Source organism: Coregonus clupeaformis, chromosome 14 (assembly GCF_020615455.1).
Source record: "Coregonus clupeaformis isolate EN_2021a chromosome 14, ASM2061545v1, whole genome shotgun sequence".
Taxonomy (NCBI): domain Eukaryota; kingdom Metazoa; phylum Chordata; class Actinopteri; order Salmoniformes; family Salmonidae; genus Coregonus; species Coregonus clupeaformis.
In genome coordinates, this window is record NC_059205.1 from 36,902,963 (window position 1) to 37,191,320 (window position 288,358).

Here is a 288,358-nt window from a genome sequence, read left to right on the forward strand (position 1 = left end):
GAAAAATTCATGGTCTCTTTGGACAAAATCCAAACAGTTGATGTGCGTTTAGATGACAGGAGAGATTGGAGGTGTTAGAAAATGCCATGACAGAAAACAGTAACAACTAAAATATAGGTGGATACAAATAAATATAATATATTACAATTATAGAAACAGGGTAAATAAAAAAGCTGGCTATGGATCAAATAAAACACCTTACTGTGGCATAGCATGCACATGTCAAAATCCATCTGAATAACATGACATGAACGCTTCTATAAAGAGTTACACCCAGTAGAACAAACTCACCCAGATTAATCTGAAACGTGCCAGACACTGAAACGTGCCAGACACTTACAAAACACAACGGGGCAAGGGACATAATGTTGATGTACTGCCATGCAAGCCAGTCCACTGTCCTGATTCAGAGGGGTTGGGTTAAATGCGGAAGACACATTTCAGTTGAATGCATTCAGTTGTACAACTGACCTGGTATCACCCTTTCCCTCTCCTTTCCCTTCCCTCGTTTTGAAGGGTCGGGAGAATTCAGGAAGTATAACTGACCCAGTGATGCTCCCAGTCTGCGACGCTCCCAGCCTCCATAGCCTAAAGAGGATTAGGATGTGTGTCAGTCGGATGAACAGAGCCAGGAAATTACAAATGAAAGCCATCATGTCAACTAAACACACTCTCCCTTTCTTTGTGGGCACATTTAGAAACTTACGTACTGTATGTAACAACTTATCCTAAAAGGCTGGTTGGGGTTGGTTTTTTACATATTAATAGATTATGTTTGTATATAATCCCTTCTATTAAAAGAGTACACATAGGGTATTGTGGTGAAATTCATCTGTCTGTGTTTCTGGTTGGAACTAACCTCATTCTTATAGCCATAGAAACCCACAGTACAGGATCTCCAACAGTTAAATGTAGGGTAATGGAATGGGGTTCAGCTTCTCACTAAACCACTGATCTCAACTCTCCCTATCCTACTGGACCTCCAGGAGTTAAACTAAATGATCTGTATTACAATCCTCTATAAAGTCCTGGCCGCCTCACAGTTAAATGACCTAGTTCAATCATATAGTATAAGGGACCGATTCTCTCTGTAGTGATGGAGGAGGAAGACTCTTCCATTGGACTGTTCCCTCACCATGATACTGACACAGGATGGTAAAACTTTATCACCATGGGAACAGCGCTGAGGGGTTCCATGGTATTTGTTAATGAGGAGGCTCTGCATTGGTCACAGAAGCCCTGAATATTGGGGACTTAACATTTCTATGGCACTGCAACATTGAGGACAATTCCTGCCATAATCATTTCTGTAGGGTGAAACTTCGGGTTGCTGAAATTCTTACCTTGAATTTGTAGGCTAAACATGGCTTGGACACTATTCTTGTCTTCAATAGAGTAGACTCCCAGACTATCTAAAACACAGTCAAAAAAATAAATATAAAAGTATTCACAAAAGGACATTCACAACCTAATAAGACATCGAAGGATATTATTTACTTACAGAACATTTCAAATAATAAAAGCGTCTGCTAAAAAGTGTCGGCATACATTACGTTACATTATAGGCTGCTATGTGCTAAAACACTATGTTCTAAACTGTACAGACAGTATATGCATACAGAGGCATAGGAGCGTGTAGATTAGATGCATCATTAATTGTCATCATCATCAGGGCCGGACTACTGCAATCATTTTGGGGGATTTCTTTTTATTTTGTGGGAAATCAGCTAACTTACTGCATTTCAACACATTTTGCCATGAGGCTAAGATACAGTTTTTGCAGTTTTAAGGCTAATTTCCTGAAATTAAACACTTTTTGCCATGAGACAGAGCTTTTTTTAATTATGTTTTATAGCTCATCTCATGTTTTTGTTCACATTATACACATTGTGCTATCATATGCTATCTGGGGGCCCCAACCCTCCCAAATTATACAGCCCCGGGGGCCCCGGGCACGTGCCCTGCGTGCCCGTTTGGTAATCCGGCCCTGATCATCATAATGATTAAGATCACTGTCCTGGCTCTCTGTATCATGTATGGGTTTGTGGTCTATTTACAGGCTAATGTCCAAAAATATCTCCCCACCACATGTTCCAGGGGGAGACAGTTTCTGCTGTCATGATTCTCTGAAGCACAATAATAAAATGGCTTTAATAGGGGTTTATTTTAAGAAGCTCTGCTCTGCTCTCTCCCTTCATGTCCTGATAAAGGGCCTGGCCAAGGGGGTTTCCCTAGCCCTGAGAAATAGCACACAGACACAGGCAAGGAAGCACACAGAGGTCCCTAGCTATGCTATCAGGGTTATGGGAATATGACCTGGCACAAGCAGTATGACCAGTATTTTGTGGGCACATGAGTGGGCACTGTACAATAGGGCAATTTCAACAATTCAATATTTAAGCCTTGCATAGAACACCAGTAACTTAGAGGAAATGCTTAAAGATATATACCACTGATTAACGGGGGCTGAGCTAGAGCGGTGTTTGTGAGACAAGGGCGGATCCCGAAGCGGCCGGGGGCCGGGTCTTTTATACAAAAACGTCTGTAGAATCCGAATGGTTTGAGCTACAAACTTGTTTTCCTCTATGACTCTCACAAGCTACAAAGAGTAGTTAGAAGGTAAGGGGTTCTTCTACATAGAAGATCACTGGAAATCCCAGGACATACAGTAGTGTCTATAATACTGTAATAAGCTCACATTGTTGTTGTCACAAACTCCAAACTCCAGTTGGATATTAATTTCCCAGTGAGCAAACAATTTATGTACTTACAGCATTCATGTAAATTCATTTTTATCAGGTTTTTCTTTGGCAGACCTTATTTTTCTATTGACATTTGTCAATAAAACTCATGAATGCAACTGTTTATGTCAAATTGTTTTGTTTTCTACTTGTAGCTCTGGTATTCTTTTTAAAATACTTCAAGCTCTGTCAAGTTGGTTGTTGATTATTGCTAGACAGCCATTTTCAAGTCTTGCCATAGATTTTCAAGCCGATTTAAGTCAAAACTGTAACTAGACCACTCAGGAATATTCAATGTCTTCTTGGTAAGAAACTCCAGTGTATATTTGGCCTTGTGTTTTAGGTTATTGTCCTGCTGAAAGGTGAATTTGTCTCCCAGTGTCTGTTGGAAAGCAGACTGAACCAGGTTTTCCTCTAGGATTTTGCCTGTGCTTAGCTATATTTCATTTATTTTTACCCTAAACAACTCCCTAGTCCTTGCCAATGACAAGCATACCCATAACATGATACAGCCACCACCATGCTTGAAAATATGAAGGGTGGTACTTAGTGATGTGTTGTGTTGGATTTACGCCAAACATAACGATGTGTATTCAAGATATAAAGTACATTTCTTAGCCAGTTTTTTTTGCAGGTTTACTTTAGTGCCTTATTGCAAACAGGATGCATGTTTTGGAATATTTGTATTCTGTACAGGCGTCCTTCTTTTCACTCTGTCATTTAGGTTAGTATTGTGGAGAAACACAATGCTGTTGAGCCATGCTCAGTTTTCTCCTATCACAGCCATTATTAAACTCTGCAACTGTTTTAAAGTCACCATTGGCCTCATGGTGAAATCCCTGAGCGGTTTCCTGTATCTTTGTAGTGACTGGATGTATTGATACGCCATCTAAAGTGTAATTAATAACTTCACCATGCTCAAAGGGGATATTCAATGTCAGCTTTTTTAAATGTTTACCCATCTACCAATAGGTGCCATTTGCGAGGCATTGGAATACCTCCCTGGTCTTTGTTTTTTAATCTGTGTTTGAAATGTACTGCTTGACTGAGGAACCTTACAGATAATTGTATGTGTGGGGTACAGAGATGAGGTAGACATAACTGATAGGGTTAAACATCACCTTTATGTAGCTAATAGCCAATGGCAGGTGCTTTTCTGTGCTTTTCACAGCACAGGCTATAGGGTGAATTTTTCAATGTATTGAATGTCAATACTGTATTTTTCTTTAATATCCAAATCTATTGTATATAACCAGATAATTGTAGTTGTACTTTGGTGTTGTTATTGATATTGAATGAATAATTAGTTTAATGTTTGTAAGAAGGTGAAGTCCTGGAACCAGCATTTTTTAAAGTAACATGTGTCTTCTCAGAGCTCTCTCTGACTCCCTCGTGTGGCCATATATGTGTATCATATTTGGGAAATGTTTCAGACCCTTTCTAAAATTAATCTCTGTTTGGAAAGTAGCCTCACCTCTGATTAGTTAAACAACATTTTTTACTGTAGAGTAAGTCATATACTATGCTTCATCAGTCAATGTAACATAACATTTTAAGTACCAAAACATCACATTACATTCAACATAAAAAACACAAACAATGTTTGTTTCATGTTTCTGAATGAAACCAACAAATGTTTCAGCTTTTTTCAGCAGGGCTCAGAGAAACAGAGGGCCCTTTATTCCTGCTTCTCTGAGTGAGTTATCAGGAAATTAGATTTTGTCTTGTTCATTTAGTTTTGCTTCCCTGAAAGCAGCAGAAGAGGCGAATGAAAGGCTGATCTTGTGTACTTTGGCAGTGTGACTGAACTGATACAGAACATCCAATGAGAGGTGAATACGAGAGGTTTGCCAAGTGACTTATGTTTTATTGATTTTATTCGCAGTCTTGGCCACAGAAACTGATGGATGCGTCCAGGAGCGTTTACTATCACAGAGAAATGACAGAGGACATGGAGGAAAAGTATACAAATATCCTTGTAGGCCTTCAAGTGTTTCCGCTCCATTAGGCCCTGATATAAAAGTGTCGCCAATTCACACACAGGTAGGCATGAAATATGACAGTCATTATCTCCACAGACTGGGCATAAAGTGGTCGTGTGTCATAATCATAAAGGAGCCATTCTAATTTGGACTGTTATTGAAGCACATTGTAATGGTCTCGACTAGGAGGGGATATAATATGGCTGAGATTCTATTTCTATGTCTGTGATGTCATCACATAAGAGATCAGAGATTATGTTGGAGGGAACAGATGATCATATTATGGAAGTAAAATATTAGTAATCTGAATAATATACAATTAGTGTTCTGCCCCCTAAAATCCATTTTAAACCTTTTGTATTACAACACGTCTCTGCTCCCACAAACAAACCATATGTCTGATTAAACCTCAAAGTGTCAGATGCTCCTAAACCTCTGACTAATTAATTACTTTATTTATTTGCATATGGAGGCTTCGCAGTTTGGATTATTTCAGTATGGGACGCCATTTGTTCCAAATATTCAAGTTTCCTTTGCGTGATGTTATTGTCGATGGCTGTCCTGGGTGGGTTGGCTTATAAGAGCTTTGTTTAGATTTTTTTTCCTGTCCAATCTGGCTCTCTCTGTGTGTGGACCATGTTGTGATCCCATGGGGTTAATTTGCTGACTCTGTCTGTCCCCTTAACAAGTCACCTGCTGTGGGCTCTGGCTGCCTCTGAATGACTTGGTCATGTGCTGCTAGGCTTAATCTATTTTGTGGCCAGGGTATTTAGTGATTTCATCAGGCCTTAGCTTTCCTCACTTGAACTATGATGTCAACTTTTACTCTCTAGTCTATTTTAGAGGCTACAGCAATGTGAGGTGATATTTTGGATGTTCCAGATTTTGTGGGCTGAAAGCAAGATGAAACTTGATTCTGATTAAATCCCATAGCAATAAATGACAATTCTTATAATATAACTTTACATTTCTAAGAATGTTGTCTTTTTTTGTGAATCAAAATTGCAAACACATGCTATGTGTATGCTGCTTGGAGATTATATGGAGTCTACGTTATGGCAACAGCGCTGTTGAGTAATTGGCTGAGTGCCCAACTCTGCCTTGTTTGGTTGATTAAAAAACAACAGCTTTGTTGACCTGATTACCACAGAGTACCAATAATATTAACTAAATACTGGGGTACTGCATTACAAATGCCATTCGAACTACTGTGGTTATTACCAATTCAAATGTGTTATTTAGACCTACAGCCCATGGTTGTAAAATTAAATAAAACATTTAACTTTACCGCAATTAGCCTGATAGTGCATCAACAGATTGACTCATGCAGCCTTTGCCTAAACTATGGATGTGATAGATGTGCAGTTTATCACTGCATGATCTAATTCCACAATGAGGTTCTATATTATTACCACCAGAGGGTAACGTGTATCCTACAACTCTGTATCATCACATCACTGTGGGAAATTGTCCTATATTCCTTGCGTCCTCACCTCTGTCCTCTCCTCGCCTCATTTTGAAAAAGGTCTAAGGTAATCGGAGGCGAGGAGAGGAAACTAATGTGCTTGTATGAAATGAAACTCTCCTTTGGAATCCCAAACAAAATATGCAAAGTGGTAAAAATGAATGCTAGTTGTGTTATACATTTTATAGGTAAAAGGATAAGTAGCATATATTTTTTAAATGCGTGCTTGCTTTTCTCATCCAAGAAAACAACAGCTGTTTCAAAGGGCGTGTCGGATTTTAAAACTCTTCTGCAGCAGGATATACCGCCGGAGGAGGCAATCGAGGAGAGGAGCTAACTCCTCCGTTCAAATTGACACTCTCCTACATATGGCGACCACTAATCTCGGTTACCAAGAAGTAAAAGTGAATATGTCCACGAGTGATTAGGTGACCACTTATCTGCTTTTTACGGGTCCTGGAGAGGAGGATGTAGGAGTCAAGGAGAGGACAGACATCCAATTGAGAATCTCCCAAAATTTCCGTCATTCGTGACATAGGCCTGCCCGAGTAAATAACAACACAATGGAAAGGTAAATAACAACACAATGGAAAGACCACAGTACAATCTTTCTCCTATACATAATCAACCAATACAACTGAAATGTAAGCCTACCGACAATGTTGTTTAATTTGTGTATAATGTGTTATGTTGCTGACACATCTAGCCTATGATAAAACTTGACTATAACACATAGTCTATTAATAGCATTGCAACAGTAAGGGCCTATGCAAAGGGCCAAACACAATATTTATGTCTTGCAACTTTCAATTGCAATTAAGGCATTTAAACTGCAGTGAACATGCTTTTATTACATGCCTCTGAATGACATCAGAAACAATAATATCAATCAATGTCAAAGGGTTCACAATGTCTTGTGTTTTCTCTATTGATGAAACACACTTCCAAAATACTCCACAAGGGTCCTTCAGCTCCAGCCCTGTTCCACTGGTGCACTAAACCGTGACAATCAACAAATCAATTTACTGGTATAGCTCTCTCCACTAAATGCACTATGGGTAACCTATGTGGTTCATCAATAGAGATCGGCAGCATTACTGAAGGAGCTGATTGGATGAAGGCTGTTCAATATGTATTTGATTGTGCATGCATCATATTTAGAATTGCTCTATCTAACCTGTGAGGTTTAGATAAAAAAATGTACATCCATTATTTTCAAACATTGGCAAATGTGTTCCAAAATTCATAATTTGGTCAAAACAAATGTCAAAAACAAATTTTTTTTTATCACAAAGTATTGGTTGAATTTTTTTTACCTCCAATGCATGGTGACAAATGTTAGAATAAGACACTCATATTTCCTGTAGTAGTCGTTAACCAGTATTATTGAATGGAGACCCCTGTGTCTCTCTTCCTTAAAAATTTGACATTGTTCTTGGCTGCAGATGGCCTATTGTTCTCACCCAGTATGGTCAGGACAAATGGACTCTGACAAGTTGCCCCTCAAAACCAACAGTCTGAAAAAACAATAGATTTAAATTCTGTTTAAGTTAGTAAAACGTACAAATACGCAAACAACCATGAATGAATAAGATAATTTCTGTGTATATTGTGAGGTGGGTGTTGCTAAACACACACACCACTCCCCTGAGTCTCCACGGCAGTTAGGATAGATCCCTATTGATGTGTGTGGTATTGATCTTCAGTGTGTCTCCATTCCAAAACCACACAGCTGTGAGTGAGGCACTGCATACAGAATATCTCACACAAATATAATTATATTCACTAGTGAAAACAGAAAAAATTATAATAATAACATCACCTTCCATTCATTGGACTAAACTGTTTTTGATTAATTAATGTGACATATTGCCTGGCCCTCAGGGCAGACTCAGACATACAGAAAGCAACGCTGTGCGAAAGGGGGAGGGGAGGGGACATACCTAGAGTTTGCTGCCTCTGTGACTGGCTATGGATGGGGCTTTACCAGGGGAATACATTTCAGATTTAGGGATTATGTTGCTCATTCAGACTCTAAGAGATTATGCTATTTAGACAGACTCCTTGAGATTAAAACTATTTTAATGGTTTTTACATTGCGGGAAAACAATCATTGCGGGAAAACAATCAGCTTTGTGATTAGAGGCATCAAAGAGCACCACAGATGTAAAGCGATCCGTTTTGAGATAAACCTTTTTCACTAATCTATTTAAATTTAAAATATGTACAATGTAATTGGCCCTATTTGGCCCGATTTCAATAATCCAAATACAATATGACAAGCTCAAATCCCTAACAGTGAAGCCTGTCTGGATACAAATTTATATTTTCACAGGAGAAGGATGTCACACATATCGAAAGGAGTAAATTATAGATCAAAGAGTAATCTGAATCAATGCAGTCATCATACATTTGCAAAAAAACAAGTGTCATCATTTGAAAGTTTCAAATATTACTATTTTGATAATGCCACGCTGTTAAGAGCAGTTGGTTGATGTGAAAGAAAAAATACATATTTCAAAGGGGCCCCCCTGGCCCCCAATACCTCTTCATGAGGGTCAACCAGGTAGCCTTTCGGTTAGAGCGTTGGATCAGTAACCGAAAGTTCACTGGTTTGAATACCCGAGCCGACAAGGTGAAAAATCTGTTGAAGTGCCCTTGAGCAAGGCACTTAACCCTAATTTGCCCAGGGGTGCCATGCTTCTATGGCTGACCCTGTAAAAAAAACATATTTTACTGCACCTATCCAGTGTACGTGACATTATAAATCGGGTGGTTCGAGCCCTGAATGCTGATAGGCAGATATCAGACCATATACCACGGGTATGACAAAACATGTATTTTTACTGTTACAATTACGTTGGTAACCAGTTTATAATAACAATAAGGCACCTCGGGGGTTTGTGGTAAATTGCCAATATACCACGGCTAATGGCTGTATCCAGGCACTACCCATTGCGTCTTGCGTAAGAACAGCCCTTAGCCGTGGTATATTGACCATAAACCACACCCCCTCGGGCCTTATTGCTTAAATCAGTGTCTAGTACCCCTGGTTGGGAACAACTGGCTTAAATAAAAATTGAAAACATCTTTAGATGGTATGGGGCCAACCTGCGCGCTACAGACTGAACAAGCATAATGCGTGGCATTGCGTGCCAGTGTGTTGCGTGTGAGCGGGCAGATGGAACTCTGGTTGCAATCCAGTTAGCTACAATGTATCTGCATTTGTTCGATAATCGTGGCTAGAAAGATTTGACACATCTACCATTCAAATAACTAGCTAGCTATGGTAGAGAAGATAGAAAAAAGTAGAAAATCATAGCTACCTGTACTTCCTCCTGATGAGAGACAGTTTCCCAGTTGTGTCCAAGTTTCAATAGCAACTCCATAATCTGGTGTAGCACAGGCTAGCTAGCTAGCTAGCAAGTGATTTTGAAACAGTCTGTCTGAGATGCAAAGAGTATTTATGGATAAGGATGAATAGGAGCTATTTTCTAAAGAAACATATACCATTTGCAAGTGAGTAGCTAGCTAATTAGCCAAAAAAGCTAGCTAGCTAGGTAGCGAACGCAATGTTTTTCTGTCACACTTGCACATGCTATCTAGCTACCCAGCTACAGAATCTCTCAATTGGCAATGTTAAAGCTAGCTTAACTATCATATTGGACAAGCACCTCTTCTATTTCCTAAATATTTTATCAGATGATGAATGATATTGTTTTCTCCATTACCTGTTATTTATTTATGTTTTTGTCTAACTTTAGTTACCTGTCTGTCTGCGGTTGCGCACAGTGTGCAGGTTTTCACTGGGGAATCAGGGTGGGATTCTTTGGTCGAGGTGCTTGTGTCAAACCGATGTCTCAGAATTACCCACTGTCAAGTTACTATCTGAACACACTGCTGAACTCATAAAGGTAGGTAACTTTCTACATTGCTTGCATAATAACATAACTTTTTGTTTCTCCATACAATAGCTACATTCACATGTTATATTACAAAATAGATTTATACAATTGAAAAGTTTATATTTTCAAACAACTCCAATTATTAGTCTTGTGCTTTTTGTTTTAGATACAAAACACTGCAATCAGACCAGCAACAAATAATGTGAAATGACTGAGTGACAGTGCATTCCTCTACATTTGCTCAGTGATTCAATTCACTCAGTATCCCCTTTCATCTCATTAGTTATAAACTCCTATAACTTTAGACCTAAATGCATGGCTCTTATATCTGCCCCAGTCCCCACTGAGAGGGCATATGGAGGCTTTGTTGTTTGGAAGAGAGTGTTAGCAAGGGAGCAGCAATGACTGCCCTTGCCTGCAGAGTTCAACAAATTGATTGGCACGCTGGGAGCTTTGTGGAGTATTCATCCTCCAAAGTTTGAAAGTGATACCAATTCAACAAAGAAGGAACCAAAACTGAGTAGCTACTTCAGTAGCCAGCCTGGTCTCATAGACTAGACGTAACATAGTAAATGTAAATCCTGGACACTCAAATTAGTTGATGTTACGTTTGGTATGGTTACATAAGACAGAACGTTATTTAAAGCAAAACAAAAAGAGGGTGGTTGGTCGTGGTGGGTGGGCGTATAACGCGGAATCTAGCAACCCAAAGGTTGCGTTTTCGAATCTCATTACATTTACATTTACATTTACATTTACATTTTTTACATTTACATTTACATTTTAGTCATTTAGCAGACGCTCTTATCCAGAGCGACTTACAGGAGCAATTAGGGTTAAGTGCCTTGCTCAAGGGCACATTTACGTCATTTAGCAGACGCTCTAATCCAGAGCGACTCACAAATTGGTGCATTCACCCTATAGCCAGTGGGATAACCACTTTACCATTTTTTTTTTGGGGGTAGAAGCATTACTTTATCTATCACGGACAACTTTAGCTAATTAGCAACTTTGTACCTACTTACTACATTTTAGTACCTTGCAACTACTAGTTTTGTCACAAAAACTGTTGGGTTAAATAACAAATGTGCCTACCCTGGTCTTGGCATGTGCGCTCTAGCCTACAGCTTGCAGATACAGTGTGGGTAGGCTAGTATACAGTACATTATGAGATTATTATGGATAATATTTTTATTTGTTTAAACAGCAGTCAAGCATCGATCATCATGTCACTAGAATCAGACCCTCAATATTTATTGGAAAGGAGCATCAAGATCACCGTGCACTTTCATCACCCTGTGAAGTTCATAATTTATTTCATCAAACTGCATGGTTTCCCAAGTCGTAGGCCTAGTGGGAGGACCACACAGCATGTCATCGCGTGACTCCAAGTTGAATTTGAAATGTTTATTATATCAATATTTCCACATTAAAGCGTCTCCACCGACATTTTACGCATAATTATTTTTACTGACACAAATTGATCCCACCTGGTGCTTGTCTAGTGTATTTATTTTTGTCAACATTTGGAAAGTTTACTGACAAATGTTCTGTTTCCATCAGGCCTGTCGTGACATGTTTTAGCCGACATGTACTTTACTTGCATAAAAAGGTTGGATGGAAACCTGGCTATAAATGCAATCCATGTAGTCAGAGACATCTACAAGGTGGACAGTCTGTGAGTCCCTAGTCTGTGTGTTACAACACGATCACGTTTCACTGTGCATTCATTCCCAGCCATCACCATGTCTTGAGACATCTTGAGACGTCTTAAGACATATAAATGAAGACGTCTTGTCCTAAGACATGTCTTAGAAAATGGAGATGTCTTTAAGACAGTCTATATACACGTCTCGAAAATACCAATGAAAATACATCCGTCTTGAGGCATTTTATAATTTATGGTTGATATAATTTTTTATTAGTTATTAATATACTAATCATTCACTCTAGAATCATCACTCTTGGAAGAAATGAATGTCAATGTCAGTTGACTGAAGAATGTGCCATGAATTTGAAATGTTCAACATTTCGAAATTCCAAACATAAAATATCATAGCACAATTTTACATTAGTCTCTTGAGACATGTCTTGAAGACACACATAAAAGTGTCTCATCTCAATACATGTCTTCAAAATGTGTCTTAAGACGTCTTGAGAACAAAAGTATCTCAAGACGTCTTGAGACGTCTCAATTGTATGCCTCAAGACATTACAAGATGTCTTAAGACAAAGGTGATGGCTGGGTATGTTGGCATCCCTCTTATTTTATACCAAATATGAAATAGCACTTGCTCCGCACTGTGTGTGCATGTCGCTATAGTGCTTTTGAAATATATTGACTGTGAATCATTTTATTTCAGAATTACTACCTTAAAAAAAGAGAACATGTTGTAGCTCTTGCCAGTGACACAGGGAGACTGAAAGATCTGATGAATGAGATCCAAGAGAAGAACTTCAAGATCGAGTGTATGAGTGAACAGCTGAGGGAATATGAGGAGAGAATCTTCACAAAGGTAGGCTAGGATCAGTGTGTTCTTCACTTTGCCGACTTACTGTAGTGATGCAAATCACATATTGTATTTTACCTTATAATATAACCTAATAATATTTTAAATGATGAACATTCAAAGCTGAAGAATATTCAAGAATTGTTAAAGTTTCCCCTAGAGCTGCCAGTGGTGAACAATACGATTGTAGTTACACATGGTTAGATTAAAATGCCTTCCAGAGAGGTGCGGTGATATGGACACCTCTTGTTTTACCAAAAGCTATTAATTTCTTATCACTATTTCATCACTCATACCTTTTATGTGGTGAGTGACACCCCCAAGAAATCAACGTTAATGAGATATTTAGTGTTAAAAGGTGAGGTGCAGTCCCATAATTGCCTTGTTTTAATGATCCCAGGCAGCCCCTCATTCTATCTCGCTAAATCCTCTCTCGTCCCTCAGTGTTTGAGTTTTGTCCAACCTAAGTGGGGCTCTACTGTAGGCAGATGGCGGGGAGAGCAGTCACACAAAACCATCCTCTCAAAGTGAAACGGATGACTGCAGCTCTGGAGAATCGCTCCTTTGTTCTTTGTGCTAATGAGAGTGGTCACGGCCATGGGAGAACCGCATGGCTAATCATCCGTAGTTACCACTCTACGGCAGATGGTGGAGCCAGAGGTAAAGGAAGTAGCATTTCTTCTTCAATCCCAGTGGAAACAGTCCCAGTCAGACAGGCAGTGTTTTGGGTTTTAGATACAGTTGTTTAGAGAGAAACAGAGACAGAGAAAGCCTCCATAAAACAGGAAAAACGTGTGTCTATGGCTGTCACTCATAGTTAGTAGACGTGGTCTTGGATGGGGGAGGGAGAAGAAGGGATGGATGGTGTTCGGTGGTGCATGGAGAGGTGATCATCTGTTGATGCCGGTCGGGTCGGGGCTGTGCCAGGGTAGATGGAACAGTGCCCACAGTGATTACAGAGAGGACCAACTGGGTAATCCTCTGTGGCATGACATGTAGCCTAGCCTAACGCGGCATCAAAACTGCTGTATCACACGCAACGCAAGCATTCCTAACCTTATAATCCCTCTAAATTGTTTATTCATTATTTGAACTCTGATACAGCAGAATTGGCTAGTCCGTCGAATGCATGCAGTTATGAAGCATGACTTTAACTATCTGTGTTCCGTTTTGCATTCTAATGTGTCTTTTGGGTGGCTCTCTGTTACAAAAATCTATTGAGTTCGCACAGTTTTGGACTCATTCCAAATGAAACAAAAAGGCATTCATATTATTTTAAAAAGTGAGATTTCTTTACTCAAATATGACCGGTCTTCACAAAAGTACTGTCTTCTTTCATTCTAAAAGAAGAGGAGGAAACAAAACAAGGGAAAAGGAGGGGGGACCTTGAAGCTTTGAAAGCCTTTGAACGCCTGCACACTGCACAGTCCTAAGTGTGACAGGCATGCAAAAGCCCTGTTAATGTCCAGGGCATGAATGGTGACTCCAGCACAAAGTGGAGGGCCAACTGCGTTGATATCACAGGAACCTGATGGGCTCCATGCGGCTCCCAGTCTGAAAACTTCACTGCTCTGACATGTGATGTGATCCTGGTGACACTGGCAGCGCTGCCACTGAGGGAAGGCACAAAGGCAACAAGCCCCCCCCCTGGAAGCTGTGCACTCTGCAAACCCCCTGGTGTTGCCCAGGCATACTACCCCCAGTCTCCCCCCTTCAGCCCTGCCTAGTTACAGGCAGCGGTTGTTAGAGACCAGGGCAAAGACCGTGGGTGGAAAGGCCCAGCTGCCTCTTTGGACTTCCAGAATAAATTGACCTGAATGACAGGGGCACACAAACAGTATGATATGTATTATCCCTGTCAATAAAAATGTCCCCATTAATTATGGTCTTTGTATATAATGTACTGCCTTCTTTCTTCCGGGCAAAGAGGAGAGAGAAAAAACCTAATGGCAAGAGTTTTTTTAGTGTGTGTGTCTCAGCTTTTTATTATTCAGGGGGAAATCGTAGGAGGCAGAAAGTTGTACAATTGCTTTGTCTCTGAATAGGACTCATATTTGCCACGCAGCTTGAGCTGTGTGCCTTTTGTTTTGCGGATTAAAGAAAAAAAGTAAAAAAAGAGTTGTCATTTTTTTCTTCAGATCAGCTCTGAGGGTGTGGAGGACCTAGAGAAAGAATGGCTGAAACAAGTGTGTGAAAATCTAAAAGATTACATTGACTCCATGCAAATTGTCATGGAACAGGTCTGCAATTCTTTGGAGGCTAAAGAGCAGCGGTTGGAAGATCAAGGTATTGTGTGGATGTGTTTCTTTTTGGCAACAAATCCTATTCCCTGCAGTTTTTTAAGCACTGCTTATTACAATTTTATAGGATTTAGGATGTTAAGTCATACACTATGGACCATAAAATCCATATTGATGTAATTCTGTGACTTTAGATCTTTGTTGAACTGTCTAGTGTAATTGATAAATCTTTACTTTTAAACCCCATGTGCAATACTTCATACATCAATTTGCCATTTCAACTAGGTTAATCATGTGCCCCCTGGAGAAGATATTGTCTGGAAACATGAGCTAATGACTCACGGTTAGGCAGCCATTGGTCAGATTGTAATGTTTGACAACACTTGTCAGAATGGCCATCCAGTCCACAGTGTGGGAGTCCTTCAAGAGAAAGTAAACAGTGCACAGGTGTATTTTCAAGGATCAGGGCTTTATCTATCTAAATGTTTGATGTTCATTCATTGCTTATGTAACTTAGGTAACCATCTGAATATGTCCCCCTGGTTGTATAGACACAATTGGAGCACAAACATATCTCACCTGATAAATTGTGATAGCGCCAATGCCTCAGTTGACTCTTACATGTTATAATTCATATCGGATGGGGTTTTGAAGAGAGGGCATACCTCATTAATATGACCTTAACCATATTCTTTAAATGTGGTGTGTGGTGTTTGCCCAAAGAGCATCTCCTCTTTTATATGTCCTTCATTCAAATACAATAAAGAACCACCTGCTAAAGGGTTTTTGTATTGGCCCTTGAACTTAGTGGTTTTAGGTCAGACCAGAGGAACAGTGGGTGGCAGGCCAAGCTCATCAAGGGCGGAATTCCAGGTCAGAACCCTGTCAGGAACCAGGCCACACTGGGTTCAAGTGGACTTTCTCAGGCCACCACCATAACACAATGGGACGTGGATGGTCATGTTCAGGGGCGCAATTTTCACTGGGGACGGGGGAGACATGTCCCCCCCACATTCTGAAATTTCATTTTTGTCCCCCCCCAGTTTTATCATTGGAATGTGATACAAAACAAGGCAATGGTGTGCTTTAGGACCATGGGGACGCCTCCGAGCAGTCGGATAGGCTGTTTGGAGTGTTTATCCGTCTGGATAAAAAAATATATATAATAATAATAATATGATGTTTCCCCCCACTTCTAAAACCAAAGTTGTGCCCTTGGTCATGTTATACTACCGTCTCAAATTCCAACAACCGCGTCTCTTAGGCCTACTTTCCCCCTCCACCCTATTCCTCTGATAGCCCAAAACCAGATGAAAGTGGAAGTGTTTCCTGTCTCTTGCTATCTATCTAAACTAACCAAAGTGCTCTTTCTACTTGTTTCAGCCCATAATCTAACTGATGTGAAAGCAAAGTTAGAAGATGAGAAAAAAGCCCTGTAAAAGGTAAATGCAACAATAGTTGTTTTGCAAATAAAGCAAATGTAAATGTAAGGCAAAACAAGTAAACTGATCACCATACACTGTTTTGTATAGAGGAGTGATTTTGGATAAATACTTATGGTGTAGTACTCAACATTGAGAAGGACACCACAAGAAAGAAGGTAAGCATCCTTTCTTTTGTCACCAGTCTTTACAACCTCCAAGTGCATCCATGTTGAATTCGGCAGGTGAGAAAACTATCTTTACAAAACATGTCACAAAGCTCTCCACCCTCCACCCAACCCATGCTGAACTGCTGTTCTTTCCACATTACACAGCCTTTGAGGCAGGTCTTCCTGGTAGTGTTTGCAGTCCACTAATATAGAGTGGGGGGAAAGTTCTGTTAGCATATGCCAGGTCAATATAAGACAAGAGCCTTGTTTTCTGATAGATTTCAGTGCAGGTGACTGTTCTGTTAGTTTTGTCATCAAAATGAAGGATGCCAACAGATTGCTGCATCTCTCTTACTGTAAAGCAACTGGTAAGTGGAGGCAGACGATCTAAATGATTTTATGACGTACTATTAAGCTTTCACTGAGAAAACGAAGGTTAATAATTGACACGGTAGCGGGGTTCCATTGGCAAAACATTTGGCAAATGGGCCTTGAGGGCCGTGCTTTAATGTGTTGGGTTAGGATTATTTATCATGCTTTATTGATACTTTAAAGATAGATTATCTCTTTAATAGCCGTATGTGATTGGAAGAATGGAATTCTGTCAGATCATTTTACTGAATTGTGCTAGAAATTCTACAAATTGTGCCTATCAACTATTTTGGAAAGCTAATCCCTACAGTATATATTTATTGGTTATTGATGGGGCCTACCAGGTGTCCTATTGATTTAACCAATGTTAAAAACATTTTTTTTTTTACAAAACAACTACCCCCTTGTATTTTTCATTTACGAAAGGTAGCAATCATCGCCCAAAGAAATGTGTGACATGGATTGTTGGTAAAGCAAATATACCAGTCATAATTGTTTTGACAGCCCCCCTTCTCTTTTCACACTAAATACTAACCGGCAGCGGTAAAATCAGAAAGGTGACACTTCCTGTGTTACTCAAGCACTCACTCTGGCCACTTCTAACACACTAGCTTGAATGTCCTGCCCTGACCCTGTATGGTTGCTAGGATACATAATGCTGACATCATTTTAATCTAATTAAACTTTTGGAGTAAGTTTCACCTCATTGCATTCCACATTTTGATCAATTGATCAATACATACATTAAATTGTATTAGGCATACATTGTTAGTTTATTTGTCACAGAATACTTAGAATTTACTGCAGGCCTACTCCTCCCTCCAATCATAGTTTTCTTTGGAAATGCAAAACAATTGTCTACCTGAAGGATGCGTTCATTATTAGTATCCAACAATAGCTTAGGTCATTTTGGGCGATTTAGGTGCAACGGTCAAAATAAGAGTGAACATCATAGAAAGCACTCAACACATCAGTTAAAAGGAATCTGAACATGATACTGAGCATCATCATAATCAAAACAACACTAATTGGCAATCTTGGTGAGAGAATGATCACCAATAGAAATACAACAACAAAAACATATTGGTTAGAGATCAAAAGTGTGGCTCGTTGATAGACCCCACTCTCGTCACTTCAATAAACACAAAACAGCCAGGGATGAGTAGAGGTTAATGGTGTGTGGAGCAGATGGTGTGACAGAATCATCCCCAGAATTACCCCCACCTTAGAAGGTGTCTAAACAGCTTCTAAAGAGCAGCTTTAGTTAAAGACTACTAATAAACACGTCCTTAATGTCATTTCAATCATCAGTCAAAAGGATTATCCATATTTAGTGTATCAATTCAGATCTCTCTATTTTCAAATGTCTTTGTTGCCTGGCCTTTAGTACCCATCCTGTGGCTGACAAACTCAATATTAAGGTCAACTATAATATTTATGCATAAAACGTTTTTCATGTTATTTTGGTGACTTTAATCAATGAAGCAGAAAATGTGCTTCCATAGCTGTAGGGCCCCGAGGGAGAGACTTCCAATGGGAGGCCAAAGCCTAGCCACTGAAAGCCCAGCTGGGTGTAAGCTTAGCTACCCATCTCAAATGATTCACTCCCTCATCCCTGAATGTCACAATCACATAGAACACCAACAGTATGTTGGCTTGCATCAAGGATGAATTATGCATCTGTACTTGTAAGAACAGAAATGTATATGGAGCTGTAGGGTGAAAACTGTATAGCCTCAAAACATGGTTAAAACTAGGGTTGGGCAGTATCCAGATTTTCATACCTTCCTATCCTTCTTATACCTTACTGGGGTATACGGTATTACCGGCAGTGCACACAAGGGGCGCTATTTCTTTCCAAATGTAATATCACCCCTTGTGTGCAATGCCGGTAGTATAGGAACAGTATGAAGGTATGAAAATCTGGATACCGCCCAACCCTAGTTTTAACAATGTTTTGAGGCTATACAGTTTTTGGTTACAATTACATCGTTTACAAATGAGTAAAATATGCTTATATTTTGGGTTCTGATGAGGTAGGATAGTTGAACTAAGCTCATGTGGCATTTCTAAGTTATATTCTTTAAGAATCAATGGGCATATATAATACATTTAAAATGTCAAAAAATGGATGTAGCAATCACAGATTGAGAAGTGAGTTATAGACGGGTTGGTTGTTTAGCAACAAAAGCGACGCGTGCACAACTATGGGGCAAGACAGATGGGGTTGGCTTAGATTGTTGGCAACATGTAAACTATATTTATTCTCCAAATGTTTCTTTAAAAAATTTATAAATTTGCACAATGAGCACTTGTTGTCTCACAAAGACATTGTTACAGTTACAGTGAATTTGAGCCATATTAGCATAGACATTAGTCAAAACAAGACATGGTATCAAGAACAAGATAAAACTAGTTGAAACAAGCCACCTACGATTCCCCACATGGCAGCTTCTTGTCATTGTTGCTAGCTGTCTGAATGTTCAGAATCATAACAAAGCACGGCTTCCGGCCACATCGATGCGCTCGCATCAGTTTCGTGACGTTGTCAGCCTATAAGGAGGGGATTATCAAATCAAATCAAACCTGAGTTTAGTTTAACTCTGTGATTCATGGGATGCAAGTGAAGCAGTCAAGAGCTACATTCTTTGGAACTCGCATTGAATAATATGCCTTCCCGACCAGTCTATTGCTCACGCAAAAATTATGCCCACAGTATATGTAAGGGCAAAGAACATGGGAATTTAGATATTAGCTATCACACATAAACTTTTACTCCCATGGGAGGAAGTCTTGTCCATGTCCCATAACTTTTTCACTGTGAGATACTGTGGGACGCTGCACCAATTCTAGGCCGGGTGAGGTCAGTCATGAAAGCAGGGTGAAGTTAGGTCCATCATACAGGCAGGTGCAGTCTGGAATCTAGCTAACCCTGTGGGTCTTGTCTTCCTCTACCCAAATTATTATTGTGGTGGATCTTTGCGTCCACCCACAGTGTCTTTAGAGGGCTCTTCCGTCAATGCAACTGAAGAAACATATATCCTGGGTGTTGATTTTACACAATAGCATTTAGCAAACACCTCTCAAGGAATCAAGGCCTTCAGTGTCCTTTTGAACTAAATTGAATCCTTTTCTTTCAGTTGCATTTTAAAAAGCACTTTCGTAAAATGCTTTATCGCTTAAATCATTATCCACAAAGGTACTTCATGAACAAGCCTCAGTGACATCATTATACTCTCGTATTCTCTTTAGATGATAATAATGTGTTCCTAATGGATGTTATTCAATTAACTTCTCAATTAGACTAGATCTATAAACCATTTGCTACTGTTTTGTCATTCAGAAAAGGAAAGCCTCGTTTTTATTCCTTTCACAGATTAAGTCGCAGAAACAAGAGCTGGAAAAAGAAATACAAAGCATTGAAGACTTCTGCAAGAGTGAGGTAACTGATATGACGTGGTAGCATTTCGCTACACCCGCAATAACATCTGCTAAACATGTGTATGCGACCAATCAAATTTGATTTGATTTGAATTTGATTTGCACACGTTTTGCGTGTCGTGGAGGCCACCATTATATTTCCAATACTCTACAGATAAATACGTGCCACGGTCAAGTGCTGCTGTCTGTGTCAGGATTTTTAAAAGTCTGGGTCTCTCCAGTGAAGGACAGTTATTGCAGACATTAGGATCTTAAAGCAAACAGAGGGGATAATGTGTTGGGATAGTGCGTTGTCTATGTCCTATTGATATTAGCCAAGTTGGGTTAAAATACAACCTGTTCTACATAAGTCAACAGTGAAGTGCTGAATATTGCAACTTTAAAGTCCTGCCGCCTCATTATAGCATAACACCATATTGCTTCTACCCTCACATTACCCAGCTGGATTTATTGAAGCACAAAATATATACTTTGTTATAATTACCCCAGCATCTTTTTTATTATACACATTTTATGATTGTTTTAACACCTAGCCTTGATAACCCCCCACATATCACCTCACCACCACCACTATATTGACTCTATACAGTTTACTCTATCAACAATAAAGCTGCAGCACTTCAGCTACATATCGCTCTCACTCTTGCTTATTCATCCCTTGGTCCGGGGGGAGGATGGGGGGTTGGGGGTGATACTGTCAACACACTGACCACATAGAGACTGACAGCTCCTGTGCTGAGAGAGAGAGACAGACGGGGGTAGAAAGAGGGGAGAGACAGACAGAGACAGAGAGAGAGCGGAATGCAGTGTGCAGCTGACACAACACGCTGATGGCTGGAGTGGATGGGCTAGCCTGATTAATGGGCCTCCACAATGAGGGGAGTTGAAAGTCCACTTCATAAAGAATGACTTAACAATACAGGGAGCATAGTGCCTGACCATTATGGATCTGTGGAGTTTTTGAATGGACAATGTGTACTGTCTCATCCTACTCAGGGTCATGGTCTTATTTAGCACGTGCCCCTTGTACAGCAAGTCTCTAACCCAACCAGTTGACACGTTTGCTTTGGTTCCTGTTATTTGTCAGTGCAATGGGCTGAGTTGTCTATTGTTTCGGTATCTATGTGAGGCAACAAAAGTCTTCCTACATACAAGATGATTTTGCTGGGAGTTTTTCTTAGTACCTAAATTGTTATGAAAGAGAAAAAAAACAATGACGATCAAACTGGAAAATTGTATGGATTTATAGGGTAACATATGCTTGTTTTACGGCCTGCTGCTTTATCCAAGCTGATGAGGCTGGCTGTAGGCCACATCCTATTGTTGCGGATTAACACATTTTCTCCCTTTCTAAAGACAATGAGCCTTCCTTTCTTTTTCTCTCAAACTGAGAAGAAACAAAACCCCATCCTGACATCCTTGTCTTAACTAGACTAACAACACAGGTACTGTATAATATACCCACCACTCACCATGGCAAGTCTGTCCCTATTCATTCATTTCCACATAGGAACCAACTGGCTCTCCGTCTCAAGCCTTTACATTGAGACCTGAGTTACTCCCTCAGATTATGGGAACATACAATATGTAACATTTCCTGCTGTTTAATGGGCATTTCAATTAATGATAGGGTATCCATTGATTATTGACGAATATAACTAAGAATAAATCAAGGATTTTATGAGCATACATTTTCCCAGCCCCACCTCTCAGCTTACCAAACAAACAAAGTGGGAGGGTTAGGCTATTGATATTACAGATGCCTTTAAGCAATTTTCATACAACAGACAGACAGATCTGTCTTGAGAGTCATAATTCATAATTTGAGGTCTCTCACTTTATGGAGGTCCTCTTAAGAAAAGCGGATGTCCAGCGGTGACCTGAGTTGACCTGACCTTCACACGCCCCGGACCATATGCACTAAATCAGCTAACATGGCCATTCACAATGATGGCTTAGGTTCTGATTATAATGGCCACTAGTTTGTTTAAAAGCAACCATTGTTAGACCTGAGTTAGTGGGATGGCACAAAACACAAGACCCCCTATTTAAATTGAGTTTGAAAATTGATAAAACACCACTGATGTTCACTTGCTAACAATGCGAGTTCTCAGAACTTTTTCTATAACCATGTTTTTATTTCAGAAATTGAGTGCAGAGAAGGAGAAACAAAAAGGATAAGTTATGCTTCCTCAGGAGGTCATTTTAAAAGGTAAAGCAGCAGCAAAACAGCCTGTAGTAAGATTTGTTCTCCTCAATATCCATGGACATGCATGACATGATTTAAACTAGCAAAACAGTCAATGGAAACCACTCAATACATTCATCACTGGTTTATTTCTATACTTTCAGGTTGTTGAAGGGGGGAAGGAGAGGATCCAACAACTCGATGAGCTGAAAAAGATGACCGTACAGAAAAAATAAATAGGGAAGTTTGTCTCTACTGCATATCATCTCATTCATGTTGGGTTGGAAAGAAGAGAGACATGAATAGGTTAGACAACAACATGGTATAATGCATTATCTGGTACTAGTATTTCAGTGGTGGTGAGTAGGCCTATATGCCTCTATCAGTCTTCATTGCAGCGTTAACGATCAAACTTGTTATAGCAAAATCATCTATAATAACACGCATCATTCTAATCTCAGTGCGTCAGACTCGTAGGGTGCATTGCAACCAACTGGCAGAATGTAGCGCTGTGCTATGCATTACCGCTGGATTTCTTAAAAATGCTACTAACAGGAGATTACATGCACCTGCGTGTTAAAGCAAACTTGCTTGCAACCAAAAACCCACAAGAATAAATCACCAGATCAGTTGATCTCTCGTTGTTACTGTGTGAAGTGATAATGATACTAGACAGCTGCTTCTAGGTTCTCTACTCCCGCCCCTAATGAAATATGGACCTATCAGGAGCATCGGAAACCGTAAGGCTGATGAATGTAAAAATAGGCTACTTATTAGAGAATAAGTAGTAGGCCTATATTTCATTCAAATGTTTCACCTTAAATGGCAAAATAATATAACATATGCCATTTGAAATAACTTTATTAGCCTACATTTTTCATTTGAGAAAAAAATATAGATGATATAACAATCACGATTGATTTAGTTGCACATCTCAAATATGGACAGTCCAGGTGTCACGACTTCCTCCGAAGCTGCCACCTCTCCTTGTTTGGGCAGGCTTCGGCGTTCTAGCCACTGCCGCTCCTCATCTCATCATTCCATTTGTTTTGTCTTGTTTATTACACACACCTGGTTCATATCCCCTCATCAGTCCCTGTATAAGTGTTCACTCTGCCCCCTTGTCTTTGTGTGTGATTGTTTATTGTGGAGGATAGCTAAGCTCGGTGGAGCTCCGTGTATTTTGTATCGCTGGGATATTTCCCGGTGTGCCTTGTATTTTCCAGTGCGCCTGTTTTGCGCACTAGAGTGTTTGACGCATTTCTGCGTAACTCTGTATTTGCGGAATAAAGCCTGTTATTCTGTGATTTACCCTCCTGCGCCTTACTCCTTCGACATCACCTCACCACACCAGGGATATTTTACCCCCAGTCTTGATAAACCTAAACAGCGCCGGAGAAGATGGCTGCCGTTTTACAGCCCTCTAACCAATTGTACTATTATGTGTGTTTTTCCGCGTTATTTGTAATTTATTTTGTACATAATGTTTCTGCCATCGTCTCTTATAACCAAAAAGAGCTTCTGGATATCAGGACAGCGATTACTCACCTCGTATTGGACGAAGATTTTTTCTTCAACGAGGCGGCGCGAAGGATATCATACAGACACCCGACAAGGCCCAAATCCCCGTCATTCGCGTGAAGAAGAGACGGAGATATCGTGGATGCAGATCGGGGTGCCTTGTAAGGATCCGACGGCGAGCGAGTAAACTGCCTCTTCCATCAATCCTATTAGCCAACGTTCAATCTTTTGAAAATAAAGTGGACGACTTAAGATTACGGTTATCCTACCAACGGGACATTAAAAACTGTAATATATTATGTTTCACCGAGTCGTGGCTGAACGACGACAATGATAACATTCAGCTAGCAGGCTATACGCTACATCGGCAGGACAGAACGGCTGACTCCGGTAAGACAAGGGGTGGCGGTCTGTGTATATTTGTAAACAACAGCTGGTGCACAAAACCAAATACTAAGGAAGTCTCGAGGTTTTGCTCGCCTGAGGTAGAGTATCTTATGATAAGCTGTAGACCACACTATTTACCAAGAGAGTTTTCATCTATATTTTTCATAGCTGTCTATTTACCACCACAAACCAATGCTGGCATTAAGATTGCACTGAATGAGTTGTACAAGGCCATTAATCAACAGGAAAACGCTCATCCAGATGCAGCGCTCCTAGTGGCCGGAGACTTTAATGCAGGGAAACTTAAATCCGTTCTACCTAATTTCTACCAGCATGTTAAATGTGCAACCAGAGGGAAAAAAACTCTAGACCACCTTTACTCCACACACAGAGACGCACACAAAGCTCTCCCTCGCCCTCCATTTGGCAAATCTGACCATAACTCTATCCTCCTGATTCCTGCTTATAAGCAAAAACTAAAGCAGGAAGCACCAGTGACTCGGTTAATAAAAAAGTGGTCAGATGACGCAGATGCTAAGCTACAGGACTGTTTTGCTAGCACAGACTGGAACATGTTCTGGGATTCTTCAGACAGCATTGAGGAGTACACCACATCAGTCACTGGCTTCATCAATAAGTGCATCGATGATGTCGTCCCCACAGTGACCGTACGTACATACCCCAACCAGAAGCCATGGATTACAGGAAACATCCGCACTGAGCTAAAGGGTAGAGCTGCCGCTTTCAAGGAACGGGACTCTAACCCGGACGCTTATAAGAAATCCCGCTATGACCTCCGACGAACCATCAAACAGGCAAAGAGTCAATACAGGTCTAAGATTGAATCGTACTACACTGGCTCTGACGCTCGTCGGATGTGGCAGGGCTTGAAAACTATTACAGACTACAAAGGGAAGCACAGCCGCGAGCTGCCCAGTGACACAAGCCTACCAGACGAGCTAAACCACTTCTATGCTCGCCCGAGGCAAGCAACACTGAAGCATGCATGAGAGCACCAGCTGTTCCGGATGACTATGTGATCACGCTCTCCGTAGCCGATGTGAGTAAGACTTTTAAGCAGGTCAACATTCACAAGGCCGCAGGGCCAGACGGATTACCAGGACGTGTACTCCGAGCATGTGCTGACCAACTGGCAAGTGTCTTCACTGACATTTTCAACATGTCCCTGACTGAGTCTGTAATACCAACATGTTTCAAGCAGACCACCATAGTCCCCGTGCCCAAGGACTCTAAGATAACCTGCCTAAATGACTACCGACCCGTAGCACTGACGTCTGTAGCCATGAAGTGCTTTGAAAGGCTGGTCATGGCTCACATCAACAGCATTATCCCAGAAACCCTAGACCCACTCCAATTTGCATACCGCCCCAACAGATCCACAGATGATGCAATCTCTATTGCACTCCACACTGCCCTTTCCCACCTGGACAAGAGGAACACCTACGTGAGAATGCTATTCATTGACTACAGCTCAGCATTCAACACCATAGTGCCCTCTAAGCTCATCACTAAGTTAAGGATCCTGGGACTAAACACCTCCCTCTGCAACTGGATCCTGGACTTCCTGACGGGCCGCCCCCAGGTGGTAAGGGTAGGTAACAACACATCTGCCACACTGATCCTCAACACGGGGGCCCCTCAGGGGTGCGTGCTCAGTCCCCTCCTGTACTCTCTGTTCACCCATGACTGCATGGCCAGGCACGACTCCAACACCATCATTAAGTTTGCAGACGACACAACAGTGGTAGGCCTGATCACCGACAACGATGAGACAGCCTATAGGGAGGAGGTCAGAGATCTGGCCGTGTGGTGCCAGGACAACAACCTCTCCCTCAACGTGACTAAGACAAAGGAGATGATTGTGGACTACAGGAAAAAAAAGAGGACTGAGCACGCCCCCATTCTCATCGACAGGGCTGTAGTGGAACAGGTTGAGAGCTTCAAGTTCCTTGGTGTCCACATCACCAACGACCTATCATGGTCCAAACACACCAAGACAGTCGTGAAGAGGGCACGACAAAGCCTATTCCCCCTCAGGAGACTAAAAAGATTTGGCATGGGTCCTCAGATCCTCAAAAAATTCTACAGCTGCACCATCGAGACCATCCTGACTGGTTGCATCACCGCCTGGTATGGCAACTGCTTGCCCTCCGACCGCAAGGCACTACAGAGGGTAGTGCGTACGGCCCAGTACATCACTGGGGCAAAGCTTCCTGCCATCCAGGACCTCTATACCAGGCGGTGTCAGAGGAAGGCCCTCAAAATTGTCAAAGACTCCAGCCACCCTAGTCATAGACTGTTCTCTCTGCTACCGCACGGCAAGCGGTACCGGAGTGCCAAGTCTAGGTCCAAAAGACTTCTCAACAGCTTATACCCCCAAGCCATGAGACTCCTGAACAGCTAATCATGGCTACCCAGACTATTTGCACTGCCCCCCCACCCCATCCTTTTTATGCTGCTGCTACTCTGTTAAGTATTTATGCATAGTCACTTTAACTCTACCCACATGTACATATTACCTCAACTACCTCAACTAGCCGGTGCCCCCGCACATTGACTCTGCAACGGTACCCCCCTGTATATATAGCCTCCCTACTGTCACTTTATTTTTCTTCTGCTCTTTTTTTTCTCAACACTTTTGTTTATTTGTACTTTTTTTGTTTAAAATAAATGAACTGTTGGTTAAGGGCTGTAAGTAAGCATTTCACTGTAATGTCTGCACCTGTTGTATTCGGCGCATGTGACCAATAAAATTTGATTTGATTTGATTTGATTTGATTTGATAAGAAATGACCATACCAGACATTTTTTAAAAAAAAGACTGTTATATTTAATGGATTACATAAATTGGAAACAAATAAAATAATAAGAGTAGGCTACACCAACATTAGTTTTCCATTCATACAACGTCTCGGGTAAATTGCCACAATAGATTTTCCGTGGTAAACGAGGAAATACTTTATTTCAGTTGTATGGAAGGATTGCCAAATAAGGGGGAATCCGCTAATTTACTGCATTTCAACAAATTTTTCCATGGAGCAGAGAGAAAAATGTGCAGTTTTATAATGCTATTCTACACATTTTGTCATGAGGCTAAGAGAAAATGTTGCAGTTGTACAGCTAATTTCCTGCAATTCTACACATTTTGCTATCATATGCTATCTGAGTTGGGGCCCCCCTGGAGGTTGGGGGCCCCGGGGCATGTGCCCTGCGTGCGTGTTCCGTAATCTGGCCCTGGCAAGCAGAACTAAGGTAACACCAACGTCAGCTTTTAGAGAGTGGTAATGAGGTGACCAATAATGGTTGCAATTTAGATCAGCTGTGCGGGTGAATTTAGTGCATATTGATGGTTTAACGAAACATCAGCTGGCGATAATCTGGTGGTCATCGATGGTTGCAATATGCCCGCAGCATCTGGCTCAACATGGGATTTAGTTCACTCACAATGTATTTTACTTTGTTGTTTTCCAACGACGCCAAAAGCAGTTGTTTCGCGCCAACGGAATATGGGAGAAAACATTTGAGATTATGAAGGCGAGGTATGTATGGATGTTGTTTTGACTTTGACTCACAGCATAGCAAATTGATCATAGAATGTCAGCTGTAAGGTCTTTTAATTCAATAAAATATATATATTGAGCAAGTTTACATTTTGTTTAATTATATTGAAATGTTATTTTTGACCACATTTTTCTCTCAAACATCCATTGAAAGTTTCCATGCCATCAGAGATTATATGTTTTTATGACAGATGTTGCAGCGGCAGGCAGCTTCACTGCAACATGCCTCAGTCAGCTACACAGTGAGAAACAAAGCATTTATCATGAGATTTGGGGATATTGTTTGCATGTAAAAATATTAATACATTTGTATAAAGGTAAGGACTATACGGTGATCTGAAAAGAGCATGTAGTAGGGATACATTTTACCAGGGGCGCAACTTTCACTGGGGACAGGGGGGACATGTCCCCCCCACATTCTGAAATTCATTTTTGTCCCCCCCCCAGTTTTATAATTGAAATGTGATACAAAATGAGGCAACGGCATGCTTTAGGACAATGCGGACACCTCCGAGCGGTCGGGTAGGTTGTTTGGAGTGTTTATCCCAACAACAACAAAAATATATATATATAACATGCCCCCCCACTTCTAAAACCAAAGTTGCACCCCTGCATTTCACTGAGTATAACATTCAAACCATTACACAGGCTTTAGTATGATTTAGTAACAATTCCTTGGCTCAGTCACATGAGGATACCAACACCTGTAGAACACACACACACACACACACACACACACACACACACACACACACACACACACACACACACACACACACACACACACACACACACACACACACACTCCCCCATTCCTCATTACATGAGCCTTTTCCTTGTTTTTCACATGGATACATCAGAGCACACAGATCAGTTTAACAGGTGCAGCCCCATTTAGCCACTCATATAGTCCTCAATTGGATGCTGTTTATAAATATTCATAGGTTTTTTGTTTGTTTCTCCTTTTTTCCACATATGGCTGGATCTGCCACAAGTCAATCATTAGGAAGAACATTAAGATGAAAGCGGTCTGGTGTCAAGATCCTAATGCTATGCATGAGGAGATGCACAGTGCTATACACTGACCAAGCATCAATGCAACCAATTGCAAACAGTTGGCTGCTCCAATTATAAAGACAGAGAGAGCTTGTCTTATAAATGTATATTTTCTTTCCTGTAGATGTACAGTCCCGGTTCTTACCAAAGTCCTGTGTACAATGGATTCAAAATGCCAAGCAGCTATGCCTTAGGGACACCTCTGGTTTGTACCAAAAGAAAAATACATACCGGTACATTGAAACTAAATTCTTCTATGTTGGATTCTTCAGCTAAAGTGTTCTCTGTGTTAGCCCAACATAGGTGGTTGTTTTCAGATGATAGACAGGATTAGACTATGGACATCAGTGTGTTGAGTGGCAGAAGAACAGATTGTTCAGGTAAACAATTTAACCGACCACTAGGACCAAATACCTGTATCTACTGTCCCAAAATTTTTCCATATAGTTCATATACTGTACATGCATGTCCATTTGCTTTTGAAATTGGATTACAGATGTCTAGGATGAGGATCCCCTTGTTAACATGTGGTATCAGGAGTGAAGGAAACAGGAATCAACCTGGCTAAGCTCTCTCTAATCTCTCTATTTGTGCGCTATTGACTTTCTGATAATTGGGATCCCCGCTAATGAGCTTAGCAGACATGACTGGGCCAGATAAGTAGGAGGCTTAATTCCTTCTGTCAATATGAAAGCTCTCTCTCAGACAGAACTATCTGATGCACAGAAGCCAAATAATGTATCTACTAGATTACTCGGTCATCCTGCTGAAATATGTAAACAATCCAATAATCTAAGACAATAATATAACAGCGTCATTAGGAATGGCTACTTCCTTTTTTTCCTTAAATTTTTTTTGATGTCACAGATATGATATTATTCAAATTTTTACAACAGCCCACTGTGTGGAACTTTTGGTTAAAGGTATCAATTCAAATTTGATGGCAAATATGGATATACATTTTATAATTAATATATGATTATATGTTGTAGTAGAGTTAATTAATGATTTTGTGATTTTTATATAAAGTAATTTATTTGTATGTTCTATTTGTATGCTCTGTGAGGTTTTATAACTTGCTCTAGCCCTGTCCAAGTGTCCATTGATACAGACCTAGCTTTGTGTGAGAGATCCAAAGGGCCCTTGATGCAATAGCATAGAATCAACATGGCTGACAAGAAGCGTGGTGAAGGGTGACAAAGTTGAAAAGCCACTGGTCTTCAGGCCGAGTGGTCCGTGGGCAGTGACCTCTACCTTATGCAGCCAGCCCCTGACTAAACCATGGGAATTCAGCCCATAGATCACCATTGACACTCTATAATTGAAACATTTGAGATAAGGCACCAGCCAGAATACAAGTCTTGACAAACACTGTTGTCACACAGCAGATTATGTTTATTTTGTGGGTCAGTAATCCAAGATGTTCTGAATGATTTTGGCCCTGTGTTGCACACTCGTGCTCTGTTGTGCTCTTTGATTGCTGACCATTTGGATGGAAAGGATTCAGATACTGAGTGAGTGGTGTGCCTCCACTGAGCAAGGGGCACATATTACATTGCTAACAGGCTAAGCTATAGGCAGTGATTTGAGAATGTATAAACACATTTTGTATAAGGGTCTTTCTATAAACTAGGGTACCAGTGAGGATTTCCTAAACTGGACAACGTATTACAGCTGTTGATAAGTCATTGATAATAATCTGCCCATTTTATTCATGTCATTACATTAAGATATAATGGGGGATCATAGCTATATTCAATATAATTCACGAGTTGACTAAAAACCTATGTTTAACCCTTTATCATGGTTGATGTCTGATGGATTTGTCCAAAATCGTGTGACATAAAACATTACTTTTCTGTCCTTGCATTTATGACGGTGTAAGTTGTCATTATATCATACATTAATCATTATTCAGTTAAATTAGACATTGAACTTGAACCCTGTAAGAATCCTGGATCTAGCTGTCTCACTGTTTTTTTGTATAGAGAGCTCAGAAATGCAGTGTAACTTCCTAACATTTCTGTCTGCTTATGTTACCTGGTGAAAACAGTTTTCATGGGCACACAAATCCAAAATAATAAATGCGATTGCAAAATCGAATGCTGCTATCCGAAAGAGTCAATTTACCTTGATACTTAAAACCTAAATCTATACTGTCATCAATGTGGTTTTAATAATTATTCATAATGCTTGTTGGATGCACATTTGGTGTCCAGCTGATTAGTTGGGCTGTGATATTTTCACACATCTGATCCAGGGAGGAATTTCCTGAATGACAGTTACAGTGGGGAAAAAAAGTATTTAGTCATCCACCAATTGTGCAAGTTCTCCCACTTAAAAAGATGAGAGAGGCCTGTAATTTTCATCATAGGTACACGTCAACTATGACAGACAAATTTAGAAGAAAAAAATCCAGAAAATCACATTGTAGGATTTTTAATGAATTTATTTGCAAATTATGGTGGAAAATAAGTATTTGGTCACCTACAAACAAGCATGATTTCTGGCTCTCACAGACCTGTAACTTCTTCTTCAAGAGGCTCCTCTGTCCTCCACTCGTTACCTGTATTAATGGCACCTGTTTGAACTTGTTATCAGTATAAAAGACACCTGTCCACAACCTCAAACAGTCACACTCCAAACTCCACTATGGCCAAGACCAAAGAGCTGTCAAAGGACACCAGAAACACAATTGTAGACCTGCACTAGGCTGGGAAGACTGAATCTGCAATAGGTAAGCAGCTTGGTTTGAAGAAATCAACTGTGGGAGCAATTATTAGGAAATGGAAGACATACAAAACCACTGATAATCTCCCTCGATCTGGGGCTCCACGCAAGATCTCACCCCGTGGGGTCAAAATGATCACAAGAACGATGAGCAAAAATCCCAGAACCACACGGGGGGACCTAGTGAATGACCTGCAGAGAGCTGGGACCAAAGTAACAAAGCCAACCATCAGTAACACACTACGCCGCCAGGGACTCAAATCCTGCAGTGCCAGATGTGTCCCCCTGCTTAAGCCAGTACATGTCCAGGCCCGTCTGATGTTTGCTAGAGTGCATTTGGATGATCCAGAAGAGGATTGGGAGAATGTCATATGGTCAGATGAAACCAAAATATAACTTTTTGGTAAAAACTCAACTCGTCGTGTTTGGAGGACAAAGAATGCTGAGTTGCATCCACAGAACACCATACCTACTGTGAAGCATGGGGGTGGAAACATCATGCTTTGGGGCTGTTTTTCTGCAAAGGGACCAGGACGACTGATCTGTGTAAAGGAAAGAATGAATGGGGCCATGTATCGTGAGATTTTGAGTGAAAACCTCCTTCCATCAGCAAGGGCATTGAAGATGAAACGTGGCTGGGTCTTTCAGCATGACAATGATCCCAAACACACCGCCCGGGCAACGAAGGAGTGGCTTCGTAAGAAGCATTTCAAGGTCCTGGAGTGGCCTAGCCAGTCTCCAGATCTCAACCCCATAGAAAATCTTTGGAGGGAGTTGAAAGCCCCAAAACATCACTGCTCTAGAGGAGATCTGCATGGAGGAATGGGCCAAAATACCAGCAACAGTGTGTGAAAACCTTGTGAAGACTTACAGAAAACGTTTGACCTGTGTCATTGCCAACAAAGGGTATATAACAAAGTATTGAGAAACTTTTGTTATTGACCAAATACTTATTTTCCACCATAATTTGCAAATAAATTCATTAAAAATCATACAATGTGATTTTCAGGATTTTTTTTCTCAATTTGTCTGTCATAGTTGACGTGTACCTATGATGACAATTACAGGCCTCTCTCATCTTTTTAAGTGGGAGAACTTGCGCAATTGGTGGCTGACTAAATACTTCTTTCCCCCACTGTAAGTGAAGAACAGCAGTTGTGATAGTGCATGCTATGCAACAACAGCCCAAGTGCTGGAAAAAAGGTGTTAGCAAGGAATGTCCAGAATATTTTGGTGTCTCATTCGTTACCCTGGTGAAGACAGTTGTACCTGGATCCATGTTGGACCTAATATCCCTAGCGACGTGATGTTGATCATCTGTCTGCTTCATTTACAGTAGGGTCTCCTTAGATTTAACAGAGAAAGCATCAAGGTAATGGGTTCATGTTTTTGTGCCTCGGATTGGACACTCAGTCTACTGTGTGCAATTGTGTACAGGATAGACTATTGCTCAACACCCAATGCAAGGGGCTTGAAATAGCCTACCTACTTGAACTTGAATTTTGAGCTCAGAAATTAAAGTACTGGAATAGGTCTACCTTGAAAATCAGACTCAATTTGGTGCTTGAAAAGTCCTTGTAATTATTGTAGCCAATTTCTAAGTTCTCCTACTCCCATATAATGATCTGTGATTACATTTTTGATCCGTTTTTGTGAGAGATGTGGCCACTTTCATTTGTTTCGCATCGCTTCAATTGAAGGGTGTTGCACTACCCTGTTGCGGTTAAAACCACGTGAGGGTATTATGAGGACCACAACATCTAATGTTGTCTTCAACTTGGTTTTCTATACAATTCCTTCCTATGAAAAAAGAACCCCCATGGTTTTTGGTCACTTTCTCATTATAAAAACAGCGATGGTGAAATTCAAATGGTCAAATTAATGCTACCGCTATTCATGGCTTTATTACGTGTCCCTATGTCGGCCACATAGGCTACAGAAAAATCGGCATGCATCCAATCAATTTAGTCAGGCAATGTCCACATTATTCTCCCATGTTTTAGAATGTAATAATAATTTGAATATCAATGCATTGGCAAGGCCTAAAAAATGCATTATTCTTAAAGTGGTATTGGCCTACTTTGACACTTTTTGCATGCATTTTTTGGGGGGGTTCTATATTAGGCCCTATATGTACAATTATATAAATTATACAATTGTATATTACATTTAAGTCCTTGAAATTACAATTAATTGCTTGAAAAAGTCCCAGAAAGTCCTTGAATTTGACTTGCCAATGTCTGTATAAACCCTGCTGAAAGGATGTATAGTCTTAGGCCTATGTTGTTGTATAGGTGGAGTTATGGGTCAATTCACTTATATTCCTCTAAGTACACATGTGAAACTGCATGAAAATCCTTCTTATTTTTGTTTCAAACCTTTTTGGAAATCTTGATCCCAATGTCACACATTGGCCCCACTATTTATAGAAAGACCCATAATTATTTATCATTTTTGTTACTTATACATTTTAGATAACTGTCATTTTTCTTAATATATGCACATAATATTTAGCATATTGCTTTAAACCTGCTTTTCTCATCATAAGCAATAAGACTCATTGTTTGCATTTAGTTTGTATAACATTCCAAGAAAAGTTGACTCTTAACATATACAAGTTAATGCTATCTAAAACAACACATTTCAAAGAGTATAAATGTTATATTTTTATGGCAAGCTGTTTAAAATGCAGAGTGATTTTATCCCAAAAGATATCCTCAAAATAGGGCTGTTAGAAGAATATACAAGGTAATACATTTTGTCCATGTTTGTCAGTGAATACGTCTGGCCCCCATATGCTTCAGTACAAAGCTATGTGAATAAGGCATTTACAAACCCAGGCCTACCCCATTAAACTCTATAACAATCTTTGTTCATGGTAAGTTATCAGTCTCAATTAATCAACTTCAACAATGGGAATTCTGATGTGTTCAAGCACCCTGAAAGCTCTAGGTCAGTAGAAGGGCACATCAGAGCCCCATTCTCAATTCAGCATCCTTTTCATTGTATTGCCCTTTTCAAGTCTTAAAACATTGTTTAACTATATAAATGTTTAATATTTGAATAACTACTAGAAAAAGAAGGAATCAAATAAACAAAAAACAGAAAAAGATCAGAGAGAGCCTAAAATGTTATTTATTCATGGATTTCTAATTGATAAAAAGCCACCTAGTCACTCACAAAGAACCATGTCCTCTGTGCTGCAATGTGAATGGTATTGTTATGGCCATTCCTCTGCTGTTGAAAGGGGGTAACCACTGGTTTGATTCAGTTACACGGTTTAGTAAAGTTCCCCTCCCACTGCCTTGGGGTCTATGGAGCGTCCGTGACCTGTTTAGAATTGGCCAGGGAGATGTCGTGTCATCCCTCCAATGGGCATTACCCACATACATTTTTATTGGTATAGTGAAGCCACTGCTTTCGAATCACAACTTATTGGACCGGACAAGAAAAATACACAAATTAAAGGTGGGAATCAATCCACAAGGATGGAGCAATAGTCCAGACTGCAGTGTATTATTAAAAGTGGCAATGATCTTTGAAATAAGAAACTATACCAAACAAATGTATGTATAAGTTTGTAAAATGCATTACTGCACACATTGAGTTTTGTTGCAAAATTATACATGCTCCTCATGTCATCATGTAGGTTTATAACAACTATATCATAATTACAGTTTTAAAGGCCCAGTGTAGTCAAAAACGTGATTTTCCTGTGTTTTATATATTCACACTATAAGGTTGGAATAATACTGTGAAATTGTGAAAATGATGATAATGCCATTTTAATGTAAGAGCTGTTTGAAAGGGCCGCCTGAAATTACAGCCTATTTTGGTGGGATGGAGTTTTGACATGCCTGGCGACATCATCAGGTGGTGTACGTTCATAGACCAATGACAAAGACTTTCAAATCTCTCTGCCAATAACAGCTTATTTTCAGACTACATATCCCTCCCATTAGACTCGTCCAAGTAGGCCTCTCACTAAGACCACTCCCAGACAATCCTAGCAAAATTCTTGCTTGAGAAATTGCTCTTTGCTAAGAAGGTATTTGTTTCTTTTTGACAATTTTAATTGAAAAAAATAACAGTAGGGTATTTCATTGTTACCCAGAAATGATTTGATATTGAGATAAAAACAGTTGCAATGGGCCTTTAACTGTTTAACTTACTGCCCATGATGTCAATATATTAATGACACATTGATTTAATTCCATAATCCCAGATGGAATCAGCTTCCTCTTCCTCACCCTCCGTCCCCTATCAGGCAGACATCATCCCTCACATCTGCAATCTGCCCTCCCTCAAAATGAGATACCTATAACAACATTCATGCTTTTCAGACAATTAAACAAATTAGAAAGTTTCACACCTGATGCATGTCAGTAGCCAACTTTACCTTATTATTGAAATACACATGCAATTGAGTTGCTATACATGGTGTAGTTTCAGTTCCTCATCTTTCCTGCATGTTTTTCACTTTAGAAAAACTAAAAATTAATAGACAATCATATTTGTTCCCACAACAAATGACAAAAACAACAACAGCATTGGCATTTGTTCTTAGGAAGTGAGAAGAAAGCACTGCCATTCATTAACTCTCATGAATATATTCACTGAGTGCTTCTGTATTGGTGGAATAATGCCGGAATGAATAGTGAAAACCTTCCTAACTGTATGCAGACGTTCGCCACAGAGTCGAGTGTGCCTTGTGGATATTCTTTAGCTTTCCGCATGCCTCGTACAGCACAAACCCTGTGGAATGCAAGGCTTTGGAGATGCTCTCAATAGCTCTGAGGCCATACTCACAATGAGTGTTTTGGGGCTCTGATTCACATAAGCCTTTACATACTCCCTCAGTGAAATAGAAGGGTAAAAAAACATGCCTCAGAACAGGGCCATCTACTCTCCAATTCTCTACATAGTCTGTTATACTTTGTATAATATATTGAGGATACCAAGTAAATTATGTTTATGCTTTCCCTCTTGTGTAGATGTATATTTTCAGTGGGAAATTTCCTTGCATACTTCAGCTGTTTGTCTTCCCTGATGTTTGGGTATGTATGGGTGGATGGGATCTTAGCTGTATGCTGCAACATTCATAGCTATAAGAATATCCAGCCAGCCACATCTCAATTTCCTCTCACTTTTCCATGGCTGCATGCAGAAAAGCCCCCACAGTCCTTTCATGTCCAACCTCATGACGTTGAACGACAAGCTTATAATCAATTAGCAATTTCTCCTTTAATTAAATGTAATTTATTACTGATGATGTTTGGAATATGATGGTCTCTTTCACTGTGCCACAGTCCTCTTTATAGAGATTATGTGATTATACATTAACTCTTTGTTATTTTCAACAGTAGGTCATTTGGTGACTTTAATAAGACACTTTTACATTCTCCTCAGGCATTCAGTAAAACACTATGGGCTGTAGGCTAACCATGTTGTCATAGAAACTGCTGGCATATATATTATGTCTCTTAACAGTCTCAGGAGGGTTTCTTACTCGGGATGCTGCTTCCTCTTTCAGAGTTTCTGCATTGGTTGTAAAACAACAAAGTGGGGAATTTTTTGTTGGACTCAAAGTAATTGCATTCATTAAATGCTGGATAAATAGCAATTGCTGGTATGGTGGAGTCCAGCAGAGTTTCAGCACACAGGGTTAATCAGAGTCAGTGCTGGCTGGAAACCTTCCCAGTACCATGGCTCTCAGCCAGTCCGCCAAGCTTATAGTCACTTAGTACAGAACTTCTCAGTTCAAGCTTTACCATTTGATTCAGCCCTCAGGAATGGAATTAGCCAGTTTAGAAAAAACTCAGATTGTTCATCCCACAAGATGAATAGACCCACTGTCTGCAAGATACACAATCCCTACAAATTAGAATAATATATGCATTTGTCATTATTTATTTATTTGGATGTTCTTCTGCTGCACCAATCTATTAGCCTAATTTCCTGAATATCTTTAGAAAGTAACTTTTTGTAGATATATACAGATCTTCCATAAAACATTGTCTGAATGTAAACCCCAAAATCTTGTCTTTTTAATTTAACAATTTTGTTTTCACATAAATCTTAATGTATCCTTCTAAACTGAAACGTTTTGTGCCACTTGACTCTCAGCTGCATTTGTCTTGCAAAATACACCCCTGCTGCGCAATGCTTAGAATAGGAAAAGAGATCAGTTGGACAGCAGTGAAGTTCAAGCTAGCGATTTACATCGATTTACTTTTGTGAATATTAAAACGGGACCTGGTGAAAAATGATGCATGCTTTTACACTTCTGAAACCTGGCAACTGAGGGGAGAAAAAAACTTTGTAGAACTCCATCTTGGAGAACAAAAGAGCTGGACACATTTAGCTGGATTGCAACGAGTTTTGTGTCCAAGGCACATGACGTCTATTACGGAAACATATTGTATCGAAATAGTTTTGAGGAGAATACTGGGGATGAAAGAGAAAGGGTCTCTTTGATCATAGCCCTGGGGTCCCCGGCTCCCCGAGTGCAGTCAGACTGGCTGCAAGGCGTTATTCACTTTCAGCTAGACACACTTACATCGCCTATGAATGAAATTAGCATATTTGTAATTTATCACATTTTTGTTTAACTTTTTTGTTTCGTTATGCAAGGTAAAAAGTTGACTAAATGAAAGTAGATCAATCATCAGCGGAGAGAGCCATGCAATTAACAGTTTTCCAAAAGGCAGAGAACGCGTTTATCAAAATCGATGTGTTTGATGAGATGTGGAACAAATTTGTTCCTAGCATAACTTTTAAAACAAACTTTCAAACTGTTTGTTGTGGAAATGTCATAATAGGCCTTTTATTTTATTTTTGAATGAGAAGCCTTAAGTTTGTAGACTAATCAGTAACTGTCATGAATAAATCAGGTCTTCCAAAAACGTTTAATCTCTTATAATTACGTTTAAGTTAATGTAATGACATGACAACTATTATAATGAATCTTCATTCTTTATAGGACGTATGGCTATAGTAAGATATATACACGTTTAAATTAAAATCAAACGCGTTGTCTTATGATTTTATGAACTCAGAACTTCCAACCCAAATGTACGGTTACTGCATCCTTGATGTGAATTAGCGTCAATGAAAGGACAGTAATATTTCATATGCGGCACGCAAAAGCTGTGTGCAATGCCTCTCATATTAAGCACGATATCCACTCCTCTTTCAGTCGAACAAAGGTCATAGCAAGACGTCTTTATGGCTAATTCAGTCAAAAGCCCATCTCCCATTCCCCCGTGGAAAGGTCAGTGTTGTTGTGTTTGGTCCACCAAGGGGGATTTTTAAAGCCAGCTGTCTGTCATTGCCCAGCTATTGGGGGAGCGCACACTCTCATGCTTGTTATATTGCTATATAGTCTTACTGATTAAAACATTCTGCAATATATAAATTAGTTATTTACAATACTTTTGTAGTATATACAACAAAATCACCAACATAATTAAAATGGAGGTACAGTTTGTCGAGTTCTTATTTCTACTAAATAAAACAATTCAAACAATATTATTGGCCTGTAATAGAGGATAACACTCAGATATTCTCTACTATTATCAAAAACATTTAAATGTATACTATATATACAAAGGTCTGTGGACACCCCTTAGTGGATTTGGCTATTTCAGCCACACCTGTGCTGACAGGTGTATAAAATCGAACACACAGCCATGCAATCTCCATAGACAAACAGTGACAGTAGAATGGCCTTACTGAAAAGCTCAGTGACTTTCAACGTGGCACTGTCATAGGATGCCACTTTTCCAACAAGTCATTTCGTCAAATGACTGCCATACTAGAGCTGCCCCGGTCAACTCTAAGTGCTGTTATTGTGAAGTGAAACATCTAGGAGCAACAATGGCTCAATGGTAGGCCACACAAACACACAGAACGGGACCGCAGAGTGCTGAAGCGCGTAAAAATCGTCTGTCCTCGGTTGCAACACTCACTACCGAGTTCCTAACTGCCTCTGGAAGCAACGTCAGCACAATAACTGTTCGTCGAGAGCTTCATGGGTTTCCATGGCCGAGCAGCCACACACAAGCCTAAGACCACCATGCGCAATGCCAAGCATCGGCTGGAGTTGTGTAAAGCTCGCCACCATTGGACTCTGGAGGAGTAGAAACGCGTTCTCTGGAGTGATTAATCACGCTTCACCATATGGCAGTTTGACGGATGAATCTGGGTTTGGCAGATGCCAAGAGAATGCTACCTGCCCGAATGCATAGTGCCAACTGTAAAGTTTGGTAGAGGAGGAATAATGGTCTGGGGCTGTTTTTCATGGTTTGGGCTATGCCCTTTAGTTCCAGTGAAGGGAAATCTTAACGCTACAGCATGTAATGACATTCTAGACGATTCTGTGCTTCCAGATGTGGCAACAGTTTGGGGAAGGCCCTTTCCTGTTTCAGCATGACAATGCCCCATGCACAAAGTGAGGTCCATACAGAAATGGTTTGTCGAGATCAGTGTGGGAGAACTTGACTGACCTGCACAGAGCCCTGACCTCAACCCCATTGAACACCTTTGGGATGAATTGGAACGCTGACTGTGAGCCAGGCCTAATCGCCCAAAATCAGTGCCCGACCTCACTAATGCTCTTGTGGCTTAATGGAAGCAAGTCCCCGCAGCAATGTTCCAACATCTAGTGGAAAGCCTTCCCAGAAGAGTGGAGGCAGTTATAGCAGCAAAGGGGGGACCAACTCCATACTAATGCCCATGATTTTGGAATGAGATGTTCGACGAGCAGGTGTCCGCATACTTTGGGTCATGTAGTGTATCTCAAGAAGGTCTAAGGGTTATGCTTCCCAATTTATGAAATCCTTTAAATGTTATGCTATATATTTTTCATGCATGAAAACATGGTTAACATCAACATACCAACAAACAGAAGAAAGGCCTATAGAAATAAGTGGAAAGAATTATTGATACAGAAATAGTGCTCATCTTTGTGCTGTCCGTGTCTCTAGCTGATGTAGCCTACAGTGCCTTCAGAAAGTATTCACACCCATTTACTTTTTTCCACATTTTGTTGTTACAGCCTGTATTTAAAATGGATTACATTTAGATTTTTTGGTCACTGGCCTACACACCCCGTAATGTAAAAGTGGAATTATGTTTTTTGAACTTCTTACAAATTAATACAAAATTAAAAGCTGAAATGTCTTGAGTCACTAAGTATTCAACCCCTTTGTTATGGCAAGGCCAAATAAGTTCAGGAGTATAATTTTGCTTAACAAGTCACATAATACGTTTGCATGGACTCACTCTGTGTGCAATAAGTGTTTAACATGATTTTTGTTATGACTACCTGATCTCTGTACCCCACACATACAATTATCTGTAAGGTCCCTCAGTCGAGCAGTGAATTTCAAACACAGATTCAACCAACCAAACAAAGACCAGGGGAAAAAAGCAGACATTGATTATCCCTTTGAGCATGGTGAAGTTATTAATTACACTTTGGATGGTGTATCAATGCCCCCAGTCACTACAAAGATACAGGCGTCCTTCCTAACTCAGTTGCCGGAGAGGAAGGAAACCGCTCAGGGATTTCACCATGAGGCCAATGGTGACTTTAAAACAGTTACACAGTTTAATGGCTGTGATAGGAGAAAACTGAGGATGTTGGTTACTAACTGAATTGACAGAGTGAAAAGAAGGAAGCCTGTTTGCAACAAGGCACTTAAGTAATACAAAAAATGTGGCAAAGCAATTAACTTTTTGTCCTGAATACAAATTGTTAATTTTGGGGCAAATCCAATGCAACACATTACTGAGTACCACTCTCCATATTCTCAAGCATAGTGGTTGCCGCATCATGTTGTGGATATGTTTGTAATCGTTAATTAAGGACTGGGGAGTTTTTCAGGATAGAATATAAATGGAATGGAGCTAAGCACTGGAAAAATCCTAGAGGAAAACCTGGTTCAGTCTTCTTTCCACCAGACAGTGTGTCACGCCCTGACATAGAGATCTTTAGTTGGTTTGGTCTGGGTGTGAATTTCTATTTGTAAGATCTAGATTTAGTATTTCTATGTTGGCCGGGTGTGGTTCCCAATCAGAGGCAGCTGTCGATCGTTGTCTCTGATTGGGGATCATACTTAGGCAGCCATGTTGCCTTCCTATGTTGTGGGATCTTGTTTCTGTTTGTTTGGCTTGTTTTGATGTATAGCCTTTAGAACTTCACGTTCAGTTGCTTTGTTGTTTTGTCGAGTGTTTATTATTAACATTAAACATGTACGCATACCACGCTGCACCTTGGTCCAATCCTTTACACGACGAACATGACACAGTGAGAGATGAATTCACCTTTCATCAGCACAATTACCTAAAACACAAGGCCAAATCTACACTGGACTTGCTTACCAAGAAGTAAGTGAATGTTAGAGTTTTGACTTAAATCTGCTTGACAATCTATGACAAGACCTGAAAATGGTTGTCTAGCAATGATCAACAACCAATTTGACAGAGCTTGAAGAATATTTTAAAGAAATACGGGCAAATATTTCACAATCCATGTGTGGAAAGCTCTTAGAGACTTAACCAAAAAGACTCACAGCTGTATACCTGTCAAATGTGATTCTAACATGTATTGACTCAGGGGGTTGAATACTTATCTAATCAAGATATATTAGTGTATTTTTTTATTTGTTTTATTTTATTTTACAAATGTTTGAATTTTTCTTACACTTTGACATTAGAGTATTTTGTGTAAATCGATGACAAAAAAATGACATACAGTGCAATCAGATAGTATTCAGACCCCTTGACTTTTTCCACATTTTGTTACATTACAGCCTTATTCTAAAATTGATTAAATTGTTTTTTTTCCCTCATCAATCTACACACAGTACCCCATAATGACAAAGCAAAAACTGGTTTTTATAAATGTTAGCAAAAAAACAAAAAAAACATTCAATAAATATCACATTTACATAAGTATTCAGACCCTTTGCTCTGTACTTTGTTGAAGCACCTTTGGCAGCGATTACAGCCTCAAGTCTTCTTGGGTACAAGCTTGGCACACCTGTATTTGGGGAGTTTCTCCCATTCTTTTCTGCAGATCCTCTCAAGCAATGTCAGGTTGGATGGGGAGTGTCGCTCTACAGCTATTTTCAGGTCTCTCCAGAGATGTTCGATCGGGTTCTCGCCTCCACTTTGAGCCAGGAGAGATTGACATGCATACTATTAATGTTAGCTCTCTGTGTACATCCAAGGGCTAGCCATGCTGCCCTGTTCTGAGCCAATTGCAATTTTCCTATGTCCCTCTTTGTGGCACCTGACCACACGACTGAACAGTAGTCCAGGTGCGACAAAACTAGGGCCTGTAGGACCTGCCTTGTTGACAGTGCTGTTAAGAATGCAGAGCAGAGCTTTATTATAGTCAGACTTCTCCCCATCCTAGCTACTGTTGTATCAATATGTTTTGACCATGACAGTTTACAATCCAGGGTTACTCCAAGCAATTTAGTCTCCTCAACTTGATTTGTCCCAAACACAATAATTTTAGTTTTTGAAATATTTAGGACTAACGTATTCCTTGCCACCCATTCTAACTGCAGCTCTTTGTTAAGTGTTGCTGTCATTTCAGTCATTGTGGTAGCTGAAGTGTATAGAGTTGAGTTATCCACATACATAGACACACTGGCTTTACTCAAAGCCAGTGGCATGTCGTTAGTAAAGATTGAAAAAAGTAAGGGGCCTTGACAGCTGCCCTGGGGAATTCCTGATTCTAGCTGGATTTTGTTGGAGAGGCTTCCATTAAAGAACACCCTCTGTGTTCTGTTAGACAGGTAACTCTTTATCCACAATATAGCAGGGGGTGTAAAGCCATAACACTGTTATGTTTTTCCAGCAACAGACTATGATCGATAATGTCAAAAGCCACTCTGAAGACTAACAAAACAGCCCCCACAATATTTTTATCATCAGTTTCTCTCAGCCAATCATCAGTCATTTGTGTAAGTGCTGTGCTTGTTGAATGTCCTTCTATATAAGCGTGCTGAAAGTCTGTTGTCAATTTGTTTACTGTAAAATAGCATTTTATCTGGTCAAACACGGTTTTGTCCCAAAAGTTTACTAAGGGTTGGTAACAGGGTGATTGGTCGGCTATTGGAGCCACTCAAGGGGGCTTTACTATTCTTAGGTAAGGGAATAACTTTTTCTTCCTTCCAGGCCTGAGGGCACACACTTTCTAGTAGGCTTAGATTGAAGATATGGCAAATAGGAGTGGCAATATCGTCTGCTATTATCCTCAATAATTTTACATTAAAGTTGTTAGACCCCGGTGGCTTGTCATTGTTGATCGACCATGAGAAACACTTGTTCCTCATGGTCTGATAGTCACTTAGGTGACTTTTGGCAAACTCCAAGTGGGCTGTCATGTGCCATTTACTGAGGAGTGACTTCCGTCTGGCCACTCTACCATAAAGCCCTGATTGGTGGAGTGCTGCAGAGATGGTTGTCCTTCTGGAAGGTTCTCCCATCTCCACAGAGGAACTCTGGAGCTCTGTCAGAGTGACCATCAGGTTCTTTGTCACCTCCCTGACCAAGCCCTTCTCCCCCAGTTTGGCCATGCAGCCAGCTCTAGAAAGAGTATTGGTGGTTCCAAACTTCTTCCATTTAACAATGATGGAGGCCACTGTGTTCTTGGTGACCTTCAACGCTGCAGAAATGTTTTGGTACCCTTCCCCAGATCTGTGCCTCAACACAATCCTGTCTCGGGGCTCTTTGGACATTTCCTTCGACCTCATGGCTTGGGTTATGCTCTGACATGCACTGTCAACTGTGGGACCTTATATAGACAGGTGTGTGCCTTTCCAAATCATGGCAGGATGCACCTGAGCACAATTTCGAGTCTCATAGCAAAGGGTCTGAATACTTATGTAAAGAAGGTATTTCTGTTTTAGAAAATGTACAAATGTGTGAAAATGTCTAAAAACCTGTTTCGCTTTGTCATTATCGGGTGTTGTGTGTAGATTGATGAGATAAATAATAATTTAATCCATTTTAGAATAAGGCTGTAACCTAACAAAATGTGTGAAAAGTCGAGGGGTGTGAATATTTTCCGAATGCACTTTGTATAGGCTTCACCGCACTTGCTTGCTTATCCATTAAATTCAAGACGTCCTCTCACTTTCACTCTGATCTCAAGCTCCATCAAACATCAATCTCACTAATTTCACCCACCCAATGAGTCACTCACGCTTACAAAAGTCAGCGTCTTTTGTCAGTACAATCTCACATCCAATGTTTATTTCTTGACCGTGTCTTGGTTTAAATTTGATATAAATTGGTTAAAACAATGCTAAAATATAGTTGGCCTATAGGCTGAGTGGTGGTTTTAGATTGCTCTGATTGGTGCGCTCATCTGAACGTGTCAGAATATCTAACCTAAATATCTGCATATGATCATCATAATTTAAGATATGTGCGTGTAAACTTCAGTGCATTTTAAGATTCGGCTATGGAACTATCCGTTACGCGTAAACGTATTGGATTTATAGTTTTATTTAACCATCATAAACCCATAATGGCATGAACTAAATGACCAACCCTCCATAATTAAAGGCCTTATTTGGTTATAGACAGGGATAATGTGGTAACGTTGACACTACTACTGCTGCACAGGAAATTAATGTTAGAAAACCAAAGCCTGTATAACTGAAAAATTTAGCAACTAAAGAAAATTAGGCGAACATGGACCAAGTACACGACCTGTGATGTGGGTACTTTAGACTAGATTCAGAATTGGCATAAAATAATAGAGAAGCTCTCCATGCGCACCCAAACCTATCCATACATAGCCGAGGATATAGCTCAATGCGCAAAATGGACACAGATTTTGGAGTATTTATGTCCCTCTCCTTGGGTCCACAATTAAGATATTTTTCATCAATAACTGGTGTTCATTTTTCAATGAGGGTTACACATGTGTTGAAATTGCGAAATTACTATTGTTTTAAGCTCCAATTAAGAATATTTTCCTTTTAAAAACACCTTGCACCATCTTGTACGCGCGCGCCTTGGGAGCACTTGTTGCCATGATCAGTTCGGCTATTGAGAAGTTAAATATCCCCTAAAACACAAGTTACCATGTCGAGGGCTTCCCCAGTTCAAAAGACTGGTGCCTTAGCACCATATGCTTAATGAATTCAGCCGTGGAGGCTTTAATACATTAAAATGCGGTCTTTTAAAAGTTGGAAAGGGTCTTTTATTTAATTTAGATGGAGTACTTGCGCACAAACCAAAGCGCGCCTGGGCATTGACTCGCCCTTTCTTTCAGGAAGCAAAGCGACCACCATGTAGCGTGTTTCATTACAGCATAAGCTTTTCATCACCCTGCTTTGTCCTGAATGAAAGTAATGCTGTGAATTAAAGAAATGCCAATATTTTCTATCAGCTTGAACATCCAAGAGAAGGGCCCTCGAGCTTGGCAAAAATCAGGCACATCATTCATCATGTCACCCCGCACCTGTGGCCTTGCATTGAAAGTACACAAACCTATTCCTATTAACCTTAATTATTCAAAAATGACACAATGGTTGAAATAGAGCAGGATGAAGTCTGTTTATTGGTCGGAAATGTTTTTCTGAAGATCTCCCCAACCTCTTTGTTAGTTCGGCGCGGAGTCCGCCTCTTTCTTTCAGACAGAATAGCCCTGGAGTTTTCAATTTTCAATCATAACATCTGCTTAATCTTACGGATCAAAATATGGAGACAAAACATATGTAATGGAGGATTTGTGAAATCCTTGTAATGAGTTATTAACAGGAGAAAACAATGGGGCAGGATGGAAAGAGGCTTATGGTAACAAGAGTCGCCAAATGAAACGCCTGACATTTTCCTTGTTGGTAAATGGAACCCGTTTGAACGCCAGGTGATGGTAAGAAAATCAATGTCCTTAGGAGCCAGCCCAGCTCTAAGTCCTTTTTTCTAATTGGAAAATTAGCAGACATAAATTTAATTGGCTTATCAAGGCCCAGCAAAAGGCCGCAGTAATTGCCTGCAGATAGACGGGGGACACAACGAGATTGAATGTTTGCTGGCTCGTATTAAAGCTTTCAATCCAAGTGTATCATTGAACATGTTTTATTATAACAAAACGTCATGCTTTACAGTTCCCATATTGTATAGACAATGGTTAATGGAACATTAAAGACGAGAAAACCATGCCAACACGTCTTGGAGACATTGTAAGGGCCTCTCTCTTTGCTTGTTTTAAGCAGCTGCTGTCCAGCACCCAGAAGCACAAAAAGAACAAGTTTGAAATACCAGGTGCATCCTAAAGAACCTCGACGGGGATGGATATGTTACAGCCTAGGACATGTGAGTAGCAATAAAGATAGGCCTATCATTTGGATTGTAAGGCGCCTCCACGCCATGTAAAAGGAGAGGCTCCTGGTCAGAGCGTTCTCTGGCAACCTCGCCCTCCCCTCCATGGGTCTCTCTGTACCCGTATCCCCGGGCCAAGTCCTAACACCTGTTGGTTAGCCAAGTGCTAACATCCATACTACCGCAATAATCTATTTTGAATTATCACATATAATTATTGAATTATATGTGCATATGTTTTTCAATCATAATTTTGAGCCATTTGACCGTTTTGGTGCATGGTGCGATGGGATTTAAAAGGCTACCCATGAGGTTCACACTACCCATGGGCAGACTCAACTGGTGTTTGTTCAACCTCGCAGCTGGTACCCCGATGCCACCGTGGAGATACGTTAATGAAATCGCGGGAGTTCGGGGGATTTACAGACTCTGAGCCCATATTTTTATGCGCGATAATCCAAAGTATCAGCAGAGTTACTTACAGCTTAAGAGAATCTTGTTAGGCGTCCTTCCCAGTGCTTACCATACGCTTATCTACGGATTATTATAGAATTATAGACGATGGATGATGCATTTAACCATTTTACTTTCATCTGATTAATAGAGATATGACTGAAATGTGTTGGATATCATAAAGTAGCACTAGCATACCTTCATGAAATGGCCTAATGTTCTTAGAAGTTGGTTTTCCAATATAGCCTAATTATTTGTTACAATCACTGTTGTCATTGTTAGCCTATCACAGCTTTTTTGTTGTACATTTCTGCATATCTTTGATCTGTCTTCTACAATTTATGCGCAACAGTTATTCATTCGTTGGCTCTGAGTTGCATGCAAACTGATGCGCAGAGGGCTGCGCTTGTCATGAACACCCTGGTGCGTAATTTCTTATTTGCAACAACTTTCAAATGGTAACAATAGGCTTGATATGTTAAAAACCACAAACACGTTAGGAAGAGTGTCACTTTAAATGACAGTGGACAATGACATAACACATCCATAAACCTCGTGTTTTTGTTTTTGCCAAGTTGGCACAGGCATACCTTGGAGCCACATGGTTCTATATACGACTGCCGTACATACGGCTGTTTTCTATGCCTTGTGACACATTTACTGACTATAAACTTGCTTTGCATGCCAAAGCACCTCCGTCAGTCAGCAACATATAGTCAAAGGCTACCCGAATGCTTTAGAGAATTGCACTTCATTTCAGTATCACTAACTTATTCTTAACATAATTGGAGCTTGGCATGGTTTTCGAATGTTTAGCCGGGTAAGAAAAGGAATAAAACCTGTCAGCCCGTAAATGGTGCTCTTTTAAGCCTTGCCAAGACCAAGCACAAGATTGACAAGATAGAGACCCAAGTGTTTTACGGTTTAAACCTTTCCCTTCCGTTTGATTGGTATTGTACTAAAGGATGTTTTGAGGGGTTTTCTACTGTGCTTGCACACAAAAACACAATATCTCAATAGAATTAGGGGTGACCAAACAATGACGCTATACTGTTGTTTTGTTGTTCTCTGCAACTTCACCAAATTAAATATAAATGTTGCCCACGACAAAATGGATGAAGCCCAGCTACTTCCTGGGTCTTTTATTTCGTTTAAGGCTGACTTGCTAACGTTTGACTTTCTAATTAATGTAATTAGATTACGTGGTCTCTTGTGTTGTGTCTAGGACAGGGATAACTGCGCTGTTAATGAGGCGGTAATGCAACAAGAGATTGGATTATAGGTCCACTGTCATTCCCAAAAAGCACATGCACTGAAAACTTGTAAAAAGATTAAACTCCAGTTTCAAGTTAGAAAAACAACACAATAATCTCCTTAATATTTAGCAACAATTTCGAGTAGAGTAATAATAATAACAATAATAACCATAATAATAATATAATAATAATAATAATAATAATACGTATTATTATTATTATTATAATAATATAGCAAGAAGAAAATAATCGAATTGCAAAGACTAATACAGAAAATGAATATACCTTTCTTTTTTCCCCATCCGAAATGCATGTGTTATCCGAAATGCCCTTAGCCAGTTGGTTGTATGAATGTGTGTTTGCAAGTTTGGGCACAGGCATATATCTGCGCTACCACTACATAAATGGGAGAGAGCTGACGTAAAAATGGCAATGGAACACGTTGAAGGGAAGCCGCTACCATGGGAAGAGTTTTGCCTTGAAGAACCTGCAGAACATTGAAGCTAACAGCTTTTACTGCAAGCCATCGGTTTAGTCATGCCCCTTTAAACAATATAATAGATCAACATGATAACAGCTATGGTTTGTAGCTGCAGGCCCTGCATTTTAAGCCATTGGATTGTATCTGCATGTTAGTTTAATTTACATCTGATTTGCATACCTAATGTAGTTTTTATATGAAGTTTGTGGGTGTATAACCTACAGTTCTAAGATCGTAGGCCTATGAAGGAGTTATCAGTCTCCATCAGATACCCAGTAGAATGAACATGTTTGCTCATGGAGTATATGCACATGCATGGCTTGAGACTGAGGCCCAATGTGCAATGCATTTCAACGTATAATGCTCGATATCACTGACTTTCAGGTGCACAACCACGTTCTAAAATATAACTTTTGTTACAGTTTTTTTGGATTGCTTACACACTAAAATTAAAAGTAGTACACTATTAGCAAAACCTTACACTCAAGAAGCAAAACATCAGCCCATATTTGCACAACTATAAGCACATTGTCAACCTTACACTTGTTGCAAAACTCTACACACAGTGATTTGCAAAACACTAAACACACTTAACATACATTACACACAAAAATCTATCATGAAGTCACGTCCTTGCAATACCAAAGCACTGACTGTCAAATTACCACACCGTCCAACCAATTGGTTCAACACAGTCATCAGGTGTGCAAACACTCGTTTGCTTAATTGTAGACACACCAATCAGGTGTATAAGCACTATAAAAAGCAGCAGGTGAGTTCATCGGTCTTCAAGCACAATGGAAAGAGTCAGAGAAAGAGTAAGACGAGGAGGAGGAGGAGGACGACGACGAGGAGAACGAGGAGGAGGACGAGGAGAACGAGGAGAACGAGGAGGACGAGGAGGACGAGGAGAACGAGGAGGAGGACGAGGAGAATGAGGAGAACGAGGAGGACGAGGAGGACGAGGAGAACGAGGAGGACGAGGAGGACGAGGAGGAGAACGAGGAGGAGGAGGAAGAGGAGGGGGGAGGAAGAGGAAGAGGAAGAGGAAGACAAGAAGGTGCTCAAAGAGGACCGAATCTGACAAATGAGATCCGCGCAACACTGGTTGACCACATTGTCAACCACGGCCTGACGCTGAGGGAGGCTGGACTGCGAGTACAGCCAAATCTAAGCCGATATACAGTGGCAAGTGTGATGAGAACATTTCGACTGGAAAATAGGTATTGTAAAAATATCATCATATCAAAAACATCTGCACGGTTTCAGTAACTGCTTACAGTACTATATTCTATGCACTATCAGCACTTCTGTTACCTTTTCCTGTGAAATTACTGTACTATTGTATACTGTTTTTTTTCTACATAGGATTGAGGGTCAGGGACGACAAGGGGGAAGGCCTCCTATGTTCACAGAACAGCAAGAGAGGGAGATAGTAAACATGGTTTTGGCCAACAATGCTATAACACTCAAGCAGCTCCAAGCTAACATTGTCAATAACCACGCCATTTTCAACGATATCCATCAGGTCTCAACATCAACACTGGCACGCATCCTAAAAAAAAACCATATTCAAATGAAGCAAATTTATCGAGTGCCTTTCGAGCGCAATTCCGAAAGGGTGAAACGACTGCGGCATGATTATGCAGAGGTATGTATTCACTTTAGCAGTGTGATCTTGCATACTGTCTCATAATCTTTTACTGTACTGTAATATGTATACTAGATCTACACTGAACTACACAATTTTGCCTGACACTGTTTTTCAGAGAGTTTTACGAATGGATGGAGAGGAGATCCAGCATGAGTTCATTTACGTAGATGAGGCTGGGTTCAACCTGACGAGAACACGAAGGAGGGGAAGAAACATCATTGGCCACAGGGCTATAGTCAATGTCCCAGGGCAACGTGGGGGTAATATAACACTCTGTGCAGCCATTACACAGAATGGGGTCCTCCACCGCCATGCCCATATGGGCCCTTACAACACAGCACTCATACTTACATTCTTGGACCAATTGCACAACATAACAGCAGCAAATCAAATCGATCATATGCAATACATTGTTGTCTGGGACAATGTGTCTTTCCACCGCTCTGCTCTGGTTCAGAACTGGTTTCAGCAACATCCACATTTCACCGTCCTATATCTTCCACCATACTCTCCATTCCTCAACCCTATAGAAGAGTTTTTCTCGGCATGGCAGTGGAAGGTATATGATCTCCGTCTCCAGGCTGAGGTACCCCTCATCCAAGCCATGGAGGAGGCCTGTGACCAGATGGAGGTAGCAGCAATGCAAGGATGGATTCGTCATTCAAGACGTTTCTTTCCAAGGTGTCTTGCTAATGACAACATTGCCTGTGATGTTGATGAAATTCTCTGGCCAGATCCAGCTAGGCGAAGAGACAATGTCTAGTTATTTATTTTTATTTTTTTGAACTTACAATACGTAAAGTGACGTTTGGTTACAGTATTATGAATCTCCATGTCAACATTTTGGGCGTGTTGAGAAATAAATGAGTTTCTTCAGTCTGCAACATTGGTCTTGTGTAGTGTTTGGTGAATTTACATTATATTTGTACTTTGTTGAGAGTAGCCTACTCTAATCATAGGGAAGTAGAAGTGCTAAAAGTGTTTTAGGTTTATCACAGCAGAGTGTAACTCGTGCAAACAGAGTATAGTAATGTGAAACGTGTGTGTTTCATATGGTAACAAAGTGTGGTTTTTAAAAAGAAGTGTATAGTTTTTACAAGAGTGTTTAATTTTGCAAAGGATCTGTAGTGTTTTGCTAATTGGGTGTGTGGTTGTGCTAATTGTGTGTAGTGTTTTGAAAACACGGGCCCTGTTTTGAAAATCGTGCTTAAGCAATAAAAAAAAACTGTAATTGATTCATGCATGTTGATTTATTTATTTATGCATGTTGATTGATTGCTTTATGCACTGTTATGCATGCGTATAACTTTCCTTTTATGGCTATTTATCTTCACAACTTGGATTTCAAATCATATGTATTAAATGTAAGCATATCAGCCTATGAAGAAAAGTGGTACAGACCAGACAACACAATGTATTCATAATTTAAGAGCATTTATTATCAGATTGAATATAAATATACATATTTTTACAATTCAGTAGGCCTATAAAAATATTTTGGTTTTCGTATATTCATAAAAATTATATTAAAACATATTATCATGGAAACAATTAAATACATGTTGCTATACATGATGATTGCCATGCTGCCTGAATTGTGAATAGAGAACATTGACATATAAATATAATATTTACACGTAAATAATCAACGTTACATAAGAATAAACGTTAAGAGAACGTTATATATTAACATGGATTTACAATGTGTGTATAACAATACATACTTTTAGACATAAACATAACATAATATTTATTGGGCTGAGATTAAGCTGAAAGGAGGCTCGTTTTCAATATTGGACAGGGAGGATTTCATGTGCAGTTTCCGTGGGTCCTCAGGTGTCCAGACTTTAGCGGTTCTGATTACGTTCTGGTCTTTCAGCTCTTTCTCGTCTTTCCAGGACAGAGAGTGTCCCGCGAGGGGAGGCAGCCCGTAGTCAGGGTCACTTGGAGATGGAGATCCTGATAAGGGGACAAATTATTAGTCTTTAACAAATGAGTAACAAAAACAATACAGTTCAAAGTTAAGTCATTATCATAGTCATTATCTAACCATATGAAATGTAGGCTTCTTACTTGTTCCTCTGTGGCAAATTATAACTTTTTTGGGTTGAGTCAGTGCGTCGCTGTTGGAGTTTCGGATGGACATGTCCGACTGCACGAGCTCAGCGAGGAAGTTGATGTAGCCAATGGCCAGGCGCAGAGTATCTACTTTGGATAGCCTCTTCTCGTACGGTAGAGTGGGGATGTGAGACCGGAGTCCCTCGAAAGCAACGTTAATGGACTGCATCCTCCGCCGCTCGCGGATGTTGGCAACCTGCCGCAATTGTTGCATCTCCTTATCGGATCTCATCCGCCTCCGCCTTTTTAGCATCGGGCCATCTCCTCCCATCTGAGGCGACAGTTCTGAGGTGCTGTCAGTGCACTCATACGAGAAGGTAGATGAGGAGGAAGAGAAGGACAAGTTACCAATATCACAATAGTCCCCATCATGCGCTATCCTGCTATCCTTGTAGTAATCTTGGAAATGGCTGGTGAGAAAGTCGACATCATCATCCAGAAACTCGTCGGTGTCCAAGTGGTCCCTGGAGGACTGGTCAGTAAAGAAATCATCGTCATCAAAATAAGGGGAGGAGAAGGAGTCCAGTGCAGTAAATGGATCCAAGACAGTGTCCATTTTTAGCTGTTGTGTTCGTGTTGCCCAGTAACAGCAAGTTTGCTCTTTGCTGAAGGCTGGCACGCGAGGACTCTTATAACTACATCCATAGTCGTGTGCCATTAACCAAAAACGCCAGCCAATCAGCGTTGAGTATACACTACGCTCCGCAGCGGAGGGTGCACCTAGATAAAATAATCTCTTACCACTCCACCCCCGCCCCACTCTATGGCGCAGCGCTTACCCCCTTTTTGCACTACATGGAAAACTGAACATAGGGGCAACAAAGCATTACAGGACCAATGACCAACTAAGTCCAAAACCTGCAGCCACCCTAACATTGTACCTTTTATTCAATACAGTTATTTTTAAGAGAAACTCGTACACTGCTCTTGCACGGATCACTTTTTAATATTTTATTTACTTATTAAAGCTTAATTAACCTGTCGGCCTCTTTCTTGGCCTTCCTCAGAACTTTTGTGAACATTTGTATTTTAGCAAGAGTAGTGTGCAGGTTTCTCTTTTCTTTGAAGTAATCGCATTATTCCCATTGCTTTATTGATTTTTGATTCAATAAAATTATTACATTATTTGCTTGCAGCATAAGTGTCCACATCTGGTTGCACGTTTCCACAATAATATATTATTATTAGGCTATTATATTGTAATAAACATCAGAGTCCTTTCCGAGGCTCCAGGTCTTAATTCTCGTATTGATCTTTTGTCAATGCAATCTAAATTGCATTCAATTTCGAGCTTTATAGGCCTACAAGAACATAAATAGTCTGCATTGAATAGGCTTATCTTGCATCTACTGCACCCTTGCATCCATTGGGACTAAACAATGTGTAAAGTGAACAAAAAATATGTAGTAATTAAAGGGTCGGGCATATAACAATGATAACATCGCTGACACCTCATGAAGGCAGGCATCTTAAAGCAGGTACCTGCCCCATTCAATAGCCGACCACTCGTGCCCACAGCAAGCAGTTAGAGCCCATTGGTCTGAGCACTTAATTATTGGAGGAGTCCAATTTCTATTAGAACCCATAGAACGCAGAGTAAACATTTGTATGAGAATAATGTCATTGAAATGAGACGTAATTTCAGTGATAGACAGGCGGACATAATGATGTGTTCATCAGTCATAGGTTTTAGGATGCTGCTCTGCCTACACATTGGCTCTGCACAGTGGACACTCGCCTGTTCACGCCGCAACAATCAACAGAGAATAAGAGAGCACTTTACCGACAAAGCAGGGGCGTTTCTTGCCTCTCAATAGCGACATACCCTCTGTCACCGTAAACGAGTAATTTATGACAAGAAGTGCTCTTATCTTAAATAATTGTGAAAAGGGCACAATACAAAACAGCCACAAAACATCGAGAGCCCCTTGCAAGTGTGATTACGAAATGTACAGCTCAAAAATAATATTAGGCTACAGCAAAAATATATATTGAATTCCTCTTCGATAAACATAGAATAGTTGGAAATAGGCCTAATTTTCCCATTGCCAACAGGGATGTTTTATTACGTGTCATACATATGAACCCTTATGAAGTCCTATTATTATGTTATGATGTCCTAGAATATAGGGGCAAGGTTTCAGACTGAGAATAGCTGTAGTTATAGTCATCATTATGAGATTATATTACGATATAAAATGGGTTATACATGCTTATGATATGATAAAGAAAGCTTGTATAACTGCATCATACCTGTTGACTTTAATTAAGCCTAGTGGTGATAATCTCAATGAGGGATGATCTGTGGGATGATGATGATCTGTCCAGTGCAGAGTTGAAATGTATCACATATTGCAGGCAATACTTCAGATAAGTTATTAATTTTGTTTGATCTCACTCAAAGATAAGGATGCAATCACATTCAATACTTATAGTGCAACAGGTAGCCTACCTAACCGCCTAGTGAAATATTGGCGGGGTTAGCCAATTAATATCAAAAGCAGCCACACAATATCAGGCTAGCAAAATGTTCAAAACTAAACTTGCATCGTTTAAATAATCTCTTGACATTTTTGTTTGTTTTCACATTAAAGGTTGAATTCACCTGCCTTTATCTAAAAGTTGTCTTTCTGGTTGTCTTGAAACCATGTGTGCTGGAGTGTAGGGTAAATTCGGAATAAGTTGGACACTTTTTGCATTTCCGTAATCTGTAACCTCTTTCAAAATCTATCCAACATATTAGCCCAACACATGATACGTTTCTGAAATCCTCAAGATGTTTCCTAATCACACAAAAATACATTTTGATATCATATTCACAGGAGGCATGACACACCCATTTGTGTACACTGAGGGAACCATATTTTCAGTTCGCATTTGATAGACTGGGACAGCAGGTTAGATAAACTGGGACACCATTATTATAGTCCTAATTGTACCCAAATGACAATTCTATAAAATTGTGTGATTAGGAAATATCTGACGATGTGTATCATATGTTGGGCTAATATGTTGGATAGATGTCTGAAGAGTTTACAGGAGACCTAAATGTAAAAAGTGTCCCACTTTTTCTGAATTCACTCCAATAACAGTACTAATAACAGTACTACAAGAAAACATGTACAGGATATAATATTACAAGAACCAGAGCGGGACAACAAAAATGGTTGGTAAAGCGGGACTACATAAAAAAATGACTGAATTACAAAATGTAAGCATAATATTGGCAACTTTTTAATGTATTTTGAATCACCAGTACATAGTATGCATATTTACATCACAACTTGGCACAGTGCATTATTTATTACAGTTTCATAACCTTAACATCAAAACAGAAAAAAAGCTATCACTGATCTTCCCATGTTCTTCACGGGGTGAGCTTCCTGTTTGAAGCTTGCTCTGCCCCCATCTATAATGTCACACCAATGAAGTGTGATTTTGATCAGGTAGTTTCTCTGCAAGGACTTAGTAACAATAGTTTAGATTTTCTCTTGTCAGACCAAGCTATAAATGCCTCGGGATTAAGCTGTCCCAGTTTATATGATGTCCCACTCTATCCTTATTCACCCTAGTTTTCATTTTTAAGGGAGGTTTATTTGTGTGCCAAAATTATGTTTTTGATGTTTGCCTTTTATTAAGCTATTGTTTGTTTTTTCTAGACTGCAGAATTGTGTAAAATAAAGATGAAGCTAGAAGTTAAGACAACATTGCTGAGTTACATTGGTTTATATCAATTAACACTTCATATAGTCGTAGTCAAAAAGAGTTCTGAATGTGCGTAAAAATGTGCCCAACATTCTATGAATGCGATACCAAATAGGCTATAATATTTTAAGACAAACTCGACTTAAATCCTTCAGGTGTTCAGCACCATAATGCAAGTCCTTTAGCCTAAGTGCTTTCACGAACAGAAATAAATTCACCAATAAAGAGATCGACCCACTTACGACAGCTAGTATGGCTTTATTATGGGGAAACAGAGTAAAGGCAGTGTGCCCTCACAGTGCGCGTCAGAGGGCGTTTGTCAGACACCTCACAACAAATTATGCCGGTACCTGAAATGTTGACTGGTCGGAGTCTGGGAAACCCCCATTCACTCCCATTCAGATTGAGATGGAGGGGGTCATTTTGCTAGTTGAAGGAGAAAACAAGTCTTTAACTGTAGGTTGTGTATTGCGCCTCGCCGCAAGCTGCAACATGAAGCAGTGGAGGCACAGGCCGTGGGAATAACGCCACTTGTGCGGTGAGCCAGTCAATGCAACACGTCCCATTATAATGGGTGCTGCTGCTGCTTTGCACCTTGCATGCGCGTTTTGGTTTTCTTATAATAGGCCTAGGTTTATGTTTGAAGAGCTAATATAACATAATATAATATATATCCACCTATCCTATAACTTTTAAATATATTTTGAAATAGGAAAGTATGCTGTCGATCTGATAATAAACACATGTGCTTGATTCATACCGGCTTAAATCATATTTTCGATTCGATGTATTAGTTTACATTCAATAGAGCCACAGGTCTGCAATATTGTTTGTTGCACCAGACTGGTACCTGAGCGATGACTGGTCGTTAAGCAGGGGGATTCTTTTACAAATTGCTCGTAGACAGGACCGTGACCGTCAACGTCACACGATCAATTCACCAGTGTGACATACTGTATCTCAGTGCCAGCGGACGCTGCAAAGCGAGCACTGGCATGGGAACAGCAACACTTGGGTCTCTTCAACAGACCGTATAATGGTGAACATTATAAATGAGATGTATTACGAAGGTCATGGTGTATTACAATTCATGGTGAGGGAGGGCCAGTGATGCATGATTCCAAGACTCAATAGCCTACACCTATAGTTTAATTGTAGATTTTTCAAAGTAGCTTTACGCTCACTAAATCAAGTGAACATTAACATATAGCCTACTTGGTGTCTGCTGTGCATAAAACGCATGGATATGGAAAAACTCTTACTTAGAAAGTGAAAAGCCCAGTGCAAAAGCTGGACATAATCATCACATAAATCCATCTTGAGTGTCCAAAAGATTAGAGAGATTCAAGACAAAAATGCAAACTAAATGGATTAAACATATAACAAAAACTTGGAACGTCTTAATAAATGTTACACCTTGCTATGCAAGTTTACAAGTGCTTTGAAGCACACATGTAAACAGATGATCAAGTGACAAGGTATTATTTTGTTTAAGAAAATGTGCTATAAACATTTATGCTGAATATGAACGTCCTCAGGTGAACATTAGCCTAATCACTAATAATAGCACCTGTAACTAATGCATTCATACATAATGCATTTTACCATACCGCGTCCACAAAGAACGAATGGTGACAGAAATCAACATTTCAACAATACATAGTTGATAATTGTCCTTTTCACATTTCAATTTTTAGACTCACAGGTTACCCAATGTAACCAGCATATCCTGTGGTGCTGTAGTCAGCCCCCGCACCATAGTCGCACGTCCAGCCTTGTGCCATGACGTTGCTTTTATTCTGCTCACACGCTTTTCTTTTCATCTCACATTTTTTAGTGACCTGGTACCTGAAAAGCTTGCTGGTAAAGTGCCATTGACTACCACAACCATGCGTTTTCATGGCCTGATTGAGGAGGTCAGAGTGTCAGCGCGAGGTGGACGCGCAAGCTGCCGAAACACTGGTGATTCCCTGGGAATCCCACCACATGCGCCGTGGCAACTGAAATAGCGCGCGGGGCGCTCGCTCTCCAGATTGCAAGACAAATTAGAACCGTGCTCATGGGGTCTGGAGAGACTTGAGTCATTGATAGCAATGAATGCACAAGAAGTTCTAAAACTAATGTCTTGTTTGAGATATTGTCTTCTAATTTTCCACCGACACACTATTTAGGCGTTCTCTGCTCACCAAGTGCAGCATCCATAACTTGTTAACTAAATGTTTGAACGCTTATAGGCACACAACTCAGTTTATGATGTAATGTAGATTATAATTATTTTGATCATTTCCAACAAGTCTGATGATTAGCCTATGATTCAATCAATTAATTAAACATTTAATCCGGGCACTTCAACAGGTAGCAAAATGAATGACCCCACTAATCAAAACCACCAATGTCTCCCTCCCCTCCCCTCCCCTCCACCCACACACCCCTCTTCAGTCGACAACATATTAACATTACACTTGCTTAAGTAAATCATAAATATACCCTCAAAGAGATTAAGGAAGATCATTGATTCACTATTCCTTGGCCTAATTGATTTTTAGCACTAATCTGAAAGTCTCTGACTGGAGCCCTGGGCGGTTATGTCTGTTTCACGCAGAGAGATTAGGGTAGGGATATATTCTAGTGTCATACAAATCTTAATACAACACGGGAAACCTGGTGCTTCCTGTCTGGGTTGGTTTCGTTTACAACATCTAATCTGTCGGTCTGTTTTCTAAGTAGCCAAAATAGCAATTTAGTCAATTGGCATTAAACGAAAAGTGAATAACTACCCCGACATATGGGTAACCATTCTGTACATGATACATCCATATTGGGTTTTAGGGCGGCAATCTGGTGACCCGTGTTAACCTGTAGGTGGCCATTTACCATCTCTCTCCCAAAGCGTCAGAGCTCACAGCGTCAGACAGACAGACAGACGTCCAGGCAAAATAAACACATAGGCCTACATTTTAGGTTGATTAGTTGAATCAGGTGTGACATGGAAGGAAATATGAGCTGCTGCATGGGACAAAAAAACCTGCAGTTCTGTGGCTCATGTTTTGTTTCACCTGCACATGTCAAAGAGACAGCCTCAATTGCATTCTTTCTAATTTAAGACCTTCCATTTCAAACTGACTTTTGATTTTGAATAGATTATGTTTTGCAATAGATATGAAGTATATTATGCACATTTTGTGTGGGAAATGCACTCTACAAATAAATACATTCTGCATTGGCTATATTATTTGATAGAATCTAGCGCAAATTGTTTTAACAGTATTATCAACCTATCATTTTTACTTACCTGCAGGTAAATTGACACAATCTAGGCTAAAACAATAACCTGAAGAAACTTTTAAAGTAAAGTAAAGAGTTTGAAATAGCCAGTTAGCCTAATAACTGGGAATTAGAGCACAATATGAGCAGCCAGGTTGAGAATCTAGCCGGGACACTGGGGTCAACTCGCTAACTATTGGGATTAGTGTCAGATTTGAGTTTTTAGCAGAGGATCTGTACAGAGTTTTCAACACTGACTAGGGCGTTTGGGTATAGAGCGATTAATGCCCCCTACTGGCCATCCAATACCATGCACTTCCAGCTGCATCTGGTCTCCCATCTAGCATGGACCAGACCCAACACTTTTGAGTTTCAAATTACCCTGGGGCAGGTTTAAATCCAGAACAAAATAATCCTGTGTTGTGTTAGATTCCTCCTCCTTGTTCAAATGGAAACGGAAAAGTTAATTAATATTTCAATCAAATGTCATGGGAGTATTAGCATGATCTTGACTGTAGCTTATAATGTGGTATCATCGGATGTAATCAAAAATCAAGGAGGGACCAACATTATTTAAAATGGCACAGGGTTATTTTAACCAAAAAAAAAAAAAAGTGAAAAGTTGATCCCTGATGTGAAATTTCACCCATCTGCTCTACCCTATCTTGGCAGGTAAAATACATGTGCATATGAATATCTGAATATGAATTATTGACAAACAATGCAATTTAACTTTTACACAAACATAGTTTTGATGCATAGTTCCTTTAAATTAAGTAATTTAAATCAAAATGTAATATGCCATCAATGGGATGCTCCTACTAAAGTTGCAGATAGAAATCTAATGTATAGAGCTGACTATTTTTACCCTACACTCTGCGAAAAGTAAGTCCTACCTAGAACCATCAATTGTCCCCATAGGAGAACCTTCTGCAAATATCAATTTTTGGTTCCAGCTGAAACCCTTTCACTAATAAAACGTTCTATGTGGAACCCTTTCACCACTGAAAGGTTGTATAACCTTTTTCACCACCAAAGGGTTCTACCTGGAAACAAAAAGGGTTCTCCTATGGGGAAAAACAAAGAACTCTTTACTTCTAAGAGTGTATATAACAGAAAAGTAGGTATGTATCTGTTCTATGGAATATAGTTTTATCTGAACATTCTGTAATGTTTTCTAGGAACAAGCCCCAGTTGTTTCTGGCCATTGAGGACTCCTGGTGGTCAACAAGGATATTATCATACTGTGCAGGTATTAAACAGAGGTAAACCATGTCAAGAGCATGCATACCTACTCCTCCTTTTACATCTACATTTTGGGCATCTTTTATTTATAAAAGATTTTTCATTTTTTATGTCCCAATATTGCAGATAGATTGCTGTTTCTTTGGTCCAGGAGTGGATCATAAATGCTGAGGCATCACATTGAAGAAAAAAAGCTCAAAACACATCAGAATAAAACTTTGGAGTAGGCCTACTTTAAATGAAATTATGGGCACAAAGACAAATTCAACTCCATCTTTCATCGAATCAGATGGCTTATTCATCACAAAACCATTTGACGTTGCCAATTATTTTAATGATTACTTCACTGGCAAAATTTAGGCAGGAAATGCCAACAACGAACAGTGAGCCATCGTACTCATGCATAAAACAACTAATAATGAAAGAAAAGCATTGTAAGTTAGAATTTTGTAAAGTTAGTGTGGAAGAGTTGGAAAAATTATTATCGCTCAATAATGACAAACCTTCTGGCATTGACAACTTAAGTGGAAAGCTACTGAGGATAGTAGATGACTCTATAGTCACTCCTATCTGTCATATCTGTAATCTGAGCCTAGAGGAAAGTCTTTGTCCTCAGACCTGGAGGGAAGCCAAAGTCATTCCGCTACCCAAGAGTGTTAAAGCGGCCTTTACTGGTTCTAACAGCAGACCTATCAGCTCTTAGCTAACTGTTGGAAAAAATGTTTGACCAAATACAATGCTATTTCTCTGTAAAAAAAAAAAACCAACAACAACATACTTTCAGCATGCTGATAGATAAGGGAGCTAGGAGTTCTTTTTGGACTAGTAAACAATTTCACCAATCTCTCTCAAATCACTGATGATTGGTTGAAATAAATTCATAAGAAGATTGTGGGAGCTGTACTGTTAGATTTCAGTACAGTCTTTGATATTATTGACCATAACCTGTTGTTGAAAAACCTTGTGTTATGGCTTTTCAAACTCTGCCATATCATGGATTCAGAACTATCTATTTGAACTCAGAGGGTTTTCTTTAATGGAAGCTTCTCTAATGTCAGACATGTAAAGTGTGGTGTACCGCAGGGCAGCTCTCTAGGCCCTCTACTCTTTTATATTTTTACCAATGACCTGCCACTGGCATTAAACAAAGCATGTGTGTCCATGTATGCTGAAGATTCAACCATATATGCATCAGCAACCACAGCTAATGAAGTAACTGAAACCCTTAACAAAGAGTTGCAGTCTGCTTTGGAATGGGTGGCCAGTAATAAACCAGTCCTGAACATCTCTAAAACTAAGAGCATTGTATTTGGTACAAATCATTTCCTAAATTCTAGACCTCAGCTGAATCTGGTAATGTCAGGCGTCAGTGTGTAGCGGTAGGACGGAGTCAGGCGCAGGACACAGAGCTAGTAGACAACGTATTTTACTCGTAAATAACAAATGAACATAAACTCCACACAGGGAGGACAATCCTGCTCACCAGTCAATAACACCAAACATAGAACAAACGCGCACACAACACAGTGGGAGCCAGAGGGTTAAATAGGGAACAAATCATAGACATAATGGGAACCAGGTGTGTACAATGAAGACAAAACAAGTAGAACAAAGAAACATAGATCAGTAGCAGCTAGTACTCCGGTGACGACGAACGCCGAAGCCTGCCCGAGCAAGGAGGAGGAGCAGCCTTGGCTGAATCCGTGACAGTAACCACCCCCCCCTTGACCCGCGGCTCCAGCCGTGCGCCGACACCGGCCTCGGGGACGGCAAGGAGGACGCGGCGCAGGGCGAGTCGGATGACGACGGTGGAAATCCCTCAACATAGAGGGATCGAGGATGTCCTTCCTAGGGACCCAGCACCGCTCCTCCGGACCGTACCCCTCCCACTCCACGAGATACTGCAGGCCCCCCACCCGACGCCTCAAATCCAGGATGGAACGGACCGAGTACGCCGGTGCACCCTCGATGTCCAGTGGGGGCGGAGGAACCTCCCGTACCTCAGACTCCTGGAGTGGACCAGCTACCACCGGCCTGAGGAGAGACACATGGAATGAGGGGTTAATATGATACTCAGGAGGAATCTGTAACCTATAAAAAACCTCGTTCATTCTCCTCAGGACTTTAAATGGCCCCACAAACCGCCGACCCAGCTTCCGGCAGGGCAGGCGAAGGTGCAGGTTTCGGGTCGAGAGCCAGACCCGGTCCCCCGGTGCATACACCGGGGCCTCACTGCGGTGGCGGTCGGCGCTCGTCTTTTGTCGCCTGATGGCCCGTTGCAGGCGTACATGGGCAGCGTTCCAGGTCTCCTCCGAGCGCCAAAACCATTCATCCACCGCAGGTGCCTCATTCTGGCTCTGATGCCATGGTGCCAGGACCGGCTGATAACCTAATACACACTGAAATGGAGAAAGGTTAGTGGAGGAGTGGCGGAGGGAGTTTTGGGCCATCTCTGCCCAGGGGATGAAAACCGACCACTCCCCCGACCGGTCCTGGCAATAGGACCGCAGAAACCTACCCACATCCTGGTTTACTCGTTCCACCTGCCCATTACTCTCGGGGTGAAACCCTGAGGTCAGGCTGACCGAGACCCCCAGACGTTCCATGAACGCCCTCTTGACCCTTGAGGTAAACTGGGAACCCCGATCAGACACTATATCCTCAGGTACCCCATAGTGCCGGAAGACGTGTGGAAATAGGGCCTCCGCAGTCTGTAGGGCCGTAGGGAGACCGGGCAGAGGAATGAGACGGCAGGACTTAGAAAACCGATCCACAACGACCAGGATCGTGGTGTTCCCTTGTGACGGGGGAAGGTCCGTAACAAAATCCACCGATAGGTGGGACCACGGCTGTTGTGGAACGGGTAGGGGTTGTAATTTTCCTCTGGGCAGGTGTCTAGCTGCCTTACACTGGGCACACACCGAGCAGGAGGAAACATAAACCCTCACGTCCTTAGCTAAAGTGGGCCACCAGTACTTTCCACTAAGACAGTGCACTGTCTGACCGATGCCAGGATGACCAGAGGAGGGTAACGTGTGAGCCCAATAGATCAATTGATCGCGGACATCTAACGGCACGTACATACGACCCTCTGGACACTGGAGGGGGAGTGGGCTCTGTACGTAACGCCCGCTCGATGTCCGCGTCAACCTCCCACACCACAGGTGCCACCAGACATGAAGCCGGAAGTATGGGAGTGGGCTCCATGGACCTCTCCTCTGTGTCATACAGCCGGGACAGAGTGTCTGCCTTAACGTTCTGGGAACCTGGTCTGTAAGAAAGGGTGAACACAAAACAGGTGAAAAACATGGCCCACCTTGCCTGGCGAGGGTTCAGTCTCCTCGCCTCCCAGATGTACTCCAGATTGCAGTGGTCAGTCAAAATGAGGAAAGGGTGTTTAGCCCCCTCAAGCCAATGCCTCCACACTTTCAGAGTCTTAACCACAGCTAACAGCTCCCGGTCCCCCACATCATAGTTGCGCTCCGCCGGGCTGAGCTTCTTCGAAAAGAAAGCACAGGTGGCGTACCCGAGCGCTGAGACAGTACAGCTCCTATCCCAGCCTCGGACGCGTCCACCTCTACTGTGAATGCCAAGGAGGGATCCGGATGAGCCAGAAATGGAGCCGAGGTAAACAGGTCCTTCAGGTGACCAAAAGCCCTGTCCACCTCAGCTGACCACTGCAGTCGCACGGCAGTGGCGGCTCCTGAAAAAATTCTCAGGAGGGGCAATTTTTCTGATGATTTAGGTGACCTACACACATTTTAAAAAAGATATGTCCAGCAACAACATGAAGACAGGGGCAGCATATAAGTCAATACCAGAAGCATTTATTGACTGATCTGGGGAGATGGATTCCAGTTTCTGTGACAGATTATAAATAATCTCTGATGCCTTTGTTATATTAGCTTTTGGTTGAATGTACTGTCGTAGTAAATATATAATGTTATAGCTTGGTCTGACTAAAATCTTGTGCATGACCCATTTTGTGTTGGGCGTTTGTTTTCAATCAATGCTGTTCCTATCCTATAACAATGGACAAAAGAGTCCTATCTTGTCAGCCTTGTCAGCAGGTGGCCAAGGACAACACCCACGCCATAGGTCTCTCAGTTCTTCCAACTCACGAGTTCTTGCTCTGAGGACACACACACACACACACACACATCATCACTGATAACACACACACACACACACACATCATCACTGTTAAACACACACACACACACACACAAAAATCCCCTCTCTTTAGGCTGAACATTTGAAGACAGAGAACCCGACTCAGAGCCAATGCAACAGTGGAGGGGACCTCGCCCAACTCATCAGGACCAATCAGAAGATCAGAACTACTAGATTCAACCTACATCATTTATTGTATAAAATGTCTGCACACAATGTTTTCGGGGCTCTCTTCAGATAGCTCCCTAAGAGTTTGACGAACGGGTCCGTGCACGCGATTCCAGATATCTTTACCTCTGAATAAACTGCCTTTATTATACCATATCCACCCTGTCCAAAGTCTCTACTTGGTCTCAGTTCTCCAGTAAACTTGTGATTATCAACAGTACACAACGGTAACAAACAATTGGGGGAACTCACGGGGCAGATAGTAAGGTCGCAGTGACACAGAAAGCAGTTCAATGTCGGGGGGTACAGAGTCGCTCTCTTACCAGGATCGCGGTCCGCTCTGACCAGGGTGAAGCCGGCCGGCTCCACTTCTCTGTCCGGGACTCTGTCATCCAGCCAAGTCTCCCAGCTGTATTGGATTCCGCTGCCAGCAGCGTTTTCATTATTTAGTCCGTTCGTAGCGGGTATGTACACGATCAACAAGATCAGTCCAAAACCCACCACTGTAAAAATCCATGGTTGGCAGAATGTTTGTAAACTAAGTCTACAAATTAAAAACATAAAATAACGCCACACTGCAGGTCGCAACAGAGACGCTGCTAGCTGCTATTTTCTTAGTTACGTTCATGGTTACGTCACGTATGACGAAAGCGCGTAAGTGCAAGCCCACAGACACCCATAGAGAATGTATTGAAAGCTTTGAAATTTGAAAAAAATAGATTTTACATGACAGGCTATGAGAGACTTCTGGGCGATTTTCAACCTGACTGAAATCGCCCCAAAAACGGGCGGGGCCATTTGAAGCACGACTTTAGCCTGATTTGACATTTAGTGGCAGTCAGATCAGATTAGAACACTGATAACTAGTACTGTTGCCGTGATATAATTGATTAGAAAAAAATCCCTTCCTTTTCCCGTTTGGCAGTGCGTCGCCCATATCGCCCTATTGAACAGGCCGTCCCTGTCGCACGGTCCCCCCTTCAGCAATGAGGTAATGGGAGCCGTTACCTGACCAAAGCCCCGGATAAACCTCCGGTAGTAGTTTGCAAACCCTAAGAATCGCTGCACCTCCTTAACCGTGGTTGGAGTCGGCCAATTACGCATGGCCGAAATGCGGTCAATCGCCATCTCCAGCCCTGACGCGGACAGGTGGTGCCCTAGGAAGGAGATGGACTTTTGAAAGAACAGACATTTCTCCGCCTTGACGTACAGGTCATGTTCCAACAGTCGACCAAGCACCTTGCTTACCAGGGACACATGCTCGGCTCGTGTAGCGGAGTATATGAGAATGTCATCTATATACACCACTACACCCTGTCCGTGCAGGTCCCTGAAAATCTCATCAACAAAGGATTGGAAGACTGATGGAGCATTCATTAACCCGTACGGCATGACGAGGTACTCATAGTGCCCAGATGTGGTACTAAATGCCGTCTTCCACTCATCCCCCTCCCGGATACGCACCAGTTGTACGCGCTCCAGAGATCCAATTTGGTGAAGAAGCGCGCCCCGTGCAATGACTCCGTCATGAGAGGTAATGGATAACTGTACTTAACAGTGATCTGATTGAGACCACGGTAGTCAATGCACGGGCGTAAACCTCCATCATTCTTCTTCACAAAAAAGAAACTTGAGGAAACAGGTGAAGTGGAAGGCCGAATGTATCCCTGTCCCAGAGATTCGGAAACATATGTTTCCATAGCAGCCGTCTCTTCCTGTGACAGAGGATACACGTGACTCCAGGGAAGTGCAGCGCCTACCTGGAGATTTATTGCACAATCCCCCTGTCGATGGGGTGGTAATTGAGTTGCCTTCTTTTTACAGATGGCGAGAGCCAAATCGGCATATTCAGGGGGAATGTGCATAGTGGAGACCTGGTTTGGACTTTCCACCGTAGTTGCACCTATGGAAACACCTACACACCTCCCCGAGCACTGACTTGACCATCCCTTGAGAGCCCTCTGTTGCCATGAAATCGTGGGGTCATGAGAGGTTAACCAGGGAAGCCACAACACCACTGGAAACCCAGGAGAATCAATCAGAAAGAGACTAATTCTCTCCTCATGACCCGCCTGCGTTTTCATCCAGAGTGGAGCTGTGACCTCCCTAATCAGGCCTGACCCTAAAGGGCGACTATCTAAGGCATGTACAGGGAAGGGCACATCAACAGGAACAATAGGAATCCCTAATCTACGGAAAAACTTACGATCAATAAAGTTCCCAGCTGCGCCTGAATCTACGAGCGAATGCGGGGAAAACTCTGGAAATTCGATGTCAATACACATGTGCGCAACAGGGAGCTCTGGGTGAGTCGGGTGCCTACTCACCTGGGACGATCCACCAGTGCTCTGCCTGCTGCCTTGACTCCCTGAGGACCCTCCCCAGCACCGACCAGCAGTGTGTCCTCTGCAGCCACAGTTGGTGCAGGAGACGGCCCTCCCTCCGCTCTCCCTGAGAGCAGCACCTCCGAGCTCCATCGGAGTAGGGTCGGAGGTGCTGGGATATGGAATGGACGGACCCTGATCCGGACGTCCGCGGGTTGACAACAGGTTATCCAGCCTTATCAACATATCCATCCAGGTCCAGGTTAAGGGTGGTGTCCCTGCAGGCCAGCTCCCAACGAACGTCCTCACGTAGGCTGCATCGGTAGTGGTCAATCAGGGCCCTCTCATTCCATCCCGCGCTGGCAGCCAGGGTCCTGAAGTCCAGTGCGAAGTCCTGTGCGCTCCTCTTCCCCTGTCTGAGGTGGAACAGACGTTCCCCCGCCGCTCTCCCCTCCAGTGGATGATCGAATACCACCCGAAAGCGGCGGGTGAAATCTTCATAGCGCACCGACGCCGCGTCTATTCCTCCCCACTCGGCGTTGGCCCACTCGAGCGCTCTCCCCGACAGACAGGAGATGAGGGCGGACACACTCTCGTATCCCGAGGGAGCCGGGTGGATGGTAGCCAGGTAGAGCTCTACCTGGAGCAGAAAACCCTGGCACCCGGCAGCTGTACCATCATATGTCCTCGGGAGCGAGAGCCGAATCCCACTGGACCCAGGTGACGAAGGGGTGGACAGCGGTGTGGGTTGCTGTGTAGTTGGAGGAGGTGTAGGAAAACCCCCTCTCTCCCATCGCTCCATGGTGTTCAACACGCGCTCCATTGCTGTGCCGAGAGTCTGTATCATGGTCGCCTGCTGTTGGACGCGTTCCTCCACTGATCCGGAAGGAATGAATGTACCTGCTGATTCCATTTGAGGTGCGTGTTTCTGTCAGGCGTCAGTGTGTAGAAATAGGACGGAGTCAGGCGCAGGACACAGCTAGTAGACAACGTACTTTACTCGTAAATAACAAATGAACATAAACTCCACGCAGGGAGGACAATCCCGCTCACCAGTCGATAACACCAAACATAGAACAAACACGCACACAACACAGTGGGAGCCAGAGGGTTAAATAGGGAACAAATCATAGACATAATGGGAACCAGGTGTGTACAATGAAGACAAAACAAGTAGAACACAGAAACATAGATCGGTAGCAGCTAGTACTCCGGTGACGACGAATGCCAAAGCCTGCCCGAGCAAGGAGGATCAGCAGCCTCGGCTGAATCCGTGACAGAAAATGAATGGTGTGGCTGTTGAACAAGTTGAGGAGACTAAATTACTTGGTGTTACCTTAGATTGTAAACTGTCATGGTCAAACATATAGATTCAATGGTTGTAAAGATGGGGAGGGGTCTGTCTGTAATAAAGAGATGCTCTGCTTTTTGGTACTACACTCCACAAAGCAAGTCCTGCAGGCTCTAATTTTATCTTATCTTTATTATTGTCCAGTCATAAGGTCAAGTGCTGCAAATAAAAACCTAGTTAAGCTGCAGCTGGCCCAGAACTGAGCCGCACATCTTGCTCTTCATTGTAATCAGAGGGCTAATATTAAAACTATGCATGCCAGTCTCTTGGCTAAGAGTTGAGGAAAGACTGACTGCGTCACTTCTTGTTTTTATGAGAAACATTAATGTGTTGGAAATTCCAAATTGTTTACATAGTCAACTTACACACAGCACTGACAAACACACATACCCCACCAGACATGCCACCCGGGGTCTTTTCACAGTTCCCAGGTCCAGAACAAATTCAATGAAACGTATTATACAGAGCCATGAGTGCATGGCTCTCTTCCATCTTATATAGCGCAAGTGAACAGCAAACCTGGTTTCTGCAGAAGATCCCCAAGAACACAGTGGCCTCCATCATTCTTAAATGGAAGAAGTTTGGAACCACCAAGACTCTTCCTAGAGCTGGCCGTCCGGCCAAACTGAGCAATCGGGGGAGAAGGGCCTTGGTCAGTGAGGTTACCAAGAACCCGATGGTGGAGATGGGAGAACCTTCCAGAAGGACAACCATCTCTGCAGCACTCCACCAATCAGGCCTTTATGGTAGAGTGGCCAGACGGAAACCGCTCCTCAGTAAAAGGCACATGACAGCCCGCTTGGAGTTTGCCAAAATGCACCTAAAGGACTATCAGACCATGAGAAACAAGATTTTCTGGTCTGATGAAACCAAGATTGAAATTTGGCCTGAATGCCAAACGTCACGTCTGGAGGAAACCTGGCACCATCCTTATGGTGAAGCATGGTGGTGGCAGCATCATGCTGTGGGGATGTTTTTCATTGGCAGGTACTGAGAGACTAGTCAGGTTCGAGGGTAAGATGAACGGTGCAAAGTACAGAGGGATCCTTGATGAAAACCTGCTCCAGAGCGCTCAGGACCTCAGACTGGGGCGAATGTTCACCTTCAAACAGGACAACAACCCTAAGCACACAGCCAAGACAACACAGGAGTGGCTTCAGGACAAGTCTCTGAATGTCCTTGAGTGGCTCAGCCAGAGCCCAGACTTGAACCTGATCGAACATCTCTGGAGGGACCTGAAAATAGCTCTTCAGCGGCGCTCCCCATCCAACCTGACAGAGCTTCAGAGGATCTGCAGAGAAGAATGGGAGAAACTCCCCAAATACAGGTGTGCCAAGCTTGTAGAGTCATACCCAAGAAGACTTGAGGCTGTAATCGCTGCCAAAGGTGCTTCAACAAAATACTGAGTAAAGGGTCTGAATACTTATGTAAATGTGATATTTGTTTTTTATTTAAAAAAAAATAGCAAACATTTCTAAAAACCTGTTTTTGCTTTGTCAATGTGGGGTAATGTTTGTAGATTTATGAGGGGGGAAAAAACAATTTAATCGATGTTAGAATAAGGCTGTAACGTAACAGAATGTGGAACAATTTAAGGGGTCTGAATACTTTCCGAATGCACTGTACGTGTTAACCCTCGCAAGGCTGCCGGCCCAGACGAAATTCCTAGCCACGTCCTCAGAGCATCCGCAGACCAGCTGGCTGGTGTGTTTACGGACATATTCAATCTCTCCCTATCCCAGTCTGCTGTCCCCACATGATTCAAGATGGCCACCATTGTTACTGTACCCAAGAATGCAAAGGTAACTGAACTAAATGACTTTCGCCCGTAGCACTCACTTCTGTCATCATGAAGTGCTTTGAGAGACTAGTCAAGGATCATATCACCTCCACCTTACCTGTCAACACAACAGTAGTAGGCTTGATTAACAACAGCCTACAGGGAGGAGGTGAGGGCTCTCACAGTATGGTGTCAGGAAAATAACCTCTCACTCAACATCAAAAAAACAAAAGGAGATGATCGTGGACTTCAGGAAACAGTAGAGGGAGTACCCCCCTATCCACATCGACTGGACAGCAGTGGAGAAGGTGGAATGTTTTAAGTTCCTCGGCGTACATATCACTGACAAACTGAAATGGTCCATCCACACAGACAGTGTTGTGAAGAAGGCGCAACAGCGTCTCCTCAACCTCAGGAGGCTGAAGAAATGTGTCCTGTCACCTAAAACCCTCACAAACTTTTACAGATGCACAATTGAGAGTATCCTGTTGGGCTGTCTCAGACTGTTAAACAGCCACTAGCACAGAGAGGCTGCTGCGTACATACCGACTTGAAAATCACTGGCCACTTTAATAAATGGTACACTAGTCACTTTAATAATGTGTACATATCTTGCATTACCCGTCTCATATGTATATACTGTATTCTATACTATCTATTGCATATTAGCCTATGCCACTCTGATAATGACATTGCTCATCCATATATTTATATATTCTTATTCCATTCCTTTACTTAGCTTTGTGTGTATTAGGTATTTGTTGTGAAACTGTAGATTTTACTTGCTAGATATTGCTGCACTGTCTGAACTAGAAGCACAAGCATTTCGCTACACTCGCAATACCATCTGCTAACCATGTGTATGTGACCAATACATTTGATTTGATTTGATCTGATGTGTAACTGATAGATGCACATACACACACTACATGTTCATGTTTTTAAATGTATGTAGATTGTTAAGTCTTTTGTCTGTAATGTCTTTTTCGTTATGTGTCGGACCCCAGTAAGACTAGCTGTTGCCATAGGCGTCGGCTAATGGGGATCCTAATAAATAAAAATTCAGCGCCACCAAGTGCTCAAAACAGAAAAAGAACATCAGGCTGACTGAAAAATGGAGTCAGTCAGTGCAAATAAATACATGGTCAAGACCGGAAATAGAGTTCATAGTTATTTTATTCTATGTTCATATGTATGCACATATAATCTCTATACAATACAACATAAGATCAGAGTAGCATGACAGACCACTAAAACAGAATTCAAACAGTAAAAAAACTAAATAATCAATCAATAAATAGTTAAATAAATAAACTAATACAAGTATAAATTAGGAATAGATTTTGTATTTCTAATATTGTCTGCATGCTTACAGGAACATCCTCATGTATCATTTCTGTACAAACACACCTGGCTATTTTGAAGTACAAGTGTTGTTTTGACTATGTACAGAATGTTCATGAGGCTACTTGATCGTATTGAAGAAAGGCCAACATATCAAACGAGGAAATTAGGAAGCACTTTAAGAGACCCACACTCAAACACACACTCACCTCTAAACACTGATGGACACAAACCGACACGCACAAATCGGCACGCATGCACGCGCACATACACATCAAATACACACACACACAAACACACACACACACACACACCATCAGCACTAGGAGACCCTGATTTGACAGACTGAATTTCCATCTCTTCCTGAGAAATAACACAGAGCTAAGCCTGCTCAACCACTTGACAGAGACAGTCACATGGCCTTCCAGGAGTCCACCTGGGATTGAACTAACATACCGAGAAACAGTTTACTAATAAAATTAAGCCACTGAACTTGCTACTGGAAAGACATTGTTAAGGGAAAAAAAAAACTTGCATTCCAGAGTTGTTTTTTAGTGTCCCTCTATGTTTTTAGGGTATGTCATCTATGTCATATTGGGTTGCTCATCACCACAAAGATCCTCAGTTGTCATACAAATCCACTTTAGACACCCATCCGACTATACAGAAGGGAAATCACCAGGATTAGTTAATTTAGAACATGTATCAAAGAATATTGTCTCTAGTTGTCCTTGTACCATGAATTATTAAAATGTTTAAACAGATAATGATTCTCTAGAATAAGCAACTATGTCTTTACAATAGACAGCATCAGCATAATAAACCAACAGAATTGGCTACAGGAAAAAAAAGGCATCCTTTTTATCTCAAATCTCTGATCTTTACAGATGGGATTTCAAAACCAAAGTGTTCAGTTGTTTTACACATTTACTTGATCTGATTTGAAATGAATATTGCTTAAGCATAATATACCCTGTTCGTTTGCCAATTATGTTACAATCAAAGAAAAAAGATTGAGAAGGTTGAATGGGACATGAAGCAAGGGATTCTGTTTGGCCCATGCTTAGGTAAAAGTAAAAATAGCTAAAGACACCAAATACTTAAACATACTTATTTGCTTTCTGTTAGGATATCAATAGGTGTCTACATTGATTAAGAATGCTATACATTTTGCAAGATGATGGCTTATGTTACACAGGTGTGGGTAAAAGTGATACACTTTTTAAAAGAAGGATCACGAAGGAGTCCTCTTCAAGCGAGGATCTATGTTACATAGATAGAAACAAGACCAGGATCAAATTTGTGAGAGAGACAGATAAGAATATGTAACAGAAACAACTATACCGGTGGCATTTCTCTTCCCACTACAGAGAAAAGAGTTAGTGAGATTATATTACAAAATCCTGGCACTTACCTATCAGTGGGAGTAGGTCTGTGTGCCCACAGGAACCATACCGTTAAAAGCTTATGTGTGTGTTTACCTGTGTGTGTGATGTAAGTGAATCTGTGTATGTGAGTGTAAGCCAGGGTGTGTGTGTAGTGGTGAAGGTGTGCCTGCCGCGGGGCTCATAGCCTGGTCTGGGCCTCAGGGATATAGATCTCGATGCTGTCTGCTCTCTCAGTGGCTGAGTTCTGACGCACCGACGCGGCTCGCTTGGCGGCCATCAAGCGCTTGCGCGCATCCAGCCGCTGCTTCTCTGAGCTCTCCAGGGACCTATCACGGGCCAGGGGAGGGTGACCTTTTGGGGGTTTCTTTGGCACAGGAGGGGGGATCCGTCTCTCCTGAACAGGGATGACAAATAGTCAGTTAGCCGCCCCCTGAGGGGGACGGGGGGGGGGGGACGGGGGGACAGGAGCGTAGACAGCATTAGTACACCTATAGCAGCACATGGCTAGCACTACAGATAGACAACCACACACGACGCAGCGGCGGGGGGGAGGGGGGCGACTGACTGCATGAGGTACGGTGGCCCAGCAAGGTCAGGCCCCGTGGTGCGTGCCAGATGGAATGACTTCTCAAAACCAGCTCACTGTCGACAAGAACAACAGAACAAAAACATGGAGAAGCGGTCAGAAAATCAATAGTATAAAATGCAACAGCCATGATACTGTACAGTAACAACAACTCTACTGTCGCTAAAACAACAAATGACAGGAAAAATTGGCAACATTCAACTTTTGGGTGTGAGGTATTTCACTGTGTTAAACGATTGTGTATAAAACTGAATAAATATGATAGTGTATAAAACTATTGATGGCGTATATGTTATAATGTGTGGTTCATGCCATGTGAAGCACTTAGTAAAGGTATGCGGTACATCTCATAAACCCTCACCATCTAGACCAGTGGTCACCAACCGGTCGATCTCCAAGGCATTCCTAGTCGATCACCAAACATTTCCATAAAAAACCCAACGATAAAGCCTTGCGTTCCTATTTGTATAAATTTTTCTGCACTGTTGGCGGTAGGTGCCCATGATTCAGCAGCCCTAGCACCGGGAAGGCAAAGTGTTCCCATTTTTTAACTATTTCATGTACCCCCCTGTATATATAGCCTCCCTACTGTTATTTTATTTTACTTCTGCTCTTTTTTCTCAACACTTTTTTTGTTGTTGTTTTATTTTTGGTTAAGGGCTGTAAGTAAGCATTTCACTGTAATGTCTGCACCTATTGTATTCGGCGCATGTGGCCAAAAATCAAAAAAATTTGATTTGATTTGATTTGAAGGTAGAACTCCAACTACCCAGCAGGCCCAGAGAGCAAATCAAGTGCATCTATAGGCCTACCACTGGCCAATCAGATAGCTCAGATCACTGTGTCTGCACAGTTTCATCGAGCCATAGACTGTAAAAAGAAGACTAACGCACAGCAAAGTTAATACTGTGAGATTTCAAATGGTTTAAAAACCATGACTAGAGAGAGACTCAATGAATACAGCAAAGAGCTGTTGTTTTTATGAGTAAGTTCATGTTTAAGTTGTTATTCACCACTGTCAACACTTTAAGAAATAAAATGTGCGTTCTCCCTACTTTCACTTACGCTACAAACAGCACTGCAGCTGCATTAAAGATGGTGCTGGCTAAAGCTAAAACTGGCGAGTGTAGAGAGTATAGAGATATTGTTATCCACGTCGGCACCAACGATGTTAGGATGAAACAGTCAGAGGTCACCAAGTGCAACATAGCTTCAGCTTGTAAATCAGCTAGAAAGATGTGTCGGCATCGAGTAATTGTCTCTGGCCCCCTCCCAGTTAGGGGAAGTGACGAGCTCTACAGCAGAGTCTCAGCACTTAATCGCTGGTTGAAAACTGTTTTCTGCCCCTCCCAAAAGATAACATTTGTGGATAATTGGCCCTCTTTCTGGGACTCACCCACAAACAGGACCAAGCCTGACCTGCTGAGGAGTGACGGACTCCATCCTAGCTGGAGGGGTGCTCTCCTCTTATCTACCAACATAGATAGGGCTCTAACTCCTCTAGCCCCACAGTGAAATAGGGTGCAGGCCAGGCAGCAGGCTGTTAGCCAACCTGCCAGCTTAGTGGAGTCTGCCAATAGCACAGTCAGTGTAGTCAGCTCAGCCATACCCATTGAGACTGTGTCTGTGCCTCGACCTAGGTTGGGCAAAACTAAACATGGCGGTGTTCACCCTAGCAATCTTATTAGGATAAAGACCTCCTCCATTCCTGCCATTATTGAAAGAGATCGTGATACCTCACATCTCAAAATAGGGTTACTTAATGTTAGATCCCTCACTTCAAAGGCAGTCATAGTCAATGAACTAATCACTGATCATAATCTCGATGTGATTGGCCTGACTGAAACATGGCTTAAGCCTGATGAATTTGCTGTGTTAAATGAGGCCTCACCTCCTGGTTACACTAGTGACCATATTCCCCGTGCATCCCGCAAAGGCGGAGGTGTTGCTAACATTTACGATAGCAAATTTCAATTTACAAAAAAAAAATGGCGTTTTCATCTTTTGAGCTTCTAGTCATGAAATCTATGCAGCCTACTCAATCACTTTTTATAGCTACTGTTTACAGGCCTCCTGGGCCATATACAGCGTTCCTCTCTGAGTTTCCTGAATTCCTATCAGACCTTGTAGTCATAGCAGATCATATTCTAATTTTTGGTCATTTTAATATTCACATGGAGAAGTCCACAGACCCACTCCAAAAGTCTTTCGGAGCCATTATCGACTCAGTGGGTTTTGTCCAACATGTCTCTGGACCTACTCACTGCCACAGTCATACTCTGGACCTAGTTTTGTCCCATGGAATAAATGTTGTAGATCTTAATGTTTTTCCACAAAATCCTGGACTATCGGACCACCATTTTATTACATTTGCAATCGCAACAAATAATCTGCTCAGACCCCAACCAAGGAGCATCAAAAGTCGTGCTATAAATTCTCAAACAACACAAAAATTCATTGATGCCCTTCCAGACTCCTTCTGCCTACCCAAGGACGTCAGAGGACAAAAATCAGTTAACCACTTAACTGAGGAACTCAATTTAACCTTGCGCAATACCCTAGATGCAGTTGCACCCCTAAAAACGAAAAAACATTTGTCATAAGAAACTAGCTCCCTGGTATACAGAAAATACCCGAGCTTTGAAGCAAGCTTCCAGGAAATTGGAACGGAAATGGCGCCACACCAAACTGGAAGTCTTCCGACTAGCTTGGAAAGACAGTACCGTGCAGTACCGAAGAGCCCTCACTGCTGCTCGATCATCCTACTTTTCCAACTTAATTGAGGAAAATAAGAACAATCCAAAATTTATTTTTGATACTGTTGCAAAGCTAACTAAAAAGCAGCATTCCCCAAGAGAGGATGGCTTTCACTTCAGCAGTGATAAATTCATGAACTTCTTTGAGGAAAAGATCATGACCATTAGAAAGCAAATTACGGACTCCTCTTTGAATCTGCGTATTCCTCCAGGGCTTAGCTGTCCTGGATCTGCGCAGACTCTGCGAGGGCCTGGGATCGGGAGAGACACTTAAGTGTTTTAGTACTATATCTCTTGACACAATGATGAAAATAATCATGGCCTCTAAACCTTCAAGCTGCATACTGGATCCTATTCCTACTAAACTGCTGAAGGAGCTGCTTCCTGTGCTTGGCCCTCCTATGTTGAACATAATAAACAGCTCTCTATCCACCGGATGTGTACCAAACTCACTAAAAGTGGCAGTGATAAAGCCTCTCTTGAAAAAGCCAAACCTTGACCCGGAAAATATAAAAAACTATCGGCCTATATCGAATCTTCCATTCCTCTCAAAAATTTTAGAAAAAGCTGTTGCGCAGCAACTCACTGCCTTTCTGAAGACAAACAATGTATACGAAATGCTTCAGTCTGGTTTTAGACCCCATCATAGCACTGAGACTGCACTTGTGAAGGTGGTAAATGACCTTTTAATGGCGTCAGACCGAGGCTCTGCATCTGTCCTCGTGCTACTAGACCTTAGTGCTGCCTTTGACACCATCGATCACCACATTCTTTTGGAGAGACTGGAAACCCAAATTGGTCTACACGGACAAGTTCTGGCCTGGTTTAGATCCTACCTGTCGGAAAGATATCAGTTTGTCTCTGTGAATGGTCTGTCCTCCGACAAATCAACTGTACATTTCGGTGTTCCTCAAGGTTCCGTTTTAGGACCACTATTGTTTTCACTATATATTTTACCTCTTGGGGATGTTATTCGAAAACATAATGTTAACTTTCACTGCTATGCGGATGACACACAGCTGTACATTTCAATGAAACATGGTGAAGCCCCAAAATTGCCCTCGCTAGAAGCCTGTGTTTCAGACATAAGGAAGTGGATGGCTGAAAACGTTTTACTTTTAAACTCGGACAAAACAGAGATGCTTGTTCTAGGTCCCAAGAAACAAAGAGATCTTCTGTTAAATCTGACAATTCATCTAGATGGTTGTAAAGTCGTCTCAAATAAAACTGTGAAGGACCTCGGTGTTACTCTTGACCCTGATCTCTCTTTTGACGAACATATCAAGACTGTTTCAAGGACAGCTTTTTTCCATCTACGTAACATTGCAAAAATCAGAAATTTTCTGTCCAAAAATGATGCAGAAAAAATTAATCCATGCATTTGTTACTTCTAGGTTAGACTACTGCAATGCTCTATTTTCCGGCTACCCGGATAAAGCACTAAATAAACTTCAGTTAGTGCTAAATACGGCTGCTAGAATCCTGACTAGAACCAAGAAATTTGATCATATTACTCCAGTGCTAGCTTCCCTACACTGGCTTCCCTGTTAAGGCAAGGGCTGATTTCAAGGTTTTACTGTTAACCTATAAAGCGTTACATGGGCTTGCTCCTACCTATCTTTCCGAGTTGGTCCTGCCGTACATACCAATACGTACGCTACGGTCACAAGACGCAGGCCTCCTAATTGTCCCTAGAATTTCTAAGCAAACAGCGGGAGGCAGGGCTTTCTCCTATAGATCTCCATTTTTATGGAACAGTCTGCCTACCCATGTGAGAGACGCAGACTCGGTCTCAACCTTTAAGTCTTTACTGAAGACTTATCTCTTCAGTAGGTCATATGATTGAGTGTAGTCTGGCCCAGGAGTGTGAAGGTGAACGGAAAGGCTGGAGCAACGAACAGCCCTTGCTGTCTCTGCCGGGCCGGTTCCCCTCTCCACTGGGGTTCTCTGCCTCTAACCCTGTTGCAGGGGCTGAGTCACTGGCTTGCTGGTGCTCTTTCATGCCGTCCCTGGGAGGGGTGCGTCACTTGAGTGGGTTGAGTTACTGACGTGATCTTCCTGTCTGGGTTGGCGCCCCCCCTTGGTTTGTGCTGTGGTGGAGACCTCTGTGGGCTATACTCGGCCTTGTCTCAGGATTGTAAGTTGGTGGTTGGGGATATCCCTCTAGTGGTGCGGGGGCTGTGCTTTGGCGGAGTGGGTGGGGTTATATCCTTCCTGTTTGGCCCTGTCCGGGGTTTCTTCGGATGGGGCCACAGTGTCTCCGGACCGCTCCTGTCTCAGCCTCCAGTATTTATGCTGCAGTAGTTTATGTGTCGGGGGGCTGGGGTTAGTTGGTTATACCTGGAGTACTTCTCCTGTCTTATCCAGTGTCCTGTGTGAATTTAAGTATGCTCTCTCTAATTCTCTCGTTCTCTCTTTCTCTCTGAGAACCTGAGCCCTAGGACCATACGTCAGGACTACCGGGCATGATGACACCTTGCTGTCCCCAGTCCGCCTGGCCTTGCTGCTATTCCAGTTTCAACTGTTCTGCCTGCGGCTACGAAACCCCTACCTGTCCCAGACCTGCTGTTTTCAACTCTTTAATGATCGGCTATGAAAAGCCAACTGAGAGACCTGAGCCCTAGGACCATACGTCGGGACTACCGGCCGTGGTGACTCCTTGCTGTCCCCAGTCCGCCTGGCCTTGCTGCTATTTCAGTTTCAACTGTTCTGCCTGCGGTTATGGAACCCCTACCTGTCCCAGACCTGCTGTTTTCAACTCTTAATGATCGGCTATGAAAAGCCAACTGAGATTTATTCCTGATTATTATTTGACCATGCTTGTCACTTATGAACATTTTTGAACATCTTGGCATGTTTCTGTTATAATCTCCACCCGGCACAGCCAGAAGAGGACTGGCCACCCCTCATAGCCTGGTTCCTCTCTAGGTTTCTTCCTAGGCTTTCGCCTTTCTAGGGAGTTTTTCCTAGCCACCGTGCTTCTACACCTGCATTACTAGCTGTTTGGGGTTTTAGGCTGGGTTTCTGTACAGCACTTCGAGATATTAGCTGATGTAAGAAGGGCTATATAAAATAAAATTGATTGATTAAAAGGAGTTGCCTCTAGGAAAGTGTTCCGATAAGCTTGCATTGTTATTATTAGCGGCTTGTGTCTTTTTTAATATCGAGGAATATGTCACTTTCTCTGGTCATAGGAGTAACAACATGAATTGGTGCATGATACAGAAATAATGCAGTGCGACTTGAGTTTCAACATCAGCTGAAAGACTGAGTCCCCTTTTCTCAGTGGAGGGAGGGAGAGCGGAGGTATGGTGAGTCGGGTGAGAGGCAGCCTCACTGCTGCTCTCTCCCTCCCCTCAGACTGACCATCAGATGCAGGCCATCAGTCCAGTAAAACAAAACAAAAATACCAGTGTGATCATATACCCACATTTTCAAAATGGTCTGAGAAGAACAACATTGGCAGGGCAATTCAAACATGCAATGATAATGTATTGGGCCTATAGCCTATTGCACAAACCTCATTGCTACAGAACTGTTTTTAATTGGTTAATGTTGCATAGGCTTATGTTTAAGTCATGTTTTTTAAAAGTCTGAGCGGTAGATCTCGGCTTGCATTTTGACTCAGAAAGTGATCTTGACTCAGAAAAGGTTGGTGACCACTGATCTAGAGAAAAGTCAGTTGTTTCCAAACCAAAGAAAAACATTGATGCAGTATGTTAATAAATAATAATCGTGAAGTTACAACAGCGATACTAGATCATGCAATGAGTTGAAAAGCTACTGATTTGTTTCTGCATGATCAGTATGTCTTGGCCAGTCGGAATGATATCCTGTGGCACCTCTGTTCTGCAGATGAGACTCCATTAACATAGACAGATACTAGCTGGTCCTGGACTCCTGTTTTACCTTTCTCTCCGGGGGGTCCAGGGGCTTCCAGTTGTTGGCCCTCAGCTGGTGCAGCACATCAAACTTCAGGCTGATGTTCTCGATGGACAGCTGAAGCATGTCCCAGAAACCAGCCAGGTCCTGAGAGATGGGCCGCTGGCGGGCGTTGGGGTTCTGATCCCAGATCAGTAAAAAAGGGAAGAACGAAACAGAGTTTTATCTCAGATTTTATGTGAAGAACAGGGGGAGTAAAAGGAAACTGAAGAACTAGAAGAGTCGCACACCAGGTTCTCCTCACAAAGTTCCCGGAACTGCTGGAACCTCTGTGACATCAGGAGCTGAGCACTTCCCACGGCAAGCCTCATTTTCCCCAAGACTGTGGAGAGGAAGATCATGTAAACACAGATCAGATCACACAGGGAGAAATCTGAGGACTGTCTAATTGTACCTATCACAAGTACAATTACGCACAACTACTTAGCACCAGCCTCCTCCGCACTCACACAATTGTGATGGGTAGTGGTGTAAGTGCCTTTGAATAGGCCAGACTCACTGTCATCCGGCAGGTCGTTCTCCTGTTCGTCCTGCTCCATCTGTCTGCACCAGCCCTTCATGCGGTCCGTCTCGGCCTGCAGCAGCTTGAGGAACCAGCGTCCGTCCCTCTGGCACACGGACCTCTGGACCACCTCCAGGGGATCTTCGGTCACGCTGTCGATCCAGGGGTCGGGCGGGGGCAGGATGGACGGGTCGAAGCCCACGTCATCGTAGTCGTCTGAGGTACAGGCATGGTAGTGGTTGCCCGAGCCCTGGATGCTGACGGTGGAGGCGGAGGCTGGCGAGGTGGCAGCTTCGCGGGAGTACTTGCGGGACACAGAGCCTGAGAAGGGCATGTCTGTTTCTGGGGAGTCCAGGGGGCTGTCTAACATGTCAGGCATGTCCAGGTCTGCCTGTACTGCTGCTGTTACACTGTTGGAGCGGGTGAACTGCCGGTATCTGCCAACAGGGGGAGACATACATCAGTGCTCAGTCTGAGGTGACCTGGCCAGGAGAACCTAATTTAAGGCTATACAAAAGGTACAGAGTTTTTGCTGGTCAGGTCACAATGTGGGAGGTGTACAGAGACACAGAGTGAGGTAAGCGAAGGGGCCCTAGGCTGCAGTCATCACAGAGCATTCCTACTACTCTGAAACACCCACCAGCCATGACTATACCTTTAGAGGGATAACCCTTCACTACAGACACACAGCAGAGCTGTACAAGAACTGTCTCACGATGCTGATGACTATTGATGCTATATTTGTCCTATACAACACATAGGGTGGAGCAGAACACACGTAGGACCAGGAAGAAATATACAATAAGGTTTAGAACGTGAATAATTTCACTCTGATTCATATTCAAACTCTCACAGTCTTTAGTGTGACTAAGCTGCAGTAGTGGGCAGTCAGTGCTCCTCATTAACAGACAGAAGTTGCGAAACCAGCTGCAGTAAGCTACTTTAAAGTCTATCCAGATTATTTCTCCAACTTCTATCACCGGTTTCAAAAATGAGAGAATAATCTTGTGAGTGAGTGAAGGCGTTTGGTTTGCCTCGTCAGACTGCAGTCGCAGGTGAGCTGGAGATGACTCAGCTGAAGTCACTGAAGAGGTGTCACTTGCAAGGCCAACAGACAAACACAACTCACTCACCATTTCCCTTTCAGAGGAACGGGGCAGGAAAGGCCATAGTTCCAAATGTCTGTTTTGCTAGCACAGCTGTTCCATCGCATTAACAACCCTAGGCTCAGGCTGCTTCTCCCAGCAACCCCTGACTCACTTAGTAACGGCCTTCATTTGTAAACGGATGCCTTTCTCTGGACATTCACACAAAAGGTCATGAAGGCAAGAAACAGTGAGCGACTGACATTCTGAACTGACTGAAAGAGAGAGAGAGAGAGAGAGAGAGAGAGAGAGAGAGAGAGAGAGAGAGAGAGAGAGAGAGAGAGAGAGAGAGAGAGAGAGAGAGAGAGAGAGAGAGAGAGAGAGAGAGAGAGAGAGAGAGAGAGAGAGAGAGAGAGAGAGAGAGAGAGAGAGAGAGAGAGAGAGAGAGAGAGAGAGAGAGAGAGAGAGAGAGAGAGAGAGAGAGAGAGAGAGAGAGAGAGAGACTCACCCCCTCTCATCCTCCGCCTGGACCCCAATTGATTGGAACTTGGACTGGTCCTCCATCTCCAGAGCTTCCTCTTCTGGCCCGTCCACCTGGACATAAAATTATCCCAAAAACGAATTCAACGATAAACTAAACATTTATTTCTCAGAGTCACTACAATATACAGAACACCAGGGTGAAGTAGATGTAAACATCTGCCACTAGAGGACAGTATAGAGCAAAAGTAGATCCTGTCAACTCAGAAAGGGGATGGGGATCCAGCCTCTCAAAACCTGTCTCGTGTGTCAACTAATCAATTTCTTATTATTCCCATATCAGATCAAACAAAATATCAAATGACACCTGAAAAGTGGATGTGAGGTAGTGTCTAACACAGACCTGGATGCCGATGGACAGCTGGCACTTGGCCCGCCTGACCTGCTCCTTCCTGCTGTCCTCAGTGATCTGGGCCAGGGCCGAGGTGGTGGTGGTGATGGTGATGCTGCTGTTTGCAACATGCTGGCTGGCAGGGCCGTGGACCTGGGCGTTGGCCGCATCAATGGCTGCCGTCAGGGCCTTCATGCTGTCGATGCTCTCCGTGGAGTTAGACAGGCCTGACTGGATGGTCATGTCTCCCTGCGGGTGGCTATCCCTGCTCCCCTGGCCATGGCCATCCATGTAGGCGTCCTGGGCCGACTCGGTGCTGCTCTGGGCTGTGATGGAGATGAAGGGTTTGGAGGTGGTGGTGCGGGGCGGCACCGGGGGAGGGGTCTTCTTATAGGTGGTGATGCATGATGACACTGTGGGGAACCATGGGAGAGATAAAGTACCTGTGAGGGGGATATTTAACACACGCAGTATGTCATAGAGTTACAACATATCAAAGTAGGAATGTATATTCTACTCTCCCGCTGTGGACAGGTTTTGATGTTCTCATACATACAGTCAAATCTATAGGTGATCAGGGGAGGGCCACTATTCTCATTGTACATGTTAAAATCTAAAGAGGTAGTGGTGATAGTAGTGGTAGAGGTATGTGAGCCAATTAATACAAAGATGTAAATAAAACACACTTTTTTTTTTATTCCTACTCTTTCCACCTCTCTTTTTTTCTACCACATTCACCCTCCTTTTTAAAGTTTATGATGTCTTGTTTTTGTGATGGCTTACATAATCTACCCAAGAGCTAACTGCTCATTACAAAATGTGCAATTACAGCAAAATAATGAGTGTTAGTCATTCATGCAAAGGTAGAGGGGAAAGCACAGCAAAGGAACAGCCATGGAGTCCCACTGTCCTGTTTTAAGAAGTAGGTCAGAGTATTTTCTCATAGGGTGCGGAACTGTGGGATGGTAAATCATGCAACACAAATTAGCAGACAAACACCGCATCTGTTTTGACTATACATCACAGAGACAAACTCCATAATTCTATCCACAGTAACTACATCAATACAGGTCCAACTGTACAAGAACAATGATTTTCAAATGAGTTCTTAAATGAATGTTTCACTTGTGAGAAATATTGGGAGTGTCTCCAATACATACAATATTTTATTCCATGGCAAGCTAACAAAGTGAGGTGTCTGGAGGAATGATCCATGCAGGGCGGCAGGAGAGAGACTTTGCTCTGTCTAGGTCCAGCCCCACGTTCTGTCTGCTCTGACAGGACTGAATAAATAGCACCATGCCCTCAGACCACACGGTAGCAAAGCTCTCTCTCTCTCTCTCTCACACACACACAATCTCTTTTGACATCGCCACATCTAAAACTTTGACGATAGAAATGAACTGTCTGGCTTTGCTTTTGATGAGTGATGGCTGGCAGGGAGAGGGAGAAGGAGCACACAGACACACCACCAGCTGTGACTGAGACTGTGGAGCTTCTTATCGTGTAGCAGTGACCACGCTGCACTCCGCCCCTGGAACCCTCCTGGCCCTGCTGCCTGTATCTATGCCTGGGATGGTAACTAATGCTGTTTCAGAGTCCTGGGTGAGGCCCTGGCTGTTCTCTGAAAAGGAAAAGCATGATTGGCGGTCTACAGTCAGTTTATGGGACTTTGATTTGAAGGGCAGACAAGCACAGAGGCATTTTCTCCACTTGGCCGGGGGGAGATGTTACTTGGCCGGGGGGAGACTCACAAGCTTGTTGTAGTCATTGCATGCTAGGAATATGAGACCAAATAAAACACTTTTGACTACTTTAATACACTTGAAGTGAATTTGTCCAAATACTTATGACTTCCTCAAATGGGGACTAGATACAGTACATAAAGTGCTTTCATTTCTAAAAGCTAAAACAGATATGTATGAACAAAAATATCCTCAAATAAAAGGTGACATTCTGTACTGTCGCCTCATATAAAACATTTGATCTCAAATCCAAAATGCTGGAGTATAGAGCCACATTTAAAATGTTAGCTTCACTGTCCAAATACATATGGAGGGGAGTGTATGACAGTGGAGGGGATAGTGGCACGTATGGAGCCAGGGTCGTTGATGCCTGATTCACATTAAAAGGCCGACCTGAACCGTACCTGAACTGGCTTGGATATTTTCTTTTCACATTGTTCTTTCCAGTACGGTTCCAGCATCTATGGTGGATGCGTAAGCAGACCAGCCCAGTACTGCCCAGCTTGGCTCAGCTCAGCTTAGTAGTGTGAAAGGGTATTAGTATGATTAGATGAGTAGCCTTGTGTTGTTGTCGCCAGGAGAGGGAGAGCAGCCTCCCCAGGAGAGCCAACTAAACCCTGGTCTGTCTTAGAGGACAGGGTGAATGACACAGACACTACCAAGAAGACTAATCAATCCCGGCCAGATAATTAGTCTCCATTTCACGGACAGGCAGCACAGATCTGTGTGTTCCCTCCCTAAAGGCTCACACATCGCACCGAATGTGGATCTAGCGTTCGTCTGTCGATTAGCTCAGCGCACCGTGTGATAGGGACCACCAGCTGTAGACGTCTGACTGCCAACATTTTCCACACGATTCTACATGTAAAATCGGTGCGCACTCGGTTCACAAATTACGTTCAGCGGTTCTAATTACTTTTAGCCAGCAAAAACTATTGGTGTCTCTGAGACCTAAGTGTGTGTGTGTTCTCTCCCTCCCTTATACACAAGAACAGACCGAAATACAGAGATGGACGTGTGATATAGCACTTGAGAGCTATGTTCAATTCTTATTTCTTTGTATTCAGCCATGCAGGTAGTGTAGGTGGGAGTATGTAAATACTTGTGAGTCATACCGTCTGTCTATGTTTATGCATTCCACATCTGGCTTCAGGGAAGAGAACATTCATTAGCTAAGTACCGTGTTATGCGCCATGATCTAAATCAGGATCTTCCTACAGGGAAAACAAAAACAACCACACCAACAACAAACATGGCGACCTCTATGTATTGTATATTTTTAAAGATCTCCATGGTACATGTTCTGGTTCATGATGTGAAGCAGAAAAACGTTAGAAGACTTCAAAACTGCTAAAAGACCACTGCACAAATCTATAAAAGGATCCTCTTTCGCTCAATAAAGCCACTGTGCTAACTGCTAAACATGTACTGCAGTGCATAGTAGAGATTATCCGATGTTATCCCATGTTACATGCTTACAAACCCTCTAATTCAGGAATCTAATGCCATTCAATAACAATTTTCAAATAATAATGTAAAAAAAATACTAATAATAAACTCTGCGTGTATATCAAGTTTTCCCATATACATCTCCTCTCCTCTGTTCCAGTCCGCAGTAGAAAGTAGCTGTCAACTGATTCACAGTTTCAGCAGAATATTCAAGTATTCCTCGACAGGGTCAGAGTGGAAGCAGAACCCCTCTTGTGTGTTTTGGCACATGCAGCGTCAGCGGAAGGAAAGACAGGCTCATTCAGGCCCTACTAGGCTGGAGGTTAACAGTGTTTGACATACAGGCAGGAGCCAGGGCAGGGCCGGAGGGTGAGTGAATGAGGCCTTCTAGACGTAGAACACAGATGGGTCATCCACCAGCGGTGTTACTCAGACTGCCTTGGGAATGACCTCAGTCCATGGTGATCTTCTTTCTGGGAATGAGGCACGGAGACAGGCCCCGCATGACTCAGATCTCCGGCTATAGCTAGTGTTATTTACACAGTACAACAGCGTCTGAGGAAATAATAGTCTAAGGTAAGATGACAGCTATTTGTATTCTAGTGCCTTGCTTGGCTTGTTGGAGATGAAGGTCACTATTTTAAAGATAGTTTGTAAGTGTAAATGCATTGCCTCTTGTATTAGATGGCAGTGTAGAAACACTGTAAATGTCACTGAAACACCAGACTACACTAGAACAGCTACTGTTTTGAGTGCTCTCTTTCCCAAAACACCGATCCCTACACTGAGTACTATTAGTACCTACACTCTATTCTCCTAGTCCAGGAGACATCCTCTCGTAACAGCTCTGACTGCACACCTCCTGAGCTGTAATATTATCCCCTCCTCTCTTCTTCTCATCTCTCTCTTTCTCTCCTTATCTCTCTCTCTCCTCTGCTGTATGTATGAGCCAGCAGGAGTCCTAGGGCTTAGCTTGCACCAGTATTACACAGATGTCATGTACAATCACCCATATCTACTCTCAGCAGCAGCATTCACACCCACTCACTGCTACACACCAAGGGCCTCTTGGGATCCCATCATCTTCGCTGTTTAGGGAAACACGTCAATCACACACATCAGTCTCACAGATTACTAAGGATGGAAGGACGGATGAAAAACACTTTCACAAGTATCATGGGATTATGAAGCTTTATATCTGATCTGCCGTGTACCGTATGTAAAAATATGGCCTCGCTTTCCAGGCTTCCTCATGTGATTAACGAGACTTGGAAAGATGGCATCACGAGTCTAGTAAAATATGACATTAAAAATAATCAAGAATCACATGGAAATGGGTATGCTTATTTATTTTACTTCATCAGATAAACAGAATCAATTTTATCTGACTTATACAAGGCTTCCTTGTAAATTACATTCACCTAAAATAACCTAGACACCTGAGTTACAACTTTGAACTATGCCCATCTCCTGCTTTCCATTCCATTCCCTGAGGCAGATGGCATGTCTCAGGGAGCCAGACTCAGAGCCATGTACGAGGGGTAGAGGTGCCCTCTAAATGTCAGCACCAACACTCCTCCCCATTAACTCTCCCATAAGTCATCAGTCCTACTCTCCCTTTCTCTCTCCTCCTCTCCATGGAGCGGACATCTGGATTAGCTAGCCAGACTCTCTCTCTCGCGCTCTCGCTCTCGCTCTCTCGTACAGCAGTGCATAAATCTCTCTCACAGCACCATGGTGATGAGTCATCACTAGGATCGCCCCCTCCCTCCACTGCACACCAAGCGCCAATGTCAGGGCCTCACTCTGATGAGCTTGGCTCTCTTATTTCTGCCTCAAAACCTTGTGGACCTTCTTCTTCACAAAACCTTGTGCACCAAAAACCTTTTCCTCATAAAACCTCCTGGACCAAAACCCTTTTCCTCAAAAAACCTTGTGGACCAAAACCCTTTTACTCACAAAACCTTGTGGACCAAAACCCTTTTACTCACAAAACCTTGTGGACCAAAACCTTGTGGACCAAAACCCTTTTCCTCTCAAAACCTTGTGGACCAAAACCCTTTTCCTCACAAAACCTTGTGGACCAAAACCCTTTTCCTCACAAAATCTTGTGGACCAAAACCCCTTTCCTCACAAAATCTTGTGGACCATTTCTGTTGAACTGTGTTATTAGGAGAAGAGTCCACAAGGTTTTGTGAAGAAAATGTTTTGGTCCACACAGTTTTGTCAGGGCTGTACGTTCAGATTTGATTCCCTATTCTGTCTCTACTCCTCACAAAACAGCTAATGATGTTGTTGCTGCTGTTTTCAAGTCACACACAAGCTTATCAAAGGATGTCGCCCTGTGTTCATATTAATATAATTATATTTTTTTAGGCAGAATTATCTAAAAAAATATATAAAGGCTTGTCTGCCTTTTGAAATGTGTGGGGAAATTATAAATGGTGGGAAAGTAGGATATCAGAGATGCAGATAAGTCAAAGCACAGAAAGGGGAAGTGATTTGCATGGGCTTTAGATGTCTTAGCCTGGCTCTTAACTGAGGGTGACCTCTTTCTTTTATTTGATGTGGTCAAGGACGTCATAGGTCAGATTATAGAGAAATAATGATGAAAATGTATGATGCATTGGCATTGACAATAACATACCTGTACAGTACAGAGTACAACAAAAACATATACTGCTTCTGTGCCCACATACAATGAAAAATAATACCACTCTCAGGCCCATTCTCTTCCATTTTAACTAGATTTTGGCATTATGTTCAAACTGATGTGAGCGGCCTCTGATCCCCCCCACAGCTCAAATGTCTAGAGATGTTGTGGAGTGCTGACGGCAGAGTCGGGACGGGACGCAAATGCCAGCTTGATGTTTTCACTCAGACCCAACGGCCATCGTGAAAAATGAACTAGTCCAGAAACTTCCCTCCACACGTTCTCTCATCTAGGGTAGCGTTAATTTACCAATGTTAGTGGAGTCTTCAGTCATTTTGGTAATTAACAGGTAATCTATGGTAACTTTGGTCATTTATACTTGAATAACTTAAAAGAAATGTATTCATATATAGTATTCATTTTTTACATCTGTGTCCATTTTGTCCATGAGTTTCTAGTGGATAGACCATATGGTCCAAGAGAAAATAGCCTAATTAATGAAAAAATTATCCAATCAACAACGGCATTATTTTTTATTAACTCTGCAACTCTTCCAACTATTGACTTTTTTTCCCAACTGCCACCAGTTTGGCACCAAAACATTTACAACAAAGACATATTGACATAGTCAAATAAGTAAAAGTGTGTATAAAAGAAATAAAGGATTTTTCATACTGAAAACCTGTTTTTTTTTTCTCTCTTTTCTCCACTTGCCCAAGCAGCTCTCCTACGGGTCCAGCCCATATGTCTGCCTTGACTAGCCCCGGGCACAGATCAGCAGGATGGAAAGCAGGGAGTGCACATCTTAATTCAGACATGCAGCACCAGCAAAGAGTTAGAGGTAGAGTCAAATAAAGCCCTTATTATTTAACTGTTTCTGAAGATTGTGCCTAGCTTCTTTTTAATCAACTATGCATTTCTGAAGTCTTTGTTGTTGCAGTACTGAAGCTTTCTAAGTTTTAAGAGCTAAATGTGAAGATAAGGAAATGGTTCCTTCCTTTATTTCCACAAGACAACTCAACATCAGTCAGATAGATCTGTCCTTAGCAGTTCATTCTATCTCTACATGGTAACTGTCCTTTTATGATTATCTATAAATACAACAATTATTGCCAAACTACATTTGTTGTTTTAATTTAGAATATGGCAAAATGGTCATGTTGATCATTTCCTGGGACTACAGAAATGTCTCTTAACATTTAATCCTGGGATGTCAAACTGAGCCTTGCTGTCAGTGGATTGCCACTAGGATAACAATGTAAGAATTCCCAGAGGAACACTCAAACTAGGTCGCAGGAAGTTCAACTCAAATCAGCACTGACATCTGGGACTCATCTGACGGGGCAGTCTCTATGTTTGATAAAGACCTTTGAAGCATTTCAGTGAAATTCTAAAAATATTTTTGATAAATAACTTGATAACAGTGGATTTTAGAGGCCCTTATCATATACACACACTAACTCAGATAATATTGTATTAATTACAGAAAATGAGTTTTTTGCTTGTAAGCATCTACACAATGCCTGGAAGCAAACCAATCATAAAAATAGGATTTTCTTCCGATCCCTTAACTACATTTTAGAAATTAGTGCCATTTCCAAGCCTATTCCACATACCAGCTCTGATTGAAAATGTTCTGTATACAATAATAATGATTTAATATACCAGGGAGGGAATGGCCGGCAGGGATGTAGCTCAGTTGGTAGAGCATGGTGTTTGCAACGCCAGGGTTGTGGGTTCGATTCCCACGGGGGGGCAGTATGAAAAAAATATAAAATAATGTATGCACTAACTGTAAGTCGCTCTGGATAAGAGTGTCTGCTAAATGACTAAAATGTAATAGTGTTGGTACAGTAGATCAATGTATGTTGTGAAAGTGATAAACACTGACCTGTGGTGCTCTTGAGGGTCTCCATAGTGGTGGTGGTGTGAATTAAAGGCGATCCAGGGGAGACATTGGCCTTTATTGGTCTGTGCAACGCTGACAGCAGTGTTTGTTTTTACTCTTGAGGGTCTCATAGTGGTGGTGGTTAGAGAATACACTTCCATTTGCTACAGTGGACAGTGATATGGTAGAGCAGTGCATGTTTTGACTCGCCAGATAAACAGAGCAACAGATTTAGACTGACCTGTGACTAATCAGTGTGTACTGTAAGAGTGATAAACCGACTGACCTGTGCTGCTCTGGATGGTCCTGACGGTGGTGGTGGTGGTGGTCATGGGGGGTGAGGCGGGCAGCAGGGATGTCCCCTCATCCTCTGAGCAGCCCTGGTCCATGGCCCTCACGTAGCTGTGGCTACGCATGCGGAAGCAGCTCGGCATGGGAAGGTCCAACGCATCTATGGCCTGCGACTCCATCTCGCTGAACATCTGCTCACACACCTGCTCTATCTGCCCATTCACCTCCACCTCACTCACCTGCAAGGGGACGGGGAAAGGGGGACGATGGGGGAGAGAGGGGGTGCAGCACAACCAGACATCCAAATATCAGTATCCTAATCCTAACCTGGGGAACGAGCCATAGAAGAGCCACTTACCTAAAGTTTAATAGCCGTTAACATTCAATGCTATGGGGCAGAGTAAACATATCTGGAATCATTAGGAGAAGTAAAGGAAGAAAACTACAACAGAAGAAGAAGAGTAACCACAAAACAGCAGTAACAAGAGGAGGAAGAGTCGGAGGGAATGGGAGAGTGAGGGTCAATGTTAATTGGAGAACAAGCAAGTGCAGTGCAGAGAGACTGTTTGGGATGAGGAGGAGGTTTCATTCAGGGTCTAAAACGGAGTTGGGCATTCCCTTCTCAATGTCTTTCCTCAATTCCTGGCATCCTCTCTCCTCAACTGCTTTTCAAAACACCTTGGAGGAAAAGGTCAGAGGGGAGTAACCTTGGATCTTTAAGAAAAGACACATTGAGAAAAAGCCCTAGTCTATGAGGGTGAGGGGGTCTTGCAGTGGATCAGAGCAGAAACAGAGAGGATCATGGGAGATGCAGGGGATGGGCCTGACGGTAGGTAAGACAAAAACCAGAGCATCTAAGATGGTTCAATAACATACTGTAGGTTTAGGTGGGATAAGGAGGGTTTGTATACGGTTTAAAGCATACCACTCCTACACAAAAAGATAAGAGCTTGAGGCACTTTTGGCAAGACTAATGCTGAGATGTTTTGTAATTCCATCTGATTTTCACTGATAACTGAGGGTGGGTATTAAAGAAGAAACAGTTGGTGAATACTGATCCTTTATCCAAATATTTATTGCATTTTAGTTTGGGAGATGATTGTTCAGTGAGTTATATTTGTAATTCCAGACATGAAAAGCAAAGAGCATAAGGTTACTCATTTTGGGTGACTTGTTTACTCCGAAATGTAAGGAAATATTTGTATCTACAATGTCCTTGGAATAGTTGAACATCAATAAGAATATTGTACAATACTTTGATTATTATCTTTTAATCAATCTTTAAATTATTATTTAGCTGAGAGTTAACATGAAGTAATGTGTATGACATACAGTACATTATGGAAGTCATATGATAATGGTTTATTTTTTATAATAATTTATTCTGTTATGCCATCTTTTAAATACTATAAAACAATTCACAACCGGCTTTAAAGGCAGTGGGCTAGGATTATTATACTGGTTGTAAGGCAGACTGTGAATTTTTCCTGTATCAAACTCTAGAGAGGCGATAAATGATAAATGGAATGGCAGGTTCATTTTGCTTCACCTCTTTATGTTGACTCTTGATGGTTGAGGGCTGAACATTGACATTGAGATTGGTTTGAAATAAAATTCATCTCATCGCTGGAGAGATGAATTTGTGGCTGATTTCATGGCTGATTGGACTTTGACTGGATGTGACTTTCCTCCCTTGCACAGACGTAGCACCAGAGACGGTGACGTAATGCCGGGAGCACCAACCTGGCTGATGGTGCTCATAGCCCTCATGTAACTCTCATTTCGCGAGCGGTATTGGGGAGAGGAGAGCAGCGCTTTGGGGTCCAGGAGCCCTTTGGGGTCCAGGGTGTCCAGGCTCCTATTGATGGAAACTTCACTCACCGCCCGCAGGTAGCTGTGGCTCCGGATCTGCAACTTCGGAGAGTGTTCGGTGGAGATCCTGCCAATGAAGACAAGTCAACAGAGTTCAAACAGGTGTTAATAACATTGGCCTCCTGTCATTAGCCTGATCCCAGATCTCTTTGTGCCATCTTCCCAACTCATTGTGAGTTTGTGTGACATTGAGTGACAAGGAGATGGCAAGATCGCACAAACAGATCTGGCTTCAGGCTACTGATGTCATGGGCTCTCATAAATGTGGACATCATCATCTATTGATGCATGTCAGTTATAGTCTGATTCACTGTGATCAGCAGTCAAAGGTATGGTGCAGTAGTTAAGTCAGATGGACAGATCAAATAGAGACGTTTCTGGAGCACTGGCAAGTTGTACCAGTGTCACAATTATAGTTTGATGAATCACTGTGACATTGTATGAAACAAATATTTTTTTCAGACAAGGAATGAGAGGTATAGTCTATTTTGTTTCTTTAACACACTGGGCTCTATTTTAACAAACCTAACAAAATGATACATCTAAGCGCAGGCAGTAGCGCTATAGGTTCAGGGGTGTGTCAGAAATATTTTTGCTATTTTCACTATTACAATTATCGGCACACTTGCTGGCATTGGCGCGAAAGGGCTGGGTTTTGATGAATAAACAAGTTGCCGGTGTGTTGAGGCTTGGCCCCTCACTGGCCAATCACAACATGCTCCATGGCAAAATACTGTATGTGGTAGCTTCAAGTTGTGTATTTACGGTCTTTTATGTATTGCCTTGGAATCAACTCCAATTCCAATGTTAGTATGTTATAGTTTGTTAAATGGCTTACATAAATGAAATAACAATATGTAGACCTATCTTTGCTAAATACGTTAACTTGAACTCATTTGCAGTTCACATTGTTCTAAGCAATTTCATGGCTTCAATAGCATTCACACTGATATATGGGCTAGGCATACTGTAAATTGCATTATGTCTGAGCAAGGACATGCCAAACATTGTCAATAAGCAAGATTACATTCATTATTGATAAGGCCTAAAAAGAGAACAAATAATTCTAATCAAATTCTAAACAAAATACCTTCTTTTAAATAGGCTATATCACACTTACAGGCACCATAGTTTCTCCCCGTTGGCATTTAATATTAAAACAACGCAGACTATGGAAGGTTTTACACACATCCAAACTTTTCCCAGTAGCTAAACAAAGATCCAATATAAAGAGAAACGGAGAATGACCACTCACCGTTATACTGCTCCCAAATAGGACTATGTTTTATGAACATAACCGGAACCATCTTACAGATCAGATCGCATTCACACATCTCCAGAAGTTGCATTCCAAGCGCACCACGGACGTTGTCACCATAAAACCAGGAAGGTTAATCATTCTAATAAGTTTGTTTACAATAACAACCAATAAATATAAAATGTAATGATATCATAAAATCGCCAGGATAAAAAAGACAGGCATTGCTGTTGAACCAGCCTTCATTATAGTAGGCCTAAGGGAGGGCTTAGGTTTTGAACAGAAGAAACGGAAAACAAGCAATTTTTATAGGTTACAGATACCGGTATTCACCGAGGTACTCATCTCTCGTTTCATGTTGGGCATGGACACGTAGCCTAAATCATGGAGGGATTTTTACGCACGTCCAAAACGGGACCTGCATGGCTAAAATAATGTGGGCCTGCCTACAATGCATAGATAAAAAGGGAATGTCAGCTCACTGTTTTACTCCGATACATTTTTTATAAAGCTTTGGTGATTAAGATGTATTTCCAAGTGGTCTCAGGAGCCAAACCCTTTATCGACTACTTTTGAAATTGCATTTGGCAGACAAAAAAAGCCTACATTGAGAGGAGGGGAGGCTATGCTTGTTTTTTAATCAAATAAAACAAACATTCGTTTTTTATGTTTCTAAATATGAAGTATACAGGCACCAAAAGCACATTAGGCTACTCTTGTTCCGTGCCGATATGGGCAGTGTGCGTCACGGCTGGATAGGCTGGATTCTGCTGTCAAAATTCAGCTTTAACCAGGTTTTGGTTGGTCTTAAATATCCCTATCAACGCTGCCTGAAATTAGCACTTTGGATCATGTTTTTAAGGACAAGCCTAAAATATTTCCACCCTGCACATCTGAGCGCACGCGAGCTGATATAAGACAGGTAAATTGCCAAACCTGGCGTTAGGGCTGGAAAATGTCAGTACGCCAGTTTTTACATGACGAAATTGGAAACTAACGTGCGTTTGACACTAGCGCCGCCTTAAAACCAGGCGAAAATAGGGCCCGCTGTGTCTCATTTTCACCATCAAAACAAAATCAAACCAGATGAAATTAGATCGTAACAATGTGTCCGATCCCCTCACATAAAGACAGGCATTCTCAGTGCACGCCACGTTCACATCAGATTTGCTTAATCCTCAGCCTGAGAAGTGAAATATGTCCAACGAATCTCTTGATTGATTGACTCCATGTTTGTCCACTCTGCTCCTTGCATGTATTATAATATGCATGGTTTTAAAATAGACCCTGGTCACAGCTGCAAAGCTCTATCTCCATTATGCACTTTCCCATAAAGCAGGACAAGCCAGCCAGCAGAGAAACAGCTAAATTCACTTAAAGCTGCCCATGCAACACTCTAAGCAGCAGCAGTGAGGGAAGCCAAGCAGACAAGACAGCTAGGACAGTGCTGGGTTGGGTTGGCACTTGAGAAACTCTGTGTCTAAACTCTGTCTGGTCTGCTGCTGCAGCATGGTTCGTTCAGTTCAGAAGCTCCTACTGAAACTTCACTGTGGTCCAAAAGCCTTCTGGGAGCTTGACTCCGAATCCAGCAGAACAAAATACATTGAAAAAGTTCGGACCTAAAGTGCTTGAAGGGCTGAGCTGTGGCTTCCTCAGTGTTTAGCTCTTAAGGGGTTTGGTTATGCATGATGTCACTGGTGTAAAATAAGCCAATATGTTTCTGCTTCAATCAGAGTTGGGGTTGTGTCATCCTTGGACATATGTGCTGCGTGCTGTCCTACCTTTACATTAGCCTCTTCTATGACATTCACTGTACTGTACAATAAATGGCAAAAAATAGCACTGTGTCATAAATGGTATCTCAATCAATGTTCACAGTAGTACAGTAATTGTACACCATGTAGTAGATCTCAGAAGACACTTGACCTAATATAGCCAATTAAACACATAAACCACCACACTGGTCATTGGCCATAAGTCTCTTGATCATTCCAAAGCAAATGATATGAGACAGCAATGGGATCAGTATACATTTATGACAAACCATATGTGTCTCTGTGGTATTATATCCCTATGACTTCTTGATTACCATTTGGTAACATGAATCATATGACTGCAGTGCATTATCTAACAAGCACTAAAGGAAGACAGGTAAACGTCAAGAATACGCTCGCACAAACACATAGAAATTTAGGACACGTATAAAACATCGACTGCTATCAAACATTTCCATAACATCATCATTAAATAAATCCAAACCGGCCTATACAATAACTGCATCAAAATAGAAATATCATAAATGAATGACACATACCCTCTGCCTGTAATCCAACTCAGACAAAACAGCTATGAGGTTCCATTCTGTGAGTGCAGCACTTTTAAAGAGAAGTCCCCAGGCTAATGAATGTAATTACTCACCATACCTTCTCTAGCAGTGTAGGTACTTAATTAGAGATAGAGACATGCATGGTGTGTTTCTGAGGATCATCTAATTCATATCCCTGCTGTTAGTGCAAAGTATATGGAGCCTGGTTACTACTGTAGGCCTGTCATAGAGAGACAAAGAAAAAAGTGCCAAACTATTACACTCTCTATCTTCTTTTGTGTATTAAGTCAACCTTATTCTTGTTGATTGGGAAGGTGATTTATCAGGGTAGATTATCACACCAATACTCCACACAGTGAGTGGAGCAATATGCTGCACCATGCGTTAACACAGGCAGCCCAATTCTGATCTTTTTTTCCACTAATTGGTCTTTTGACCAATCACATCATATATTTTCACATCAGATCTTTTTCAGAGATGATCTGATTGGTCAAAAGACCAATTAGTGAAAGAAAGATCAGAATTGGGCTGCCTGTGTAAACGCAGCCAGAGTGCCTGCCAAACTGTTTCTAGCACCTTGTGGAGTTCAGAACAGGAACAAAATAACTAGGAGAGGCAAAGTACACTATCAAAGGCCAAGAAGCATGCAGACCTTTAGTTTAGAACACAGATCACAGTCAGCCATGTTTTTCACTCATGTTGTCCTTCAGCCAATGCCTTTAGTGAAACGTTTGTCGAAGATCCCTTTCACATTTGCATTGAGAGATGTTTGTGATGCTCAGGGATTGACATATTTGTTCATTGTGCATATTGCAATGAACCTATAAGACTAGAATTAAGATCATTAACTGAAATGTTCATTTTCACAGGTATTTCTCACTGTAGCCACTTCATGTAAAACTAGGAGAACCTTCCATTAATTTCCCCTGGTGTTTGAAACTTTAATACTCTTTACTCATTTAGTGGAAAGGGATGCAGGGGGAATGTATAAGCACCAGGCTGGGTTGTCTTTTGACTTGGATGCTGCTTTACTGAATTCACAAACGCGAGCTGTAAGCCCCAGATATGTCAGAGTGATACTGAAGGCTACGAGCAGCCTCTCTATATAATGGTATCAAATTATCAGCAGAAATCCCTGCACCACTTGAAGGGAGTCCAAAGTACCATTAAAGCTGGAGGTCGGAGGACCTCATTCTAACACTGTTGTCTGATTTCTTTATGCTATGCTTCTATCCCACTGCAGTAAACATTTCATTACGTACATCCCATGCCCAAAAGAATGCGACATCATAAGAACTAGTTAAATTCATTTAAAGTTAAAGTTACTTTAAAACGAGTTAATGAGAGGAGTCTTACTTTAAAGTGGTCATTTCAGTCAGTGATGGCTGGGTGGCTTTGAGATAGCTGGCCCGTCGACCTTGGGCCTGGATCTTTGGACACAGCTTAGGACTTTCCTCTGAGTCCCCGCTGTCTTCATCCTCTGCCATAGCCTTCACGTAGCTGCCGCTGCGCATGCGTCGACACGGGATATCGTCCTCCTTCCCCCCCAGAGGTGAGAAGCCGCTCCACTCATCCTGTGGCACCTGTGGGGACAGGGAAGGTGACAACAGAGCTTCAGGCACATCCACGGATGACTGCATGGCACCCTGAACCAACATCCACCTGGTCAAGTCCGGCAAACGAGGCGCCACAACAATATCCAACACAGTCAGATGCACCTCTATTTCTCTCTCTGTCTTGTACTGAGCGTTGAAGGTAATAGGTAATTAAGGAAAAGGCTGGTGTGAGTTTGCATGATTACACTTAAAACCCCTTCCTGACAACCTGGGCATCTGTTAGCGTGGAGTCTCCCTAGGGGCACAGCCTTATCAATAGGATGCTCACAGAGAACTAGGGTGTCAGGGTGGTATGACATTTGAATTAATCTGACCCTGACTACTATTGTGGGTTAAGGAGAATAATTGATTGAAGGAGAAACACAATGAGCTAGCCAGATATATGGGCTAGGGCACAAACACAACCTGAACTGACAAACTATTATTAATTGTTTACTAGATGAAGTACTACTTTGAATACAACTAAATCCATTCCTCCATACTGAGAGGAATGATGGTGCCCTTGGCACTAAAAGGTTAATTCAGACATAGTGAAAATGTTTGTTACCCAAGAGTATCAATTTATCTTCCAATGACATACCTTATTTGGGTAGTTAGCATAGCGCATTCATAAATACTTTGGACACTAAGTTGATGCTGGAGGAGAGAGAATCCCACTCCTCTGAAGTCTTAGTAATTACATGAATCACTACAGAGGGAAAGGAGCCTTGGTAACTGAGGAGACAGCCAGAGCAGAGGAGAGCAGGCTAGGATGCTAGGGCCTTTGACGTCAGAGCAGAAATGAGCAGGTTGTATATAAAAGGAGGCTGTGGAGGCAGAGTGACTCTATAACCGCAGAGCGGCTGCATGCCCACACACTACAACACAGTACACACCGTGCTTGTGCTGCCTGTGTCCCCTGCTCGCCACAAAAATAGGCCTATCTTCACAAGTTCACACAGACCCACCTGTACCTTAGATACCATACTGGATGTGTTCAGCGCTTTGTTGTTGTGAGAACTCCAGTATAACGGCCTTGGTTACTTTTATCTACTATAACTAACCGTTCACTGAACACTGTGTGGGGCTGAATAGTTGAAGATCTGAATGTTGTGTTGCTTGGCTACAGCGACAGCAAATCATTTATGAGTTACAAGATTATGTCAGTAATTGAGTACGGTATGTATGTGTATTTGTCACTGGGTTCTAACCACCTGTTGGACTGTTTGTGTGGGCATACATGTACAGTCGTGGTCAAAAGTTTTGAGAATGACACAAATATACATTTTCACAAAGTCTGCTGCCTCAGTTTTGATGATGCCAATTTGCATATACTCCAGAATGTCATGAAGAGTGATCAGATGAATTGCAATTAATTGCAAAGTCCCTCTTTGCCATGAAAATGAACGTAATCCCCCCAAAACATTTCCACTGCATTTCAGCCCTGCCACAAAAGGACCAGCTGCCATCATGTCAGTGATTCTCTCATTAACACAGGTGAGAGTGTTGACGAGGACAAGGCTGGAGATCACTCTGTCATGCTGATTGAGTTAGAATAACAGACTGGAAACTTTAAAAGGAGGGTGGTGCTTGAAATCATTGTTCTTCCTCTGTTAACCATGGTTACCTGCAAGGAAACACGTGCTGTCATAATTGCTTTGCACAAAAAGGGCTTCACAGGCAAGGATATTGCTGCTAGTAAGATTGCACCTAAATCAACCATTTATCGGATCATCAAGAACTTCAAGGAGAGAGGTTCAATTGTTGTGAAGAAGGCGTCAGGTAGCCCAAGAAAGTCCAGCAAGCGCCAGGACCGTCTCCTAAAGTTGATTCAGCTGCGGGATCGGGGCACCACCAGTGCAGAGCTTGCTCAGGAATAGCTGTAGGCAGGTGTGAGTGCATCTGCATGCACAGTGAGGAGAATACTTTTGGAGGATGGCCTGGTGTCAAGAAGGGCAGCAAAGAAGCCACTTCTCTCCAGGAAAAACATCAGGGACAGACTGATATTCTGCAAAGAGTACAGGGATTGGACTGCTGAGGACTGGGATAAAGTCCTTTTCTCTGATGAATCCCCTTTCCGATTGTTTGGGGCATCCGGAAAACACCTTGTTCGGAGAAGAGAAGTTGAGCGCTACCATCAGTCCTGTGTCATGCCAACAGTAAAGCATCCTGAGACCATTTATGTATGGGGTTGCTTCTCAGCCAAGGGAGTGTGCTCACTCACAATTTTGCCTAAGAACACAGCCATGAATAAAGAATGGTACCAACACATTGTCACGCCCTGGCTCTGGGGACTCTTAAATGTTGAGCCAGGGTGTGTAGTTTCTATGTTAAGTTTTCTATGTTGAGTTTCTAGATCGTGTAGATCTATGTTGGCCAGGGTGGTTCCCAATCAGAGGCAGCTGTAGCTCGTTGTCTCTGATTGGGGACCATACTTAGGCAGCCTTTTGGCACCAGTCTGGGTGGGATCTTGTTCTGTATAGGTTTGTTTGGTGTAACCTTAAGACTTCACGTATCGTTTGTTTATTGTTTTGTCATGTGTTCAGTACTTTAATAAAATGTATGCTTATCACGCTGCGCCTTGGTTCAACCAGTCATTAAACGATCGTGACACACATCCTCCGAGAGCAACTTCTCCCAACCATCCAAGAACAGTTTGGTGACGACCAATGCATTTTCCAACATGATGGAGCACCTTGCCATAAGGCAAAAGTGATAACTAAGTGTCTCGGGGAACAAAACATCGACATTTTGGGTCCATGGTCAGGAAACTCCCCAGACCTTAATCCCATTGAGAACTTGTGGTCGATCCTCAAGAGGCGTGTGGACAAACAAAACCCCACAAATTCTGATAAAATCCAAGCATTGATTATGCAAGAATGGGCTGCCATCAGTCAGGATGTGGCCCAGAAGTTAATTGACAGCATGCCAGGGCGGATTACAGAGGTCTTGAAAAAGAAGGGTCAACACTGCAAATATTGACTCTTTGCATAAACTTAATGTAATTGTCAATAAAAGCCTTTGACACTTATGGAATGATTGTAATTATACTTCAATATACCATAGTAACATCTGACAAAAATATCTCATAACACTGAAGCAGCAAACTTTGTGAAGACCAATACTTGTGTCATTCTCAAAACTTTTGACCATGACTGTATACAATACAGTATCCATAATACTTTAGTATACATAACTCGACAAATCTACTCACAAAATAACATCGATGACAAAATAACTACACTAATTTAGAAGTTTAGATATCAGAGGAATCCGACAATTCAAAATGCTCGGCTCCAGATTACATTATAATTTTTTAAAACATAATTTCAAAAAGCTGCATAACATTTTGGGCATCAATTCTCCCATGGCACTGAATTTACGGACATAACTGGTCTCCATTTGTACTAATAATGCAACTACTGCTATCCTATTCCAGCCGTCGACTCAAACCTGCCAATAATGTTGGTGTGTGTTTCTATGGTAACAGGGTAACTATATTACAGTAGAAAAAGATCGCAGGATATGAGGGAGTACATGGGAAACATCTATGCAGACCAATACTCCGAGTCAATATTCACGGAATAATAAGGAATTCCCCTCGACCACGCCCACAAATTGGGAAAATAAAAATTATTTCCTATTGACACGCATTGTAAAAGAGCCAACTTCGTTGCCAATTTTTTGTTATCCAGAGTAGTATACATAACTCAACAAATCTACTCACAATATAACATCGATGACAAAATAACTACACTAATTTAGAAGTTTAGATATAAGAGGAATCCAACAATTCAAAATGTAGCTGTATGGTCTGTTTGTTTGTGTTGTTGGTCTTGGCTAGCTTAATGTTCAAGATTGTACTTTTATCTACTGTAGCTAACCGTTCACTGAACACTGTGTGGGGCTGAATAGTTGAAGATCTGAATGTTGTGTTGCTTGGCTACAGCGGCAGCAAATCATTTAGCACTCACTCACGTGGCCCTTCAATATTCAGTTGTTAGAAAACTCGGGAGCAGGCAATGTTGAAAAGTAATCTTTAGTCATGTTGTACTTTTCTTAAATGTAGTTTTGTAATTGACTAAAACAAGCAGACAACAAGAAATTTGTTTTTGAAAAAGGCCAAGTATTTGCTGTGAGCCAATGGGGTAACCTAGGTAACCACAAGTAGTTTTTCCCCACAGGCGGGCAGGGCCGCAACGTTCGATCTAATACCGACTGGGACTATTAGGTCTGTGCCCACACACATGCTGGATCACAGTGTTGCTGACTGTAAAAACTGTTAAATCCCAGTGGATTGATGAGGAATTGAAAAATTGTATGGTTGAGAGGGATGAGGCAAAAGGAATGGCAAATAAGTCTTGCTGCACAACCAATTGGAAAACGTACTGCAAATTGAGAAATCATGTGACTAAACTGAATAAAAAGAAGAAGAAACTATACTGTGAAACAAAAATAAATGACATAAAGAATTATAGTAAAACGCTTTCGAGCACCTTAAATGAAATTTTGGGCAAGAAGGCAAACTCTGCTCCATCATTCGTTGAATCAGATGGCTCATTCATCACAAAACCCACTGATATTGGCAATTACTTTAATGATTGTTTCATTGGCAAGATTAGCAAACTTAGGCATGACATGCCAGCAACAAACACTGACACTACACATCCAAGTATAACTGATCAAATGATGAAAGACAAGCATTGTAATTTTGAGTGAGTGTGGAAGAGGTGAACAAACTATTGTTGTCTATCAACAATGACAAGCCACTGGGGTCTGAAAACTTGGATGGAAAATTACTGAGGATAATACCGGACGATATTGCCACTCCTTTTTGCCAGATATTCAATCTAAGCCTACTAGAAAGTGTGTGCCATCAGGCCTGGAGGGATGCAAAAGTCATTATGCTACCCAAGATTAGTAAAGCCCCCTTTACTGGCTTAAATAGACAACCAATCAGCCTGTTATCAACCCTTAGTAAACTTTTGGAAAAAATTGTGTTTGACCAGATACAATCCTATTTTACTGTAAACAAATTGACAACAGACTTTCAGCACGCTTATAGGGAAGAACATTCAACAAGCACGGCACTTACAAAAATGACTGATGATTGGCTGAGAAAAATGGATGATAAAAAGACTGTGGGAGCTGTTTTGTTAGACTTCAGTTCGGCTTTTGACATTATCGATCATAGTCTGCTGCTGGAAAAATATATGTGTTATGGCTTTACACCCCCTGCTATATTGTGGATAAAGAGTTACCTGTCTAACAGAACACAGAGGGTGTTCTTTAATGGAAGCCTCTCTAACATAATCCAGGTAGAATCAGGAAATCTCCAGGGCATCTGTCTAGGCCCCTTACTTTTTTCAATCTTTACTAATGACATGCGACTGGCTTTGAGTAAAGCTAGTGTGTCTATGTATGCGGATGACTCAACACTATACACAACAGCTACTACAGCGAGTGAAATCACTGCAACACTTAAAAAATAGCTGCAGTTACTTTCAGAATGGGTGGCAAGGAATAAGTTAGTCCTAAATATTTCAAAAACTAAAAGCATTGTATTTGGGACAAGTCATTCACTAAACTCTAAACCTCAACTAACTCTTGTAATTGTGGAAATTTAAACTGCTTGGAGTAACCCTGGATTGTAAACTGTCACGGTCAAAACATGTTGATACAACAGTAGCTAAGATGGGGAGAAGTCTGTCCATAATAAAGTGTTGCTCTGCCTTCTTAACAACACTATCAACAAAGGTCCTATAGACCCTAGTTTTGTCGTACCTGAACTACTGTTCAGTCGTGTGGTCAGGTGCCACAAAGAGGGACCAAAGGAAAATTAAAATTGGCTCAGAACAGGGCAGCACAGCTGGCCCTTAAATGTACACGGACAGCTAACATTAATCATATGCATGTCAATCTCTCATGGCTCAAAGTGGAGGAGAGATTTACTTCATCACTACTTGTTTTTGTAAGAAGTGTGACATGCAGTCCATCATTGTAAATAAGAATTTGTTCTTAACTGACTTGCCTACTTAAATAAAGGTTAAATAAAATTAAAATAAAAAATAGAAAAATGTGAGGTGTCTGTATAAACTACTAGCACACAGCTCAGACACCCATGCAAACCCCACAAGACATGCCACCAGGAATATGGAATATGCTTTATTCAGCCCAATAAGGTAGTCTGCAGCAATGCGTAAACACGATCCCAGTGCGACTTAAATGCGTACTGGGAACCAAACATAGACGGGTAAATATTCCCGGCGATAAAATAACAAAAATGCTCAACCGAGCTAGCAATACCTCCACAAAGCAACAATCACACACAAAGACAAGGGGGACAGAGGGAATACTTATACAGGTACTGATGAGGGGATATGAACCAGGTGTGTGTAATAAACAAGACAAAACAAATGGAATGATGAGATGAGGAGCGGCAGTGGCTAGAAGGCCAGTGATGACGAACGCCGAAGCCTGCCCGAACAAGGAGAGGAGGAAGCTTCGGAGGAAATCGTGACAGTACCCCCCAACCCCCCCAAATTTACAGACCCTGGATGTAAACTGGGGACCCCGGTCAGACACTATGTCCTCTATCACCCTGTAGTGCCGGAAGACATGAGTAAACAGGGCTTCCACAGTTTGCAGGGCCGTGGGGAGACCGGGCAGAGGAAGGAGGCTGCAGGCTTTAGAAAAGCGGTCCACAACAACCAGGATGGTGGTGTTACCCTGAGAGAGGGGAAGATCAGTGAGGAAGCCGTTGTGGAACTGGTAAGGGATGTAACTTACCCGCTGGGAGGTGCCTAGGTGCCTTACTCTGGGCGCACACCGAGCAGGAGGAGACATACACACTCATGTCCTTAGCCAAGGTAGGCCACCAGTACTTCCCGGTCAGGCAGCGCGCTGTACGTCCGACACCTGGGTGACCAGAGGAGGGAGATGTGTGTGCCCAATAGATAAGACGGACACGGACAAGAGACGGCACGTACCGCAGCCCAGCTGGGCACTGAGGTGGAGATGGTTCTGTGCGTAACGCCCGCTCTATGTCCGCGTCCACCACCCACAATACCAGCGCCACAATACAGGAGGCCGGGAGTATGGGGATGTTGTCTATGGGCCTCTCCTCTGTTTCGTACAGCTGTGACAGCGCGTCTGCCTTCACGTTCTTAGTACCTGGTTTGTATGACAACGTGAAATCAAACCGGGTGAAGAACAAGCCTGGCCTGGCGAAGGTTAAGCCTCCTCGCTGCCCGGATGTACTCCAGATTACGGTGGTCAGTCCAGACGAGGAAAGGGTGTATCACCCCCTCGAGCCAGTGCCTCCATGCAGTCAGGGCTCTGACAACAGCCAAAAGCTCCTGATCACCAACGTCGTAGTTCTGCTCCGCCAGGCTGAGCTTCTTAGAGAAGAAGGCACAGGGGCGGAGCTTGGGTGGTGTGCCCGAGCGTTGGGATAGGACAGCATCTATCCCCACCTCGGACGCATCCACCTCCACTACGAACGGTAATGATGGATCGGGATGGGCCAGTACCGGGGCTGAGGTGAACAGAGCCCTCAGGTAACTGAAAGCCCTGTCAGCCTCAGCAGACCAGCGGAGCCGGGACGGCCCACCCTTCAACAGAGAGGTGATGGGAGCTGCGACCTTGCCAAAGCCCAGGATAAACCTCTGATAGTAATTGGCAAACCCAATAAAACACTGCACCTTCTTTACCGTGGTTGGAGACAGAATAACAACAACAAAATCCAGAAAAACGTATGTCAAAAATGTTATAAATTGATTTGCATTTTAATGAGGGAAATAAGTATTTGACCCCTCTGCAAAACATGACTTAGTACTTGGTGGCAAAACCCTTGTTGGCAATCACAGAGGTCAGACGTTTCTTGTAGTTGGCCACCAGGTTTGCACACATCTCAGGAGGGATTTTGTCCCACTCCTCTTTGCAGATCTTCTCCAAGTCATTAAGGTTTCGAGCCTGACGTTTGGCAACTCGAACCTTCAGCTCCCTCCACAGATTTTCTATGGGATTAAGGTCTGGAGACTGGCTAGGCCACTCCAGGACCTTAATGTGCTTCTTCTTGAGCCACTCCTTTGTTGCCTTGGCCGTGTGTTTTGGGTCATTGTCATGCTGGAATACCCATCCACGACCAATTTTCAATGCCCTGACTGAGGGAAGGAGGGTCTCACCAAAGATTTGACGGTACATGGCCCCATCCATCGTCCCTTTGATGCGGTGAAGTTGTCCTGTCCCCTTAGCAGAAAAACACCCTCAAAGCATAATGGGATGGTGTTCTTGGGGTCATAGTCAGCATTCCTCCTCCTCCAAACACGGCGAGTTGAGTTGATGCCAAAGACCTCAATTCTGGTCTCATCTGACCACAACACTTTCACCCAGTTCTCCTCCAAATCATTCAGATGTTCATTGGCAAACTTCAGACGGGCCTGTATATGTGCTTTCTTGAGCAGGGGGAACTTGCGGGCGCTGCAGGATTTCAGTCCTTCACGGCGTAGTGTGTTACCAATTGTTTTCTTGGTGACTATGGTCCCAGCTGCCTTGAGATCATTGACAAGATCCTCCCGTGTAGTTCTGGGCTGATTCCTCATCGTTCTCATAATCATTGCAACTCCACGAGGTGAGATCTTGCATGGAGCCCCAGGCCGAGGGAGATTGACAGTTATTTTACGTTTCTTCCATTTGCGAATAATCGCACCAACTGTTGTCACCTTCTCACCAAGCTGCTTGGCGATGGTCTTGTAGCCCATTCCAGCCTTGTGTAGGTCTACAATCTTGTCCCTGACATCCTTGGAGAGCTCTTTGGTCTTGGCCATGGTGGAGAGTTTGGAATCTGATTGATTGATTGCTTCTGTGGACAGGTGTCTTTTATACAGGTAACAAGCTGAGATTATGAGCACTCCCTTTAAGAGTGTGCTCCTAATTTCAGCTCGTTACCTGTATAAAAGACACCTGGGAGCCAGAAATCTTTCTGATTGAGAGGGGGTCAAATACTTATTTCCCTCATTAAAATGCAAATCAATTTATAACATTTTTGACATGCGTTTTTCTAGATTTTTGTTTTGTTATTCTGGCTCTCATTGTTCAAATAAACCTACCATTAAAATTATAGACTGATCATTTCTTTGTCAGTGGGCAAACGTACAAAATGAGCAGGGGATCAAAAACTTTTTTCCCTCACTGTAGGTCATGCTCCAACAGTCGGCCCAGCACTCTGCGAACCAGGGACACATGCTCGGCCGGAATACACCAGAATGTCATCGATGTAGACCACCACTCCGCGACCAAGCATGTCCCAAAACACCTCGTTTACAAAGGACTGGAAGACGGATGGAGCATTCATCAACCCGTATGGCATCACCAGGTATTCGTAATGCCCCGTGGTTGTGCTGAATGCCTTCTTCCACTCGTCCCCTTCCCGGACATACACCAGGTTGTGCGCACTCCGGAGATCTAAATTCGTGAAGAAGCGTGCCCGATGCATTGATTCGATAACAGAGGAGATGAGGGGTAGAGGGTAACTATAGTGAATGGTAGTTTGAGTAAGTGCCTGGTAATCAATGAAAGGGCGCAGACCTCCGTCTTCTTCACGAAAAATAAACTTGAGGAGGCGGGCGAAGTGGAGGGACGTATGAACCCCTGGCGCAGGGACTCTGAGACGTATGTCTCCATAGCCTTCATTTCAGCCTGCGACAGGGGATAGCCATGACTCCTGGGAGGCACAGCGTCTAACCGGAGGTTTATCGTGCAATTATTATTGCCCTTTAGAGGGTGAATGAGCAAGACAAAAGATTTAAGTGCCTTTGAACGGAGTATGGTAGTAGGTGCCAGGCGCACCGGTTTGTGTCAAGAACTGCAACTCTGCTGGGTTTTTCACGCTCAACATTTTCCCATGTGTATCAAGAATGTTCCACCACCCAAAGGACTCAATATTAGGAAGGTGTTCCTAATGTTTGGTATACTCAGTGTATACCTATTTAGTGATTAGAAAAGGCATTTAGATATAGACCACTCAGCTTGCTTAATGCAGACTATAAAGGGCTTGCTAAACTGGCAATGAGACTTGAGAATCTAATGCCAAAGATTATCCACCCAGATCAAACTGGATTGATAAAAAATTGATAAGGGACAGATAATATACATAGACTACTTCACATAATGCAGGAGGCTAATTTGAGTAATACTCCACTAATGGTCATATCGATGGATGCCGAAAAAGCGTTTGATCGCATTGAATAGAGTATTGTGATACAAAAGGGCGAGCTCCCAGCCATTCAGGACATACATGCCAGGCGGCGTCTGGGAAAGGCCAGAAAAATTGCCAAAGACTCCAGCCACCTGAGACATGGACTGTTCTCCATGCTCCTGTCCGGCAGGCGGTACCGATGCATCAAGGCTCAGACTGAACAGCTTCTATCCCCTGGCCATTAGACTGTTAAATGGCTAACAACTACTGCTCTCCCTCTCCCACAGACTATCCACACTGAATATATGCCCATCCACAGGTCTCTACCCACTCAGACACAACCTACGCTGCTGCTAAAATTATTATTGATCATATTTATTACTCAATTACGCTGCTGTCCATTGATTATTGACTGCCATTACAATTTGTATTTATCTGTTTATCCTGCTACTGTTCACTATTACTCCTGTTTACATGTACAGTATATATTACCTTTAGTATATTACCATAAGTATTCCCATATATACTGTATATTCCTGCTACCAGTCACTTTTCAGCCCTGTTTATATGTACAGTGCCTTCAGAAAGTATCCACACCACTGGACCTTTTCCACATTTTGTTGTGTTACAGCCTGAATAAAATTTTTATTGAATTGAGATTTTCTGTCACTGACCTACACCCAATACCCATTTACATTTACATTTTAGTCATTTAGCAGACGCTCTTATCCAGAGCGACTTACAGTTAGTGAATACATATTTTTTTATACTGGCCCCCCGTGGGAATCGAACCCACAACCCTGGCGTTGCAAACGCCATGCTCTATCAACTGAGCTACATCCCTGCCGGCCATTCCCTCCCCTACCCTGGGCCAATTGTGCGCCACCCATGAGTCTCCCGGTCGCGGCCGGCTGCGACAGAGCCTGGATTCGAACCAGGATCTCTAGTGGCACAGTAAGCACTGCGATGCAGTGCCTTAGACCACTGCGCCAATCAGGAGAATACCCCATAATGTTAAAGTGGAGTTACAGTTTTGACTTAAATCTACTTGAAAATCTAAGGCAAGATCTGAAAATGGTTGTCTAGTAATGAGCACAACCAATTTGACAGAGCTTGAATCATTTTTTAAAGAATAATGGGCAAATGTTGCACAATCCAGGTGTGGAAAGCTCTTAAGCCTTGTTCACACTGCAGGCCTTAAAGCTCAAATCATATTTTTTTCTCCATATCCGTTTTGGACTACTGACTGTCCAAACAGCAAGTTACAAGTGACCAAATCGGATTTGTGTGTGTTCAGACAGCAGTCATTTGCTGACAAGGCTACGCTAGTTGTCATAGTAGCGATGGGTGTGTGTGCAGTGGTGTAGGTTGATTGATGGTGGTGCTCCTGCTTCCTATCACTCAGAAGTTACAGTGAGGGAAAAAAGTATTTGATCCCCTGCTGATTTTGTACGTTTGCCCACTGACAAAGAAATTATCTGTCTATAATTTTAATGGTAGGTTTATTTGAACAGTGAGAGACAGAATAACAACAAAAAAATCCAGAAAAACGCATGTCAAAAATGTTATAAATTGATTTGCATTTTAATGAGGGAAATAAGTATTTGACCCCTCTGCAAAACATGACTTAGTACTTGGTGGCAAAACCCTTGTTGGCAATCACAGAGGTCAGACGTTTCTTGTAGTTGGCCACCAGGTTTGCACACATCTCAGGAGGGATTTTGTCCCACTCCTCTTTGCAGATCTTCTCCAAGTCATTAAGGTTTCGAGCCTGACGTTTGGCAACTCGAACCTTCAGCTCCCTCCACAGATTTTCTATGGGATTAAGGTCTGGAGACTGGCTAGGCCACTCCAGGACCTTAATGTGCTTCTTCTTGAGCCACTCCTTTGTTGCCTTGGTCGTGTGTTTTGGGTCATTGTAATGCTGGAATACCCATCCACGACCAATTTTCAATGCCCTGGCTGAGGGAAGGAGGTTCTGACCCAATATTTGATGGTATATGGCCCCGTCCATCGTCCCTTTGATGCGGTGAAGTTGTCCTGTCGCCTTAGCAGAAAAACACCCCCAAAGCATAATGTTTTCACCTCCATGTTTGACGGTGGGGATGGTGTTCTTGGGGTGATAGGCAGCATTCCTCCTCCTCCAAACACGGTGAGTTGAGTTGATGCCAAAGAGCTCGATTTTGGTCTCATCTGACCTCAACACTTTCACCCAGTTCTCCTCTGAATCATTCAGATGTTCATTGGCAAACTTCAGACGGCCCTGTATATGTGCTTTCTTGAGCAGGGGGACCTTGCGGACGCTGCAGGATTTCAGTCCTTTACGGCGTAGTGTGTTACCAATTGTTTTCTTGGTGACTATGGTCCCAGCTGCCTTGAGATCATTGACAAGATCCTCCCGTGTAGTTCTGGGCTGATTCCTCACCGTTCTCATGATCATTGCAACTCCACAAGGTGAGATCTTACATGGAGCCCCAGGCCGAGGGAGATTGACAGTTATTTTGTGTTTCTTCCATTTGCGAATAATCGCACCAACTGTTGTCACCTTCTCACCAAGCTGCTTGGCGATGGTCTTGTAGCCCATTCCAGCCTTGTGTAGGTCTACAATCTTGTCCCTGACATCCTTGGAGAGCTCTTTGGTCTTGGCCATGGTGGAGAGTTTGGAATCTGATTGATTGATTGCTTCTGTGGACAGGTGTCTTTTATACAGGTACCAAACTGAGATTAGGAGCACTCCCTTTAAGAGTGTGCTCCTAATCTCAGCTCGTTACCTGTATAAAAGACACCTGGGAGCCAGATATCTTTCTGATTGAGAGGGGGTCAAATACTTATTAACCCTAATTAAAATGCATATCAATTTATAACATTTTTGACATGCGTTTTTCTGGATTTTGTTGTTGTTATTCTGTCTCTCACTGTTCAAATAAACCTACCATTAAAATTATAGACTGATCATTTCTTTGTCAGTGGGCAAACGTACAAAATCAGCAGGGGATCAAATACTTTTTTCCCTCACTGTATGTAGCTGTCACGATCGTTATTAGAGGCAGATCAAGGCGCAGCGTGATAGGCGTACATCTTTTAATGAGTACTTTACACGATCAAACAAAACAACAAAACAATACGTGAAGTCTAAAGGTTCACCAACACAAACCTATACAGAACAAGATCCCACAAATAACTAGTGCCAACAGGCTGCCTAAGTATGGTTCCCAATCAGAGACAACGAGAATCAGCTGCCTCTGATTGGGAACCACCCTGGCCAACATAGAAAACACGAACTAGAACAAAACATAGAAAACTAAACATAACAAGTCCACACCCTGGCTCAACATTTAAAAGTCCCCAGAGCCAGGGCATGACAGTACCCCCCCAAAGCGCGGACTGCGACCGTGACAACCAAACACAACAGGGGAGGGGCCGGGTAGGCATTCCGCCTCGGAGGCGGATACGGCTCCGGGCGTGACCACCACTCTCTCGCTACCCCCCCGTAGCGCCCCTGGTCTGGTCTGGCCCTGCTGGCCGGAGCTGGACTGGACACCGGTGGAGCGGATTGCTCAGGCTCCGGTGTGGAGCATCTGACCGGTGCCTGACCAGTGCCGGACTGACGACGCGCACCACTGGCTTGGTGCGAGGAGCAGGAACGGGCCGGACCGGGCTGACGACGCGCACCACTGGCTTGGTGCGGGGAGCAGGAACAGGCCGGACCGGGCTGACGACGCGCACCACTGGCTTGAAGCGGGGAGCAGGAACGGGCCGGACCGGGCTGACGCACGCGCACCACTGGCTTGGTGCGGGAGAGCAGGAACGGGCCTGACCGGCTGACGACGCCGCACCACAGGCTTGGTGCGGGGAGCAGGAACAGGCTGGACCGGGCTGTCGACGCAGCACCACTGGCTTGGTGCGGGGAGCAGGAATGGGCCGGACCGGGCTGACCGACGCGCACCACTGGCTTGGTGCGGGGAGCAGGAACAGGCCGGACCGGGCTGACGACGCGCACCACAGGCTTGGTGCGGGGAGCAGGAACGGGCCGGACCGGGCTGACGACGCGCACCACAGGCTTGGTGCGGGGAGCAGGAACGGGCCGGACCGGGCTGGCGACGCGCACCACAGGCTTGGTACGGGTAGCAGGAACAGGCCGGACCGGGCTGGCGACGCGCACCACAGGCTTGGTACGGGTAGCAGGAACAGGCCGGACCGGGCTGGCGACGCGCACCACTGGCTTGGTGCGAGGGACAGGGACAGGCCGGGCCGGACTGGCGACGCGCACCACAGGCTTGGTGCGAGGGGCAGGAACAGGCCTAACCGGGCTGGCGACGCGCACCACAGGCTTGGTGCGAGGGACAGGAACAGGCCGGACCGTACTGGGAACACACACCACTGGCCTAGTGCGGGGATCAGGAACGGACCGGACCGGACTGGTAACACACCCCAGTACCTCTCGCCGTGCCTCTACACTCTCCTTCCCCCTCATGACCAATGGCCCCCGTAACCTGGTGGCCTCCTCTCCTAGTCCGCAAACTCGCCCTGTAGCTGCCTCCAGCAGCCCCGTCGTCCATGCCGTGTGCCCCCCCCCAAATAATTACTTGGGGTTGCCTCTCGCCTGTCCGACGACGGCCGGTTGGCGCCGCTTCTCCTCTCCTGCCTGGGCATCCTCCCTCATCGCCCTTCGGTAGCGGACGGCCTCCTCCTCTGTGATTCTCCCCCAACCGAGGAGGACATCTACCAGAGTAACCTCCTGTTCATACCCGGCGTTTTCTCCTGCACACGTGGCTTGGTCCTATTTTGGTGGGATCTTCTGTCACGATCGTTATTAGAGGCAGACCAAGGCGCAGCGTGATAGGCGTACATCTTTTAATGAGTACTTTACACGATCAAACAAAACAACAAAACAATACGTGAAGTCTAAAGGTTCACCAACACAAACCTATACAGAACAAGATCCCACAAATAACTAGTGCCAACAGGCTGCCTAAGTATGGTCCCCAATCAGAGACAACGAGAATCAGCTGCCTCTGATTGGGAACCACCCTGGCCAACAAAGAAAACACGAACTAGAACAAAACATAGAAAACTAAACATAACAAGTCCACACCCTGGCTCAACATTTAAAAGTCCCCAGAGCCAGGGCGTGACAGTAGCAAGCTCTGAATGTTCAATGTTCAAAATCATAGGGTAAGACCACTTTTAAAGCCTCAAAGGATAAGATGATCCAACTTTCAAAATGAGTCCTAGCTAGGTAGCTGTTTAGCTTTCTAGCACATTCAATCATTTGTTTGTGAACATTTAACAAGCTAGTTAGCTACCACATGTTCTTGTCAAACTGATATGCCAAATAACAGTCTAAAAACGTCTTGAGGGCAAATAAGTCACATGGCCAGGAATCAGATTTGTATCTGACTTCAAAGCACCTAAAAAAGGTGGTTTGAAATGTGTCTAGAAATATCAGATTCCATGTGCTTTTTGGCTGTTCAGACTGCAGGAAAAAGAACAGATTTTAATTGGATATGCAAATAAATAGGATTTGAGTCACTTCAAACTGCCAATGTGAACACTGCTTTAGAGACTTACCCAGAAAGACTCACAGCTGTAATCGCTGTCAGAGGTGCTTCTACAAAGTATTGACTCAGGGGTGTGAATACTTATCTAAATGAGATATTTCTGTATTTCATTTTCAATACATTTACAAAAATGTCTAAAAACATGTTTTCACTTTGTCATTATGTGGTATTGTGTGTAGAAAAAATATATTTAATCAATTTTGAATTCAGGCTGTAACACAACAAAATGTGGAATAAGTCAAGGGGTATGAATACTTTCTGAAGGCACTACTACCAGTCACTTTTTATGTATAAACCCACCTCAACCACTATAGTACCCTTGCACATTGAATAAGGTACTTGGCATTCTTATGTTTCTTTAACTCTCATCAGAGTAGCTTGTGTTTTTTATTTAATTTAATAGTTTTTTCTATTTTCTATTATCTATATTATTATTATTATTATTATTATTATTATTATTATTATTATTATTATTATCATCACTGCATTGTTGGGAAAGCGCTGTCAAGGTAAGAATTTCACTGTACTGTTTTACACCTGTTGTATCCTGTGCACGTGGTAAATAAACGTTGAAACTTGAAACTAGGAAATATGAACTTCGACCCCAAATTCATTAAATTTATCAAAATATGTTTTTACTCCGCAAAGGCGCAACTGTTGACCAATGGTCTACTTTCAGATACTTTTGTACTTGGTATGGGGAGAAGACAAGGATGCCTTACCTTTAATTTTTTGAAATAGCAATTGAGCCTCTAGAAGATTATGTGTTATTGTATGTGAGTGATCCAATATATTCCATTCCTGCATTGTTCAAATGTTTAAAGGATTATAGTACAGTTTCAGGATACAAATTAAACTATGATAAAAGTGAGGTAATGCCAAATAACATGAATAATGCTATTAGAAATCTTGTTAGACCTCTGAAATAGTCGTAGGAGGGTTTTAAGTACCTTGGTATCCATGTAAGGAAATAATTGTATACTATTGTGAAAGATAATCATAGGAATCTACTAGAGTTAACTAAGATAGATATCAATAGATGGATGCACTGCCTCTTTCATTGATAGGCAGGGTCAATACAGTAAAAATTTATATCCTACCCAAATTCTTATACCTGTGATGAGGTGGTGATGAAGGAGTCAGGCACAGGAGGGTAAATCACAGAATAACAGGCTTTAATCCGCAAAATACAGGTTTACGCAGACATGCGTCAAACACACTCCAGGGCACAAAACAGGCGCACTGGAAAATACAAGGCATACGTGAAAAATGCTCCTGTCCATACACAATACACGAGCTCCACCGAGCTTCACTAACCTCCACAAATAAACAATCACCCACAAGGACAAGGGGGTAGAGGGAACACTTATACACAGACTAATTAGGGGAATAGAACCAGGTGTGTGTGATTGACAAGACAATTGTGATGATGATTGGGGCAGCAGTGGTTAGTACTACGGTGACAATGAACGCCAAAGCCTGCCCGAACAAGGAGGGGAGGCAGCCTCTGCAGAAGTCCTGACAGTACCCCCCCCTTGACGCACGGGGGGGGGGGGGTACTGCCAGGAGAACGCAGAGCAGGGCGAGCCGAATGGCGATGGTGGAAATCCCGTAACATGGAGGAATCGAGGATATCCCTCACCGGGACCCAGCACCGTTCCTCCGGACCGTACCCCTCCCACTCCACGGGGTACTGAAGGCCCCCCACCCGACGCCTCGATTGCAGGATGGTACGGACAGAGTACGCCGGGGCCCCCTCGATGTCCAGAGTAGGTGAGGAACCTCCCGCACCTCAGACTCCTGGAGCGGACCAACCACTACCGGCCTGAGGAGAGACACATGAAACGAGGGGTTAATACGGTAATCAGGGGGAAGTAACAACCTATACGTAACCTCGTTGATTCTCCTCAGGACTTTGAACGGCCCAAAAAACACGGGTTCAGCTTCCGGCAGGGCAGGCGGAGGGGCAGATTCCGGGTCGAGAGCCAGACCCGATCCCCCGGTACGAAGACCGGGGCCTCCCTGCGGTGACGGTCAGCTTTGGCCTTCTGACGACGCACGGCACGCTGGAGGTGAACATGGGCTGTGTCCCACGTCTCCTCCGCGCGCCAAAACCAGTCATCCACCGCAGGAGCCTCGGTCTGGCTCTGGTGCCACAGTGCCAGAACCGGTTGGTAACCTAAAACACATTGGAATGGTGTTAGGTTAGTAGAGGAGTGGCGGACAGAGTTCTGGGCATATTCTGCCCATGGCAAGAACACCGACCACTCCCCCAGCTGGTCCTGGCAGTAGGACTGCAGGAACCTACCCACATCCTGATTTACACATTCCACCTGCCCATTACTCTCAGGGTGGAACCCAGAGGTCAGGCTGACCGAGACCCCCAGACGTTCCATGAACGCCTTCCAGACCTTGGACGTGAACTGGGAACCTCGGTCAGACACTATATCCTCTGGTACACCGTAGTGCCGGAAGACGTGTGTAAACAGGGCCTCCGCAGTTTCCAGAGCTGTGGGGAAATCGGGCAGAGGAAGGAGGCAGCAGGCTTTAGAAAAGCGGTCCACAACGACCAGGATGGTGGTGTTACCTTGGGAGAGGGGAAGATCTGTTAGGAAATCCACACTTAGGTGAGACCATGGTCGTTGTGGAATTGGTAAAGGTTGTAACTTATCAGCTGGGAGGTGCCTAGGTGCCTTACTCTGGGCGCACACTGAGCAGGAGGAGACACCCTCACATCCTTAGCCAAGGTAGGCCAACAGTATTTTCCGGTCAGAAAGCGCACTGTACGGCCGATACCTGGGTGACCAGAGGAGGGTGACGTGTGTGCCCAGTAGATCAGACGATCACGGATAAGAGCAGGCACGTACTGTAGCCCATCTGGACACTGAGGTTGAGAGGGATCCGTGCGTAATGCCTGCTCTATATCCGCGTCCATCGCCCATACTACCAGCGCCACAATGCAGGAGGCCGGCAGTATGGGAGTGTTGTCTCTGGGCCTCTCCTCTGTGTCATACAGCCGGGGCAGCGCGTCTACCTTTACGTTCTTCGTACCCGGGATGTATGATAGAGTGAAATCAAACCGGGTGAAGAATAGGGCCCACCTGGCCTGGCGAGGATTCAGCCTCCTCGCTGCCCAGATGTACTCCAGGTTACGGTGGTCCGTCCAGACGAGGAAAGGGTGTTTTGCCCCCTCGAGCCAATGCCTCCACACGGTCAAAGCTCGGACAACAGCCAACAGCTCCCGATCACCAACGCCGTAGTTCTGCTCCGCCGGGCTGAGCTTCTTCGAAAAGAACACACAGGGGCGGAGCTTGGGTGGCGTACCCGAGCGTTGAGACAGGACAGCTCCTATCCCAACCTCGGACGCATCCACCTCCACTACGAACGGTAGTGATGAATCAGGGTGGGCCAGTACTGGGGCTGAGGTGAACAGACCACGCAGTTTGCTGAAGGCCAGGTCAGCCTCAGCAGACCAGCGGAGCCGGGATGGCCCACCCTTCAACAGGGAGGTAATGGGAGCTGCGACCTTGCCAAAGCCCCGGATAAACCTCCGATAGTAGTTGGAAAAGCCAAGGAAGCGCTTCACCTCCTTAACCGTGGTTGGAGTCTGCCAATTACGCACGGCTGAAATGCGATCTCCCTCCATGTCCACACTTGAGGTGGAAATGCGGTATCCAAGGAAGGAGATGGACTGCTGGAAAAACATACACTTCTCTGCCTTAGCATAAAGGTAATTTTCCAACAGTCGGGCCAGCACCTTACGAACCAGGGACACATGCTTGGCGCGCGTAGCGGAATACACCAGGATGTCATCGATGTAGACCACGACCCAGCATGTCCCGAAACACCTCGTTCACAAAGGACTAGAAAACTGAGGGAGCATTCATCAAACCATAGGGCATCACCAGGTATTCATAATGCCCCGTGGTTGTGCTGAATGCTGTCTTCCACTCATCTCCCTCTCGGATACGCACCAGGTTGTACGCACTCCTGAGATCTAATTTGGTGAAGAAGCACGCCCCATTCATTGATTCAATCACTGAAGGAATAAGGGGGAGAGGATAACTAAATCTTATCGTCTCTCTGTTCAGTGGTCGATAATCAATGCATGGGCGCAGACCTCCGTCCTTCTTCTTCACAAAAAAGAAAATAGAGGAGGCGGGTGAAGTGGAGGGACATATATACCCCTGGCGCAGGGACTCGGTGACATATTTTTCCATTGCCACCATTTCAGCCTGTGACAGGGGTTATATATGACTCCTGGGAGGTAGAGCGTCTATCCGGAGGTTTATCGCGCAATCCTCTGCCCGATGAGGTGGTAATTTAGTCGCCTGCGTTTTAGAGAACGCTTGCGCCAGATCGAGGTATTCAGGGGGAATGTGCACGGTGGAGGTACTGTCTGGACTTTCTACCGTGGTTGCACCAACGGAAACACCTAGACACCTACCCTGACACTCTCGCGACCACCACTTGAGAACCCTCTGCGGCCATGAGAAGGTGGGGTTGTGGAGTGCTAGCCAAGGGATACCTAATACCACAGGGAAAGCAGGAGACTCAATAATGGAAAAAGTAACCTGCTCACAATGAGTCTTCTGGGTAATCATGGTGACTGGTGCAGTAACTTCCTTAACCAACCCGGACCCTAATATTCGACTATCAAGTGCTCTGATGGGGCGTGGAATGGATAGGGGAATCAATGGAATGCCTATACGGTGTGCGAATGCCCTGTCCATAAAGTTCCCAGCTGCACCTGAATCGACTAGCGCCTTACACTGGGGAACTACCGTGTGCTCAGGAAAAGAGACAAGTATTTTACAATGCACAGCAGAGGGCTCTGAATCAGTGTGGGTGTTTGACACCTGGGGTGATGCGAGAGTGCCCTGCCTGCCGCCTCCAAACCCAGAAGAGCGTTGACGACAATGTGTGGTGAAATGTCCCTTCGTGCCACCAGTGTGGCACTGGAGCTGCCCTTTCTCGGCCGGCGGCTCCACCCAGCTCCATCGGCTCTGGATCCGAGTTGTCCGGGGTGGAAACGGGCAGACCTCCTCCAGGAAGTCCTCTGGTTGCCAGCAGGTTGTCCAAACGAATGGCCATGTCCACCAGTTGCGAGAAGGACAACATGGTGTCACGGCAGGCTAACTCCCGTCGGACGTCCTCTCGCAGATGGCACCGGAACTGGTCGATTAGGACCCGCTCGTTCCACCCGGACGCAGCTGCCAGAGTTCGAAACTCCAATGCGAAGTCCTGCGCAGTCCTCGTCCCCTGCCTCAGGTGGACCAGCCGCTCGCCCGCCTCTCAAACCTTGGGTGGGTGATCGAAGACCACCCAGAAGAGGTGAGCGAACTACCCGTAGTTCTCCAACGCAGCTCCTCCTTCGTTCCACACCGCGTTGGCCCACTCCAGGGCTTTCACCGAGAGGCAGGAGACGAGGGCGGACACCTTCTCCCGCTCCGATGGAACTGGCCGGATGCTGGAGAAGTAGAGCTCCAGTTGGAGAAGGAATCCTTGGCACAGCACCGCTGTCCCGTCGAACTCCCCTGGTCGGGATATCTGGATCCCTCCGGGTGCTGGGGTGTAGGTGGCGGGATCCGGTTGACCAGCTGGTCTCGACGTATTAGGCTCTCTCCTCTCCAGGCGTTGGACGACCTGAAGAACCCGACCCATCGCTTCACCCAAGCTGGCTAGCATAGTTGAATGGTCCTGGACCCGTTCCACGACTCCAGGCATGTGCGTCTCTCCCGCTGACTCCATATTCGGGTGGGTGATTCTGTGATGAGGTGGTGATGAAGGAGTCAGGCGCAGGAGGGTAAATCACAGAATAACAGGCTTTAATCCGCAAAATACAGGTTTAAACAGAAATGCGTCAAACACACTCCAGGGCACAAAACAGGCGCACTGGAAAATACAAGGCATACGGGAAAAATACTCCTGTCGATACACAATACACAAGCTTCACCGAGCTTCACTAACCTCCACAAATAAACAATCACCCACAAGGACAAGGGGGCAGAGGGAACACTTATACACTGACTAATTAGGGGAATAGAACCAGGTGTGTGTGATTGACAATACAATTGTGATGATGATTGGGGCGGCAGTGGTTAGTACTCCGGTGACGACGAACGCCGAAGCCTGCCCGAACAAGGAAGGGAGGCAGCTTCGGCAGAAGTCGTGACAATACCTATTTCAGTGCATACCACTGAAGCTACCTGCAGATTTCTTAAAAAATCGAAATAAAGTAATCTCTTCTTTTCAATGGCAGAAAAAAACAGCTTGTGTAAGCATCAAACTCTTCAAGCTTCTTATTCCAAAGGAAGGTTTATACTTCCTAATTTTGAACTCTATTATCTAGCCACTCATTTCCGTCCTATAGGGCTTTGGTTGCATACTACGAACACTGACCCCCGGTGGCTATCAATAGAACAACAATACATTAAATCTGTAACTTTGAAAGGGATCGCCTTTGTGGGACACCAAAAGAACAGCATTCACAAAGAATCCCATCATCAAAAATACTTTTGACTCATAGCAGAGAACTCATAAACTGCTTGGATTAAATAACATACTTTAAAGATCTACTCTGTTAATGGACAATCCACTTATTCCAAAGGCAATTGCTAATAGAATATTACATTTATGGAACTCGAAAGGAATTGCTATTGTTGGGGACTTATGTAAGGGAAATACATTCATATAATTTAAACAACTCAAAGACCAGCATGAGCTTCCTCAAACTAGCTTTAAAAAAAAGAAATACCTTCAGATAAGGCACTGGGTAAAATAAAATACAAAATACAATTTCCCTAATTCTCCAGAGGAATCACTGCTCGAAAATCGTATCCATAGTACTAGGTCAACTCAAGGTCTGATCTCACTGACGTATAATATACTAAATAATAATCTACCTACTTATAATAACCTAACATACAAATACAAATTGGACAGAGACATAGGCTGTAATTATGACTCAGTTGACTGGGATTACTTGCTTGAAACCTCTCAGAGCTTCTTGATGGCAACCAAACATAGACAGATGCAATTAAATATATTGCACAGGACATATTTTACTGCATATAGATTGCATTTACTTGATAAGATAACTGACAAATGTCCTAGATGTAAGATAAATACTGGAGATTTACTGCATATGTTATGGAGTTGTCCCTACCTATAGAATTTGTGGAAAAATATCTGCAAAATTACATCAGAGATATTAGAGACAGAACTTCAAAATCACCTCAGGATGTGGGTGTTAGGGAATATAACCTTGTTAAATACAGTATCAGCTAGCACAAAAATCTGAACATGCTCCATCAACACGACAATGGTTGAAGGAGGTGATGTCATATTGTACCCCAGAGAAAATATCATGCTCTATCAGGAAAAGCTACTCTAAATTTAGGAAAATCTGGGGTCCTTTAATAGATGTTCTTCCTAACGTTCAAAACTTTTCTGATTGTGGAAGCTATCTGCTGATTAATGTCTCCACCTCTTTTTCTTTTGATTACTACAAAATGCCTTGCCTACTTGTTTAGGCTCTATTTTGGTGTTTTATTTTATTTGAGTTATTTTCATTTGTTTAATTTTAATTACTTTAGACTTGTCCTGTGGTTTGTCCATTTTGTTTGCAAAGTAAAAAAGAAACTGTACAATGGGGATTGTTATGTAAAAATGGAAGAGCAATATTGATTTAGTTTTGACTGATTTTGTTACATTGTACATGAAAAAGAAAACTAAAAAAAAAGAAAAGGGGAATTTAGAATGTAGAACAAGTGAGAGAGAAAGAGATTAGATAAACTAGTATACTGCACAGAACAACAGTTACATATAATTTAGCTACATGAACATCATAATAATTTATAATCATTCTTTTGATATTTCTGTAAAAAAACTGAGTCGAAGTGGAGTGCTTAGATCTATTTAGAGACGTGCTATTTGTGCTTCTGTTGTGCCGACTGTGTCTTGTGCATGGAATTTCAGATTTGATGGGTTTAGCATCAATCTTAGTGAACAACATGAGGAGAATAGTACACAATCATGCTTGCATTCGCACGCACGTACGCACACACACATACACGCGCACGCACACACACACAAAATTATTAGGAAAGAATTAAGGAACCCCAAATCTGGGAAATCTACGAAATTAAGAGGTTTATAAACAGGAAATAATGCCAGTCACTGATGGGTTTAAAAGAAAAAAGCCTACTAAAGAAAGTAAGGCCACTACTGGGTTTGCACTTACTTCTCTCTTCAAATCAAATGAAAGTGGAGGGGGGGTAGGTCCTCTCCAATGGGGTAGGTAGGTGGACGAGGGGGAGGTTTAGGGGTACATTTTAAGAATCGCATACCTGCAAGAACTGGCATGAGCGCTCCTGCTGACAAGCCTCAGATTTCACTAGTGCTTTATGATCTAAGTTTACTGAGGCCTTCTGGTAGACTTGGCGAGCCTTGCTCACCGTTAGACTGGACGACCACAAGCTCTTCTTCATGAGCTGGGCGTCCATGCTTATGGGGATATGAGAGGGGACACAGGTGTGTTTTACTACATCGTCATTACTGCGCGACGTTTTCAGGGCGTGTTCGCTGATGGTGTTGTAGGCCTCCATGAAGTACTGTGACTGGAACTTGTCCGGGTGGCGGCCCATGGTCATGACTCCGGTGGGGCTATGGAACAGGCTGTGGCAGACGTCTCGGTCATCCAGGATGTCGTCTGAGCTCCAGTAGCCCGAGGTGGGGCTCCTTTGCTTTGGCTCTGCCGACTTGCAGCGCTCCCTGCTCTTGCTGCGTTTGCGGTACTTCTGCGTGGGGGGCGTCTCGCTCTCAGGGCTGTTCCTGCTGCCATTGACGCTGCCCTGCTTGGAGTGCGTGTGTGGCCCCTCCAGGGAGTGGGACTTGGCGAAGAGTTTCTGGACGGAGTGGACCAGGTGGCGAATGCGTCCAGGGCTGTCGTTGCGTTGCTCCAGAGCCGTCCTCTTGTACTGCAGCGTGTGGTAGCCATCCCGCGTGAACGACGGCTGCCTCTCAAACTGGTCCAGCAGGTTGACTGGCAGGCGAACGTTGACGCCCTTGTTGGGGACCATGTTACCCACACCAACACCAACACCATAGGGCACCACAGGACACTCATCCTTCCCCATCCGATCCTTCAGCTCATGGTGTGAGCTGCTGTAGTGTCGTCTGGGGAAGGTCCCATAGGGCACCACACTACTGTCTGAGGGGAAGGCAGTGTGGTTCCTCTGCTGGATGTGGCTCTGGACCTGGCCATAATAGGGGTGGTCAGACGGGTGGGACATGGGCATGTCCATTTGGTTGATCAGGTAGGGCTTGCGGTCAGGGTGGTGGCCATGGCCTAGGGCGTCGTAGGAACCAGGGTCACAGGTGACCACATGGTGGTGGCTGCGGCTGCTTGATATACCCTTCATGGTGTCTGTTCAGTCCACAGATAGTGGGCCAGCCTGGGAACTGCTGCAGATGATGTTCCTGATAGCAGCTGTGAAGACAGGAGTGGAGAAACAACAACTAAGTGTTAGAACAACTAGAAATGCAGACGGTAGACATTGTATTTTCCTTTTCCTTTTGTTTATTTTTATTTAAAAAAAAAATTATTTCACCTTTATTTAACCAGGTAGGCCAGTTGAGAACAAGTTCTCATTTACAACTGCAACCTGGCCAAGATAAAGCAAAGCAGTGCGATAAAAACAACAACAACACAGAGTTACATATGGAATAAACAAAAACAAAACGTACAGTCAATAACACAATAGAACATTTATGCGCTTAGTGGTCTTAAAACAATGCACTCTGTAATAATTATTTCTCAAATCTACTCTAATAATTGTGAAGGTTAGGATTGCGGAGGGGAGAGCTGAGATCATAAATAAGTATTTTCAACACACACAGAAATGTTTTGTCAGTGAAGCATTAGTCTCTGAGAAGTTATTTTGATGTAAACACTCACAAAAACAGAGGAGCATTGGGTTCCTAGCATAGAGAATGACAGACAAAGAGGACATGTCAAGAAGTAAAAAGCTTCACTTCAAGAATATCGTCACAGTTCAGCTGTGATTTCTTCCTTCTGCGACACTAGCTAGTTTCCCTGGGCCCATGGTTTAGACTGGCTAACTGGTACTTTGATGTGCTTGTCATTAATGAATCTTCATGAATATCAATGGTGGAAAAGCGGGAGCGGCATCCTATACCCTGGTGATGTCTCATGGTAGATCATTACTCTACTAGAACCATATGGAGAAAGACCATTTTCATTTTAGGGGTGGATCGAAATATACAGAATTGGTACCTGGAGGAAAATGGGGGAGTGTTTTTCAATTTCAGTCAAGGGGAGGGTTTAGTATTTTATTTATTTTTAATCTAGTCCAGGGGAGGGTCATGTAATTTTTAAATGATAACATTTCTATATTTCTGTGTTTTAGAATTAGTTACTTATTAGGCTATATAATCGATGTGTGCCTGATGCCGCCCTTGATCTCTGATTCTCCACTGGGCACGCAATATCAAGTGTGGCTATAGGCTATGTAATTTGGTCTCAATCAAATTATCCATAGCCTATAGACTATAGGCTACGAAGTGCATGCTCAGAGAAGCACAGAGCAAAGTTATATTTCTAAGGTAGCTGGTGGGATGGTGTAAATAAAACTAGGCTGTATTACACACTGCAATGGATATTCCCACCCTGAGCCCCGGCCTGCTCTGCTCTTGCTGATCAAAACCTTTTTTTGTGTGCTGCCTAACCAATGCTGTGCTGTGTAAGCCTACAGTGGCATTTCAGTAGGAGACTCAAAGGCTTCTTCCCCAAAAAACAGTTTTATTAGGCCTAGTAAAAAAAATGTCATTATCTTGGGGGTGGAATAGCCTATAGCCTATGTTCTGTTCAGTTTGAGAAAGAGAGTGTGAAGAGGAGGACCGGAGGTCAACTTTGATACTGTAGCTTGCTACTACTATAATTGATTTTAATAAAAACAATATGTTTCTTGCCCCTTATGTATTTATCAGAGTTATTGACCTCACAACAAGCCAGATTTGAGAAACTTACATTTTGGTGCTGAAACTTGAAGCAGCAGCCGCGGCAGAATCAATTGGAAATGGACAGCTCATGGTTCTCAAAGTAGGCAAATTCCAGTAGGCATAATTCATTTCAACAGTCTTCATTTTAATTAGACTTTACTAACAACAAGAGGGCTTTGTTTTGGAGCCTATTTCTTCTTATTTAAGAAATAAGAGGTAGGCCTACCTGTTTGTCAGACTAAATTAGGCTATAGGCTGCTACAGTGCCTTGCAAAAGTATTCATCCCCCTTTGGTGTTTTTCCTATTTTGTTGCATTACAACCTGTAATTTAAATGGATTCTTATTTGGATTTCATGTAATGGACATACACAAAATAGTCCAAATTGGTGAAGTGAAATGAAAAAAAATAATAATATCTGGTGCAACCAATTACCTTCAGAAGTCACATCATTAGTTAAATAAAGTCCACCTGTGTGCAATCTAAGTGTCACATGATCTCAGTATATATACACCTGTTCTGAAAGGCCCCAGAGTCTGCAACACCACTAAGCAAGGGGCAGCACCAAGCAAGCGGCACCATGAAGACAAAGGAGCTCTCCAAACAGGTCAGTTGTGGAGAAGTACAGATCAGGGTTGGGTTATCAAAAAATATCAGAAACTTTGAACATTCCACGGAGCACGATTAAATCCATTATTAAAAAATGGAAAGCATATGGCACCACAACAAACCTGCCAAGAGAGGGCCGCCCACCAAAACTCACGGACCAGGCAAGGAGGGCATTAATCAGATAGGCAACAAAGAGACCAAAGATAACCCTGAAGGAGCTGCAAAGCTCCACAGCGGAAATTGGAGTATCTGTCCATAGGACCACTTTAAGCCGTACACTCCACAGAGCTGGGCTTTACGGAAGAGTGGCCAGAAAAAAAGCCATTGCTTAAAGAAAAAAATAAGCAAACACGTTTGGTGTTCACCAAAAGGCATGTGGGAGACTCCCCAAACATATGGAAGAAGGTACTCTGGTCAGATGCGACTAAAATTGAGCTTTTTGGCCATCAAGGAAAACGCTATGTCTGACGCAAACCCAACACCTCTCATCACCCCGAGAACACCATGGTGGTGGTAGCATCATGCTGTGGGGATGTTTTTCATCGGCAGGGACTGGGAAACTGGTCAGAATTGAAGGAATGATGGATTTGAGACTTACATTTTTCTGTGTCGGTAGGCCTACTCTGTCTGTGGTGGAAAGGTAGGCATAACTTTTGAAAGTACCATGCTCAGATTCTTAATGACGTCTCAGATTTAATTATTTGCAAACAGGGACAGTTTTGTTGCAAACAAGACAGACTGATTTGGCATTGGACAAATATGATAAGATGAACACAACTCTCTGTCCATTCTTATCCTGTAATTTCGGTAATTTGTGTGGTATTAAAAAATATTCTGCTAATATGTCCAATTACGTAGAATTGCATGATATGTTTATAAAAGGCTATTGTTTCTCGGACCTGCAAATACGATGATTCATTCAATGCTTTTACTATAAAGGAGATCTTTCCACCCCTACTCTTGTCCACGGTGGTCTGTGAACCCACAACCTTCTGGCCCACAGCCCTCTGTGCTATAAAAATTCCTGTGTTGCCATGTGATGCTTACAGGACGAAGAACAGTTTTAAAAATGGCATGTCTAAGCCTCTGGTCAGTCCATGAAGTGAGGGTAAATGGTAGGCATGTTCACTGCTATCCACTTTACGTTTTAATTATTATTTTGGGTATAGGGAAGGGTCAACTTTTTTATTTCAAGCGTTCAGGGAGGGTTTAGGTAAAATGTATTTTGCTGAAGGGAGGGAGAACCATTTTCATTTCAGAGAGGTCCGACTTTCTCCATGTAACACTTTTTATTAATAATGTTCACTCCCTTATTTTTATTCATTTTTATTTATTTTTATCTCTTTTTTTCTTCCTTCTTTTATAATTTTTATTGGGGGGGCAGATCAGCTTCAATATTGCAGATAGATTGTAACTTCCATCACTGTAATTGTCTGTATCACTTCCAATCCCCCATATGTTTTCTTTCTCGCAAATATATATACAGATATACACATACACATACATATACACATACATATAAATACATATACATACCCTTTTTAAAAAAATATTTTCCAACCCTACCACCCCTTCCCTAATTGGAGTAAACTAGTGAACAACAACGCTTAGGCCTCTACTTCCAGCTTATACATACTATATACATTTTATGGACACAGTCAATTTTACAATAATTATATTTTGTTTGTTTTTACTCCTGAACATCCTCTACCCTCAACCTCTCCGATCATTTTCATGATGTCCTTCCGGTTTGCTTCTATATGTCATATCTTTCTAACTGTGCTCTTTCACAAAAGCTCTCAACCTATAACCTATATACTTATTATGGACACAGTATGCTTTACATTAGTTATCTTGTTGTTATTAGTTGTTGTTAGTTGTTATTAGTCCCATCCTTCAACTCCATTCAACACCTCCCATCTATCTCTTAACACCATCCATATTGGATTTATATTTGCCATATATTTTTCAACTGTACTGTGATGTTTCACAAAAGTTCTGAACCTTTCTATTCTCATTGTTTCCACAGATTGTAAATTGAAAATAAACATTTTTGCTAAAACTATTATTATATTATTGATCGATTGACTATGACTTTTCAGATCACCCAGTAGTGCTATCTGCAGGGTTAGCTCCAGGTAAATATTGCAATCCTTCAGCCATTCCTGGACCTGTGACCAAAAACAAGCTACAAATGGACAGTACCAAAACAAATGATCTAATGAGTCTGTCTCTTCGCAGTAAAACCTGCAGAGCTGGGAAGATTTTCTCTCCTATATAAATAACAATCTATTGGTAGCAAGAATTTTGTATAATAATTTAAATTGAAAAATTATAAGTTTTGAATCCGGCATCGTTTTGCGTATCAGTTCATAAACACTCCCTTATTACTTTTCATATTGTCACGGATTCTGCCAAGGCTGCCCCTCCTCCTTGTTCGGGCAGGCTTCAGCGTTTGTCGTCACCGGAGTACTAGCTGCTGCCGATCTATGTTTCTATGTTCTACCTGTTGTGGTCTGATTGTCTCACACCTGTTTCCCATCGGGCAATTACTCCTTCCCTATTTAACCCGGTGGCTCTCATTGTGTTTTGTGCGTGTTTGTTATTTCGTTTCGTGTGTCGTTTGGTAAGCGGGTTTACTCCTCCCTGTGTGGAGGTATTTTGTATTTGTTTCTTTACTTGTTAGTAAAGTACGTTTTCATTGAGTTCTGTGTCCTGCGCCTGACTTCGATCCACCGCATTACACTGACACTCGTGACACATATACAGTCACTCTGGAGTGTAGTTTTTAATTTTTTATCATTGCATATGTTTTAACCGATATATTACATTATGCAATCTCCTGACATAAGCAAGGATGGAAATGGAGATTTTTATATTTTATTTTGGATGCTTCTGATCGCAAGCTGGGTATATATTTAACTGTAATATTAACCACAACCCAGTCTAATCACAGCCAAAAGAGAAAGGCCTCCTCCTCTCCACCAACCAACACTGACAGCAACAATATCTTTCCTGAGTCTTTTTCTGGTTGCGCTGTACAACAGAACAGATCATAACCATTTACTTAACAATGAGGCAGTATTTTGAATCCACATGTCTTGAGATAAATACCAAAGATTTGAGAGCACAAACATCTGCTCGATTAATTTCCTTGACATGCCACATGATGCTAGGCGCATCACAGTAATTGCAGCAGGCGGAGAGCCACTCATTCAGCTGTGTGAAGTTCGTCAGGACAGGAAGCAGAACACACCGGGCCACGCGGCGCAACACACAGCAGGAAGGAAGGGGGCTCAACGGGTGGCAGAGAGAAAGCAGCCAGCCCTGTTATTATTGGGTTATTATTGGCCACTGTGATCCTCTAATGGCACTGGGGGTTGAACCGCTGCTCCAGCCACCAACCCACCCCAGGATCCTAATATCACTCACTGTGGAGGGATAGAGAGGGGCTGAATGTAGTCTAGAAGGCTGTCTCTGCTAGTTGACTGGCTTTAGCTGCCTGCTTTTCAACAAAGTGTAAATGCTAATATCTTTAGAGCATCTTGTGTAGCAACGGTAACTTTGGAAGCACACAATGACAGCCCACACAGTCTTTGATATAGCCATCATGTCTAGCAATAACACAAATTATGCTTGTGGAGAGGAACTGGCAAGATTGAGAGGCGATCTTCTTGAAAATCATGCTTGATTGTCATGTTCAATAGGCAAATATGTCAATCTGAAAAATTATTGGAAAAGAGCTATAACACTTATATCTGCTCTGCCGTTGTCTAGGGTGTTACAGTGGCTGTTTCCTAAACGGCACCCTATTCTCTATATAGTGCACTACTTTTGACCAGGGCCCTATGGGCCATTTGGGACACAGACAGTGTGTGAGGGGAGTCTGGAAGTTGGTCTCCTCTACACCTTCAGAGAGAGAACTCCCAGAGGACATCTGAAGTACAGTATGCAGCCTCTCTCACCCCAGAGAGGACATCTCTCTGTGCTGCTGGCTTCCCTGACCTACTTGGCCTTCATTAGGCAGCAGGCTGTTTAACATAAGATGACAGCTCCACTAGTACTGTACAGTCAACTCTAACAAGGTGCACTAGCTATCCTTCACTGCTGAATGCTAAAGCATGGGAAACTTTGAAGAAGAACAAACAATGTAACCACAGAGAGCCAGCTACTTGTCAACTCTTTTCCAGATACATTACCCAAGTGGTGGATTTGGTTGTATAATACTGCTTCATCACAGTTTTGATTGAGGCAATATTACAGAAAAGGAGGCTTAATCAGATCTGTGAGGCTTAATCAGATCTGTATTAAATCAAGTTTCCAAGTGAAAAATAAATAACTCATTATTTTCAACTTAACCTTATACTGGATACTTCACAGCTTATGTTCAGATGGTCTTAATACTAAGGGTCTGTTCAAAGTTGTGGAAAGAGCAGTTTGAATGTCCTAATCACCAATCACAGTCCTTACCAGTAGGAGAAGGGCTAACTACAGTACATGTATATGTTTAATTACAACAGTGTTGCATGAAAACTATCCATCTGTCTGTTTCATAACTATTAATGAGAGTGGTTACGGTTAGTGAGTAATTGGTCTCTGAGGGAAAAGGGTCATTACACAGAGGCAAGGAGAGCAGATGGAACAAAAGGAAGAGAGAGAGATGGAGAGAGAGAGAGAGAGAGAGCGAGAGACACAGAGAGAGATACAGAGAGACAGAGAGAGCGAGAGAGAGAGGGAGTGAGAGAGACAGAGAGAGAGCGAGAGAAAGAAAGAGAGAGAGAGGGATGGAGAGAGCAAGCAAGAGAGAGAGAGCGAGAGAGAGTGAGAGAGAGAGAAAGAGAGAGGGTGAGAGAGGGAAGAGAGAGGGGGGATAAAAGGAGAAAGCGGGAGAGATCATAGAAAGATAAGGTAGTTAGCTATCACATTTCCAAGCATACCATCAAGAATTTGAAACTCCACTGGGAAGCATTTTTCCTAACAAACAGAAGAGAATAGAGAATTGTAATTCAAGGCAGTGATCTGACAGACACACAGAGAGAAGTGCTTGCTAGACAGTATTAGAGTGCTGTCAACAGACAGACCATGTTGTCTACATTTCAAATGGGACTCAGCTCTCGCCTTTGATCAGTTGTCCTCTACTGCTTTTCTCATGTTTTTTTGGAGCCAGCAACATACGTACACTTGACTACCTGAACAACTGAGATAAAGAACCATACAGTGACACATTACTCAAAATAATTACGGAATCCTGACAATACACTACTGCTTCAGATGTTGCCTTTGCATTCCATTGCCCAGGTTCATATTCTGAACATACCAAATACTTCAAAACTAGGGGTGAATCCCAAATGGAAACCTATGCCCTAGTGCACTGATTTTGACCAGAGTCCTGGTCAAAAGCAGTGCACTATATAGGGAATAGGGTGTCATGCGCTCGTCTGAAGTACTGCACTATATAGGGAATAGGGTGCCATTTGGGACAGAGATTAGGTTTTGAAGTCTTCCTAATTACCGATAAGGTATCAACTTCTATTACCATCAAGAGCAACCAATCAATCAATGACCTACTCTCTTACTATTTGATGGGGATAAGCGCTCTGTAAAGGGAATCCAACAACAACAACAACCAACTCTTCCAGGTTTATGATATAAATGAATCATGTATTTCAGGTCTCCTCCACAATAGTAGTGACAGGCCACTGAAGGTTCAATATCTTGCTATTATTCCTTTTGAAGTGTAGAGATCCATCATGTGATGTCTCCTGACAATCCTCAGCCAACCCATTAGAGTTCCACCCAGCTCTACCTGTCTGTAATGAGAGGGCTTCTTCCCCATCCGTCTCCCTGTCACAAAAGACACTGTCTGGGCCTGGGTGACACACAGAGGTGAAGACGTGACATCTATATGACCTTCAAAAGTCTCCAATTCACAGTGCTGTCATGTCGTGAGTGAATTTTTGGCTGGACTTTGCTTTGACTATCATTCTCAGTTTTGGGAAGGTACAGTAAGTGAATGAAGGTGTAAAGACCAGGCATTTGACCGGTCTTACTCATGCAGTTTGGGATATAGAGAAATGTGGAAATAATAAGAACACCCTACTGTAATAGTAACATCATTGAATACAATTTTACACCACCACCGCAGCAGCATATTATTGCTCTAAGGCTTTTCTGAAATGCTGATTTGGTTCATTTGATTTAAAAAGGACCCAAGCTGCCTATATCAGGCAGACAGGAAGAACAGAGACACAAATAGAATACCCATGGCCATTAGGCCTGTGCATTGTAGTGCTTTGGGGACGGCAAAAACAACTCACTTGAAATGTTCAAACTAGCATGTACAGGATATAAATTTTCGAAAACTCACTAAGGAAGCATATCTAAATGTTGGACAAACTGCATTCCCTAATGGAGAAGTGGAGACAAAAAAACACATCAGATTGACAGCTAAAACCTCTTGACAAACGTTTTCAAAGCGCATGTGCCATGCGTTTTGATGTCTGTTTATGAGGAGAGAGAATCTTCTCAGATCAGATTATTTTTGGCTTTCAGAAAGCCGGCAAACAAAAGCATTTGAGTCACAGAAATGCATGCCAACACTACTGAGAGACAACATAGACTCTACATATCTCACTATATGGCCGTCTCTTTATGGTTTGTGTGTTGCTTGGTAGGACATAATTATAATAATAATGTGCAATCATTGGATGCTCTCCTGTATAGGAACACTCATTGGTTTAACCCTTAGATGCATAAACTATGGAACTAATGCATTTCCATAACAGGTACCTCACATGTGAGATTATTTTATGTAAAATATATAGGGACAAACTGACCAACATGTTACAGTACTAATCTTGATCAATAAATGAGATCAATTTGACACATTTTAATGTAATTTGTCACTGTGCACCATGTTATGTATATACAGTAAGCATAAAGAATAAGCAATTCATGGCCTGGCCAAGGCAACGATTACAATACGGCAATATCAAACAGGAGTCCAGCAAACCTAATGAATGAAGCAGAAGGAGACTGGCATTATTTAAAGTAACTGTCCAGTAAACATTCTGTTAACTCATATCCAAATAATGTTGTTGACTCGTCCTATACTCGTATTTGTGGCCAAAGCATAAATTGGAGAAAAAAACACTTAAAAAACCCCACCTCAAACTTCTCAAACCGAACGTTTAAAAAAATGCTTGTAATTTCCTCATAGAGGATGATGTCATCCTCCTGAGGAAGATGAGCTGGCCAATCAGCGGTCTACTCGCTTTAATGTTTTTAATGACCGGTATATTTCACTCATATTGTAATTAATTATAGGTCATAATGCATAGAAATCTGTAAACACTGGACAGTTACTTTAAACAATGGATGGATTTTTTCTCTCTGTAACACTATAACAATTTAGGTGTTAAATGTGATTATTTGTATTTGTATTAATTATGGATCCCCCAGCTACTCTTTCTGGGGTCCAGCAAAGTTAAGGCAGTTATTTACAAGAAGAAAAAAAACCTTACATTACATTTCACAACAGATTTCACAATACATTAAGTGTGTGCCCTCAGGCCACTACTCTACTACCACATATCTACAACACAAAATCCATGTGTACGTGTGTGTATAGTGCATACAGTGGGGAAAAAAAGTATTTAGTCAGCCACCAATTGTGCAAGTTCTCCCACTTAAAAAGATGAGAGAGGCCTGTAAATTTCATCATAGGTACACGTCAACTATGACAGACAAATTGAGATTTTTTTTCTCCAGAAAATCACATTGTAGGATTTTTAATGAATTTATTTGCAAATTATGGTGGAAAATAAGTATTTGGTCACCTACAAACAAGCAAGATTTCTGGCTCTCACAGACCTGTAACTTCTTCTTTAAGAGGCTCCTCTGTCCTCCACTCGTTACCTGTATTAATGGCACCTGTTTGAACTTGTTATCAGTATAAAAGACACCTGTCCACAACCTCAAACAGTAACACTCCAAACTCCACTATGGTCAAGACCAAAGAGCTGTCAAAGGACACCAGAAACAAAATTGTAGACCTGCACCAGGATGGGAAGACTGAATATGCAATAGGTAAGCAGCTTGGTTTTAAGAAATCAACTGTGGGAGCAATTATTAGGCAATGGAAGACATACAAGACCACTGATAATCTCCCTCGATCTGGGGCTCCACGCAAGATCTCACCCCGTGGGGTCAAAATGATCACAAGAACGGTGAGCAAAAATCCCAGAACCACACGGGGGGACCTAGTGAATGACCTGCAGAGAGCTGGGACCAAAGTAACAAAGCCTACCATCAGTAACACACTACGCCGCCAGGGACTCAAATCCTGCAGTGCTAGACGTGTCCCCCTGCTTAAGCCAGTACATGTCCAGGCCCGTCTGAAGTTTGCTAGAGTGCATTTGGATGATCCAGAAGAGGATTGGGAGAATGTCATATGGTCAGATGAAACCAAAATAGAACTTTTTGGTAAAAACTCAACTCGTCGTGTTTGGAGGACAAAGAATGCTGAGTTGCATCCAAAGAACACCATACCTACTGTGAAGCATGGGGGTGGAAACATCATGCTTTGTGGCTGTTTTTCTGCAAAGGGACCAGGACGACTGATCCGTGTAAAGGAAAGAATGAATGGGGCCATGTATCGTGAGATTTTGAGTGAAAACCTCCTTCCATCAGCAAGGGCATTGAAGATGAAACGTGGCTGGGTCTTTCAGCATGACAATGATCCCAAACACACCGCCCGGGCAACGAAGGAGTGGCTTCGTAAGAAGCATTTCAAGGTCCTGGAGTGGCCTAGCCAGTCTCCAGATCTCAACCCCATAGAAAATCTTTGGAGGGAGTTGAAAGTCTGTGTTGCCCAGTGACAGCCCCAAAACATCACTGCTCTAGAGGAGATCTGCATGGAGGAATGGGCCAAAATACCAGCAACAGTGTGTGAAAACCTTGTGAAAACTTACAGAAAACGTTTGACCTGTGTCATTGCCAACAAAGGGTATATAACAAAGTATTGAGAAACTTTTGTTATTGACCAAATACTTATTGTCCACCATAATTTGCAAATAAATTCATTAAAAATCCTACAATGTGATTTTCTGGATTTTTTTTCCTCATTTTGTCTGTCATAGTTGACGTGTACCTATGATGAAAATGACAGGCCTCTCTCATCTTTTTAAGTGGGAGAACTTGCACAATTGGTGGCTGACTAAATACTTTTTTTCCCCACTGTATGTTATCATGTGTGTGTGTGTGTGTGTGTTTGTGTGTGTATGCATGTGTCTGTGCCTGTGTGTGTGTCTCTTCACAGTCCCCGCTTTCCTATAAGGTGTATTTTTATCAGATTTTTAAATCTGTTTTTACTGCTTGCATGAGTTACTTGATGTGGAATAGAGTTCCATGTAGTCATGGCTCAATGTAGCACTGTGCGCCTCCCATAGTCTGTTCTGGACTTGGGAACTGTGAAGAGACCTCTGGTGGTATGTCTTGTGGGGTATGCATGGGTGTCTGAGCTGTATGCTAGTAGGTTAAACAGACAGCTCGGTGCATTCAACATGTCAATAGTTCTCACAAATACAAGTAGTAATGAAGTCAATCTCTCCTCTACTTTGAGCCAGGAGAGACTGACATGCATATTATTAATGTTAGCGCTCTGTGTACATTTAAGGGCCAGCCATGCTGCCCTGTGCTGGGCCAATTATAATTTTCCTGAGTCCCTCTTTGTGGCACCTGACCACACGACTGGACAGTTGTCCAGGTGCGACAAAACTAGGGCCTGTAGGACCTGCCTTGTTGATAGCGTTGTTAAGAAGGCAGAGCAGTGCTTTATTATTAGCTACTGTTGCAACAATATGTTTTGACCATGACAGTTTACAATCCAGGGTTACTCCAAGCGGTTTAGTCACCTCAACTTGCTCAATTTCCACATTATTCATTATAAGTTTTAGTTGAGGTTTTGGGTTTAGTGAATGATTTGTCCCAAATACAATGCTTTTAGTCTTTGAAATATTTAGGACTAACTTATTTCTTGCCACCCATTCTGAAACTGACTACAGCTCTTTGTTAAATGTTGCAGTGATTTCACTTGCTGTGGTAGCATGTATGCACTCACTAACTGTAAGTCGCTCTGGATAAGAGTGTCTGCTAAATGACAAAAATGTAAAATTGTAGCTGACGTGTATAGTGTTGAGTCATCAGCATACATAGACACACAGGCTTTACACAGAGCCAGTGCCAGGTCATTAGTAAAGATTGACAAAAGTAAGGGGCCTAGACAGCTGCCCTGGGGAATGCCTGACTCTACCTGGATTATGTTGGAGAGGTTTCCATTAAATAACAACCTCAGTGTTCTGTTAGACAGGTAACTCTCGATCCACAATATAGCAGGGGATGTAAAACCATAACACATACGTTTTTCCAGCAGAAGATTATGATCGATAATGTAAAAAGCTGCACTGAAGTCTAACAAAACAGCTCCCACAATGATCAATTTCTCTCAGCCAATCATCAGTCATTTGTGTAAGTGCCGTACATGTTGAATGCCCGTCCCTATAAGCATGCTGAACATCTGTTGTTAATTTGTTTACTGTGAAATAGCATTGTATCTGGTCAAACACACAATTATAACACAGATATTATGTGGTTTACTGGTAATTTACTGATAATCAATTTACTAGCTGAAAAAAATAAGAACCAGAATGTTACATGGACCAGAATGTTGATGGTTTTCTCATCTGATTGGATACCTCTTCAGTAAGGGTAATACATTACAAAGATATATTAATAGTCTCAAATTCACAGGTCTGAATTAGTTAATATGTGGTGCACGAAAACCAGAAGCCTCTACAGCCCCTAAGGACTGTAGCTATGCATCCCTGACAAATGGATGTGGCGCAAACTCAGGATGGGAGGGGCGTGACCGTGTGACGTTAATGGATCTAAACAAGGCTGTGAAAGGCTCTATCAAACATACTAAAAGGATATCAACACACCACTGTACAATTTACTGTTGATACAGGTCTATTTCAAGTGGATGTTGTTTACAGTAAAGGACACATTACTGCAACATGTTTTCACATTTCCATGGCCTTTAGTTTGGGGTGTTAATATGGGTTCTCAAAGTGTGGCGTGTGTGTGTATATATATGTGTGTGTGTGTGTGTGTGTGTGTGTGTGTGTGTGTGCATGTGTGTGTGTAAGCAAACACATGCATACTGCTTCAGGAATATCGCTGAAGGACAGGAAGGACAGTACATGTCACCATGGAAACAAAATGAAACCTTGTTGCAAGATTCCTGCAAACATATCTGATACATTCAATAACAGCTTGCACATGGTCAAAATGGAATATATAGCCACCAACAGTGGCATTGCACTCTTTGGGTCAATAAAGACACTGGTTGATATCAATAAAGGCATGGAGGAAGACAGTCCTGGCATACTCAGCCACTGAGAACAGATAGTGCTCTACTACAGGCTCAATATGCAAGATGGATACTACATACTTAGATAGTAGATCATTACATTTACATTTACCAGACGCTCTTATCCAGAGCGACTTACAGTTAGTGAGTGCATACATTTTTATTTAATTTTTTCATACTGGCCCCCCGTGGGAATCGAACCCACAACCCTGGCGTTGCAAGCGCCATGCTCTACCAACAGAGTTTAAAATCACAAACTTAGTGGGAATCTGAAGCTTCTACGTATGGGAGCAGTGTGTTTTTTTCTTTATTGACTATTGTCTTTTAAGTTTATATGTTCATTACAACACGTTTTACTGAACTCTGTTTCTTAGAGGAAAGCTGCTGGGTGAGTGGATGGAAAAGTAAAGCCATGGGGGAAAGAGGAGTTTTCTGGAATACTAAATAGGGCATTCTAAAATGGCCAAATCTCACAGCACTGTGAACGCAGTTGTATAAATGACTAAATATTTATGAAATATGACGTGATGCTACTTCTTATTATTTGTGAAAAACTAATTACAAATTATTGTGACTATCATTTGGATCATATCCACCACCAATACCATTAATTTTGAATTTGGAGTAAAGAAACAGCGATTGAACATTCAATGCTAATTCATAAGAAGCTAACAGTTTTCACTGCATTGTGTTCCCATAACTGGCTTGTCTGTGAGAATCATTATCAAGCAGTGCAAAAGCCACCCCTGAAGCAGCAAGACAGGCCAGCCACATCTCTAATCTAATTTTAGCATGTATAGTACAGTAGATCTACTATAGAAAACTATCCAATCCACAGGAGCAAGACAGGGGAACAAGAAAATGAGCTATGGGGCTCTCAGTGGCCTACATTCTCCATTCAGTGCTGGGCTGTTTCTTATAAGACATTGAATAACATTGCGCAACAATGTCATGGTGGTTTGAGGCTGACTCTCCAAGACATTAAATAACATGGGCTGCCCTGACTGACACTCCAAGGAGTGCACTCGAAGAAAACTCAAATCTGGTGAGGGGATAGAAAATTCTTCTCAACTCTGTGATTGAAAATCCTATATAATTTTGCTCCCTAAAGTAAGAGACTATTGTCTTACCAAGCCAAATCCTCAGATTTATCACAAAATGTAAGTTAATAAATGGTTTAGCTGCCAACAGATCAGTGGGCCTATGTGAAATATACTCACTGATGGCCGTATAGGTGCAAGAGTCAGACAGACTATTTATATTCAAAACAGTTTTTGATATTCTTTCTAAAAGTATCTTTAACTATTAGAAAGATTTAACATGACTTTGCCAAGGGAAACCCTCACAGCTAACACCTTTGCAACACACAGTAAGGAGATCTATCTAGGAACTGTAGTGTAGTGCCAATGTCGTTATAGTTAGTTGTTATCCTGAACCTAGGTATAGTGCACTCACTGTTATCCAATCAGCAGATCCATGTTACTGTAAGGGCATACCAGAGGAGGCAATAATATTTGTGATATGCCAGCCCAACGTGGGTGGATAACGCTAGTTCCTACTTCACAGTAGGGCCTTTAAAAAATATATATGTTTGTGTGTGTGTGTGCAGAAACGCCTTCTTGAACATGTGAATTTTCATATGCCATAAAGACAAACTTTTATGGGATCCTTAAATATGAATGCATTTTAAATTAGGAGCCTAGTTTAGCCAAGGAGAAAGCACTGAGCTATATAGGGAAAAAGACAGGATCCTTCCTGGCTAGCCATGATTGAATGAGATATTGGAGGGGTTGACCATGCTGATGGTTGGCCATGTGTTTACATGTGAATTCTTAAAGAGATGGGTGGGTCTATGGCTTAAGAGGGTGTGAATGATACTGAATGGGCGTAAACAAAGAAGAGCTCTCAAGCACTCATCAAAATCTTTCTTGTCTCCTAAGTGGGATAATAAGTTTATCAACTTTGAAAGCATCATAACTATCCCATGCGTCCTCCAATCACAATGTATGAAATGCCATTTTGAGCTCTGAATCGGAACTTTAATAATCTGTAAAAACAAGCATTTTGGATTTTCTGACATAAACACCAGTTGGGATGGGCCGTCACATTTGTGTTCAGGAGGCAGAGTACTGATGATCACCCAGTTGACAGTGAAAGGAGACACTCTGATGGCAGCTCCATAAATCAAAGCAGACAACAGCACGAGACACTGCTCAAGTGCTCTCCAGATTTGTATCACGTGTCTTCTGCACACTGACCTCATTCACTCATCTGGCTCTATGATGACATCCAGGGAGTACATGTCCCACGTGTACACACCCCACTGTCTTACACCCTCCTCTATCCCATTACAGTATATGACCTGTACACTACAAGTCTGAACAGGTCAGCTTGAGTCCATAGGCTGTGGCGAGACTTTATTGTTATCTGTTGCAGGCTATCAATCAACATTTACAGCTTCTTTGTCCAGCCTAGCATCCATATTAGTGTGAAAGGAAATTGTTTGGTACTGTATGGCGGTTGTGTATTTCTATGACAAGGGTGTTTGCAATGTATGCATATACATTTCCTGTCTGCTGTCATAGGTCAACGATGACGTCATCCCGTTAAGAGTACAGACACCCTTAATACATACAGTCACATTAAAATGAGAAAGTGCGAGAAAAACAAATGTCAGAGAAAAATCTGCTGGAGGCTGTATTCTCCAGTGCGCCAGGGATATACGTCAGAGCAGAATCTCTGTCTTTCTGAGGAAAGAAACGCATTTCCCGCCCACTCACTCTTATGATTCAGCCGAGCCTGCACTGAGCGTGGGCTCAGACTCCTTTCTCTCTCACACAGAAAACAGCAAGCTCCAACATGCTTTTCTCTGCCATTCTGTTCAAAATGCAAAGATGAGCATCTGGACGCAATATGTTTTATGTAAAGATTGAACACACAAATACATGTCTGCCTATATGGACATTGTATGGAACCACCAGTGAACTGGCTGTAAACCATTTTTGAATGGTATTCTATATGTAATCCCTCTGTTACATGTAGAATAGTTAATTGTCGGCTGAGCATCAATGTGAATACAAACAGCAGTTTTAATTCCCATTTCTGACAATGGAACAGAATGCTGCCTGGCTCAGCCTATAGCTAGAGCCACTGATGTCGCCCCTATAGGATGCTCCTATAGGATTTTCATCTATAGAGGTAAACATATTGGCGCTAACATTTGCAATTAAATTAAATCACCATGCATTACCACACTGCAGTTGAAGGAAATGGAATGGAAAGCAAATTAAAATACAGCATAAAGACATTCATAATGTACAGGTGAAAACTCCATCAACTGCATACATAATCCACTTATGATAATCAGTATTTCTTTCAAGAGAGGAAAATCAAATTCCATCATATTTCCAAAAACAAGCTTTGATTCCTACCAACCAACACCCTTTGAAACATAGAGCTACTTAGGTTGTAAAATAGTTCTGGCTAAATTCCAAGAGTGAGAGAGAGAGAGAAAGATCCACCATTTCTGTTCCACATGAAAACACGTCCTAGAGGCATGCACTATCATTAATGTGCTACCGTACTTTCCCTCCTCACCAAACAAAGAGCAAGCAAATATCAAAGGCCTGTAGTGCTAACATATTTACTTGGAAAATATGCTAGCTATCTGCCTTGATTTACATTTCCTGAAAGAGCACAAACAATAGAAGCAGAGTAACAAAAAACAGCATTTAAATTAAATAACAAATAGAAGACAGACACGATTTGCTTGGTCTATAATTTGTTCTCAATAAAAACATTTCTTCAAGACTGTGAAATCATATTGAGAAGACGCTATTTTACTCCAAGAGCTGAGTCATAACTGCACTTGATAAAAACTAACAGAAAAACCATTAGTCGTGACAATCCACTGAACATTCTAAAAAAGTAACTTTATGATGAATGTACTGCAGCTAATTGTTCAGTGCACCCAGCCATGTTTTAATTCTGAAACGGTCAGCACATCATTAACATATCCTCTGGCTAGATATAGCCTAGCTAGCAGACAACAACCAAAATAACATACACAGTCTATACATTTCACTGCTCATTGTGTAAATGCGTCGAAGCACATTTATATAAGGAAAAACATGCATAGGAAATGTGAAATCACTCTGGGTGAAGAGAGAGAAGAGAGACCAAGCTGAGAGGAGGGAGGATAGAAGCCTTTCTGGTTTTTAGTCTTCAGAGTCTGAGTTAATCTGGCCTCTGAGCAGCACCCTGCTCCTCAACCCTAAAAGTCTGAGTCAGATCTTAATTACATACACTACCTATGGGAAACATTTATTCATCAAAATGCCTGTTTGTTCCCTGTGGATCTACAACGACCCACTCCTCCAGCCTTATCCCCCTGTTCAGTGCACTGTAGGGGGCTCTAAACATCCCTATCTCCCCACTGCAGATAAACCTGGCTTCCATGAATCCATGTTATGAATTAACCATGGTGTCTCTGTAACACAGCACTACCGACTATGTCACATGTTTCTTTTCCTCTGCATCTATCTACTCGCTCAGGCTTTGGATTAATCCATTTGCCAAATACTGTGCAGCTCTGTAGAATGGACTCGGTTCAGCAGCAGTCTGTTGACATGCAATGTAATCTCTCTGATATCGAACACATCCTTTTGCCCTTTAATTTTTCATTAATGTTTTTGTGCACACAGAGGAATGAATGGGTGCAAAATAAACCCACTGTACTCCACCATATCACATGAAAAAAACCAATGCAGCTTTTTCAAGAGACTGATATTTGGAACAGATTCATGCATGGATAATACACTACATGACCAAAAGTATGTGGACAGTTTCTCGTCAATCTTCTCAATTTAAAATCATGGGCATTAATATGGAGTTGGTCCCCCCTTTGCTGCTATAACAGCCTCCCCTCTTCTGGGAAGGCTTTACACTAGATGTTGGAACATTGCTGCGGAGACTTGCTTCCATTCAGCCACAAGAGCATTAGTGAGGTCGGGCACTGATGTTGGGCGATTAGGCCTGGCTCGCAGTCGGCGTTCCAATTCATCCCAAAGGTGTTCGATTAGGTTTGAGGTCAGGGGTCTGTGCAGGCCAGTCAAGTTCTTCCACACCGATCTCGACAAACTATTTCTGTATGGACCTCGTTTGTGCACTGGGGCATTGTCATGCTGAAACAGTAAAGGGCCTTCCCCAAACTGCTGCCACAAAGTTGGAAGCACAGAATAATCTAGAATGTCACTGTATGCTGTAGCGTTAAGATTTCCCTTCACTGGAACTAAGGGGCCTAGCCCGAACCATGAAAAACAGCCCCAGACCATTATTCCTCCTCCACCAAAATGTACAGTTGGCACTATGCATTGGGGCAGGTAACGTTCTCTTGGCATCTGTCAAACCCAGATTCGTCCATCGGACTGCTAGATGGTGAAGTGTGATTAATCACTCTAGAGAACGCGTTTCGACTGCTCCAGAGTCCAATGGCGGCGAGCTTTACACCACTCCAGCCGACATTTGGCACTAAGCATTGTTATCTTAGGCTTGTGTGCGGCTGCTCGGCCATGGAAACCCATTTCATGAAGCTCCCGACTAACAGTTATTGTGCTGACGTTGCTTCCAGAGGCAGTTTGGAACTAGTGAGTGTTGCAACCGAGGACAGACGATTTTTACGCGCTTCAGCACTCGGCGGTCCCGTTCTGTGCGCTTGTGTGGCCTACCACTTCGCAGCTGAGCCGCTGTTGCTCATACTTCACAATAACGGTAACACTTCACAATAACAGCACTTACAGTTGACCGGGGCAGCTCTAGCAGGGCAGAAATGTGATGAACTGATTTGTTGGAAAGGTGGAATCCTATGACGGTGCCATGTTGAAAGTCACTGAGCTCTTCAGTAAGGCCAATCTACTGCCAATGCTTGTCTATGGAGATTGTATGGCTGTGTGCTCCATTTTATACACCTATCAGCAACGGGTGTGGCTGAAATAGCCGAATCCACTAATTTGAAGTGGTGTCCACATACTTTTGTATATACAGTGTATATCTCATTCATGATTATATCTGAAATGCACAAATACCTATATTTAGCTAATCCTTTCCATTGAAGAATCAGCTACCACCTACTGTGACAGTTGGATCCATTCTGACTGCATTATCATCGTCCCAAACATGAAGGCTGTGCATCACAAAAGGCACCTTATCCCAAATGGCACCATATGGCTCTGGTCAAAAGTAGTGCACTATATAGGGAATATGGTGTCATTTGGGATGCAAACAAAGCCTTTTAGCTGGATGGATGATCCCACAGAGCTGATTGTTCCACACCTCTACACTTATTAACCACAGTGCCAGACAGCTCTGAGCAACGTCATTGGCTTTCACACCAGAGCTTTGGCTTTCACACCACAGCTGTGAGAGAGAGTACCCTCCCTGGGTAGCTGATTCCCATCTTTGGCTGTTTACCAAATGGCACCCTATTCCTTACAAAATGTACTACTTTTGACCAGGGACCAAGGATGGGACCATTTTTTGACGCAACCCTTGTCTTCCAGCTTATCTCCAGTGAGTGACAGTGGAATTAGAGCATGCGCATCCAGTCCCAGTCACAGGTGGATAGGCTTTCATCTGTGTTGATCAAAGGAGAAGGTCCAACCATATACAGAAGACACACATCCCTTTACATGACTCTCTTAATACCCACATGAAAAAATACTATACTATGGTATGAATACTAAAAACAATACATTGAATACTAGTATGCATTGTAGTGTTTTTGCAGACTTTACTGTAGTATTTACTGTAGTATACTGTAGTATTTACAGTTAACTATAGTATAATTACTGTAGTAAAATAAAACTGTAGTATATACTATAGTAATTCATATAGTAAAAAAAAAAAGTGTTTTTGCAGATATTAATGTAGTTGAAGTCGGAAGTTTACATACACCTTAGCCAAATACATTTAAACTCAGTTTTTCACAATTCCTGACATTTATCCAAGTAAAAGTTCCCTGTCTTAGGTCAGTTAGGATCACCACTTTATTTTAAGAATGTGAAATGTCAGAATAATAGTAGACACAATGATTTATTTCAGCTTTTATTTATTTGATCACATTCCCAGTGGGTCAGAAGTTTACATACACTCAATTAGTATTTGGTAGCATTGCCTTTAAATTGTTTAAACTTGGGTCAAACGTTTCGGGTAGCCTTCCACAAGCTTCCCATAATAAGTTGGGTGAATTTTGGCCCATTCCTCCTGACAGAGCTGGTGTAACTGAGTCAAGTGTGTAGGCCTCCTTGCTCGCACAAGCTTTTTCAGTTCTGACAATGCATTTTCTATAGGATTGAGGTCAGGGCTTTGTGATGGCCACTCCAATACTGTGACTTTGTTGTCCTTAAGCCATTTTGCCACAACTTTGGAAGTATGCTTGGGGTCATTGTCTGTTTGGAAGACCCATTTGCGACCAAGCTTTAACTTCCTGACTGATGTCTTGAGATGTTGCTTCAATATATCCACATAATTTTCCTTCCTCATGATGCCATCTATTTTGTGAAGTGCACCAGTCCCTCCTGCAACAAAGCACCCCCACAGCATGATGCTGCCACCCCTGTGCTTCACGGTTGGGATGGTGTTGTTCGGCTTGCAAGCAACCCCCTTTTTCCTCCAAACATAACGATGGTCATTATGGCCAAACAGTTCTATTTTTGTTTCATCAGGCCAGAGGACATTTCTCCAAAAAGTACAATCTTTGTTCCCATGTGCAGTTGCAAACTGTAGTCTTGCTTTTTTATGGCGGTTTTGGAGCAGTGGCTTCTTCCTTGCTGAGCGGCCTTTCAGGTTATGTCGATATAGGACTTGTTTTACTGTGGATATAGATACTTTTGTACCTGTTTCCTCCAGCATCTTCACAAGGTCCTTTGCTGTTGTTCTGGGATTGATTTGCACTTTTCACACCAAAGTACGTTCATCTCTAGGAGACAGAACGCGTCTCCTTCCTGAGTGGTATGACGGTTGCGTGGTCCCATGGTGTTTATACTTGCGTACTATTGTTTGTACAGATGAACGTGGTACCTTCAGGCATTTGGAAATGGCTCCCTAGGATGAACCAGAATTTGGGGGTCTACAATTTTTTTTCTGAGGTCTTGGCTGATTTATTTTGATTTTCCCATGATGTCAAGCAAAGAGGCACTGAGTTTGAAGGTAGGCCTTGAAATACATCCACAAGTACACCTCCAATTGACTCAAATGATGTAAATTAGCCTATCAGAAGCTTCTAAAGCCATGACATAATTTTCTGGAATTTTCCAAGCTGTTTAAAGACACAGTCAACTTAGTGTATGTAAACTTCTGACCCGCTGGAATTGTGATTCAGTGAATTATAAGTGAAATAATCTGTCTGTAAACAATTGTTGGACAAATTACTTGTGTCATGCACAAAGTAGATGTCCTAACCGACTTGCCAAAACTATAGTTTGTTAACAAGAAATTTGTGGAGTGGTTGAAAAACAAGTTTTAATGACTCCAACCTAAGTGTGGAGTCCGACTTCAACTGTATTTTCAAGTATTGTGGTAGTAGGCTAGTTACAAGGCCTCCAAATTTGAGATACCCCTACCCGAGGTAGAACAAAACACAAACATGTTTTTTCACATCTCTAATTTCTCCAATGAAATGGATGGTTGTGTAAAATTATTTTACTGCAAAAGTGGTTAAATTAATAGATATAGTGACACACCTAAACTCAAAAAATGCAGAATAATCCCCGGCTGGAGGGGGGATGGGCCACATAAACTCATGTAACCCAATATTGCAAGCTCTGATATTGCTAAAATGTGTAATATAAGTAGTCAGTTGTCTGCCCTATCTACACAAACAAACAGCATTAGGATATCTTAATGAATCTTGGAAATATAGACCTGTAAACACAGAGATACAATAGGCAGAAACATAAAATATGAATATTTATGATGAATGTAAGCTTACTTTTTGGTAGCTGATTAATAGACAACTGTCATTCAGGTTAGGGTTAGGGGTACTCAGTGATGTGTTGTGTTGAATTTACCCCAAACATAACGCTTTGTATTCAGGACATAAAGTTAATTTCTTTGCCACATTTTCTGCTGTTTTACTTCAGTGCCTTGTTGCAAACAGGATGCATGTTACGGAATATTTGTATTCTGTAAAGACTTCCTTCTTTTCACTCTGTCAATTAGGTTAGTATGGTGGAGTAACTTCAATTTTGTTAATCCATCCTCAGTTTTCTCCTGTAACCGCCATTAAACTCTGTAACTGTTTTAAAGTCACCATTGGCCTCATGGTGAAATCCCTGAGCGGTTTCCTTCCTGTCCGTCAACTGAGTTAGGAAGGACACCTGTATCTTTGTAGTGACTGGGTGTATTGATACACCATCCAAAGTGTAATTAATAACTTCACCATACTCAAAGGGATATTCAATGTCTTTTTTTTCTCCTACCCATCTACCAATAGGCTCCCTTCTTTGCGAGGCATTGGAAAACCTCCCTGGTCTTTGTGGTTGAATCTGTGTTTGAAATGCACTGCTCGACTGAGGAACCTTACAGATAACTTTATGTGTGGGATACAGAGATGAGGTAGTCATTCAAAAATCATGTTAAACACTATTCCATACAACTTATTATGAGACTTGTTAAGGAGATTTTTACACCTGAATTTATTTAGGCTTGCCATAACAAAGGAGTTGAATACTTATTGACTCAAGAAATTTCAGCTTTTCATTTATAACTAATTTGTAAACATTTCGAAAAACATAATTCGAAATGACATTATGGGGTATTTTATTTTTATTTGTATTTATTATGGATCCCCATTAGCTGCTGCCAAGGCATCAGCTACTCTTCCCGGGGTCCGGCAACATTAAGGCAGTTATACAATTTTAAATACATTACAATACATTCATTACAGATTTCACAACACACTAAGAATGTGCCCTCAGGCCCCTACTCCACTAACACATATCTACAACACAAAATCCATGTGTACGTGTGTGTATAGTGCATATGTTGTGGTCCTCTGTAGCTCAATTGGTAGAGCATGGCGCTTGTAACGCCAGGGTAGTGGGTTCCATCCCTGGGACCACCCATACGTAAACATGTATGCGCACATGACTGTAAGTCGCTTTGGATAAAAGCGTCTGCTAAATGGCATATTATTATTATTATTATTATTATTATTATTATTATTATGTTATCATGTGTGTGTATGCATGTGTCTGTGCCTATGTTTGTGTTGCTTCACAGTCCCTGCTGTTCCATGAGGTGCATTTTTATCTGGTTCTTTTTAAATTTGATTCTACTGCTTGCATCAGTTACCTGATGTGGAATAGAGTTCCATATAGTACTGTGCGCCTCCCCTTGTCTGTTCTGGACTTGGGGACTGTGATGAGACCTCTGGTGACATGTCTTGTGGGGTATGCATGGGTGTCTGAGCTGTGTGCTAGTCGTTTAAACAGACAGCTCGGTGCTTTCAACATGTCAATACCTCTCACAAATACAAGTAGCCAGGAGAGATTGACATGCATTTTATTAATGTTAGCTCTCTGTGTACATCCAAAGGCCAGCCGTGCTGCCCTGTTCTGAGCAAATTGCAATGTTCCTAAGTCCCTCTTTGTGGCACCTGACCACATGACTGAACAGTAGTCCAGGTGCGACAAAACTAGGGCCTGTAGGACCTGCCTTGTTGATAGTGCTGTTAAGAAGGCAGAGCAGCGCTTTATTATGGACAGACTTCTCTCCATCTTAGCTACTTACGCATCAATATGTTTTGACCATGACAGTTTAAAATCCAGGGTTACTCCAAGCAGTTTAGTCACCTCAACTTGCTCAATTTCCACATTATTCATTACAAGATTTAGTTGAGGTTTAGGGTTTAGTGAATGATTTGTCCCAAATACAATGCTTTTCGTTTTTGAAATATTTAGGACTGACTTATTCCTTGCCTCCCATTCTGAAATTAACTGCAGCTCTTTGTTAAGTGTTGCTGTCATTTCAGTCACTGTAGTAGCTGACGTGTATAGTGTTGAGTCATCCGCATACATAGACACACTGGCTTTACTCAAAGATGGAAAAAAGTAAGGGGCCTAGACAGCTGCCCTGGATATTTCCTGATTCTACCTGGATTATATTGGAGAGGCTTCCATTAAAGAACATCCTATGTGTTCTGTTAGACAGGTAACTCTTTATCCACAATATAGCAGGGGGTGTAAATCAAATCAAATGTTACAGTGAGGGAAAAAAGTATTTGATCCCCTGCTGATTTTGTACGTTTGCCCACTGACAAAGAAATGATCAGTCTATAATTTCAATGGTAGGTTTATTTGAACAGTGAGAGACAGAATAACAACAACAAAATCCAGAAAAACGCATGTCAAAAATGTTATAAATTGATTTGCATTTTAATGAGGGAAATAAGTATTTGACCCCCTCTCAATCAGAAAGAGTTCTGGCTCCCAGGTGTCTTTTATACAGGTAACAAGCTGAGATTAGGAGCACACTCTTAAAGGGAGTGGTCCTAATCTCAGTTTGTTACCTGTATAAAAGACACCTGTCCACAGAAGCAATCAATCAATCAGATTCCAAACTCTCCACCATGGCCAAGACCAAAGAGCTCTCCAAGGATGTCAGGGACAAGATTGTAGACCTACACAAGGCTGGAATGGGCTACAAGACCATCGCCAAGCAGCTTGGTGAGAAGGTGACAACAGTTGGTGCGATTATTCGCAAATGGAAGAAACACAAAATAACTGTCTATCTCCCTCGGCCTGGGGCTCCATGCAAGATCTCACCTCGTGGAGTTGCAATAATCATGAGAACGGTGAGGAATCAGCCCAGAACTACACGGAGGATCTTGTCAATGATCTCAAAGCAGCTGGGACCATAGTCACCAAGAAAATAATTGGTTACACACTACGCCGTGAAGGACTGAAATCCTGCAGCGCCCGCAAGGTCCCCCTGCTCAAGAAAACACATATACAGGCCCGTCTGAAGTTTGCCAATGAACATCTGAATGATTCAGAGGAGAACTGGGTGAAAGTGTTGTGGTCAGATGAGACCAAAATCGAGCTCTTTGGCATCAACTCAACTCGCCGTGTTTGGAGGAGGAGGAATGCTGCCTATGACCCTAAGAACACCATCCCCACCGTCAAATATGGTGGAAACATGCTTTGGGGGTGTTTTTCTGCTAAAGGGAGAGGACAACTTCACCGCATCAAAGGGACGATGGATGGGGCCATGTACCGTCAAATCTTGGGTGAGAACCTCCTTCCCTCAGCCAGGGCATTGAAAATGGGTCGTGGATGGGTATTCCAGCATGACAATTACCCAAAACACACGGCCAAGGCAACAAAGGAGTGGCTCAAGAAGAAGCACATTAAGGTCCTGGAGTGGCCTAGCCAGTCTCCAGACCTTAATCCCATAAAAGATCTGTGGAGGTTACTTATTTCCCTCATTAAAATGCAAATCAATTTATAACATTTTTGACATGCGTTTTTCTGGATTTTTTTGTTGTTATTCTGTCTCTCACTGTTCAAATAAACCTACCATTAAAATTATAGACTGATCATGTCTTTGTCAGTGGGCAAACGTACAAAATCAGCAGGGGATCAAATACTTTTTTCCCTCACTGTATTTGTCACATGCGCCGAATACAACAGGTGTGGACCTTAAAGTGAAATGCTTACTTACGAGCCCTTAACCAACAATGCAGTTTTAAGAAAAATAAGTGTTAAATAGAAAATAGATAAGTAAAGAAAAAAAGAGCAGCAGTAAAATAACAGTAGCGAGGCTATATATAGGGGGTACCGGTACAGAGTCAATGCGCGGGGGCACAGGTTCTCGAGGTAATTGAGGTAAAATGTTTTTTTGCATTGGTGTGTTTTATTTTGGATTGGTGCATCGCTGTTGCTGGGCAGGAACTGAATTGGTTCCTCTCACTGGGTTTGTGTGTGTGTGAAATGGGCATCTGACCTGTGTTTGGGTCAGATTCTACAGTTGTCTTATCTTATCGGTGACTGAAACCAGACTGTGACCTTGTGGCTTTTCTTAGACATATCCAGGGAACGTGATGGGAGGGGAGAGAGGAGGTGGGTTGGGGGGACAATGCAAATAGTACAGGTAGCCATTTGATTAGGAAGCCTTTTGGACCTAGACTTGGCACTCCGGTACCGCTTGCCGTGCGGTAGCAGAGAGAACAGTCTATGACTAATGTGTCTGGAGTCTTTGAACATTTTTAGGGGCGTTCTCTGACACCGCCTGGTATAGAGGTCCTGGATGGTAGGAAGCTTGGCCCCAGTGATGTACTGGGCCGTACGCACTACCCTCTGTAGTGCCTTGCGGTTGGAGGCCGAACAGTTGCCATACCAGGCATTGATGCAACCAGTCAGGATGCTCTCGATGGTGCAGCTGTAGATCCTTTTGAGGATCTGAGGACCCATGCCAAATATTTTTAGTCTTCTGAGGGGGAATAGGCTTTGTCGTGCCCTCTTCACGACTGTCTTGGCATGTTTGGATCATGATAGTTTGTTGCTGATGTGGACACCAAGGACCTTGAAGTTCTCAACTGTATTCCACAATCATCTTCTTTGTCTTTATCACTTTGAGGGAGAGGTTGTTATCCTGGCACCACACGGCCAGGTCTCTGACTCCTCCCTATAGGCTGTCTCATCGTTGTCGGTGATCAGGCCTACCAATGTTGTGTCATCTGCAAACTTAATGATGGTGTTGGAGTCGTGCCTTGCAATGCAGTCATGGGTGAACAGGGAGTACAGGAGGGGACTGAGCACATACCTTGAGGGGCCCCCTTGTTGAGGATCAGCGTGGCAGATGTGTTGTTACCTACCCTTACCACCTGGGGGGTGGCCCGTCAGGACGTCCAGGATCCAGTTGCAGAGGGAGGTGTTTAGTCCCAGGGTCCTTAGCTTAGTGATGAGCTTTGAGGGCACTATGGTGTTGAACGCTGAGCTGTAGTCAATGAATAGCATTTTCACGTAGGTGTTTCTTTTGTCCAGGTGGGAAAGGGCAGTGTGGAGTGCAATAGAGATTGCATAATCTGTGGAAATGTTGGGGCGGTAGGCAAATTGGAGTGGGTCTAGGGTTTCTGGGATAATGGTGTTGATGTGAGCCATGACCAGCCTTTCAAAGCACTTCATGGCTACAGACGTGAGTGCTACGGGTCTGTAGTAATTTAGGCAGGTTACCTTAGTGTTTTGGGGCACAGAGACTATGGTGGTCTGCTTGAAACATGTTGGTATTACAGACTCAGTCAGGGACAGGTTGAAAATGTCAGTGAAGACACTTGCGAGTTAGTCAGCGCATGCTCGGAGTACACGTCCTGGTAATCCGTCTGGCCCTGCAGCCTTGTGAATGTTGACCTGTTTAAAGGTCTTACTCACATCGGCTATGGAGAGCGTGATCACACAATCGTCCTGAACAGCTGATGCTCTCATGCATGCTTCAGTGTTGCATGCCTTGAAGCGAGCATAGATGTAATTTAGCTTGTCTGGTAGGCTTGTGTCACTGGGCAGCTCGCGGCTGTGCTTCCCTTTGTAGTCTGTAATAGTTTGCAAGCCCTGCCACATCTGACGAGCGTCAGAGCCGGTGTAGTACAATTCCTGTATTGACGCTTTGTTTGTTTGATGGTTCGTCGGAGGGCATAGCAGGATTTCTTATAAGCATCCGGGTTTGTCTCCCACCGCTTCAAAGCGACAGCTCTACCCTTTAGGTCAGTGTGGATGTTGCCTGTAATCCATGGCTTCTGGTTGGGGTATGTACGTATGGTCACTGTGGGGATAACGTCATCGATGCACTTATTGATGAAGCCAGTGACTGATGTGGTGTACTCCTCAATGACATCGGAAAAATCTCGGAACATATTCCAGTCTGTGCTAGCAAAACAGTCTTGTAGCTTAGGATCTGCGTCATCTGACCACTTCTTATTGACCGAGTCACTGATGCTTCCTGCTTTAGTTTTTGCTTGTAAGCAGGAATCAGGAGGATATAATTATGGTCCGATTTTCCAAATGGAGTGTGTGGAGTAAAGGTGATCTAGAGGTTTTTTTCCCTCTGGTTGCACATTTAACATGCTGGTAGAAATTAGGTAAAACTGATTTAAGTTTCCCTGCATTAAAGTCCCCGGCCACTAGGAGTGCCGCCTCTGGATGAGCGTTTTCCTGTTTGCTTATGGCCTTATACAGCTCATTGAGTGCGGTGTTAGTGACATCATCGGTTTGTGGTGGTAAATAGACAGCTACGAAAAATATAGATGAAAACTCTGTTGGTAAATAGTGTGGTCTACAGCTTATCATGAGATACTCTACCTCAGGCGAGCAACATTTAGAGACTTCCTTAATATTAGATTTCATGCACCAGCTGTTGTTTACAAATATACACAGACCGCCACCCCTTGTCTTACCGGAGGCCACTGTTCTATCTTGCCGATGCAGCGTAAACCCCGCCAGCTGTATGTTATCCATGTCGTCGTTTAGCCACGACTCGGTGAAACATAATATGCCATTTAGCAGACGCTTTTATCCAAAGCGACTTACAGTCATGCGTGCATACATTTTTGTGTATGGGTGGTCCCGGGGATCGAACCCACTACCTTGGCGTTACAAGCGCCGTGCTCTACCAGCTGAGCTACAGAGGACCACATAAGATATTACAGTTTTAATGTCCCATTGGTAGGATATTCGTGATCGTACCTCGTCTATTTTGTTATCCAATGATTGTACGTTGGCTAATAGGACTGATGGTAGATTGCCCACTCGCTGTCGGATCCTTACAAGGCACCCCGACCTACGTCTCCGATATCTCCATCTCTTTCTCCTGCGAATGACGGGGATTTGGACGTTGTCGGGTGTCTGAAGTAAATCCTTTGTGTCCGACTCGTTAAAGAAAAAATCTTCATCCAGTACGAGGTGAGTAATCGCTCTCCTGATATCCAGAAGCTCTTTTCGGTCATAAGAGACGGTGGAGGAAACATTATGTACAAAATAAGTTACAAATAACGCAAAAAAACACACACACAATAGCACAATTGGTTAGGAGCCCGTAAAACGGCAGCAATCTCCTCTGGCGCCATTAACATATAACATATTTGTTTTTCCAGCAGCAGACTATGATCGATAATATCAAGAGCCGCACTGAAGTCTAACAAAACAGCCCCCACAACTGCACATATCGATCACTGTACATATGAAGGCAATGCACGTCAGCACTTTCCAGGTGGAATTTTGGCTGTTGAATGGCCTCCTGGCATGTGGCATTCCAGTTCCATGGTGTCTCTGTACTTATTAACTGCCAAAGGGGGACTGGTGCTGGAGTGGGCCTATCGAGGACAGTTCTGGGAGATTCAGGATGGCATTGACATTGGAGAGATGTGTTGGTTCAATGTGGTGAACAACTGCCTTATGAGCTTGTCATCATATGTGGTTGCATCCTCCCCATACACCATAATGTCACCAAGTCAATATGTACGGCAACTCCAGGGCAGACTGGGAGATTCAGGATGGCATTGCATTGGATAAGCACAATGGAGAAGGTGCATAAAGATGGCAGCCCCCATGTACTTACCACAAACGCCTTGTTTGCTAAGTTCGCCATATTGTACATTGCTCTCCGTTGCTCTTTTTTTTGTATCGACATTAGCGCAGTATACATGATCCCAATTCTAGCAACAAGACGGCGGCAATTTTAAAAAACAAAAAAGAAGATTGTGCTAATTTACTGGCACATTGAACCATGTTGCGAGCCGTAGTTTAAGAACTCTGTGGGTAGTGCTAAAAACAATGATGTAATATCTGAATTCCTCCATCTTTATGCACCTTCACCATTGCTATGACATATGAATTGCCCACTAAGTTGATGGCAAATCTTGTCAACGAGTGTCAGGTTGTGTTGGTTCATTGTAGTGAACACTTGCCTTATACACTTGTCATCATTTGTGGTTAAATACACTCCATACACCAGGGTTTCCCAAACTCGGTCCTGGGGCCCCCCCGGGTGCACATTTTGGTTTTTGCCCTAGCACAACACAGCTGATTAAAATAATCAAAGCTTGATGATGAGTTGGTTATTTGAATCAGCTGTGTAGTGCAAAACCCAAAATGTGCACCCACGATAGCCAGGATGGTGGACATGATTTAAAAAAGATTAATAAATGTGCCAGCTCAACCCAAACAGCATAAGAGTGCACCGGAACATCCCAATGCAGTGAGCCAGCGGAAGGTCATGTTGGATTAAGGCAGCCATATTGGACTAGCAATGAATCAAAGCTTATTTCTAAATAATAAGGAGGTGACTTAAGAGTCCAATCGTGGAGGCACAAGTTATACCACAGTTGGTATACCGCAAGTTGTAGAGCTAGGTAGAGGGTGTCCAGGGTTCTCTTTCCTTTCGTTGGAGCCTCCGAGTTGCCTCATTGATCCTCAAAGAGGCTTGTGACTTAAAATACTTGTTGTTGCCATGCCAAGCAGTCAGCTGCCTTTTCTATATCCAGACAATGGTTTTTGAGTGTAATTATGACAGGCTTATTGGATTCCCAACATAGTAGAATTACACAAAAATAGTATTGAGTACAGGTCATAAGTACAGTACACAAATCTGAAAGATGTCTAATTTAAAGCATGTATATAAAGGTGATTAAACCACCATAGGGGGGCCTAACGTAATTGCAAGAGGCTGAACATATAAAATCCATTTACCATGGCTTGACAATGACATTTTTACCCACTTATCCTTTGGACAGGGGGTGTCTTCATTCCGCCGATTCTGTTGAAAAACGTTTCTTAAACAGAAGCAAACGGATCGAAATTTGTCCAATAGAAACTCTCGTTTGTTGGACTAATGATTACATCCTAGATCAGCTAAATGCAGGCAAGAGTGTGCAAGGCGGAATTGAATGTGTCACTGTCTGTCCATGTTTCACTGTCTGTCACCTCAAATTTTTCTCTCCACCTGTGTGCACCTATGTTGTAAATGTTCATTCATACGCTAGGTTGTAGCAAGCTCATGATGGGTATAGGACATTTTTTTAGTATCATGTAGTAGCCTAAACCTATCGATGTTACATTCAACTGGGTGAATGGAATATGAATGACAGTCATCTAATATGGTGTAATAGAAATAAGGCTTCCCTCAAAATCGTCGTCCCTCATCTTAAATGGCACCGACTGCCACTGGCCTTCAACTATACAATATGTAAGGGATAATCAACGAGGGGCTATGCGTTCTCTGGACAACAATGAACGATGTGGAAGGTGTGCTCCTCGATGCGCTAGCGGAATTCAACAATGCCAATAATGTTTTCAATTTGACTTTTGCTTCCAAAAGCAGCTCCAACATAGAACATGTAAGAATTAACTATAGCCATTGAATTCTATTATGCAAATATACCGTGCTTTATATAGAAATAATGCACGCTCTAGAATGCCCTTCAAGCCAATCAGAAACAAGTATTCAACAATGCCATGGTATAATTACCATTATAAACTGGGTGGTTCGAGCCCTGAATGCTGATTGTCTGACAGCCGTGGTATATCAAACCTTATACCACGGGTATGACAAAACATTTATTTTTACTGCTCTAATTACGTTGGTAACCAGTTTATAATAGCAATAAGGCACCTCCGGCATTTGTGGTATATGGCCAATATACCACACCCCATCGGGCCTTATTGCTTAATTATGAAAGAGTGAGCTAATGTCAAATGAGCAGCATCAGTTGTAAAGCAGACAGACACCTACAGTAACGTATGTTACATGTCAAACATATATGTCTTGGGACTGCTTTCCTAGCTTCCATACAGTGAAGCTACAGTACTTGAGTACAGTTTTGGAATATGTTATAGGCTGGGTTGAATTTTATGCTTCCACTCACACTCATCATGCTTCTACTCCAAATCCTACTGTAAATACAGTACTACCAGCCCCAAACCCCTAGATTTCTAGTGCGTATAATCCAATAATAAATGTTGTTCATGCTTCCTTCTCATCTCATCCACTATCTACTATACCATCAGATCTCTGCCCCTCCTCAAAATAACACCACTAATAGACCAAAAATAAATAGATACACAATTTCTCTTAAGATTTAATGAGCAGCGTTTTGCCAGGGGCGAATGGAGTACAGATTCCAAGTGAGTGCCTTTTGCACTACGTGTCTCACCTTCTGGTGCACTTAGGGAAAAAAAAACATCAGAGCTGAAAATGCTGGAAGCAAGATCTTTGTTTTTTACTTTCGTTTTTTTAACCACAGACCCAAAAGAGGTTGATGTAATCGCTTAGGCAGATTTCAGACACAAATGTGTACTGTTAACTTAGCACATCCAATCAAATGACAGGGGTCAGCTGTGAAAACACATGGGGTATAGCCAATGCAGGGCAACATAGAAATTAAGGTTAAGTGTGCAGCTGTTAAAAGAGGCAGTGAATATTATGAGACAGTGTGAAAGCCCTCTGATGTTCACTTATGGGTCCGCTTCACTGTAGTCTTCAAACTGAATAGAGAATGCTGACCTGCTGTGGTTCTGATCAGACGGCCTTTGAGCAGACTTACTCCCCTTCTCTCTTCCTGGCTCCTCTCCACCCACCTCCTCTACCCTCCAGCTCTCTAGCTCAGTGTCAGTGTGTCATAGGTAAAAGCTTGTTTATTTACTCCACGTTACTCCATTTTGTTGCAGATTTGTTTCCTTTGTTTGTTCCTAATCCCGGGGCATCATGATCTCCATTTCATCAACAGCTACTATTTGTTGTTTAGCTGCAGGCTTTCCCTTCAAAACATCATAACATAACATCATACTTGGTATGGCGCAGTGGTCTAAGGCACAGCATCTCAGTGCTTGAGGCGTCACTACAGACCCCCTGGTTCGATTCCAGGCTGTATCACAACTGGCCGTGATTGGGAGTCCCATAGGGCGGTGCACAATTGGCCCAGCGTCGTCCGGGTTTGGCTGGTGTAGGCCATCATTGTAAATAGGAATTTGTTCTTAACTGACTTGCCTAGTTAAATAAAGGTACAATTTAAATTCTCTTGGCATTGGTTGTGGTGATATGAAGAACTAAGAAGACTATAATCCAGACATGTCCAGTGTGAGGTTAACTGGCCTCTTTTCCTGCTACCAGACCCTGTCTTCATCCCAAATGGCTCTCTATTTTCTGCACTACTTTTGACCAGGCTGTCCCAGGCTGCTGCTGAGCCTCTGTGCGTCACTGTGCTCCTGTTGTCTGCCTGTTGTCTCTCACTCCACCGTGTTACACTGGGCCAAACTGACAGCTCAGACTGGCAGGTCAGTCATCTGCCTGTCGCTTTGACCTCATCTTTCTGTGACTAGCATTTTGCAGTGTTACTTTGAACCTCCAGCTACCACTGGAAAGTCTGTTCTGATTTCTGCCTCAGGCCTTTACAGGTCCCTATCATGATCCTTTATCACCCCTCTTCCCCTCTAAATATAAGAATTGCGGTACCTATTGAGGGGCTGTTTGGCTGAATGACTTACAATGGCTTCATGTGAAGATAAATGTGTTCAGCCTGGTCTGGCGTAGCCAGTGGCCACAGTCAATATAATGTACACATGTATACATTTCTGTAGACATTTCAATTAACCCAAAGCAAACTTTTGATTAACCTTTAATAATCCTACTCACCCTCTTCAATTCCCCATCGTAGATTGTTGTCTGGAAGGCATTGGAATCCCTGTGTGTTAGTCTTCACACCGATATAGTCCACTGGGAAAAGGCAAAAGCAAACAAACAGAAAGGGTAATTTCATTAGGATGTATTAGAGATGTCTCATGAAACAATACAGTGTCTATTTTTACATTTTAAAAAGTTAATTCAATTGGATTTTCAGTTCAGATGACACAGGGGTCACACCAAGCAAGTTGTGCAATCAGAAATCCTGAAGTGATAGTTAGACGCACTGACACTTGAATTCCTTCATGCTAATTTGGCCAGCTACAGTACAGTGGGGCAGACAGAGATACCACAGCTAAATTATGAAATAGCTTCTTCAGCCGTACTCCACAGCCCTTTGTTCTGAAGAAGGAGCCATGAGTACAATTTGAGAAAAGCCCCAGCTTTGCCCAAGGTCTAAAAAGAAAATGTCCCTGATTACACATCGCCAGTCCCCCTAGCCCGAGGATGTAACACAGCACACGCTGTTCCTGCAACATTGTTATTCACACAGACAAGCATCATTGGCTTTGATCATTAGATGTTATCTTTGATGAGACTCCATAACATAAACTTGTAAACTGCCAACAAAAAGGGGACATAATGACAATGAACGCAGTGTTGATTTCCCAGATGAGCTGAATTTATGGTGTGTGCTGTGATTGTTTTTATTCCCAATCTCCCTCAATGTCCCCAAATGTTCGTAACAAGCAAAATCACTACACACACACAGACGTGCACTACCAGTCAAAAGTTTGGACACACCTACTCATTCAAGGGTTTTTCTTTATTTTTACTATTTTTTACATTGTAGAATCATTGTGAAGTCATCAAAACTATGAAATAACACATATGGAATCATGTAGTAAACAAAAAAGTGTAAACAAATAAAAATATATTTTATATTTGAGAATCTAAAAAAAGCCACCCTTTGCCTTGATGACAGCTTTGCACACTCTTGGCATTCTCTACACCAGCTTCAGCTGGAATGCTTTTCCAACAGTCTTGAAGGAGATCCCACATAGGCTGAGCACTTGTTGGATGCTTTTCCTTCACTCTGCGGTCCAATTCATCCCAAACCATCTCAATTGGGTTGAGGTCGTGGGATTGTGGAGGCCAGGTCATCTGATGCAGCACTCCATCACTCTTCTTCTTGGCAAAATAGCCCTTACACAGCCTGGAGGTGTCCAGCAAAGCACCCCCACACCATAACACCTCCTCCTCCATGCTTTACGGTGGGAAATACACATGCGGAGATCATCCGTTCACCCACACCGCGTCTCACAAAGACACGCCGGTTGGAACTGAAAATCTTCATTTTGGACTCCAGACCAAAGGTCAAATTTCCACTGGTCTAATGTCCATTGCTCGTGTTTCTTGGCCCAAGCAGGTCTCTTCTTCTTATTGGTGTCCTTTAGTAGTGGTTTCTTTGCAGCAATTCGACCATGAAGGCCTGATTCCCACAGTCCCCCCTGAACAGTTGATGTTGAGATGTGTCTGTTGAACTCTGTGAAGCATTTATTTGGGCTGCAATTTCTGAGGCTGGTAACTCTAATGAACTTATCCTCTGCAGCAGAGGTAACTCTGGGTCTTCCATTCCTGTCGCGGTCCTCATGAGAGCCAGTTTCATCATAGCACTTGATGGTTTTTGCTACTGCACTTGAAGAAACTTTCAAAGTTCTTGAAATGTTCCGTATTGACTGACCTTCATGTGTCAAGCCCTGACATAGAGATCTCTAGTTGGTTTGGTCAGGGTGTCATTTTCTATGTGATTATATAGAATGTGTATTTCTATGTTGGCCGGGTGTGGTTCCCAATCAGAGGCAGCTGTTGATCGTTGTCTCTGATTGGGGATCATACTTAGGTAGCCATGTTGCCTACCTTAGTTGTGGGATCTTGTTTCAGTTTGGCTTGTTGGATGTTTAGCCATTTTGAACTTCACGTTCTGTTGGATTTTGTTATTTTGTCGGTGTTTATATAATAAACGACTATGTACGCATACCACGCTGCACCTTGGTCCAATCCTTTACACGACGAACGTGACATCATGGCTTAAAGTAATGATGTACTGTCATTTCTCTTTGCTTATTTGAGCTGTTCTTGCCATAATATGGAGTTGGTATTTTACCAAATAGGGCTATCTTCTGTATACCCCACTACCTTGTCACAACACAACTGATTGGCTCAAACGCATTAAGAAAGAAAGAAATTCCACAACTTAACTTTTAAGAAGGTACACCTGTTAATTGAAATGCATTCCAGGTGACTACCTCATGAAGCTTGAGAGAATTCCAAGAGTGTGCAAAGCTGTCATCAAGGCAAAGGGTGGCTATTTGAAGAATCTCAAATATAAAATATATTTTGATTTGTTTAAAAAATGTTTGGTTACTACATGATTCCATATGTGTTTATCATAGTTTTGATGTCTTCACTATTATTCTACAATGTAGAAAATAGTAAAAATAAAGAAAAACCCTGGAATGAGTAGGTGTGTCCGAACTTTTGACAGGTACTGTACATGAGCACAAGCGCACACTCACACACCTTCTCTCTCTCACACACACAGGTTCAGGTAGTCGATTGCAGCACATGGAGGTTGCATGGTTATGCCGTGCAAAACAGTGCACACAAAAACTGTTCAGGCTATAATCAAAACTTGTATAAAACCTTTTATTTAATTACACTGCAACAATACCCCCACACCTCCAACTCACCTTCTCCTGTCCTCCTGACCATATCTATTCTCCAACACTTAATTCATTATATTCATACATAATGTAAAATCATGTTTGACAAGGTGGGAAGTAGACTCCCTATCTCCCTAATTTCACTAACATGTAGAGATTTATGTGGCGGTTAGAATGCATATAGAGCTTAGGATAATTCAATTGTCAGCCATTTGCAGCCCTTATTGTAGCAAAGGTCATCAAAATTGTTAAAAGGTTTCAAAAACGATTCTAATAAATACAACAGTTGGACAATGGATCCATCTTGATTTGACTGAATTATAGCACATAAAACATTTTACTGGCACAGACAAATAATGGAGTTCAGGGATTCTGGTGTGAATTCAGGTATACAATATATTGCAAAATTTCAACGTTATTTTCTAAGAATGTACTCATATATATATTTTCTAATGGTATCAGTTATTTATTTTATATTTTGTGTTAAAATAAAGAAAATTATATGTGCCTCATTTGCGTAAATACACTGGGTTAAAAAACATCCTGTCTAGGCCTACCTGGGCTCACCTGCACTGTCTAGACTGCTTCATTAATTACTGTTGTTATAATGTTATGTTACAAACAAGTGTGTCAATAGCAGGATACCCTCAGATAAAAAATCAACACGCTTGGCTCTAGATTACACCTATCTATACATACTTAACATTATTTGCGAGATCAGACATAATATAATTATAATCAGAGTGTTCATATTTAGTTGTCGCTTTCATTTCAGCGCATCTAATTTCTTAACATTTCAACTGTAGCAAATGATTACTTCTTTCAATTCCACAAAAAATGAACACCTATCAAAATAAAGTTATCTTACTTCTCTTTCTTGTGATGTAAGTGTCGAGAAAATGTGGTAAATCCCTGACGAAGCTTTAGCGTTCTTATAGACGCAACGGAAAGACAATGTATTCCATTGAGCCCATTTCAGCCATTACCCGGGGTGTGTTTGACAGGTTATTACAAACATTTCCACGGTCGTAACGTTAACAGGGGAAAAAATGAAAGGTACAAGCAAGCGTATGAAAGAGTCAAAGGAGTAAAATTAAATCCATCAATCCAGCGAGATTTAAGTGACAAGTGGATTTTGCACCACTCAAACACAGGAAATAGACGGCTGAAAAAGACAGATCCTCAGGTGGACGGGGCATGCGCATTGCTCCTTATTGTTATGTCTCTTCCCCAGCCTCAGTGCTCTATGACTGATGGGTATCATTTATGAGCCTCTATCTATTACTTCATGTGATGAGGCAGCTTCCTCTCTCCCTACCCCTTGTTGCAGCATCATCCCCAGTCAACGGGATGCTGGAATAAGCTTGGGAATATTAAACCAGTGACACAATGAGAAGATACAGCAGAGGAGCAGTGAGGAGCAGAGTAGAGCAGAGCAGCCAGGGCCCTTGATGTATGGCACTGCCTAAGGGGCTAGGGGAACAAATGACTGCGGGTGGATAATGCAATATGTTCAGATTTGAAGGGAGACTGATTTAATTTCATTGGGAGATGGAAAGTCTGCTACTCTGGCATAGGAATGAATGGAGGACGGTGATGTAAAGTGAAGAGATGGGGTTTTGTTTTAAAGCAAATTTCCGCTAGACTTTGCAGGTGGTAGTAATAGAAGCTCTTGTTGTGTGCCATATCAGAACAGTGGAAGGGAAGTGACGTGGAAGGAGATTTGTCCACTTGTTCTCTGCCCTCCTGGTTTAAGTTGTTGCAATATGGCCATCTCGTAACACTTATCCTCTTCCCTATGCTTTTTCTTTTGTGTTATGGGACAATCTGAGCAAATGTGACATCACATAAAGGCCTCGGTTTGTCGGATGGTGGGAAGTGTATGAAATTAAACCTCCCTTGGCCACGACAGTTTAAAGAACGGCTTAGCAACGGCCTCAGGAAAGCATAAGGTGGGTACTATTCAAAGTTAATTAAAATGTAATTTTAGATTATTAGCTGACGAGGAGAAAGGAGGCAGAGAGAGAGAGCAATGTGGCTGGCAAAACAGTTTAAAAGCAGAAAGGAACTGTACGGAAGCATATTATTTTAATTTTTTTGTCATTTAGCAGACGCTCTTATCCAGAGCGACTTACATGAGCAATTAGGGTTAAGTGCCTTGCTTAAGGGCACATCGACAGATTATTCACCTAGTCAGCTCAGGGATTAGAACCAGCGACCTTTCGGTTACTGGCACAACGCTCTTACCCACTAAGCTACCTGCCGCCCCATATAGCAGCTGCCAGGGATCATTATGCTGTAAGGAGGTTTGTTCCACCTCAAAAAGCATAAGAAAGAGGATGTCAACACCCACCATCTGAGATTGTTCTGAAATCGTTTCTGTACATTTTAGTCATTTAGCAGACGCTCTTATCCAGAGCGACTACATATTTTTTTTATACTGGCCCCCCGTGGGAATCGAACCCACAACCCTGGTGTTGCAAACGCCATGCTCTATCAACTGAGCTACATCCCTGCAGGCCATTCCCTCCTCTACCCTGGACAACGCTGGGCCAATTGTGCACCGCCCATGAGTCTCCCGGTCGCGGCAGAGCCTGGATTCGAACCAGGATCTCTAGTGGCACAGTTAGCACTGCGATGCAGTGCCTTAGACCACTGCGCCACTCAGGAGCTAATAGTAGTAGTAACTGTAGTTAGTAACAGTTCCGATTAGCATTCCTGAAACATTATTTTGTTTAAATATAATTTGATCTCTGAGAAATTAAGCTAATTGATTGCACCCAAATTGACAATTTTAATTTCTAGGATTCAGATAATATTCAATACATATAGTACCCAACATCTGTTTTGCACCACACTTCATCCTAAAAAGACATGAGAAAACCATTTTTGTTTGCTGATCTCATGTTTATTAAATAGATCACAACATTTCCTTTGCAACTTTGGGTAGAAAACCAATAGATTTGGCTCATTATGAAAATTAATTGCGTGGTCATCCTCACAATTCAAGCCAGTCCTCCATGAATCAATTAGCTTAATTTCTCAGAGATAACATAAAATGTCAACAAAATAACGTTTCAGAAATGCCAATCTTACCTGTTTCGAACTACAGAAACAATTTCAGAACAACCTGAGATGGTGGGTGTCATGGCTTGCTGAAATTAAAAGGAACTACTCAGGAGTCAGATGTTGATAATGGTCTCTCTCTCTCTCTCTCTCTCCCTCGTCTCTCTTTCTCAGGGTTGATCTTACAGGCAGTACCTCAACATCTGCACAAGTGATTTGTGGCACTGTTGTTTCACAAACTAATTTGTTTGTCAGAATTAATTAGTCACTCTTGACTGGCAATTGTCTTTTCGAACGGAACGCTAAAAGTCAAAGTTGTTGACTTGAAATTGGCTTATTAAAATCCAACTACTGACAAACACACACTAGAAATGAGTTTGCACGTCAAAAGCACATCTGTCTGCCTACAATTTACTAGGACCGGGACGATACCAGTATCGCAATACCACACTCTTTGGTCCTTTAAAACCCTGCTGTATATAAAATATTGTGTGCTATAGCTTGGAAAATCTCCAATGGCCTCTCCCTCTTCCACCCTCTCTCTATTCCTCTTATCTCTTGAACCAGTAGCCTATAGCCCATTGGCTGTCCCATAAGTAGCAATATACACTGAGTGTACAAAACATTGGGAACACCTTCCTAATATTGAGTTGCACCCCCTTTTGCCATAAGAAAAGCCTAAATTCATCGGGGCATGGACTACTAGGTGTCGAAAGTGTTCCACAGGGATGCTGGCCCATGTTGACGCCAATGCTTCCAACAGTTCTGTCAAGTTGGCTGGATGTCCTTTGGGTGGTGGACCATTCTTGATACGGGAAACTGTTGAGTTTGAAAAACCCAGCAGCGTTGCAGTGCACCTGGCACCTACTACCATACCCCATTCAAAGTCACTTAAATATTTTGTCTTGCCCATTCACCCTCTGAATGACACACATACCCAATCCATGTCTCAATTGTCTCAAGGCTTAAAAATCCTTCTTTACCATGTTTCCTCCCCTGCATCTACACTGATTCAAGTGAATTGCAAAGAAAAAGCCATATCTCAGACTGCCCATCTTAATCTTTTCTTTTTATTGGCCAGTCTGAGATATGGCTTTTTCTTTGCAACTCTGCCTAGAAGGTCAGCATCCCGGAGTCGCCTCTTCACTGTTGATGTTGAGACTGGTGTTTTGCAGGTACTATTTAATGAAGCTGCCAGTTGAGGACCTGTGAGGCGTCTGTTTCTCACACTAGACACTCTAATGTATTTGTCCTCTTGCTCAGTTGTGCACCGGGGCCTCCCACTCCTCTTTCTATTCTGGTTAGAGCCAGTTTGCGCTGTTCTGTGAAGGGAGTAGTACACAGCGTTGTACAAGATCTTCAGTTTCTTGGCAATTTCTCGCATGGAATAGCCTTAATTTCTCAGAACAAGAATAGACGGACGAGTTTCAGAAGAAAGATATTTGTTTCTGGCCATTTTGAGCCTGTAATCGAACCCACAATTGCTGATGCTCCAGATACTCAACTAGTCTCAAGAAGGCCAGTTTTATTGCTTCTTTAATCAGCACAACAGTTTTCAGTTGTGCTAACATAATTGCAAAAGGGTTTTCTAATGATCAATTTGTAACGATCCCGGCAGTCTGAGTCGGGTCCTGTCTGTGTACTAGTTTTTCTGCTCGTGATCTCCAGTTTCCCGAGGGTTCTGGAACGCTCCCTGCCTGGTTGCCGGGCAACGTTGCTAGGCGGGAGCTCTCTTGATTTCCGCACCTGCATCCCATCAGCAATCTGCACACCTGGTCCTGATCATCACCCTTCTTAGGCTCTGGCCTAACATCCATTCCCTGCCGGATCGTTAGCCATGAACAGTATGTTTATCAGCGGATCAGTCTTAGAGCTTAGAGCATTAGTTTTGTTGTTTTGCACCTTGTTTGCTTGTTGTATGCTTACCTCCGTTTTGTTCTCCCTGCAGTCACTCGTCCGGAACCTTCACCCAACCTCTGCCTGATGGTCGGCGGCTGCCGAGCCATCATTGGACCAACTACTGCACCCTCAACAACTCATCCACGCCGCCCGCTCTGTTCCCTGGATTATTCAGCAGCACTCGTGGATCAGTTAAATAAACACTCACCTTTGACACCACTTACCTTGTCCTGGTCTGCTTCTGGGTTCTGGCTTAGTAAACCGTGACAGAACGATCCGGCCAGTAATGAACCCAGCGGACCTGGACTCTGTTCGCCATGCCATTACCCATCAGGAGAAGATGTTGGGCCATCATAGCACGGTACTACAGGAGATCGCGTTGTCAGTTCGGAACCTTTCTACCGGTCTGACGGAGGTCCAGAACCAGCGCAAGTTTCCGGTGGAGGATCCACTACCGGTTTCACCCATCTCGCCTGCCGCTTCTGGAGCTGTGTCCTTCCGTGAGCCCAAGGTTCCGACGCCGGATAAATATGAGGGGGAGCTGGGAAGATGCCGTTCCTTCCTTATGCAGTGTGGATTAGTGTTCGATCTACAGCCCTACTCTTATGCCACAGACAAAGCTAGGATAGCCTTTGTGATTGAGTTGCTGCGTGGTCGAGCGCTGGAGTGGGCTTCAGCCGTTTGGGAACGACAGGATCCCTGCATGGCTTCATACCAGGGGTTCACGGCCGAGATGAGGAAGCTCTTCGACCATTCCGTCCGAGGGAGGGACGCAGCTAGGCGCCTGTTTTCGCTTCGCCAAGGAACTCGCAGCGTGGCCGACTTCGTGATCGAGTTCAAGACGTTGGCTGTGGAGAGTGGGTGGAATGAGGAGTCTCTGCAAGCGGCCTTTTACCAGGGTCTGTCGGAGCAGCTCAAGGATGAGTTGATCTCCTATCCGGAGCCTAGTGACCTGGACAGCTTGGTAGCCTTGTCTATTCGGGTGGATAATCGAGTCCGAGAGCGAAGGAGGGAGAAGCAATGGGTTCCGTCCAACCGATCAGCTTCTCAGGTTCCAGTCGGGTCGGGGATTGGACCAGAATACGTCGATCATCGTCCACCACACAGGATTAGTGGAGAGGTCCTGTCTCCCGATTCTGAACCCATGCAAGTGGGGCGGCACGGGTTAACCAAGGAGGAGCGCCAACACAGACGTAGGACTAACTGTTGCCTCTACTGTGGTGGTTCGGGACATTACCTCGCCACTGGTTCCCGGCGGTCGTCAAACTGCGCGGCTCGCTAAAGTTGGGAGGACTTTTAGCGAGCCAGTTTCGACCTCTCAATACCTCTGTCAGACCCCGTTTCCGGCTACCCTTATGAACAGGAATCAGAGCTTAGCGATTAACGCTTTTATCGATTCAGGTGCCGATGGAAGCTTTCTTGATGCCGAGTTGGTGGAACAGCTGGGGCTTTCCAAGGAGCAATTGCCGGAAGCCATTGAAGCTACCACTCTGGACGGCAGTAGTCTGGCACGTATCACGATGAGGACTGAACCGGTTAAGATGCTGTTGTCGGGGAATCATTCTGAGATGATTTCATTCTTCATTCTGCCGTCTTCCCATGTTCCTCTGGTCCTTGGATACCCCTGGCTGAAGGAACACAATCCCACGTTCGATTGGGTGACGGGCAAGGTAACGAGTTGGAGCCTTGATTGTCATGCGAACTGTCTCAAGACTGCCTGTCCCCATTCGGTTCCCAGTCAGGTGATTGAGGCTAAACCCCCAGAATTGTCCCTGGTTCCCGAGACATATCACGATTTGGGGGAAGTGTTCAGTAAGCAGAAGGCTCTGTCACTCCCTCCCCACCGACCATATGATTGTGCCATCAACCTGTTCCCTGGAGCTGTCTACCCCAAGGGAAGGTTATACAGTATCTCCCGACCTGAACGTGAGGCTTTGGAGACCTACATCAAGGAGTCCCTAGCTGCTGGTCTCGTTCGTCCCTCGTCATCACCCCTGGGGGCAGGATTCTTCTTTGTGGGTAAGAAGGATGGCTCTCTTCGACCGTGTATTGATTATCGGGGGTTGAATGACATCACGGTCAAGAACAAGTATCCCCTGCCCTTGATGAGTTCTGCCTTCGACTCCTTACAGGGTGCTACGGTGTTCACCAAGCTAGACCTACGCAATGCGTATCACATGGTCCGGATCAGAGAGGGGGACGAGTGGTTGACGGGTTTCAATACACCGATGGGTCACTTCGAGTATCAGGTGATGCCGTTTGGACTGACCAATGCTCCAGCGGTATTCCAGAGTATGGTGAACGACGTCCTGAGAGATATGATCGGTCTCTTTGTGTTTGTTTACCTGGATGACATTCTGATCTTCTCGAAGGAACCTTCCGACCACGTCCAGCATGTCCGGCAGGTTCTGCAGCGATTGTTGGAGAATCGCCTGTTCGTGAAGGCCGAGAAGTGCGAGTTTCACGCCCACACGACATCCTTTCTCGGGTACATCATCTCCAGGGGAGAGATTAGGATGGACCAGGAGAAGGTTAGAGCGGTTCTGGAATGGGCCCAGCCCGGTACGAGATTGCAGCTCCAGAGATTTTTGGGGTTTGCGAATTTCTACCGCAGATTCATCCGGGATTACAGCCGTGTGGCCGCTCCGTTAACTGCCTTGACTTCCAGTATCAGGACCTTCAAGTGGAATCCGGAGGCGGATCGAGCGTTTCTGGATTTGAAGAGGCGATTCACCAACGCACCGATTCTCTCTCAACCGGACACGGCCCGTCAGTTCGTCGTTGAAGTGGACGCGTCTGATGTGGGAGTTGGCGCCATCCTGTCGCAGCGATGCTCCACGGACAGTAAACTCCATCCCTGCGCCTACTACTCTCGTCGCCTTTCGCCTGCGGAGAGGAATTACGATGTGGGTAACCGGGAGCTTCTCGCGGTGAAACTTGCCTTGGAGGAGTGGCGCCACTGGTTGGAGGGGGCGGAGCAACCGTTTATTGTCTGGACTGACCACAAGAATCTTGCTTACGTGCAATCGGCTAGACGTCTCAACTCCCGTCAGGCCAGGTGGGCGTTGTTTTTCGGACGATTCAATTTTTCCCTGACGTTCCGACCTGGATCTAAGAACGGCAAGGCGGACGCCTTGTCCCGGATGTTCTCCAAGACGGAGGAGAGTGGGTCCAAGACCGAGACCACAGCCCGGTCCCGGTAACGGTCCACCCGGTCGGTTGTTTGTGCCTGAGTCGGTTCGTCCTGCTGTCCTCAAATGGTCCCACGCCAGCAAGATGGCTTGTCACCCTGGCGTGGCTCGGACGATGGCGTTTCTTCGCAGACGTTTTTGGTGGCCTGCCATGGCCGAGGATACTCGGGGTTTTGTTGCTGCCTGTCCAGTGTGTGCGCAGAATAAGAGTACCAATCGGCCCAGCTCTGGACTACTTCACCCCCTTCCTATTCCCCGGCGACCATGGTCGCATCTGGCCCTGGACTTTGTCACTGGGTTGCCCGCTTCTGAGGGGAACACGGTCGTTCTGACTATCGTGGACAGATTCAGCAAGTTCGCCCACTTTGTGCCAATTGCCAAGCTTCCCTCTGCCTCGGAGACGTCCGAGATCCTGGTTAGGGAGGTTTTCAGGGTCCACGGTTTGCCCAGTGATATCGTTTCCGACCGTGGCCCTCAGTTTACCTCTGCTGTCTGGAAGTCCTTCTGTTTGGCCATTGGAGCTACAGTCAGTCTCACATCTGGTTTTCACCCCCAATCTAATGGTCAGGCGGAGAGAGCCAACCAGAAGATGGAATCCACGCTACGCTGCCTGGTCTCTTCCAACCCCACCTCCTGGGTCTCTCAGTTGCCTTGGGTTGAGTATGCCCACAATACTCTCCCTACATCTGCCACTGGGATGTCTCCCTTCCAGTGCCTGTATGGCTACCAACCTCCCCTTGTTCCCTTCTCAGGAGAAGGAGCTCTCAGTGCCTTCTGTTCAGGCCCATATTCGTCGTTGCCACCGGACCTGGCATCGGGCCAGAAAGGCACTCCTTAGAGTTTCGGACCGGTATCAGCTCCAGGCGAATCGTCGCCGGATCCCCGCTCCCACCTATACCATCGGAGATAGGGTCTGGTTGGCCACACGGGATCTTCCTTTACGGACTGAGTCTAGGAAGTTGTTACCGAAGTTCATTGGTCCGTTTGTGGTGGAGAAGGTGATCAATCCGGTGGCAGTTCGACTCAAACTACCGAGGACGCTCGGAGTCCATCCCACCTTTCATGTCTCCTGCCTCAAGCCTGTTTTCCTCAGTCCTCTGTTGCCTCCTCCGCCTCCTCCTCCTCCTCCTCGGATGATCGGAGGTGGTCCTGCCTACACGGTGCGACGCATCATGGATTCCAGACGGCGGGGCCGGGGTTTCCAGTATCTCGTGGACTGGGAGGGGTATGGTCCTGAAGAGAGGAGTTGGATTCCGCGGCGACAGATCCTAGATGCTGACCTCATTCGTGACTTCTACCGCCTCCATCCTGGCGCTCCGGGAGTCCGCCCGGTGGCGTTCGTCGGAGGGGGGTACTGTAACGATCCCGGCAGTCTGAGTCGGGTCCTGTCTGTGTACTAGTTTTTCTGCTCGTGATCTCCAGTTTCCCGAGGGTTCTGGAACGCTCCCTGCCTGGTTGCCGGGCAACGTTGCTAGGCGGGAGCTCTCTTGATTTCCGCACCTGCATCCCATCAGCAATCTGCACACCTGGTCCTGATCATCACCCTTCTTAGGCTCTGGCCTAACATCCATTCCCCTGCCGGATCGTTAGCCATGAACAGTATGTTTATCAGCGGATCAGTCTTAGAGCTTAGAGCATTAGTTTTGTTGTTTTGCACCTTGTTTGCTTGTTGTATGCTTACCTCCGTTTTGTTCTCCCTGCAGTCACTCGTCCGGAACCTTCACCCAACCTCTGCCTGATGGTCGGCGGCTGCCGAGCCATCATTGGACCAACTACTGCACCCTCAACAACTCATCCACGCCGCCCGCTCTGTTCCCTGGATTATTCAGCAGCACTCGTGGATCAGTTAAATAAACACTCACCTTTGACACCACTTACCTTGTCCTGGTCTGCTTCTGGGTTCTGGCTTAGTAAACCGTGACACAATTAGCCTTTTAAAACGATAAACTTGGATTAGCAAACACAACGTGCCATTGGAACACAGGACTGATGGTTGCTGATAATGGGCCTCTGTACGCCTATGTAGATATTCCATTAAAAATCTGCCGTTTCCAGCTACAATACTTTAACAATGTCTACGCTGTATTTCTGATCAATTTGATGTTATTTTAATGGACAAAATAATTGCTTTTCTTTCAAAAACAAGGACACTTCTAAGTGACCCCAAACTTTTGAATGGTGGTGTATATTCGAGGAAAGAAGCACCTTGCTCTTGCTTGCTGGATATAAAATAGGCTACTGGTGGGGAAGTTTGAATGGCGAGAGCTTCTTTGATGTAATGTGATCACATTGGCTGGTGGTAAAAATGCAAGAAACAGGAATCCGCTGTTCTCCCCGCCCCATTGTTTATCTTTACAATGAAATGTATTACGTCAGAATGCTCAAATGTTTGAATCTTTCCAATCAAATGTATGAATTATGTTAGAACATTTTCCTATCAGTCTAATTTGCATAAACACTGTGATTGGACGATAGCTGTGAGGGTTATCAATCAGGATGAAATCCTCTGATCTCCTCGAGCTCATTAATGATAGAATGTTCATATTTGAAGATTGCCGAAAGGCCAGTCTCTTTGGCAAGGAGTGGAATGTAATAGCTGAACAGAGACAGCAACCAGGCTAGCTGTGTAGTGCTAGTGCAAAAACAAAAATGTGCACCCCTTTGGGTCCCCAGGACCAGGATGGAGAACCACTGCTCTAGGTTAGATGATGAAGACTCATTCAGTTCAATAACAACACAGAGAGGATATGATGCAGCTGTAGGCTAATTCTCTGACTTTATGTAAACACACTGTATATGAGCGAGAGGGAGAGAGAACATGAATGGTGACTGGGGCGTGAAAATTCCTTCCGTAGGAAGGCAGTGGGCAATGTCATGAATATTCATGAGTTTCATCATGAATATTGGTGATTGGTTGAGCCTTCTTGAGTGCGTGACGTCACACAGATGCTCTACAAAGCCGTTTGTTTAGCTAGCTCGTGCTGTCAGCACGAACAACACCGACCGAACAACTTGGGAAATCCAGCTTCAGCTGTCCGATCATTCAAAAAAAAAGAGCCCACTAATTGATATTTTTAGCTTTCCACAAACCGTCGGGTATGTGTTGCTTGATATGAGCAAGTTAACCCAACTGTATCAAATAAATAATAGGTCATGGGTCCACGATTAGTTAGTGGCTACTGCCTGGCCAGTGAGCTAGCTAGCTATATTTCAGTAATTAGCTATCCTCCTAAATAATATTAATAATTTATTTAACTTCTATAGCGCTTTTCATAATATACATCTCAAAGCGCTTCATAAGCAAAAAAACAAACAAACAAACAAGCAATTTATCATGACAGGTCAGGTCAACCAATAGAGGCCAAGTCTTTCAATGCTGCATCCTCTGCAGATGGAGAGCATCAGTTTATGGCTCGAGCAGAGTGATCTGGTCAGAGGACAGTAAATGATGGTGATGGAGTCTACTGATGATCCTGTAGAGGGCAGGGAACCAGCCTGAGTCATATAGCCACTGGACTTCTCCTCTTCCACTCTGTGACACATCCACTTGGGTGATGCCTCATATATGTTACATTTCGTATGGAATGTATTCATTTGTGGATATCCATCATCCATTTCGCATGATATCTTATGAATTACAATTCGTATGATATTTTACGAATTGCAATTCGTGCAATATGTTACGAATTGGAATTCGTACAATAGTTACAAATGTGCAAAAACGTATAATATGTTACAAATTCCAATTAGCTAGGTGGCTAACGCTAGCTAAGATAGGGGTTAGGGTTAGGGGTTAAGGTTAGGGTTAGGAGTTAGGATAAAGGGTTAAGGTTAGGGGAAGGGTTAGTTAACATGCTCAGTAGTTGAAAAGTAGCTAAAACCTAGTATGTAGTTACAAAGTTGCTAATTAGCTAAAATGCTAAAGTTGTCCGTGATGAGATTCGAACACCCATCTACCCATCTGTTATACGCCCACCCATCCACCCGGACCAACTACCCTACTTTTGTTTTCGCCTTAAGTAACCTTCTATCTTATGTTACGTTTGGTATGGTTACATATCATACTAATTTCAGTGTCCCGGATTTACATTTACAATGTTACGTCTAGTCTATGAGACTCGGCTGCTTAATCATCATTCTTCTCTCTTAGTCCCTAATAGTTTAAACACATTAATCTCCTTAATTATGACTAGCAGGGTCATAAGAGCTTTGAAGCTCATAGTTGTGCCGTTATTCCCCAATAGCATAAAAAGAGAAGGTAGCCTAAATTAAAACCTGAATGGCTTCTCACCACTATCCCCTAGCTCTCCAGACATACTGGACAGAGTCACCCCCTTGTTATATACACTGACTAATCACAGGATCCATTAGCCTGCTGCCACACGTGGGACACTCCATTACCTCACAGACCTGTCTATCTGTGGAAGCCAACAGATTCTCTCCTCGACACAGAAAAAGACTGAATGATGAGTCACAGGCTCACAGGGGCAGAATAGCAATCTGTGTGGGCCACAGGGATGATCTTTTGGCCTTTGTAGAATAATTAACTTTCAACATGATACAAGGAATAATAAGAAACGTAGGATATCGACTCTCATAGAAGGACCATGAAGGCCTATGGGTGGTCCACGATTTGGACTGAGCTGGTCTTCAACTGTATAGCTAGTCTTCGACTATATGAAATTTGACATTACTCCCACACTGGCAATACTGTATTATTAAAGTTAAATAGCACATGTATCATCTGTTATCATTTAGGCAGGGACTCACTTTGCATCCTAAAATGAACAAGAGTCCTCAGCATTGGAGTAGCTGACGTCACAGAATGATGAACAAAACCCACAACATTTTTTTTTTTTTATCTGGGGATTTTAAAAAGCTTTGCAGATATTAATATTTGTTATTCCTTTGTAACACCATGTTAAACCCAGAATAGCATACTGCACAACCAGACGGTAGAGTCTACGGTTAGGCCTACTGCATAACCAATCAGGTGTTAGGAATCGATTATCAAACCACAGTTGATGGCATTACTCAAGACCATGTTACCCACATGGGATAATGTAGTTGGAGCTAACACAAGTCTTCCTACAATACACTTCGTCTACTTTGAATGATCAGGGTCATGGCACCAATGTAACGATTATTAGACCTCAAGCCTGAGTAATTGACATGATTCAAGGTCTTCCAAAATGTAAATATGTGGCGTTTTTAAAAGCAAAATGTCAATATAAACATTTTCCACAAGTATAGGGCTATAGCTAGGTTTCCATCCAATTGGCGACAGATTTTCATGCAAATATTCTAAAATCTGCATAAAACAGTATGCGCATTTTCCCACCAGAGATGTGTTTCCATCAAACGGACTTATTGTGTATAAAAGGCTGTGCATGATGACGTAGTGTACATAAAAGTAACTTTTGTGATTAAATTCCCATGTACCATTTCCATCGCATTTTCAACTCTACTGATGGTATTGTCATAAAAACTGTTGCGTTGTTTAGCAAATGTGTCTACTCTAGTCTTGGCAAGAGCGCTCTAGCCAATAGTTCGCAGATACAGATTATTATGGATAAGAGCAAGATTATTGTTATTTGTCAAACGGAAGCCAAGCATCGATCATCATGTCACCAGAATAAGACCCTCGATATTTATTGGAAAGGAGCATCAAGCTCATCACCGTGCACTTTCACCACCCTGTGAAGTTCATCATAACATATTTCTTCTGTAGCCTAATAAACTGCATACTTTCCTGAGTCGTAGTGGGAGGACAACAACATATCATCGCATTTACCCACACAAAAAGATCCCACCATTTCGAACGATGAAATTGTCTGTTGCGATTTATACAATTCCTGCTTCCATCAGCCCGGTCGTGACTTTCATCCGCATGAAATGGTTGGATGGAAACCTGGTTTATGTGATGAATAAAAGTGCAAGACACGGTTGGTTTTCAAAACAAAACCCCAGATGGGTACTCTAACCTGTAGTGAAACTGTAGGTAATAATACTGTATGACTTCTGTTCCTAGAATACTGTTTTTCAGTCTCTGACTATAACCGGTCTCTGACTATGACCTTTGAGCATAAAATCAGTAATTGTCACAGATCCTTTGATATTATATGTGTCTCTCTCTCTAGGTGAGGTGTTGTCATAGGGTTTGGAAAGCTGAACACTCTCCACTGTATGAAAACTGAAAGCTCCCCAAAGTCATTTATAACAAATGCCGTCTGGAGCAAAGACTAAATACAAATAAATATGTAAAAGCAAAACTGATTGTTTCAAACTCCTTGATCTGCTCCTAGAATCCCATATCTAATCCTATATTAAGATTAATAGTGCCTTAAACATGCACAATGTATTGGAATCTGTACCATGTCCTTGTCCTGAGAAAACTGCTCATTTTACACTGTAAAAACAGTTTTCCTCAATCACAGTTTATTATATCAAATGACATGTATTATCGATTGATGCAGATTTGTCTCTTATCACTCGGCCTAAGGAATTTACTTTGCCCTTGTGGCAATCTGTTTATTTATTGCTCTCATTAATTTAAATGTGTGTGTTAATTCACACATTAAACTGTATCACGTCAGTCCTTCAAATGTCATTACATTAAAGAAACTATGTTTGATCACTTGTTGAGGCAAAGTAGTTTTAGTCAATTACTGAGTAGTCAGATTTCACCCAATAAAAATGTATTGTTACCAGAAATCTGAAACCCATATCAACATGGATCTAATATTTACTTCTGTTATGTCTGTCTCTTCCCAAGATCAACCCGTGCCTATTCCTATTTCCTACAAACTCTCCAAAGTTCTGTACTTAGCAAGCTGTATGCTGACAATTCAATCGTCCAATTTTGCTCCCTCTCTGCGCTAAACTGATAAGATTATGAGCTTTAGGGATCTATCTCACTCTCCCTTTTCACCAGTAGCTGTGCTGAGAGAGAACAGTTACTGTCTGCAGTACAGTCTGAGGCTGCCTCACCACCTCGTCTCAGGTTGTACACTGCAGGTTGAGTTCCTCTTCATATCCACTAGGAGGGTGACTGATCTGATTAATGGTTGTCTTAGGTTGTGTCCCAAATGGCACCCTATTCACAATGGCACCCTATTCCTATTGGCCCTGTAAAACTTTGTGCCATTTGGGACGCATAACATTTGAGACATATTCACAGCCTGCCTGGGCTGTAATAAAGAAACACTTTGTTGCCGTGTTGGGGACGAATCCCTTTTTCTAGGATGCAAATGATTCTCTGTGTCAGCTGGAATGATTCAAGTCAATGCTGCTGTTGGCACTGCCACTCTCTCAGTCAGTCAGAACCACAACTAATGTGCTGCTGGCAATCCAACCCCCCTCCCTTCTCCTCTTTCCTTTCCTTCCTCCCCACTCCCCTCCTCTCAGTTCTTTCTTCCCACTCAGCCATCCATTGTGACAGTGCCTAGCTCCTCATATAGCTGAGGATCCTCTGTTCCTCCACCCCTAGCTGCAGTGGCCCAGATACTGTTAGTGGATTATTCCTCTGACATCACTGCATTGTGCGTTCCCAAGCATTTTTCACTGCCTTTTGTGCGGGCTTTAACCACTCTTGATCTGTGTGTGTGTTTAAGCCAGTGGCCTTGCCCAAAGTGGTCTGACTGCAGTCACTGCACTTTTACCTTAAGGAGGCTTGAGTGGCTCCATCCTCCCAGCAGGGGGACACACTGCACACGCACACAGTGCGATGCACTCATGCATGCATGCATGCACACACCCACACACACTTTTCTAACGATACACACAGGACTTTACTCTCCACTAATACACCATTTTGTCTCAACAGAACTCACTACCAATTAGAAGATAAGACGCTGCGTTGGCAAGTTGATTAATTAAGCAGGCTTTTGCGATCGTCTCTGCAAGATACTGTATACATTCCTGTTTCATTGTTCATCATTTTGACGTCTGCACTTTACATGGCATACTTCCCTACATTCCTCTTGCAGAGGGTAGAAGTAAACACAGGGGGGAGTGCATGGGGAAATCCTCATCCAACCTAAAAGTGGATCATTCACAGCCTAGTTGTAGTATCGGTCACTGTAAGGCTACCACAACCACGCCACCACCCTCATCCTACAGAAACCAGGCCAGTATCACTAATCTGAACACTTAGCTTGTGAGCTGGGACACTAACCTACTGAACTGTACATCCATCCATCATTCACACAGCCTGATACTATGTGAACATTCTCTGAATAGCTTCTACAGTCGAGGGGAGTGCTGAGCAAAGACAGAATAACAGCTCAAGCAAGTATAATAGGAACCAATTTCATGACTGAGAGCTGAATAAAAACCTAAATTTCTGATCATCAACAGCCATTCACCACGATAAATAATGTAACAGTGAGTTACTTTGAAACGCTGCACTGGGCAAGTTCAGTGGTACAGTCTGCTTGGTGCGTTCCATAGTACTGAACTAGCACCACTGATCTGATACTGTGTGAATAATACAGCCTTATTTTTAGATTTTAGTCATTTAGCAGGGCACATCAACAGATTTTTCACCTAGTCAGCTCGGGGATTAGAACCAGCGACCTTTCGGTTACTGGCACAACGCTCTTAACCACTAAGCTACCTGCCGCCCCTTATCTCTGAGTTTGACAGCATTCAGTCTACAACCCTAGCAGCAGTATGGATATGAGATGAAGGAATATGGGTGATATCTGTCTGGTGTGTTTACCGCTGTTAAATCTAACTTAGAATCTACTATGGCAGTCACAATGATTCATCATAATGGCTCAATGTGACCGTTTCTTTAGAAAGGTGATAGCAATGTTTTGATATCTTCACAGTGCTGAGAGTGAAATAGAAAAATGCATTAATGCATTATAGCCCACGAATGAGTCATATCATGATTAATCTTGGTTTCATGAATACACAGAAATCAGGGAGAAGAAAGTGTAAAAGTGTAGATTCACGCGCAGAGCGCGGCAGGTGTTTATTTCGCCTTCGCAAAAGCCAGGGATTGTGGTCACAGGCAGGCAATGGTCATACACAGGCAGGCAAACAGGCAGGAGAATCAAAAGCTACGACTGAAGGCTATAACTGGTTCTCACAAACAAGCTATAAAAAGGCTTAGTAGAGTCAAAACAAACAATACCTCACAAGGCACAAACAGAAAGAACTGAACTAAATAAGGAGCTGATGAGACCAGGTGAGTAACTAACACAGGTGAAATCAATGAACAAAAATGAAAGACAGTGCTACGTTCAAGAACACAAAGAAACAGGGCTACGTTCAAGAACACAAGGTGAACTAAGAAAATAAATACAGAACCTTACATACAGTGGGGAGAACAAGTATTTGATACACTGCCGATTTTGCAGGTTTTCCTACTTACAAAGCATGTAGAGGTCTGTAATTTTTATCATAGGTACACTTCAACTGTGAGAGACGGAATCTAAAACAAAAATCCAGAAAATCACATTGTATGATTTTTAAGTAATTAATTTGCATTTTATTGCATGACATAAGTATTTGATACATCAGAAAAGCAGAACTTAATATTTGGTACAGAAACCTTTGTTTGCAATTACAGAGATCATACGTTTCCTGTAGGTCTTGACCAGGTTTGCACACACTGCAGCAGGGATTTTGGCACACTCCTCCATACAGACCTTCTCCAGATCCTTCAGGTTTCGGGGCTGTCGCTGGGCAATACGGACTTTCAGCTCCCTCCAAAGATTTTCTATTGGGTTCAGGTCTGGAGACTGGCTAGGCCACTCCAGGACCTTGAGATGCTTCTTACGGAGCCACTCCTTAGTTGCCCTGGCTGTGTGTTTCGGGTCGTTGTCATGCTGGAAGACCCAGCCACGACCCATCTTCAATGCTCTTACTGAGGGGAGGAGGTTGTTGGCCAAGATCTCGCGATACATTGCCCCATCCATCCTCCCCTGAATACGGTGCAGTCGTCCTGTCCCCTTTGCAGAAAAGCGTCCCAAAAGAATGATGTTTCCACCTCCATGCTTCACCGTTGGGATGGTGTTCTTGGGGTTGTACTCATCCTTCTTCTTCCTCCAAACACGGCGAGTGGAGTTTAGACCAAAAAGCTCTATTTTTGTCTCATCAGACCACATGACCTTCTCCCATTCCTCCTCTGGATCATCCAGATGGTCATTGGCAAACTTCAGACGGGCCTGGACATGCGCTGGCTTGAGCAGGGGGACCTTGCGTGCACTGCAGGATTTTAATCCATGACGGCGTAGTGTGTTACTAATGGTTTTCTTTGAGACTGTGGTCCCAGCTCTCTTCAGGTCATTGACCAGGTCCTGCCGTGTAGTTCTGGGCTGATCCCTCACCTTCCTCATGATCATTGATGCCCCACGAGGTGATATCTTGCATGGAGCCCCAGACCGAGTGTGATTGACCGTCATCTTGAACTTCTTCCATTTTCTAATAATTGCGCCAACAGTTGTTGCCTTCTCACCAAGCTGCTTGCCTATTGTCCTGTAGCCCATCCCAGCCTTGTGCAGGTCTACAATTGTATCCCTTATGTCCTTACACAGCTCTCTGGTCTTGGCCATTGTGGAGAAGTTGGAGTCTGTTTGATTGAGTGTGTGGACAGGTGTCTTTTATACAGGTAACGAGTTCAAACAGGTGCAGTTAATACAGGTAATGAGTGGAGAACAGGAGGGCTTCTTAAATAAAAACTAACAGGTCTGTGAGAGCCGGAATTCTTACTGGTTGGTAGGTGATCAAATACTTATGTCATGCAATAAAATGCAAATTAATTACTTAAAAATCATACAATGTGATTTTCTGGATTTTTGTTTTAGATTCCGTCTCTCACAGTTGTAGTGTACCTATGATAAAAATTACAGACCTCTACATGCTTTGTAAGTAGGAAAACCTGCAAAATCGACAGTGTATCAAATACTTGTTCTCCCCACTGTATATGGCGTGTAGTAGTATTGCATTGTGGCATTCCATATTTTGATTATATCCATCATTCTGAAAGGAATCAATACAGTGACCATTAAACCATGAAATACACTGACCTATGGCTGTTCTTACTAAAATACTATTACAACCAACATTTTAAATATCTTCAATTCCACTTTTTTGTCGATCATTGACATTTAAGGATGACATATGACAAGTAAATTATGGGAACCAAAATATCCGCTTGAAATTACAGTGAAACATTGCAGTCAGAATTTGGAGTAAGACGCAGCTCCCCACCATTTCCTGGTTTCTATATAATAACATTTCCATCTTTGCCATTAACTGACATTACAGTAAGCTCTCTTTTGTCCTGCACTTTTATAGCTTCAGACAGGGATTGATAAAACATTTCGCCTGGGCAGAAATCTATAGAGCGTTTGATATTCCTAACACAATCAAATAAATTATCATATCAAGAACTGCAGAACCAAGTCAATTACTGTATTTGTATTTCATTTGGAAAATATATTTTAATCTCTATTCACTCTCCCAGAGGACTTGGTGAGATGAGGATTCAAGTAATTAGAAAAATGAATCTGTTAATCCATTATGAAACAGCTCTCATAGTACGCAGATCAATGAATGTCAAAGAAGTAGATTAATAAAAATATAATTTAATATAGACAAATCAAATCAAATTTTATTTGTTACATGCTTCGTAAAAAACAGGTGTAGACTAACAGTGAAATGCTTACTTATGGGCCTTCCCAACAATGCAGAGAGAACAAACTAGAGAAATAATAGAAAAGTAATAACATAATAAATACAATGTGAGTAACAATAACTTGGCTATATACACAGGGTACCAGTACCGAGTCGATTTACAGGGGTATGAGGTAATTGAGGTAGATGTGTACATACTGTATAACATATATAGCGAGAATAGTAATGTGAGAAATCCCTTTTTGCCATTCTTATCATTTGAAATTGTACTATAGTAATGTACTGTAATGTTTTTATAATCTCAAACTGTTATCATAGTACACTCATAAAGTACACATCAAATAACTGGATCAATCTATTCAACTGCAGTTAATTTTGTTTTATAGGCACAATTTGTTTAAATAAATATTGTGAGAAATGCATTTTTGCCTTGGATTTATATTGTGACAATTTCCAAGTCTACATTACAGTACATTTGAATCAATAATGCATATACTGAAACACATCAGTGTGTCAGAACTAGTGGCTGTTCCTGAAATGAGAAAATTATTTCATATTCCTCTCCACATATTTCTGTGATGTTTACACATAAAAAATGATACACTGAAATTGTGAAATAGACTGCTACAGTGAATGATGGGGAAATTATATAAAGTTAACAGTTTCGAACCAGTCAATCTGCCACCATCTGTTAGCAATCAACTTCACTATCTTCCATTTCCTCTAATCCACTCACAGTGACTCACAGTGTACAGTCACATAGGTTACTGTTGTGTCATCACAGAGGTCTTTAACCAGCTCTACCCAGGGTACAGTAGTTAGTCACTTGGGTTCCTCAGCATGTCCTGTTGAGCCTGTGTCAGAGCACACAGTTCCCCAAATCCTGATTAAGAGGTTACAGTCACAACTGCTGAGGCTGGGAGAATGACAAGATTCAAATCTCTCCACCTCTTTCCAACAGCACTCTATATTTGTATTTTTCTCTTTGGTTGGGGACCTGGGGTTTACAGATACAAACCTGTTGTCCGTGGGACTCAAGATCACGATAGCCCACTGAGCTACAGTAGAGCTTAGGCATGATCTCTGGGAGCTAGCATGAGTCTTCAGGTCTCAGGTAGAGGTACTCATTCTGTACACCTAACCACCTCAGCCACACTTGCATGCCTTCTCTTTTGAAGAAAATTAGTGCCTGGTCAAAACATGTTTGGGGAGAGAAAAATACTGTATGTAAAAGGATGCATGAATATTTCACAAAATAAATGATATATCATTTAATGAAAGGATTTAAAAATAGCTGTATAGCTATGGCTCATTATAGTCCAGACAGTGCACACTTCTGTTGTCTTCTTCACATGATCCAAAACAGCATTTGCCCTACCACTTTTAAAAGGGGGAGATCCAACTCTTTGAAATATTTATAGGCCAATCTCAAAGCTGTCACCCCTGGCAAAAATACTTGAAACCCTTGTTAGTGAACAGCTAAAATAGTTTTTATATACTAACTCTATTTTATCAATGTACCGATCGGGCATCAGGAAGAAGCATAGCACAATTACAGCAGCCATACAGGTTTTAAATGAGATCACTGAAGCCCTTGACAAAAAAACAGCACTGTCTCTCACTTTTTATTGATCTTTCTAAGGCTTTTGATACAGTTGATCATGCTATACTGAGGCAGAGATTGTCGAGCGTAGGTCTTTTGGAGCATGCAGTTGCATGGTTTGCTAACTATCTGTCTGATAGAACTCAGTGCACTCAATTTGATGGGCTCATGTCTGTTAAATTGTCTGTCTGTAATGGTGTTCCCCAGGGCTCTGTACTTGGTCCCCTCTTATTCACTATTTATTTAAATAATTTAGACAAAAATGTGAAAAATGTGCAACTTCACTTTTATGCTGATGATACTGTTATTTATTGTTGTGCCTCGTCTCTCACAAAAGCTTTCCAGAACTTTCAAACTGCTTTCTATTCTGTTCAACATACCTTGTGTAAATTGAAGCTTATCCTCAATGCTGACAAAACTAAACTAATGGTGTTTTCTAAAGCAAGAAATAGACCTCTGAACCTTTCACCTATTACTACCTGTCAGGGCAATGAGATTGAGGTTGTAACCTCATATAAATATCTTGCAATTTTAATTGATGACAGCCTCTCTTTTAAATTGCATATTCAACAACACAAAAAAATTGAAGCTGAAGTTGGGATTTTATTTTAGGAATAAAGCCTGTTTTTCTTTTGAAGCCAGAAGGAGGCTTCTATCAGCTACATTTATGCCTATACTAGACTATGGAGATATGTAATATATGAATGCTTCCGCTCAGTGTTTGAGATCAATTGACAATCTTTATCATGGAGCGTTGCGATTTATTTAAAACTGCAAAACCCTTACGCACCATTGCACTTTATATACCAGGGTTGGCTGGCCTTCTCTAGTCACTCGTAGGGTCAGTCACTGGTATACTTTTATTTACACATCCATTTTTTATTTACTACCATTTTATCTGGGCATTTTTATTCTTCAGAAATCTGGTGGGTACTCCCTTTGTTCGCAGGACTTTAACCTGCTAACTGTTCCAAATGTCCGAACTGAATATGGTAAAAGGGCTTTTATGTACTCTGCACCATCGGCTTGGAACGCCTTACAACATACTTTTAAACTGGAAGAACTTGTCCCAATTGGTGTTTTTAAATCATTGATGAAGGATTTTGAGGCTGATTCCTTGACCTGTCAATGTTTTTATATTGCCGTTTTATGATTTTGTTATACTCCTGTGATTTCTATGGATGTTTACTAGATTACTTGTAGTTTTTCATGTTGTCTGTCTGTCATTGTGTAATGAGTTGGTGCTGCCTATCTTGGCCTGGACGCTCTTGAAAAATAGATTTCAAATCTCAATGAGCCCTTCCTGGTTAAATAAAAAATTAAATGTAATTAGCCTTCTCACAAAGACACCAAGCAGTCGGAAGAGTCAACATCCCATGAGGTGACTTAACACAAATCTAGAACAAATTTAAAAAACAAACCGGGTAAGGATTCCTCCTCTAAGAATAGCAATGTTCTAAAAAAAGAACAAGACACCTGATTGAGAAAGGCAACTTGGTAGGGTGCCAAGGAACATTGTGAAGTCAAGGGACTGGACTGGCGAGAGTCCAGCTAGAAATGAAAAGGGATAACTTAAAACTTAAAAACTTGTAGGGTATTTGAGGTTTAAAAAGGCTTCTGAAGTCTGTAATTTCCACATTGAAATTTTAGACTTGATTCTGCCTTACGAAAAATGTATCAACCCTTACAAAAATGTCCACTAATTAAACTCCACATATAATTAACATTTCATGTTGCTGCAGGATTATTTTACTTCTGTAGGAAACTGGCTCAAATTAAGATACTACATCTGTAGTGTGGAGTGTAGGGACCAGGGGAGGGATTCAGGCCATGCCTTTGGCGAATTCAAATACAAAGTAAAGATGAACACAAAAGGCATGCAGTGCAATGAGGAAAGTAGTTTTACTCAGGCATATTAATAAACTATGATTCAGACATTTGGGAGTGAATCAATTATGACTCAAAACGTTATTTTTTTCAATGTACGCAGTTATTATAATTTTTTTACTAAAACATTCGGGGGCTCCAAAAAAATAAAACTTGCGGCGCAGGCCGCCTGTTGCCGACCCCTGAAATAGTGTGTGATTATAGATTTATTCTCCTAACTCGCGACCCACCTCTCACATGCCCACGGACCGCTTTAGGTCCCGACCCATAGTTTAAGAAACCCTGCTCTATGGGGTGGAAATTGTGGAATCTCCATGCAAAGCTTGCTATACCACATACCATTATGTTTTCCCTGATTCCCTGGACCTTCTGCAATCAATGCAATGGTCATTCCCACATAGGGTCAAGAGTACGCCTGGTCAACTTCGAAACTCTGCAACACACACGGTTTCAACAGGCAGCAACGTGCAATGTGTAGAAACTAATTTGCATTTCCAGATAGACCCTTGAATGCATAAACCAACCAATCTCACACTCAACATTCAAAATGGCTGAGGATTATGCAGGTCTGTTTGTAAGTGTCACGGTTTCGGCCGAGGCTGCTGCTCCTCCTTGTTCGGGCAGGCTTCGGCGGTCGTCGTCCCCGGAGTACTAGCTGCCACCGTTCGATGTTTCATGTTTGTTTGGTTTTGTCTGTTTGTACACCTGTCCCTTGTTAGTGTTTGATTTGGTTGCCTATTTAGTTTTCGTGTGTGGGGCCAGGTGTTATGTGGTATTGTTTATTGTCAAGCTGTTGCTCTCTGTACTACTCTCGTGTTTTGTTGTTTTTCGAGAGTCCGCACTGTGTGCGCTATCGTCATTTTACGCACTGTGGTTATTGTGCGTAATTTGTATTTTGCCTCCCGGTTGGGTTGGCTGTTCGCCTGTTTGGTGCTGCTTTTGTTTACTAAAGTCTGTTCACGAACGCCCGTGTTTCCTGCGCTTGATTTCCACACCGCATCTACACTCAGCTACTGACAGAATACCACATCACATCATGGAGTCAGCAGGAGCACCCGCGCCGACAGAGGTCATGGAGGACCGTCTTCGTGGGCAGGAGGACCGGATTAACCAGATCGGTCACGCCTTGGATCGGGTGATGAACACTCTCCACCGATGGGAAAGCAGCGGGGTACCCACGCCCCCACCTACCGGACCATCCCCATCGGTCAGTCCTCCTGTTCACATTCCGGAACCCAGTGGGATTCGGCTCTCGCTCCCGAGGGCGTACGACGGCTCCGCTGCCGGGTGTCAAGGGTTCCTGCTACAGGTGGAGCTCTACCTCGCCACCGTACACCCGGCGCCCTCGGGACACGAGAGCGTCTCCGCCCTCATCTCCTGTCTCACCGGCAAGGCGTTGGAGTGGGCCAACGCCGAATGGAGGAGAATGGACGCCGCTACCGTCACCTATGCGGAGTTCTCCCGCCGCTTCCGGGCCGTGTTCGACCATCCACCAGAAGGGAAGGCGGCGGGGGAGCGTCTGTTCTACCTCCGACAGGGGATGAGGAGCGCACAGGATTTTGCCCTGGAATTCCGGACTCTAGCGGCAGATGCAGGGTGGAATGAGCGGGCCCTCATAGACCACTTTCGTTGTAGCCTCCGAGAGGACGTCCAAAGAGAGTTGGCGTGCAGGGATACCATGTTGACGTTTGACCAACTAGTCGACATGGCCATTCGGTTGGACACCCTGCTCGCCACCCGTGGACGTCCCGGATGGGGGTCGCCCATTTCACCCTCCAGCACCTCCGAGCCAAGCCCTATGGAGCTCGGAGGTGCTGGCGCTAGAGAAAGGAGGAGTAGGAACCCGAGGGGGGCCGTCCCCTGCACCAACTGTGGCCGTGGAGGGCACACCGCGGCTATGTGTTGGGGAAGGTCTCCCGGTGGAGGTGAAGGCAGGCCACGCATTGGGGAGTCCTCCCAGGTGAGTAGGCGCCCTACTTACCCAGAGCTTTCTGTCATTCACATAACCTTGCCTGTTTGTTTTCCACAGGTAGCACCTCGTTCCCAGCATAAGGCGCTAGTCGATTCAGGCGCAGCTGGGAACTTTGTAGATCGCCAGTTCTGTGTAGAATTAGGGATTCATCTCCTTTCCGTTGATAAGCCTTTCCCTGTATATGCCCTAGATAGCCGTCCGTTAGGATCTGGGTTGATTAGGGAGGTCACAGCGCCCCTTAAGATGGTGACGCAGGGGGGGGTCATGAGGAGACGATTCAGCTCTATCTGATTGACTCTCCTGCGTATCCGGTGGTGCTGGGGCTTCCCTGGTTGATTACCCATGACCCTACTATTTCGTGGCGAGAGAAAGCTCTTAAAGGGTGGTCTGCTCAGTGTGAGGGGGCTGTGTCTGGGTGTTTCCATAGGGGCGACCTCGGTGGAAAGTCCGAATCTAATGCCTGCACTGCATATTCCCCCCGAGTATGAGGATTTGAAACTGGTGTTTAGTAAGACTAGGGCGGCGCAGCTGCCGCCTCATAGACAGGGGGATTGTGCGATAGATCTCCAGTTAGGAGCAGCCCTCCCGCGGAGCCATGTGTATCCCTTGTCTCAAGAGGAGAGGAAGGCAATGGAAACTTACATCGCCGAGTCTCTGAGACAGGGATACATACGGGCCTCCACTTCACCCGCTTCCTCAAGCTTCTTTTTTGTGAAGAAAAAAGATGGAGGTCTGCGCCCGTGTATTGATTACCGCGGTCTCAATCAGATTACGGTGAAGTACAGCTATCCACTTCCTCTGATTGCGACTATGACGGAATCATTACACGGTGCTCAGTTCTTCACAAAATTGGATCTCAGGAGCGCATATAACTTGAGTGCGCATTAGAGAGGGCGATGAATGGAAGACAGCGTTTAGCACGACCTCCGGTCATTACGAGTATCTCGTCATGCCATATGGGTTAATGAATGCTCCCTCAGTCTTCCAATCCTTCGTCGATGAGATTTTCCGGGACATGCAGGGACAGGGAGTAGTCGTGTACATCGACGATATTCTGGTGTACAGTTCTACCCGAGCAGAGCATGTAGCCCTGGTGCGCCGAGTGTTGAGGAGGCTGTTGGAGCATGACCTATATGTCAAGGCAGAGAAATGTCTGTTCTTTCAGAAGTCGGTCTCCTTTTTGGGTTATCAGTTGTCTGCGTCAGGGGGTGAAGATGGAGGTTGACCGGGTGTCAGCTGTGCGTAGATTGGCAAACCCCAACCACTGTGAAGGAGGTGCAACAGTTCTTGGGTTTTGCGAATTATTACCGGAGGTTTATCCGGGGTTTTGGACAGGTGGCAGCTCCCATAACGTCTCTGTTGAAGGGGGGTCCAGTGCGCTTGCGGTGGTCAGCTGAGGCGGACAGGGCTTTTGGGAGACTGAAGGACCTGTTTACCTCGGCGCCGGTGTTGGCGCATCCGGATCCCGCTTTACCGTTCCAGGTAGAGGTAGACGCGTCCGAGGCCGGTATTGGGGCCGTCCCTCTCACAACGGTCTGGCACACCACCTAAGCTCCGCCCCTGTGCTTTTTATTCTAAGAAGCTCAGTCCGAGCGGAGCGGAATTATGACGTAGGGGACAGGGAGCTGTTAGCCGTGGTACAGGCCCTAAAGGTGTGGAGGCATTGGCTTGAGGGGGCTCAACACCCTTTCCTCATTTTGACGGACCACTGTAACCTGGAGTACATCCGGGCAGCTAGGAGACTGAATCCTCGCCAGGCCCGGCTGGACTATGTTTCTAGCCCGGTTTGTGTTTAAAATCACTTACATCCCTGGGTCCCAGAACGGGAAGGCAGATGCCCTGTCTCGGCGGTATGACACGGAGGAGAGGTCCGTTGAGCCCACTCCCATACTACCAAAGTCTTGTCTGGTGGCACCGGTGGTATGGGAGGTCGATGCAGAGATCGAGCGGGCGTTACGCACCGACCCAAGTCCTCCACAGTGTCCAGTAGGTCGGACGTACGTTCCGCTCGAGGTACGCGATCGCCTCATTTATTGGGCTCATACGTCCCCCTCCTCTGGACATCCAGGTATCGGCCGGACAGTTCACCGCCTTAGCACTAAGTACTGGTGGCCAACGTTAGCCAGGGATGTGAGGGTTTATGTCTCCTCCTGTTCGGTGTGTGCACAGTGTAAGGCGCCCAGACATTTGCCCAGGGGTAAGCTACAACCCCTGCCCGTTCCACAACGACCCTGGTCCCACCTCTCGGTGGACTTTGTTACAGACCTTCCCCCCTCACAGGGGAATACTACCATCCTGGTCGTTGTGCCGGGTCTCCCTACTGCCCTACAGACCGCTGAGGCTCTGTTTACCCATGTCTTCCGGCATTACGGGGTACCCGAGGATATAGTGTCTGATCGAGGCCCCCAGTTCACCTCCAGAGTGTGGAGAGCCTTTATGGAACGGTTGGGGGTTTCGGTGAGCCTTACCTCGGGTTACCACCCGGAGAGTAATGGGCAGGTTGAACGTGTCAACCAGGATGTGGGTAGGTTTCTGAGGTCTTATTGCCAGGGCCGGCCAGAGGAGTGGGCGAGATACGTTCCGTGGGCCGAGATGGCGCAGAACTCTCTCCGCCACTCCTCCACCCAACTAACCCCTTTCCAGTGTGTGTTAGGGTACCAGCCGGTTCTGGCACCTTGGCACGAGAGCCAGATCGAGGCCCCTGCGGTGGATGAGTGGGTGCGGCGCTCGGAGGAGACATGGAACGCTGCCCACGTTCATCTGCAGCGGGCCATCCGTCGGCATAAGACGAGCGCCGATCTCCACTGCAGTGAGGGGCCTGTATACGCACCTGGAGATCGAGTCTGGCTCTCGACCAGAAACCTGCCCCTCCGCCTGCCCTGCCGGAAGCTGGGTCGGCGGTTTGTGGGGCCATTCAAAGTCCTGAGGAGGTTGAACGAGGTGTGTTACAGGTTAGAACTGCCTATTGATTACAGGAATATTAACCCCTCGTTCCATGTGTCTCTCCTCAGGCCGGTGGTAGCTGGTCCACTCCAGGACTATGAGATAGAGGAGACTCCTCCGCCCCCGTTGGACATCGAGGGGGCTCCGGCGTACACTGTGAGGTCCATCCTTGATTCGAGACGCCGGATGGGGGTCTCCAATATCTCGTGGAGTGGGAGGGGTACGGCCCGGAGGAGCGGTGCTGGGTGCCGAGGAGGGACATATTAGACCTGTCCCTGCTGACCGAGTTCCATCGGGGTCATCCTACGCGCCCTGCTCCGCGTCGTCCTGGTCGTCCCCGAGGCCGGGATCGGCGCACGGCTGGAGCCGCGCGTCAAGGGGGGGGTACTGTCACGGTTTCGGCCGAGGCTGCTGCTCCTCCTTGTTCGGGCAGGCTTCGGCGGTCGTCGTCCCCGGAGTACTAGCTGCCACCGTTCGATGTTTCATGTTTGTTTGGTTTTGTCTGTTTGTACACCTGTCCCTTGTTAGTGTTTGATTTGGTTGCCTATTTAGTTTTCGTGTGTGGGGCCAGGTGTTATGTGGTATTGTTTATTGTCAAGCTGTTGCTCTCTGTACTACTCTCGTGTTTTGTTGTTTTTCGAGAGTCCGCACTGTGTGCGCTATCGTCATTTTACGCACTGTGGTTATTGTGCGTAATTTGTATTTTGCCTACCGGTTGGGTTGGCTGTTCGCCTGTTTGGTGCTGCTTTTGTTTACTAAAGTCTGTTCACGAACGCCCGTGTTTCCTGCACTTGATTTCCACACCGCATCTACACTCAGCTACTGACAGTAAGACATTCTGAATGCATGTCACGCCCTGGCTCTGGGGACTCTGGTATGTTGAGCCAGGGTGTGAGTTTGCATTTATGTTTGTTCTAGTGGTTGTATATCTATGTTGGCCAGGGTGGCTCCCAATCAGAGACGGCTGTAGCTCGTTGTCTCTGATTGGGAGTCATACTTAGGTAGCCGTTAGGCATTCTTTCATTGTGGTTTCTTGTTCGTATTTGGTTTATGTATTACCATTGACTGTCACGTCATCATTTTGTTGTTTTGATCGTGTGATCATTCTCTAAATAAATATGTTCGCCTTCAACGCTGCGCCTTGGTCCTCATCTCTAACCAACGATCGTGACAATGCATTTACACATTTTCTTAATCCTCAAGCAAATACCGTACATCAACAGTTTGATGAATTTTCCACTTCAATCAAAAGGATACCTTAACTTCAGGAATCCCTTTCCCAGTGTTAGATCAAAATGACTTTTAGGTTTTTTGGACACTGCCATTCCCCACATTTGAAAACATCACGTCTTAGAGTTTTTTTGTTATACCAACCAGACCACCAGACCCAGCATTGATTAAAACTCAATCCTAAGAGAAAGTGTTCAGCAGCATAGAGTGAATGCCTCAGTGGGTGAATAGCCAGCATATCAAATATTTTAGTAGCCCAACGCAGGCAGGAGGAAATCATGTAAAATGCATGATATTGAAAAACACTTTGCACAGTGTTTTGCATGTAAACTTTTCACATACACATTTCATACTATGACATACATTATTTGTGTGCCATTTGTTGTTAAATACTTTATTAAGGAGTCAAATATTATGGCAAAAATGGCTCTTCTTGTATACAACCATTTCCCAATTATTTTTATTTTATTTCACCTTTATTTAACCAGGTAAGCCAGTTGAGAACAAGTTCTCATTTACAACTGCGACCTGGCCAAGATAAAGCAAAGCAGTGCGATAAAAACAACAACACATAGTTACATATGGGGTAAAACAAAACATAAAGTCAAAAATACAACAGAAAATATATATACAGTGTGTGCAAATGTAGCAAGTTATGGAGGTAAGGCAATAAATAGGCTATAGTGCAAAATAATTACAATTAGTATTAACACTGGAATGATAGATGTGCAAGAGATGATGTGCAAATAGAGATACTGGGGTGCAAATGAGCAAAATAAATAACAATATGGGGATGAGGTAGTTGGGTGGGCTAATTTCAGATGGGCTGTGTAGAGATACCCTGTACCTAAAGGTCAAATCTGGGACAGGTAAACACACCACTTTGTGGGCAGTCAATAAAATACCCCTTTCACACCCTTTTAGGGCTAAACTGAAACATACTGTGCTTGCTTGCCTATCTTCTTTACACATTTTCCTTTCCAGCAGGGTTCCAGCATCTATTGTGGATGGGCAACCAGGACAGCACAGTACAGCTTGCTCTGGCTTGGCTTGTATTAGTAGTGTGAAAAGGTTCAAACTGTCCTGAGAGATTGTGGCCTACACCTGACCTAATGTAGTGTGATGTCCCCTAGTGGTTGAACAGTTCAGAGGATAAGCCATTGGAAGGACTCGCTGGGGACTAGTGGAGCAGGAGGAGGTTTGAGAGGAATAGGCAATTGCTGGGTTGACAGATAACCCAAGGCTAACTATTATGAGGAGGATATAAACCACTATTGTTACTTATTGAGTTTGTTCAAGACTCTACCAGTCAGTGATTGTAACAAGAATACAAAACTGAGTGTGTACAAAAGTATGTGTTCCAGGAGTGTTTGTCCTTTAGATCCATACAGAAATCTGTCTGCAAGACCACAGATAGTGTCAGTCACTCCCGGACAAAGGTCTACCACAGAGTCTACTACAGAGTACCCAGCTTCCTATCAGCTTTCACATCTATTTCAAATTGAACCTCAGCCTTACTAACGGCTTTAAATCAGAGGAAATGTATTGTATTGATAACAAATTACAACATGAAACACTGCACTGATCTAACTCCTGCTTTAGACTGCTGTTTTTCAGACCGTTTCTGCTCCAGCCCTATATACTAGAATCCCATGTATTCTATGGTAGAGACTTCGCTGGCTGCAGTTCTAAGAGCAAATCCTTGGCTGGAGTCTATTTCTGGCTGTATGGAGCTGATGCTGTTCAGAGATGAGCTGACATTGTGCCAGTTCACTTGACACAGTGGACTAGCTGGGCTCTAATAAATCTGATTATGCACCCTCCTCTGCAGACGGACCTGCCTCTCTCCTCTCTACTCCTCAGGACCCACTAGTCATCTATCCCACTGCACATAGCCGCGGGTGTCACGATCGTCTGAAGAAGCGGACCAATACGCAGCGCGTGGAGTGAACATGATGACTTTATTTATTAAAGCAACCACGAAAAACAACAAATGACGATAGTGAAGTCCTCTGTAACACTGACAGAAACATGGAACAAAAACCCACAAACACACAGTGAAACCACAACAGTTTAAATATGGCTCCCAATCAGAGATAACGAGCCGACAGCTGTCACTCGTTACCTCCGATTGGGAGTCACATGAATAATCAAGAACCACCACAACATAGAAATGCACAACTAGAAATCCCAACATAGAAATACACCCAAATGAAAATGAACAACCCTGGCTCCATAAATCAGAGTCCCTGGAGCCAGAGTGTCACAGTACCCCCCCCTAAAGGTGCGAACTCCGGGCGCACCAGCATACAGTCTAGGGGAGGGTCTGGGTGGGCGTCTGTCCATGGTGGCGGAACTGCCCGTCTGCCCAACGGCGCTTGAACTACCCGTCTGCCCTACGGCGCTAAAGCCGCCCGTCTGTACTGAGCCTGCAAAGCCGCCCGTCTGCCATGAGCCTTCAGAGCCGTCCGCCAGACCGGAGCCGCTAGAGCCTTTCGCCAGACAGGAGCAGCCAGAGCCTTCCGCCAGACAGGATCAGCCAGAGCCTTCCGCCAGACAGGATCAGCCAGAGCCTTCCGCCAGACAGGATCAGCCAGAGCCTTCCGCCAGACAGGATCAGCCAGAGCCTTCCGCCAGACAGGATCAGCCAGAGCCGTCCGCCAGACAGGATCAGCCAGAGCCTTCCGCCAGCCATGAGCAGCCAGATCCGTCAGCCAGCCATGAGCAGCCAGATCCGTCAGCCAGCCATGAGCAGCCAGATCCGTCAGCCAGCCATGAGCAGCCAGATCCGTCAGCCAGCCATGAGCCGTCCAGCCAGGATCCGCCAAAGCCGTCCAGCCAGGATCCGCCAGAGCCGTCCAGCCAGGATCCGCCAGAGCCGTCCAGCCGGGATCCGTCAGAGCCGTCCAGCCGGGATCCGTCAGAGCCGTCCAGCCGGGATCCGCCAGAGCCGTCCAGCCGGGATCCACCAGAGCCGTCCAGCCGGGATCCGCCAGCCAGCCAGGATCCGCCAGAGCCAGCCAGCCAGGATCCGCCATTTAGCTCGGTGCTGATCCTTATCCTGGTGCTGCCCCTTATCCTGGTGCTGCCACTTATCCTGGTGCTGCCCCTTAGTCCGGTGCTGCCCCTTAGTCCGGTGCTGCCCCTTAGTCCGGTGCTGCCCCTTAGTTTGGTGCTGCCTCTTAGTCCGGTGCTGCCCCTTAATCCAGTGGGGTTAAGTTGTAGGGTGGTCAGTAGGAGGAGGCTACTAAAGCGGGTAGTGACTATGGTGGGGTGGGGACCACGACCAGTGCCAGAGCCGCCTCCGAGGAGCAACACCCACCCAGCCCCCCCCATTTTTTTGGGTTAGGCGCGGTCGGAGTCCGCGCCTTTGGGGGGGGGTACTGTCACACTCTGGCTCCGGGACTGTGTATATGAGTCAGGGTGTATTTCATTTGGTGGTGTTGGGTAGGGGTGTGTTTCATTTGTTTGTGTTTTGGTAATTGGTCTGGTGACTCCCAATCGGAGGTAACGAGTGTCAGCTGTCGGCTCGTTATCTCTGATTGGGAGCCATATATAATCTGTGTGTTTTTCACCTTGTGTTGGTGGGTTTTTGTTCCTGTTGTTCCTGTGTTCCAGTGTTCCGTGTTTTTGTCACTGAGGACGTTACGATCGTGTTTTGTTTCATTTTCGTGTGTGCGCTTTATTTAAATAAAGTATGTACGCTTATCACGCTGCGCCTTGGTCCGCTCATTTTGAAGACGGTCGTGACAGCGGGAAGTAGGGGTGCAGTGGTATTTGTATTTATTATGGCTCCCCATTAGCTGCTGCCAACGTCCAGGCTGGAGGGTCACTTAAGTAAAAAAGTACCTAAGTAAAAATACTTTAAAATACTACTTAGGTAGTATCTGTACTTTACTATTTATATTTTTGACAACTTTTACTTCACTACATTCCTAAAGAAAAAAAATGTTTTGCTCCATACATTTTCCCTGACACCCAAAAGTACTTGTTACATTTTGAATGCTTAGCAGGACTGGAAAATGATCCAATTCACACACTTACCAAGGGAACATCCCTGGTCATCCCTACTGCCTCTGATCTGGTGGACTCACTAAACACAAATGCTTTGTTTGTAAATTGTGTTGGAGTATGCCCATGGCTATCCGTAAATTTAAAAAAACTAAAAAATTGTGCCGTCTGGTTTGCTATATATAGGGAATGTGAAATTATTTATACTTTAATTTTGACACTTACAGTTGAAGTCGGAAGTTTACATACACTTAGGTTGGAGTCATTAAAACTCGTTTTTCAAACACTCCACAAATTCCTTGTTAACAAACTATAGTTTTGGCAAGTCGGTTAGGACATCTACTTTGTGCATGACACAAGTAATTTGTCCAACAATTGTTTACAGACAGATTATTTCACTTATAATTCACTGTATCACAATTCCAATGGGTCAGAAGTTTACATACACTAAGTTGACTGTGCCTTTAAACAGCTTGGAAAATTCCAGAAAATGATGTCATGGCTTTAGAAGCTTCTGATAGGCTAATTGACATAATTTGAGTCAATTGGAGGTGTACCTGTGGATGTATTTCAAGGCCTACCTTCAAACTCAGTGCCTCTTTGCTTGACATCATGGGAAAATCAAAATAAATCAGCCAAGACCTCAGAAAAAAAAATTGTAGACATCCACAAGTCTGGTTCATCCTTGGGAGCAATTTCCAAATGCCTGAAGGTACCACGTTCATCTGTACAAACAATAGTACGCAAGTATAAACACCATGGGACCACACAGCCGTCATACCGCTCAGGAAAGAGACGCGTTCTGTCTTCTAGAGATGAACGTACTTTGGTGCGAAAAGTGCAAATCAATCCCAGAACAACAGCAAAGGACCTTGTGAAGATGCTGGAGGAAACAGGTACAAAAGTATCTATATCCACAGTAAAATGAGTCCTATATCGACATAACCTGAAAGGCCGCTCAGCAAGGAAGAAGCCACTGCTCCAAAACCGCCATAAAAAAGCCAGACCACAGTTTGCAACTGCACATGGAGTCAAAGATCGTACTTTTTGGAGAAATGTCCTCTGGTCTGATGAAAATAGAACTGTTTGGCCATAATGACCATCGCTATGTTTGGAGGAAAAAGGGGGTCGCTTGCAAGCTGAAAAACACCATCCCAACCGTGACGCACGGGGGTAGCAGCATCTTGCTGTGGGGGTGCTTTGCTGCAGGAGGGACTGGTGCACTTCACAAAATAGATGGCATCATGAGGAAGGAAAATTATGTGGATATATTTAAGCAACATCTCAAGACATCAGTCAAGAAGTTAAAGCTTGGTCGCAAATGGGTCTTCCAAATGGACAATGACCCCAAGCATACTTCCAAAGTTGTGGCAAAATGGCTTAAGGACAACAAAGTCAAGGTATTGGAGTGGCCATCACAAAGCCCTGACCTCAATCCTATAGAAAATTTGTGGGCAGAACTGAAAAAGTGTGTGCGAGCAAGGTGGCCTACAAACCTGACTCAGTTACACCAGCTCTGTCAGGAGGAATGGGCCAAAATTCACCCAATTTATTGTGGGAAGCTTGTGGAAGGCTACCTGAAACGTTTGACCCAAGTTAAACAATTTAAAGGCAATGCTACCAAATACTAATTGAGTGTATGTAAACTTCTGACCCACTGGGAATGTGATGAAAGAAATAAAAGCTTAAATTAATCATTCTGTCTACTATTATTCTGACATTTCATATTCTTAAAATAAAGTGGTGATCCTAACTGACCTAAGACAGGGAATTTTTACTAGGATTAAATGTCACGAATTGTGAAAAACTAAGTTTAAATGTATTTGGCTACGGTGTATGTAAACTTCCGACTTCAAATGTAAGTATATTTCAGCAATTACATTTACATTTAATACTTAAGTATATTTAAAACCAAATACCTTTAGACTTTTACTCATAGTAATTTACTGGGTGACCTCCACTTTTACTTGAGTCATTTTCTATTAAGGTATCTTTACTTTTACTCAAGTATGCCAATTGGATACTTTTTCCCACCACTGGTGCTGTAAATAAGGTATTTCTGTTTTAATTTTTTTATATATTTGCACAAAAAAAAAAAAAAAAAACTGTTTTCGCTTTGTCATTATGGGGTATTGTGTGTAGTTTGATGAGGATTTTAATTTATTTAATCCAATTTGGAATAAGGCTATAACATAACAAAATGTGGAAAAAGGGAAGGGGTCTGAATACTTTCCGTATGTATGTATGTATGTATGTATGTATGTATGTATGTATGTATGTATGTATGTATGTATGTATGTATGTATGTATGTATGTATGTATGTATGTATGTATATACAGTCCCAGTCAAACGTTTGGACAAACCTACTCATTCCATGGTTTTTCTTTATTTTTACTATTTTCTACATTGTAGAATAATAGTGAAAACATCAAAACTATGAAATAACACATATGGAACCATGTAGTAACGAAAAATGTGTTAAACAAATCAAAATATATTTTATATTGATGACAGCTTTGCACACTCTTGGCATTCTCTCAACTAACTTCATGAGGTAGTCACCTGGAATCCATTTCAATTAACAGGTGTGCCTTCTTAAAAGTTAATTTGTGGAATTTCTTTCCTTCTTAATGCGTTTGAGTCAATCAGTTGTGTTGTGACAAGGTAGTTATTACCTGGAATAGTATAACAGTAATCCTTCATGGTCGAATTGCTGCAAAGAAACCACTACTAAAGAACAACAATAAGAAGAACAGACTTGCTTGGGCCAAGAAACACGAGCAATGGACAATAGACCAGTGGAAATCTGTCCTTTGGTCTGATGAGTGTGATGGTGTGGTGGTGCTTTGCTGGTGACACTGTCAGTGGTTTATTTAGAATTCAAGGCACACTTAACCAGCATGGCTAATATAGAAAATAGTAAAAATAGAGGGTTTTTCTTGATTTTTACTATTTTCTACATTGTATAATATTAACGAAGACATCAAAACTATGAAATAACACATATGGAATCATGTAGTAACCAAAAAAGTGTTAAACAACTGAAAATATATTTTATATTTGAGATTCTTCAAATAGCCACCCTTTGCCTTGATGACAGCTTTGCACAATCTTGGCATTCTCTCAACCAGCTTCACCTGGAATGCTTTTCCAACAGTCTTGAAGGAGTTCCCACATATGCTTAGCACTTGTTGGCTGCTTTTCCTTCACTCTGCCGTCCGACTCATCCCAAACCATCTCAATTGGGTTGAGGTCGGGTGATTGTGGAGGCCAGGTCATCTGATGCAGCACTCCATCACTCTCCTTCTTGGTAAAATAGCCCTTACACAGCCTGGAGGTCTGTTGGGTCATTGTCCTGTTGAAAAACAAATTATAGTCCCACTAAGCCCAAACCAGATGGGATGGCATATCGCTGCAGAATGCTGTGGTAGCCATGCTGGTTAAGTGTGCCTTGAATTCTAAATAAATCACAGGCAGCAAAGCACCCCCACACCATAACACCTCCTCCTCCATGCTTTACGGCGGGAAATACACATGCAGAGATCATCCGTTCACCCTCCACCGGTCTAATGTCAATTGCTCGTGTTTCTTGGCCCAAGCAGGTATTTTCTTCTTATTGGTGTCCTTTAGTAGTGGTTTCTTTGCAGCAATTCGACCATGAAGGCCTGATTCACACAGTCACCTCTGAACAGTTGATGTTGAGATGTGTCTGTTACCTGAACTCTGTGAAGCGTTTATTTGGGCTGCAATTTCTGAGGCTAGTAACTTTAATGAACTTATCCTCTGCTGCATAGGATACGTTCATTAGAGTTACCTGCCTCAGAAATTGCACACTTTTTTGTTTACTACATGATTCCTTATGTGTTATTTCATAGTTTTGATGTCTTCACTATTAATCTACAATGTAAAAAAATTGTGAAAATAAAGAAAAACCCTTGAAATATACACTACCAGTCAAAAGTCTGGACACACCTACTCATTCAAGGGTTTTTCTTTATTTTTACAATTTTTTACATTGTAGAATAATAGTGAAGACATCGAAACTATGAAATAACACATTTCGAATCATGTAACCAAAAAAGTGTTAAACAAATCAAAATATATTTTATATTTGAGATTCTTCAAATAGCCACCCTTTGCCTTGATGACAGCTTTGCACACTCTTGGCATTCTCTCAACCAGCTTCATGAGGTAGTCACCTGGAATGCATTTCAATTAACAGTGTGCCTTCTTAAAAGTTAATTTGTGGAATTTATTTCCTTCTTAATGCATTTGAGCCAATCAGTTGTGTTGTGACAAGGTAGAAGAAGATAGCCCACATGTGTATATATATTTTTTTCTTCAGACGCCGCAGAGCAAAACGGCTTCCTTTGGCAGAGGTCTGCATGTGTTCCACTTAAGTTTTTCTGGATGGTGTCCCCCAGGACTCTGTCACAGACTTCAAGGGTGTTTTGGTCAATGGAGAGAGTCGGAAGGTTGGGTGGATGCTTACTGTGGGTGACATGGAGAACTTTACATTTCTTTGGGTTTAGTTTCATTCTGTGCTCCTCTATCCAGATGTCAAGATCATTCAGGGTCTGTTGGAGGGTACAGGGTAGTTGAGGTGTCCACATCTGAGCCAGTTCCATGTCATCAACGTATTTCCAGTGGTTTGTTGTGTCCTGGAGGGCAATGTCGATCAGTGCTAGAAAGTCTATAGACACAAGTATGGTTCCCTGTGCCACTCCACAAGTGGGGTATTCCCAGTCAGAGAATTCCCCTGGTAGCACACTTTGACAGCTGTCAGTCATGAAACTGCAGATCCATGGGATCAAGGCAGGTCTCACTCCAAGGTCAAGGAGGCACTGTACTGCTATTGTATGGTCTACAGCTTCAAATGCCTTGACAAAATTGGTTGCAATTAGTGTGCATACTGAGCCAGGAACATCAGAGGCTTTGTACATTAAGTCAATCAGACTGACCAGACAGTGTGCTGTGGAACGGTTCTGTCGGCTGCCAAACTGCATGGGATCTAGTTTCAGCGTGATGTACCTCAGGATCCAGTGTGCAGAAAACTTTTCAAATAGCTTGGAGAGCTGAGCTGTTAACGAGTTATTCAATGTTTAGTGGGGTAGATTTTGATATGGGGACAACCGTAGCCACTTTCCATTGTCCAGGGACGACAAATTCTTCAAAGGACATGTTGTTGATGTCACAGAGAGAAACGCTGATCTCACATGCAAACTCCTTCAGAATGCTTGGAGGAATCATGTCAGGGCCAGGGGATTTGTGACAGTTGATGGAGGCCAGTCTACTATACACATTCCACACTGGAATGGTGGGCAGTAATGGGGGGGGGGATTCTTACTTTATTGTGCCAAACTCTGGGGTTAGCTTTTTCCATGCCTTCCACTTTGGATTTGTAGAATCGTTTTTTTTGCCACTTGAATTTCCCTTTGGATCTTGCTTCTCTAGAACCTTGCCAGGGCACATGATTTTCCTGTCTTGAAGGCTTGTTGTTATTGGTGGATCAGGTGCTTAATCTTGGGGGTGATCCATGGTTTGTCTGAAGGATAGGTTTTCACCGTCTTCAGAGGGAAATGTCTATCAATTACAGGCAGGAGGGTGTTGTAGAAGGCGTCAGCATTTGCATTGGGGCTGGTTGCTTTATTCACCTCCAGCCATGGATGTGAGGTTATCAACTTGCCAAACTCGCTGAAGCCAGGCTCCCTTATAGGTCGTACTACTTATTTAGTGCCTGAGAAGGTCTTGGTTGTGCATTTGGGCTCCAGAGTTCAGTCTTCAAGTACTATGATTTCGTGTAGGTGACAATCATGTCAAGGATGGCTTCTAGGGTTGGGCGTTATCCAGATTTTCATATTGACATACCGTCCTTCTCTGATCCCGGGGTTTACGGTATTACCGGCTTAAACGCAAAAAAGCCCATTGGGCATCTTACCAGAATGCTAACAAAATTAGCATAAGTAATAGCACATTTCCATGGAGGCTGCTAGCTAAATATGCTAACGAGCAAAATGAAAATAAACTAATTGCAAAGACAGGCAATCCAGCTCATAAAGTTATACATATATAGGTAGGAGCAACCGAATGTCATTTCTGGTGAGTTTGGACATTTACAAGCGAATGTGAATGCGAGACATTGTGCAAATGAACAAAGTTCTGAAGCATGCTTGTCTGAAGGAAGAACAGTACTGGCTCTGGAGCAGCATGTGTACACACTGTGTCTGTGTGGAGTCTGGAGTCACTAGGGCAACGGGCCTGCCTGCTCGGAAAAGATGGGGGAGGAGTAGACTGGCCGAGAACGGAGAGGAGAAAAAAGGCAAGAAAATCAAGATAGCAGTGGCAGCTGTACAGAGAACTCATCCAAAGGGCTTTGACTTCTCAAACACGGCAGAAAGCTAACACAATATGATGCCCCGTCATCTTATTAATTAAGCCACTTCCTTAGATAACTAGCAAGTTAAACTTAGGGGTTGTGCTAATGCAGGATTCTGCATTTTTCACGCAGGAAAGAAATATGAAACGCACAAGAAATATCTTCTTCTTATTGTACTTTCTACTCGGCATTAGACTAATTTTGTGCTTCAGTTGCACTTCTACACTCGGCTGAGAATTCACGAACAGGCATTCTATCAGCAGATAGCGCTCTGACTGATGTGTAGCTACTTTTCTCTGGTACTTTTCTGGGTGTAGCCAGCCAACTTTTCTCCAGTAAAATGCAAGATTAACTTCAAGCAAAACATTAGGAAATGTAGCTGGCTACAAATTCTTTCTATGATAAACATTAGAAATATGATGGCCATGCATCGTTTTTTTACAAAAAAGACCTTGCTTTTTTATTGTAAGCTCATTTACTTCTGTGGCTGTCAGCCAAAGAGCGTTGCAGTTCTGTTGAAAATGAAGCTATTTTTGTCAAGGGCTGATGTGGATGTGGTGTTGGAGTCAGGCGCAGGACACAGAAGCTTAGTCCAACAGACTTTACTTGTTAGAAACACGACAATACAAAGTAACGGGCCTCAACAACAACGGAGGCGAGCGATTACGCATACTGTGCGCAAATACACAAAATACAAAAGAATACGCAAATAGTGTGTCCGTACTCTAAATACATGAGAGCAAAATACACAGCACCTACGGACAGGCAGACAATTACACACAACTAACTACAAACAAAACGAGAAACTTATAGGGGACATAATGAAGACTAAATGGAAACAGGTGTACAAGGAAGACAAAACCAAACAAAAATCGATAACATTCAACGGTGGCAGCTAGTACTCCGGGGACGACGAACGCCGAAGCCTGCCTGAGCAAGGAGGAGGAGCAGCCTCGGCCGAATCCGTGACAATTTTCTGCCGAATGTGTTGCACTAATATATTTTTTGTGAAGGAAAACTATAGTTGCATGTCCCTGATCACTCTATTGAACCATAAAAACACTTGACTTTCAAAATAAAACGCGACCTCTGTCAATACACAGCTGGACTCACCTGTTCCCGCTTTCTACCTGTTGTGCTATTTACAAACAAACACGTGACTGGCTCAATTGTTCTGGGTAACTACGGTAAGCTTCACAATGTAAAATAATGTGACAGATGAAATGAACGCAATCTGCTTTATCTCCTAACGTACAGTGAGGGAAAAAAGTATTTGATCCCCTGCTGATTTTGTACGTTTGCCCACTGACAAAGAAATTATCAGTCTATAATTTTAATGATAGGTTTATTTGAACAGTGAGAGACAGAATAACAACAAAATAATCCAGAAAAACGCATGTCAAAAATGTTATAAATTAATTTGCATTTTAATGAGGGAAATAAGTATTTGACCCCCTCTCAATCAGAAAGAGTTCTGGCTCCCAGGTGTCTTTTATACAGGTAACAAACTGAGATTAGGAGCACACTCTTAAAGGGAGTGCTCCTAATCTCAGTTTGTTACCTGTATAAAAGACACCTGTCCACAGAAGCAATCAATCAATCAGATTCCAAACTCTCCACCATGGCCAAGACCAAAGAGTTCTCCAAGGATGTCAGGGACAAGATTGTAAACCTACACAAGGCTGGAATGGGCTACAAGACCATCGCCAAGCAGCTTGGTGAGAAGGTGACAACAGTTGGTGCGATTATTCGCAAAATGGAAGAAACACAAAATAACTGTCAATCTCCCTCGGCCTGGGGCTCCATGCAAGATCTCACCTTGTGGAGTTGCAATGATCATGAGAACGGTGAGGAATCAGGCCAGAACAACATGGGAGGATCTTGTCAATGATCTCAAGGCAGCTGGAACCATAGTCACCAAGAAAACAATTGGTAACACACTACGCCGTGAAGGACTGAAATCCTGCAGCGCCCGCAAGGTCCCCCTGCTCAAGAAATCACATATACAGGGCCGTCTGAAGTTTGCCAATGAACATCTGAATGATTCAGAGGAGAACTGGGTGAAAGTGTTGTGGTCAAATGAGACCAAAATCGAGTTCTTTGGCATCAACCCAACTCGCCGTGTTTGGAGGAGGAGGAATGCTGCCTATGACCTCAAGAACACCATCCCCACCGTCAAACATGTAGGTGGAAACATTATGCTTTGGGGGTGTTTTCTGCTAAGGGGACAGGACAACTTCACCGCATCAAAGGGACGATGGACGGGGCCATGTACCGTCAAATCTTGGGTGAGAACCTCCTTCCCTCAGCCAGGGCATTGAAAATGGGTCGTGGATGGGTATTCCAGCATGACAATGATCCAAAACACACGGCCAAGGCAACAAAGGAGTGGCTCAAGAAGAAGCACATTAAGGTCCTGGAGTGGCCTAGCCAGTCTCTAGACCTTAATCGCATAGAACATCTGTGGAGGGAGCTGAAGGTTTGAGTTGCCAAACGTCAGCCTCGAAACCTTAATGACTTGGAGAAGATCTGCAAAGAGGAGTGGAACAAAATCCCTCCTGAGATGTGTGCAAACCTGGTGGCCAACTACAAGAAACATCTGACCTCTGTGATTGCCAACAAGGGTTTTGCCACCAAGTACTAAGTCATGTTTTGCAGAGGGGTCAAATACTTATTTCCCTCATTAAAATGCAAATCAATTCATAACATTTTTGACATGCGTTTTTCTGGATTTTGTTGTTATTCTGTCTCTCACTGTTCAAATAAACCTACCATTAAAATTATAGACTGATCATGTCTTTGTCAGTGGGCAAACGTACAAAATCAGCAGGGGATCAAATACTTTTTTCCCTCACTGTACATGGTAATGTAAAAATTGTATTTTTTAGTGATCCAATATATAGTACATTTATCATAATTTGGTTGTAATCCAGAGAGGTTAGAAAATGTATCTAGATCCTCTATGAGGCTGTGTAGGGATTCAAGTTGTGGATTTAAAAGAAAACATGAATCATCAGCGTACAATGACACCTTTGTTTTTAAGCCCTGGATTTCTAATCCTTTGATATTATTGTTGAATCTGATTTTAATAGCTAACATCTCGATGGCAATAATAAATAGATATGCCGATAGTGGACAACCTTGTTTCACTCCTCTTGACAGTTTAAAACTATCTTAGAAATAGCCATTATTTACTATTTTACACCTAGGGTTACTATACATGATTTTAACCCAATTTATAAGAGATTGTCCAATATTGAAATGCTCCAGGCATTTATATATAAACCCCAGTCGTACATTATCAAATGCCTTTTCGAAGTCTGCTATGAATAGCAGGCCTGGTTTCCCAGATTTTTCATAGTGTTCTATTGTTTCCAGTACTTGCCTTATATTATCTCCAATGTATCGCCCATGTAAAAAACCTGTCTGATTAGAATGAATAATGTCTGACAATACCTTTTTAATTCTATGCGCTATACATTTTGCTAGAATTTTTGCATCACAACACTGAAGTGTAAGGGGCTAGATGTTCTTAGCCCCTCGACATCCTCTTTTTCTGATTAATGTCTGTTGCACACCTTCAATGCTTAGGATCTTTCTCAGCTGAGAAGTTGCTGTAGGAGCAAATTGTTTGAAGCTCTTGAGGAATTCCATTGAGTACTTTAGGACAGGTGCCATTCTGGTAGGGTCAGTTGGAATCTCACAAAAGATGGCAAAAAATGCTAACTCAACTTCAGTCAAAAAACGGTGCCAAAAAAGGTCATACACACGACACTCCAAAGATATCAAATGGACGGCAACTTTTAAGAGAGATATTTACTGGATTCTAAATCCAACTCTCAATGCCAAACGCATGAGGTGGCCATCTTGGGCGCGATGACGAACAACTGGCTGAAACAAAACAACTAGCCTACACTGACATGTATTAGGCAACCAGACCAAATGTTAAGCCTCTATCTTTTACCCACTGTGACAACTTCAGAGTACTCGTCTGACTAAATGTTAGGCTAAACCTCCTCTCTTTTGCATGCAACTGTGATGACATCAGGGAGAGTACAAGTCAGATGTACTATAACTATAGACGTCAGATTTCCATCATGTTGAACATATCTGAATTTAACATCTCACTATTACTCTACTCTTAACTGAGTGAAACATCTAAACATCTTATTTTCAGCAGTGGCAGTCTGTGGTAGGATGAAGAAATGTCTAAAAGATCATATTGGTGCTGGGGTAGACTGTCTACATACGTATGCTCCATCTTCATCTGGAAATCACATCTGTAATCCTGATATAGTTCTGACACACAGTGAGAGGGAGACTGTGATGCGGAGGATGCTTGGTGCTTGACAATCAGTTCCATTGTGTGATACTGCAGCCTGTGATGTGAAGACACTGACACTGCTACTTTATCTACAAACAGTATATTATTGGGCCTAACTCAATTGAAATACAATATCTATCCTCCCTCGTAGTGTGTGGCATTACGAAATTGACAACCAAATGTCTCAAAGTTGATTCTCCCTGTGTTTAGGACTCTTGCTGACAAATAAGAAGTAATTAAAGGTGCAATATGCAGAAATCATTCCGAAATTTCATGGGTGATAAAATTCTAATAGTTCACCTAATTTCAGTTTATGTGACATAACAAGTGTAGAGAATCATTGTACCATCTGTTTTCAATAACCAGCTGTTTGAAGCGGGTGTACAAAACCAAAAGTAAAAGATGCAAAAACTAAACTTAAGAACGGGAAGCATAGAAATAGCACACACAGAACAGATCTACTGCTTTTTAGACTTGCTTTCAATGAGAATGACAGATCTCTAACTCACATTTCTATGTGAATTTGGTCGGTCGTCCCAAAAACGTATATTGCAGCTTTAAAAAGGAATACTAATCCAATGAAATTTAAAAAGTGGCCGAGGATGATAGTAGCCTAACACGTTCATGGAGAGCAGAGCTCTTTCTTAGAAAATGGCAGGGCCTGACAGAAGCCAGTTTAGTCAGAATGTACTGTATATTACATAGAGATTTTTTTATCAACTCTTTACTCAATTTTGACCTTTAATCCAATTGAATGCCTTTTGTCATTGTCTTTCCACAGAGCAATACTTTACAATCCTACTGGGTCTCTCAAACATTGTACATATCATACTGTACATATCCCACATATCGTACATATTCCAACCAGAAACCGTGGGCAAATGGCAACAAAATCAATCAAAGACGCAAAAAGACAGTACAGGGATAAAGTGGAATCACAATTCAATGGCTCTGATGCAAGACGCATGTGGCAAGGATGACAAACGATCGCGGATTACTGTATAAAGGGAAAACCAGCTACGTGGTGAACACCGATGCCGCAGTCCCAGACGAGCGAAATACTTTTTAAGCTTGCTACAAGGAAAACATTGATCATCCTATGAGCTGCTCAAGAGGACTGTATGCTCTCGTTCTCTGTGGACGATGTGAGTAAGACTTTTAAGCGTGTGAATACTCTCAAAGTAGCCAGCCCAGATGGTATGGCTGGAGAATTTATGAACATATTCAACCTCTCTCTGTCTCAGTCTATAATGCCCACATGCTTCAAGATGTCCACCATTGTCCCTGTACCCAACCAAACAAAGGTAATCTGCCTAAATGACTATCGCCCTGTAGCACTCACTTCTGTAATTATGAAGTGCTTTAAGAGGCTGGTCAAGGACCACATCAGCTCCACCTTACCTGACACCCTCGACCCACTACAATTTGCATAGCTCCACAACAGATCCACGGACAATCGCCATTGCACTGCATTCTGCCCTATCCCATCTTGACAAAAGTAATACCTATATGAGAATGCTGTTCATTGACTACAGCTCAGCTTTCAACACCAGCTTTCCCTTCCAAGCTCATCATTAAGCTCAGAACCCTGCGTCTGAACACCTCCCTGGTATGATCAAGACCTGTTTCAAGGTCTTGATCACACTCTTCATAGTCGATGTGAGTAAGACCTTTAAACAGGTTAACATTCACAAGGCCACAGGGCAAGACGGATTTCCAGGATGCGTACTCCAAGCATGCGCTGACCAGCTAGCAAGTGTTACTGACATTTTCAACCTCTCCCTGACCCAGTCTGTGATACCTACATGTTTCAAGAAGACAACCATAGTCCCTGTGCCCAAGAACACCAAGGCAACCTGTCTAAATGACTATCGCCCATTTAGCACTCACATCTGTAGCCATGAAATGCTTTCAAAGGCTGGTAATGGCTCACATCAACACCATCATACCAGACATCCTGGACCCACTCCAATTGACATACCGCCCCAAGAGATCCACAGATGATGCAATCTCTATTGCATTCCACACCGCCATTTCCCACCTGGACAAAAGGAACACCTACGTCAGAATGCTGTTGACTACAGCTCAGCGTTCAACACCATAGTGCCCTGCAAGCTCATCACTAAACTAAGGACTCTGGGATTAAACACTGAATACAAAAGGTGTAGACCTTACAGTGAAATGCTTACTTTCAAGCGCTTAACCAATAATGCAATTAAGAGAAAAGAGTTAAGAAAATATTTACTAAATAAACTAAAGCAAAAATAAAAAAGTAACAATAAAATAACAATAATGAGGCTATATACAGGGGTACTGGTACCGAGTCAATGTGTGGGGCTACAGGTTAGTTGAGGTAATTTGTACATGTAGGTAAGGGTAAAGTTACTATGCATAGATAATAAACAGTGAGTAGCAGCAGTGTAAAAACAAAGGGGGGGCCTTCCTCTAACACCGTCTAGTATATGGGTCCTGGATGGCAGGAAGCTTGGTCCCAGTGATGTACTGGGCTGTACGCACTACCCTCAGTAGCGCCTTACGGTTGGATGCCAAACAGTTGCCATACCAGCGGTGATGCAACCAGTCAGGATGCTTTCGATGGAACAGCTGTAGAACTTTAAGGATCTGGGGAACCATGCCAAATCTTTTCAGTCTCCTGAGGGGGAAAAGGCGTTGTTCATGACTTTCTTGGTGTGTTTGGACCAAGATAGTTTGTTGGTGATGTGGACACCAAGGAACTTGAAACTCTCGACCTGCTCCACTACAGCCCCATCGATGTGAATGGGGGCATGTTTGGCCCTCCTTTTCCTGTAGTCCATGATCATCTCCTTTGTCTTGCTCACGTTGAGGGAGAGGTTGTTGTGACAGGTCTCTGACCTCCTCCCTATAGGCTGTCTCATCATTGTTGGTGATCAGGCCTACTACCGTTGTGTCGTCAGCAAACTTAATGATGGTTTTGGAGTTGTGCTTGGCCATGCAGTCGTGGGTGAACAGGGAGTACAGGAGGGTACTAAGCACGCACCCCTGAGGGGCCCCCGTGTTGAGGATCAGCGTGGCAGATGTGTTGTTGCCTACCCATACCACCTAGGGGTGGCCCGTCAGGAAGTCCAGGATCCAGTTGCAGAGGGAGGTGTTTAGTCTCAGGGTCCTTAGCTTAATGATGAGCTTTGTGGGCACTATGGTGTTGAAAGCTGAGCTGTAGTCAATGAACAGCATTCTGACGTAGGTGTTCCTTTTGTCCAGATGGGAAAGGGCAGTGTGGAGTGCGATTGAGATTGCGTCATCTGTGGATCTGTTGGGGCGGTATGCAAATTGGAGAGGGTCTAGGGTTTCCGGGACGATGGTGTTGATGTGAGCCATGACCAGCCTTTCAAAGCACTTCATGGCTACAGACGTCAGTGCTACGGGTCGGTAGTCATTTAGGCAGGTTATCTTAGTGTCCTTGGGCACGGGGATTATGGTGGTCTGCTTGAAACTTGTTGGTATTACAGACTCAGTCAGGGACATGTTGAAAATATCAGTGAAGACACTTGCCAGTTGGTCAGCACATGCTCGCAGTACACGTCCTGGTAATCCGTCTGGCCCTGCGGCCTTGTGAATGTTGACCTGCTTAAAAGTCTTACTCACATCGGCTACGGAGAGCGTGATCACATAGTCATCCGGAACAGCTGATGCTCTCATGCATGCTTCAGTGTTGTTTGCCTCGAAGCGAGCATAAAAGGCATTTAGCCCGTCTGGTAGTCTTGCGTCACTGGGCAGCTTGTGGCTGGCTTTCCCTCTGTAGTCCGTAATAGTTTACAAGCCCTGCCACATCCGATGAGCGTCAGAGCCGGTGTAGTAGGATTCAATCTTAGTCCTGTATTGATGCCTTGCCTATTTGACGGTTCGTCTGAGGGCATAGCGGATTAGTGAAACGTTCCTTGAAAGCGGCAGCTCTAGCCTTTAGCTCGGATGTTGCCTGTAATCCATAGCTTCTGGTTGGGATATGTACGTACGGTCACTGTGGGGAGGACGTCGTTGATGCACTTATTGTTGAAGCCGGTGACTGAGGTGGTGTACTCCTCAATGCCATTGGATGAATCCCGGAACATATTCCAGTCTGTGCTAGCAAAACAGTCCTGTAGCGTAGCATCCACATCATCTAACCACTTCTGTGTTGAGCGAGTCACTGATACTTCCTGCTTTAGTTGTTTGTTTGTAAGGAGGAATCAAGAGGATAGAATTATGGTCCGATTTTCGAAATGGAGGGCGAGGGTGAGCTTTGTACGCATCTCTGTGTGTGGAGTAAAGGTGGTCTAGAGGTTTTTTTCCTCTGGTTGCACATGTGACATGCTGGTAGAAAATAGGTAAAACGGATTTAAGTTTACCTGCATTAAAGTCCCCGGCCACTAGGTGTCCTCTTGTTTGCTTATCGCCTTATACAGCTCGTTGAGTGCGGTCTTACTTCCAGCGTCGGTTTGTGGTGGTAAATAGACGGCTACGAAAAATATAGATGAAAACTCTCTTGGTAAATAGTGTGGTCCACAGCTTATCATGAGGTACTCTAACTCAGGCAAGCAATACCTCAAGACTACCTTAATATTAGACATTGCGCACCAGCTGTTATTGACAAATAGACACCCCTCGTCTTACCGGACGTAGCTGTTCTGTCCTGCCGATGCACGGAAAACCCAGCCAACTGTATTTTATCTGTGTAATCGTTCAGCCACGACTCTGTGAAACATAAGATATTACAGTTGGTAATGTCCCGTTGGTAGGATATTCTCGAACGAAGCTCACCCAGTTCATTCTCCAGTGATTGCTCATTGGCCAATAGAACGGACGGTAGAGGCGGTTTACCCACTCGCCGACTTATTCTCACAAGGCACCCTGATCTCCGCCCCCTGTATTTCCTTCATGCGAATGACGGGAATTTGGGCCTTGTCTGGGAGCAACATTATATCCTTCGCGTTCAACTCATTAAAGAAAAAATATTTGTCCAGTTCGAGGTGAGTAATTGCTGTTCTGATATCCAGAAGCTCTTTTCAGTCATATGAGACGGTAGGGTCAACATATGTACAAAGTAACTTACAAACAATGCGAAAAAACACACAAAATAGCACAATTGGTTAGGAGCCCGTAAAACGGCAGCCATCCCCTCCGGCGCCATTTTAAAACCTCCCTCAGGATCCTGAACTTCCTGACGGGCCGCCCCCAGATGGTGAGTGTAGGCAACACATCCGCCACGCTGACCCTCAACAACGGGGGCCACTCAGGGGTGCGTGCGTAGTCCCCTCCTGCACTCCATCTTCAGCCACGAATGCGTAGCAGTGCACGACTCCAACATCATCATTAAGTTTGCCGATGACACAACGGTGGTAGGCCTGGTCACTGACGACAATGAGACATCCTACAGGGAGGTGGTCAGAGACAACAACCTCTCCCTCAATGTCAGTAAGACAAAGGAGCTGATTGTGGACTACAGAAAACGGAGGGCCGAGCACACCCCCATGCACTTCGACAGGGTTGTAGTGGAGCAGGTCCAGAGCTTCAAGTTCCTCGGTGTCTACATCACTAAGGAATTATCATGGTCCACACACACACACACCAACATAGTCATGAAGAGGGAACAACAATGCCTCTTACCCCTTCAGGAGGCTGAAAATATTTGGCATGGTCCCTCAGATCCTCAAAGATTTCTACAGCTGCACCCTTTAAAGCATCTTGACTGGCTGCATCACCGCTTGGTATGGCAACTACTTGGCATCCGACAGCAAGGCGCTACAGAGGGTAGTGTGTACGGCCCAGTACATCACTGGGGCCGAGCTCCCTGCCATCCAGGACCTCTATGTCAGAGGAAGGCCCTAAAAATTGTCAAAGACTCCAGCTACCCAAGTCATAGATGGTTCTCTCTGCTACCGCACGGCAAGGGGTACCGATGCACCAAGTCTTGAACCAACAGGACCCTGAACAGCTTCTACCCCCAAGTCATAAGACTGCTAAATAGTTAAATATTTAACCAATAGCTACCCGGACTATCTGCATTGACCCTTTTTGCACTAACTCTTTTGACTCATCACATGCGCTGCTGTTACTGTTTATAGTCTATCCTGTTGCCTAGTCACTTTATCCCTACCTATATGTACATATCTACCTCAATTACCTTGTACCTCTGCACATCAACCCTGTGTATATAGCCAAGTTATCGTTACTCATTGTGTATTTATTCTTTGTATTATAATTCTTCTATTATTTATTTTCTCTCTCTGCATTGTTGGGAAGGGCCAGTAATTAAGCATTTCACAGTTAGTCTACACCTGTTGTTTATGAAGCATGTGACAAATACTATTTTATTTTATTTGACATGGACCCAACACACCGACACCGTGGTGAAGAAGTCGCAACAGCGCCTCTTCAACCTCAGGTGACTGAAGAAATTTGGCATAGCCCCTCAGATCCTCAAGAAGTTTTATAAGTGCACCATTGAGAGCCTCTTGTCTGGTTGCATCACTGCCTGGTATGGCAACTGTACCGCCTTCAACCGCAAGTCTCTACAGAGGGTGGTGCAGACGGCTCAATACATCACTGGGGGTGAGTTCCCTGCCCATTTACACCAGGCGGTGTCTGAGGAAGGCCCGGAAGATCGTCAAGGACTCCAGTCACCCGAGCAACTGATTTTTCACTCCGTTATCATCTGGCAAACGGTATCGGAGCATCAGGTCTCGGACCAACAGGCTCGAGACAGCTTCTACCATCTATCACCAGACCATCAGACTGTTGAACAGCTAGATCCAAGCTTTCTACCTGCCTGCACCTTAAAGACTATTTGCACTGACTCTCCATGCTCTCTCACACACGCACACAGCGTTTACTATTTATTATTACTATTTATTTAAGATGTTATACCAAGTCACTTCTAACTTTACTACTTGTATATAACAGTTATCATAATTTGACAGCATATATTTTGTAATCATACTGTATATTCTATTATGTACATACTTCTCATAACTTGTTTTTCACATTTTTATTCTACTTTTTCATTGATATATTTGGACTTTTGTATTTGGCATTTGATTGTTGATTGATATTGAACTGCATTATTGAGGAGAGTTAGCAAATAAGCATTTCACTGTACCGTGTGAACGTGACCAATACACTTAAATATTATACAAACACCAATCCAAGACTGGAAGAGGACAATCTCAGACAATAATTTCCAGGTACTGTACAATAAATATGGCTCCAATACCTCAGAGAGAGCGAGGACATTTCAAAGCAAAGATGAAGGTACTGTGACATACAGACAATAAGATACTTATTTTGTCCTGTCACAGTAAAAGGAGTGTAGGCTATACTGTAGCGACAGTACTGTCATAATTCTCTGGGTTGAACTCAAGAAACTAAGTAACATAATATAGCCTACCTATGATCCCAGTGATATCAGCTGAGCTCCATGGAAACTAAAGTGCTATCTGATAAATGTAGGTATTAATAATATTTAGGAGGCGAAAAACCTGGCTATACCTGCTTAGTTAGATACATCTGCAAAACGGATGTGTTCTCTCTCCTCCTCTCTCTGTGAGAATGATAACGCCCATCTCTGTCCATGACTTGAAGCAACACTTTAGAGCAACAGTATACATTTATGATATACTACAATTTGTCCCGATTGGTAGGCTATGTGATATACCAAATAGGAAGAAACTGTCGTTTAATCAAAACACTCATGTTCTACTACGCCAATAGCAAAAACGTGTTTCCAGACACTTATTGAACAGTTAGATGATTCACGAGTTATAGACAGCAGCATCCACTGCATTCCAAAACAAGAAAATAATACTGTAGGAAAATGTGCATGCATTCATCAATACGTTTAACTATGGTGCGCTGCTGTGTGCAACTGATGTAGGCTGCTGTATCGGCGCTAGAATTATGGAATTTCATAGTGTGACAAGTGTCTGTGTGATACAACCATCATGTTGGTGCTTACAATGTAGCCTAGTTGAAAACAATGCCTTTCGGCCAACAAACAACTGTCAAAGGCAGATAGGACGCTAATGTGGTCCATTCCACAGCATCAGTATATTTATCAAATCAACCACTTGCTATTTGTATGGAGGAAAACATGCAACATATTGGAAAAATATTGAGAGCTTACCTTCAGTGTATTCTCAAGTCAGAATTCATGAGTGGAACGACATTCGATAAATCCTAAATGAAACAACCGTTTATGAGAAATAATCGAAGCGACTGGTGGTGGGCATTATAGGTATCAAACCGCACGAGCCTCTGCTCCATGCACCTGACAGCTCGCTCTGCTGCTGCAACGCATAGAGAGGACGAAACCCATATAGCGGAAATCAGGATGCCATTAAGACCCGGCAAGGAGAAAATGACAATTAATTGTTTTTGGCTGCTACGCTGTTGCAATGGAGCCAATTGCGTAGGGAATATAGTATAATTATTTATTGTCCATAACATTGTTTTACTTCAGCGCATAACAAGAGACAATTGCCACCAGACATAGAACTGACTTCACAACAATGAATTGCTCTATCATATTTTCAACCAAACATATACACAGAGTGTACAAAACATTAGGAACACCTTCCTAATTTTCAGTTGCACCCCCTTTTGCCCTCAAGACAGCCTCAATCTGTCGAGGCATGGACTACAATGTGTCGTGTCGAAAGCGTTCCTCAGGGATGCTGGCACATGTTGATGTAATTGCTTCTGACAGTTGTGTCAAGTTGGCTGGATGTCCTTTGGGTGGTGGACCATTCCTGATACACACGGGAAACTGTTGAGCATGAAAAACCCAGCAGCGTTGCAGTTCTTGACACAAACTGGTGTGCCTGGCACCTACTACCATACCCCGTTCAAAGGAACTTAAATCCTTTGTCTTGCCCATTCACCCTCTGATTGGTACACATACAAATGTCTCAAGGCTTTAAAATCCTTCTTTAACCTTTTGTTTTTATCCCAGCATTATGTAAAGAGAGGGGCAGTGTATTGTATGTTGGGGCCCTTAGAAAATAAAATAATACAACATTTAGTGTGTCCAATTTTTCCTATCAATCTTCTAATTATTATCTCACACACAGTGTAGCTGTGTTAGTATCTAATGTGGCAATGATTGAAAGCAATGTTTTACATGTTAAAGTGAAATGCTGAGGGATTACTTTCAGGACTATCACGACTATTCAGGAATACTAAACTCGGTGAAGTAGTGAACTACTTACCATAATAGTATCATACAAACAATCTTTACTGTTAATGTCCAATCTGTGCTATAGCTTTACCTGTTTCATACACTGAGTGTACAAAACATTAGGAACACCTTCCTTATATTGAGCTGCGCCCCCTTTTGTCCTCAGTACAGCTTCAATTTGTCAGGGAATGGACTCTACAAGGTGTCCAAAGCGTTCCACAGGGATGATGGCCGATGTTGACTCCAATGCTTCCCATAGTTGTGTCAAGTTGGCTGGATGTCCTTTGGGTGGTGGACCATTCTTGATACACACAGGAAACTGTTGAGCAGGAAAAACCCAGACGGTTTGCAGTTCTTGACACATTCAAACTGGTGCGCCTGGCACCTACTACCATACCCCGTTCAAAGGCACTTAAATATTTTGTCTTGCCCATTCACCCTCAGAATGGCACACATACACACTCTATGTCTCAATTGTCTTAAGGCTTTAAAATCCTTCTTTCACCTGTCTCCTCCCCTTCATCTACACTGATTGAAGAGGATTTAACAGGTGAAATCAATAAGGGATCATAGCTTTCACCTGGATTAACCTATGTCATTGAAAGAGCTGTTTTGTACACAGTGTATCTCACACATTGACATTTTTATAAAGAAACATCACGTACTGTAACTATACGCTCACACAGCTCAACATGCTGTGGGCTGACCTATCAAAGCACTAGACAATAAGGGACTCTCCCATCCCATCTTGTGAGGTAATAGAGACTGTGCATGCAGAGAGGAGGAGAGGAGATGGCAGGTTATTCAGTGGAGGTCACATGGGGACTGACATCTGCTTTGAAAACAGAGTGGGCTTGTCCACAACTGTGGCTCATTAGCTATCATGCTGTCACTATAAACCGAGGGGGACATGAAGAAAACCCATGACAGCTGCAATTTAGTCCGCCACTGAATTCTGCTGATCAACCAAAACTGTGAGGAACGACAACAAATTAGTTTGTGAAGATGATGTGGTAAACTTTTTAAGTTTGGGACTGAAGAGAGTGAAATTAAATCTTGCTTTTTGGAGAGATTTTTTATATTTTGTATGAACTGACCATTTAGGCTATAGTAAACTCTAGATCTAAATATTTCCTGATCAAAAACAATGACATGGATGTAATTATTTTATCAGTGTATAGTAACATAAAAAAATGCGAGGAAAAGTGTTCCACTTGGCTGTCTGTGACGGTCAAACTGTTCTGTCTTGTCAGACTGCTGATGCCATTTCCTGTCGGTCAGAGAAATCAGAGTAGGAATCAAATATCTTTGGAGAAATGAATGAATAGGCCAAATGAGATCACGTCAGAAGATCCTTGTGTTAGTGCCATTTGTTCACATACTCACGCTTAATATTCCATCTGGAACTGGGGACAAAAACACATATCTGTGGCATGAAAAGAGGCTAAATCACACCCTTTCAGAGCTGAGATTCCTCCGTATTGATTTTGTTCCTAAGATTAGATGTTTTTTTGGTAAGAAAAAAAAAAGAGTCATGCAGGATGAAATCAGGATAAAGATGTTTGATATGTTTTAATTGTAATAAGGCTCATTTAGTGTAAGTAAGATCTCATCAGATGGCCGCATTACATTTTTTACGAGAAATAAGATAAACACTCACTACTAAATAATGTCTTACAGATGTTTTAGGAGTACTCTCTCTGTACCAGATGCCATTTTCTTTCTATTCTACCCTAACAATGTTGTCTACTATGTTGTCTACACCATCTATGGGCTCCTGAGTAGTGAGATCTTTGTTGAAAGGTCCCCAATCATCTGAAAATCGAATTTATCTAATTTTTGTTCTCTGATTTATACGTGACACTACCCCATCCTTTCTCCCACTATAGAGTCAATTAGTCATTGTCATTTGAGCCCTTGCTAATAGTCTATAGGTAGAAATGGGCTTCTGTGGGCTTAATGAATCCTTTTCACTGAGACTTTGTGAGAGCTTGGGACTATATGCTTCTATGTGCAAAAATACGATTCTGAGATAATTGGCTTTAAAGTTCCGAACCCTCATTGGTTTGAATGGTGTCATCAATTTTTTTATTGTATTCTTTTGACCTTAACAACATGAAATGGGGTATTTAGAGTACTACCGTATATAAACTCAGCAAAAATAGAAATGTCCCTTTTTCAGGACCCTGTCTTTCCAAGATAATTCATAAAAGATGGTAGGCAATTAAGGTCACAGTTATGAAAACGTAGGACACTAAAGAGGCATTTCTACTGACTCTGAAAACACCAAAAGAAAGATGCCCAGAGTCCCTGCTCATCTGCGTGAACGTGCCTTAGGCATGCTGCAAGTAGGCATGAGGACTGCAGATGTGGCCTGGGCAATAAATTGCAATGTCCATACTGTGAGATGCCTAAGACAGCGCTACAGGGAGAGGACGGACAGCTGATCCTCCTCGCAGTGGCAGACCACGTGTAACAACACCTGCACAGGATCGGTACATCCGAACATCACACCTTCGGGACAGGTACAGGATGGCAACATGAACTGCCCGAGTTACACCAGGAACGCACAATCCCTCCATCAGTGCTCAGACTGTCCGCAATAGGCTGAGAGAGGCTGGATTGAGGGCTTGTAGGCCTGTTGTAAGGCAGGTCCTCGGAAGACATCACCGGCAACAACGTCGCCTATGGGCACAAACCCACCGTCGCTGGACCAGACAGGACTGGCAAAAAGTGCTCTTCACTGACGAGTCACGGTTTTGTCTCACCAGGGGTGATGGTCGGATTTGCGTTTATCGTCGAAGGAATGAGCGTTACACTGAGGCCTGTACTCTGGAGCGGGATCGATTTGGAGGTGGAGGGTCCGTCATGGTCTGGAGCGGTGTGTCACAGCATCATTGGACTGAGCTTGTTGTCATTGCAGGCAATCTCAACGCTGTGTGTTACAGGGAAGACATCCTCCTCACATGTGGTACCCTTCCTGCAGGCTCATCCTGACATGACCCTCCAGCATGACAATGCCACCAGCCATACTGCTCGTTCTGTGCGTGATTTCCTGCAAGACAGGAATGTCAGTGTTCTACCATGGCCAGCGAAGAGCCCAGATCTCAATCCCATTGAGCATGTCTGGGACCTGTTGGATCGGAGGGTGAGGGCCAGGGCCATTCCCCCCAGAAATGTCTGGGAACTTGCAGGTGCCTTGGTGGAAGAGTGGGGTAACATCTCACAGCAAGAACTGGCAAATCTGGTGCAGTCCATGAGGAGGAGATACACTGCAGTACTTAATGCAGCTGGTGGCCACACCAGATACTGACTGTAACTTTTGATTTTGACCCCCCCTTTGTTTAGGGACACATTATTCCATTTCTGTTAGTCACATGTCTGTGGAACTTGTTCAGTTTATGTCTCCGTTGTTGAATCTTGTTAAGTTCATACAAATATTTACGCATGTTAAGTTTGCTGAAAATAAACGCAGTTGACAGTGAGAGGACATTTCTTTTTTTGCTGAGTTTAGGTAGAGAACATTGAACAGAAGGCTATGTCAATAACTCAATTTCGACAAAAATGCAGATAGAACCTTATAGTCCTAAGCTCTCGTAATAGTACTGAGTGTGTGTGGTGATATCAATACAAGTACAACTAATTACAGAGGAGAGCCTCTCTTTTATGTAAATGTTTCTACACAACTTTGGACTATTTCTGTCTTTCTTTGGATGGAAGTTTGGACATTATGCATGCCTTTTGTTTCTTTGTGTACCTAATAAGATGTATCTAAATAAGATGAGTCACAGTATGATTTGCCCTAATATGACTTGACAATGTAAATCTTACAGTTAAAAATAGCTATAATTGCTGACACAAACTATGCTGCACCCCAACAAAAGTGTCTGTATGTGATGGCAAAAAAAATAAAAGAAGACAGTTAAAAGGATGCTGAAGCATAATTTAAATAGTATTTTCTTAAAACAGACATTCTACTTCCTACTTTCAAGATGTTCTGTACTGTGTGAATCATGGATCATCTCATCCAGCCTTTGCAAGTCAAAATGCACAAAATGATGTGTTGGCATTGAGTATGTGTGTCAGTGACACAAAATATATAAAAAGACTAGCTACATGTTGAGAAACAACTGTCAAATATGGGGATCCAATCAGGGCTTACATAAAACACATCAATGTGTTTCTAAATAAAGAACTGGCACAACAGATGTGTGATTGTGTCATAATATGATAAATATGCTAATTTACATTCACCACAAGGGAATGGGATATCATCAAAATGATAGTGAAATGTTGATTTATTTTCTAATCAAGGTTTCTGCATTGTCTGTTTTGAGTTTTTCTGGTATAGAAATGTCATGAAAATAAACGATATGCTTACTGCACAACTGGTATGATTCCACATATAGCCTATTCATGATTATTTAACTCACCTGCGTCACCTTGTTAAAGTTTGGGAAGAATTATCTGTCAAGAAGCAATACCCAGCAACTGACACATGCTGTAGTCATTGCTAAGAAGAGAGTAGGCCTATGCGAAAGCCAATGTCTGTGATACATCATTGTACCAGTAGATGGAAGCAAGTGCACATTACATTTTCTTGGATTTGGCATAAAGCAAAATCCTACAATATCCAGATGTCCATTAATGATTAAAATATACAAACAATGTAAAAAAGCATTTTAAGAAATATTTTGATTTACCAAAAACTATTCGTCACATTACCAACAAAATGTAATGTATAATTCATTAGCACTTGTTTCATATTAGACAACTCATTCCAAATGACATCTCTTATTAGCCTATGTTATAAAGTGACCAATATACTGGTAGGCGCATAAAAACAAGCTTTGCCAAATTATTCATGCACATCTGGGTAAATCGTGTGCCAAATCTAGTTACCTGTAGGCCTACTACTGGTGACTGACGTCCAATTGTCTTGGCCCCTTTAAGCGCTGGAGAGGAAGAGTCTATTGCGCTTAAGATGTTAGGTTTTTATGCTGACAGGACGCTGGCTTCAAAGGGACATGGGCAGTTCATGGAAAATACTTAATGCATTGCGGTTTGATTTGCAGACTCGTTTTCCATCTTGTCCATTCTGCTCTTTTCACATCTCACATACGACAGGCTACGTCTTCTACTACGTCGAAGAGCCCAAGGTCAGTGAAACTGCCATGCCTCGCTAACAGAAGAAAGAAACATCTATTTCGGTATATCACTATAAAACTCTCTCAGAGGTGACCATGCTGAAGGAATCGCACATAAAATGTGTGTAATTTACTAACAGCAAAGCTTTTGGCAAGACTATATTGCCTGGAATGCACTCGGCTGTGAGTGTGCGCACTCACTCAACAGGTTGTCCTTCATTCTCACCATCTGAGACAAGGTCGACTGACAGAGCGATGCGCTCCAAAGTGAATGGGACCAAAGGAACGTGGTGTGATGCGGTTCATGTAATGATTATCCTTGAACACCTGCTGTGATGACGCCACGAGGCATAACCCACCCACTTGAAGTACAGGACCACTGACAGGAGGGGAAGTCTATATAGCCTAATCCCTGTCACTTGTTTCAAGGGTATCACAAACTGGATCCTTGCATCAAGGTCTAACCATTTGAAAGGGATTATAGGATTATAGGAGCACAAGTCAATAATCATGTCTCATGGCTGGGGATATAGACCATCTGACGGTGAGGCATTCAGTATCATCTGATGCTGACTCCACTTTTGGAACTACTAGTTGAAACTGTAAATTGCAACAGTTGCATGATTTTGTTGCATGGAAGAGTATCTCAATACATTTCTTATCGTAAATAAATAACTGCTGTAAATAAGTGTTAATATTTTCTGGTGTGTTACTGTTAATAAATGCATAATTAGCCCTACATTGTTAGGTTATTATCATACATTTATGAATGTATCTGTGAGAACACATAATTGGACTGTTTAGAATAGAGTGAATGATACATTTGTATGTTTCCTCTGTTTGACTTTGTCCTCTGTTTTTTCTACCATAGGACCTGACAAGTGGTTTAAGGGCTTCCCCATTGCTAATGGACCCAGGCAGTCTCCTATTAATATTATTACTGGCCAAGCATCCTACGATTCTGCTCTGAAGCCCCTCAATCTGAAGTATGACCCATCCAACTCCACAGACATTCTGAACAATGGCCATTCCTTCCAAGTTGGCTTTGTGGATGATACTGACAGTTCAAGTAAGCCTTAGAATTAATATATAATCATATACATTACATTATTATCTCAATGTCTCACTTCACAAAATATGACCTTCATTTTTTATACAAGTTACATTCTGATGGGTTCTGAGGGGGGGATTCAGTAAGGTGAAAAGTGGAATAGTAAAGGGAAGTGGCAACAAGAGAATGAGGGTTGCTGCAAACTGGTTACATATTAACTTATAGTGGCTGTGCGACAAACAAATATCAAACACAGTGGTGAATTAATTTCCTGGATGCAATGTCTTTGTCCATTGTGCAAATAGGCTGCTGTACAGTAGATAATATTGACAGGTGACTTGAGAGCAGGCAGGTGTTCATTATCTATAAAGGTTTGAAAAGACGTCAGTTGTCGGGTTGTTGTCTATTGTTGTAGTGCCGGGAAGCAAGCACACCTGTCTGCAGACTAGATTATTCAAAATGAATGTTTCCTACCCTACCTTATCGTTACTTTATGGTAGTGTATTTTACGATCATGATAATCATTTATGAAGTAAGCATATTGCGGTAATGCTTCCCAACGTGTTCCTTTTCCTTTTGAGTTGTTAGGGACCATATCAGCAGGCGAATGTCCCTGCACTTACAATGCCTTAAAGCAATACAAATGCAACCGCCTGTAACTGTAGTAGATAACTAGTAATCATCTGTCATTTGTCTGCATTTGGACACAAAATTTGAAGAGCAACATAAAAAATGTGTGTGTGTGTGTGTGTGTGTGTGTCTGTGTGTGTGCGTGCATGCGTTCCTGCTCACAGCAATGACCGGAGGCCCCATCACCGGCACATACAGGCTGAAGCAGTTCCACTTCCACTGGGGAGCCAGTGATTACAGGGGCTCTGAGCACACCGTCAATAGAATCAAGTTCCCATGTGAGGTAGGCTGTTCTATACCTATATTTTACAACAGGACAAGCTGTATGGCTTCAGATCAGTATTTTGATTGGCTACCTGAGCTAAACCTGACATATCTTCTTTCTGTTTTTAAAGCTCCATCTTGTGCACTGGAACACCAAGTATCCCAGCTTTGGTGAAGCTGTTAGCCAACCTGATGGTCTTGCTGTAGTTGGAGTGTTTCTGAAGGTACAGATCTAATACGATTTATATGTTTGAATTAGTTAATATGCTTTTTATGTTTCCTTCTAATTTAATTTAAGTAGCCTAATTCCCTTGTTTGACTGTGTGAATTCTTGTTTCCTATAGATTGGTGCTGCAAACCCCAGACTACAAAAGGTTCTGGATGCTCTGGAGGCCATCAAATCAAAGGTGAAATCAAAATGGACTGCTACTCAAATTTAGCTGTAGTGGGAATTGGATGGGAATGTTGAAGTAAGACTTTGTTTAAACATTATGTATACATCACAATGTTTGTCTTCTATAGGGGAAGCAAACTACATTTTCCAACTTTGACGCCCAAACTCTGCTGCCTGACTCACTGGACTACTGGACATACAATGGCTCCCTGACCACTCCCCCTCTGCTGGAGAGTGTCACCTGGATCATCCTGAAGGAATCAATCAGTGTCAGCCGTACCCAGGTACAGTAATTTTACACAGCACCTTCATTGTCAGAGAAGTTTTAGCCATTCACCTAAAACAGGGAGGGTCAAGACTTGCCCGCTATCACTTTAGATTACATTACCTGAGTGGCCCATAGTGCTTATTTAGTAACATATTTGAGTAGCCCACCATCTATGAAAGTAGCCTACACCCATATTAATATGCCAAGCATGTAATGCTTAATGTAGTAAAGGTATGTTATTTCCTTATATCATGGCCTAAATAAGTCATTGTTGCTCCATGTGGTCTTAGAACTTCCAAAGTCTGTCTGTAAATAATTTACAAAGACAATCTGTCTTCCTACCATGAAATAACAAACATATTATCTGCTACAGTACACAGATACTGTAAGCTACTGTACACAGCAGACACCTCCCCAATTATTAGACATTAAACAGTGGACTGTTTCTTTTATACTGTTTTTCACATTGTGTATTCATATACTGTATTCTTCACATAGTTCATTCTAATATACTTACTACTGTACATTGCATTTTGTTACACTGTTTATTTATACACTGTATTCTCGGCATAGCTCATTATAATATACAGTATCTACTGCTGTACATATCATTCTTAGTATATGTTTTTGGTGTATACAAGTATATGTACAGTGGGGAGAACAAGTATTTGATACACTGCCGATTTTGCAGGTTTTCCTACTTACAAAGCATGTAGAGGTCTGTCATTTTTATCATAGGTACACTTCAACTATGAGAGACGGAATCTAAAACAAAAATCCAGAAAATCACACTGTATGATTTTTACGTAATGAATTTGCATTTTATTGCATGACATAAGTATTTGATCACCTACCAACCAGTAAGAATTCTGGCTCTCACAGACCTGTTAGTTTTTCTTTAAGAAGCCCTCCTGTTCTCCACTCATTACCTGTATTAACTGCACCTGTTTGAACTCGTTACCTGTATAAAAGACACCTGTCCACACACTCAATCAAACAGACTCCAACCTCTCCACAATGGCCAAGACCAGAGAGCTGTGTAAGGACATCAGGGATACAATTGTAGACCTGCACAAGGCTGGGATGGGCTACAGGACAATAGGCAAGCAGCTTGGTGAGAAGGCAACAACTGTTGGCGCAATTATTAGAAAATGGAAGAAGTTCAAGATGACGGTCAATCACCCTCGGTCTGGGGGTCCATGCAAGATCTCACCTCGTGGGGCATCAATGATCATGTGGAAGGTGAGGGATCAGCCCAGAACTACACGGCAGGACCTGGTCAATGACATGAAGAGAGCTGGGACCACAGTCTCAAAGAAAACCATTAGTAACACACTACGCCGTCATGGATTAAAATCCTGCAGCGCACGCAAGGTCCGCCTGCTCAAGCCAGCGCATGTCCAGGCCCGTCTGAAGTTTGCCAATGACCATCTGGATGATCCAGAGGAGGAATGGGAAAAGGTCATGTGGTCTGATGAGACAAAAATTGAGCTTTTTGGTCTAAACTCCACTCGCCGTGTTTGGAGGAAGAAGAAGGATGAGTACAACCCCAAGAACACCATCCCAACCGTGAAGCATGGAGGTGGAAACATCATTCTTTGGGGATGCTTTTCTGCAAAGGGGACAGGACGACTGCACCGTATTGAGGGGAGGATGGATGGTGCCATGTATTGCGAGATCTTGGCCAACAACCTTCTTCCCTCAGTATGAGTATTGAAGATGGGTCGTGGCTGGGTCTTCCAGCATGACAACAACCCGAAACACACAGCCAGGGCAACTAAGGAGTGGCTCCGTAAGAAGCATCTCAAGGTCCTGGAGTGGCCTAGCCAGTCTCCAGACCTGAACCCAATAGAAAATCTTTGGAGGGAGCTGAAAGTCCGTATTGCCCAGCGACAGCCCCGAAACCTGAAGGATCTGGAGAAGGTCTGTATGGAGGAGTGGGCCAAAATCCCTGCTGCAGTGTGTGCAAACCTGGTCAAGACCTACAGGAAACGTATGATCTCTGTAATTGCAAACAAAGGTTTCTGTACCAAATATTAAGTTCTGCTTTTCTGATGTATCAAATACTTATGTCATGCAATAAAATGCAAATTCATTACTTAAAAATCATACAATGTGATTTTCTGGATTTTTGTTTTAGATTCCGTCTCTCACAGTTGAAGTGTACCTATGATAAAAATTACAGACCTCTACATGCTTTGTAAGTAGGAAAACCTGCAAAATCGGCAGTGTATCAAATACTTGTTCTCCCCACTGTATATGGAGAACAAGTATTTGATACACTGACGATTTTGCAGGTTTTCCTACTTACAAAGCATGTAGAGGTCTGTCATTTTTATCATAGGTACACTTCAACTGTGAGAGACGGAATCTAAAACAAAAATCCAGAAAAAAAGTATTTAGTCAGCCACCAATTGTGCAAGTTCTCCCACTTAAAAAGATGAGAGAGGCCTGTAATTTTCATCATAGGTACACGTCAACTATGACAGACAAATTGAGATTTTTTTTCTCCAGAAAATCACATTGTAGGATTTTTTATGAATGTATTTGCAAATTATGGTGGAAAATAAGTATTTGGTCACCTACAAACAAGCAATATTTCTGGCTCTCACAGACCTGTAACTTCTTCTTTAAGAGGCTCCTCTGTCCTCCACTCGTTACCTGTATTAATGGCACCTGTTTGAAGTTGTTATCAGTATAAAAGACACCTGTCCACAACCTCAAACAGTCACACTCCAAACTCCACTATGGCCAAGACCAAAGAGCTGTCAAAGGACACCAGAAACAAAATTGTAGACCTGCACCAGGCTGAGAAGATTGAATCTGCAATAGGTAAGCAGCTTGGTTTGAAGAAATCAACTGTGGGAGCAATTCTTAGGAAATGGAAGACATACAAGACCACTGATAATCTCCCTCGATCTGGGGCTCCACGCAAGATCTCACCCCGTGGGGTCAAAATGATCACAAGAACGGTGAGCAAAAATCCCAGAACCACACGGGGGGACCTAGTGAATGACCTGCAGAGAGCTGGGACCAAAGTAACAAAGCCTACCATCAGTAACACACCAGGGACTCAAATCCTGCAGTGCCAGACGTGTCCCCCTGCTTAAGTCAGTACATGTCCAGGCCCGTCTGAAGTTTGCTAGAGTGCATTTGGATGATCCAGAAGAGGATTGGGAGAATGTCATATGGTCAAAATATAACTTTTTGGTAAAAACTCAACTCGTCGTGTTTGGAGGACAAAGAATGCTGAGTTGTATCCAAAGAACACCATACCTACTGTGAAGCATGGGGGTGGAAACATCATGCTTTGGGGCTGTTTTTCTGCAAAGGGACCAGGACGACTGATCCGTGTAAAGGAAAGAATGAATGGGGCCATGTATCGTGAGATTTTGAGTGAAAACCTCCTTCCATCAGCAAGGGCATTGAAGATGAAACGTGGCTGGGTCTTTCAGCATGACAATGATCCCAAACACACCGACCGGGCAACGAAGGAGTGGCTTCGTAAGAAGCATTTCAAGGTCCTGGAGTGGCCTAGCCAGTCTCCAGATCTCAACCCCATAGAAAATCTTTGGAGGAAGTTGAAAGTCCGTGTTGCCCAGCGACAGCCCCAAAACATCACTGCTCTAGAGGAGATCTGCATGGAGGAATGGGCCAAAATACCAGCAACAGTGTGTGAAAACCTTGTGAAGACTTACAGAAAAAGTTTGACCTGTGTCATTGCCAACAAAGGGTATATATCAAAGTATTGAGAAACTTTTGTTATTGACCAAATACTTATTTTCCACCATAGTTTGCAAATAAATAAATTAAAAATCCTACAATGTTATTTTCTGGATTTTTTTTTCTCATTTTGTCTGTCATAGTTGACGTGTACCTATGATGAAAATTACAGGCCTCTCTCATCTTTTTAAGTGGGAGAACTTGCACAATTGGTGGCTGACTAAATACTTTTTTCCCCCACTGTAAGTATTTGATACATCAGAAAAGCAGAACTTAATATTTGGTACAGAAACCTTTGTTTGCAATTACAGAGATCATATGTTTCCTGTAGGTCTTGACCAGGTTTGCACACACTGCAGCAGGGATTTTGGCCCACTCCTCCATACAGACCTTCTCCAGATCCTTCAGGTTTCGGGGCTGTCGCTGGGCAATACGGACTTTCAGCTCCCTCCAAAGATTTTCTATTGGGTTCAGGTCTGGAGACTGGCTAGGCCACTCCAGGACCTTGAGATGCTTCTTACGGAGCCACTCCTTAGTTGCCCTGGCTGTGTGTTTCAGGTCGTTGTCATGCTGGAAGACCCAGCCACGACCCATCTTCAATGCTCTTACTGAGGGAAGGAGAATGTTGGCCAAGATCTCGCAATACATGGCCCCATCCATCCTCCCCTCAATACGGTGCAGTCGTCCTGTCCCCTTTGCAGAAAAGCATCCCCAAAGAATTATGTTTCCACCTCCATGCTTCACGGTTGGGATGGTGTTCTTGGGGTTGTACTCATCCTTCTTCTTCCTCCAACCACGGCGAGTGGAGTTTAGACCAAAAAGCTCTATTTTTGTCTCATCAGACCACATGACCTTCTCCCATTCCTCCTCTGGATCATCCAGATGGTCATTGGCAAACTTCAGACGGGCCTGGACATGCGCTGGCTTGAGCAGGGGGACCTTGCGTGCGCTGCAGGATTTTAATCCATGACGGCGTAGTGTGTTACTAATGTTTTTTTTTGAGACTGTGGTCCCAGCTCTCTTCAGGTCATTTACCAGGTCCTGCCGTGTAGTTCTGGGCTGATCCCTCACCTTCCTCATGATCATTGATGCCCCAGGAGGTGAGATCTTGCATGGAGCCCCAGACCGAGGGTGATTGACCGTCATCTTGAACTTCTTCCATTTTCTAATAATTGCGCCAACAGTTGTTGCCTTCTCACCAAGCTGCTTGCCTATTATCCTGTAGCCAATCCCAGCCTTGTGCAGGTCAACAATTTTATCCCTGATGTCCTTACACAGCTCTCTGGTCTTGGCCATTGTGGAGAGGTTGGAGTCTGTTTGATTGAGTCTGTGGACAGGTGTCTTTTATACAGGTAACGAGTTCAAACAGGTGCAGTTAATACAGGTAATGAGTGGAGAACAGGAGGGCTTCTTAAAGAAAAACTAACAGGTCTGTGAGAGCCGGAATTCTTACTGGTTGGTAGGTGATCAAATACTTACAGTGGGGAAAAAAATTATTTAGTCAGCCACCAATTGTGCAAGTTCTCCCACTTAAAAAGATGAGAGAGGCCTGTAATTTTCATCATAGGTACACGTCAACTATGACAGACAAATTGAGGAAAAAAAATCCAGAAAATCACATTGTAGGATTTTTATGAATTTATTTGCAAATTATGGTGGAAAATAAGTATTTGGTCACCTACAAACAAGCAAGATTTCTGGCTCTCACAGACCTGTAACTTATTATTTAAGAGGCTCCTTTGTCCTCCACTCGTTACCTGTATTAATGGCACCTGTTTGAACTTGTTATCAGTATAAAAGACACCTGTCCACAACCTCAAACAGTCACACTCCAAACTCCACTATGGCCAAGACCAAAGAGCTGTCAAAGGACACCAGAAACAAAATTGTAGACCTGCACCAGGCTGGGAAGAATGAATATGCAATAGGTAAGCAGCTTGGTTTGAAGAAATCAACTGTGGGAGCAATTATTAGGAAATGGAAGACATACAAGACCACTGATAATCTCCCTCGATCTGGGGCTCCACGCAAGATCTCACCCCGTGGGGTCAAAATGATCACAAGAACGGTGAGCAAAAATCCCAGAACCACACGGGGGGACCTAGTGAATGACCTGCAGAGAGCTGGGACCAAAGTAACAAAGCCTACCATCAGTAACACACTACGCCGCCAGGGACTCAAATCCTGCAATGCAAGACGTGTCCCCCTGCTTAAGCCAGTACATGTCCAGGCCCGTCTGAAGTTTGCTAGAGTGCATTTGGATGATCCAGAAGAGGATTGGGAGAATGTCATATGGTCAGATGAAACCAAAATATAACTTTTTGGTAAAAACTCAACTCGTCGTGTTTGGAGGACAAATAATGCTGAGTTGCATCCAAAGAACACCATACCTACTGTGAAGCATGGGGGTGGAAACATCATGCTTTGGGGCTGTTTTTCTGCAAAGGGACCAGGACGACTGATCCGTGTAAAGGAAAGAATGAATGGGGCCATGTATCGTGAGATTTTGAGTGAAAACCTCCTTCCATCAGCAAGGGCATTGAAGATGAAACGTGGCTGGGTCTTTCAGCATGACAATGATCCCAAACACACCGCCCGGGCAACGAAGGAGTGGCTTCGTAAGAAGCATTTCAAGGTCCTGGAGTGGCCTAGCCAGTCTCCAGATCTCAACCCCATAGAAAATCTTTGGAGGGAGTTGAAAGTCTGTGTTGCCCAGCGACAGCCCCAAAACATCACTGCTCTAGAGGAGATCTGCATGGAGGAATGGGCCAAAATACCAGCAACAGTGTGTGAAAACCTTGTGAAGACTTACAGAAAACGTTTGACCTGTGTCATTGCCAACAAAGGGTATATAACAAAGTATTGAGAAACTTTTGTTATTGACCAAATACTTATTTTCCACCATAATTTGCAAATAAATTCATTAAAAATCCTACAATGTGATTTTCTGGATTATTTTTTCTCATTTTGTCTGTCATAGTTGACGTGTACCTATGATGACAATTACAGGCCTCTCTCATCTTTTTAAGTGGGAGAACTTGCACAATTGGTGGCTGACTAAATACTTTTTTTCCCCACTGTATGTGTACCTATGATAAAAATTACAGACCTCTACATGCTTTGTAAGTAGGAAAACCTGCAAAATCGGCAGTGTATCAAATACTTGTTCTCCCCACTGTATGTGCATAGATTGCATTTGGATTACTGATAGTGTTATTTGGGTTGTTAACTGAATTCATTCTGATTTCTTTGTGATTTCTTATTTCAAGTTTTTGATTATTATTTGTGTACATGTTTGACATTTTTGCTGCACTGTTAGGAGCTAGTAACACAAGCATTTCACTGCACCCGCTATAACATCTGCTAAACTGTGTACGCCACCAATAAAGTTTGATTTGATTTATTATTGAAGCTCCATGCTGAGCCTTTGGGATATCAAATCCCGAAGTCCAATTTCACCAGCTAGCGTTTAAATGGGTCCCCAGGGAGACTTGTTTACTGAAAGCTCAAAAAGCTGCAGTCAAAAGCACTGTCTCACATATGTCATCATGAAGATAGTGTCAATTTAGGGAGGGCTACATTCAGCCATATGCATTGCTGAGATAAAGTTAAGCTGTAGTGCAAGGCAGCAATAACTTGGGTGGAGAGAGTTTTACAGTTCTGACAGAGTACTGATGCAATGTTGTGTTGGAAAAAGCCTTTCACCTACATACAGTAGGACGGTCTAGGACCCATGCCAAAAGAGTGTGAGAATACAGTATAAATGAAATGAATGCACTTTCAGAAGTGTTTGGTGATTTCAGATGTCACTGTAAATGAGAGCAAGTTGAACAGTGTGTCAATTGATACTGTCTACACCTACATTTTGAACTTTTACTAGGAAATGAGACTGTACAGACTCTGCAGCCGGTCATGGTCATGGTATGCATAGTAATAGCAATTTAGTGTGAAGACATTTTCATGCTTATAGTAACACAAATGTACACTCTCTATGCTTACTTGCTTATGGCTGTCCATTGATGTCGATGATTACTTTGATTCCAATTGTGGGCATTGTGGGATTTGCGCTAATACCATTGCATATGGCTGTGCAGGCCAATGCGAGACCCACATGGTTTGCCACATGAGGTTTAGGTTCCCCTGCTGCATGCTGGTGTCGTTGCGCACACTGTTCTATTCTCCTCTCTGTGATTGTGTCCTGTACTCTTTATACTCAATACATTCTACATTGTGATCAGTTAGACCTCCATAGGAACATTGGTACTCATTTGGTATTGTTTCAGGGATTATATGATCTAAATATAGGAAATAGTTTTTGGAGAGCAGTAAGCCACAGCCACCACTTTAGCATGAGCCAAAGGCCGCAGTGTTGACATTCTGATTCTAACTATTGTATCTCTCTCTCTCTCTCTCTCTCTCTCTCTCTCGACAGATGGGTCAATTCCGCAGCTTGAAGTTCAGCGGGGACGGAGAGGAACATTGCTGCATGCAGGACAACTACAGACCCCCTCAGCCTCTCAAGGGACGCAAGGTCCGCCGGTCCTTCAAGTAAACAGCCCCCATCCCTCTCCCCCAGATTATATATACATCGTGTGCCATTTTAGCCTATGCATTGCTGTCAGAATCTGCTAATTGTTAACACCATTGATAAAACGATCAGTAAATACTAGAAAACTGAAATGTAAACCTAAACCAATGCAATTTAATAACAAGAGCCAGTGCAGATGAGATGCATGCGCTGGAATGGATGGACAGCAGCTCCTGCACTTTATGGATGACAGTCAGTCAGAGATAGAGGCATTTAATGGTATAATACTACAGGGCTTTTTTTTTCTTTTTTAAAAATCTCAGTAAGCACAAACAGTGGCTTTGCAAGAGATGGAATCTTGAATTAATCCTTAAACACTTTACATTATATGCCATTTAGCAGACGCTTTTATCCAAAGCAACTTACAGTCATGCGTGCATACATTTTTGTGTATGGGTGGTCCCGGGGATCGAACCCACTACCTTGGCGTTACAAGCACCGTGCTCTACCAGCTGAGCTACAGAGGACCACATGCCTTCCATTTTTGTATTGTATCTCTACATTGTCATCAATGTGTTGTTTGATTTTGTCTCTTTAGATTACAGGTCGGTGGCAAAAATAAGAGATGCAATTTAAGTATTTTTTATTTTTTTATTTTTCCATCACTGAAATGAAATCACTGACATGCATTGTCATGTCAAATTTGATGGAAGAGCATTTTATCAATGAAATAAATTGTATGACATTTTATACATATACATCCTGTGTTGTCAATATCTGTAACCGTTTATAAACTCAATGTTTGTGGAATGACACATCTGTTGGAAAGCTTTGCAATTTTTTAGGTATATTGAATGACCACACTACAGAAATGTCAGTTGCCCTTTGGCTGTGTGGGATCAACCTTACCCAGCTAGGGAAACAGAGACCCCATTGTTGATGGTCAGACATCTTCATTTTAAGTACGGACAGAAGGCCTATTTTGCAGTCATGACCTATGGGTTCTCCACCTCTGTGGTTCAGGACAAGTTAATCAATCAAGTTGTGTGGTACAAACAACAGTCACTCCAACTGAAATATGTCTTTATGTCATTAACCCATTCACTTCCTTGTACTATATTTAGTACAATATCAAAATGTGCCACAGAACAAATTATTTTTGGTGTAAATGCATGGCATTTGGTGTCAACATAGTTGGTACAAGTGTCTAGACAGGCCACATTGAAATGTTAAGATTATCATACTTCCAGTGTGAATCGAAGTTGGGATTTTGAGAAAATGTGAAAAAATCATTAAAATGACTTCAGCATATGTATGTTGAAAAGCATATAGTATTGTTCTTTGACCTGTTCTAAACCGAAATATGCCTAATATATGATTAATCTCATTGTCGTTTGTGACCTACAGCCATTTCTGTATCATACTATATTTCGTCTTTGGGGTTACTGTTTTTCTACATATTTCAAGAAATGTGAATACAATCAAATGATCAGATCTGAATAATTTTTGGTAAATAGATTGTCTGGAACAATATACACTGAGTATACAAAACATTAAGAACACCTGCTCTTTCCATGACATAGACTGACCAGGTGAATCCAGGTGAAAGCTATGATCCGTTATTGATGTCACCTGTTAAATCCACTTCAATCAGTGTAGATGAAGGGGAAGAGACAGGTTAAAGAAGGATTTTTAAGCCTTGAGACAATTGAGACATGGATTGTGTATTTGTTCCATTCAGAGGGTGAATGGGCAAGAAAAAATATTTAAGTGTCTTTGAACAATGTATGGTAGTAGGTGCCAGGCGCACCGGTTTGAGTGTGTCAAAAACTGCAACACTGCTGGGTTTTTCAAACTCAACAGTTTCCCATGTGTATCAAGAATGGTCCACCACCCAAAGGACATCCAGCCAACTTGACACAACTGTGGCAAGCATTGGAGTCAACATGGGCCAGCATCCCTGTAGAACGCTTGACACCTTGTAGAGTCCATGCCCTGATGAATTGAGGCTGTTCTGAGGGCAAAAGGGAGTGCAACTCAATATTAGAAAGGTGTTCCTAATGTTCTGTACACTCAGTGTAGTTGTCTATTTGAATTTATTAAGGATCCCCATTAGCTGCTGCCAAGGCCATTTGCCAAGGCCCTTGTTGACTGGTCCCTGCATCATAACATCACAAATATGTGATTGGAACAGTAGCATTGTTTTCTGAAAAGCATCAAAACAATGTTTTGTACTGCTGGGAAATAAAGTTATTCACTAATGTATTAGTCAATTTCACCTTTTATTGAAAAAGATAAATGCGAACATCATCATCCAAACATCACATGGAACACATCCACAGCCAAACTCATTCCATAAACCAGTCTAAATAGCAGGTTGCGCTGACAAAAAACAAAACATGAGTCAGCTAGACTTGTTTACAATATACCACATCTCTGGTGAGCATTTACATTTTACAGACGCTCTTATACAGAGCGACTTACAGTTTAGTGAGTGCGTACATTTTCATACTGGCCCCCCGTGGGAATCGAACCCACAACCCTGGCGTTGCAAGCGCCATACTCTACCAACTGAGCTACATGGGGCACAAGGGAGACATGTAATATTGTTTAGAAAATAGATGGATGTCAGCTAAGCTAACAGCAGCTAAATTCTTTATGATGGCAGTCATGTTTGTTTATGTTTGACAAGCAAAAACTCCCTAATCCCAGAATGCCATTCACTATAAGAAGCAAATACACATGGTTGCGCCCATTGCCTGAAAATATGAACTTAGTTTGGCCACTTTTCAGCATATTACAAATCTTTGATGTACTTGTTACAGTGTATACAAGAACCGGAGCACATGACTTGACAAGTCATTTACATTTTTTGACAAATCATTAAGCAAATAAAATGTTATCACCTCACAGATCATCACCCCAAATACAAGCCTACTGCCTAGCCTAACCGTAGCGCGAAAGCTAAACAGGGATGAAACCATTTTAGGGGGGTTTGTGGGGAGGGTATCTCCATGGGAGATAGAAATCGGGGAAGGTATCGTGGGGGGATGTGATGCAGGAAATATTACTATGATGGGGGATTGATCGATGAATGTGGGGCAAACACAGAAGAAGATTATACGCTAAATAAAAATAAAATCCCTGGAAAGGGGGTCTGAACTGGCAACCCTGAGGTACCATAGTTACAATCTGATGCCACGTTCAAAACAACTGTGAACTGGGATCTCGGAAATCTCCAACTTCCACTTCAGTGCGTTAAAGACAACTTGGAACTCTGAAAAAAACTAGCTCCGACTGGGGAAAATCGTTTTGAATGGTCATCCAACTCGGAATTCCAGCACAGGAACTCAGGCCTCTTTCTAGAGCTCCGACCTTCCGACCTGAAGATCACTGATGATTTGACCTCGTATTTTACAGAGTTCCCAGTTGTCTAGAAAGCACCATAAGTCAGTCTTTGGTATGACAGACACTTACGTGACAACCAGAATGCATTGTATGATGTCAACAAACATGGCGCCACACATAGCTGGAAAATAGCTTAGCATTTGCTCATCATAATCAGTCAACCTTCAAAAAAGTATTTAACACACATCATACAGTGCCTGGCAAAAGTATTACAACCTGTAATTTAAATGGATTTTTATTTGGATTTCATGTAATGGACATACACAAAATAGTCCAAATTGGTGAACTTCCGACTTCAACTGTACATGTTTGTACATGTCTAAAGTTTGAATGATGTTTCTAGCTTAAACAGTGTAAGAGGAGTGGGGTGCTAAAGAATAATAACTACAGTATGACTAGATGGTGATTTTCCATGAAACAGTTACAAGCCCAGACGAGCTAGCTAAACGTTCTGTCAGCATCGGGCAGTGATCAGCTTGGTGTTTGCATAGTATTGACGTCACCAGCCCAAATTCTAATCGAGCTGGCACCAGTTGTGAAACTGGGCTGCGCTGGCTCGGGTTTCCCTTGACCCAGCTCGAATTTGAGAATGCCATTAGAGCCAGCTCGAATTTGAGAATGCCATTTGAGCCAGCTCGAATTTGGCCCTAATTTGGGCATAATTTGAAGTGCCAGTGTAAATTATCTAAAGTTTTTGTCTAACTTGTTGGGAAAGTGATCAAAATGACAGTTGTTTCATAAAGTTAGGAAGAAAAGCAGTTATCTGGTTACTAAAACAGCTGCACCGTTTGATTGGTAGAATATATTCCTGTTCTGATTTCAGATTTGAAAAAGCACAGAAGTAGAGGAAGATTTAATATGCTCTAAATTGGTGCAGGTAGGTTGTATAGACAAAACAAATGTTGCTATTTGCATTTTGCAATTCATTAAATGTTTTAATCTGCTGTCTCTTTCCTTGGCTGAAATATGAAAATATGAAATATTTTCCCACAGATCCTTCTCAGTACATGAAAGGTACAGTTCTGTCAGGACATGACAATTTCACAGAACACCATTTAGACCAGGTATGGAAGTCGCATGAGCAGTTTCACAGCTCAAGGCAAGAACACACCCTAGGATAGGTGTGGAGATTGCATGACCAGTTTCACAGCTCCAGGCAATAACACATCAAACACACCCGAGTGGCGCAGTTGTCTAAGGCACTGCATCGCAGTGCTAGCTGTGCCACTAGAGATCCTGGTTCGAATCCAGGCTCTGTCGTAGCCGGCCGCGACCGGGAGACCCATGGGGCGGCGCGCAATTGGCCCAGCGTCGTCCAGGGTAGGGGAGGGAATGGCCGGCAGGGATGTAGCTCAGTTGATAGAGCATGGCGTTTGCAACGCCAGGGTTGTGGGTTCGAATCCCACAGGGGGTATGAAAATAAATAAAATAAAGTATAATAATAATGTGACTAAACTGTAAGTCGCTCTGGATAAGAGCGTCTGCTAAATGAATTAAATGTTAAATGTAAATGTAATAGGCCAGGTATGGAGGTCGCTCACAGCTCCAGGCAAGAACACACCCCTAGGCCAGGTATGGAGATTGCATTGACAGTTTTACACTGTTTACTTCAGATGCATCTTACTGGATTTCATCAAGTAAAACTTTGTGATAATGCAGCAAGAACACTACTGTAATCTGTCAAAAATGTTTGTATTACTGTGCAGCTAGTAGTAGGAACCAATATAAGCAAGGTACAGTGGGGGCCTGGAATTATTTGATCCCTTGATAAAGATGAACTGAAAAGACTGTGTAAAATAAATAATACAAATACTGAGCTGAGCTGAGTATGTTCAAAACATTTTTATGTGACCAAATGGTTAATTGACCACAAAATCAAAATTTTGCAATGGGCTTCTCAGTCTCCAGACTTGAACCCCATTGGTTTGAATAGAAGAGAGCAGTCCATAAGCGCAGACGGAGGATATCAAGGATCTGGAATGATTATGTATGGATGAATGGTCTAAGATCCCTCCCAATGTGTTCTCCAATCTCATAAAACGTTTAGGAAAAGGGCTCAGTGTCGTCATACTCGCAAGGGGAGGGTGATGGGGTATTGAAAACAGGGGATCCAATCATTTTGACCCCTATCTTGTTGCGATTTTTTTTATTACTTGTTGAACAAATGTATTTCTCTGAGCAATTGTATTAGTATAAAATAATATAAATGTTACATTTTTGGACCATCAGTATTTGAATTATTTATTTTATACAGTCTTTTTTTGCTCATCTTTATCAAGGTATCCAATCATTCCGGACCCCACTGTATATCGCAATATCCTTTTATCCTTTCTCTTTGCAAAAACATGATGTACAAATGTTAACACCCAGTCTATAACAACTGTCAGAAGCACATGTGATGAGTAACTGTAGTGGGTTTGCATAGTACGGTAGGGTGAGTACTACAGCATCATAAGCCATAGAATGTGTTTACAAGATCTCAAAATGTTTTAGTTTTGTAGCAGTGATTTCCATTTAGAATGTTGAAGCCTGCATTCTGCCAAAATGAATGGGGAAGTGAGGGTAAAAAAAGTTTTGTACTAAAATTGAGGCTAGTGTAGCAGTGACCAGGGTTTGGAACTGGTCCAGGGAACAAAACCGAAAACTGGAAAACAACTAAATTAAAATGATTAGAGGAACAGAATCAGAACCGGAAACGAAAGTGATCTATACTCTTCCGGAACCGAACCGGCATTTTTTCCAGTCCCACAACACTCTCAACATTGCGCCTATGCAAAGCCCTCACTCTGTCACTCTGAAATGTATTCCACCATTTGCCTGCCAGCTGGAAATATTTTCCAGTGTGTGTGCGTGTTTGTAGGCTACCTGCCCCTCCCCCTACTGACGACGTTCCAAGCGTGATTCAGAAATTAGGGAGAGAGATATAGTTATCACGTTTCACATTTGATTTATTAACTACAAAAATGTAAGATGTGTTTTTAATTATGGTGCTGCTCTGCACACACAAGCTTATTAGCTAGCTAATGTTTGTTCTGGTCCAACTTTAAGCCAACTAGAAGCCGCTCCTCCGTTGGTATAATTCTGTGTGATTAATTCAGATAATGCATGTCATAACAAGATGCCCAGTGCTTCAAGCCAAGCTTCCGCTAACCTCTCTCACGCTCTGCCCTCCGCAAAATTTCAGTTGCATCTCGCGCCCGACACTGGTCTGTCCATAGTCATTGGAAACAATTTTCTCTTAACAACTTTGCTGTCACGCCCTGGCTCTGGGACTCTGTTATGTTGAGCCAGGGTGTGTTGTTTCTATGTGTTTTGTTTCTAGGTTCTTTATCTAGTTATTTGTTTCTAGGTTGGCCGGTGTGGTTCTCAATCAGAGGCAACGTGAATCAGCTGTTGCTTGTTGTCTCTGATTGGGAACCATACTTAGGCAGCCTGTTTGGCCACAGTGTTTGTGGGATCTTGTTCCGTGTTGGTTTGTGTAGGTAACCAAGGACTTCGCGTTATCGTTTTGTTGTTTTGTTTCGTGTGGTGAAATAAATAAAGTATGTTCACTTATCGCGCTGCGCATTGGTCCACTTCCTTCAGCGATCGTGACAGAAGATCCCACCATAACTGGACCAAGCAGCGTGTCCAGGAGCCAACGCCAGAGAGGACTCTAATGAATATCAACCTCGACTGGGTCAAGCAGCGTGAGGAGGAGAGAGTCTGGACTTGGGAGCAGAGGAGCGAGAGTCTGGCGAGAGCCATGGAGGCCTGGCCCACGGGGAGGAGAGACGCCCAGAAAATTTTTAGGGGGGGCTCACGCCGTGGAACGACGGGGCAGCAGGAGGCCGGGATAGAGTGGTTCAGCGGGTTGGCAAAGGGAGGCCGCCAGGTTACGGGAGTCACTGGTCACCAGGGGGAAGGAGAATGTAGAGGCACGGCGAGAGGTACTGGGGTGTGTTTCCAGTCCGGTCCGGCCCGGCCCGTTCCTGATCCCCGCGTAGGGCCAGTGGTGTGTGTCCCCAGTACGGTCCTGCTTGTTCCTGTCCCTCGCACCGAGCCTGTGGTGCGCGTCGCCAGCCCGGTCCGGCATGTTCCTGCCCCTCGCACCAAGCCTGTGGTGCGCGTCGCCAGCCCGGTCCGGCCTGTTCCTGCCCCTCGCACCAAGCCTGTGGTGCGCGTCGCCAGCCCGGTCCGGCCCGTTCCTGCTCCCCGCACCAAGCCTGTGGTGCGCTCGTCAGCCCGGTTCGGCCCATCCCTGCTCCCCGCACCAAGCCTGTGGTGCGCCGTCCAGCCTGGTTCGGCCCGTCCCTGCTCCCCGCACCAAGCCTGTGGTGCGCATCGTCAGCCCGGTCCGGCCCGTTGCTGCTCCCCGCACCAAGCCTGTGGTGCGCGTCGTCAGTCCGGCACAGCCCGTGCCTGGGTCACCGGTGCCTGGTCAGGTACCGGTCAGCTGCTCCACATCGGAGCCTAAGCAATCCGCTCCACCGATGTCCAGTCCAGCTCCAGCCAGCGGGGCCAGACCGGACCAGGGGAGCTACGGAGGGTGGTGGTCAAGCCCGGAGCCGGAACCGCCTCCGAGGAGGAATGCCCACCCGGCCCTTCCCTGTTCGATTTATGTTTGGCGCGGTCGCAGTCCGCGCCTTTGGGGGGGGGGTACTGTCACGCCCTGGCTCTGGGACTCTGTTATGTTGAGCCAGGGTGTGTTGTTTCTATTTGTTTTGTTTCTAGGTTCTTTATCTAGTTATTTGTTTCTAGGTTGGCCGGTGTGGTTCTCAATCAGAGGCAATGTGAATCAGCTGTTGCTTGTTGTCTCTGATTGGGAACCATACTTAGGCAGCCTGTTTGGCCACAGTGTTTGTGGGATCTTGTTCCGTGTTGGTTTGTGTAGGTAACCAAGGACTTCGCGTTATCGTTTTGTTGTTTTGTTTCGTGTGGTGAAATAAATAAAGTATGTTCACTTATCGCGCTGCGCATTGGTCCACTTCCTTCAGCGATCGTGACAGAAGATCCCACCATAACTGGACCAAGCAGCGTGTCCAGGAGCCAACGCCAGAGAGGACTCTAATGAATATCAACCTCGACTGGGTCAAGCAGCGTGAGGAGGAGAGAGTCTGGACTTGGGAGCAGAGGAGCGAGAGTCTGGCGAGAGCCATGGAGGCCTGGCCCACGGGGAGGAGAGACGCCCAGAAAATTTTTAGGGGGGGCTCACGCCGTGGACGACGGGGCAGCAGGAGGCCGGGATAGAGTGGTTCAGCGGGTTGGCAAAGGAGGCCGCCAGGTTACGGGAGTCACTGGTCACCAGGGGGAAGGAGAATGTAGAGGCACGGCGAGAGGTACTGGGGTGTGTTTCCAGTCCGGTCCGGCCCGGCCCGTTCCTGATCCCCGCGTAGGGCCAGTGGTGTGTGTCCCCAGTACGGTCCTGCTTGTTCCTGTCCCTCGCACCGAGCCTGTGGTGCGCGTCGCCAGCCCGGTCCGGCATGTTCCTGCCCCTCGCACCAAGCCTGTGGTGCGCGTCGCCAGCCCGGTCCGGCCTGTTCCTGCCCCTCGCACCAAGCCTGTGGTGCGCGTCGCCAGCCCGGTCCGGCCCGTTCCTGCTCCCCGCACCAAGCCTGTGGTGCGCTTCGTCAGCCCGGTTCGGCCCATCCCTGCTCCCCGCACCAAGCCTGTGGTGCGCTTCGTCAGCCTGGTTCGGCCCGTCCCTGCTCCCCGCACCAAGCCTGTGGTGCGTGTCGTCAGCCCGGTCCGGCCCGTTGCTGCTCCCCGCACCAAGCCTGTGGTGCGCGTCGTCAGTCCGGCACAGCCCGTGCCTGGGTCACCGGTGCCTGGTCAGGTACCGGTCAGCTGCTCCACATCGGAGCCTAAGCAATCCGCTCCACCGATGTCCAGTCCAGCTCCAGCCAGCGGGGCCAGACCGGACCAGGGGAGCTACGGAGGGTGGTGGTCAAGCCCGGAGCCGGAACCGCCTCCGAGGAGGAATGCCCACCCGGCCCTTCCCTGTTCGATTTATGTTTGGCGCGGTCGCAGTCCGCGCCTTTGGGGGGGGGGTACTGTCACGCCCTGGCTCTGGGACTCTGTTATGTTGAGCCAGGGTGTGTTGTTTCTATTTGTTTTGTTTCTAGGTTCTTTATCTAGTTATTTGTTTCTAGGTTGGCCGGTGTGGTTCTCAATCAGAGGCAACGTGAATCAGCTGTTGCTTGTTGTCTCTGATTGGGAACCATTCATAGGCAGCCTGTTTGGCCACAGTGTTTGTGGGATCTTGTTCCGTGTTGGTTTGTGTAGGTAACCAAGGACTTCACGTTATCGTTTTGTTGTTTTGTTTCGTGTGGTGAAATAAATAAATAAAGTATGTTCACTTATCGCGCTGCGCATTGGTCCACTTCCTTCAGCGATCGTGACATTTGCTATACAAATTAAATAGTTTACCTGCTCCATAGCAAGCTGCTCTATCCTCATTGATTGGTGAAGTAATTTAATGATGAGCTAAATGTAAAAAAAATATGATTTCAGAGGTTTAAAAAGGAACAGAAAGGAACAATATAAACCGGTACTTTTTGGGGGTTTCGAACCGGTTCAGAACTTTATTTTGCTGGTTGGAACAGTGAAACGGAATGAAAAACATAATGGTTTTGTTCAGAACGAAATTATTGGAAAATCATTTTGGTTCTAACCACTGGTAGTGACTGTATTAGAAATAGCAGTGGGGAGAGTAGCCTTCATGGGGTACTAGCAGGAGAAGTAGTGACTGCAGTTGTGGTAGGAATAGTAATTGTAGCCCTGTAGTAGTAGTAGTAGTAGTAGTAGTAGTAGTAGTAGAAAAATACAATTTTATTGGTCGCATATACAAGATGTAATCCGGAGACAGGTGTTTCATACAATAGCCTTTTGTGTGTTCTCTTTTCGACTCCCTCTACATATTTGCAATCATTTTACATAAGTATTCAGACCCTTTGCTATGATACTCGAAATTGAGCTCAGGTGCATCCTGTTTCCATTGATCATCCTTGAGATGTTTCTACAACTTTATTGGAGTCCACCTGTGGTAAATTCAATTGATTGGACATGATTTGGAAAGGTACACACCCGTCTATATAAGGTCCCACAGTTGACAGTGCATGTCAGAGCAAAAACCAAGCCATGAGGTTGAAGGAATTGTCCGCAGGATTGTATCGAGGCACAGATCTGAGGAAGGGTACCAAAAAATGTCTGCAGAATTGATGGTCCCCAAGAACACAGTGGCTTCCATCATTCTTAAATGGAAGACGTTTGGAACCACCAAGACTCTTCCAAGAGCTGGCCGCCCGGCCAAACTGAGCAATCGGGGGAGAAGGGCCTTGGTCAGGGAGGTGACCAAGAGCCCCAGAGTTCCTCTGTGCAGATGTGATAACCTTCCAGAAGGACAACCATCTCTGCAGCACTCCACCAATCAGGCCTTTATGGTAGAGTGGTAGAGTGGCCAGACGGAAGCCACTCCTCAGTAAAAGGCACATGACAGCTCGCTTGGAGTTTGCCAAAAGGCACCTAAAGGACTCCCAGACCATGAGAAACAAGATTATCTGGTCTGATGAATCCAAGATCGAACTCTTTGGCCTGAATGCCAAGCGTCACGTCTAGAGTGGCACACCCCATCCAACCTGATAGAGCTTGAGAGGAACTGCAGAAAATAATGGGAGAAACTCCCCAAATACAGGTGTGCCAAGCTTGTAGCGTCATACCCAAGAAGACTCGAGGCTGTAATCGCTGCCAAAGGTGCTTCAACAATGTACTGAGTAAAGGGTCTGAATACTTATGTAAATGTGATTTTTCAGTTTTTTATTTTTAATCTATTTGCAAACATTTCTAAAAACCTGTTTTCACTTTGTCATTATGGGGTATTGTGTAAAGATTGATGAGGAAAAAAACTAATTTAATCAATTTTAGAATAAGGCTGTAACGTAACAAAATGTGGAAAAAGTCAAGAGGTCTGAATACTTTTCGAATGCACTGTATGTATAAACAACCACAATAAAATGTATATATGAGATGAAAATGCAAGTGATGTTTGCCCGTACTGTACTGTACTGTATTTTTCTCCACGGTCATTTGTTTACAACATTAGAGCTGGTGTTACTGAATCTGTCTCTATGTAGAGGAACAAGGATGAGCATGCTGTCCAGAGTGCAGAAATGTAGAGAGGAGAGGGGGAGGGCAGGGAGAGGGAATGGAGAAGAGAAGAGAGTAAATGGAATAATTGAGAGCATGTACAGAGAGAAAAAAGCATGGAGAAGATATATGAAATAGAGAGAGGAGAGAAGAGTGTGAGCGAGAACAGGGGATAATATGGATAAAATTAGATAAATTGGAGGAAGGGTGAATGCAGATGGAAAATAGGAAATGGGAGATAAAAAGAGATTTCAAAGCTTTCCTCTCTATCCCTGATTTCATGAGGGCAATATAGACAAAAACTGCTTGAGAGGAGGAATCTCTACACTGTCTACTTGCAATGCTTCCTACGCACAGTGACAAATTTGATGCTTCAGTTTATTTTAGATGTGAATTGCAGGGTGTTGTACAGTTTGTGGCCATTCAGCAAATCAGTATTCAGCTACAGTATGTGAGAAAAATTATAAATTACTGTAACATTGTTTTTATAAGATTTATGGTGATCATTATGCTTTATAAGGTTGAGTTTGATTAACAAAAAAGTTGTAAAGCTAAAAGAATATAAGATTGAGTGAAATAAGCTCAGCAAAACGTACAAAAGAGCAGGACAACAAACTTTAAACTTGAGCTGCCAAGACACAAACCAGTGTCTTGATGAAACAAAAAGTAGTCTGATTCAGGGCTTTTTTTTTATAGCAGTAGCCACTAGCCAACACCAAACAGACATGCCATTGAATTCAGTAAGGGATTTAATTAAGGATAAATATCAGATTCAGTTTCTTCCAGGTAGGTTGAAATGAAATGGAAGTAGAAAGGAATTAATTCCCAACTCTCCATGCACCTTTACTAATCTTCACATTGCACAAAGGCCTACATATTCAGCAATTTTCATGCATGTTTCCAAACCACAAATAAACGGTCCAGGTGTCTAGACAACTTGGGGACAGAAATATTGCCACTGTAGCTGTCACGCCCTGGCTCTGGGGACTCTAATATGTTGAGCCAGGGTGTGTAAAGTATATGTGTTTTGTTCTAGGTTTCACATTCTAGTATTGTTTGTCTATGTTGGCCAGTGTGGTTCTCAATCAGAGGCAACGTGATTCAGCTGTTGCTTGTTGTCTCTGATTGAGAACCATACTTTAGCAGCCTGTTTCCCCACAGAGTTTGTGGGATCTTGTTTCTAGTCTGTTTATGTTAGACCGTGAACTGTCACGTATCGTTTGTTGTTTTTGATCGTGTCTCTAATTAAAGAGTATGTTTGCCTGCAACGCTGCGCCTTGGTCCTCATCTCTGTTCGACGATCGTGACAGAAGATCCCACCAAGACTGGACCAAGCAGCAAGTCCAGGAGCCAGTGCCTGAGAGATCTCTAGCGGATCTCCTTCGCCTCCTCGACTGGGTCAAGCCATGTGAGGAAGAGAGGGGCTTGACGTGGAGGCAGAAGGGCGAAAGGCTGGCGAGAAGCATGGAGACCTGGTCCACGGGTAGGAGTGAAGCCCATACATTTTTTAGGGGGGGCTAACGCCGTGGACGACGGGGCAGCAGGAGGCCGCCAGGTTACGGGAGTCACTGGTCACCAGGGGGAAGGAGGATGTAGAGGCACGGCGAGAGGTACTGGCGTGTGTTGCCAGTCCGGTCCGGCCTGTTCCTGATCCCCACGTAGGGCCAGTGGTGTGTGTTCCCAGTACGGTCCGGCCTGTTCCTGCCACTCGCACCAAGTCTACGGTGCGCGTCGCCAGCCCGATCCGGCCCGCTCCTGCTCCCCGCACCAAGTCAGTGGTGCGTTTCGTCAGCCCAGCTCGGCCCGTTCCGGCTCCCCGCACCAAGTCAGTGGTGCGCGTCGTCAGGCCGGTCCGGCCCATTCCTGCTCCCCGCACCAAGTCAGTGGTGCGTTTCGTCAGCCCAGCTCGGCCCGTTCCTGCTCCCCGCACCAAGTCAGTGGTGCGCTTCGTCAGCCCAGCTCGGCCCGTTCCTGCTCCCCGCACCAAGTCAGTGGTGCGCTTCGTCAGCCCGGCTCGGCCCGTTCCTGCTCCCCGCACCAAGTCAGTGGTGCGTTTCGTCAGGCCGGCTCGGCCCGCTCCTGCTCCCCACACCAAGCCAGTGGTGTGCGTCGTCAGTCCGGCACGGCCCGTGCCTGTTCCACTGGTGGCTGGTCCGTCACCGGTCAGATGCTTCACGCCGGAGCTAGAGCAATCCGCTCCACCAGTGTGCAGTCCAGCTCCGGCCAGCGGGGCCAGACCGGACCAGGGGTACTTTGGGGGGTTGGAGAGGGAGCGGGGATCAGGCCCGGAGCCGGATCCGCCGCCTAAGCGGAGTGCCCACCCGGTCCCTCCCCTGTGGTATTTGGTGGGCGTGGTCAGAGTCCGCGCCTTTAGGGGGGGGTACTGTCACGCCCTGGCTCTGGGGACTCTAATATGTTGAGCCAGGGTGTGTAAAGTATATGTGTTTTGTTCTAGGTTTCACATTCTAGTATTGTTTGTCTATGTTGGCCAGTGTGGTTCTCAATCAGAGGCAACGTGATTCAGCTGTTGCTTGTTGTCTCTGATTGAGAACCATACTTTAGCAGCCTGTTTCCCCACAGAGTTTGTGGGATCTTGTTTCTAGTCTGTTTATGTTAGACCGTGAACTGTCACGTATCGTTTGTTGTTTTTGATCGTGTCTCTAATTAAAGAGTATGTTTGCCTGCAACGCTGCGCCTTGGTCCTCATCTCTGTTCGACGATCGTGACAGCAGCCTGCTTCACCAGTCATCAGCAGTCATATGTGAGGTAAGTCAGAACACATTGACAATATATTACAGGTTTTCCTGTCTTAAGCTTATAAGCTTATTCAAGCCTCACCAATGTGCTGAGCTTGGAATACAAAGAATCCTTGGCGGAATACAATGACTCCTATTCTACATTTTTTTAGGATTATTATTAATTTTATTTTATAGTATTGTGTGTCATTTGGATACATGTCATAAACTTTGAAGGGAAGTTCATTGCAGTTCTAAAGGGGTAATATAAATGCTATATTTAGAAAATAAGCAAATGCAGGACCTCACTCTTTTGTGTATAACTGAACAGGGCTTAATCTCTTACTGAGAGGTCACTGTCACTCTCTCGAAATATGGCTGTTTCAACCAACCGGTATTTGGGTGTCTGAGTTCAGGAGTATTTTTTGGTTACCATAAAATTATGATCACGAAAATGTAAATGAGCTATTTACACGCAGAAGTGCCAAATATTGCCTGCCTTTCACTTAAACAATGGGGAGGAACCAGAAAGATCAGTTTTAGGCTACTGGAAATCTTTGCAGTTTGGTTATGTTCACCTTTTTTTTAATCACCTGCCCACTGGGGCAACCTCAGAGCAGGCTTAATTTGCGCTACGGCTCAGTTTACTTGCACCAGGCAATAGGGCATGCCTTAATGTCAATCCCTAAGATGCATTGGCAAATGACAACTCATGACTTGATAATCTAAGTTTAAGTGCAGTGGGTTTGTCTGACGTCATTTCTATTCTCTGACTACCAGAGGACATACCTGCCTCCATTCCCATGCAGAGTCACCAAGTGTATATATTTTTTATTATTCAACACATGGCGTCTCTCCTCCCCTGACCCGTTAGACCTGTCCTCAGTCTGTCTGCCTGTCTGTGTATCAGGTCTGGCTGGGTTGGAGGGTGCGGTCTCCCCTCTACACTTCTCTCTGCCACGGTGTACCGAGAGGGAGGTTCTAAGAACATAATTACAGAGAAACTAGTGTTATCAGGGGGAGAGGGAGCATAGCTAGGTAGGAATAGTCTTGAATATGTAAATTAGGCTAGTGGGACCAAGACTTTAGCTCTAAAATATGGATTTGATGCAACTGGTTTGAATATCCTGGTGAACAAACTCACATTTCTTGTCAAAATGTTAGATTACTGCCATGGTAACATGTGTTAGTCAGAAGTCACTACACTGATCATAGTTAGCCCATTGAAGTTGAACTTTCCTGCCTTCCTCCTTGCTCAATCTACGCTGTAGCCACATCTACATTCAGGCCCCTGAGACCAGTAAATGAAACAGGTGTGTTTGAAAGCTGCTAAACATCACTTCACACCTGTTCCTGTAGTCAAAAGGGGCTTCTAATGAACCGCATGTCTAATTTACCAATAAACCTACCAAATCAACAACATAGACAACAAGGAAAGCTTATCAATTTAGATGGTCTCATAAGACCAAAGTACAGTAAATCTATAGTTCTGGGAGACATATTTCAGTAGGCACTCACCTAAAGACTGTTTAAACTAATGAGCTACCCTGGGGATTGAGACTTGATTGTTTTTAACATAAATCCCTCTGTCGCTGCAAACAGCCAGTTTAGTGACGTGTATTCTACTTTTTGTAGTGTAATGCAACATGCATCATCATTACATTATCATTTACAACAGCATACATTATCGTAGCACTGTCCAATAACATCACTAGGTATTATCCTAATAATGGAAAATATGTTCAAGATGATAGGAACCATTTGGAATAGCAGACTATTTTCAGAGAGAGTTCCCCTGCTCTACAGTATATGAAGTGCAGTCTCTCTCTCTTCAGAGTTGGCAGGGTGCTCAGGGAGAACTCCCTTTGGATGGCCCAGAAGGAGAGGATCCCTCATTAAGGGAACACTGTGGTTGTGTGAGCCTTTGTCAGACAATAAAAGGAGTATTGATGGGGCCTCTGGCATCCAGGCTGCCTGCTCCGCTCTCCAGGCCTGGCTGGCACTGGGATGCCCTGAGAGTGTCACTGTGAATCACCGCACTTCACCACATTTAGCACGATGGCTGGATGGACGAGAGAGACCCCAGAGCCTGCCTGCGTCTCTCTCTCTCTCTCTCTCTCTCTCTCTCTCTCTCTCTCTCTCTCTCTCTCTCTCTCTCTCTCATAGCCATGGCAACTGCATGAATCGGAGAAGAAAAAAATTATTCACAGGACCCAGGATAACAGGATCATTGTTTTACTGTAAACAAGCAAAACAGGCAAAACGTAGTCTGTTGAATAGAAGCCATCTAATACATACTAGGTAGAATGCATCAAATATAAAGGTCCATCGAACCATTTTCCAAACAATTTATAGTAGGCCTATAGCTCTAGTGTAATTTATGAGAATTAGTCTGGTTTTGAAGCATAACCTTATTTTACAGACATTTCTATCTAATATCTACTAATAATCCTCATATTCCTGTTTTTCTCATAAATGTTTGATTACTTCTAAGATTTGTATGAATGTATATGTTAATTTCTATCACTTTTATCATCTGTATCCTGGGATATGTGTCAGGAGTTCTCCAGAGGCATGCTTGTGACCTGGATTACAGATGAGCCTACGCACCATTGACCAGTTTAAGGGCATGATTTAAATAGTTATCCAAGTACAGCAGTTAGCTGGGACTATAGTACTAACATTTCCACAGCATGTATTAGATCTCCATGCAGTGCAACAGGCAAGTATTCAATATGATTATCACTCACAGACACATTGGACCTGGTTGCCAACTAAATATACTGGGTGAAGAAAACTGGGGTAGCAAGACTTGAAGAGTACAGTTAGTCACAAAACGCCTGTGGTTTTTGCAGTATCTTTAGATGTGGTTTTTCAAGTTTCAAGTTTTAAAGTTAAGTGCCTTTCTTGCAAGCTCCATACCCAATGCAGCAATCAATATCAATGTAGTACTAAAAATAACATAAGGTAGAACAAAAACATAAAATAAATAATAACAACATACGAGAAAGTAAGAAGCTATATACAGGGTCAGTTCCAATATCATATTTACAATGTGCAGGGATACTGGAGTGATGGAGGTAGATACTGTATGTATAGGGGTAAGGTGACTAGGCATCAGGATATATGATAAACCGGGTAGCAGCAGCGTAAATGATGATTGTATGTGAGTGTGTGTGCCTGTGTGTAGAGTCAGTGTAAATTTGTGTGCATGTTATCTGTATGTTGGTGTCAATGTGAGTGTGTAGAGTCCTCTGAGTGTGTATAGAGACAGTGCAAAAATAATAATTAAATACAAGGGTCAACTCAGTCCGTGTAGCCATTCTGTTAGCTATTTAGCAGTCTTATGGCTTGGGAATATAAGCTGTTCAGGAGCCTGTTTGTGTCAGACTTGATGCACCGGTACCACTTGCCATGCGGAAGCAGAGAGAACACCGTCTATGGCTTGGTGGCTGGAGTCTTTAATGATTTTCAGAGCCTTCCTTTTACACCGCCTGATATAGAGGTACTGGATGGAAGGGAGCTCGGTCCCAGTGATGTACTGGGCTGTCCGCACCACCCTCTGTAGCACCATGTGATCTAGGGTGGTGCTGTTGACAGGGAGTACAGGAGGGGACTAAGCACATTTATTTTTTATTTAACCTTTATTTAACCAGGTAAGCCAGTTGAGAACAAGTTCTCATTTACAACTGCGACCTGGCCAAGATAAAGCAAAGCAGTGCGATAAAAACAACACAGAGTTACATATGGGGTAAAACAAAACATAAAGTCAAAAATACAACAGAATATATATATACAGTGTGTGCAAATGTAGCAAGTTATGGAGGTAAGGCAATAAATAGGCTATAGTGAAAAATAATTACAATTAGTATTAACACTGGAATGATAGATGTGCAAGAGATGATGTGCAAATAGAGATACTGGGGTACAAATGAGCAAAATAAATAACAATATAGGGATGAGGTAGTTGGGCGGGCTAATTTCAGATGGGCTGTGTACAGGTGCAGTGATCGGTAAGGTGCTCTGACAACTGATGCTTAAAGTTAGTGAGGGAGATAAGTGTCTCCCTGTGGGGCCCCTGTGTTGAGGGTCAGCATTGCGGAGGTGATGTTGCCTACCCTCACCAACTGGGTTCGGCCCGTCAGGAAGTCCAGGATCCAGTTGCAGAGAGAGTTGTTCAGTCCCAGGGTCCTAAGCTTGGTGACGAGCTTGGACGGGACAATGGTGTTGAACGCTGAACTGTAGTCAATGAACAGCATTCTCACCTAGGTATTCTTCTTATCTAGGTGGGTGAGGCCAGTGTGAAGAGCAATTGAGATTGTGTCGGCTATGGATCTGTTGGGGCGGTATGCAAATTGGAGTGGGTCTAGGGTGTATAGGATTATGAAGTATGAAAATGTATGCACTCACTAACTGTAAGTCGCTCTGGATAAGAGCGTCTGCTAAATGACTAAAATGTAAAATGTAAGTTGATGTGTGCCATAACCAGCCTTTCAAAGCACTTCATGATTACAGATGTGAGCTACAGGGTGGTAGTCAACGTGGCATGAAGCCTTAGAGTTCTTGGGAACAGGAATGATGGTAGTCATCTTGTGGAGATTACAGACTTGAACAAGGTTGAAAATGACTGTGAATATGCCTGCCAACTGATCTGTGCATGCTCTGAGAACGCGCTCTGGAATAGCGTATGGCCCCGCGGCCTTGCGAATGTTGACCTGGTTAATTAAAGACCTTACTCAATTCAGCCTCGGAGAGTGAGATCACCCAGTCCTCTGGGTCGGTGGGGGCCCTCACGCACGGTATGGTGTTGTTATTGTTGAAGCGTGCATTAAATGCATTGAGTTCGTCTGGAAGCATCGTTGGGCAGATCACGGCTGGGTCTTCCTTTGTAATCCGTAATGGACTGTAGCTCCTGCCACATGCGGCGGGCAGCGAAGCCTGTGTAATATGATTCCACCTTATTCCTATATTATCCTTTTGTTCGTTTGATGACTCTGCAGAGGTCGTAGCAGGACTTGTTGTACTTGTTCCTGTTCTCAGCCGTAACCTCATGGTTGTCTGCGATAACCCTGTCCTTTATGTTAGCGCCAACCAGGGCTTTTGATTGTGAAAGCAGCGAACCTTCACTGTGGGGACAACGTCGCCAATGCATTTCCTTATGAAGCTGGTGACTGAGGTGGTTAGCTTGATGTTATCGGTGGAGACTCTGAACATATTCCAATCACCTCTAGCAAAGCAGTCCTGTAGCATTATTGTGGACAATAAACGGTGTGGCCTACCTGTGTAATGATCATTCTGTTTAATTATCTTCTTAATAATATGCCATTTAGCAGACGCTTTTATCAAAAAGCAACTAACAGTCATGCGTGAATACATATTATTTTTTTTTGTGCATGGGTGGTCCCGGGGATCGAACCCACTACCTTGGCATTAGAAGCGCCGTGCTCTACCAGCTGAGCTACAGAGGACCACCATTCTTGATATGCCACACCTGTCAGGGGGATGGATTATCTTGGCAAAGGAGAAATACTCACTAACAGCGATGTAAACTAATTTGTGCACAACATTTGAGAGAAATAAGCTTTTAGTGCGTATGGAACATTTCTGAGTGCTTTTATTTCAGCTCATGAAACATGGGACCAACACTTTACATGTTGCTTTTAAATATATTTGTTCAGTATATATTGTCCTTTAAGCCATTATCCTCTTATGATTGCACAGGAAATTGGAGTGTTGTGCTGCAATCCCACATTTTCCTATAATGTGACAGTGTTGGTGGAGGCTGCAGTGTGCATCTGGTGAGGGGGTGGGGTAGTGGTTAGGTAGGGGGCAGGGTGCACACATGTGTTTCTGGTTAGGCCGCTCACCAGATCAACAGACATGAACAGTACTCTGAGCCTCTGCAGCTGGATACTTCCTGTCATTTACTGCCTCTGGCCAATGGTCACCCATAATGCTCCTCTCTATAGAACTGAATGGGCTTCAACATTCTATTCTACTCTACTCTATTTCTATTCTATAATATTTACATTATATAATTCCTACTATCAACAACGTTTACAGAATATGAACATTGCCTCTTCCCATTATAAAAGCTTACGGGGACAGTTCCAACATGCACCATAAACCATTGTTAACATATTAATCCTAGTTGTTCATGCAGAGATTCATTGTGAAACTAATTAGGCTAGTCGAGGCAATCCCAACAACCTTGGGGAAATCATTAACTGCTCTGAGTGCTTGTGAAGGTGATGACATAAGCAGGTAATGACAATAAATCAACCAATGTTAATACAAGAAGTCAATCCACTCGTATGGTCGGGAAGATGATATGTTACAAAACATGGACAAAAACTGGAAAAGGGTGGTACAGTGAATTATCTGTCACATCAAGTGATCCATCGTTGCAGAAAAAGATGAAGAAGCAGAATATCTGGTAATAGTTCTGATTCATCAACATAAGGTCTAAATTGGAGGCCATTATGTAACATGGGACTCACTCTTAGAAGCCAAGTCATTTCTGTGTGATCATACTGTAATTAACCGGTGTTGTGGGAAACTCATTCCCTTGGCTGTCCAGAGATGAAGTACTCCAGCTAAAACAATGTGCAGACAACCTCTTAATGACTTTACTGTTGTTCCAGACTAGCAGTTGATGGTTTACCATTGATCTCAACTACGCCCCCCTAGACCCAGTAGTGTGATCTGTAACTTTTACGACGGAAATATATACTTTTGTTTTTTGTTCCTAAAAATGTGAGGCTCTGCCCCATCTGTCCTGAATGACGGCTCGCCACTGGGTTAGGGTAAGGGTTAGGGTAAGGGCTAAGTTTAGAGTTAGGGCTAGGGTAAGGGTCAGTAGATAGTTAGTTGAAATGTTAATGATAGTCTGTAGAGCATCTTTATTTATTTATTTTAATCTAACCTTCATTTAACTAGGCAAGTCAATTAAGAACAAATTCTTATTTACAATGACGGCCTACCAAGAGGCCTCCTGCAGGGACAGGGGCTGGTATTAAATATAAAAATGTAGGACAAAACAAACATCACGATAAGAGAGACACCACAACACAACATGGCAGTAACACATGACAACAACACAGTAGCAACACAACATGACAACAACACGGTAGCAACACAACATGGTAGCAGCATAAACATGGTACAAACATTGTTTTGCACAGACAACAGCACAAAGAGCAAAAAGGTAGAGACAAAACACATCAAGCGAAGCTTCCACAAGAGTCAGTAAGAGTGTCCATGATGGAGTCTTTGAATGTAGAGATGGAGATAAAACTATCCCGTTTGAGTGTTTTTTGCAGCTCGTTCCAGTTGCTAGCTGCAGTGAACTGAAAAGAGTAGCTACCCAGGGATGTGTGTGCTTTGGGGACCTTTAACAGAATAGAACGGGTGAGGTATGTGAAGGATGAGGGTTACAGTAGGTATCTCAGATAGGGGGAAGTGAGGCCTAAAAGGGTTTTATAAATAAGCATCAACCAGTGGGTCTTGTGCCGGGTATACAGAGATGGCCAGTTTACAGAGGAGTATAGAGTGCAGTGATGTGTCCTATAAGGAGCATTGGTGGCAAATCGGATGGCGAATGGTAAAGAACATCTAGCCACTCGAAAGCACCCTTACCTGCCGATCTATAAATTATGTCTCCCCAATCTAGCATGTATAGGATGGTCATCTGAATCAGGGCTAGTTTGGCAGCTGGGGTGAAAGAGGAGCGATTACGATTGAGGAAACCAAGTCTAAATTTAACCTTAGCCTGCAGCTTACCGAACCACATTACCTTTGTTCTGGAGGTGTTCAGAACAAGGTTAAGGGCAGAGAAAGATTGTTGGACACTAAGAAAGCTTTGTTACAGAGCGTTTAACACAAAATCCAGGGAAGGGCTAGCTGAGTTTAAGACTATCATCTGCATATAAAGGATGAGAGAGCTTCCTACTGCCTGAGCTACGTTATTGATGTAAATTGAGAAGAGCGTGGGGTCTAGGATCGATCCTTGGGGTACTCCCTTGGTGAAAGGCATTGACTGAGACAGCAGATGTTCTGACTTTACACATTGCAATCTGTGATAGAAGTACAGTAGTTAGCAAACCAGGCCAAAGACCCCTCAGAGACACCAATACTCCTTAGCCGACCCACAATAATGGAATGTCCTACCGTATCAAAAGCTTTGGACAAGTCAATAAAATTAGCAGCACAACATTGCTTAGAATCATGGGCAGTGGTGACATAATTTTGAACCTTTAAGGTTGCGGTGACACTGCCATAACCTGAGCGGAAATCAGATTGCATACCAGAGAGAATAATATAGACATCCCGAGTGGCGCAGGGGTCTAAGGCACTGCATCTCAGAAACGGAATAAACTCTGGACTTCGGTATTTTACCTCCTGCGCCTGACTCCTTCATTCACACCTCGTCACAAATATGCAATATCCTCCTTTGCATATTTGGGTATTATTCTACACACTGACTACTATTTGAATGAGCTCCGCCCACAAACAAGACCAAATTTGGAAAGTCTGGACCCGACCAAAGCTGAACCAATCATAGACTTCTATGTTTCACAAATTTGGACATCAAAGTACACCACAGTAGAGCTCAGTACAGCATAGCACAGCACAGACAGTATAGTTCAGTAAAGTATAGTTCAGTACAGTACCTTACAGCACATTATACTGTACTCAACATTAGTGTGCTGAACTATACCCTATTCAACTCTACTGTACAGTACAGGAATGTACTGTACTGAACTATACTGGACGTTGAAATAAAGCCGGTCCGGACGTACCAAAAAAACGGTCCGATGTCGGTTGGTGCTCAGTGGTTAAGGATGCTGGTTACAGTAAATGGAAAGAGAAGGGGGGCTCATGCGTAGGTGTCAGTAAGAGCCGGGAGAGGTGGCATTAATTGGGAGGAGAGAGAGGCAGAGAGAGAGGGCGGGAGTTAAGGGGACTCTCAATAGCTCGTTAGCGAAAAAGATCTTGCCTAAGATGATGACAAGTCCCTGCACCTTGTCAACCTCAACCATCTTTAACCTCTAAAAGTCTATGCCTTTCCCCATAGGGATTTTGATAGAGATTTTTTTATAGCGTAAACTGACGGATTGTGATGGGTATTTTTTTTATTTTGTTACTTATATTGAGGCACGGGTTCTTGATAGTGGGGTGATTTGGCTAAATGAATTGTTATAGCATGAACATTTTCAAACCCCCTGCTCTTGGGAAACTGACCCCTGCAGGATTTTCTTCAAGCCATATTTCAAAGGGATAGTTCCTTTATCATGCTCGTTTAGGCTTCCTCCTCAGACCTGCCCTAGTCAGCAGTTTGCAGTGGTCACAGGACTCTGGGTCATCGAGCGCCTCTTGGGCATGTTCCTTTCCTAAGCTATTGATGCATTGAGGGTGGGAATCCTTCCCTGCGATCATGGAACCGCAAGCGCAAGAAGGTGGGGGTTCGAGTGCTGGGCTCGTCCTGGGATGGGATAGCAGTGGCCATTACGAGAATAAGGCTTGCTAGGAGGACCAAACAAGGGCTGTTGTAAGAACAGCGTGTAGACAGCGTAGGCTAGCTAGTTTGAAGCCTATCGGCTGGTGGCTAGCAAATGGTAGCTTGTGTAAACAGTGTTATAAGCTAGCTAGTTAGAAACCTTGCGGCTAATAGCTAGCAATAATGAGCATAGTAGATTGCTATAGCAGCGAGGCTAGTGGAGTGTTAGCTAGCTAGCAGCTACCTCGTGGTGAAGGTGTGCCGAAGCTAGCTCAGTGCTGGCTGAAGGAAACTGTGTGGGGGCAGAGTTAGCCTTCAGTTAGTGTGCTCCCGTCTAGTTAACATGAACGGATGAACGTAGGATAAACTGGACAAGAGAAGGGAGCTAGCAATGCTACCGTGTTGCAGGTAGGGTATGCTAGTGAGGGTAGCTTGCCTCTCAGCGACCTAGCCAAGTTAGCCTGAACCTTGCAGCGTGGGCTAACCGAGTCTCAATAGCTAGGTGTGAAGCTAGCTACCAACGGAGACTAAGAAATAGAAAAGGAATTTCTACACAATCCTGGTAAATCCCATATGTGATACATCGAAACGAGAATTTGAAAGAGCACCATTGATTGCAAAGTTAAGCAAGTCATACAACTCTATGGACTGCTTTTAACAATTTCCACTGAAGATTTTACAAAAATAACTTTGAAGAACAGTGCAGATGTAAAGTTTGGTAACAGAATGATGGTAAAATCTCCCTCAGTTTTTTGTGACCACGTTTTCCAGAAACTCTTAAAACACTACATGACCAAAGGTATGTGGACACCTGCTCAACATCTCATTCCAAAATCATGGCATTAATACAGAGTTGTTCCCCCTTTGCTGCTATAACAACCTCCACTGTTCTGGGAAGGCATTCCACTAGATGTTGGAACATTTCTGTGGAGACTTGCTTCCATTCAGCTACAAGAGCATTAGTGAGGTCGGGCACTGATGTTGGGCGATTAGGCCTGGCTTCAGTCGGCGTTCCAATTCACCCCAAAGGTGTTCGATGGGGTTGAGGTCAGGGCTCTGTACAGGCCAGTCATGTTCTTCCACACCGACAAACCATTTCTGTATGGACCTCACTTGGTGCACAGGGCCATGTTCATGCTGAAACAGGAAAGGGCCTTCCCCAAACTGTTGCCGCAAAGTTGGAAGCACGTAATTGTCTAGAATGTCATTTTATGCTGTAGTGTTAAGATTTCCCTTCAGTAGAACTAAAGGGCCTAGCCCGAACCATGAAAAACAGCCCCAGACCATTATTCCTCCTCCACCAAACTTTACAGTTGGCACTATGCATTGGTCCAGGTAGTGTTCTCCTGGCATCCGCCAAACCCCAATTTGTCGTCGGACTGCCAGAGGGTGAAGCATGATTCATCACTCCAGAGTACGCGTTTCCACTGATCCAGAGTCCAATGGCGGCGAGCTTTACACCACTCCAACCGATGCTTGACATTGCGCATGGGGATCTTAGGTTTGTGCGCGGCTGCCGACGAACAGTTATTGTGCTGACATTGCTTCCAGAGGCAGTTTGGAACTCGGTAGCTACACGCTTCAGCAATTGGCGGTTCCGTTCTGTGAGCTTTTGTGGCCTACCACTTCGCGGCTGAGCCGTTGTTGCTCCTAGACGTTTCCACTTCACAATAACAGCACTTACAGTTGACCGGGCAGCTCTAGCAGGGCAGGAATTTGATACTTTATATATACTTTTGTATATATACTGTATCTACTCCGAATTACGATTTAAAGATGTCTGCAAAAATAATTGGGTGTCAGCTATGATATGACACCTTGAGTTTGAAAAAACAATTTTAGTTATTGAATTACAGTAAGTGAAGTGGATTAACACCCGGTAACAGAACGATGGTAACAGAATGACATCATTGGTCCCTGAATGTCATTCTCTTCATGGTGATGTATCCTGAATATGTACACAAAGGTAGAAATATGCAATATCTGGGTATTATTCTACACATTGGCAATAATTCTAATGAGCACGGCCCAGAAACAAGACCAAATTTGGTTGGTCCGTACCAGATCTGTACCTATCATAGACAACTAGGTTTGGGCATCACAGTACAGCACATTAGAGCACAATACAGCACAGCACTGTAGAGTTCAGTACAGTAAAGTGGAGTAGAGTACAGTAAATTATACTGTACTCTACTCTTGTGTGCTCTACTGTACTGTCCAAACTTGTGAAACAGACGTCTACGATTGGTTCAGATTTGGACTGACGAAATTTCAACTACTTTTCAACGTCCATGGATGTCCGGTGCTCAGTTGAGGAGAGGGCTGGTTACAGTAAATGGAGAGGAGAGAGAGAGAGAGAGAGAGAGAGAGAGAGAGAGAGAGAGAGAGAGAGAGAGAGAGAGAGAGAGAGAGAGAGCTTTGACCACCAGATGACTGAAAGAGAAAGAAAACAGTTATGAGCTGAACATAACAGTATGCCATTGGAAGGGAGGACAGTAGCAGGTGACCCAACTTTGGTTTGTGAGTACTATGAATTCCCATTGTAGCCAATTCAGTTGCAGTCATTCTGTTACTGATTTGTTTTTCATTCTCTTACCGATTTGGTAACAGAATGACATGTTTTAATCGCTTAATAAATCATAAACTAAATTGTTATCGGTAAAAACACTATAACTAATTGGTAGGTCTACCTTTACTTGTTACTTCTTTGAACTTTCATTATCCTCCTTTCTCAGTAAATATCTTAAAGATACGGTATGTGGGTTTTTGGTAACAGAATGACAAGACACTAGGCAATATTTCTAAAAATTACAGAAGGCAAATAACTTCTGCATTACTAAATATAAATGCTGATATTAGTTGGCTTTACTTCAACATTATTTTGATATATTTCTAATACCTTAAGACTTTTTCTGCTAAATGTTTTGTAAGACCCCTTTTCCATCTGTTTGACCAGATATCAAAGCCTTCACTTATTCAACATTTTTAGGATGGAAAATGGTTGAAAAAAATGATATATGCCTTACTTTCTGATAAATATAGACCTAGCTTTTATTTGACACCAAATTTGACGTGCTCCTATGAACTTCACATGTTAGTGCTCATTGGGCTTTTTACATGGAAATGCACAGGACCATGTTACACTCTACTTGATTGATTCTGCAATTCATATAAATCCCCTGAGAGAGAAGGCAATACTAAGGTCTACGAAGTGTGTTATACCTAATGCAGTATCTATGTACCTATTTCTTGAATACCAATACTGCACCTACTGGTAAATACAGTATATAGGCTATGTCATGTATCGTACAATAACATTAGAGGATGTGTATGGTATGCTCTATATGGGAGAGACAGTGTCGTGAGGAAAGGTAACATCAAGATAACGAAAAATAACTACACTGGAATTATTACAGTGCAAAAATATAAAAGCAATATATGAAATGTTGGTGCCATGTTTCATGAGTTGAACTAAAATATCCCAGACATTTTCCATACGCACAAAAAGCTTATTTTGTGCACAAATTTCTTAACGTCTCTGTTTGTGAGCATTTCTCCTTTAACAAGATAATCCATATACCTGGCAGGTGTGGCATATCAAGAAGCTGATTAAACAGTATTACACAGGTGCACCTTGTGCTGGGGACAATTAAAGGCCACTCTAAAATGTGCTGTTTTGTCATGCAACACAATGCCACAGATGTCTCAAGTGTTGAGGGAGCGTGCAATTGGCATGCTTAGTACAGGAATGTCCACCAGAGCTGTTGCCAGATAATTTAATGTTCATTAATCTACCATAAGCTGCCTCCAACATCGTTTTAGAGAATTTGGCAGAATGGCCAACCGACCTCACAACTGCAGACCACAATCGCCAGCCCAGGACCTGCACATTCTGCTTCTTCACCTGCGGGATCGTCTGACACCAGCCACCCGGACAGCTGATGAAACTGTGGGTTTGCACAACCAAATACATTTTGCACAAACTGTCAGAAACCGTCTCAGGGAAGCGCATCTGCGTGATTGTCGGCCTCACCAGGGTCTTGACCTGACTGCAATTAGGTGTCGTAACCGACTTCAGTGGGCAAATGCTCACCTTTGATGGCCACTGGTACACTGGAGAAGTGTGCTCTTCACAGACTAATCCCGGTTTCAACTGTATGGCGTCGTGTGGGCGAGTGGTTTGCTGATGCCAATGCTGTGAACAGAGTGCCTGTTGGTGGCGGTGGGGTTATGGTATGGGCAGGCATAAGCTACGGACAATGAATGCACAGAGATACCGTGACGAGATCCTGAGGTCCATTGTCGTGCCATTCGTCCGCCGCCATCGCCTCATGTTTCAGCATGATAATGCATGGCCCCATGTCGCAAGGATCTGTACACAATTCCTGGAAGCTGAAAATGTACCAGTTCTTCCATGGCCTGCATACTCATCAGACATGTCACACATTGAGCATGTTTGGGATACTCTGGATCAACGTGTATGACAGTGTGTTCCAGTTCCTGCCAATATCAAGCAACTTCCCACAGCTATTGAAGAGAAGTGGGACAACATTACACATGCCACAATCATCAGCCTGATCAACTCTATGCGAAGGAGATGTTTCGCGCTGCATGAGGCAAATGGTGGTCACACCATATACTGACTGGTTTTCTGATCCACGCTCCTACTTTATTTTTTAAAGGCATCTGTGACCAACAGATGCTTATCTGAATTCCCAGCCATATACAATCCATAGATTAGGGCCGGCCTGATGAATTTATTTAAATTTACTGATTTCCTTATATGAACTGTAACTCAGTAAAATCTTTGAATTTGTTGCATGTTACATTTATATTTTTGTTCAGTGTACAAACAGATTAAGATACCACAAAATGCCAGACCTCAAGGTGAGAGCAGTCTTAAAATAAACCAATGCATAATACTCAATTTACATGCCACATTGTACTGAAACACCAAAACATTGCCCATTGTCCATCCATGGTCTATCTTGTCATTGATGATATTGTTACAAGGGTTTTGATCAATTGTGAGTAGGCCTATAATCCAGTCCAAGACTATGAGATGTAGATATACATAGGCCTATTGCATGACTTACCATCTGATTCTCCCATGTATTGAGGGCATGGATGATGGCATCTTTTATACAGGTAACAAGCTGAGATTAGGAGCACTCCCTTTAAGAGTGTGCTCCTAATCTCAGCTCGTTGCCTGCATAAAAGACACCTGGGAGCCAGAAATCTTTCTGATTGAGAGGGGGTCAAATACTTATTTCCCTCATTAAAATGCAAATCAATTTATAACATTTTTGACATGCGTTTTTCTGGATTTTTTTGTTGTTATTCTGTCTCTCACTGTTCAAATAAACCTAACATTAAAATTATAGACTGATAATTTCTTTGTCAGTGGGCAAACATACAAAATCAGCAGGGGATCAAATACTTTTTTCCCTCACTGTACACGCGGAGACCGGCTCAATCGGTACCTCCAGTGATGCTATCTCTTTCATAGTTTCCCAATGCTTAGGTGTACCTCCACTGTACTCATATCCTTCCATATCCTTGTGTCTACATAATGCCCTGAATCTATTCTACAACGCCCGGAAATCTGCCCCTTTTCTCTGTACCCAACGCACTAAAAGACCAGTTCTTAAAGCCTTTAGCCGTATCCTTATTCTATTCCTCCTCTGTTCCTCTGGTGATGTAGAGGTTAACCCAGGCCCTGTAGCCCCAAGTATCACTTCTACCCCCCAGGCGCTATCATTTCTTGACTTCTGTAACCGTAAAAGCCTTGGTTTCTTGCATGTTAACATTGAAAGTCTCCTCCCTAAGTTTGAGTTATTCACTGCATTAGCACACTTTGCCAACCCTGATGTTCTAGCAGTGTCTGAATCTTGGCTTAGGAAGGCCACCAAAAATTCAGACATTTCCATTCCGAATTACAACATTTTCCGTCTAGATAGAACTGCCAAAGGGGGCGGAGTTGCAATCTACTGTAGAGATAGCCTGCAGAGCTCTATCATACTATCCAGGTCTGTGCCCAAATAGTTTGAGCTTCTACTTCTAAAAATCCACCTTTCCAGAAATGTCTCTCACTTTATTTTTTAAAGGCATCTGTGACCAACAGATGCTTATCTGAATTCCCAGTCATATACAATCCATAGATTAAGGCCGGCCTAATGAATTTATTTAAATTTACTGATTTCCTTATATGAACTGTAACTCAGTAAAATCTTTGAATTTGTTGCATGTTACATTTATATTTTTGTTCAGTGTACAAACAGATTAAGATACCACAAAATGCCAGACCTCAAGGTGAGAGCAGTCTTAAAATAAACCAATGCATAATACTCAATTTACATGCCACATTGTACTGAAACACCAAAACATTGCCCATTGTCCATCCACGGTCTATCTTGGCATTGATGATATTGTTACAAGAGTTTTGATCAATTGTGAGTAGGCCTATAATCCAGTCCAAGACTATGAGATGTAGATATACATAGGCCTATTGCATGACTTACCATCTGATTCTCCCATGTATTGAGGGCATGGATGATGGCATCAAAATCTTAAACGGTATCTTTTATCTACACTACATTAGCCTAATGTTATCAAACTGTTTGGACTGAGTCACCAATTTCCAGTTTACTTTTTATTGTCTAATGTCCCCATGTTGTGGCCACTTTATGCACTGGTGTTAGGAGTGTGTATAAATCATTATGAAGCCCTCTAGTGTCCTCTTGTGGTAAAATTCTGACAACAGAGTTTGGCTTTCTGCAATTAAAGGGAGCTTTTCCTGATCAGGTTTCATGATCAGAAAAACTCTTGGTCCTATGTATGACAGTTCTGTGGAATAGGACACAGGATACCAGAACTCTGTTCCAAAACAACAGTGGTCTCCAACCCACAGCCTGAAGTAAATTATTTGCACATTGTCATAATGATACAATTACACTTAATGTCTTTGAATTGGATTGATTTGGACATGCCTTGTTCATGTACCTGTTTATTGAAGTGCGTGTATAGGCCAAATAATACGCTAAATATACAGTATATACAGTACTGTATAGATACTAATGTGTTGTTTCATGTAGTAATGTTATACTAAACATATTCATAATTCACTAATCCATCCATTTTAATGTATTCACTATTCACCCACTCACATCTTTGATTGGGATTGATTTAGACTGATTAGCCTATCACACAGCGCCAGTGCTCTATTCTACTAGAGTGGAATGAATGTAGAACTGGCGTGCTGCCATATGCCTCACAGGGGAGAACAGATTCCCACACTTGTCAATTTCATGGTTGATGGACTTTAATTACTAGGCAGGAGACTAAAAGTGAAACATGATCTGAGCTGAGGGACACCTCTGGCCTGTAGGCCTGCCACTGACTGATTTGTCACCTCCCACTGTATATTCTCCCCATAAATTGTGTGATGGTACGATCTAGGTGAAATCTTTACACTTCAGGCACAGGTATTCAGATAGTTGTGCTTGTACAGTGTGAGTGGGTCGACAACGTCAATAGATAGACTTGGATTCTCTGGATCGCTGTAAAGTGTGAGTGGTAGAACACGATTTCCACCAGATCACTGCCAATAGCTGTCAGGAGATTCCACACACAGCCATTGTAAGTCACACAGTATATGTGCCATGCACAATGCTACAGAAGCATGAGACTCATGCAGTTGCTCCTGTCATGCAACTAGATGGTGGAATCCTTTTGCCTAAGTATGTACCGTTGGTAGGAACTGATCTAAGTGGTGGTTGGGAAGAACACTAACAGGGGTTCCCAAACTTTTTCACTCAGACCCCCCTTCTGGCATTGGGGAACATCCTGGGCCCCCCTACGCGTATGCGCGCCATGTCTATTTCTATAGGCACAAACTTTACACACCCCTCTTGTTGGTGGAGAGAACATATTGTAGGTTTAAAGCTTATTCCCTGCAATTCTATACATTTTGTCATGGGGTGTAGAGAACATTTTGCAGTTTTAAAGCTAATTTCCTGCAATTTTACACATTTTGCCATGTCATGCGTGTGTTAACCTCTGAAGGTAAATAATGTACTTACAGTGAGGGAAAAAAGTATTTGATCCCCTGCTGATTTTGTACGTTTGCCCACTGACAAAGAAATGATCAGTCTATAATTTTTATGGTAGGTTTATTTGAACAGTGTGAGACAGAATAACAACAACAAAAAATCCAGAAAAATGCATGTAAAAAATATTATCAATGGATTTGCATTTTAATGAGGGAAATAAGTATTTGACCCCCTATCAATCAGAAAGATATCTGGCTCCCAGGTGTCTTTTATACAGGTAACGAGCTGAGATTAGGCGCACACTCTTACAGGGAGTGCTCCTAATCTCAGTTTGTTACCTGGTTAAAAAACACCTGTCCACAGAAGCAATCAATCAATCAGATTCCAAACTCTCCACCATGGCCAAGACCAAAGAGCTCTCCAAGGATGTCAGGGACAAGATTGTAGACCTACACAATGCTAGAATGGGCTACAAGACCATCGCCAAGCAGCTTGGTGAGAAGGTGACAACAGTTGGTGCGATTATTTGCAAATGGAAGAAACACAAAATAACTGTCAATCTCTCTTGGCCTGGGGCTCCATGCAAGATCTCACCTCGTGGAGTTGCAATGATCATGAGAACGGTGAGGAATCAGCCCAGAACTACATGGGAGGATCTTGTCAATGATCTCAAGGCAGCTGGGACCATAGTCACCAAGAAAACAATTAGCAACACACTACACCATGAAGGACTGAAATCCTGCAGCGCCCGCAAAGTCCCCCTGCTCAAGAAAGCACATATACAGGGCCGTCTGAAGTTTGCCAATGAACATCTGAATGATTCAGAGGAGAACTGGGTGAAAGTGTTGTGGTCAGATGAGACCAAAATGGAGCTCTTTGGCTCAACTCAACTCGCCGTGTTTGGAGGTGGAGGAATGCTGCCTATGACCCCATGAACACCATCCCCACCGTCAAACATGGAGGTGGAAACATTTTGCTTTGGGGGTGTTTTTCTGCATTAAAGGGACGATGGACGGGGCCATGTACCGTCAAATCTTGGGTGAGAACCTCCTTCCCTCAGCCTGGTAATTGAAAATTTGTCATGGATGGGTATTCCAGCATGACAATGACCCAAAACACACGGCCAAGGCAACAAAGGAGTGGCTCAAGAAGAAGCACATTAAGGTCCTGGAGTGGCCTAGCCAGTCTCCAGACCTTAATCCCATAGAAAATCTGTGGAGGGAGCTGATTGTTCGAGTTGCCAAACGTCAGCCTCGAAACCTTAATGACTTGGAGAAGATCTGCAAATAGGAGTGGGACAAAATCCCTCCTGAGATGTGTGCAAAACTGGTGGCCAACTCCAAGAAACGTCTGACCTCTGTGATTGCCAACAAGGGTTTTGCCACCAAGTACTAAGTCATGTTTTGCAGAGGGGTCAAATACTTATTTCCCTCATTAAAATGCAAATCAATTTATAACATTTCTGACATGCGTTTTTCTGGATTTTTGTTTTGTTATTCTGTGTCTCACTGTTCATATATACCTACCATTAAAATTATAGACTGATCATGTCTTTGTCAGTGGGCAAATGTACAAAATCAGCAGGGGATCAAATACTTTTTTCCCTCACTGTACATTCAGTAATCTTGCTCTGAATTGTCATCCTAAGGGTCCCAGAGATAAAATGTAGCATAGTTTTGTTCCATGAAATCAATTTGTATATTCAAATATAGGAACTGGGTTCTACAGTTTGAACCCCTGCTGTCTCTGGCTCCACACCCACCCCACCCGGACATCTAGATGTGTGAAAGTTAGTGTATAAGCAAGAACCTACGGCGGAAACTAGCCAGCTAGCCAGCTAACTAGCTACTTGCTATTAGCCACCGTTAGCGGTCTTCATCACTGTCCGTGGCCTGCACTACCTACCAGCCAGCTCTAGCCTGGGCAATTATCGGCCAGTCTGCACAGCGTGCTATCGACCCAGAGCATATCGGATTTTTTGCCGGAATCACTGAATCACTGGACCTTAACACCGGACCATCGCAACTAGCTAGCTGCAACCGAATGGCTGTTGTTGCCTGTGCTTTAGCAGCCTACGATCTACTCCCGGAGTTACTTAGTTCTGTTCACTGGACCTTATGATCACTCAGCTACATAGCTAATGCCTGCTGGACTGTTCCTTTACACGGTACCCCATCCTGTTTATCTGTTTAGCATCAGCCCAAACTTTCATCGCCATTACCAGTTGTTGTCTTAGCCCTCTCGAATAACACCTGTGATTGTGTTATGCCTATTGCTGTTTGGGTTAGTTCTTATTATATAATTTCACTGTAGAGCCCCAAGTTCAGCTCAACCAGCCTCAGAGAGCATACAGTGAGGGAAAAAAGTATTTGATCCCCTGCTGATTTTGTATGTTTGCCCACTGACAAAAAAATTATCAAATGATAATTTTAATGGTAGGTTTATTTTAACAGTGAGAGCCAGAATAACAACAACAAAAATTCTGAAAAACGCATGTCAAAAATGTTATAAATTGATTTGCATTTTAATGAGGGAAATAAGTATTTGACCCCTCTGCAAAACATGACTTAGTACTTGGTGGCAAAACCCTTGTTGGCAATCACAGAGGTCAGACGTTTCTTGTAGTTGGCCACCAGGTTTGCACACATCTCAGGAGGGATTTTGTCCCACTCCTCTTTGCAGATATTCTCCAAGTCATTAAGGTTTCGAGCATGACGTTTGGCAACTCAAACCTTCAGCTCCCTCCACAGATTTTCTATGAGATTATGGTCTGGAGACTGGCTAGGCCACTCCAGGACCTTAATGTGCTTCTTCTTAAGCCACTCCTTTGTTGCCTTGGCCGTGTGTTTTGGGTCATTGTCATGCTGGAATACCCAGCCACGACCCATTTTCAATGCCCTGGCTGAGGGAAGGAGGTTCTCACCCAAGATTTGACGGAATATGGCCCCGTCCATCGTCCCTTTGATGCGGTGAAGTTGTCCTGTCCCCTTAGCAGAAAAACACCCCCAAAGCATAATGTTTCCACCTCCATGTTTGATGGTGGGGATGGTGTTCTTGGGGTCATAGGCAGCATTCCTCCTCCTCCAAACACGGCAAGTTGAGTTGATGCCAAAGAGCTCGATTTTGGTCTCATCTAACCACAACACTTTTACCCAGTTCTCCCCTGAATCATTCAGATGTTCATTGGCAAACTTCAGACGGGCCTGTATATGTGCTTTCTTGAGCAGGGGGACCTTGCGGGCGCTGCAGGATTTCAGTCCTTCACGGCGTAGTGTGTTACCAATTGTTTTCTTGGTGACTATGGTCCCAGCTGCCTTGAGATCATTGACAAGATCCTCCCGTTTAGTTCTGGGCTGATCTTGCATGGAGCTCCAGGCCGAGGGAGATTGACAGTTCTTTTGTGTTTCTTCCATTTGCGAATAATCGCACCAACTGTTGTCACCTTCTCGCCAAGCTGCTTGGCGATGGTGTTGTAGCCCATTCCAGCCTTGTGTAGGTCTACAATCTTGTCCCTGACATCCTTGGAGAGCTCTTTGGTCTTGGCCATGGTGGAGAGTTTGGAATCTGATTGATTGATTGCTTCTGTGGACAGGTGTCTTTTATACAGGTAACAAGCTGAGATTAGGAGCACTCCCTTTAAGAGTGTGCTCCTAATCTCAGCTCGTTGCCTGCATAAAAGACACCTGGGAGCCAGAAATCTTTCTGATTGAGAGGGGGTCAAATACTTATTTCCCTCATTAAAATGCAAATCAATTTATAACATTTTTGACATGCGTTTTTCTGGATTTTTTTGTTGTTATTCTGTCTCTCACTGTTCAAATAAACCTAACATTAAAATTATAGACTGATAATTTCTTTGTCAGTGGGCAAACATACAAAATCAGCAGGGGATCAAATACTTTTTTCCCTCACTGTACACGCGGAGACCGGCTCAATCGGTACCTCCAGTGATGCTATCTCTTTCATAGTTTCCCAATGCTTAGGTGTACCTCCACTGTAATCATATCCTTCCATATCCTTGTCTGTACATAATGCCCTGAATCTATTCTACAACGCCCGGAAATCTGCCCCTTTTCTCTGTACCCAACGCACTAAAAGACCAGTTCTTAAAGCCTTTAGCCGTATCCTTATTCTATTCCTCCTCTGTTCCTCTGGTGATGTGGAGGTTAACCCAGGCCCTGTAGCCCCAAGTATCACTTCTACCCCCCAGGCGCTATCATTTCTTGACTTCTGTAACCATAAAAGCCTTGGTTTCTTGCATGTTAACATCGGAAGTCTCCTCCCCAAGTTTGAGTTATTCACTGCATTAGCACACTTTGCCAACCCTGATGTTCTAGCAGTGTCTGAACCTTGGCTTAGGAAGACCACCAAAAATTCAGACATTTCCATTCCGAATTACAACATTTTCCGTCTAGATAGAACTGCCAAAGGGGGTGGAGTTGCAATCTACTGTAGAGATAGCCTGCAGAGCTCTATCATACTATCCAGGTCTGTGCCCAAATAGTTTGAGCTTCTACTTCTAAAAATCCACCTTTCCAGAAATGTCTCTCACTGTTGCCGCTTGCTACAGACCCCCCTCAGCCCCCAGTTGTGCCCTGGACACCATATGTGAATTGCTTGCACCCCATCTATCCTCAGAGTTCGTACTGCTTGGTGACCTAAACTGGGATATGCTTAACACCCCGGCCGTCCTACAATCTAACTTGATGCCCTCAATCTCACACAAATTATCAAGGAACCTACCAGGTACAACTCTAAATCCGTAAACATGGGCACCCTCATATATATCATCCTGACTAATTTACCCTCTAAATACACCTCCGCTGTCTTCAACCAGGATCTCAGCGATCACTGCCTCATTGCCTGCATCCGTAATGGATCCGCGGTCAAACGACCACCCCTCATCACTGTCAAACGCTCCCTAAAACACTTCAGCGAGCAGGCCTTTCTAATTGACCTTGCCCGGGTATCCTGGATGGATATTGACCTCATTCCGTCAGTAGAGGATGCCTGGATGTTCTTCAAAAGTGCTTTCCTCTCCATCTTAAAAAAGCATGCCCCATTCAAAAAATGCAGAACTAAGAAAAGATATAGCCCCTGGTTCACCCCAGTCTTGACTGCCCTTGACCACCACAAAAACAAAAACATCCTGTGGCGTACTGCATTAGCATCGAACAGCCACCGCGAAATGCAACTTTTCAGGGAAGTCAGGAACCAATATACACAATCAGTTAGGAAAGCAAAGGCTAGCTTTTTCAAACAGAAATTTGCATCCTGTAGCACTAACTCCAAAAGGTTTTGGGACACTGTAAAGTCCATGGAGAATAAGAGCACCTCCTCCCAGCTACCCACTGCACTGAGGCTAGGAAACACTGTCACCACCGATAAATCTACGATAATTGAGAATTTCAATAAGCATTTTGCCACGGCTGGCCATGCTTTCCACCTGGCTACCCCTACCCCGGCCACCAGCTCTGCACCCTCCGCTGCAACTTGCCCCCCCCGCTTCTCCTTCACCCAAATTCAGATAGCTGATGTCCTGAAAGGGCTGCTAAATCTGGATCCCTACAAATCAGCTGGGCTAGACAATCTGGACCCTTTCTTTCTAAAATTAGCTGCCGAAATTGTCGCAGCCCCTATTACTAGCCTGTTCAATCTCTCTTTCGTATCGTCTGAGATCCCCAGAGATTGGAAAGCTGCCGCGGTCATCCCCCTCTTCAAAGGGGGTGACACTCTAGATCCAAACTGTTACAGACCTATATCCATCCTGCCCTGCCTTTCGAAAGTATTTGAAAGCCTAGTTAACAAACAGATCACCGACCATTTCGAATCCCACCGTACCTTCTTCGCTATAAATTCTGTTTTCCGAGCTGGTCATGGGTGCACCTCAGCCACGCTCAAGGTCCTAAACGATATAATAACCGTGATCGATAAAAGACCGTACTGTGCAGCCGTCTTCATTGACCTGGCCAAGGCTTTTGACTCTGTCAATCACTGCATTCTTATTGGCAGACTAAATAGCCTCGGTTTCTCAAATGACTGCCTCGCCTGGTTCACCAACTACTTCTCAGATAGAGTTCAATGTGTCAAATCGGAGGGCCTGTTGTCTGGACCTCGGGCAGTCTCTATGGGGGTGCCACAGAGTTCAATTCTCGGGCCGACTCTATTCTCTGTGTATATCAATGATGTCGCTCTTGCTGCTGGTGACTCTCAGATCCACCTCTACGCAGACGACACCATTTTGTATACATCTGGCCCTTCATTGGACACTGTGTTAACAAACCTCCAAACGAGCTTCAATGCCATACAACACACAACACTCCTTCTGTGGCCTCCAATTGCTCTTAAACGCTAGTAAAACTAAATGCATGCTCTTCAATCGAACACTGCTTGCACCCGCCCGCCCGACTAGAATCACTACTCTCAGCGGGTCTGACTTAGAATATGTGGACGACTACAAATACCTAGGTGTCTGGTTAGACCGTAAACTCTCCTTTCAGACTCACATTAAGCATCTCCAATCCAAAGTTAAATCTAGAATCAGCTTCCTATTTCGCTACAAAGCCTCCTTCACTCATGCTGCTAAACATGCCCTCGTAAAACTGACTATCCTACCGATCCTTGACTTCGCCGATGTCATTTACAAAATAGCTTCCAACACTCTACTCAGCAAATTGGATGTAGTCTATCACAGTGCCATCCGTTTTGTCACCAAAGCCCCATATACTACCCACCATTATGACCTGTACGCTCTCGTTGGCTGGCCCTCACTACATAATAGTCGCCAAACCCACTGGCTCCAGGTCATCTATAAATAACTTCTAGGCAAATCCCCGCCTTATCTTAGATCATTGGTCACCATAGCAACACCCACCCGTAGTATGCGTTCCAGCAGGTACAGTGGGGGAAAAAAGTATTTAGTCAGCCACCAATTGTGCAAGTTCTCCCACTTAAAAAGATGAGAGAGGCCTGTAATTTTCATCATAGGTACACATCAACTATGACAGACAAATTGAGAAAAAAAATCCAAAAAATCACATTGTAGGATTTTTTATGAATTTATTTGCAAATTATGGTGGAAAATAAGTATTTGGTCACCTACAAACAAGCAAGAATTCTGGCTCTCACAAACCTGTAACTTCTTCTTTAAGAGGCTCCTCTGTCCTCCACTCGTTACCTGTATTAATGGCACCTGTTTGAACTTGTTATCAGTATAAAAGACACCTGTCCACAACCTCAAACAGTCACACTCCAAACTCCACTATGGCCAAGACCAAAGAGCTGTCAAAGGACACCAGAAACAAAATTGTAGACCTGCACCAGGCTGGGAAGACTGAATCTGCAATAGGTAAGCAGCTTGGTTTGAAGAAATCAACTGTGGGAGCAATTCTTAGGAAATGGAAGACATACAAGACCACTGATAATCTCCCTCGATCTGGGGCTCCACGCAAGATCTCACCCCGTGGGGTCAAAATGATCACAAGAACGGTGAGCAAAAATCCCAGAACCACACGGGGGGACCTAGTGAATGACCTGCAGAGAGCTGGGACCAAAGTAACAAAGCCTACCATCAGTAACACACTACGCCGCCAGGGACTCAAATCCTGCAGTGCCAGACGTGTCCCCCTGCTTAAGCCAGTACATGTCTAGGCCCGTCTGAAGTTTGCTAGAGTGCATTTGGATGATCCAGAAGAGGATTGGGAGAATGTCATATGGTCAGATGAAACCAAAATAGAACTTTTTGGTAAAGACTCAACTCGTCGTGTTTGGAGGACAAAGAATGCTGAGTTGCATCCAAAGAACACCATACCTACTGTGAAGCATGGGTGTGGAAACATCATGCTTTGGGGCTGTTTTTTCTGCAAAGGGACCAGGACGACTGATCCGTGTAAAGGAAAGAATGAATGGGGCCATGTATCGTGAGATTTTGAGTGAAAACCTCCTTCCATCAGCAAGGGCATTGAAGATGAAACGTGGCTGGGTCTTTCAGCATGACAATGATCCCAAACACACCGCCCGGGCAACGAAGGAGTGGCTTCGTAGAAGCATTTCAAGGTCCTGGAGTGGCCTAGCCAGTCTCCAGATCTCAACCCCATAGAAAATCTTTGGAGGGAGTTGAAAGTCTGTGTTGCCCAGCGACAGCCCCAAAACATCACTGCTCTAGAGGAGATCTGCATGGAGGAATGGGCCAAAATACCAGCAACAGTGTGTGAAAACCTTGTGAAGACTTACATAAAACGTTTGACCTGTGTCATTGCCAACAAAGGGTATATAACAAAGTATTGAGAAACTTTTGTTATTGACCAAATACTTATTTTCCAACGTAATTTGCAAATAAATTCATAAAAAATCCTACAATGTGATTTTCTGGATTTTTTTTCCTCATTTTGTCTGTCATAGTTGACGTGTACCTATGATGAAAATTACAGGCCTCTCTCATCTTTTTAAGTGGGAGAACTTGCACAATTGGTGGCTGACTAAATACTTTTTTTCCCCACTGTATATCTCACTGGTCATCCCCAAAGCCAACACCTCCTTTGGCCGCCATTCCTTCCAGTTCTCTGCTGCAAATGACTGGAACGAACTGCAAAAATCTCTGAAGCTGGAGACATTTATCTCCCTCACTAATTTTAAGCATCAGTTGTCAGAGCAGCTTGCCGATCACTGCACCTGTACACAGCCCATCTGTAATTAGCCCACCCAACTACCTCATCCCCATATTGTTATTTACATTGTTATTTATTTTGCTCATTTGCACCCCAGTATCTCTATTTGCACATCATCTTCTGCAGACATCATCTATCACTCCAGTGTTAATACTAAATTGTAATTATTTTGCACTATGGCCTATTTATTGCCTTACCTCCATAACTTACTACATTTGCACACACTGTATATAGATTTTCTATTGTGATATTGACTGTACGTTTAGTTTTTGTTCATTCCATATGTAACTCTGTGTTGTTGTTGTTTTTATCGCACTGCTTTGCTTTATCTTGGCCAGGTCGCAGTTGTAAATGAAAACTTGTTCTCAACTGGCTTAGCTGGTTAAATAAAGGTGAAATAAAAATTAAAACAAAAATAAAGAAAAATAATGATCCATCATGTATGACATTCCTGGGAGTGTGTAAACTTACATTTTGTATTACTATATCATTTTTGTATGTTCTCTATAGTTATGTACTTGAAAATGTATAAATTGACCAATTCGGCACATTTGGGCAGACTTTATACAAAATAGTCCAGTATTTGCTTCACTGGATCAATCTGAAACTTTGCACACATACTGCTGCCATCTAGTTGCCAAAATCTAAATTGTGCCTAAACTACAATATTATATTGTGGCCTTTATCTTGCATTTCAAAGATGATGGAACCAAACAAATAATAAAAAATGCATGTTTTTTTGTTTGTATTATCTTTTACCAGATCTCCTACATTAATTTCACATTTCCACAAACTTCAAAGTGTTTCCTTTCAAATGGTATCAAGAATATGCATATCCTTGCTTCAGGTCCTGAGCTACAGGCAGTTCGTTTTGAGTATGTTATTTTAGGCGAAAATTGAAGAAAAAAAAAGGGTCCGATCCTTAAGAGGTTAATGTGATACAGCATTTGAGTGACTCAAACATTACAACAAAATCAATGGGTTAAAAAACCTAGCTAAAAAATATTAGCTGACATGGGCTAGTTGATCTGGACATTTCTGAAACGCTATATGTAGCTCTCTAAGGTCTGCAATGACATGACAAGAGGAAAACTGATGATGATATACCCAATAAAAAAATTGCACCTTGTGTATTCTATTATTACAACTTTCAGGAATACGTTGAAAGCCGGACTGATTTCCTGCCGACCCAGTTTGGAAACCACTGCTCTATAGACCGGCACAGTGGACACACCATAATACCCATAAAACCTAGCGGTGAAACCCGGTAATGGTTCCAATTCTTTTTTCCAAATACATTTTTGTGTCTGAAATTTTAGAACCAGTTCATGTAAGGTCTGTGTTTCATGTAGGCTTACCCTGGCTTGAAGTTTTGATAGCAATGTAATTCTCTCTTGGACAAAGAGAGTTTTCTCAATATATTCACCTTGATTTATTCTCAAAATTCGAAATGCTAATTAGCAACAGAGAAAACCTAAGCAAGACTAGAAATTCCTGCAGGAAGCTCCTGCACCTCATCTCTAGCAAACACTGTCAGCTACCGTTCACCAGGACGAACAGAGACCTTTGTGCCCAGAGACCTTCTGTGCCCAAACCATGAATTTGCGTCCCCTTTCTCTGTCTTAGCTAGCCACTGACTACTTTTTAGCTAGCATTCTTCCTCTTCTGCCATGGTGGATGAGCTACCTTTTCTGGCAAATCCAGGGCCATTTCTCTTTCCCAACGGAAAATGGCAGCTCCAGACCCGAGTCTTGTCACTGGGTTTCCGATCCACCTGTCTGAAAGACAAAAAAAAAAGTTTATTTTACTAGCCAGCTAGGTTGATTACTAAAATGATAACATCCATATTTAAATACCATAGCCCACAGACTTGACTATAGTAACGGTAAAATAGTCTGGGCTTTGGTCTAACTGCACATCTAAAATCCTACTATGTAGATGGGACATTTCTGCTGGGATGGAGGAATGATCTGGAATGCTCAACTAGATGATCAGGACAGTCTAGGGAAATATTTGCCTGAATAGGTGAACTATTGCTTTTCCTGTATTTTACAGATGTTCCATCCCGAGAATAAATCACTTTTCTCCCGGGTAACCCGGTATCATTCAAAAGCATTATAAAGCACATAAATATGTCTGGATTGATTAGAGCTTTGATCAGCATGAAAATTCAAACCTAATGCTACCTGAGCCTGATGAGCCATATATTAAATACATTTTATGAGCCCTACATTAACGACATTTAATGAGCCCAAGACCAAAAAAGCCCAAATGATTGTGCCATTATCCAATACATATATGGGCTACTCCACATTACATTTTAGTCATTTAGCAGACGCTCTTATCCAGAGCGACTTACAGTTAGTGAGTGCATACATTATTTTTTAAATCATTATTATTTAATTTTTTTCATACTAGCCCCCCGTGGGAATCAAACCCACAACCCTGGCGTTGCAAACGCCATGCTCTACCAACTGAGCTACATCCCTGCCGGCCATTCCCTCCCCTACCCTGGATGATGCTTGGCCAATTGTGCGCCGCCCCATGGGTCTACCAGTCGCGGCCAGCTACGACAGAGCCTGGATTCGAACCAGGATCTCTAGTGGCACAGGCTTAGACCACTGCGCCACTAGAGAAAAGCATAAAAGCCCATAGATGTAGCTAGCTATATGCTCGCTTCTCTCTCTATTGTTGCTTCATTCCTTCCTCGCTTTCGACAGTTAAATGAAACAAGTTTTGTTTTTCTTAACTTCATCATTCTAATGACAGCCTTGAATAATATAGGACTAGAATTAGATGCTGAAGGCTTTCACTTCTCTTCATGAAGATTGAATGGTTATGGGTCTGAATAAATAACTGCTATAGCCTACCTCCGTCGCGCATTCCCTCTTCTTTCAAACTACCCGTGAGTGCTATTGGCTGCTGTATTTAACATTCTGCAATAAAGAGCTTGCGTACCTCTTTGAATAGTCTATAGGTATAAGAAATGTTTAAAAAATAATGTCCTGCAAGCTATTCTAGTCTAGCTTTTCCTGCATGGGACTCCAAGAGCTATGGAGCATTTTTTAAGGAGAGAGGCCAGCGGAGCACAGGTGCTTGCAGGTAAGCCTACATAAAACATAGACCTTATATGAAGTAGTTCTAAAATCCCCAATGCAAAAATTATGGGTGAAAAAACGATTGGAACCATTTCTGGGTTTTACCGCTAGGTTTTATGGATATTATGACTCATACTGTGGTACTCAATTAGATGGGTTGCAGTTGCATCCCAAATCACAGAGCAACCACACCAGGCGCCATGTTGGAAGATCAGAGTCAGTCTGGTGGAACTTTGTTGCCCTGTGTCCACCAATCTTCCACATGGCTGGCTGCGTTTTGCTACCATCAAAAACATTGGGAAGATTGCCCATTATTTAGTTTTTCTAAGGACCCAGAAAACGGAGGCAGTGGGAGAACATATTCAAGTAAGTGAATATAGTAATGTAGAAACTGATGCATTGGCATTTTCCAGCCCTAAGGCCAAGATCGGTAATTTACCTGTCTTATACCAGCACACTTGCGCTCAGATGGGAGGGGTGGAAATATTTTAGATCCAAAGTGCTAATTTCAGACAGCGCTGGTAGGGATATTTAAGACCAACCAAAAGCTGGTTTTAGCGGTAAAGCAGTTGGTTATGGCATGAATTCTGACAGCAGAAAGGCAGCCTATCCAGCCATGATGCACACTGCCCATATGCCATGGAACAAAAGTAGCCAAATGTGCTTTTGGTGCCTATATAGGCTACTTCGAATTTATCAACATAAAAAACTCATGTTTTTTTCCCATTCCATTTTCCCCAAGCATTGCCTCCCCTCCTCTCAATTAAGGCTTTTTTCCCTGCCCAATGCAATCGCGAAGTAGTCAAGACTGTCGAGTAAGTGTCACGTTCGCCATGTAAAGGATCGGACCAAGGTGCAGCGTGGTATGCGTGCATGTTTAATTTATTAAATAAACACTTGACAAAATAACAAAAGCAACTCAACTGAACGTGACGTTCTAAAGGCTAACAGCAACAAGCCTAAACAGAAACAAGATCCCACAACTACAGGTAGGCAAAATGGCTGCCTAAGTATAAACCCCAATCAGAGACAACGATCGACAGCTGCCTCTGATTGGGAACCACACCCGGCCAAAATAGAAATAGTATAAACTAGATTATATCCAAATCACACCCTGACCTAACCAAACAGAGAATACAGGTGATCTCTAAGGTCAGGGCGTGACAGTAAGGGTTTGGGTCCTGAGACTGCTTGAAAATAAAACGTATTCACCAAAGCTTTATTAAAATATAAAGTTTGAGATGAGTTAAACAGTGAGCTGTTATTCCCTTTTTATCTATGTATTGTAGGAATGCCCAAATTATTTTAGCCATGCAGGTCCCGTTTTTGATGTGCGTAAAACCCCCTAAGCTAATTTTCATGCCCATCATGAAACGATAGGCTACTTTTCATGCCCATCATGAAACGAAAGATGAGAACCTCAGGTGAATACCGGTGAACCTCGTATTTAGAAGTTATCTGTTACCTGTAACAATTACTTGTTTTCCGTTTCAAAAGTTCAAAACCTCAATCCCTCTCTTGGGCCTACTGTAACGAAGCCTGGTTCAAAAGCAATGCTTGTCTTTTTATCCTGGCGATTTTATGATATCATTTATTTTTTGTTGTTGTTTAAAAAAACAATGTGCTTGTTTTTCGTTTAATTTTATTACAATCAATCTCATTAGAATGATTCACCTTCGTGGTTTTATGTTCACAACGTCAGTGGCTCGCATGCAGTGCAACTTCCGGAGATGTGTGAATGCGATGTGATTTGTAAAATGCTTCCGATTATATTCATAAAACATAGGTCTATTTGGGAGCAGTATAAGGGTGAGTGGACATTCTCCCTTTCTCTTTATATTGGATATTTGTCCAGCTACTGGGAAAAGTTTGGATGTGCGTAAAACCCTCCATAGTCTGCGTTGTTTTAATATTATATGCTCACTGGAAGAGATGATGGTGACTGTAAATGTGACATAGCCCATTTAAAACAAGTTGTTGTTTCGTTTTGTTTAGAATTTGATTAGAATTATTCGTTCAATTTTTAGGCCTTATCAATTGTGAACATAATATTGCCTATTGACAATATTTGGATTGTCCATGCGCAGCCATAATGCAATTTACAGTAGGTCTAGCCACTATATCAGTGTGAATGCTATTGAAGCCATGTGATTACTTAGAACAATGTGGACTGCAAATGGGTTTAAGTTAACTTATTTAGCAAAGATAGGTCTCCATTTTGTTATTTCGTTTCAGTAAGCCATTTAACAAACTATAACGGACTAACATTGGAATTTGAGTTTATTCCAAGGCAATACATAATATACCGTAAATACACAACTTGAAGCAACCACATATTTTGCCATGGAGCACGTTCTGATTGGCCAGCCCTTTCGCCAATGCCAGCAAGTGAAAATAGCAAAAATATTTCTGACACACCCCTGAACCTATAGTGCTACCACCTTCGCTTAGATTTATCATTGCTTTATGTTTGTTAAAAATAAAGCCCAAAAGTCACACACAATGTATAAACCTATTATAACTGGAGCAGGCCACCCTTCTGTTCCAACCCAGCACTAACACACCTGATTCAACTTATTAAACCTAATTAGTTGATAATCATGTGTGCTATTGCTGGGCTGGAACGGAAGACTGCTCACCCAGTAGATCAGGGATCAGTGGAGAGAGGTTGACCACCTCTGGTATTTACTTTTTTTTGTTCACCTGAAATTATGCTTTAGTAATAACAGCCTACTTGTTACTAAAATGTCTAACCTTTACATATGAATTAGCTTACTTGTACACTTTGAAATGATATGAAATAAAGTGTTTATTCTTTGAAGTGAAGTGTTTAAACTTGTTTTAATTGTTAACTTAAAACTATTATTCAAGATGAACTAGTGTCACTGTTGATTAATCACAGATCTCAATCCTGCAATAAAGAGAGAAGGGAATCTGTCTCATTTTTGTCTGTTTATGTGTTGTATTCTCAAATGAACATTACCTTTTGTTCAGCTGTAACCTCTCCAATTAGTTTTATTTGATTGTCACTTTCTCTCAGGATTTCAGCTATGTGAATCCATTTTGCAGCTGATAATAATGGCATGCAACGCCAATGCAGCCATAGGCCTACTACAGTATGATGGCATTAACCTTATGGGCATTTGCAATGCACCCCTTGACATTGTGCATCTGAAGCAGAGAATAGCTTCTCACACATTGTTTACATATTGTTGAGCTATATGCTCTCAATTAAAAAATGATACCAGTAGACTATTAGGCTAATCATTATACCAGATTTTGTATATGCCTTGTGATGACATGAAATTGTTTACAGCAAATCCAACCCTTGTAATCTAGGTAATGAAATGTATATAAGCAGGAGATGATGGGATCCTTAGCTTAAAACGTAGACACAACTACTACTACCCAGTACAATGCCAGATACTTTTCACTCAGAAGGTTTGAGTGGCACTTGGAGGTGATAATGAAGATGACTACCACAACAATGACATTGTCTATGCTAAATGTTTCAATTGCAAAACAAATAAAAAATTGTTAGGCTATAAGAAATACATTTTATTCAATGGGGCAAGACAAAGCAGAGTTGACACACAAAATACTTTTCATTTCACCCAAGTAACATCATAGCTTATTATTAAAGTACAATATGTTTACAATATAAAAAATAGCATTTTACATGTTGTTCCAAATGACATTTGATGTATTCATACATGTGCACATGAATAAATTACTGTGAAACTGTGTTTCTGTTTAATCAGCAGTTATTGCTACCCTTCATTCGGTTTAAGGGGGAACTTTTGTAATGACGACAAGGTGCTCTCTACTCAAATGGCACAACAGATTCACAGCACATGACAACTATTTTGTCTAACTGAGGGATGTCTCCTGTTATATCTGGAAAAGGACAAGGTAGTAGAAGTAGAAACGGATGCTGCTGCAGCATTGCTCATCTTCACAGTGGGAATCCAGTCGACATGGGTGTCTTGATAGAGGTCAGTTGTTGAACCTACAGTACATAAACAAATGAAAAGCACACCTGATGTTAGAATATCACTTCTTCAGGTCACCTATACCTTCAGGGCTCTTGATTGTTTGGTTGTGTTTTAATTAATTCAGGTGTTTTAGTGTCATATAAAGATGCAATCTATTGTTGGGCTGGAAAAACCAATAGTCAACACAGCAGGTTGTCTTATCCCATTGAGGCCTTTGTCCTATGCTGTAATGTCCATACATTTTCCCTCGTCTTAAATAAAGTTCTCAACAAATTATATCATTGGGTCAACGCCACTGGAGAGTTTTTTTGGACAATAATGTCCTCCTCCAGAATATTGTACAATTTGTCTCCCAATTTTTTTGTAAGATTAAATATGTAGCTGGTGATTTGGATGGAGTCAGGTCAAGAGGGTAAATCACAGAATAAATGGTTTATTCAGCAGATACAGCGGTACGCAGCAATGCGTAAAACACTCCAGTGCAGTAAAACGGCGCACTGGGGAAAACAAGGCACACGGGTGAATATCCCAGCGATACACAATACAATATAGCTCCACCGAGCTATAGTAACCTCTACAATAAACAATCACACACAAAGACAAGGGAGGCAGAGGGAATATTTATACAGGTACTAATGAGGGGATATGAACCAGGTGTGTGTAATAAACAAGTCAAAACAAATGTAATGATGAGATGAGGAGCGGCAGTGGCTAGAAGGCCGGTGACGACGAACGCCGAAGCCTGCCCGAACAAGGAGAGGAGGCAGCTTCGGAGGAAGTTGTGACAAGATGTTTGCATTAAAGACATGAAGAAACGTCTCTGATATAGCCTATAGGCCTATGCCACTCCTCGCTCAGCCATGCACATTGATTAGATTGAGTTATATTAATAGCCTAAATTCTGACTATCCAATCTACTCATCACATTAGGAATACATTAGTCTGCAAATGCAATGATAGATGCATGCAATGCTTTATTATAAAGGTGCATTTTTATGGCGAAAAAATGTCTTCCCCAAACTTGAAAGTCAAGCGCCGCCTATGAGAGGGATGCATACTAACAAACTAGCTGGCTACCTAACTAGTGTTGGCTAACTTACAGTGCATTTGGAAAGTATTCAGACCCCTTCAATTTTTCCACTTTGTTATGTTACAGCCTTATTCTAAAATTGATTAAAAATGTTAAAAAATCTCATCAATCTACAAACAATACCCCATAATGACAAAGCAAAAACAGGTTTCTATACATTTTTTCAAATTTATAAATAAGAAAACCCCTGAAATATCACATTTACATAAGTATGCAGACCCTTTACTCTGTACTTTGTTGAAGCACCTATGACGCTACAAGCTTCGCACACCTGTATTTGGGGTGTTTCTCCAATTCCTCTCTGCAGATCCTCTCAAGCTCTGTCAGGTTGTATGGGGAGCGTCGCTGCACAGCTATTTGCAGGTCTCTCCAGAGATGTTCGATCGGGTTCAAGTCCGGGCTCTGGCTGGACCACTCAAAGACATTCAGAGACTTGCTCCGAAGCCACTCCTGCGTTGTCTTGGCTGTGTGCTTAGGGTTGTTGTCCTGTTGGAAGGTGAGCGCTCTGGTTTTCATCAAGGATCTCTCTGTACTTTGCTCCGTTCAACTTTCCCTCGATCCTGTCTCCCAGTCCCTGCCGCTGAAAAACATCCCCACATCATGATGCTTTGACCACCGTGCTTCACCGTAGGGATGGTATTGGCCAGGTGATGAGCGGTGCCTGGTTTCCTCCAGACGTGACGCTTGGCATTCAGGCCAAAGAGTACAATCTTGGTTTCATCAGACCAGAGAATCTTGTTTCTCATGGTCTGAGAGTCCGTTAGGTGCCTTTTGGCAAACTCCAAGTGGGCTGTTGTCGTATCGGGTGAATGGTGGCAATTATTGCTGATGAACAAAGGAGTCCGCTCATACTGAACTTGGATCATAAGGTTTATTCATATCACAAGCTTCAGCATAAGTGACAGATGTCATGACATCCGGAGAACGGCGTCCCAGATTGCAATGGCCGTTCTGCCCTTTCATTGTCTAGCCCCTACTTATAAACAATGCAAAAAGATGGGTGGCTCCCTCTTCTGGCCAATCACCAGTCTCCCCTGGGGCGTCACCCCACAAACGCCACATTTGACCTAACATAAACAACATTCAATTTCTTCAAGAAAAACATTTAACAAAGGCATAATCCCAATACACGACACTGTCATGTGCCTTTTACTGAGGAGTGGCTTCCGTCTGGCTACTCTACCATAAAGGTCTGATTGGTGGAGTGCTGCAGAGATGGTTGTCCTTCTGGAAGGTTCTCCCATCTCCACAGAGGAACTCTGAAGCTCTGTCAGAGTGACCATCGGGTCCTTGGTCACCTAACCTGACCAAGGCCCTTCTCCACCAATTGCTCAGTTTGGCCGGCGGCCAGCTCTAGGAAGAGTCTTGGTGGTTCCAAACTTCTTCCATTTAAGAATGATGGAGGCCACTGTGGTCTTAGGGACTTTCAATGCTGCAGACATTTTTGGGTACCTTTCCTGTCTCAGAGCTCTTTGGAGAATTCCTTCGACCTCATGGCTTGGTTTTTGTTCTGACATGCACTGTCAACTATGGGACCTTACATAGACAGGTGTGTGCCTTTCCAAATAATGTCCAATCAATTGAATTTACCACAGGTGAACTCCAATCAAGTTGTAGAAACATCTCAAGGATGATCAACGGAAACAGGATGCACCTGAGCTCAATTTCAAGTCTCATAGCAAAGGGTCTGAATACTTATGTAAATAAGCTATTTCTGTTTTTTATTTGTAATACATTTGCAAACATTTCTAAAAACCTGTTTTCACTTTGTCATTATGAAAAAAGAAAAAATTTATCAATTTTAGAATAAGGCTGTAAGATGACAAATGTCGAAAAAGTCAAGGGGTCTGAATACTTTCCGAAGGCACTGTAGTCTTGTTGTTAACACCTTGTTAGCATAACAGCTAACAGCTAAACTAAACTCTAAATCGATCAGACAGTGATGAAATGATCGGAGCAGACCCTGTACTGACAGCTGTCTGGGTTCAAGTCTTGACTGGCAAGAAGGTTTCTTCGCTTTTCTGACAGTTCTTGATTCTTATCTCCTTGGTGTTTCATGATCACGGATAATCTGTAAAAAACATGTTTTTCCTCTCGTCTTTCCTGCCTTGTTAGAGCAGCCAAATAGTGCACAAAAATTGACCATGGTGATGGATCAAGTTGTTTTAGACACTGTTTGGGGTAGCCACTCAGCTGTTGTTGTTGTCAGAAGAATTTATGCGGTGGTCTTTCAACATGGCCGCCAGGATGTGTTGTACGTCACCTGGTAACCCTCTATAGAATGAATACAGTACGTCTCTCACTTGTGTTGGTGACAGTCTGTGTCATGAGATGGTAATGTGACAGACAGACTGACTGATTTGGCAGTGACACAACTCAATAGGTGATCATATTTTCACATATATTAATAGCACATAGTTTGAGATAGCAGAGAATTGGTGACATCATTAGTGTTAATGGAGTAAATAATATCAATCAATCAATCAGTCAATCAAATTGTATTTATAAAGCCCTTTTTACATCAGCAGATGTCACAAAGTACTATACAGAAACCCAGCCTAAAACCCCAAACAGCAAGCAATGCAGATGTAGAAGCACAGTAGCTAGGAAAAACTCCCTAGAAAGGCAGAAACCTAGGAAGAAACCTAGAGAGGAACCAGGCTCTGAGGGGTGGCCAGTTCCCTTCTGGCTGTGCCGGATGGAGATTATAACAGTACATGGCCATTAAGACCAGATTTTTCTCCAAGATGTTCAAACGTTCATAGATGACCAGCAGGGTCAAATAATAATCACAGCGGTTGTAGAGGTTGCAACAGGTCAGTACATCAGGAGTAAATGTCACTTGGCTTTTCATAGCTGGGCATTTAGAGGTTGAAATAGCAGGTGCTGTAGAGAAAGAGAGTTGAAAACAGCAGGTCTGGGACAAGGTAGCACGTCCGGTGAACAGGTCAGGTTTCCATAGCCGCAGCCAGAAGAGTGGAAACTGGAGCAGCAGCACGACTATGTGGACTGGGGACAGCAAGGAGTCATCAGGCCAGGTAGTCCTGAGGCATGTTTCTAGGGCTCAGGTCCTCCGGGAGGGGACGCAGAGAGGGAGAAAGAGAGCATTAGAGGGAGCATACTTAAATTCACACAGGACACCGGATGAGACAGGAGAATAACACCAGATATAACAGACTGACCCTAGCCCCCCAGCACATAGACTATTGCAGCATAGATACTGGAGGCTGAGGGGGGGGGGGGGTCGGGAGACACTGTGGCCCCGTCCGACGATACCCCCGGACAGGGCCAACCAGGCAGGATAAAACCCCACCCACTTTGCCAAAGCACAGCCCCCACACCACCAGAGGGATATCATCAGACCACCAACCTACTACCCTGAGACAAGGCTGAGTATACACCACAAAGATCTCCTCCACTGCACGAGCCCGAGGGGGCGACAAACCGGACAGGACGATCACGTCAGTGACTCAACCCACTCAAGTGACGCACCCCTCCTAGGGATGGCATGGAAAGCACCAGTAAGCCAGTGACTCAGCCCCCGTAATAGGGTCAGAGGCAGAGAATCCCAATGGAGAGACAGGAACATAATTAAATAACCCTTAACATTTTATTTCACATTTTCAGAAAACCATTTCAGTTTCTCAAAATGAATCGATTAAATATACAACAATTTTGCTGATTTCATACAATACATTACACAAACACAATATATTCCAATCTGTTGTCTATGTTCCATTCATAGTAAACCTGTCTCCTCTCCCTCTGAGCCACCCTGAGAACACAGTGTGGTGGCCTGCTGCTGGAGGTAGATAAGGTTTAGTAATCGGTGAGCCAGGTTGAACTAAGCTCGGCTGATCCATCTAGGTGATTGAATCAGGTGTTAGGACACTTAACACTTAAACATCAGTACAATCCCCCAAAGACGTCTTATAGCCTCTTTACACTTACTAAACTTTTCGTAAAAATTCTGTCAGCTACACATATTACTCAAATGTAAACTTGAGTACTTGCTACGTCTCAACCGGTACCTCTGGCGGTAGTGCACAACACTTGCCCGACAGTTGTCCCCTTTGAAGCAGGTATGGGTAGCTGCAGCTCAATATGGTGACCGGAGTATAGGCAAGTGGGTGTGTAGAAAGGAGTGGGTGTATGGAAAGCAATCAGCTAATTTGGCAGATTTGTTGCCACTCAAGACCGTTTTGCGTGGTTGATTGGGCTGCACAACTGAGTCGATAGTAAGCCGGCGACCAGTCCTCCGGTGTTGCGCCTGCTTCCTACTGGGTATCATGGTCATGTCGCCGGCGGTAGCTACGTGGCCATTTTTTCTCTCTCACATGATTTGATTTCAATTAGGATAACAGCCTACACAAGAAATCATTAATATTGATAACCATCTAGATGTCACCTTGATACATACATACAGTCTACTACTCAATGTGGAGGGCATGAATGGCAACAAAACCGGGACACAGTGCTCTTCGCTCTCACTTGACAAACACTAGTGTCCTGCAATGGCGTGGGAAGTAACTACCTATAGCCAATATCAGGGTGACAGTCACAGTAAGCACATGCATACAACACAGGAAGCAACAGAACACCTAGCATCAATAGTTTTAATCAAAAATAAACAATTGTCAGTTTTATAACTGAAAATGTACAATTATTTGTGTAAAACTAACAGTGAAATACGACTCAGACTCATCCTTGGCTTAAAAACAGAAGTCTAAACTCTCGCGATACGGTAGCTCAATGTACGGTAGTTGCATGGTAAGAAACAGAAGAAAAAAAACACAGTTCAATCAAAACCGTCTAACCTATCTTTTAGTTGACAATGTATTAGACTAAGCAAAGGTGATTAGATGATATTGAAATGTTGAAGTTGAAATGGTGCTTGAATAATGGTAACTCCATGGTTCCAAATAAATAGTTGTTTAGTAGTCTGAAAATGTTACCGCATGAAACATTACCTTGCTTGACCATGCTGTTAGTCATGTAAATGTTTGTTTACATGCAATATGTTTTGTGGATTTCACCAGACAGAGGTTGCTCTCCGGTTTTGTAATGAAACAAACGTGACCGACCACCTCGATTCAGTCTTATGTAGCAAAATTTGAAATTTTGTTTTTTACATTGGATAAAAGTAGAGACTCAGAGCAAGAAAATGGTATATCATACACTGCAGTTGAGGAACAATGGGAAAGTAAGTCTGCTTTGAAAATTGATAAACTTGTAACCCCACTTTTGAGAAAATGGCCCTTGAATGTTTTGGTACACCTACTGGAGAGCTCTTCTTTGTGTACACCCATTCAGCACCGTTGACATCCTCTTAAGCATTAGCCCCACTCATCTCTTTAAGGATTCACATGTACCATGTGGTAAACACCCGATATCAAATAAAATCTAAGTTTATTTGTCACATGCACAGGATACAGAAGGTGTAAACATAGTAGCAATATCAAAAACAGAAAGTGTCCAGATAAAAATATTGTATATATATTTTATCATTATTAGATGACGCTTATACCCACCCCCAAGCCACATCTAGCTAAGTGGATGGGTCACTATTGTCTAGACATGTACACATGTTCATGAAATCCAATAGATGGCCGTAATCACCCCCAGACACACCTGGCTAATTTGATGGGTCATGTAATAATCCGGCAAAGTGGAGTCTTTTGTTTAGACATGTCGCTACCTAGCTAGCTAGCAAAACATTGAACCAGCATAATCCCAACTCATACTACTACCAATACATTGTCATAGCTGTAGTATGAATCTGCAGGTAGCTAAAGCTAACAAACTAGGTTCAATGTTAGCTAGCTAACATTACGCTATAACTAGCAATGCAAATTGATTTCTGATTCTAATAATATTACTACACAGATCATACACGTAATGTTAGCTAGCAAGCCAGCAACCTAACGTTTGCTAGCTAACTAACAGTATGCTTTCATTTGCAATAAAGATGACTTTCTGACTAAATTAGAAACGTATATCTGAAAATGTAGCCAGACGCTTACCAGTATACATGGATGAATGCTTCACGGCAGACTGGAACCATTTAACTCAGTTTTGTTTGTAACTACATCTTGTTTGGCCAGCGTTGTGTCAAGTCACTCCGGTTCACACTGACCGTGGCATGTGCAGAAAGTAGCCCATCACTTTTTCCAACTGATCTGTCGATAGAGCCTGCTAAATTCAGGGCATCAATGTTGTTGAGAAAAGTAGCAAAACTTTTGTAGTTCTCGATGGCTAACACTATATCTTTCAAAAACGGCGTAGTAGAAAGGACTGTCAACACATACTGAACAGCTCACGTTATAGACAGAAGCATGCTACATGGCAGACCAATCCGAACTCATCTCCCGGCATGTCCAGCCCATCCATTATCTCAACCAGTCATGGCTAGTGGGAAAGTTCCTGTCTCTTTCCATGGCTAAACCAACTAGGCTCATCATTTAACACATTTATTTGTATTTATGGATGGAATACAAATTTGTTATTAAGGCACATGGAAGTTCACATATTCCAGAAGGCATTTCTGCCAAAAAACGCATTTTGATAAAGAAATGTATGTTTACGTTCAAATGCCGCTCCTGTGAAGTAGTGACGTGCGACATACGCTTAGTTTCCTGAAATGAGTCACAAATGTGTGGTTGAATTTATTCTGCCACTGGGTCTTCTTATTGTCTCGGCCTTAGACCTATATATCACAGTGTCAAGGCATATGAACTAATAGGTTATAGAGCAAGAAATGTAATAATCACAACACATAGGTTGCAGTATGGCTTTTTTTCTGGATTGGCTTCCCCTGTGATTTTACCCACACACCGCTACTGGTTGTAAGGTGTAGGTCTACTGTACTTTTATATTCGTCTAAGAGGGTTAATCATTCATTTTTGATAGACTAACGTTAGGCTACTTGATGAAAACACTCTATTAGCAACTCTGTGCTTTTGTCTTGAAGCTAAAATGTAATGAGTGTAGCCTACAGACAAGAATATAAACCCTTTAATTGTCTGCACATGCTTGTGAATTGTTGCATTATTCAAGAGTGTTAAATGGTTTGGTTGCATTATTCAATATTGTAATACGTTTTAGAAGTACATTTTTTGAATAGTTTGTGCTTACTGGTTAGTGGCTACTGTGACCAAGCATGTCACATTGCCAGCCACAACGAAAGGTAAGGCAAAGATGTAATTGTGATTTCACCACTCCACTCCTCAGACTGTCCTTCATCTCTTGTAGTGGGAATAGGGCCTTAGGCTGTGTATTATAGGGCTAACACTTTACATGACACCAAGCGTCATAACACATTATAACATGATCATAACCATGTCATAATATCTCATAACAGCTGACATAATTTGTCATAACCTGTCATAATATGATCATAACACTGTCATGACCCATATATTTACACCTGTTGTGACACATATTGCGTTATTTTATGGCTGGTTATGACACCTACATAAGAGTGTCAAAACCCACATTTATTCAAATGTATTTTTTCCCTGCCAAGAAGTTTCCTTTCGTTTGAAAGTTTGTTTCTTAAGTCCTTTGTTGTTGTTGTAACGAATTCTTTACAGACCAGTTTTTTTCATCATATTTTAAATAACTTGACATTATGACCATCCTGTGTCACTTTACTTAGACTAAGAAAATGCACTTTATGACAGTGTCATGAAGCATTATGATGACCATCATAATCATGGCGCAGTGGTCTAAGGCACTGCATCGCAGTGCTAGCTGTGCCACTAGAGATCCTAGTTCAAATCCAGGCTCTGTCTGGATTTGTCCCGGTTTACTAAGCCAGAACCCAGAAGCAGACCAGGACAAGGTAAGTGGTGTCAAAGGTGAGTGTTTATTTAACTGATCCACGAGTGCTGCTGAATAATCCAGGGAACAGAGCGGGCGGCGTGGATGAGTTGTTGAGGGTGCAGTAGTTGGTCCAATGATGGCTCGGCAGCCGCCGACCATCAGGCAGAGGTTGGGTGAAGGTTCCGGACGAGTGACTGCAGGGAGAACAAAACGGAGGTAAGCATACAACAAGCAAACAAGGTGCAAAACAACAAAACTAATGCTCTAAGCTCTAAGACTGATCCGCTGATAAACATACTGTTCATGGCTAACGATCCGGCAGGGAATGGATGTTAGGCCAGAGCCTAAGAAGGGTGATGATCAGGACCAGGTGTGCAGATTGCTGATGGGATGCAGGTGCGGAAATCAAGAGAGCTCCCGCCTAGCAACGTTGCCCGGCAACCAGGCAGGGAGCGTTCCAGAACCCTCGGGAAACTGGAGATCACGAGCAGAAAAACTAGTACACAGACAGGACCCGACTCAGACTGCCGGGATCGTTACAGTACCCCCTCCGGCCCGACGCCACCGGGCGGACTCCCGGAGCGCCAGGATGGAGGCGGTAGAAGTCACGAATGAGGTCAGCATCTAGGATCTGTCGCCGCGGAATCCAACTCCTCTCTTCAGGACCATACCCCTCCCAGTCCACGAGATACTGGAAACCCCGGCCCCGCCGTCTGGAATCCATGATGCGTCGCACCGTGTAGGCAGGACCACCTCCGATCATCCGAGGAGGAGGAGGAGGAGGCGGAGGAGGCAACAGAGGACTGAGGAAAACAGGCTTGAGGCAGGAGACATGAAAGGTGGGATGGACTCTGAGCGTCCTCGGTAGTTTGAGTCGAACTGCCACCGGATTGATCACCTTCTCCACCACAAACGGACCAATGAACTTCGGTAACAACTTCCTAGACTCAGTCCGTAAAGGAAGATCCCGTGTGGCCAACCAGACCCTATCTCCGATGGTATAGGTGGGAGCGGGGATCCGCGACGATTCGCCTGGAGCTGATACCGGTCCGAAACTCTAAGGAGTGCCTTTCTGGCCCGATGCCAGGTCCGGTGGCAACGACCGAATATGGGCCTGAACAGAAGGCACTGAGAGCTCCTTCTCCTGAGAAGGGAACAAGGGAGGTTGGTAGCCATACAGGCACTGGAAGGGAGACATCCCAGTGGCAGATGTAGGGAGAGTATTGTGGGCATACTCAACCCAAGGCAACTGAGAGACCCAGGAGGTGGGGTTGGAAGAGACCAGGCAGCGTAGCGTGGATTCCATCTTCTGGTTGGCTCTCTCCGCCTGACCATTAGATTGGGGGTGAAAACCAGATGTGAGACTGACTGTAGCTCCAATGGCCAAACAGAAGGACTTCCAGACAGCAGAGGTAAACTGAGGGCCACGGTCGGAAACGATATCACTGGGCAAACCGTGGACCCTGAAAACCTCCCTAACCAGGATCTCGGACGTCTCCGAGGCAGAGGGAAGCTTGGCAATTGGCACAAAGTGGGCGAACTTGCTGAATCTGTCCACGATAGTCAGAACGACCGTGTTCCCCTCAGAAGCGGGCAACCCAGTGACAAAGTCCAGGGCCAGATGCGACCATGGTCGCGGGGAATAGGAAGGGGGTGAAGTAGTCCAGAGCTGGGCCGATTGGTACTCTTATTCTGCGCACACACTGGACAGGCAGCAACAA

General features: G+C 43.1%; 3 protein-coding genes across 6 annotated transcripts; 1 reads left to right on the plus strand and 2 right to left on the minus strand.

Annotated features, from left to right (window-relative positions):
• Positions 1-52,395: 52,395 nt before the first annotated feature.
• On the minus strand, positions 52,396-53,624 carry LOC121581510 (pancreas transcription factor 1 subunit alpha-like). Its single transcript, XM_041897007.1, has 2 exons — positions 52,982-53,624; positions 52,396-52,867 (listed from the first exon to the last, which is right to left on the minus strand). The coding sequence occupies exons 1-2, from the start codon at positions 53,580-53,582 to the stop codon at positions 52,659-52,661; spliced, it is 810 nt and encodes a 269-aa protein (XP_041752941.1). The 5' UTR covers positions 53,583-53,624; the 3' UTR covers positions 52,396-52,658.
• An 18,570-nt stretch (positions 53,625-72,194) lies between these two features.
• On the minus strand, positions 72,195-213,241 carry LOC121580944 (disks large-associated protein 1). 4 transcript variants are annotated; one of them, XM_041896166.1, is made up of 12 exons: positions 213,090-213,241; positions 158,087-158,167; positions 122,806-123,839; positions 98,349-98,575; positions 93,280-93,475; positions 91,532-91,775; positions 83,523-83,923; positions 83,148-83,233; positions 81,552-81,991; positions 81,283-81,374; positions 81,020-81,184; positions 72,195-74,162 (listed from the first exon to the last, which is right to left on the minus strand). In XM_041896166.1, the coding sequence occupies exons 3-12, from the start codon at positions 123,769-123,771 to the stop codon at positions 73,947-73,949; spliced, it is 3,033 nt and encodes a 1,010-aa protein (XP_041752100.1). In that variant the 5' UTR covers positions 123,772-123,839; positions 158,087-158,167; positions 213,090-213,241; the 3' UTR covers positions 72,195-73,946. The 4 variants fall into 4 exon arrangements, with proteins under 4 accessions (XP_041752100.1, XP_041752101.1, XP_041752099.1 ...); XM_041896167.1 differs by having other exon boundaries at positions 93,418-93,475; positions 122,698-123,839; XM_041896165.1 differs by having other exon boundaries at positions 81,020-81,172; positions 122,698-123,839.
• Positions 213,242-219,352: 6,111 nt separating this feature from the next.
• On the plus strand, positions 219,353-230,606 carry LOC121580943 (carbonic anhydrase-like). The gene is made up of 7 exons (XM_041896163.2): positions 219,353-219,833; positions 220,161-220,358; positions 221,135-221,253; positions 221,366-221,458; positions 221,579-221,641; positions 221,757-221,912; positions 230,052-230,606. The coding sequence occupies exons 1-7, from the start codon at positions 219,800-219,802 to the stop codon at positions 230,169-230,171; spliced, it is 783 nt and encodes a 260-aa protein (XP_041752097.2). The 5' UTR covers positions 219,353-219,799; the 3' UTR covers positions 230,172-230,606.
• Positions 230,607-288,358: the final 57,752 nt, after the last annotated feature.

Excerpts from the sequence above, each read along its gene's own strand:
- LOC121581510 (XM_041897007.1), bottom strand. The coding sequence starts at position 53,582 with ATGGACACTGTCTTGGATCCATTTACTGCACTGGACTCCTTCTCCTCC. Across the intron at positions 52,868-52,981 it reads AATTTGCCACAGAGGAACAA|GATCTCCATCTCCAAGTGAC; the intron begins GTAAGAAGCCTA and ends TCCCCTTATCAG.
- LOC121580944 (XM_041896164.1), bottom strand. The coding sequence starts at position 123,771 with ATGAAGGGTATATCAAGCAGCCGCAGCCACCACCATGTGGTCACCTGT. Across the intron at positions 81,992-83,147 it reads CAGGCGGAGGATGAGAGGGG|ATACCGGCAGTTCACCCGCT; the intron begins GTGAGTCTCTCT and ends CCCTGTTGGCAG. Across the intron at positions 81,375-81,551 it reads GAACGACCTGCCGGATGACA|TCTTGGGGAAAATGAGGCTT; the intron begins GTGAGTCTGGCC and ends TCCTCTCCACAG.
- LOC121580943 (XM_041896163.2), top strand. The coding sequence starts at position 219,800 with ATGTCTCATGGCTGGGGATATAGACCATCTGACG. Across the intron at positions 221,459-221,578 it reads TAGTTGGAGTGTTTCTGAAG|ATTGGTGCTGCAAACCCCAG; the intron begins GTACAGATCTAA and ends TGTTTCCTATAG. Across the intron at positions 221,913-230,051 it reads TCAGTGTCAGCCGTACCCAG|ATGGGTCAATTCCGCAGCTT; the intron begins GTACAGTAATTT and ends CTCTCTCGACAG.